Raw genomic sequence first — 288,358 nt, forward strand, 5'->3', positions numbered from 1 at the left:
TTCATCTTACTTTAAAAAGAAATCTTTGCAGCTGTCCTAAGATGTTATCAAACGTAATATGATCCTCACACAATCGTGAACATTTTCCTTTCTGTCTAGCTGCAAAGCGAGTCAATGTCCTGTTACTCTGTGCTCGGGAATGACGGTGCCAAGCTGCCTTTCCTCATCTTCCTGCACTATCTCCAGGGGCTAATGATGGGAAGGTGGGAGTCAGAGTGGATTTCATTTTAGCTGAGACTTTTCCGCCAACGCTTTTCGGGGTCTGTGATTAAAAGCGGCGTTGCTTTATATAGCTCTGCGTCTGGTGATTCATGCTGCTGTGGCTCTTTCCCCCAGAATGTGTGTGAGCTCAGCCAGGAGCCCCACAGATCCTGGCACCTAGAGCACAAAGTTCCAGCCTCCCATTAGCCCCTGGTGCCATTTTGCAAACCATCTGCACCTGGCTCCAAGGTTAGCACGTGAACCCAATTCATCACGAGTTTAGGGGAGGCACGGACTGTTGCACTCAGTGCCCCACCTGCACTTCCCACTCACTCTGGCAAATGACTCTACAGGAAAGTGACATAATGATGGGGGATGCAAACGAAGCCCCTAGGTCAGTTATCAATTTATTGCCCTTCAATTCCAAATCCATTCTTTTTTTTATTAAAAAAATTTTTTTTTCTTCAATGTTTTTATTTATTTTTGGGACAGAGAGAGACAGAGCATGAACGGGGGAAGGGCAGAGAGAGAGGGAGACACAGACTTGGAAACAGGCTCCAGGCTCCGAGCCATCAGCCCAGAGCCTGACGCGGGGCTCGAACTCACGGACCGCGAGATCGTGACCTGGCTGAAGTCGGACGCTTAACCAACTGCACCACCCAGGCGCCCCTCCAAATCCATTCTTCACGGGACTGCTTGTGATATTGGAACCTTCTTTCACTTCCACCTGTCAGAGAGCCCTGGAGGAACCTGGGAAGGCTTTCCCCCTGGCTCTGGGGTGCTATTTTTGGCTTGCTCCCAGTGTATGCAGTGGCCAGTAGCACCTGGACACCACCCTGGTGCTCACCTTCCAGTTTGCGGTTCCCCGACTGGTAGCGTTTTGTGGGGAGGGAGGTTTTCTTCTTGTGGTTGGCTGCCTTGCCGCCTGCTGACCAGTTCTGGCTAACAGCCTCTCCGCCCTCCATGGGCTGCAGTCACGTCCTCCCCAGTGTGGCCGGAATCCCAGCCTGGGGAAAGTGTTGTCTCTTCCAAGATTGTTCTTTCCTCGCGTTCTGCTGTACTGTGGTTTATCAGAAATATATATTTGGTGATTCAGATGATCAAAACCTGTTTCTCGTTTGTATTTTGTCATCGCCCATGGTTCCTGGTTCACAGCTCCCAAAACTCTTGGAATTTCCTGAGTGACAAGAGCAGTGAAGCATCTTCTGTTATAATATTTGGTCTCTTGTCCTCAGTTCCTGAAAATGCTTCATTTAGAACCACAAAAGTGAAACGGGAGCCTTATGATTCATAACAAGCCCCTTTCCATTGAGGAGGGCACCTGTTGGGATGAGCACTGGCTGTTGTATGGAAACCAATTTGACAATAAATTTAGTATTCAAAAAAAAAGCCCCTTTCCACCACAGCTGGGTTTATGTTAATGAGGCGACTTTTGGTAAGCACATAAGGGGGATGGCTGCGGGGGAGGGGGACGGGGGAAGTGCAACATTGAATACAGGTGTGGCGCTTTCAGTCCCACTCTGTTTCTGGGGTGGGGGGAGGGACCGGAAGTCGAAGCCACAGCCAAGGGCCACTGATTTAATCAATCGTGCCTACTGAACGAGGCCTCCGTAAGACCCCGAAAGGACGGGGTTCACAGAACCTCCCCCTCGGTGCACATGTAGAGGGGGAGAGTGGTGTGCCTGCAGTGCTCGCGGCAACTCCATCCCTTTTCCTCATACCCTGCCCGAGGCACCTCTTCGATCTGGCTGCTCCCGAGTTCTGTCCCTTTATAATGAACTGGAGATCTAGTAAGTAAATTGTTGCTTTGAGTTCTAGGAGTTGCAAATGAATCAAACCCAAGGAGGGGGTTGTGAGAACCTCTGATTTATAGCCAGTGGGTCTGAAGCTCAACCTGGGCTTGTGACTGGTGTGTGAAGTCGGGGAGGGGTAGTCTTGTGGGACTGAGCCCTCAAGCTGTGGATTCTTAGGCTATCACCAGGTAGATAATGTCGGATTTGACTTGAATTGTAGGATTAATTAAGAATAGTTGCTTTTCAGGGTGCCTGGGTGGTGCGGTCGGTTGACTGCAACTCCTGATTTTGGCTCAGGTCATGATCTTAGGATTGTGGAATCGAGCCCAGTTTCTGGCTCTGTGCTGTGCTTGGAGCTTGCTCGGGATTTTCTCTTCCTCTGCCCCCCGCCCCCCTGTGCTGTCTCTCTCTGAAATAAAAATTAAAAATGAAAAAATAATTGCTTTTTGTGTAGAGGAATGCCTCTCTACTCCACATTGGAATTGGGTCTCAAGCCCTGTAGGTTCTTTCATTCAGACCTAGGGTGTTCTTGAGAGTTCTCTTTTAGTAATCAATCTCCTGTAAATAGTTAATTTTTTTTAAGTTTGTTTATTTTTGAAAGAGTGACAGCACGAGTCGGGGAGGGGCAGAGAGAGAGCGAGAGCCAGAGAGAGAGGGAGACAGAGAATCTGAAGCAGGCTTGGAGCTGTCAGCACAGAGCCCCACGTGGGGCTTTAATGCAGGAACCATGAGATCATGACCTGAGCCAAAGTCCATGCTTAACCGCCTGAGCCACCCTGGGGACCCCTATGTTAACTATAGTTAATTCTTTGTATTAAAACTTCCTACGGGCGCGTGGGTCACTCAGTTGGTTAAGTGTCTGACTCTTGATATTTGGTTTGGGTCATGATCTCAGGGTTTGTGAGTTTGTGTAATGCCCCCGATTTCGAATCCGAGACACCACCAAGGAGCTGATACCGATGCAAACGCACGAGGGTTTATTTGCAAGCTTGAGCTTGGGCCCAAGTATACCCAACACAGTGGAGCAGGGACTTGCACCCCTAGATTAAGAGGCGTAGCAGTTTTATAGGGGCCAGTGGCCAATGAGATTGTAACACACACAGAAAGTTGCATAGTCATGCCAGTCCACACGCAGGTGGCCAACTGAATTACAATTTACCCTATAGTAACTATTTGAACTAGCCTATCACTCTGGTCAGAACTGGTGCGCAAGTTTGGGGGGCAAAAGGCGGGGCTTACATTCTTTGGCGGTTAGGGCTTCTGCATTCCTATTTGAGCTGGTTTCCAGTAAGAGTGTGCTCAATGACTTGACTAGGGTGGGGGTTATACATGAGATGGGTTTAGCACAAATGGAGTTAGTCTTGCTCTGCTTGTCCAGGGGTAGGGGTTTTTTGTTAAATTCCTTGGGTCCCACATTTGAACCTAGTGTTGGACTCTGTGCTTGTGGCTTGGGATTCTCTCTTTCCCTCTATCTCTGCCCCTTCCCTGCTCATTTATTTATTTATAAATTTATTTATAAATAAACTTTAACAAAACAAAACAACCTCCTTTATTCTTAGAACCATATTGTCTGGTTTCTGTCCCCTGACGGGACCCTGACGGCCATACCCTTTTACCACATCATCTCATTTAATCCTAACAATGTCTATATGAGACCGATATTCTCAATCATACTATTTTACAGAAGAGTAAACTAAGGTCTAAGTAGTAGTCCTCAGATTCCAATATGAGTTCCTGACTCCAGAGCAAATGGCGTGGTTCAACATAAGTTCTTTTCCTAATTTCCTGAGAAAATTCTCAAGTGAGCCTGTCACTTTGTCTCAATGTCTTTATAAAATTGGCATATTTGTACTCCTGTAACACCAAGGACTCTTGAAAAACCTTGGAGGAGAAAAGTTGCAATGGCATTTACAACTCTGTTCATGAGCCTGAGTGAAAAGAAAACCTACTAGGCTGATAGACCCGGCCTTGACTGGCTTATCATGTCTTCCTTTGCTTTATACCACTCATAATGGGTCTAAGCCCTTCTGGGTCTCCTCAGGCGATCACTGCATCTAGCTAAATGGAGTTTTGAGCTTCTGAGAGGGACTCTTATGTAAGAGCCCCACGCCAGGATTTTGGAGTCCTTGTATCTCTTGCCCTTTATTATTATTATTATTATTTTATATTTTTTATTAAATTTTTTTTAATGTTTATTCATTTTTGGGAGACAGAGAGACAGAGTGTGAGCAGGGAAGGGGCAGAGAGAGAGAGGGAGACACAGAATCCGAAGCAGGTTCCAGGCTCCACGCTGTCAGCACAGAGCCCGATGTGGGGCTCGAAACCACCAACTGTGAGATCATGGCCTGGACTGAAGCCAGACGCTTAACCGACTGAACCACTCAGGTGCCCCCTCCCCTGTTTTTTTTTTATTTAAAAAATTTTTTTTAATGTTTATTCTTGAGAGAAAGAGAGTACAAGTGGGGGAGGGTCACAGAGAGACGGAGACACAGAATGTGAAGCAAGCAAGCTCCAGGCTCTGGGCTGTCAGCACAGAGCCCGACACGGGGCTTGAACTCACGAACTGCTAGATCATGACCTGAGTGGAAGTCAGACTCTTAACCGACTGAATCACCCAGGTGCATCTCTCCTGTTCTTTTAAAATCCAGCCCCCTGTGAGATTGTAAGAGCTCTTGGTTTGTCTTTTCCATCTGGTAGGAGATTCTTGGCTCATCTGTTTCAGAGCAGGGCCTGTGGGATGGGGCTGCATAGACCCCATTTGGAGGAGGGCTAGCCTTTGGGGTCCACTGATGGTGCTTCGGGGGAAGCCCTGTTGCCTGCTTTTGCTTGGGAGGGAGCCCAACTAAAAAGATACCCGGAAAAAGCAAAGGATATTGATTAAATCCAATCTTTTGATGAAAGAGATTGATTTTTTCTTTCCAGAAAGAAATTGAGTTTCTTTTGGGAGAAACAAGAGTGAGAGGTCCATTTTCTCCCTAGGGAGACTTTGAGAAGTATGTATGTTTTTCTGGAGGGGAAGGGGGAGCCTTGAAATACTGCAGGGCTAAAGTGATGAAAATACTTTTTACCTTGTAACCTGTAATTTGAAAATGTGCTGGGTTTGTCTTTTGATGCCACCAGGGGGGTGGGCAGGCTTTTCCCTCCCACCTTGTGGTCTCTGCCAGCCTGGCTCCTGGGTGAGAATTTTGCTAGCGTGCAAGCGTGAGGCTGGTGTGTTAGGATCCTCTTGGGTGGTGCTGCAGCCACACTTGGCTTTGGGGGGCACTGACACGGAGCAGACAAGAGGCCTAGCCTCAAATTCCTGCCTTTCACCTACTGATTGTGTGATTCCAGGAGAATTATTTCATGTCTTTGGGTGGTGGCTTCCTCATGTGTAACAGGTGATGATGACAATACCTGCCTTTGAAAGTTGTGGGCAGTAAGTGAGAAGACAGAAATCATGGGTAGTACCATGGTGACACATGGGTGTTTAACCAGCATTGGTTTGTCTTTAGGCTTGTCTGAGGTTTGTCTCGAAGAATGCACTTCATTGCAGGGCTTTGTGAGCTATGTCTCCAAATTAAAGTATAAATTGTGGATGACTTTATGCTATCAAAAAAGACATGTTGGGTGTAGCCATCGAGCATTATAGAGCAAAGAGCACAAAGTTTTATCACACAGCTTCCTGTCCATATGTTCGCCCTAATACAGTCCCTCGAGACAAAGTAACTTATTTCTTAGAAAAAAAAAAAAATCCCGTTGCCTCTATAGATGGTTACTCTGCCAGTAGTTGAGTATTAGGAATAGGCAAAAACAGTACTTAGGTTTTCTTCTGCTCAGCCTACTGGTTTCCATGTTGCATGTTTGCTCATTCATTTAACAAATGCACAGGTATCTACTAAACATATCATCTCTAATGATATTTTGTTAAAAAGGTGCTTTAGAATGATTACTTTGTGCCAAGCACTATGTTAAGAATTTCACACTGATTGCTTTTATTATACAATAACCACCACCCTTTGTTGAGGGCCCACTGTCTGCCGGGAGCTATATCTGATGACTTACAAACATGGGCTCTTTCAAAAGGATACGTATGATCTCCGTTATCTGGGAAACACTCGTGTGGACACTGTGTGAAGCCCTTTCCATAGTGCAATACTGGACCACCCCCTTGCTCCGTTTCCAGCTGGTTTTGACCATATTGGAATACTTCATAGTTCTTGAAATACTGCGTGCCTTCCTGACCTCAGAACTTGTTCTGACCTGTTCTGACCTTGCACTTGCTGTTCCATCTACCTGTGTGTTTGTACAGTTTCCGTCTTCATACCATGCAGAACTCAGCCCCGCGATGCTTTTCCAATGAGCTGTTCTTGGACTCCTTCTAGTCAAGTAGCTGACACTCCCACAACCAGTCACTCTCTACCTTGTCATTGGGTGTTAAGCAATATTTTTACTTTTTTTTTTTTTAGAGCATATTTCATTTACAAAATGAAAAAGGGCACCTACCTGCAATTTGCTGTCCCTAATACGTAAAACCGAGGATATCCTTAAAAAATATTCTGCAAGAATCTGACCAGCTGCCATCCATTCAAGAGAATATCTTAAAGGCTGTAATTTTGATTCAATTCCTGTTGGACTTACAGTGCTATCAAACAAATACAGTTGAATGGTTTTCTTAGAGCACTAACTGGATTGTCTTGTCTTGCCCAAATTTAGTCAATCTGTAGTTGGCAAATTATTGTCACTACAGCCACTTGAGTTTCTTCATTGGCCCAGAGAGAGGGTTGGGTTGATTGATCGCCATGGGCCTTTCTGGCACAATCTCCTCAATATGCAGACTGCTACATTTATCGAGATTTGATTATTGCGTCAGATACTGTGTAAGTGCTGTCCATGTATTATCTGATTGAGTTCTTTCAGCCTGTTTGAAAAGGTATCTGATTTTAGTCCCGTTTTATAAATTAGAAAAATGACAGATAAAACAGACCTTGCTCACTAAGGTCACACAGCTGATAGCCATCTGATTCAAATATTAAGCTCCTAACTGTGTTGTGAACATTGTCTGTCTCAGGGCCTTTGGGGGTTGCGGGCCTATCTTGTAAGCAGGAGGTTAGATTACTTTCAGAAGAGAGAGAGCCCTCTAAGAAAGAGTCATGGGATTATAACATGTTTGTAGTCATGTTTGTTTGTAACAAACAATCCCAGGACTCGTTCTTAGAGAGCTCTCTCTCTTCTGAAAGTAATCTAACCTCCTGCTTGGAAGAGCTAAAAACTGAGAGGTGCCTGAGTGGCTCAGTTGGTTAAACGTCCGACTTCGGCTCAGGTCATGATCTCCTAGCTCGTGAGTTTGAGCCCCACGTCAGGCCCTGTGCTGACAGTTCACAGACTGGAGCCTGCTTTGGATTCTGCTTCTGTCTCTCTCTGCCTCTCCCTAGCTTGTGCTTTGTCTCTGTCTCTCTCTCTTTCTCAGTAATAAACATTAAAAACAAAGAAAAAAAAAGAATTAGAAACTGGGTATAGCAAAGACCCAAATCAACATGAAGTTTATGTCTGCTCCCCCAAAACCCCACAGGGCAACCCCATGGATCCAAATCTTACGGATTTGGATCACACTGAGTCTGGAATTTGGATTTAATGCTTTTCACAGAACCTTTGTAGAATTGAAATTAATTAATTAAGGTCTGTTTTACAATCTTGACTTCAAATCCTTCTCTTGACCATGTTTGCATTGTTTTCCTCTTGGTCTAATTCAAATAAATTTTGTTCCTCCCTGCAACATGTAACTATGCAATATTCAGCTCTGTGTGTTGAGGGGGTACGACCCATATATTTACCAAGTTATATGGATTTAATTATAGGATGCAGACATAGTTCAAATGTTTTTTGAGAGAATTTGTTCTAATCTCTAAAATTAGATCAAAGCGCACACACACGCAAATGCACATACACACATATTTTGGCTTTCTTCCTTGGTCTCTAAAGCTTCCTCTGTTGATTGGTCTAGTCTGCTGTCTTCCAGAAAAGGACTTTTTTTCTTAAGGATAAGAAATCTGTCTTTGATTCCACATCTGTTCACTTAAACTACTGCTGTCTGTGTAGGAGTGGTTAGTTCATATTTTTTGACCTTGTGATGAAAAGGATCTCAGAATTCACCTTATCCAGTGTGACCCAGACTTGCTTGATCATGAGAACCACCTACATATTCTTGGGCCTGAGTCAGAACTTGGGAGTCAGAATCCTCAAGGAAGGCAGCTAGTAATCTATTTTTAACATGCCAAGTGATTTTTAAAACAGTTTTTGTCATACTCAACCTGTTTAGTATCCCAAACAGAGTTGGGAAACTATCTCCACTACTACAAAGAGTGTACAAGTCTCCTCGACAGCAGTACCAATGATTTTGGGTTTGAGCTATTTGGTTTTAAGAAACTGATACACTCACTTTATTCCGTGGAAAAGATTTATAGGACAGATTGTAGGGACACAGAACACTCTTTTGCAAACCCAAGAGTAAGCAGCAAAGAACAACCAGCTTCCTGGAGTGGAGGCTCTGGGGTCTTTCGTTTGTGATGTTCTTGCTTTTCTCTGGACATCAGGTTTCCCACGGCTTCAACTCGTCTATGATCTCTAATGGCCCCTTGGCCCCATGTCAGCTCACCCTCAGCTCTTTCCCCGCATCCCACGGATTCCATGTTTCAGTTTCCCAATTCCTATTTCTAAGAGATCCATCATAGGCTCAGCTCAGAGTTCTGTACCGGGTTATCAGAGAGATCTACCAATAGAGGAAACCCATGCATGTATTTGAAAATAATGCCCCAGATGTGGGTGGGGAAGGGAAGAGTGCAGTAACTTGACTATTTATCATGACACTGGAAGTGCATTTTGGGGTTGTAGATAATATTTCTTGCAAAGTCTCATGACTTTATTTGGGATCATTGAGGGTCATTGAGTTTGCACTATGGCTTATACTTGTACTTGCACTGTAGTTACACACTCCTCGGGATTGTGTAACTAGAGGTACAGAGACGAGTAAATGGTAGCAAATGATGAAAAAATGTGAGGAAATTTTGAATAGCATCAAGATTTTATATGGTCATAGTTGCCCAGGTTTTCACTCCCTTCTAACTTTAGCTTGGGAGTTAAACAGCCTTTCCAGAATATATTTGGTAGGTATAAGAAAAGATCAGAGAAACAGAGGTTATAGTCAAGGTGAATCTGGATTTTTGTAATGTTCTGTTTTATTTAGAGAGAATCAGTAGCTTTCCATTTCTTGAGACCAAGTTAGAGATTAAGAATCAAGCCTGTTGGTCTTTTTTGGTTTCCATTTTTCAGTCCTGGGAGCTGCTCTACCAGGGAAGAACACCGTGTGATCTGACTCCTTCTGAATCACCCAGCTTTTTTCTTGGGACTTGCATGCACATAATAGGGCCATCTGTTGGCTTTCGTTGAGCAAAAGTTTAAATCAAAATAAAATTCCCTTCTGTCTGATCTCAGATTTACTGCTGTTCTGGGAAATGTCACAGAAGCAAAGGCAATGTTATTTCACTAAAAATAGTGGTTAGAAACTAAGAGTCATGATAAAAACTTCTGGAGATCTTGGCTCCAAAAGCCCACATGATGTCTGGTGACAAGTTCATTGGAGGTCCAAATGATAAAAATTTTGGTTAGATCTAGAACGAAAGGACACTATGTAATCTAGCTCACATATTCATGACCTATTGCTTTTCTGCTCTTCTCTTTTTTCCTGTTGTTATGACTCTGGGCAGGAAAGGCTTGAAAAGGAGGCCAGTCTTAAGAGTCTGATTTTCTTCTAGTTGAAAATGTTGGTGGCTGTTGAGATTAAAACTTGCTGTTAGGAATTTTCAGCTTATTGAGGATGAGGTTTTTAATTCTATAGATCAGTTTTCAAATACAAACCTTTGAGTCTAGATGTTGCTTCATACCCTCTGGTATGCTTGTGGAGCTTACTCCCTGCTTATTATGAGGGCTACAAAAGAAACACAAGTAAAAGCTGTGTGTTCCTGTTAAGACTATTAGTGTCCAGAGGGCAAAAACTATCACACACAAAACAGAAAAGCATTAAGTACTGAACTCCTAATACTAATCCTGTAGATACTTAAAGAATGAGAACTCTGTAATGGAAAAATCTTTAAAACCTATTTGTTTTCTCAGACTTCATGGGGGTTTGATGAGACTATAAACAACTTTTATATTCTATCATTTCTTTTAGATTACCAATTTTTGGAAATCCATTCCCAATCAGATTACATACAACATATACATTAAAGTTTAATACTTTCATTATTTTTTTTAATCCTTAAAAGTTATTTTCTCTACAAAGTTGTTTTTTTGTTTTTTTTGTTTTTTAACAGAATAAGGTATGAGAAAAATACCAAGCATTTTCTCAGGACGTTGGCTAATGTTTGCAATAGTAGATGTTAAGGCCCATGAATGTAAGACATGTGACTGTTAAGTTCTGTTTCTACAGTTCAGATTAGTGTGTATTACACAGTAGGTACTTGTTGAATACTTAATTAAGTGAATCATGGCATGGATGATGGTGGTGGTGTGGTGAGATGGAGAACAGGTTCAATAATGACATCAAGATGGAAACCAGCCTGATGAGAATAGAGGTCAGGGGTAAGGAGGGTCAGTGGAAATAACATCATTTAACTAAAGAAAGATCAGACTATAGAGAATTATAAAAGAATGTACGTTTAAATTTTTTTGATGTTTATTTTTGAGGGAGAGAGTACGAGTGTAGGAGAGGAAAGAGAGAGAGAGAGAGAGAGAGAGAGAGAGAGAGAGAGAGAGAGAATCTCAAGCAGACTCCAGGCTCTGAGCTGTCAGCACAGAACCCTATGTGGGGCTTGAACTCACAAACTGCGAGATCATGACCTGAGCCATAGTTGGACGCTTAGCCAACTGAGCCACCCATGTGCCCCTAAAAGAGTGTATGTTTGACAAGACAGACCAAAGAGAGCCACTGAATTTTATGAATAGGAACATGACGAATGCATTAAAAAAATTTGCAAGGTTATATAAGATGTTTGAAGGAGCTGAGAGGTCAGGCACTTTGTTAGCTAGTGAGGCATAAACCTATGTGATGAAAGCTGGAAAAGACCGAAAGCCATTCTAAAGGACAAGGGCTGTGACCTAGTACTAGGATAGAAATAAATGGCTAAAGAAGAAGTAGGAAGAAGGTCTGGAAGACAAAGAATGGGGCTAGTATTGAAGGGAATGGGGCAGTTAGGAAGATGAGCCAATTCTGATAGGCGGGCATCTTGGGGAAAAAAGGGTGTCTGGACCAGTTCATGCTTGAATCAATGATAGGACAACCATGTGCACTGGTTGGGTTTTATACAAGCTGAGAGAGATTAGACATCAGGGTTAGATTTATAGATCCAAGAAACATTAACTTGGAGGGGACAGATCTAGTCATGTAAGATCAGAGAGAAATGAGTGGAAGGCAAGGATCCTGGGCCGGGGGCCAGAATGAGGGCAGTAGTAGTCATCTGGATGATACTCACCTAATGACACCCTTGAGAGTAGGGGGCATCTTCTATTCACCTTTGCATTCCTGACATGAAGTACCATGATTAGCTCACAGTAAGAGTGCTTAATAACTACTTGCTAAAAGAATGTTATTCCTTCCCATGCTGTATTAATTCATGGCAATCCAAGAAAGTCAGGAGAAAACACATTTGAAGTCCTCACTGGGGATATGATGATATTAGAGCAGGGGATAAAATTTTCCTTTAACGCTTGAGGATCCATTGACCTCTCCTTCTCTGTATGCCATTTTTTCTTGTTATGTGAAGAAGAAGTAGATGTTAGTGCATCTTTGATTTGTAGAGTGGCTTTTTGTGAAAAGGAACAAAGTAAGCACCAGCAGTCCTTTTTGTTGTTTAAAAAAAAAAAAAGGAAATGAACTCAACAGCAAATTTGGAATATGTATTTACAGTGTACTTGATATTGTGTGGGACCTAAAGACATTTAGTACTGTCCTAGACAGTTTATAATCAAAGCGACAATAGGTTCTATGACAGCTGGTTCTGACCTTTCTCCTTGGACTGCATCATTCTGTGTTCTTGTTGGCTGACATCTTCCATCATGGCACCACAATATGGCCTTAAACAAACAAGCCTGCTACCTCATAGTCCTTAGGAGTGACCATTCCAAATGCAAAGGTGTGAGAACAGCCCAAGACTGATAATCACACCTCCAGGAGATCATGATTATCCCTACATTCAAAATATACTGACTTTTGGAAACCATAAGGTTTTTTAAAAAATAATTGGAAATTTCTGAGAGCACTCACTTTATTAACTCTGTATACCCTGTCAAGTAGATCTTGGCAATGTCTTTGCTTGTGGAATTCCTAAAGTCCAGAAGACCTGCCAGAGTATTTCCTTTGCTTTTTCCTTCTCCCAGACCAGGATTTGAGGGGAGCCTGTGAGTGTGGGTTTTGTACAACAGCCATCTTAGGTGGATGTGAGGTTTTAAATGGCACCTTTCTTTGCAGGTAGGTTGGCAGACAGAATACTGCTGGCAGAATGGACGATTTCAGGCCCTAAGCTGAGGGCAGGAAACCCCATTTTGAATTACTTATTCATTCTTCCTTGAAGGGTGGGTGTCTCAATGTTCTGCTCAGCATCCAGTGAGTTGGGAGGATTGTATTTGCTGTCTCTTGAATAGTTTTTTTGGTAAAAAGTCAAAATTAAGTTTATTTTTCCTTTTTGTCTTCTACTTTTTTTTCTTTTACAGAGTAGATTCACAGCCCAAATCTTGCTCTCGGCATCTTTCCTTAGGGCCAGCTTGTCCTATCTGTCCCTGTATTTGTATTGCCATGACACCCTGGCTTCTGTTTCCCAAACACGTGATGCTTTCAGCTCAGACTTGGCCACTGGCCCCTGCAGGGCTCAAATGCTCAGAGGGAGTTGAAAGGGAAATGTTTCTTCGGGCCAGGCTTCTCTCTGGACATTACACACTACTCTCTTTTTCTTCTTTCCCTTGTCCCTGGCCAAACAGGCATCGTGACCTTCATTGGAGGACCAGCATAATTACATGGTACATAGTTGTGGTATTCCTAAACTGGGGCATGATTACATGATATGTAGTACCCCATGAATTGGATGCCTCTAAGAAGCCAAGCTTCCTTGGTAAACTCTACTTTGGAGAATGAAGTGTGAGGAGGACAGTAGAAGGTACCTATAGGTTGTCATTCATTCTCTGAATACACGCTTACTGAATACCTACCAGTGACAAGCCACTAAACATTCTGAATTAAAACGTGATTCCACTGGTAGTACAGCATAGCAAAAATACTTTAAGATTTGAATTTTCTTCGATATCCATTTATTTTTAAGGGCGAGAGACAGAGACAAGCATGAGCAGGGGAGGAGCAGTGAGAGAAGTAGACACAGAATCCAAAACAGGCTCTAGGCTGTAGGCTCTGAGCTGTCAGCACAGAGCCAGATGCAGGGCTTGAACTCATGAGCCATGAGATCATGACCTGAGCTGAAGTTGCATGCTTAACTGACTGACCCACCCAGGTGCCCCAATTTTTGGAGTCAGAAGACCTGATTTGGGTCTTGGCTCTGCCATCTGTTGACTTGGGAAAATCAGAATAAGGGCAACATACAGGGGCACAGAGAAAGGGCTGGTTCATTTGACCTTAGATAGTTGGAGAAAAGCATCAGAGGAGTGAATAACATCTGAGCTGTTTCTCAAAAAATCGTTGGGGGTTTGTCAGGTGTATGAAGTGAGGATAGCTTTTAGGTAAAATAAATAGTGAAAGGAAAGATGACATAATGAAAATGTGCAATATCTAAAGGAAACTGTGAGCAGTATGAGGAGGTCAGAACATACAGTGCATGGGGAGAAACTTTTTTTTTTTGTGATTGAAATACAATGAATATATAATATTAGTTTCAGGCATGCATCGTAGTGATTGAATACTTTTATATGTTACAAAATTATTCCCACAATAAGTCTAGTTACCATCTGTCACCAAAGTTATTACAATATTATTGACTATATTCCCTAGGCTGTATATTACATCCCCATGGCTTGCTTATTTTATAACTCAAAGTTTGTACCTCTTAATCTCCTTCAACCATTTAATTGTACCCCTGGCCAACACCTTTCTTCCTCTGGTAACCGTTAGTTTTTTTCCTATGTTTATGAGTCTGTTGCTGTTGATTTGGTTGTTCTTTTATTTTTTTATTTTTTTTATTTTTCAATATATGAAATTTATTTTCAGATTGGTTTCCATACAACACCCAGTGCTCATCCCTAAAGGTGCCCTCCTCAACACCCATCACCCACCCTCCCCTCCCTCCCACCCCCATCAACCCTCAGTTTGTTCCCAGTTTTTAAGAGTCTCTTATGCTTTGGCTCTCTCCCACTCTAACCTCTTCTTATTTTTCCTTCCCCTCCCCCATGGGTTTCTGTTAAGTTTCTCAGGATCCACATAAGAGTGAAAACATATGACATATCATAGTGAAACTGGCAAAATACAAGGATAAAGTGAAAATTCTGAAAGCAGCTAGGGATAAATGTGCTCTAACAGAAAAAGGGAGACCTATGGTTGTTCTTTTAGATTCCACATATAAGTGAAATAATACAATATTTGTCTTCCTCTGTCTCTGTCTGACTTACTCCACTTAGCATAGTACCCTCTGGGTACATTCATGCTGTTGCAAATTGCAAGATTTCACTTATTTATGACTGAGTAATATTCCATCACACACACACACACACACACACACACACACACACACACACACGCCATATCTTCTTTTTCCACTTGTCTCTGGATGGACACTTGGGCTGCTTCCATATCTTGGCTATTGTGCATAATGCAACAAAAACATAGGGGTGCATGTATCTCCTAGAAGTGGTATTTTTATTTTCTTTGTATAAATATCCAGAAATGGAATTTCTAGATGGTATGGTAGTTCTATTTTTAATGTTTTGAGGAACTTACATATTGTTTTCCATGGCAGCTGTGCCAATTTACATTCTCTGGGGAGAAACTGAGGCTATTGCTGGGAAGATAGGTGGATGCCAGGTTGGGAAAGCCCTTGAGGCCTTGCAAAGGAATTTGGATTTCAGGCTGCTTTCAAGAGTGCTCTCATCTCAGGTTTTAACCAGATGAGTCAAAAGATCGTATTTACATTTTTTATGTTCCTGGTAGTAGCACTGAGGTGACTTGGGGGAGGGAGAAAGACAGGTGGATATTTCCTAGTCCAGATGAGATTAGGCATTGTTGTTTTTCCTGTCTGTTTCAGTAAAGCACCATGGATGTTTCCACTGTAAAGCAAATCCAGTGAGCATGTGTGGATGAGTAGTGGAAGACTGTCCTCGAGACTGAATGACAACTGGCTGGTTCTCTGCTTGTATGTGACTGAGAAGTCCCAGAGGAACAGGCAGGAGAGAGACCTGAGGTTCTCTGCTGTCAGGTTTCAAAGGCCTTGATGGTAAGGGCCCAGCTACCTCTACAAGGATAGCATGCTCGTCTCTTGGGGCAATCCCTTGACCAGATAGTGAAACAGAGCACTCACTTTTCTCTCTGTGAGCCTTTGAACCTCTTTGAACACAAGATTTTCCCTCTGCCACAGCCAGAATGTTAGTACACATTTGTGTACTTTTGTCATTATACTCCATGGGGAATCTGTTCTTGACGAAAATCTTAGTCCTACACTTGGCTGGAAGCCGCTGTTGTTACATTTGTTGGACCCAGCTGGTGCTTTATCAAGCCCAGAGAATAAAAGAAGTGATAACTGTGATGTCAATCAGAACTGATTGCTGAAGAAATAGTATTATTCTGTGTAAAGCTAAAGGAAAGGATCAATGGTCTGGCCATTATGATACTGTGATGAAATGGGTATTTATTGCAGGATTGTGCAGAGGTTGAATAGTGTCACCAGGGTGAGTGAAAAATTCTATTGTGGTGACTGGATGGGGAAAGGGACAAAGATAATACAGGCCCTAATGACTTTTTATTTTATGTGGAAAAAATGCCTTAGTAGCAGAAATTCTGGACCAACTTTCAGGAAATAATCGCATTTTAAATTTAAATTTGTGAGGTAATTGCTATAAGTGACGTGTGTACAAGATATAACAAAGCCTTAAAGGAGGGAGGTATCATTTAGACTTCAGAATATGGCAGGAATCAGAGGAGGCTTTACTGAGAAGGAGATATTTGAGGTGGTTTGGGTAGGATGGTTAAGCCAGTAAAAAGCGAGGGAATGTTTCATGCACCTGTAATTTCAGTCTCTGCAAATTTGTATGTATAATGTGAGGTAAGGGTGCAAATTCATTGTTTTGCATGTGGATATCCAATTTAAATGACGTTCAATTGGTAAAGTCTCCCAGTTAAAAAATGTATGTGTATGTGTTACACACACACACACACACACACACACACACAGAATTTTGACATAATATATACAAAATCTGATTATCTCTGAATGGTGGGCTAATGAATTAAATTTTTTTTCTGTAATTATTTAATTAATTTTTAAATTTTATTTAAATCCAAGTTAGTTAACATGTAGTATAATAATGTTTTCAGGAGTAGAATGTAGTGATTCATCACTTACATATAATACCCAGTGCTCATCCCACCAAGTACCCTCCTTAATGCCCATTGCCCTTTAGCCCATCCCTTCCACCCAATATCCCACCAGCAACCCTCAGTTTGTTCTCTATATTTGAGTCTCTTATGGTTTGCCTCCCTCTCTGTTTTTGTCTTATTTTTCCTTCCCTTCCCCTGTGTTCATCTGTTGTGTTTCTTAAATTCCACATGTGAGTGAAATCATATGATATTTATCTTTCTCTGACTGACGTATTGCATTTAGCATAATACACTCTAGTTCCATCCATGCTGTTGCAAATGGCAAGGTTTCATTCTTTTTCATAACCAAGTAGTATTCCATTGTGTGTGTGTGTGTGTGTGTGTGTGTATACACACACACACGTATATATATATATATACACACACACACACACACACACACACATATATATACACACACATATATATATATATATATACATATACACATATATATATATATATATATATATATATATACCACATCTTCTTTATCCATTCTTCATTTGGTGGGTATTTGGGAGCTTTCCATAATTTGGCTATGGTAGATAGTGCTGCTATAAACAATGGAGTGCATATGCCCCTTTGAATCAGCATATTTTGTATCCTTTGGATTAATACCTAGTAGTACAATTGCTGGGTTGTAGGGTAGCTCCATTTTTAATTTTTTGAGGAACTTCCGTACTGTTTTCCAGAATGGCTGTACTAGTTTACTCTGCGACCAGCAGTGCAAAAGTGTTCCCCTTTCTCTGCATCCTTGCCAACATTTGTTGTTTGACAAATGACAATGAGTTAATTTTAGCCATTCTGAAAAGTTTTTCTACCTGTCTTGTAACAGATATATTTATGTGATAAGGAAAACCAGATTTTTAAAAAAATGCTTATTTATTTATTTTGAGAGACAGTGCTAACCAGGGAGGGGCAGAGAGAGGAGAGAGACTCTCAAGCAGGCTCCACACTGTCAGTGTAGAACCCAACATGGGGTTTGATCCCACAAACTGTGAGATCATGACCTGAGCTGAAATCAAGAGTTGGATGGATGCTCAACCGACTGAGTCACCCAGGTGCCCCCGGATTATTTTTTAATGAGAAGAAGCAGTATGAAAAAATCTTGGGTTAATGTTCTTGCTTTAGTGTGCACATTAGTTTGAGTATCACAGTGTCCTGAGAGGTAGGGAGAAGGCTTTAATATATGCCAAGTACTTGAAGGGCAGAAAGGGTACAGGAACAGACTGCCCACCTGTGCCCCCTGTTTGGAATAACAGGCTTTATCAAGAACCTGAGGGAAGGGTGTGGCTTCTTCCCTCTAGACAGATGCCGGGGTGGGTCTCTGGGCTGAGAACCTTTGCCAGGAATGGGATTCCCGGGGTCCTCACGGTCCCATCCAGGGGGCAGTGCTACACTGGCTCTACCACGGGGATCTCCCCAGCCCTCCCCCCCCAACCCCCAGGTCCCCCACATTTCTATCATTGGTATTGAACCAAGCTGATTATCTAAACCTGGCCCCTCTTTTTTATAAATTGGAAAAACCCGTGCTCAGAATGACTGCATAGTTAGACTCAAGCCTCACAGCTAGTTAACAGCAGAGCTGAGTTGAGAATCCTGGTCTTCTCATTCTCTGGGCAGTGACTTCCTCCAACCCCACCCACATTCTGTTTGCTTGTATTCACATCCACTGTCTTATAGATCCTTAGCACACAGCACAGCCAAGTAGTATACCTGGGAGTGGAAAAAGAGACCAGAAACTAAGGCCATGTTCTGGAAAGTCCCTAAGAGCAAACATTTATATGACTACATAGTTGAAATGATAAGAGACACAGTGAACTTCCTCCTCAGAGAAACTTTTTTTTTTTTTTTTTTTTTTAAACGCTTGTTGTTTCCCTTTAAAAGGCATATTACTGCCTTGGAATCGTAAATCATCACCAGCTAGTTATAAATAACCATCAATAGATGGAAAGATCTTGCTTAATAGGAATTCTTGTGAAAAAAAAGTTCAGAAGAATTTATTACATTTTCCCATCCTCAGTTAGCATTGAAAACTTAGTAAACGATTGCTCCTTTCCTGGGATGTAGATCTAGACCAAGCGGTATTGTCTTAAAATCCCACTATACTTTGTACTTTGAGACCATACCCAGACCATCATCCACAGTCATGGACATCACTTAAGGGATTGACAACTTAGCACCCAGAGAGTTGCCAACCAAGATGCTGACACATTCCAGACTTGACATTGGGCAGTGGGTGCTTGGTGGGTACATGATGCCATGTGTCTTTCATTTTCCCTCCTAACCATGAGAGATTACAATTCTGAGGTCATGGACTGAGCAGAGATATCTAAGACAGGGTCAGAAACAACAGACCTTAGAGTCAGGAGAAAATGCAATATGTCACCATTTGGACTAAGAAGAATAGCAGGAGACTGCTAAGAGGAAAAGATCTTGAGGTCTTATCTACCTGATTGCTTTATGTGGATTTCTTCTGTCCCTGGTCCACAGGTTAATTCCTGAATGTCCAGTTTATCTATTTTTTTTTTCAAAAAATGAGGAAAAATGCAATAGAATTTAATAAAGTATATTCTTTAAAAAACTTTTTTTAAATGTTTATTTCTTTTAGAGACAGAGCACAAGCAGGGGAGGGGCAGAAAGACAGGGAGACACAAAACCAGAAGCAAGCTCCAGGCTCTGAGCTGTCAGCACAGAGCCCGACGCTGGGCTTGAGCTCACAAACTGCGAGATCATGACCTGAGCCGAACTTGGACGCTTAACCAACTGAGCCACCCAGGTGCCCCTAAAAAAATGTATTCTGGAAACACTGTATCTGGCCTGACAAATCATCATTTTACCTGCTTACTAAATACCTTCCAACTTTTAGACTCTAGGAGGATTTCCGATCAGTGCCTGGCCACCCTGTAAGCCCTTTTCAAACACATAGTGCACACCTAAGAAGACTTGGTTAATCAAAATCCACTCTTGTGAAACCAGGAGGACTAGAGGTATTTGCAGGGAAAAATGTTGCCGCTTCTTCACATTTCTCTCCGGGCTTGCCAGGCTCATCTGGCTCCAAAGAAACAGGGACTTCAGGGACAGTTTTCCATTCTTGAATTAAATGAATTGCCCACATTCGTGTGTGATGATGCTTAACGTTTTTTAGGCTTTCCACTTGATCGCTTAGTTGACTATCAGCAGAAGAGAACTGGGGAAGAGAATGAAGCTTCCAAGGTATATAAAGTCTGGCAGATATGAATCTCCACTTGTATATAAAAAAATGTCCCATTGGTTGAGTGGAAAAATACATATAAATACTACTTCCAAACCATTTTGAGCTAGTAATTACAAACTGTCACAATAATCATAGTATGCTTTTATTAACAATGGTGCTGTGTGGAATTCAATATAAACTAGTTAATCAAGAGGATCTCTCCCCTCGGGGTTATGTCAGCTCTTAAAAGACTGTTAGGCAAAATTGCTCATTATCTTGTAGACAACACCCTGCAAACAGCTATATTGTTATTACAAAGCTTAGTGAAACATATTTAGATCAGATGCAAGAAATAAAGCTGGGGAAACAGTGTCTGCTCATGCAAAAAAAAAAAAAAAACAAAAACGAAAAACAACCTCCAAAGTTTATTGCTAACAGAATAAGGATCCTGATTACTCAGGGTTTGGGAAACCCATGGATACATGAGCTTGGTTCTGTATTATCCCAGGGCCTCTGGATTAGATGGGGATGCAAACAAAGCAGGCAACGGGAAGAAGGCAAAAATCAAATGACTAATAGAGCTAACGGTGTGTCTCACTATGATATTGTAAAAGTACTACCAGTTCTACCAGTTTATTTTTGAAGAATGGATAGAAGTTTAAAATCTATTTATGGGGTTCAGTTATTACCCAGAAGAGAAGGATGTTCTTTGCAGCAAGACCAACATAAATATCTATGGGTTTAGTGAGTCACAGTTTTTCCTGCCGAAGGCTGGTTTTAGAACCTCCCCGCAGGGACTTCTGCCCACACTGCTTAACTGTTAGGAAATGCAAGCTCTTGGGGTCTGTGTTACTCTCTCTTTCCCCGGTCACTGGGATTTTGGGATAGAAAAAAGCTATGGTGATAACGATGATGATTGATGTTCATAATAATCATGGCCAGTGCTTTGTAGTCTCTTAGGTGGCTCCTTAGCACCTAAACATTTAGACTGTAAAGGTCACAAAGGGTGTTAGCAAGAACAGTGAGAACATAAAGATTGGGCTTTCTCTCTGATTTTAGAACAATAAATAGGAAGATTGTGGAATCCACCTTGGTGGCAAGGCATAATGGTTAACAACATTGGCTTGGATGGGCTCCTGAATGGCTCAGTTGGTTAAGTGTCTGACTCCATCTCAGCTCAGGTCTTGATCTCAGGGTCATGAGTTCAAGCCCCATGTTGGGCTCTATTATATATATAATAATATAATAATAAAACATGTCTTTTTTGGCTTTCTTTTTTTTTTACTGTGTCTCTATCCCTCATTAGAAAGTATGTTTTAGGCAGGCTGGGACTTTTTAGCCTTGTTCTCTCTTTGGGGAGTGATAACACACAGGAGGTACTCAATAAATGTGTTGAATGAATGAATGAAATAAACAAAATGTAAAATGCTTTGCATAGTGGCTGGCACATGAAGGATTGAAATTTCTACCACCAATTATATGTGGATTGGCACTGGGCAGAAACCTGCCTGAGAAGAGTGGTCTCATTCTATTCCTGGTGAGGCCGGACAGAATATGGAGGGCCCAAGGGCTGGTGATGGATGCAGCAACACCGAGAGATCATTATCAGGCTTTTGGTTGTATAGGGTCAAGCCAACAGGATCTGGAGGAAACTCCTGAACTCTTCACACATGGAAACCCGGCAGTTCTTGGAGGTCACAACGGGGTACTCTGAATGCTCATTTGGGAGGTCATCAAGGCCAAGGCAACATTGGTCTGCCCCATGGTACACATCATCTGCTCCCACTTTTCCTTAAGTTATGAGAATAAGTTATGAGAATAGCCTTTTGCTTTGATGCTTCCCTTCTGGCCTAAATGTGCATAATGGATATTTATTTATTTTAAAGTGCTGCATATAAGATAAAGTCACAGATATGATTTATCATCTTGAACCTCTATATAGTGTTCCCTGGACTCCATACTTATGATAATCTCAAGAAGTCTTCAGGGTGCTAATTTATATCCAGGAGACAATCCTTGCCTCTTCTACTTTGTTCCTCCAAATGCCATTCAGATATTCTTCCTGTGTCAGTCATGGTCCTTGAGAAGCAGACGTGAAGATAGTGTTAAACACTGCAGGGATTTTCTTGAAGGAAATGCTTGTGTGAAAGGACCTAGAGAAGCTTGGGTTAGCAGTCAGATCACAATGTGGGCCTGACTCAGGGAAGGGGATAAGGAGAGAAGGCTAGAAGGGAGCAGGCTAGACTGCCAGGCAGCCTAAGGAAGCATCAGCAAAGCCACTGGGAAGTCCTGTGCCCAGGTCAGCCATCAAATAAGTCCTATGTTTCCCAGGATGGAGACTTCCCACCGTACTCTATCATTGACAGTAAGCAGCCCTTGGAAAGTGGGATCATCGTGCAAAGAGGAATGGACTTAAAAGTGCAGTAGTTGGTGCTCTGGTTTAATTCCATTCTCTGTAGAAGGAGGTGCAAGACACCTTTCATGTCTGCTATACTCCATGAAGCTGGGTGATGCCATAACCAGCCCCTAAAGCTGGTAGCTCTGTGATGTGGTACCAGGCTACCAAGTGGGAAAGATGGTGTTATGCCTCTCACTAAGGAAAATACAAACTAAATGGGTTAACACAGACATGATAATGGAGGGGTAAATTTCCTTCTTCCAGCAGCAGTCCCAGACACAGTAGTTCTCAGATATTCCCTGAGTTGGTCTGTGTCCTCTTAGATTCTCCTATATCCTTCTTTCCTAGGATGTAGCTTGTGCTCAGTATGGCTTGCTAAATATAAGTTCTGACAGTTACAGCCTTAAAGAACCAGAACCACTACTCACTTTCACAGGTCAGTCTTGGTGTATATAACTGCCCACTTGTCCAATCTCTTTCCACCATGATGTTTTCTATTAAAGAAGTTGGTAGCTCCTTCTTGTTCTGGCCTGTGGTTGGGATCACCCAAGTCCAGTCTGATGATTCTCCTCTAAGGAGAATCTCAAGGAATTGGGCTTGTAGTCTCCTTACCCTCAGAAGGTCATTTGGGTTCCTTATGAAAGTTTCCTCATTCTTTCCCTAGCACCTTAACATTCCGATATCAATAACTTCTGGGGGAAAATTAGGAACACATGCTTCACTATAGCTCTACTATACTTGCTAGCTGAGAATGAGAACAGTTGAAATATCATCTCAGACAAATATTTTCCATAATCTGTAGAGAGTAATCAATACTTGGAAGGAAAGTTACTTGGCGACAGTGTCAACATTCCATTTTCTGAAGCATTCTTGTGTGCTCAACTTCGCGGTCTCATACCTTTTCATTATTTCTCAACCACTGGTTACTGTGACTTCTCAGAACCAAGAGGTCCTCTTTGTGCAGGTTTGCATAGCTGGTTTCCACTGAGTTTCTTTCCTTTTTCTAGAGCTTGGGTATAATGGGACCAGGTCTGGTAAAAAGAGTTGAGTAAATGACTGATTTTTCCCCCCTGGAGTCCTGTCTTTCTGTGAACATGCACTGTGTGATTTGTCCATGGGAAGATGCAGCTGTTAGCAGGTACTCTTTGTACCCCAAAGCAAATGAGAGTCCTTCCTGTGAACTTGAGAATACATGCTGGGGGAGGGGAGGAGGGTCTTTGTTTTTCACCCTTTTAGAACGTATTGCTCCCAAATAAGTGGCTGTAAATGGAAATGAAGGGATAAGACTTTGTGACTAATTTCTCTGGGGAGCCTAAAGGTCCCTACTCCTGACCCCATTGTGTTGCCTCACCCGTCTTTCCACTGCAAGGCTCATAGCAGTTTTATGACAAGGTGGGTGTTTGTGATCCAGTTCAGGATGGGGACTAATCCAGTCCTCCCCGGTGCTGGTGTTCTTTCCATGACGGGGCTGACGCTCAGCCAGTGGAATCCCAGTGAGCTCAGGGAACAGGCGGTATGTGTCAGGTTGATTCAGCTGAGGAAGTCATGGCCTTGGTTTAGCCTTATAAGGCTGTGGTTCCGGTGGAAGCGAGACTGTCTCAGCTTAAAAATCCAAAGCTCTGAGCATTCCCAGATGACATCTGTAGTTTCTCCAACACACATTTGGCCTCGTTGGTTCCTTGCAGCGCTTTGATTGTGCAATCACAGTTTGGCACATGCTTTGTCCTGTGAAATCTGTACATTTTCAGCTCAGACATCTCAAAAATAATCATTGAAGCATTTTGATCAGGGTGGTTTATCGTAAAGCAGAATCACTCTTACCAGCGTTTCTGGTAAGCAGTAGGAGGAGAGGGGCAACTTAGGAGGGAGAAAGGTATAGGGGAAGGAGGGATGGCTTTGGAATTGGACAGGCCAAGGTTCAAGTCCTGCCTTCCTTTTTTGACTTGTTGAAAAATCTTAGGCTCTCAGGGACTTGGATTAATCTTCTGTAAAATGGAGAAAATAGTGTCAACCTCACAGGGCTGTTGTTAGATTTAACTTAAGAGTGGAGTAAATGGACTCTGTAAGTTTCATATAAATATATATTTGATTGTGTGTGTGCATGTGTAGTGGTGGTGGTGGTGGTGGTTGTAGTAACAGTAACCCGATTATATTTTTATTATATATTATATATATTATACTCGACTTTTGATAAATAATTTGCTTCTGAGGCTGGCTCAGACTCTGTGTCTGTGAGTTATTCCTCAAACCCCCAAACTGTCTGGGAATGTCCGAACAGGTTTCTGTGCTGATATCCATAGAGGTAGTCCTCAGCTTTCCTTTTTCAGCCATCAACTGGTAGCAGGTACAATCAAAAGATGACAAATTATTTCTAACTTCCTCAGTAATATCTAAGATCTAAAGACATAAATCATTCTGGATTCCAGTTTAAGATATTTGGAAAAGAGAGAAATATTTCCCTCCAACTCTTGGAACACTTCCCTGTCATTGCAGCATTCATGTTGTTTCCAAACAGAGTTGATGATAGGACTTCTTTGGCACAGTGAGAAAAGATACAGTCCTTTCCCTCTTGAGGTCTCTATGCCAAAATATTGGTCACCAGGTTCTTAGCGCATTTAGTAAAAGGCTTAATGTCTTATAATTATGAAATGGAACTGCAAGCAATGTATTAGGAAAAAAAAAAGCTAACTCTGCCTGGAACAAACTTTGCAAATTGGACTTGTCATTTCTTTTAGCTATTGATATATTGAGCTTTGTTTTCATTTGATTACTCAACCAATTGATTAAAGAAAACATTTATTGATAACTCTCTGCTTTTTAGGCACTGTGGCAGTACTGGGAATACAACAATGAACATGACTAAGAAAATTACTGTCTTTTATGAAGATTGTAGTCTTTTATGAAGAAGCAAGATGCAAAGTAGTAGGGGGAGAAAGAAGTATAGGGCACTGTAAGAACACAGGGGAAAGGCATTGCTTCTAGAGTTGTAGAGAGAGAAAGCAAAGCATAAGTTGGGTTCTGAGCATAATTTAGTGTGGATGGGTCCTGAGTGCAAGGGAGCAAGTGGTCATGGGTAAGGCTATACAGGGGAGGCAGGGCCAGATCATCAGATCTCGAAGGCCCTAAAGGCTTCTGTAGAGCATTTGATTCTACTGTGAGGCATTGGGGGAATCCACAAAGAATTTTAAGTGTGTGTAATGTGGGAGGAAGGTCAGAATTTTGTTTTAGAAAGATCAATCTGGTGATGATGTAGAGTATGGGTTGAAAGGGCTTCAATCTGGAAGCTGGGAGGGTATTTGGGATTCGCTGGTGAGATCAGTGCAAGAGATGCTGGTGGCCTCAACTTGGGCAGTGGAAATAGAAAGGAGTAATGGACTAAAAACATTACTTAGCAGATAAAATCAGTAGGACTTATTACATAGACAGACTGAAGAAAAGAAAGAAGACAAGAATGATACCAGTTTTTCTAACTTAAGCAACCAGTTATATAGTGGTGCCATTTTCTCTCACAGGGAGCATAAGAAGAGGAACAGCTTTGGGGGAAAGAATGAATTTCATTTTGGACATGTTGAGCTTGATGTGTTTCTGAGATTAAGTAGAGATGTTGAGTACACAGCAGGATATTCAGATCTGAAACTCTGCAGGAATATCAAGCCTGTAAATATAGATTTGAAAGTTAACATACAGGTGGTAATTTCAGCCATGAGGATTCATCGACTAAGAAGCTGTGGAGTGAGAATTGGGCCAAGGGCAGATATCTGAGAAATGAAATATCTCAAATATGGGCAGGGGAAGAAAAATGGCCAATGGAAAGAAGGAACAACTAGAGAAGCAAGAGAAAAATGGGAAAGTGGGGTGCAGGAGCGTGGGCAAGAGAAGGTTTCAAAGAGGTAGTGATCAAATAATGTCTAGTGCAAGTTAGAGGTCAAGGGAAATAGAGACGGAAAGTTTCCTTTGGAATTTACAAAGGGAGGGGTGTTGTTTACTTTGGCAATAGCAGTTTAAGAAGACTAGTTGGTGAATGAAGCCAGATTGCAGTGGGCTGATGAGTGAGTAGGAGGTGAACAGGTGGATGAATGTGTGAGGGCAGTGAGATAGGGCAGTGGCCAGAAAGGCACAGGGGAGACAGCACATTTACAGTTCTTTTCTTCTTCATTCTTTCTAGTTAACTTTTTAAAGTTAGGAGAGGCTTGAGAGTGTTTAGATGCAACTGAAAAGGAGCTAGTAGGGAGAAGTTAAGCTATGAGACGGGTTTCTGAGACAGGGAGTCTCCTGAGAGAGAAGGAAAAGTTTCAGATCATCTGTGGAGAAATTAGCCCCAGAATAGAAGGAAGGATGCATACATACTGTTTTTGGCATTTATATATAAAAATATATATATGAAGTACCCTTAGCTTTATCCTTATAATTATACATTAATTTTTAATTATATATATTTTTATTAATTAACTTTTTATTACATATCATTAGTATTATTATATACAGCTTTGGGGGAAATAATGAATTTCATTTTGGACATGTTGAGCTTGATGTGTTTCTGAGATCAAGTGGAGATGTTGAGTACACAGTAGGATATTCAGATCTGAAACTCTGCAGAAATATCAAGCCTGTAAATATAGATTTGAAAGTTAACATTCAGGTGGTAATTTCAGACGTGAGGATTCATCAACTAAGAAGCTATGGAGTGAGAATTGGACCAAGGGTCCAATATATATTATTATTAATAATTTTTTAAAGTTTATTTATTTTGACAGAGAATCCGAAGCAGGCTCCACATTATCAGTGCAGAGCCTGATGCGGGGCTCGAGCCCACAACCCATGAGATCATAACCTGAGGTGAAGTCAAGAGTCGTACACTTAACCAACTGAGCCACCCATGGGCCCCTATGTTATTTTAAAATGCAAGGATTTGTCTACCTGGGTATGTCCCCTATGTGTTTTAGGCCATCACTTGTAATCTTTTTTTTTTTAATATATTTTTAAGTTTATTTATTTATTTATTTTGAGAGAGAGAGAGAGAGAGAGAGAGAGAGAGTGAGTGTGTGTGTGTGTGTGTGTGTGTGTATGAGCTGGGGAGACAGAAAGAGAGGGAGAGGGAGAAACCAAGCAGGCTCTGTGCTGGGGCTCCATCTCATGAACTGTGAGATGATGACCTGAACTGAAATCAAGAGTTGGATGCCTAAGGACTGAGCCACCCAGGTGCTCATATCATCAGTTTGAATCTTTAACGACTCATCTGTAAGTTCTGGAGGGCTGAGTATCTCTTTGTTCACTTTGTCCTGCAAAGAAATGTCTTGGCTTTGTTGAATGCATAGCCAGGAATTAGGGCACAGCCTGTGGCCTCAGAACAGAACAAAATACAATGAGAGCCTGGCCTTCATTCCTCTAGGGCTCTAACTGGTTGTGCAAATCAGCCACTCATCCTACTCAGTACTTTATGCAGGTTGGTGCTTCATCTTTCATTCTTGGAAAGTACTTCAAGAGCTCTTTTCACCTCACTAAGGGAAGGGAGTCTAGGTTAGTTTTAGTTAGTTTTTAATTGCTCAAGTAATTTGAAACCTTGACAAATATAAGACTTCTTAAGAATAGTTTCCTTTTGGGGCGCCTGGGTGGTGCAGTCGGTTAAGCGTCCGACTTCAGCCAGGTCACGATCTCAGGGTCCGTGAGTTCGAGCCCCGCATCAGGCTCTGGGCTGATGGCTCGGAGCCTGGAGCCTGTTTCCGATTCTGTGTCTCCCTCTCTCTCTGCCCCTCCCCCGTTCATGCTCTGTCTCTCTCTGTCCTAAAAATAAATAAATAAATAAATAAACGTTGAAAAAAAAAAGAATAGTTTCCTTTAAATTAATTTGATTGGCTTGGCTGTAAGTGGATTTATATCTCAGGGTAAGACTCAGCAGCAGTGGCACTGGGGCAAATAATTAGCTTCTGTTCCCTCTAGAAATATTATTTATATGTGTGAAGTTGGGCTACAATGAGTATTAAGGGCAATTCTGAATAGGGAAAAATATGCCACAATGTGACCACAGTGTCTTGGAGCTGTTGTGGAGTGATAGATACTAAGTCCCTTAGGTGCTTTCCATCACCAGTTGCTGGATTTACCTCCTTTTCTCCATCCCCCTATTGGGTAGTTTGGGCTTCACCTAAACATGTGACCCAGAGGAGTAGCTGGATAGTGCAGACCATGGGGCACTTGGACCCTGGGAATCTGTAAACAGGGGAGAAGATTTTGGCAGGTTGTTGTCCCTGAGAGGGCAACCATGCCTTGGGGCTACTCTCCATGTCACTGAGCAAACTTACAAAATCTTGCTGGCTTCTAGGTCTGGTTCTCAAGCGTGGGTGCACATTAGAATCATCTAGAAAGCTAGGAAAAATACTGATGTGCATGCAGGTCCCACTTATTCTGATTGAATTGATGTAAGCTATATTCAGGGCACTTAAACAAAAAAAATCTCTCTAGATGATTCTGATGTGCAGCTAAGTTTAAGAACAATTGCTAAAATCACTGGGGCTTTTGAGACGTTGGCTGGGCTGGAGAACACAAGTTGCCAGAGAACCACAGATACCTGATGAGGCTTTAAAAATACATTTTATTATTTACAAGTCTTTGCAATATGTAGACTCCTGTAAATATATTTTTCAGGGCAGCATTCATGTTTATTTCCTGGAAACCCTTCGGGACAAAGAGTTTATTCGATATCATGGCTCACTCCAGGAATATGTATCAGTGTGGCAGTTGGACAAAAGAAAAGGGACTATCTAGGGAAAAGCAATTTGGTTTTCATGTGAGTAGCCTCTGTGAAGAAGTTGGAAACTGAGGAAATGTACTGAACCTCGTTTCAGTAGGACTTGATAACATTGTTTAAAGGTGAATTTAGAAATGTTTCTTTGCAGGATCAGAGTTCCCAAGGAACTGGAAGCAAAAGCAAGACTCCACGTAGACCCAAAACATGCAAGTCTGTATGTTCACATCCTATACTGCTTAATTCTAGCATGTCTATGAAAATGAGCCAAGTAACTCCATGGTAGGCCAGGTTTTATTTATTAGCATGACTCATATTCTTAAAATCTGTATGAACTCTATAGTAAAGAACCTAGTAGTCATTTCTCTTGGAGCCAAATATAAATTTTTTAGGGAAAATAAATAAATCCAAAACATATCTTCTTACTTAATTCAGCAACTCTGTGGTTCATTGAGAGGGTATCAGAGAGGACTAGTGTCTGAAAAGCCTTCTTTGTGACTCAAAGAAGTCTTGTCATGACCATGATACCTAAATTATCTCCCTTTGGCTTCATTCTGACCTCCTATTTCCTCAGGATTCTTCAAAGATTTACTAACATGCTATTGAGAAAGAGTCTTAGTCTTTTCATAGATAAGAAGAACCTCGGAACTGGTGGTTCTTCAGAAGCAAGTCTTTACATATGGAAACCAAGAGCTTTTCCTTGGTGGACATTCCATTTGTTGCTTTAAGTTCCAGATTGTTTATCTGGTAATTAAGTTTATTTTCATTTTTTCTTTGGCATGTTTATGATTGATTTTGTGATTTTCCGAATATTGGTTATTCAGAGCCACATTAGCATTTTTTAGAAGTCGGGAGGTCATTTTATAGCTCTTCTCAGCTTTATCTTCTAGGAGTTACATTAATCTGTCCCTCAAATACCCTGAGAAGGAAAACATGGCGGTTGATTAGGACCTCTCCTTCATACACCTTTAGTTTCTTCGGAAGCCTTGTACTGAACGTGATTAAGGGCCAGTGCTCTTTGTGAATGTGGTCAACTAGAAAATTCTTCTGATGAAAAGGAGATTGGGAAAAGTTGGCTGCCATTTCATGATTCAGTCCATGATGCCTCATGAACTGTCTCCTGGCAGCCATTCAGCGTTAGAGCTTTTTATAGAAGAAAATATAGTCAAAACACAGGTCTCTCAACTCAGTACCCTAAAGCCATTGGCTGTTAGAGTCTACAGGAGGTCTTTTGAATTTTTCATAGGGGCTCAGTAGCTGGAATATGAGGCAAAATCTGAATCACAGAGGAACTGTGGGGTTAGCAGTAATCTAGTTATAGGAAAACCCATAATTCAAAGAAAAAACAAGACTTGCAACAAGATCAACTTTTGGTAAACCGAAGAACTCTTGAACTTCTCATTTTCCCTTCAGAACGTATCTGAAATGAGAGTCTGGGGTAGTTTTGACTCTACCAGTGGAGAGTAAGTGGCCTAGTCATGAGGGTTGGAAGTAAATAAGTCCATATATTGCTCTAATCAGTGGGTTAATTTTTTTTAATTAAAAATTTTTTTTACATTTACTCATTTTTGAGAGACAGAGACCGCGCACTAGCGGGGGAGGGACAGAGAGAGAGGGAGACACAGAATCTGAAGCAGGCTCCAGGCTGTGAGCTGTCAGCACAGAGCCCAATGCGGGGCTCAGACTCACAAACTGCGAGATCATGACCTGAGCCGAAGTCGGATGCTTAACCGACTGAGCCACCCAGGCACCCCTAAATGGGTTAGTTTTTTTGTGGTGTGTATCCGCTGGCAGCTGAAGAAGCTTATAATGTCCTCATAAAAATATTAAAAAATAATTAAGTAATGTGTGTAGTATTACAGAGACTTTATTTATTGAAATATAGTTGTTAAAATAAAAAATCTAATATAGCAATATATGTGCCCTTCATTAATGCATTAAATAACAAGATATACCATTGGATCTAGTAACATAATTTCACAATAGTGATGCACAAAAATGGTATTCTGCGATTTCTGTAGCAACTGTAATGTGATATGTGTGTGTTTAAAATGTTTGAAAATTTCATGCATTCACAGGAGGAAGACAGTGTGAAGACACTGGAGAAAGATGGCCATCTATAAGCTGAGGAGGAAGACATTAGAAGAAGCCCTGCCAACACAAGGATCCTGGACTTCTAGAATGTAAGAAAATAAATTTCTGTTGTTTAAGCCACAACAGTACAATAGTTAGTCTGGTATTTCGTTATGGCAGTCGTAGGAAACTGATAAGATTGACAAAACCATTTAAGTGTTATCCTCATGGTTTCACTACTGAGGAGTCCCCAGATCCCTTTCCTCAGCCCAGAAGGGCAGGATAGTGGGAGAAATGACCTCCTGTTTATTACACTCGCAGATCTTTTTGAACAGTGGTTCTTAAGGAGGGTCTATGAAAGGCTTCAAGGTTTCTTTCTTTTGTGTGTGTGTATAATTTCTTTATTTTTCTAGCAGTAGGGTCCAGAACTTCCACAAGATTCTCAAAAGTTTATAACTTTCCAAGAGTTTGTAACCATCATTTTAGAACTTGTTGTATATTCTGGACTTCTGTACCTTGGCTCCAGCTGGACGTAGAGTGTACCTAAGGTCTATTGCCCATACCTTCAAGTGAAGTTGTCCATTTATACAGCATTTATGGGTGGGGCTGCCCACACGCTCTGAAAAATATATGAAAGCCCAGAAACCAAAGTGAAGGTATTTATGTAGGTGTATGTTAGGAATAAGACATAGTGTTAGGTATAGAGATGTATAAGGATGCATAAGGAAATGTCCTTAACCTCATATGTTGGGAAAGCTTCAGACCTACACATTTTCTGAGTCTCATTACCAATGGCATGTCCTGCCTCTTTTTGGCTGAGGCCAAATAGACAGCTCTGCCTTTCCTGACCTTGTGAGCAGCCATGCGTTTGCCAAGCCTGTGGCCTCACATGGGCCACGGAGCCCCACCATCTTCATAGGGGTATCTTTGTATAAGCAGCTTCATAAGTGGGTCTGCTCTCAGGAGAGAACTGGGAGAAAAGAGAGAGAGAGAGAGAGAGAGAGAGAGAGAGAGAGAGAGAGGAAAACAACATGACAATACCGAGTGCTGATGAGGATATGGAACAGCTGAAACTCTCACACATTTATTGATAGAAATGCCAAAGAATGTAGCTACTCTGAAAAAAGTTTGGCAGTTTGTAATAAAATTGAGCATACATTTATCCTGTGATCATCAACCCCACTCCTAGGTGTTTACTGAATGAAAATGAAAACAGGTTTAGATTAAACCTGTATGCAAATATTTATAGAAGCTTTATCCAGAGTAGCATGAAAAATGCAAACCATCTAAATGTTGTTCAACTTGTGAATCTGATAGCAAGCTCTGGGGCATTCATACATTGGATTGGTAATCAACAATAAAAAGATGAACTATTCCTGTTTAAAAAAGCTTGGATGAATCTCTACTGCTTTGTGTTAAGCTAAAGAAGCCAGACTCAAAAAAACTGCGTACCGTGTGATTCTCTTTATATACCATTTGGAACAGGTGAAATAGGGACAGAAAATAGTTGGTAGTTGCCAGATTAAGGGTGAAAGGGCAGATTTTGCCACAAATGAACATTACTAGGGAATTTTTTAGGTGTAAAGGAACTGTTCTGTATCTTGTTCTTGTGGTGGTTATGACTATAGGCATTTGTCAAAACTCACAACTCTGCTCTAAAAAGAGTTAATTTTACTGTATGTAAATTTTAAAATTATAAAAGCAAAAAAAAAAAAAAGCAAGTAGCTGCTGGCTGGAGCAGAGCTCATTTCAGAGCCAAGAAGGGAGCTTGAGGTCACAAGGGGACATTCTACTCACTACTGCATGTTCCACTGGCTTTTGCCAAACTCTTGGTGTGGACAGGCTGTGGGCAGAACATGGCCATTTTCAGGATGCAGGAGCCGTAAGGTTTGACTCAGGAAACTAGAAATAGAGATAAATCTTGGGAAAGGGCAGCTGTGTTGAAGTGGACAAATTGGTATTCTCAGAATGAAGTTGGGACCAAATGTTTTGGCGTTACCTCGCCGGGAAAGAATAATGTAGATCAGGCTCGTGGTGTTTGGCCAAGAGATCTGAAGGGCTGCTGGAAGACTTCCTAAGCTTGGGCCCTTCTCCATGTCTGTCTTCTCTGCTAGCAAGTCAGTGCATAAAGGCTGCATCCATAAAGGGAAACCAATTCTTTGGGGGCAATCAGGTTTTAAGCATTTTTATAAGAGTTGATGGGTTCTGCTTTTACTCTTAAATGTCAGGCAGGGGAAGACCCATGTTGTGGGGGAGAGAACAAAGGGTTTAGCCTCAAACTTACCTGGTTACAAGCCTTTGTGACCTTGTGCTGGTTACTTACCTTCTCTTGGCTCCATTTCTTTTCTGAGATAAAAGGTTTTTATAGAGATCAGAGAGGAGGCAGATTGAATTGAGAATGAACTTTCCTCACCTACCTACCTACCTACCTACCTACCTACCTACCTAAACACACACACACACACACACACACACATTGTGTGTGTGTGTGTATATATATATATATATATATATATATATATATATATATACACATACATGGTCATGGTCAGCCAGTGCTCATCAGGAGAAGCTCAGGGTCAAAGTCATGTTCTCAGGATGAATATCCTTTCTTGATAGGGAATTGGAGATAGTAGTGAAAGTTGTCTCCAGAAAAACAGTGCCCACCTTAGCGTGGCATCCTGCTTCTTAGGTAGCTAGTGAGAGGTTCATTACAGCTCTTTTCAGTGGGAGGCTGTACAGGAATGCAAGCACCTGCTACCCTCCCTCTCCTGGCACCTGTTTACTCCTTTGCCTTTGGGTTTGGCAGTATGTGGGCAGAGGCAAGCCTCCATTTGCCTCCTGATCAAGCTTGAGGGCTCAAGTCTGGAAACCTCCATGCTGTGGGGAGGGTTGGAGGTTCCCTGGTGGAAATTCAGGAATGGGGGGCGGTGGTGAGTGAGTGGATTCTGAGAAGAAATGGAGAGAGGGAGAGAGAATACAGTGTTGTGAGGTCTCATACTTTCTGACCCCCCATCTCTCTGTAAGTCTTTTTTATGTGGTAAAAGGCAACAAACAGGCTAGGAAAGATGACAACCTCTGTTCCCTTTATACTGAACTGTTCAGTTCGGTGGTGCAAGTGAGCCTTCATCCTCATTTGTGTAATTCCATCATTGTTCTGTATGTTGTTAGAGGTACTTGGTGATGGGGCCTGCTGTGTGGTCTTATTATCATCACTGTAGTTGATGTTTAATAAATACTTCCTATATGCCAGGCTCTGTTTCAAGGACTTTAATTGTGTTAACACCTTTTTAACCCTCACATTAATACTTTTATTTTACATGTTTTTTGAAAGAGAGAGGTATATACTTCTATTTTATCTTATTTTATTTTTGAAAGAGAGCACAAGCAAGGGAAGAGGAGGAGAGGGAGAGAGAATCTTTTTTTCTTTTTTAACATTTTTATTTATTTTTGAGAGAGAGAGAGAGAGACAGACAGACAGACAGACAGAGTGCAAGTGGAGGAGGGGCAGACAGAGAGGGAGACACAGAATCAGAATCAGGCTCCAGGCTCTGAGCTGTTAGCATAGAACCTGACACGGGGCTTGAACACACAAACCATGAGATCATGACCTGAGCTGAAGTTGGACACTTAAGTGACTGAGCCACCCAGGCACCCCAAGAATCTTAAGCAGGCTCCACACCCAGCTCAGAGCCTAAGGTAGGGCACAGTCTCATGACTGTGGAATCATGGCCTGAGCCGAGATCAAGAATTGGATGCTTAACTGAGTTACCTAGAAGCGTCTACTTTTATTTTAGAGATGAAGTATGTAAGGCTCAGATGTGTTAAGTACCTTGACCTCGATTGGATCTAAGCCATTTGGATCTAGAGCCCATGCTCTCAATCATCTTCCCATCCACAGATCCCCCAACATGAGAAATTGCAAGAATTAATTCTTGGAACTTCTAGGTTTCAAGATGGGTGCAGCAATAATTGATGGCTTGGAAGGGCGCCTGCATATCGTCAGTGCTATTATGATCAGTGTTATTATCACTAGCTCTGTGCTCTGGAGAAAGATGGTACAGCCTTCACTCTTTGTGTTCTGTTTGTGTTCTCTCCATGGCTGTAGTATAGTGAATTGCACTTGGGTTATTTTGATTATCTAGATAAACTTTTCATTGAGAGGACTTGATTTGAAAACAAATTGAAAAAAAAGAGAGATCTTGCTTAGTATTGATGGTCTGATGATATTACAAATTCCACACCACCTGAAATGATCACCAATAAATAGGAAGCCTGAAAAAGATTCTGAGGAGCCTTAATTAAGTCCCTGCTTCTATAGAAAAAAAGGCATTGATTTGTTTGTTAATTAAGATGGTTTGAACCTCACATTTCTTACAAAGAAACGATTCCTGGTGACTTTTTTTAAATAAAATTTTTTAGTGTTTAATTATTTGGAGTGGGAGAGAACACACAGGCAGGGGGAGGGGCAGAGAGAGAGAGGAGAGAAAGAACCTCAAGCAGGCTCTGTGCTGACAGTTCAATCTCATGAACTGTGAAATCATGACCTGAGCTGAAATCAAGAGTCAGATGCTTAACCTACTGAGCCACCCAGGCACCCCTCTTAGTGACTTTCTATCTTCTACCCACATATTCCCTATATGCCTGGGGTGTGCAGAGCAGTGGGCTTGTGGAGCCCAGTCCATCCCTTCAGGAAGATACTAGATGAAACTGATGATACATTAAGTATGGATACAAGGCAAACAATAGGATGGGATTTAAACTGAGTACCCCTGGGGTCAAGTCAAGACTGTCCCTTTCCAGGCTGGCCTGAAGTCCCAGTGTTGACAGCTATTCACCACCACCCTTGAATTTTCAGAGCCATAGGGACAGAAGTCCTGTTGTGTGGTTTGGGGGAAGCTGTTGTCGGAGGCTTTGCCTTAGTTGTTTAAAATGGTGTTCAAGGGGCCCCTGGGTGGCTCAGTCGGTTAAGCAGCCGACTTCCGCTCAGGTCATGACCTCGCGGTCCGTGGGTTCGGGCCCTGCGTGGGGCTCTGTGCTGACAGCTCAGAGCCTGGATCCTGTTTCGGATTCTGTGTCTCCCTCTCTCTGACCCTCCCCCATTCATGCTCTGTCTCTCTCTGTCTCAAAAATAAACGTTAAAAAATAAAATAAAATAAAATGGTGTTCAAGTTTGGGCCAGGTCTGATGGGTTAATACAGAGATGCAAGTCTTTTCTTCTGAACTTGTCGGCAAATGTTACATACCAAGAATTCTTTCGTTTTTCACCTATGTCTCTGAACTTCTTTACTAATAATACATTAACCAAGCTATTAAGGACTACTGATATTTACTATTCAAAATACTGTTATGTAAGAATTCTTGTTTCCAAGAATTTCTTGTTGCTAAGCTTCCACTGGACCTACCCACAAAGAGCTGAAATTTCCAGCTTTTGGAAAGGATACCTTGGTATCAGTGCATTATCAGTGATACTTTCAATTGATTGGTCATGTTTTTCAGTTGTTGTGCTTCTAGTGTTAATGACTATGCTTAAAGATATAAAGATGTATGTTTGTTAATTGTCTTGTAGTTATTATATCATTGCCATTTTGATATTTTCATTTATCTTTTTTGTCATTGAGATCTTTGCAATGGTAAATGGAAATTAGTGGAGTAGGTGGGTCACTGGGTCTTTTTTGCTCTATCTGTAAGAACCATTGAGTAGAACATGGGGTTAAAGGTCTAGTATAAAGTTATTTCCATTGATACATTCCTGTGTTTCTATCCCTCTTGCTTGCATTGGTGTGCTGAGTGGCTAAAGCTAGGAGTGCAAGGCCAGCAGGGTAGATCAGAACCATAGCCTCCTGTCAGAAAAAACAAAACAAAACAAAACAAAACAAAAAACAAGCAAAAAGCCAACCAAACCAACAATAGCGAGAAACTCCAAGTGCATGCCCTATTGCTACACAATGGTGCTCTTTCAAATAAAAAGCAAGACCTTGATATAATTTCCCCTTCAAAATATGGAGACACAGGTCCTGCTGTTTATATAGTCAAATCTCGATCGTGTGCTTGAGATCAGACATTTGAAGCTCTTCACAATACTAGTTGACTTTGCCCAGCTATAAATCCTGCCACTCCATTAGCTCAGTTGGGCTTGGGTGACCACACCCACTTCCACCATGCACTGCCATCTCTGTGCCTCAGTTGAGGCTGTCATGTCATTGTAGGGGTATCTACCTCTTCCTCCACCTCCATGCATGCGCATGCACACACATGCACAAACTCCCCTCAATTATCCTTAATGACCTAGAGTAGCCCTTTCTGATTCTCTCCTACAGCTTTTAAAAAAATATTTTTTTCATTTTTTAATGTTTATTTCTGAGAGAGAGAGAGACAGACAGACAGAGCACGAGCAGGGGAAGGGCAGAGAGAAGGAAGACACAGACTCTGAAGCAGGCTCCAGGCTCTGAGCTGTCAGCACAGAGCCCTACGTGGGGCTCGAACTCATGGACTGTGAGATCATGCCCTGAGCTGAAGTCAGATGCTTAACTGACTGAGCCACCCAGGCGCCCCTAAAAAAATTTTTTAATGTTTATTATTTAGAGTGAGAGAGACAGAACATGAGTGGGAGAGGTACAGAGAGAGAGGGAGACACAGAATCTGAAGCAGGGCTCCAGGCTCTGAGCTGTCAGCACAGAGCCTGACACAGGGCTCGAACCCATAAACTGTGAGATCATGACTTGAGCTGAAATCATGAGTCGGACTCTTAACTGACTGAGCCACCCAGACACCTCTATAGCTTTTACATCATAATAAATTTGGGGGTTCAGGAGACCGGAACCATCAGTGCATAACTGGATCAAGACCCTCACTTCACTAAGTTTTTTTGTAAAATGACAAGAATAATCCCTTTCATCAGATGAAGTTTATTAAATATTTGTGGGAATCTTCATATAAAAGAATTAATTTAATGGAATGAGTTTTGTGTAACGTGACCAATGAACCCAGTCCTTTCTTGCATTTGATTTTGATTTACGTCTGTTTGCATGTGTGTTTGGAAGAGAAAGGCATAACGTGGAATGTATGTATGTTGTTTCACGCTTTCCCATGAGCTCAGTCAAATGTATCCTGTGGTATTTACATTTTATTCTACACAGAACAGAAAACACAGTTCAGTCTGTGACAACTTTCCAACAGGCAACAACTCTAGGAGAGACATGATGTTAGGAAATGTACAAGGTTACAGAGTAGTGCTATAAAGTTTGATTAGTCCATGTGGAACATTCTGTACTTTGCAAAAGGAGCAAGACAGATGTTTGTCTCAATTTGATTTGAAAAGCATTTTCCTCACATTTATATGCTGAACCATATGACCGATATGTTTTTTCATAACTCTTTGCCCCATGTGTTATCCATTATGAATTCAGAAGGCTTGAAACACCAAAGCCATTGTGAGTCAGCAGAGCCCATATGCAGATAGTAGGTTGTTTGAGATCTTTTCTCTTTGGGCTTCCCTCGGCTCATCCTAGCCATCACACACAAGATGTCCTCCAGAATCTGGAGCTGGGTTCTGGAGCTCCTGGATGTAAATGCTAGGACTCCAGACTGGATCTCTCAGCTCTTCTGCTGAGGCCATTTTTTTTTCATATGTTTATTTATTTTTGAAGGAAAGAGACAGAGCGTGAGTGGGGGAGGGGCAGAGAGAGAGAGGGAGACACAGAATCCGAAGCAGGCTCCAGGCTCCGGGCTGTCACCACAGAGCCCCATGCGGGGCTCAAACTCACAAGCTGTGAGATCATGACCTGAGCCGAAGCTGGACGCCCAGCTGACTGAACCACCCAGACTCCCATCGCTGAGGCCTTTCTATTAGTTAGAATCTCATATTAGCAGGCATCCTTTTATTTACTAGAAAAGGAAAAAAAAACTTTTAAAAGAAAGCTTTGAGATATTTCTTTATTGAAGAAAGATTTGTGCATCTAATATGGACTGGGCTCTGTACAGGGATATAAAGGTAAAGAAGAAGAAATCTTTGTCCTTCAAGATCTCTTTATATGCTCCCAAGAGTGACAGTACAGTGTAGGGAGAGCCATACATAGGTCTGGAGGGGGTGTCATGGGGTCCTTGAAGGATTTATGAATAACTGGCTGGTGAGGCTAGAAAAGACCCATGGAGGAGGTGACATTGAGTTGAGTCTTAATGGATGAGTAGGAAGTATTTCACCAGTTTTAACCCTCTAGATACAAGCAAAGGATTATCTTGTTTCATTTCAGGCAAAATAAACATGTCAAAAAAAAAAAAATCTAACATATTTGGCAGAGGGCCAAAAATAAGATTTTTAGATAATTCCAATTCGGGTGTCAACTATAAGTTCTCTTTATTACGGTTATAGGCAAATACTGATAGGACATGGTATTTGGATTCCCATTTAAGAATTCACCCCAAATAGGATAACAAAAATGCCCATACAAAGTTTCAGGACCCACTAAAAGGCTTCTAGCAGAATATTTTGTAGTACAGGGAGTCCTCGCTGCACGTTTGTGATATATATGGGTTTCAGTTACCCTGGTGTACTTGAATTACCCCTGTCCCCCAGCCACACAGTTCAAATTTCAGTTACTCTGTTAATGGAGTATTTGCATAAAGTACCAACTTTCCTGCCGCATCCTCAGCCTACAGATGACTCGGTAAATAATAGACACACTTTATGATGAGTGACCAGTCATGTGGTCTCCTTGTCACTTGGTCACGAAGTGTCATTTTACAAAAAAGAATAATCAAAGGAGAGAACTGGCCAACAAAGAGAAAAATGCAGCCAACAACAGAATTTGATGATGCCGGAAGTGACATTTAAAAAAAATTTTTTTTAATGTTTTTATTTATTTTTGATACAGAGAGAGACAGAGCATGAGCAGGGGAGGGGGCAGAGAGAGGGGGAGGCACAGAATCCAAAGCAGGCTCCAGGCTCTGAGCTGTCAGCACAGAGCCTGACGTGGGGCTCGAACCCACAAACCGTGAGATCGTGACCTGAGCCGAAGTCGGATGCTTGACCGACTGAGCCACCCAGGTGCCCCCGGAAGTGACATGTGAACCCAGTATAAATGAAGTTACAGAAGACCAGCTGGGTGTGCAATTGTTGACTCTAGATCCTCTATAGACCCTCCAGAAATGTAGCCGGAGGATCTTAGTGAAAATGATCCTGCAAACCTAAAGGAAGGCAGTATTTGACACAAAAAGCAGGAAGATGACCTACAGGAAGTGATGCCAGCAAAAAAGCCTTCATGTTAAAGGAGCTCTTGGAGATGTTTCCCAACACTGAAAGCAAAGCACAAAGGATAAAATGTTGGAAGCCGTCAAACTGAGAAGAGTAGGACAATTTGTCAAAGCCGAGAAAAGAACTCTTCTTTCCTAAAGGGTCTCTGAGAAAAAGAAAGCAAGCCCTGTTTAAGCTCTTAAGTTGTTTCTTACAAGGAAATAAAATATTTTAATTTTCAACGCGTCTAATTTTTAAGTTATGGTATGCTAAATAAATATTAGTTTTACTGTTTTTTTTTCAATTTTCTATACATTCATAATGAACAAAGCTTTTCAAGTTTTGACAGAGATTTTTTTTTTTAATTTTTTTTTCAACGTTTTTATTTATTTTTGGGACAGAGAGAGACAGAGCATGAACAGGGGAGGGGCAGAGAGAGAGGGAGACACAGAATCGGAAACAGGCTCCAGGCTCTGAGCCATCAGCCCAGAGCCTGACGCGGGGCTCGAACTCACGGACCGCAAGATCGTGACCTGGCTGAAGTCAGATGCTTAACCGACTGCGCCACCCAGGCGCCCGTTGACAGAGATTTTTAAAGGCCGTGGAATAATTGTGATTTTTCCTGTTGATTACTCAGACCGTTTTGCATAGTGTCAGCTCCTATAGCATAGCTGTTTTATAGTTCAATGCCATTAGGCAAAGCAGGAACTTCCTATATTTTGAAAAGACCAAAGACATGGCTGCGTGCCAGGAAATGCCTATCGGAAGGGACTGTATGAATCTGCTTCAGTGATCAAATCCATTCTTAAAATGAAGGCTCTACGTGTTTAAATAAGGTACTTTGCTTTCACATTTTAGAACGCTTCCATCTTGTGGTGGGGGAGGGGAATTTTCCTGAATGCAACACTAATCTTCAATTGTATATACATTTTGCAGCATGGCCTGTTTTAATCTGACTATCTTAGTTGCTATTTAAATCTGTTACCCGAGTTCGCCTTCATGGAGGTTGGTTGTGTTTTCTCATTTGAGTAAAGCTCATAGTGAAATTTGCTTTTTATTTATTTTTTTAGGTTTATCTATTTTTGAGAGAGAGTGCACACACAAACATGGCGGGGGAGGGGGGGATGTGAAGCAGAGAAGAGGGAGAGTCTCAAGCAGGCTGCCACTCAGGGCTGGAACCCAGGACCTGAACCGAACCCAAATGGTGAGATCATGACCTGAGCCTAAACCAAGAAGAGTCAGATGCTTAACTGACTGCACCACCCAGGTGCCCCCAAATTTGCTTTTTAATTGTAGGTCATGTACTGGTTGAGTCACCAGGTTAGATGAAGGCTCTTGTTAAGGAATAGATTTTGCCTGTTCAGGGTCCAATTCCTAGTTTGCTGGGAATAGTCCTCTGCTTCAGAATATGCATTTCCCATTGTATGCGGTATTGGTGGGAATCTTTTAAGGGGCCTCATACTTCTTTAGTCTTTTTGCCTGGAATTCAAGTACTGAATACAACTATTGACTATTGTACTTGATTGTCCTCAAGCAGATGCACCCTGCTTGCTGTTCATTAATTCTTTTCCTTATATTCCCAGAGCTGCCTTAATTCCTACTCTTTCTGAGTTTCACCGTTTAATTTTTCCTTGAATTTTGGAGGCTACTTGTATTCTTCCAATATATTTCCCTTTTTTTATCCTGCCCCAGTTAGCCAGAATTAGTTTCTTTGCTTTTTTAAGAAATATGAACTGTAGTTTGCTTTTAAACTGAACCTAGTTATAAAGACAAAGTTTAAAACCATCCTGTGAAAAAGTAATCATGAGATGCATTTCCACATAGTAACAAATCGAAGACTAAGAAATATTAAAGACACTTGGATCAATTCAGAAGATTTCTCCTTTCTCCAAGTGGAGAATTTTGTTGCAGTAGTCCTAACCTCACAAACAAGGAATTAGGTGTAAAATAATGGCAGCATATCAGAGATTTATTCTTTTGTTCGCTCTAGGTCCAAGTGAGAAGGGGAGGGAACATCTTGCCACAGATTTCATTTTTTTATTAAATTATTTGTTGGCCCTTGCTATGTAGCAGGTACTGTTCTAGTCACTTGGGATGAATTAGTCAACAAAACGGACAAAAATCTCCATGCTCTTTAAGCTCCCATCCATGGGGGAAAGACCTACGGATGACTCTTGTCAACCATTATCATTTTGAGCTAGGGACTGTTAGGTTATAATGTACAGATCAAATAGAATTCTGGCTTTTTGTCTCAGATTGAAATCAAGCCCAAACTAATAGATTTCAGAAATTGCTAAATTATTTTCATATTTCTGGCTTCTCCAGTTATTTTCCTTTTTGTCAGTCCTGGCCAGAATTGGAAATCAAGCGTGTCTAGGCTGCGTGAATTTAGAATCTCACCATGAGAGTCAATAGCAACTGGGTGCCTGGAGCATGGCCTAAGACCCTCCACACTCTTGTTGCTCAATAAGCATAGGATGATGGATATTTCTGATCTGAAACTGGATTTCTCAATTGAAGATGGGAGTGATCTTGCCCTGGGGGGAGGAAAACTCCTTTTCCCTTCCCCAACTTCTGGAATGAAAAGAAAATTACTATGGAAATGAATACCCGGAAAACATTCACTGGCTCAATTTCATGGTATTAAAGGCAAAAGAATGAGTCCTTTGGCAACTGGTGTGAATCCTGGCATCTCTAACTGCATCTGGCCAGTTAGCCATTGCTGTTTAAAGGACAATTGAATGCAAACACCTTTATTTTTCGAAGCTGCCAGTCAAACTCCCTTATGAATCTCTAAAGACACGAGCTTGAAAGCAACTCATTATCCTGCTTATAGAATCATTATTTGGGATCTGTTCAGTAGAGATGGTGACCTCTGACGTACAAGGCATAAGACTGGAATTCCATGAACATTGTGGCCAGTGGGAAATAGGAGACAGAAGGAGATCACAGGTAGTTGCTCTATTTGCTCTTCCCATGGACTTGTCAGAGGCCCTTTTTTTGTGTAGTGTGTCTGTGGATGTCCTGCATGACTGTGTGATTGGTTGTGTCTCTTCATGAAGCAGTAGCAGCTCCACACCCATTACCTTGTAAGGGCTTTTCTACCCTTCAGTATCTCACTTCCCTTTCCTCCCACCCTTACTCTTCTAGACCTCCATCTTCCAAAAAGCATTGGCACTTAAACCTTGCTTCAGGTACTGTTTCTGGAATACTCAAGTTGTGAGAGGAGGTAATCTATTTTTTTTTTTAAACCGTTGGCCCTCTGTCTTCACACTATTTACTAAATCATCTGTCTTTCCTCACATATACCTGACACTATTTCTGGACTCTATGCTGTTCTATTGATTTATTTATCTTTCTCTACGCTGTTCTCAAACTTTCAATTCCCGTGGATTTAGGGTTTGAGATCTGGTAGGTTCTAAATAATCCTTAAATTTACCCTCAGCTTCTTTTCTTCCCTCATCCTCTGTCTCACTTCTGTTTCAATTTTAGTTTCTGTTTCAATCCATTCTCTTTCTCAGCATGGAATCTGTCACCAGCTCCTCTATGTACTGCCAGCATTTCAGCCAGCCTCATCTCTGAATCCAAAATTCATTGTCATTTGAATATTACGATAATAGTTGGTAATGGGAAAGAGACTACTGGTAATCCTTCATATCTAGTCACTTCTTTTTCCATGGTAAGAGAACTTCTGACTTTTGACTAGACATGGTCTTCGGGATGGTGATCCTATTTCCTGGGCTCTCTTGTATATAGATTTGGCCATGTTACTAAATTTTTTTCAGTGGGATATATGCAGAGATGTCATGTGAAAGCTTCTGATAAACTTATTAAGAGATAATGTGGGAGTCCTTTGCCTCTACCTCTTCATTATCCTTCCCTCCGTCCTGCTTTCTGGAATGTAGCAGCCACCATCTGGGTCCATGAGGTTGAGGTGAGGCACAGAGGAACAATAATATAGTAGGGACTTTAGTCTGACTCTGTGGAGAAATAGACTTGACCCACACCCCTTATACTAAGATGTGTAAATCAACTTTTCCATTGCTCAGTACACATTAGGATCTTCTGCTATTCACAACAAGCTGAATCTGAGCTAATATGTTGGAGAAATAAGATGAAGACTTCAGGGCAGAAGGATAGTGTTGGCCAGAGGTGCAAATTAAAGGTTTCTCTCATCATCTTATTCAGAACTTTAGACATCTTAAAGAAACTTCTAGCTTTGGTTTTATAGGACCCTTGTGAACTTTGGGCAAATCACTTGATAGATAAATCAAGTAATCAAAAGGCTCTGAAAGAGTCACCAAGAACTTACTATATATAGCTCAGAAGCTTAGACATCCCCACCATCACCCCCATCCTGAATTGCCTTAAAGTTACAGAGAAGTCAAACACTTTTTTTTACATGGTTTCTTGAAAAGGAGGCCTGAAAATAAAGAGGAAATTTTCTGGTTATATGATTAAATTATTCCAAGAAGCTCTGTTGGATGAGACTGGTTGAGAAGTTCTATAAGGACAGGCATGCCTGGTTACTGAAAAGTGGAAGGAAAACATGTTAATGAGAATTGTATCATTATTATACAATCAGGACTCCCTCTTCTTTTGTCTCTATATGTTGTGATCTCACAAATGAGCACTGTTTTCCAGCTGTGGTGCTTGGCTCACTAAGTCAGCATATGATAGTGAAGCCTTCCTCCGGAAGGCTCAGGAAGCCTCTTATAGACATGATGGGCTTTATCTAGTGAAGGGAAGACAATCTTGGCTCTAGGGCTGAGGATAGGGAAGCTTATGTCTCTTCTTTGGAGAACATGTTTATGTAGACTCCCTCAAGGGCCTTGATCTCCCACATACCTGCCAATTTTTTTATATGGAAGATTCCAGGAAGCCAGAGCTAAATGTTTTCTTAATTTCATAATGACCATCAGACTGGAAGTATTGGAGGCAGGGGAGAAAGAAGGACAAAGCTTCAGTACTGTGGGCTCTTTGGAGAGTTCGCTCAAAGATCAGAGACATTCAAGTTTTAGCTGGTGTAAGAAAAATGACAAGCATCAGGAACATTGAATAGAGAACCAGTTGAAAAGTAAAACCAAATGACGTTAATGCTTGTTTTACTGGTTATGTTGCTTTTCTTCTAATTAAAGACTGCTGGAGATAAGAAGGAAGTTATCAAATAAAAATAGGACAGGCTCTGTAGTCACGATGTTGGTGGTGGTCAAGAAGGTGGTGGTCAAGAGGGAAAGGCTTACCATTCCTGATGTATCGTCTGCACCATCCCCGCTTCTGGTTGGACCCCACTGTCTAGGACCTTGAGATTAAGCTATTGCTCCTAAAACACTGTTTAATCAGGGTAACTTAGAGGGTTAAGTTCATCAATCCACCCTCACAGTGAGAGATTTTAACTGGCTAGTTTAGAAGTTCAAGGTCTATGGGAGTTGAGCCCAAGACAAGTACATTTTGAAGAGTGTTTAGGGGCAGGAGATTTGGAGACCAGGTCACTGCTGGGTTAGGGAAGAGGAAAGCCATGAGAGTGCCCATCTTAGAGGCAGAGAGCTAAGGACAGGGGAAGGTGAAAGACAACATAATTTTGTACCAAGGTGGCTTTATATTCAATACTTAATTGACAAAGTGTATTTCCAAACACCCAGGCTTTCTTTACTAATTCACACTTTTAAAATGATGGGCTTTGGACGTGATGAATGTCAGGGATCTCTTTATCTTCTGTCAGTTACGGAGATCAGATGTGGAGCTTTAGAAACCAGATGAGAAACTGGGGAGCTGGAAAAGTTTATTTCTGTTTATGTGTGGGGATATCCCAGCTTGATCTTAAGCTATGTTTACTTCTTAGAGACATATTGGAATTCTTGGTGGGGTAGAACCTGAAGAAATGTATTTACATCAATGCTTGATGAACCTCCTGGGAGAAAATCATCCTCAGGGACACCTGGGTGGGTCAGTTGGTTAAGTGTTTGACTTGGACTCAGGTCATGATCTCATTGTTCCAGCCCCACATTGGGATCTTCATTGACACTGCAGAGCCTTCTTTGGATCCTCTGCCCCTTCCCAGATCTCTCTTTCTCTTTCTTTTTCTCCCCAAAATAAATAAACATTAAAAAAAAAAGAAAAGTCATCCTAAGGGAAGGAACAGGTGCACTTGATCTAATGAAAGAGATTTAGTCTATTGGACATAAGAGGGGAGGAGACTTTTGGGTAATTGATACTCCCACCTGGCTTTTTCCTCTGGCCCAGGCTCTCATGGAGTGTTGGGTCCAGAAGAACAAGATGGAAGGAGAAAATTGGATCTTTTGTAAAACTCTGTAAGACATCCTGCACCAACAGTATTGTGATGTGATGGTATCAGCTAGAAAGGAGAGGCCACAACAGTGTGTAGGTTCCACTTCTGGTGGAACACAGTGGCTTTGGTGAACGGAGGACCCCAGAGGACACACTTTGGAAACTTCAGGATGTCAGCATATTGGCTCCAGCAGAGCTCAGAGTGAGAAAGTTGTCCTCCAGAGCAATGGCTGCAGTGCTCAGTGGAAACCAAAGGAGCCAAGAGCACACAGAAGAACCCAACAGATAGGGCTGGGTAAAAGGGAGGTGGAAGAAAAGTAGGAGATGTGGCATGGCAGAAGGTCTGGCTTAATTGTGAGCTGAACAAGATTGCTGGGACCCCCTTGTCTTTTTTGGGGGAAGGGTATCAAATATATTAGAGTGATGTAGAAGTTCATGAAGCACAGGGTGGTGTGTGTGTGTGTGTGTGTGTGTGTGTAAAGAAAGAAGAGAGAGATTTTATTTTCAGTTTTCCTTCAAGTCTGATAATTTCTCATGTTTTTCCATTTCAACACGTTTTCATCAGTTACAGTTGCTTATCATGACCATGACAGTCAAGTGTTATACAGTGGGAAGTGATAGGAGAATTCCTTCTTGGTGAATATGTAGCTGACTCTCCAGTAGAATGTGTGGGATCAGAAAAGCCTCCCTAATATTTCTGTTAAACGTCGTATTTCTTGGAGTGTGTGTGTGTGTGTGTGTGTGTGTGTGTGTGTGTGTTCTCTCTCATTGGTAAGGTTGCTAATCATTAAAATTACTTTGGATCCTTCCTATCTCTAGAAAACTTCCAGGACTGTCAGAATTATCAGACCCATCTCCAAAGCCATAGACCCTAAGTAACTTCTGATTATAGTGTCTGCTCAGCTGTGACTTGATGGCATGAGATGCTAGATGAGACCAGGGTCATGCAACTTGTTCAATAGATCTCATGCCTTGTTGCTTTACCCCTCTTACATGTGGGTGCTGCTATCGCAAGGGGACTCAGTGAATAAAGTGCGTGTGTATGTGTGTGAGGGGGTAGTAGGTACACCAGATTAATCAACCTACTTTTGGGAGTGTACGTTTGTGAGTATCCACTTCACAGGTATATCTTTGTATAAAAAGGGAACATGTTACCATGAATAAAACCAATGCAATTTACTGAGCACTTAATGTAAGTACTTGACATAGATCTATTATTTACTCCTTACAATAGCCCAATTAGATAGGTACTAATATTGTCTTCATTCTGCAGATGAGGAAATAATGGCCTAAAGAGGTTAAATAATTTGCTCCAAAATGCTCAGCCAGTCAGTAGCAGAGACAGGCATATTGAACCAACTGTTCTAAAGCCTATGTTAGTCATTGTGCCATGCTGCCTCATTTTTTAACATGATCTTTTTGGAAATTTAAAAATAGTTTTTTCTTATTAAGAAAAGCACTAGTAGGGGTGCCTGGGTGACTCAGTCACTTAAGCATCTGCGACTGACTCTTGATCTCAGATCAGGTCATGATCTCACGGTTTGTGAATTGAACCTGTGTTGGGCTAAGCCCTGACAGCATGGAGCCTGATTGGGATATTCTCTCTGTCTCTGTCTCTTTTTCTCTGTCTGTCTCTGTCTCTGTCTCTCTCTCTCTCTCTCTCTCTCTCTCTCTCTCTCTCTCTCTCTATATATATATATATATATATATATATATATATATATATATATATATCTATCTCCCTCTGCCCCTCCCCTGCTTGCACACACTCTCTCTCAAAATAAATAAACATTAAAAAAAGCACTAGCAAGTCTATAAAAATATGGGCAAATGAAAAGGAGGACAGAATTTCTAAAAATACTCCATTCTACCCTCTTCTCTTTCTCTCTGCATGTGTGTGTTCCAATGTGCTTTGGTGAAATATTTCAAGATTCACTTTGGTTTATAGATGGATTAAACAAGCACATCAAGGACATGAGGGATATAACTAAAGTCACCCTTGGAGGTGAGGCAGGGACAGGATCAGCACGCAGGATCTCTTGGTTGTTCAACTGCTGAGGAAATTGGATCCGACAGATAAAATTCCTGCCAGGAAGCTGTGTTTGGGATGGTTTTTACCACAGTAAAAAGCAGTAGGCAGCAGGAGTCTGAATCACTCACATCTCTTAAAGGTCCCCAGGGGAGGCTCCATTTTTCCAGTTTTCTGGAGAGTGTAAGGGACCACGACTGAGGGCTTGTCAATCCAGGAGGGCACTGTTTACAGGCTCTCTCATTCCAGGCAACGCTACGTCCCCCCAGGTTCCTGCTTCTTGGAACCCCCTCTTCTGCAACACTGTTAGGAACTATTGTTCTGTTCATTTCGCCACACCTGTTTTTTGCCCCATTTTCGTTAGGGCTCTGAAATGGGGGCGGTGATGCTCCTTCTATACACAAAACTCTCCCTGCAGCTCTCTAATTTTGGGGAGACAGTGTGAGAGAAACCACACCTAAATGATGAAACATGCATGCTCCCCCAGTCCATGCAGAGAGAGCCTCAGCAGCAGGATCTGTCTTAATGGAGTCTGATGCTCCCGTTGGAATGAGCACCCGAGGCTGGAAAGGAGCACTCTGCTCTTGGCTCACTGTCCTCTGGGAAAGCAGTAACCATCCTCTCCACTGAGACCTGAAATGTCAATGTGACGGGCAGATTGGGATTAAGCTGGGCTTCTGGCAACCAGCAGCTGCAACAGAGCAAAATAACTTCACTTGAGTAAAAAGAGATAAGAGGACAAAACTGGCTCCCTTTTCATAGCTGTCACTGATGGCTTTGGAGAAAAGGTCTCAAAAATTCCTGGGCTCTTACCTCATCAGTGATTTTTTTTTTTTTGACATTGGAAGTTGTCTTCCTCCACAGGGACACTTTAGGGTCTCACAGGGCTTCTGAGAGCTGTCCTGCCCACCTGTTCCCCCATTTGGGCCAGTGGGGAAGTATTTATGTTGGAAGCAATACTTGTAGAAGGGCTTCTCAGAGTATAAGATACAGATCACCTGCACTCTCTGATGTAGTTTCTTGAAAGGAAGACGCCTGAGCCTCTAGTACCTAATGAATCAGGGTGTTTGGATTTGATACCTGGGAATCTGCGTGTGAACAGATTCTAGGTGATTCTCCTATCTGGTATGGTTTGGAAACTGTCAAGGTACACTCATGACACAGGTGAGCGGTAACCAGGTGCCAGGCATGGAAATGCTTCATACATGATCTCATTTGATCCTTGAAAAGGATAGTATGAAGTCCGTACTATTTTATAAATAAGGAAACTGAGGCACAAAGTGGTTATGTCCTTTATTCTAGATCACACACTTGTAAGTGGTTACAGGCAGATTTTGAAGCCACATGTGTCCTCTTGCCCATCTACAAAACATTGCGTCATTCCGCAGAAATGTTGAAGAGCATGCAAGCACCGTGGGGCAGAGCCAGGGTGAGTCCAAACACGGAGACTCTGAGGGGAGAGTGAAACATGCACAAAGTAGGACAAGGGCTCTGCCTCATGAAATGGTTGTAAAAAGTGGAAGGACATTATTCAGTCAGTTTTTTCCCAATTGCATTGAAATCATGCTGGTAGCATCATGTGCGTGGCTGGCCATGTGCAGGAGAATGCCTGATGCTTTCTGGCCTTGGGGGCCCCTGAGGAAGAGAGTGAGGAGACTGGGGATCCCACTGAGGGGGAGGGGAGTAACAGAACCTCAGCTGAGTTGAGTCTATTTGTACTTCCCCCTGTTGCTGAGTATTATTCACTCAGATCTCCACAAACCCAGAGGCCCTTGTATCCTGTGTTTTTGAGACACTTTACTGTCATGATATGATAGGACCAGATTCCCAGCCACTGGGACTTGAAGGATGTTTGAGTCTTCTTTTTTTCTAGACCCAGGGTGGCACTCACCATACATCCTCACAGTAGGATTATTAACCACCACACTGGGCTTGGAGGATCAAGTTTGGGTCTAGGTCTAGGGTCACCTTGGGATCACTGATCTTTTTATTTTTTTATGGCTTCGTATATTTGTTGCCATCAACACCATTTTGGGAAATGCTTAGTTCTTAAATGTTGACTATTAAGGGGGAGCTATCAAAAAAGGCAGCCCATGTTTTCCTCCCTCTTTTCTTCTATTTCTTTCTTCTTCCTTCCATTTCTCCCCTGCCCTGCCTCTGCCCTGCCCTTCCAAAGTAATGACATTAATTGCTATTTTCCTACAGTTTCATGCCATAATCTTGAGTTTAGACAAGGGAATTGGATGTCAAATTTATCAGCAATGAAATCATTTCTTTTTGGGATTTCATTCCTGATTCATCTGATAGAAATTTAAAAACAAGTGAAAAGATCCTGTCTTCTCAACATTGTGACATCTTTCTTAGGTCCTGCATACCTGGGATGAAACCGAGTATTGAATACAATGGATTGTGCTGATCTCTGCTCCCTTAGCATTTGTGGGTATAGGTTGGAGACCCAGGATAACTGGGTCTGTGGGATACTTGAAGCATTTCTTTCTGCATCACAACAGGCATCTCAAAGGTGTAGGTGCATGCACATGTGTGAGGACACACACACACACACACACACACACACACCCTTGAACGTTCCAGGCTCCTTGGAAGAGGGAAGAGAAAAGCGAATTTGGAGATTCATACCTCTTTTGCCCCTGCCTTCTACTAAAATAGGTGAATTCTTCATATCACTTTGAGGAGTCCTATTTTGTGCGTCTTATTCTGTGTGTATGATTCTGGTGAGTAGGATCTCCAGATGTTTTCCTATTAAACTTCTTATACTCTTTCTTGTCCTATCTCTGGAAAGGGTTTGCCATCTCAAGTTTTAGGAGGATTATTTTGCAATGAGAGGTGGTCAGGATCTGTCTTACCAGGTCAGTAGGTAATTGCTGCCTGGTGGGTATGACATACCTCAGACACTGCCCACATCGTTTAGAAGTTCCAGCTGCCCCTGCAGAGAGGGGTTAGAGGGTCCTGAACTGGGAGTTGGGGGATCGATGCCTCAGGATGGACCCTGCCAGGAGCCCATGGGGTCAGCTTAAACAAGTATGTTCCCCTCTTCTGGGGCTTATCCCATTGCTTCCAGAGGCTTTTCCTCCAACACACTCCCATACAATGGCCAGAGTCAGTTTTCTGAAACAGCCAGAATCACATCACCTCTTGGCTTCAGCAGCTATCTACAGCCTACCTCAGTGCCTTGCAGACCCTGCTTGTGACTCTGAAACATCTACAAAGCAAATCACAATGTCTGAGCATGGAACTTGGGAATCTAAATTTGCTAAAAAATGTTTTAAGAGCCCTTGAACCCCTGTATCCCAAAGATAGTCTAATCCCACTGCAGTCTTGCCACAGATTCTCATTCCTTCCCCGTGTCCTTTGGAGTCTAGCTTAATAGTCCTACTGCTCTTTCTTCAAGGCAACATGTTTTCAGACCCCCCCGTCCCCTGCCATGTGCTTGGGTGAGCCTTGCCACCCTTCTCCACCAGGGAGCCCCCCCATACAGACCAGCTTACACGTCAACTCTTTTGCAGGGCTTCCCCACCTCCCAGAAGGAGAGTAGGAAGCCCCGTCCTGTGTCTCTAGAACTCTTCATATTCATATTTTTATTATAAACAGTATTGTATTGTCGCAAACATTCATTTTTATGTCTATTTCCTATGAATTTTCCAAATGAATAATCCTATCTTTTCCTTTCATTTTCGGGTCTATTTCCCTGTTTATATCTACAGGACCTCCTTGGGAATAAAAACAATATCTGAAACAATATTGGGCACCTTGCGCTCTGTCCCAGTGTCCCATTGCTTTACTATTATACTGGTAGGTTTTACCATGTGGAAGTCATCCCTCATTACTCTTCTTTTTTTCATAATTTTCTTAGTTACCACCTATTTTTTTTTCCAAATGAACTACATATTCACTTTTAAAATGCAACACAATAACAGCAGCAGCAGCAGCAATAAAGAACAGTTCGAAAGCAGTAACAACAATAGCAAGAAAGAACTTGGTGGGGTTTGGATGTATTGTATAATAGTTATAGATCATCTTATAAATAGTTGGCATGACTTTGACATTAAGTTGTTCCATCTGTGAATAATGGATGTCTGTGCATGTATTCCAACTCTCATTTTCTTCAGTAATTTATAGTTTCATTTCTTTTAATGATAGATACTTCACATTTCTTGATGAATTTATTCTGAACTTATGAGTTTTTTTTTTTTAATTTTTTTTTCAACGTTTATTTTTTGGGGGACAGAGAGAAGCATAGCATGAACGGGGGAGGGGCAGAGAGAGAGGGAGACACAGAATCGGAAACAGGCTCCAGGCTCTGAGCTGCCAGCACAGAGCCCGACGCGGGGCTCGAACTCAGGGACCGTGAGATCATGACCTGAGCCGAAGTCGGACGCTTAACTGACTGAGCCACCCAGGCGCCCCCCTATTATCATTTTAAATGAAGGAATTAAAATTACACTTTATCAAATGTCCTTGAGGCATCTGTTGAGATGGTCATCTGCTCTCCTTTGATTTATTAATGAGTTCCTAATACTGAGTAATTATATTTTTGGAATGTAACCTACTTGGCCACTTTGAATTGTTCTTTTAATACTTAGCTGGATCATATGACAGACATTGTATTTATACCTCTATATAGCGTACGTGACATTAATACGTGTATAGTATGAGTAGTGTGTCTGTGTGTGTGTGTGTGTGTGTGTGTGTGTGTGTATGTTGATGTCAGGTTTTGAATATCAGGCCTCTACCAACTCTTAAAATTAATTAGAAAGCTTTTCCTCTTTTGAAATTTTCTGAGATAATCCCCCAAACTTAGGAATTATATACCATTACCATTTAAGGCTGGTGTTTTCTCCCCATCGTATTCTTTTTACCTTTTTTTTTTCTTCCCAATTCAATTAGCATATTAATTGAATATGTCTTGATGAGTCATTTTTTTCTGTTCAAGTGTTCAAGTTTCCTAATACACTGACGCTTTTAAATGTATTAGTGTAGAAGTGTCTGCACTGTTCCCTTATAATATTAATATCTTTCTTAGTGATAGTTATATTCCTTTTTCTTTCCTAAGGTTGATTATTAATATTTTCTATTTTCTTCTCAGCTTATTTATTTTTATTCTTTCTTGCCTAATGCTTGAGGCATATGAAACCACAGTTTTTCTCTAAATAAACTGACTATACACTATGTCTTTGATATGTTGTTTTATTGCTATCATTACTATTATTATTATTATTATTATTATTATTATTATTGCTAAAAACTCTAGCACTGCAAATTTGGCTTCCTCTTTGACCCAAGAGCTATTCAGGGAAGTGTTTTATCAGCTCCTTTCTAACACTGGCCATTCTCCTGCGGTACAATAAAAGGCACAGAGAGTATATTTTTAGCAGGAGATACTGAGGGAAGTCCAGACTGAGACTGCGCTGGTACAGGCAGCGTGGACAGAGTGCCTGATAAGCAGTCTGGGGTTCCTCGGTGAAAGATGCAAAAAAAAAAAAAAAAATAGGGCAGAGCATGCTCCGAGGAAACTTGGGAGAGAATTCAAAGCAAACTTCGATATTTGACAACCTGTTGGTCTTGGTTCCGGCTTCTCTGGAGGTGATGGTTGATGGGTGCCGTCCTTCTCTGGCTTGACCATCTCCAGACTTAGCAGCTCATGAGTGCTGTGGGGGACATCGAGATTCACACACCATCTGTCTCTCTCTTTCTCTCTCTCTGTGCTGCAGCAGCCACTCAAGAAGCCAGCATGACATGACAAGGTGTGCATGCCACCTGGGAAAAAGAGGCCTTAAAACTGCATCCTCTGTCTTTCCCCATCTGTAGGGATCTCCTCTCAGGAGCTGTGAAAAGGACCTCCTCTCTCTAACAAAAGGTGGAAAAGCTGGATGATACACTTGTCTCTCTTCTCTCTCTTTTTTTTTCTGTCCATATTTATCCCTTTTATTTTCCCCCAGATTTATTAAGATGTAATTGACATATAACATTATATTAGTTGAAGGTGTATGTGATTTGCTACATGTATATATGGTGAAATGATGGCCACACAAAGTTTCATTAACATCCATTGCCAGTACAAATATCTTTTTCAGGGCACCTGGGTGGCTCAGTCGGTTGAGTGTCTGACTTAAGCTCAGGTCATGATCTCACAGCTCGTGGTTTTGAGCCCCACGTTGGGCTCTGTGCTGACAGCTTGGAGCCTAGAGCCTGCCTCAGATTCTGTGTCAATGACCCCCCGCTCTCTGACCCTCCCCCACTTATGCTCTGTGACAAAAATAAATAAACAAACATTTAAAAAGTATTAAAAAAACAAGTATCTTGGGGCGCCTGGGTGGCTCAGTCAGTTGGGTGTCCGACTTCAGTTCAGGCCATGATCTCACAATTTGTGGGTTCGAGCCCCATGTCGGGCTCTGTGCTGACAGCTCGGAGCCTGGAGCCTGCTTCAGATTCTGTGACTCCCTCTCTTTCTGCCCATCCCTTACTACTTCTCTGTCTCTTTCTCTCTCTCAAAAATAAATAAAAACATTAAAAAGAGAGAGACCAAATATCCTTTTCTTATGATGAGAGCTTTTAAGATGTCCTCTCTTAGCAACTTTCCAGTGTATGATACAGCATTATCAACTATAATCACCACGCTGTACCTTCCATCCCCTGAACTTCTCTTATAACTGGAATTTTGTACCTTTTGATCCCCTTCACCCATTTTCCACCCCACTCCCCCTACCAACACCCTGCCTCTGACAACTACTGTGCTCTATTCATGGGAGTCCAGTTTTTTTTTTAGAATCCTTATACAAGTGAAATCATATGGTATTTGTTTTTGTCTGACTTATTTCACTTAGCACAATGCCCTCCAGGTCCCTCCATGTTGTTGCAAATGGCAGGATTTTCTTCTTTTCAATGGCTGAATAATATTCCGTTGTGTGTATATACACCACACTTCTTTATCCATTCATCTATTGATGGAAAGTTATGTTGTTTCCATATCTTGGCTCTTGTAAATAATGCTGCAGTGAACAGGGAAGTGCAGATTTGTCCAAGACGGTGATTTTGTTTCCTTCAGATAAATACCCAGAAATGGAATTGCTGGATCAGATGATAGTACTATTTTAAATGTTTTGAAGAGCCTTCATTCTGTTTTCCATAGTGGCTGCACCCATTTATATTCCTACCAGTGGTTCACAAGGGTACCGTTTTCTCCACATCTTTACCAACACTTGTTATTTTGTGTCTTTATGAAGATAGTGAATCTGGCAGGTGTGAGGTGGTATCTCATTGTGGTTTCGATTTGCATTTCCCTGATGATGAGTGATGTCGAGCACCTTTCCATGTACCTGTTGGCCATGTGCATGTCTTCTTTGGAGAAATGTCTATTCACTTCCTCTGCCCACTTTTTAATGGGATTGTTTGTTTTCTCTTTTCTACTTGGATATAGCACCAGTGCCTTTTGCCACAAATGACACAGCAACTCCCTTTGGCAAAGATGGACTTCATTTTTGGATTTTTTTTCTGTTTTCTTTTCTCTTTTTGGTACAGCTTAAGCACTGCCTGTGTTTGGCTTGACAAGTGAACCTTCACATTGACAAGCAGCGGCTTGGAGGAGGCCTGAAATAAATGGAAGACAGGGTCAGCCTGTACCTCTTTCTTTGTCACAGGTGTTGGCATTCATTTTTTTCTTCCTTCTTTCATCTGGAGCAAGCTCGCTGGGTTCTGGGTGTGGGGGGTGTCTGCCCACCCCTTTCCTGTTGTTTTCCGTTTGCAGGTTGGATGGGGCTCTCAAAGAGTTCTGGCTGAGCCAGTAGCTTTGCTCTACCCCATACGATGGCTTTGGAAGGGAGCTTCCTGGTTGTTTGGCCTTAAACTGGCCCTTCTGTATTTCAGACTTGTAGCAGGACGTCACATGATGGCTGGTGGCCCTGGCCAGACACAGCCTGGATTTTAGGAGGAAGGTCACAACTTTTGATCTGAAGCCAGTCTAGGGACAGCATGACTTTTGAAACAAACTCTGTGCAGTAGTGTCAGTGAGTCCCAGGAGAAGTTTAAGGAAATTTATCATCAGGTCTATTCTCTTCCTTTTAAGTATTTTCTCCAAATATGGTTATGCCTCCTTTCTCCCTTTAGAGAATTTGGTATTTCTTCTTCCAGTTCACTTCTGTTCTCAAGAAATGATTTGTTAGATTCCTCCCTCCTGGGGCAGTATTTCTCCATTGTGGGAGAGACTTCCAGTTGCTCCCTGATTCCCATCCTTCAGGCCCCGAATGCTTGAGCATTACTTGGGCCTGCAGAAGCCCAGAATGAAAGACTATATTCCAGCTTCTCTCACAGCTCTCCATGGCCAAGTGGCTGGGTTCTGGCCTGTGCTGCCTCTTCTCTGCCTGCATCCTCCCTTTCCAGTGAGTGGAACGCAGATGTGCGGAGGGCCCCATTGGTTCACACGAAGGAGGACATCTGACTAGGGTTGACATAACTGCAAGATGGATGGAGCCTGGGTCCCAGATACTGTGGGACTTCTGTTTACCCTTAGTCTCTGGTGTAGCCTGATCCTCATGATGCCCATGAGATATTGGTTGACAGGGTCTGAGTCACAAAGCAGCACCTGTTCTGTCAGAGGGAATCAGTAAAGGCAGGTTGTGGCTTTATATCACTTTCCGGGGGACTTGTCACATGTCTGATCATGCTTGTGCTCAGGGGCCCATTTTAAAGTCTACAATGATGGTCTTTCCAAGTGAGTTTTCTACTTTGGAGCTCCCTGCAATCTTCATCCAACACAACATATGTAGGCAGGAGAAAGTCCACCATGCTTTCTGAGCAAACATTGTGAGCTGTCCTTGGAAATTGTTCTATATACTGATGTTAGAACAGCCAATAGGGGTGCCTGGGTGGCTCAGTCGGTTAGGTGTCTGACTCTTGGTTTTGGTTCAGATTGTGATCTCATGGTCATGAGTTCGAGCCTTGCATCAGGCTCTGCACTGACAGCATGGAGCCTGCTTGGGATTCTCTCTTTCTCCCTCTCTTTCTGCCCTTCCCCCGCTTGACTTATTCCAAGTCAAATAAACTTTAAAAAAAGAATAGATAATAAATCTTTTTCTTGCATATGAAAATCAAATGTTCTTTCTGTTTCTATGAAAAGCATTTGTAATTTTAAGCAATTCTCTGGCATGAGATATATCAGGTAAAAATAAACAACTAGAGACCGCTTCTTAGAAAATAAGTTGTGTGAAATAGTTTAGGACAAAGGTTGGCAAACTTACTGTCAAGGGCCAGATAGTAAATGTTTTTGGGTTTGTGGGGCCAGTATGGTCATTGTCACAGCTACTCAACTATGCTATCATAGACTGGAAGCAGGCATGGACAACAAATATGTAAATGAATGGCTGTGGGTGGATGCCACTGAAACTTCATTCACAAAAACATGCAGCAGACTGGAGTTAGCCTGTGGACTGTAGTTTTGCTGATCCTTGATTTAGAGTTTTTAAAACTGTTCATTTTTCAGGGAAGTTGTATACAAGAGTGTTTAAAGGATTAACTGCTTTTTGCATTCTGCTTGTTTTGAATCGCAAGTATTTTGACAATTGCATCAATAATCTATCTTATGAAAAGTATGTTAGCATTTCAGTAGTCTCTTTGCTTGAACATGAATGATATTACTAGTAAATTAGAAAATTTGTTTGCCAATAGGCAAACTCTCCATATTGACCATATGAGGTAAATTCTTCCAGATAGCAGTGAGGGAAGGGAATGGGCTGGGAGTCTTGGCTCCTAGATGTGGTGGAAATATTTTTTTCAAGAAAGTAGGTTTTTTCAAGACAAAAAACCCTGAGTTATGAGTTGATTTCTTTCTACAGAATTATATTTTTAATTTTTTAGAAGTTAATTTGTTCATTTACTGAGAGAGAGAGAGAGAATGAGAGAGAGAACGCAAGCAGGGGAGGGGCAGAGAGAAAATCCCAGGCAGGCTGTGCACTGTCAGTGCAGAGCCCAGTGCAGGGCTCGATCCCACAGACTGTGAGATCATGACCTGAGCCAAGATTAAGAGTTGGACGCTTAAGCAACTGAGCCATCCAGGCAACTCTATATTTTTAATTTTTAATATCATTTCCAGTAGCTGTATGGAAGACACCAAGCCTAGGAAAGAGTTCAAAGCTGTGTGCATCTTTTGTGCCTTTCAGGTTAGAGTTTTAGTGCATGCCTTTTAAAGTAGGGACTCAAGGATTATTTGTTGGTCTTTTCTTCACAAGGGAAGAATTAGAGATGATTGGACATTTTTGTGCTTTCATTTTTATTTAGGAAACCCTGACAGAAAAGAGGCACACCCATTGAGAATTTAGCAAAACCAGAGAACCATGCCATAATATTGGGGGATTTATGTATGTGCTTTCTAAGGTACTTCTGTAGTCAAGTGTCCCTGTGGTTTTGGATTGAGGAATGAGATGTTTATTTTCCTCTTGGAAATCTGTGCCTGTGCTTTGATTTCAGTTCATTTAAATTCAATGTCTTCAGTGAATACGTTCTATATACTCATTCCATATAGGCTAAAATTGGAAAAGAATGGGAGATCCCGGAGTTTCCACACAGAAAAGAGGCTCATTGTTTTAGATCTGATGCCCTATTCGCATTGTTTGCATAGATCAGCATCCTAATATAGGAGGACTTATCATGGTTTTCTCTGCTGTTTTACATCGGTACCTAGAAGAGAAAATATACAACCCTCTGGTCCTTCAATCCATCCAAAATTGCCGGATGCTTCTGGGCATTCCCCTTCTCTCTGGTGTGTCTTGTGGGCACATGATTTTTTAAAAAAGTAATGTCATCACAGTTCTCCTCAGAAAAGTGTCACTCTGTGGTACTGAAAGGGATCCAAGCTCGCCTCATCAAATTCCTGCTTCAGACCCAGGGAAAACAAACCATGTGGACACAAGATAACCCCTTCGGCAAACAGGGTGCCCTTTGAAAGTGAACACAGCAAATACTTGAGGTGCTTTTCTTCTCGCCTTTCCTCTCCTAAGCCATTTATGGCAGAGAGGCCATAAGGAACAGCCTTGCTGCTTTTAATAAAAAGAATTCTTTGATGTTGGGGACTGAACTGGCCTGTTTTGGGACTGTCGGGGGAGGGAGTCAAGGGAAAGGGGAATTAAAGTTCATGGAGGAAGCTGTAGTCTTAAGGCCAAGCTGAGATGTGACCCTCAGAGCTTGCCAAGTCCTGAGGGAACATAAGTTGCCTTTGGATGGCTTCTCAACAGCACTTGTGTCACCCTGAGTCCCAGGCCCTGTTAAGATGCTCTCTGATGTGAACGGGAAGGTCAGCCCACACAGCAGGGACCTGCCCTATCCACACAGGCTGCTAACCAGTGGCATCTTCCAAGTAGAGACTTGGAGAATAGAGACATGCATATAAAGCTCTTAGCCCAGTGCCCTAGCTACCTAGTTCTGTTGATTGGTTTCTCTTCCACCAATAAAGAGGAATGCTAACTTTTTGGTTTCCACTCCTACAGAATTCACTGGTGGAAGGTAAACTACTTTTTTCTACTTAATTTACAAGCTTCCAACCCTCCTCAAGTCCTGCTAAAATATTTCAAATATGTCCTGCTGATCCTGAAACTCCAAAAATGACCACTGCTTTCTGTGACCCAAACTCTTGTTTTTTTAATCCTCTTAAAAGTCAGAATTGTTGCCAGGCCATAGTTTTTGTTTGATTTTATGTTTTGTATTCTCCCAGGGACACGAGCAACATCAATTTGAAAAGGGGTCATGTTTATGGTTATTGTCTAGTCAGTTGGCCTTTCTAGTTCTTAGGCACTGACCTAAGACTGTTGTGTTTGGGTTCCCAACACTACCGAGAATGTTGACATTTCAAATCCCTTTTGACAATCAATCAATCTCCCTCTCTCTCTCTCTCTCTCTCTCTCTCTCTCTCTCTCTCACACACACACACACACACACACACACACACTCCATATTAAAGGAAAAGACTTTAAAAATACATCAAAAAAAGACTTAGTTTTTATTTTGCCTTTGTATCACTAGCATATTTTTAAGGCAATTTTTTCTTTTGGACTTTAAAATTAGTTTCCGGAGCCTAGACATTTGTGGTGACATGTTGATGGCCAGTCAGAATGCCTGGGAGACGTTTTAGGTCAACAATCAACATGCTCTTCCAATCTGGTTGTTTTCCAGGCCTCTTGAGTTTGGAATGCAGGTTAAAAAAGTCTTCTGCATCCTGAGCTCATTTTTTTTCAGGAAAGTTTCAGAGGGATAAACAAAGACTTTGACATAAGAAAGCCTCAGGCTCGAACCTCACTCACGTTCTATCTGTGTGAAAAGTTACTTGCAGGGTGCCTGAGTGGCTCAGTGGGTTGAGTGTCTGACTCTTCAGTTGTAGTCATGAACCCAAGTTCATGGGATCGAGCCTGTGTTGGGTTGCACTGAGCATGCAGCCTCCTTGGGATTCTGTCTCTCTTTCCCTCTTCCCCTCTCCCCTACTCTCACTCTTTCCCTCAAAAACAAAAGTTACTTGTTCTCTCTAAATCTCAATTTCCTCATGTGCAAAATGCAGATAAAACCTGCTTGATATCCTTCTGAATATTGTGATCTTGTCTATAAAGTGCCCAGCTCAATGTCTGATAATAGTGCATAGGAGATGTTTGCTTGGCCCTGTTCCCTCAATCCCTCCATGTCTGTCTATTGGCCCTTCTCCTTGCAGGTATGTGGCCTATGGCCGAGCTAGCACATCACTCTGTTGTAGCCCCAGTGAGGGATGTTGAGACTGGCCAGAGGAGGTTGCATGGTCAACCCAGGTAGGGCAGAGAATCCACCCTTCCTGTCCATGTTGAAGGCAAGGAAGGCAAGCTCACCTTTAGGGAGCTCTCTTACGTACCAGGCACCTTTGAGCCTTTTCTTATATATTCATTCATCCTCAGAATCAACAGCCAGACTGAGCTGGAGACACTACCACATGGGCTGGTCTGGCTGGACGGTGTTTGGCTGCTGCCCACCTGACAAGAATGAAGGATAATCAATACCTGTTCCTGATGATGTGATGCACACTGTGGCAGGCACATGGAAGGTCACCTATCTGAGGGGCCACCCTTTATCTTTTGATTTTCTGTAATTGAAGGGTAGGAGAAATGACAAGACACACAACATTCTCTAGAGGCAGGAGGCCAGATTACAGGAATGTTACTTATTCCCTCCGAACATTCAGTGTGATCATACTTGAGGTGGGTAAGTACAGTACTAGGTGTTTTTTTTTTTTTTTTTCCACAGTGCTGAGCACATTGTTGGCATTAAAAAGAGTTGGGTTGGTGAAGGAAAGAAGAACCTTCTCTTCCAGTGCTGATAGCCCCTCCTACCAAAGATGGTTCATATGATACATACTTTTTCTTTTAAATATTCTCGCTCTCCCAGAGTATGAGGGTATCAGCTAGTAAGCCATTGGCCCCTGTGCTGACTAGTATTCTCAGAGGAGTTTATTCATAGAATCTGGCCCATGTTTGCCCACTTGATATATTTCTTCTAATATCCCCTCCATACTTCTTGATCTTTGGACTATAACTCCAAATGGTTGTAGATACTGGCTCGAGTCATCTCAACTTGCCTATTTATTTGGAAGCATAATTAACAGTTCAAAACACCACAGATTCAGGCCTTAAAATAGGTGGAGTCATTCATCAAGAGAAATTAAGCTGGAATCAAGTGAAGACATATTGAAGACTGAAGGATATCACCACAGCACCAGCAGTATATTAAAGTCACCAGCACTCAAGGCTTTTGGCCATCTCATTGTCTTGACATTGATGTATGGGCTAAGAATGTTGATTAAACTAACAGACTTTAGAAAGCATCTTCTAATGTAGTTTCTATTAAATACTTCCCCTGAGTTTATGAAAGATCCCCAGAGTGCCGACTCTGACAATCTATTAATGAAAATGTACACATGAAATGACTTGCTGTCTTTATATAAATGCTTACCCAGAAAGCTGTTGTATATGGGGGGGGGGGTGTTTTGTGACCAGGAAAATGCAGTCATCTGAGAGAACTATGGCAGAGAGCACTGTGTGAATAAGGAGGTGCTCCTTGTGAGACAGACCCCTTTAAAGAGCAAGAAGGGAGAGGGGGATGTGAGAAGGAATGAGTAGCACTGAGCAGTGTGGAGCAGACCTACTGAGCTGGTTTGCAGCATGGGAAGAAGGCAAGGAGAAACTGGGCTGCGATAAGGTGCCCAGAAAGTGCCCAGAAAGTGACCTCCTAAAAGCCATTTTGTCAAGTGTCTCCCTGAGGAAGGATTCATGCCCTTGGGATCAATGGGGGATGCTTTAGGTTTAATGGAGGATCTTCCAAGGACCTCTCAACTTGCTGCATCCAGCGATCTCATCAGCAATTATTCTGTGACACCATGATAGGTAGTAAGGTTATGAAAAGGTACGCACGACGCTACCTGTCCCTTCACTGAGCCAGCAGTCTCTGAAGGGACCAGATCTACGCAGACACACGCACAATCTTATTTGTTTCATGATGAACGTCACGGAAAGATGGCTAATGCAGTGTGGCACGTACTATGAGAAGGATGAATCAGCCTGCCAAAACCATAGTCTGATTCACTGCTTGACAATCTTTCTCTCTGACAATGAACTATTTTTTAAATGTAAATGAATTTCAGACTTCTCTGAAATGACCAAAGACTACTTTTGTTAAAAAAAAAAAAAAAAGCCAAGGAGCTGGCTTCCCAGTTTCTTTTTTCCCTGCTCATAAAGGCAACCATGGAAGAAGGCTTAAGAGGGGCTCTGTGCTCAGGGAGGCCACATGACATGGGTAGCAGGTTCCACCCCAGGAACTCAATGTGGCCAAAACAGAGGCAGTGGGATATTGCTTCCCCCACTGCCCTGGTATGAACTGTTCTCTGTCTGAATGTTTTACCCTTTGAACTTTCCCCCACGTCACCAGAGCCTTTTACGGATGATCTCATGCATTTACTTATTTATTGATTCAGCACATATTTTGACCCCCAACTATTTGTCAGGCATGGTATAAGTTACTGCAGATTCAATGATAGACAGGCCCAAACAGTCCCTGCCCCCAAAGAGCTTAAACTCTAGTGAGGGACACATTATAATTTAATAATAATTGCATATACTGTTTTTGTTGTCTGATTACTGCCTAAAATTACAGTTAGGCCAATTATAAGATCATTTACAAAATGCCCAACAACTAATGATTATGAGTAGTCAGTTTCTGAAAGGTACACACGTCATAATTTTGTTATAGTGCCGATGGGTGCTATGCTGGCAAAGGATAGGGTGTGATGAAAGACTGTGGTGGTCAGGGAAGGCTTTGCTGAAGAAGCGAGTTGTAGTGTAAGACTGGAATGAATAAAAGTTGGTCAGGGGAAAAGGAAATAGAGACGAAGAACTGACAGTGATCCAGGCAGAGGAAACAGGACAAACAAAGTCTGGATTTGTAAACCCTTTGGGGGATGCTCCAGACTGGTCCCATTCTACTTTTCAAACAAAGAAGGTTCACAATGCCTTCAATTACCCACATCATGTACTTTTCTGTCTCCCTGCTTTCAAGTTCTCTGTCCGTAATGTTGAGCTGTGCAAGAGGCCATGTATTTTACAGATCTCCTCCTTGACCCTGGTCAGCAGGGCTTTGGTAGAAGACATAAGTGTCTAGACGAAAGATTGGTTAGTCTTTGCAAAAATAAGTGTTTCAGGTCTGACTCAACCTGACCAAGAGCCAAGAGAGATGATAAGGCTGACGGAAAAGATCTCCTTAATGAATGGTAGTAAAAAACAGCCCAGAGGTGAAGGCACGAAATAGCCTTGGCGTTTCCTCAGGCTGCTGGCCCCAGACAGGCTCTTGAAAGTATCAAGGATCAGAGGTGGGCAGGTTATTTCATTTCCTCTCTGCTCCTGGTGCTTTAACGCTTTCCTGCCTCTCACTCGGGTCTCCATTTCCCACACCTCCTGCTCCAAACAGTTACCCTTCAGTGTTGAGGAGGTAAGCACTATCCCTCTTAAGTTGGATTAAATGTCTAGGTTCCACAGTCTATAGGAAAGGAGATTATTCAGTCCCCTTTCCTGGTCGTCCCCTGCTTTTTAACCCTTTGGACCTTAGGATGTTCATTTATAAAATGGTTGGAGAGATGAGCCTATGATGTCACCCTGAGGGCTGAGAGTTTAAAGAACAGATTATAAATTATATGGAAAGCTGGATATTAAAGACAAAAATTCCCTTATTATTGTCTAGTATCCACGGGTGGCCATTACCCATGGTGAAGTTGTCACCTTATGGGTACTTAAGGGATCTCACTTCAGGGGACTACTAACATACCAGTGATCTTGCAATGATTTTTTTTTCTTCCAGAAATAAGAGATATAAACAAGGTTTAATTATTAGCCAGGAGACATACTTTGGTCTGTCTTAATGAGAAAAATTTCAAAAATAAAGCCACATCTAACTCTTAAAAAACACAATATAATGTAAGAGGCCTTTTCAAGATAGTGAAATATAGATCTCATTTAGATGTCTTCCTTTCCTTTTCCAGTGATCCTTGTGAGGTAAGGAACACAGCTCTTTATATTATAGACAGGAATTGGGAGGCTTAAAAAAGTGAAGCTTCTGGCTCAAGCCCGTGTCACTAGCAGGTAGCAGAGATAGGTTTTTGACCTAGATGTTTTGATTGAAGGTTCAGTGATATTTCTGCTTTATTTACTACCTCTGGGCCCAGGAACCCATGCTCCTGGAATAAGAAACACCTCAGTCAATGGAGGGAACCTGCTATGATTTGTCATGGCATCCTGGTATGTTTTGGGAGCAATATTGGAAAAGGAAGATTTTTTCCCCCATTTAGTATCCTGGAGGGTGACTCGGGTCTTATAAAGGAGCTCCTGATTGTCATCTACTGGCTGGGATTTTGGTGCATGCCCTGAAGATCCTCAAAGGGATTAGATCAGAACTCAGTCTCCAGTTCTCTGTCTGGGTGGGTGGAGGTAGGTGTTTGGGAATGAAAGGGAGGGGCACAATGCAGAGAGTAATGAAGATTCATGTTCCTTGTGCTGAGACCCCATATGATCATCTTACTCTACCCACTTCATGATGGAAGCACTGCTAGACGTTTAGAAACGCTTTCAAGCTGAGGAAGTGGGACTCAAAGAAACCCTTTCCACAAGGTTTAAAGGCTTGTCCTGGGCTCCCTTACTTCATCGGGAGAGACAGAGAAGTGGAATGATAATGGCCTTTGGAGTCAAGTAGACACAGGTTCAAAATTGGGCACTGCTGCTTTTGAGTTTGTGTGAGCTGAACTTCAGTTGTCTTACTGGTCAACTGAAACTAATAATACCTCTATCAGAGCATTTCCCTGAGGATTTAACTGTGTGAATGAGGGTCACCCCACAGTACATGTCAGAGGCAGTGCTCAAATGTTAATAGCCACACTCCTGCACATATGATAAGAGAACTCTTATTGTATGATTATTTATTTTACTATATAATTGTTATTTATCATCTGCCCTTCTATTAGAATATAAATTCGACAAGGGCAGTTACATCATCTCTGATGCCTACACTAGTGCCTAGAACGTGGTACATATGAATAAACATTTGCTTAATAAATAATATTATTTAAATAAATGTAATGATGCTAAAGCAGAGAGGTAGAAGTCCTCAGAAAGCTACAAGAAGATTCAACGTTTTAAATCTAGGATATGTCAAAACCGTGAGTGGCCCAGGGAAGGACGTAGCTGTCTCAGGCAACTGCAGGCCTTGCTGGGTAGTGGCCTCCCTGAGGCGTGTGGTTAGGGGGCTCTGGAGGGTACCATCTCCCTTCTGGAAGAGGGTCTGCCTTCACCCCTGGAAGACCTGCATCCTGTAGCTACAGGGGTTCGCTTGCATCTGGGGCGGGGAGTCAGGCTGACCACAAATGCCAAGAAAAAGTAGCTCCTGTTTCAACATATATAGGATCCATCTTCCCTCCCCCTGGGTCTCTAGGATCATGGTATTATGAGCTGGATAAACCCATGTTTGGACAGTGAAGAGGGTAGCTGTGCTAAGCCTCTCCTCAGCATGTGCCTAGGAATGCTCTGTGGCCCAAAGAAGCAACTGGTTGGTATTCAGGCATCCTTGGTTTAGCATAGAGCATGAACGGGTAGACCCTTCTGCCTTTGCTTGCTTATGGGAAAGCCCATCTCTGCCTGAACTTCTAGAATGCCTACTACTGTTACACAATCCTAGTTGGGGGAAAAGTGTCGAAGGAGCAGGACACACAGAATTTCCCAGAAGTCAGGCTGCAGATTCACTGTCTTTATCAAAGGTGGTGGCACGTGTCAAAACCATGATGACACATGGGGCAGCCTTTGGTAGTTGCTTAAAAATAGCTGAGGGTTTGGTTAACCACAGGAAAGCCTGGGCAGGGGGCAGTCCCTCCCCTCTCACGTTCCCTCCCTGGATGATTCAGGGTGGTCTCTAGCTCAGTGTCAGGAAGCCAGATCTCTGCAGGCCACCTATTGCCAAATGACAGGACTCATCTGGCACAGGACTCATCTGGCACAGGACTCATCTGGCACAAGTCATGGACAGTGACCAGAGAGGGCAGGGCAGAGGGGTGGAGCCTGGAGGACTCACGGAAGCTGCTACAGCCACATGCACATGGCCTTACGTTAGAGCTCTGTTGCTGATGATCCAGAAAGACATATGGTTGACAGATGTTATTTACAAGCAGGACTGAAGAAACTGAAAGAAGCAGAATTCTATGTAGTGTAGTCAGGAAAAAAAAATTAAAGAAACACAAGCCATTACCACACCCATGACATTTACACATTTCTTTGTGTTTGGGGTTTACTTCTGAAACTCACATTTTCTTGTGGACTGGCTTGTGTAAAAAAAAAATGAAAGTGAGCTCGGAGTCACTTTGATCTCTTTTGCCTCAATTTGGGCAAGTTCTTTACCACGCATTGTAGCACAGTTATTAGACAGAAGGTCTCTGCTTCCCCTCCCCCCCAAATGGTGAGCTCCTTGAGGGCAAGAGCCAGATAAGACCATCCTAAATGCCACCCCCCCCCCCGATATTCCACACATAGTGTTGTTACTGTTTTGACTTTTCTTCTGCCATTGCTGCTATGCATGTAGCATATTTTGTAGGTGAGTATTCTCTCCTTCTCTTATGTGTTGGCATGGCTCACAGAACTGGCTTTTTGTCCAAGGTGGTCCCAAGCTTGGCATTGGGATGTGAGTTCATGAGGGGTGTTGTTTGGTACTAGTCATGGAGAGGGATGGGAATGAGAAGGACAGAGGCACTAAGGGCTCTCCTCCCGAGAATGGGGGTCCTGCTGTCCATGTGGTGGTTCTGAAAGCAGACCTTCCCCACAGTGGCTTCTCTGAGATTCCAGCAGCATCTTTGGCAGGGCCTCTCAGCCTGCAGGATTGGAAGGAGCAGGCCTGGAACGGGACACCCAAGCCCTCACTGGGGCTCTGCTCTGTGACCGTGCAAGCCCTGTTACATCTTTGGGTTTCAATTTCTTCATCTGTGAAAAGAAACTGCGGGGTTGATTACCATGGTGGTACTTGTTAGCTCAATATGTAGTGAACCATCTCCCCATCCAGTACTAGGCCTCCTCCTTGTATGAGTGTCTGCCTACCCACAGGTGACCTCCTGTCACAATTGTGGTGACTCTTAGAATCATCTAGCAAGTGACCGGATTCTCTTCATCCTGGCTCTCTTGGGTAAGGTCTATGTTTACAAGTGTGGGGCTGGGGTCTAGGAGAGCAATTTATGGAACAGGAAGGCGGTCTTGTGTAGTACCATGGGGTGCCCTTCTTGTGGGAAGAGCTGTCACCCAGGAACTGTTGCCAGAATTCCCAGGACTGCCCTCATTCAGCTTTAGAATCTGATGTACAAAATCTGACTGGGGCCTATGGCCCTGGCCTGAATCAGACTAATGTGCCAGATGCCAATTTATAGAAATAGCAAGGAGAGACTTGGAGTCTACATGCCTATCTTCCTCTTGGTGGGCTTAGAAAAATAAGTCCATTGGAATTTACAGTAATACAGCCTTACAGATGCAGACTCTTAACAATTCTGTGTGTGACCATGATTCACAATATATCCATCAGAGTCCTCTGCAGTTCAGATTTTCTTGGGGGCTGGTTGGTTCACCCCATGCTCTCCTCCTTCATGCCTACCTATCTTCCTTCATTGAAATGTAGGTGAGAGTGAAGATCCAGAGACTGGCAGCTTTCCCTTTTGCCGGACCTCACCCTGTTCACCTGGGGAGTGGGATAAATTCCTTCCTTCCAAGACTCTTGTTATGAGTAGTTTATGCAAAGCCTTCAAGGTATTTGGATGCCAAGGTAAGGCCATCCAGTGCCTTAATCTGCCCATTTGAACTACTAAGGACATTGCCAAGAAGAGCACATGATTTGACATATTTCAACGCCAATGCAGAATGGCTCATCAGAGAATGTGAGATTGCATATGGATGGCTGGATCAGGTCCACATGGCAGAAAGGCTGAGTGCTCACTCTACTTCTCCAGCAGCATTTCTGGCTCTCCAGGAGATGCCACATGCATTGAGTTGGGAGTGATGACAAGGATATGCAGCAGGTGCTCTGTCCAACATAAGGGTCATTCCAGGAGCTTCTTTCTGAATCAAGTACAAAGCATGGTATTTGATTCCACAATTCTCTGTTCTGTTAGAACACTTGGAAGTCCAGTGAATGATCATCTTATTTGGAGTTGATTAATTCCATAAGCCTCAATTTATAAATGTCTGCAATAAAGAGCAAGCAGATACCAGCGATAATTGACAGAGCTTCAAGTCTTTAATGTCACCCTTGGACCAAACAGATGAGTCCTTGTGGGTTGACTTTCCTGGTGGAGCCAGGCATTGGGCCGGTAGGGAGGCATCTGGCCTGTTTTGCAGGCCCACCGAGGCCCAACTCAGATCCTGTCTCAGGGGACCTGTTGGAGAGTTAAGACTTGGCGATGCTTGGATATAAAGTTGGAATCTGCTTTAGAGTCTTCTGGAAGTCAAGGTCAGTTTCTTGGTAGTTTATGAAATATTAACTTTTTACAGAGATGAGAAGTAAAACAGTAACAAAAAATAACTTTTCAGCTTTATTTTTTTATAAAATTTATTTTTTTATAAAATAAAATAAAATAAAGTTCACCAAGCACCCCAATACACATTACACATATGATCTGGAAACCATATCTAGGCTAGTGCAGGAGACTTGCTGTTTGCTTCTGAGGTGTGGCCTGCTTCCACATCTGGAGGTTTTTCATCTCTTATGAAGAAGTCTCTTTAGGTGCTTGGAAAAACCATATATATGTTTCTCTCGTGCCTTGTCTTCCCATCTAGACAATAGCCTTCTCGAAGAGCAGTGATGCTGTCGAAGATTAATTCGCATGCTCCGTTGTACCAGGCATAGTGCTTGGCCAAACAGGTGCTCTGTGATAGTTGAATTGATGCACGATAATCCTGCTATTTCTTACTATCTCAGGGAGCCCATGTGGATGCACGGAACAGATAATCATGAGAAGGCTCTGATCCTCCGTGTGAGTTGAATTCCCGGGGAAGCAGATGCTGAGATGGACTTGGAAGCGCAGGAGGTTTATGGAGGGGAGCAATAATGCCTATAAAAGATAAAAGGTGGGGAGGAAACAGGATCAGGCAGCGAACTTGCTCTGAGATTAGTGCAGATCTCACACCTGTGACAGGAAAAGGGGGAGGAGGCAGGACGCGAGCCAAGGGAGTGGCAAACTCCAAGGCAGATCCGACAGAGTCTTGGGGAATCCAAAAGGGAGTTCCCGAGAGAGAGATCGTTCTTGCAGGAGTGCGGTACTGGGCAGAAAAGACTGGGCCCTAGCAGCCCTGCCATGTAAGAGCTGCCCGAGAAAAGCGTGTCTTCAGCACAAAGGCCAAGGCAGATCCAGAAGGCTCCAGCACTTGGGAGGCTGTCCACTAAGTGAAAGTCACGCAGCTGGACTGCAACTTCCTTTTGGAGGGGAGGTGGAGGCAATGCGAGTCTTTGGCTGCACACACTCCTCCCTCGTTTCTCCACCTCGCCTCGTTGTACACATCCACACCGCATCTGTAGCCACTGCCATTAAATTTGCCCCAAAGATATTTTGCAGGTTGGATTACTTCTCTGTGTCTCCTGCACGGGCTCAAGGGAGCGTCCTCTCTTTCCTGGACTCATAATCAATTTCATGAGAATGTGGTCAGTGCTGTCACACAGAGCCCCACACTCCAAAGGACACTCCACTTAGGCTTTTGTGCTCTGCCTCAGCTGTTTCCAAATTCTTAATTTTATCTTTGAATTTGTGTCCTGTAAGTGAAGCCTGAGGGGACGGTGGAGTACGTGCAGGGTTCTTGGAACCTTGGCTTACACACATTTCCACATCCTGCTGCCTCCCTGCCTCCTCAGACGTTTCTTGGCTACTTGCCGCCCCGGTCCCTGGCACCTGCCTAGCCTTCTCACGACCGCTTTGACTACTGCCACCTTCTGCCTCTGATGGGGACCTGGGAAGAGGTGTGTGTGGGGGTGCTGGGATTGGGTATGGGTCTTGGGGCGGGCCTGGGAACGCCTGTCTCTGCCCTGGCCTGGAAGTGCCCGGATGTATTTGGTAGGTGGCTCAGCTGGGGGGAGTCTCTCGCTCACAGCCAATCCAAGGACCTAGCTTGTCCAGGTGTGGAGGTTGCAATACTTTTGAAAGTCCCTCTCTGCCATAGGCAGGCTCATGGGAAAAGGAGATTTCTGGCTCAACTTCCCACTCCTAGCTCAGGCACACATCAGTGGGGCTGACAGCATGCAGGGGCGGGGTGGGGGGTGGTGGTGCTGGCAGCTTTTGGGCTGCATGTGCATATTGAGTCACAGGATAGGACCCCAAGGTGCCTGTGATGGTCTGCACTCACCGTATGAGTATCTCTATGCCCAAGGGAGCGTGACACTAAACAGCAAGTAGATGGGCCCTAGAACATTTCCCTCTGATCTCCGTCCCCCTCCCAGCACACCATGGCTGGGCCCCTGCGCACCCCACTGCTCCTGCTGGCTGCCCTGCCCATGATCCTCGAGAGGGACTCCAGGGAAGAAGAGCCTCACATGGACCATGCTGGGTGGAAAGCCGACATCGAAGAGGAAGATGTGCAGGAGGCGCTGAACTTTGTCCTCAGCGAGTAAAACAAGACCAGCGACCACGAGAACCCCAGCCACGTGCTGCAGGTGGTACACGCCCGCAAGCAGATCATGCCTGGGATGAACTACTTCCTGGACGTGGAGTTCGTCTGAACAAAATGCCCAACGTGGACAGCTGTCCCTTCCGTGAGCAGCCAGACCTGCTGAGGAAAAAGCTTTGGTGCTTCCAGATACACACAGTCCCCTGGCTGGGCAAGACTTCCGTGGAGAAGTCCAGCTTCCAGGGTGCACAGGGGACCCTGTAACAGGCCCCTTCTCACCATCATCCCCTCTTGTAGAGCTGCTAAGCCTGAGATGGGTGCCCCTGCCCTGGTGAATGTCCCATCGACATGCCGGCTCCAGGAGGCAAATAGAGAAGGGTTCTGGGATGTTTTTGAAAAGCTTAGTGGTTCCACCTCCTTTCTTTTCATTGCTTTCCAAATGCACCAGATGTAGTGCACGTGTTCTGCTCTGTCTTAATCAATAAACACTAACATCAGCTAATAAATAAATAGCATGTTAAAAACACAACACCAGGACAGAGAGCAGAAGAAAAGAAAGAGCTTAATATTTTAATCTAAGCACTTTTATCCTGCTTTGTGAACCAGGGGCCTGAGGTTTCATTTTGCACCGGTCCCTACAAATAATGTAGCTTGCCCTGGATTACTTCCGTAACTTCCTAGCTGTCTCTTGACATCCACCTTAGTTGCCTTCCAACCTATTCACATTGCAGACGGATTCAACGCTCCAGACCAAAATCTGATTAGGTTCCTGCTTCCCTCCAGATAGGGCTGCTGATAGCTCCCCATTGGTCTCAAGGTAAAGTCCTTTAAGGCCTGTCACAGACAAGGACCATGCTCCGCCTGTTTACTACACCCAAAGGCGATTCCTCTGCGTGCAAACCGTTTTCTGCTTTCTCTTTCCCAGAAGGCATGGGAGGTTTCCAGGAGCACCCCTTGAGACAGTGGGAGTTGGGGATCAATGGTCCCTCATTCTTTGCCCTCAGTGGGACAAATCTGAGGTATGTTCTACATGGTCTTTCTGCTAAGCTCACAGCACAGAAAAACCGTGTAGCACTTTTCACTGCCTGCATTATTGCTTTCCTTTCTTCCCTCCCTGCTTCTCCCTCAAGGAGCTCTCCGGAATCACCGCCTGTTAAACTCCCTGAATCCATTCCTCATCTCAGAGTCAGCTCCTGGAGGAACCCAAACTAAGCCTGGCCCCATCTGCCCTGTAGCCTCATCCTGCACTGTTCTCCCTCTCACTGCCCCACATACAGGGCCTCTGTATGTGCTGCTCTTTCTTTCTGAAAAGGATTCCTACCCCCTTCTCCATCCCAACTCCCCCTTCCTGACTAACTCCTATATGCCCTTCAGATCAGCTGGAAAAACCTCCACAGGGCAGCCTTTCCAGAGTCAGTCACAGATTGGTTCTTCAATCCTACTTTCTCAGACCCTCTGACCACTTAGATTGGTTTGTAAATTTGTGTGCGTGATTATGATAATTTGATTAATACTTTACCCTCAGTAGACTGTCAGCTTCTTGAAAGGAATGACCACATGCCTTATTGCTTTCCATTTTCTCTCCCCAAAGCACCACAAAGCCAGGCTTGTTATTGGTGTCCAATTAATATTCATTCAAGCCAAATGAATTTGAAGATATTTTAAAATTGTCACGGAGGTTACTCACAGCAATGACTCAAGAACTCTCAAATCGTTTAAGCTGTGTGACCTTGGGCACTTTCCTTCAACTCTCTGAGCATCAATTTCCTAACGTGGAAATGGGGGTCATAACAGCCCGTAGGTTATAGGGCTTTCTTAAGAAGCGAATGAGATCTTGCAGGTAAAGTACTTAGCAAGGTGTCTGACACATTCTAAGTCTGAATTAAAATATTAGGGTTCTTTCTTTCCATTGACACAGTTTGTGAGAGACTGGGGATTACATGGAAAGATGAGGAAGAGGTAGAAAATAAAACCTATGGGAAAGGCAAAAATGATGGAATCAGTAGGTCTGGAAAAAAGAAAGATGAGGGATTCTGATATGCTACACCATGAATGAAAAGAGGTAGGTCCCCAGGATGTTCGAGTGGGCTCTTCTCCATCTTCACTCAATATGAGATCTGAGAAAATTTTGACAGACGTGAGCACGTGAGATAATTTCGTTGCAAAGTAAAATTTCTATTAGGAACCCAAGTTAATTGCTGCTTCCCATCTTTTATTTCTATTCTTCAGTATCGTGATAATTTGGTCTACACGTAAGCGTCTCCGTGTTGCAAGAGGCTTGTGGTGTGTCACTAGAAACTGACATCCGTGTTTCAGGGCAGTGTATTAATTTCTATCCAGGCATAGTCAGCCAAGGCACATCCTGCCTTTGCGTGTTTTCTTTGACATGTGCTATCCAGATGAGCAATTAACATTTAAATGTGCATTTCAGTGCTTTTTAAAGATGAGGAAATGTAAGACAATGGAACATATTTGTGACATAAATTCTCTGACATAATTAAAAGTTGAGATGGGTGAACTGTTGCCTAGGACTTAATTCCTATAACCTGAATCCTATTTCATTGTTGCATGTTTAATTTAGTTGTCTACTTACATACTATGTATTGTATTTATTTTTGCATTTAAATATTTAATATTTTTGTCCTGTTATATGTGTACTTATTTGGACATTGAACAAATATTTACTTATTAAGCATCTTCTAGGTGGAAGGGGTAATGTGAGGACTCAGGAAAGAGCTGGAGATGTTTCCAACTCTAGAGGGCCTCAATCTGACAAGAGTGAAGAATCTAGAACAGAGATAATTCCTCACACGATCAAGGATTATTTGGCACTGCTGTGTTCCAGGCACCATTCTAGGCACTGATGATACAGTCTTGAGTAAACAAGATAAGGTTTTTACTTTTCACAGGCTACAGAATATAATTCCAGATTATATATGATATGTTTTATAAAAGAGCAATACCAAGGCATTCACAAGTTTGGAAAGGAAAGAGTACATCCCTCCAGGAGATTTTCAAGGGGGAGAGGGACCTTAGAGAAAAAATAAAAATGTGACAGCTGGATAAAAAAACCCTGGGCTTTCCAGGGGGGTGAGAGATCATAGAGGGGGTAAGATTCTGATTCCTAATTCCAGTGTGTATGGTTTTTAAAAGCAATTCTCTGTAACACCAGTTGGATGTCCTATAATTCCACACAATTCTGACACTATCTACTGGGAGATAGCACCAGATGCCACAGGTTGAGGACCTATTCCTATAAGACTGTCTCCACTTCAGATGCCAATCTCAAGTTCCTGTACTTCTGACCAACTGGCTATAAATCAGATGTTCCCATGCTCCCCGCTTTGGGTTCAATTAATTTGCTAGAGCAGCTCATAGAACTTAAAAACTTGCTTACTCACTAGATTACTGATTGATTAAACAAAAGATATTAAAAGGTAGAATCAACAGCCAGATGAAGATACATAGGGCAAAGTCCTGAACAAAGGGGCAAGTCCTCAAGGAGTTTGGAGCTTGGCGTGGTGGCAAGTAGAAGAGTTCTGGTTCACCAACTTGGAAGCTCATCCTTTTGGGCTTTAATGGAGGCTTCATTACATAGGCACAATTGGTTAAATCATTGCCCATTAGTGATTGATTCAAACTCCAGTCCCTCACGCCTAGAAGTTAGGGGTAGGACTGGAAGTTGCAACCCTCCAATCACATGGTCAGTTCTAACAACTAGCTCCCACCCTTAGGTGTTTTTCAAAAGTCACTCTATTAACATAACTAAAGATACCTTTATCACTCTTTTTACAAGAAAATTCTAAGGGTTTTAGGAGCTCTGTGCCAGAAATGGGTCAAAGACCAAATATGTATTTCTTATTATAAATCACAGCATCACGGGGTCTTGAGTGGTTGAACACATGAGCCATGTTCAGGGGATTGCATGTTATCCATTAAAGAGTTGACTGTGAAAAAAGAAGTGGAGATAAAGTTGTAGAACTCTCTCCATAGAGCTATACAGGGTTTCTCAACCTCAGCACTATTGACACTCTGAGCTAGATAACTCTTTATTGTGGAGGTTGGTCCTGGGCATTGTAGCAAGTTCAGCAACATCCCTGGCCTCTATTCATTAGATAACAGAAAGTAGTGTAGGGGACGAAAACTTTTTCCTTCATCGCTTTTAGGTTCTTTGGCTGGTCTAATAATTAAATTGACATAAGACAGGTTAACAGGAGAAAAACAAATTTAATTACATATATACAGGAGCCCCACAAAAACATGAGATTGTTAGGAAGCAATTAAGGTGTATAGGCCATCCTGAGCTAGGAGAAGGGGATGGGGTCTGAGACTAGAAAATGGGGAAAGATGATTCACAGGAAGATGGGCAGAATAAGAGTTTGGTAAACAAATATTTGCCATGCCACCAGGAAAAGTCTTTCTTATGTAAAACAGAACAAAACAAAACAAAACAGATATTTCTTCCTGGTACAGGCTGTCTACCTAAATTCTTTTATTAAGGGTGAGGTAAAAAAGCTCTTACTGAGTCTGTTGGGCCTTAATCATCTTCAGTCAAAATAACTCACATGCCGAAATGGTGCATTCTGGGGCAGCCTGCCATGAACCTCATCAGTAGCATGTTCCCAGTTGTGGCAAACAAAAATGTCTCTAGACATGGCCAAATGTCCCCTGGAGGACACAGTGGCCCCACCTGAGGACAGCCATAATAGAGGAAGACTAGATTGTGGTGACCCTTCACAACCAAAGTAGAAAGTACTGATTTTAATTGGATGTAAAGGGCCCATCGATATCAACTCAGGATTGAGCTATTTGCTTTGGGTGTCACATGGAAGTTTGAAGACATTGAGAGGGTGTTGGAGAGGTCACTGAAGGAGACTTGGTAATCAGAGATTAGCCAGGTCATGAGAGGAAGACGAGAAAAGAAAGACGATGGTAGAAATATTATTTACCTACCTTTTTCCAGTTTCCAAGTCTTTTCCAACTATCTGTTTTATTCTTCTGATTGTTGAAGGGCTAATGGCTGAAATTTGCTCTTTGAAGGAAGATACTGCACAATGTTATAAAAGTAACTTCAATCATTTCTATGTTATAGGTGAAGTAGATTTCTTAAGGGACACTTCTGCCTTGGGGAGGTAAAGGATAGAAAATTGTGCAATTATGTGGGTTGATCTGGGACCATGGGTAATTGGAGACAAGAGATTTAGTCCTCTCAGGGCTCCCCGGTGCTATTTCCAGGCTGGCGAAAGTTGAAAAGATGTGCTTAGAAAAACTTTCCAACTGTAAATTCAGCCATCTTTATAGAAAACTTCGGAAGAACAACTCTGCATCCATCTTGTAGTATGCGAGTTGTGTGTGTGTGCTTGTGTGCATGTGTGTATCTACAAATGTGTGGTTCCTTTTTCTTGCCTTAACACTGTTAGGGCTTGAACTAATCTGCATGCCTCAATATGGTTCTCTGTTTCAGAGTGGTCGTGACCAAGAAATATGGAAACCTGGTGGTTTCCAACCCCAGTACTTCTGCTGATACACTGTGGGATGTTGGGCAAACCATTTAACCTCCCTATGCCACTGCTTTAGGTCATTGAGAATGACGAAGCAAGATTCCATAAGACATTTAACTTTCAAAATAGGTTGTGGTCAAAGAGATTGAGTGTCCTGGCTAATTGGCTGTCTCTCAGTCAATCTCCCATTTCTAGATTATGATAAAATTTTGGAATGTGATAGAGTCAACAGCTACTCAGCCTGTCTGTGGTTTTACCATAAGTTTGATCTTGAGCTTAGATATATGGGTCCAAATTGTAGCCTTTAATAAGCCCTCTCAAATTCTTCCTGAGGCTCCACTGGTGGAGAGCAAGGTGTAAGATGTCAGGAAAAAAGAGAACACCTGAATAATCTAGTGTCCAGAGCCAGCTTTTAAGAAATAATTTTGCCACCCTGCTTAGACCATTGATCTTTCGGCTTAAAAACAACTTGATTTGTCTTACACATTTTTTTGGTTTAACTCAATATGTACTAATTAAGTGCTTCCTAGCACCAGGATCTGGGCAATAAGCAGAAAACAAAAATACACCTGAAGTTCCTGTTGTCATGGAGGTTACATTCCAGTAGGAGGAGACGATCCATACAGAAATAAATGTTTGTGTAATTTTTATTTGGGTTATGATAGGTGATAAATAAGTTATCGTAGAGGAGGAAGGATGATGGGAAGGTTTTAATCTTTTAGATAAGGTGGTCAGAGGAGGCATTTCTGAAAAGTGGCTTTTGAGCAGTGACCTGAAGGTAGTGGAAGAAGGAATGTCACAGCCAGCTGGGGAAGAGCATCCCTGGGCAGAGGGGAGCAGAGATGAACAGATTCTGAGAAGAAAGACTGGTGTGTTTGCTGAGCACAGAAGAGACTGCATGAGGCTCAGACTATGGCTATAAACAGGCTAAGGAATATCCTGAGGTCCTGAGAGACAAGCAACTGTGCTCAGCTATTTTGTGTCCCTTTCTGTTTTTTCTATTTCTGGTTCAGAAATGTGCAAAAATACCTGTTGCTCTCTAGTTCACTGGGAAAAGCTAGGTTCTGGTTTAAAGCAGAACAACCAGCTTGTTGGAGAAAGGAGAAATTCAGAGAAAACTCTAAAGATGTAGTTTTTCTACCTATTGGAATGAGAGCCAATACAAATGGATTGGGGTTGGAGAAATGAGTGAGAGAGATTTGAGCATTATGATTACCATCTGTGAATATCAGCACCAGGATGCTGTGAACCTTTGGAGGGTCCTCTTGGCCCAGGGAGTCCAGAGAAGGTCAGCAGTATGTAGAATGCGGCTCCAAGTCCATGATGTTTAGTTTCCTTTTCAAGAGGGGCCATGTCTTCATTTCCTGGCACCTCTGATGGCTTAGAACACAGTACTAGACAAATCATCAGCACGTAATCAATGTTTACTGAATGAATATGTTGTAATTGCATCTGGTGGAGCCAGAAGAATCTTGGGGGAGATTGAGGTCCTGGCCCTTGCTTATTAAAGTATGAGTTTGTTGCAAGGCCAGTATGAAAAATATCTTCTAAAGTTATCTCAGTATGGACTCAGTAGTCATAAACCAATCATTTTCCATAAAGTGGACAGCAAGGGGTATTGTCCTGATAGAGATTTGTTACAAAAGCTGTAGTGGTCACAGGATTCTGGTCTCATATGAACAATGACTTTTCGATGACCACATCCATAAAACACTTGCATACTTGCCAAAATTGAGAAACATATTAGTGGCCATGATTTGCTCCTGTATTTGTACAGCATGTGAGATCTCACTGTTGAGTGGAATATTCCAGCTCCCATTCTTGGGAGATGAATATCTTATATTTTATAATTATCTATTTTTTATGACGTCTTAAGTGAAAGAGATTCCACAAAATCACTTGGAAAAAGTGTGAGGAAATACTAGCATTCCTTTATTTTTTCTATCATCATCATCATCGTCGTCATCATCATCATCATCATCATTTTCATTACTACTGTGTTAATTTTTTTTTATTGCTTAGAGTGACCTTTAGTTATTTTTCTTCCAGATATGTTACTGAGGACCCTTTGCCATAGGGTAAATTAAAGAGTTGCTAGTTTTTTTTCAAGGAGAGTAATGATTCAAATTTCATTGATTGGAATAATAATCCATCAAGTCATGCAGAGCTGATGCTATAGTCCCACTGTTCTGCAAAATAGCATTGCATTTGTTTGCTCTCGTCTGAAACCTCTAACTTTCTTCATGACCTTAGAGTACATTATTTAGCATCTCAGAACCTCATTTTCATCACATGTAAAAATAGATTTTTTTTACATTTTAAAATTTCTTGAAATGATTGGTATATGCATTCTTTCAGGTCTTGTGAGCTGAAATCATTAGCTGTGATCATAAATAGAACTGGATAAAAACTATAATAACTGTCAGATAGAGTTTACCTATGTTAATAAGCACACTGCTTAGCTTTTTAGACATTCAAAGAGCTCCTAGGTAGACTAAAGTCTTCAGAAATAGGATTGGTCTCCACATGTTCAAACCAGCATAGGTTAAGCAGTTTAAATGATTTTTTTTCCCTCGTTGTCAACACTTCTCGCATGTGATATCCTTATTACACATTTATACTTCCCTTAGCATTATCACTCAAATTTTGATTTTTAAAAAGTCAGTATAAGCAGGGATAATCTGTACAACTATGATCAGAAAATTGTACAGGAGACCTCATTCAGCTCTGAGATTCTCTGAGCTTCAGCCCTTATGTACCATGGGTTGGTATACTCAGTCATAGCAATTATGGTAACCATTTTCTAGAAGAGCACACTGACATGCAGAGGTATAGTACCTTCTCAGCACAAGTTCACACATTATATAAAGTGGCATTCACACCCAGGCTGACTTGACCTCAGTGCTTATTTCCTTAAATACTACATTACACTGCCCATACCAAAGAAAATTGTAACCCCTGAAAAATTCTCAGGCAATACATTTTATTTTATTTTAAAATATGAACATAGTAACAAGTCATAAAATGATGGAGATTTAAAATAAAGCAATGTACATTTTATATAATATCTGGGGGTATGGATATGGAGTTGGATTTAGACAAATGAAATAGTATCAAGGTTTCTTAGCCACTGTTGTGTTTTATTACTTTAGGTGCAATTTGACCACCATGAGTCACAAGCTAAGAAGACTGAGCAGTTCAGCTTAGTATTGTCACTTAATTCAATTACAATAAATTTGATCATATTAAGATACATATGAGTTCTGTTGTATTTTTTTGGTGAGTGGCCATAGTTTCATGGACATTGGGTTACATTTAGTATTTCAATGATTACTTTAGTGTGGATTTTATAGGAAAAATAAAACTTGTCTTCTCCCATTTTATAGTTTAACCAGTGTTAAGAATTGGTCTCATTAGGAATACTTTTTTTCTGGTGCTATGTTCTTTTTCATTGTTACCATCATCACCAGGCATATAATCACATTCAGGCCCTAGATTTTACTCTCCAGTAGAGTTCTCTTGTTCTTGATTTTGAATATGCTGTGTGCAGTGCTGGGATTTTCTGTACCCTAGTCTAATGCTTCACGCTTCCTGGCCTTCTAACTTGTTGGGGCATCTCCAATACTATGATGCAGGTCTAATTTGAAATCTCTTTCATTCTTTGCAGAATATGGGTCAGTCCGTGGACCTTGCTCAGAAAGATAGAGTCAGCATATCACATTGGGGTTAGTCCCAAAGAACTGGGTCATCAAGAATCTCTAGAAACTGAGGTTGCCTTGGGGGCCAGGTTAGGATCAAAGCAGGCCATGACTCCTTTTGAGGAATAAGATTGTCTTCAGAAAGGGGAGAGGGCCGAGTCAGAGTGTGCCCTGGACTCTGACTTTGGACAGGTGGGGCAGGAAGATGGGAATAGACCAGATACCTTCTTGCTCCTTTTGGTTAAGTGTCCTGCCACCTCCCATTCCACTTCAACACTGGAACACAATGCAACAGAAAAGTTTCTGCATGAAAAGTTTAGGTTGGAGGTGAGTTTTAGGTATAACAGAGTGTGAGGGGTAGGGAAACTTCCTTGACTTCCACCAAAGCCTCCTGCCAAGATCTCCCCATCTGTTTTCTATTGTCTGAGATTCCTTTAACATATGTTTTTAATTGCATAATAAGAGATTAAAGGCTTGAAATTGCAAATACGGTAAATGATGAGTTCTTTGTTGAATTCAAAGTAGGGGTGACAAAGGGGACTTTAGAAATACATGAAAAAATGCCTGACCTTTATAATGTTCCTTGGGCCAGTCCTGTCTATTTTTATCCTGGTGAGACCCTTTGTGTAACAGGTTTTTTGTAGAAGGATTCTTCATGCTCTGAACCTCTAATCACAAGTCATCAGTGTCTATTTTTAAAAATTTTTTTACATTTATTTATTTATTTTTGAGAGAGAGAGAGAGAGAGAGCGAGCGAGTGCGCGCGCACACAAGCGGGGGATGGGCAGAGAGAGGAGACACAGAATCCGAAGCAGGCTCCAGGCTCTGAGCTGTCAGCACTGAGCCCAATGCGGGGCTCGAACTCACAAACTGCGAGATCATGACCTGAGCTGAAGAAGGACGCTCAACCAACTGAGCCACCCGGGCACCCCATCAGTGTCTATTTTAATGGTGTTTTCCACACAATGACGCTGTCATCAGTGAATAAGTCTGACACGTTGGAATATTCCAAGATTCTTTTAAAAAGTGCTTTTGGAGGATTTATGTTACCTCTGGTAGGTGACAGTGGTGTTCAGTGCACCTGCTATATACATCTAGCAAGAAGGCAATCTGGGACATCATCTAGAAAATTGAAACAAAAACGAAAGGTATGTTAGTCATTGAGGGAAAAGAGGAGCATTGTCTTGACTTTTATGAGTGAGATGCTTATTTTGGATTGAACTGAGCATTTTATTTATTTGAGTGTTCATACATTCAGCAAATACTGACCCCAAAGCAATCTATAGATTCAATGTAATCCTTATCAAAATACCAATAGCATTCTTCACAGAACTAGAAAAAATAATCTTAAACTTTTTAATGGAACCACAAAGATCCTGAATAGCCAAAGCAATGTCGAGAAAGAACAAAGGTGAAGGAATAATGCTCCCAGATTTCAAAGTATACTACAAAGCTGTGGTAATCAAATCTGTATGGTACTGGCACAAAAACCAATACACAGATCAACAGAACAGAACAGAGGGCTAGATAAACTCATGCCTGTATGGTCAATTAAATAAATGAGAAAGGAGGCAAGAATATACACTGGGGAAAAGAGATTCTCTTCGATTAATGGTGCTGGGAAACCTGGACAGCCATATGCAAAAGAATGAGACTGGCCCTCTTTCTTCTACCATATACAAAAACGAACTCAAAATAAATTGAAGACTTCAGTGGAAGACATGACACTATAAAACTTCTAGAAGAAAACATCGGCAGTAAGCTCTTTGACATCATATACATATATATATATATATATATATATATATATATATATATATATAGTAACTGTCTCTTGAGGCAAGAACAACAAAACCAAAAATAAATGGGACTACATCAAACTAAAAAACTTTTGGGGACTTCATCAAGATAAAAAGCTTCTGCACAATGAAAGAAACAACCAACAAAACTAAAAGGCAGCCTATGGAATGGAGAGAAGATATTTGCAAACAACATTTCAGATAAAAAGTTAGTATCCAAAATCTATAAAGAACTTATTGAACTCAACACTCAAAAACACAACATAGTTAAGAAATTGGTAGAAGACATGAATAAACATATTTCCAAAGAAGACATCCTGATGGCTGACAGACACATGAAAAGATGCTCAACATGACTCATCAAAAGGGAAATACAAATCAAAACCACAATGAGGTATCACCTCACACCTGTCAGAATGGCTAAAATAAACAACACAAGAAACAACAGATGTTGGTGAGGATGCAGACAAAGGGGAACCCTCTTGCACTGCTGGTGCAGCCAACACTGAAATGAAAACTGATGCAGCCATTCTGGAGAACAGTGTGCAGGTTCCTTAAAAAACTAATATAACTACTCCACAATCCAGCAATTGCACTAGTAAATATTTACCCAAAAGAAACAAAAATACAGCTTTGAAGGGGTACATGCACCCCGATGTATATAGCAACATTATCAACAATTGCCAAACTATGGAGAGAGCCCAAATGTACATCAACTGGTGGATGGATGGATAAAGAAGATGTGATATATATATATGCAATGGAATATTACTCATCCATCAAAAAGAATGAAATTTTGCCATTTGCAACAACATGGATGGAGGTAGAGTGTATTATGCTAAGCAAAATAAGTCAGTCAAAGAAAGACAAATAACATATGATTTCACTCATATGTAGAATTTAAGAAACAGAATAGATGAACATATGTGAGGGGGGGAAAGAGAAGAGAGGAAAACAAACCACAAGAGACTCTTAATGATAGAGAACAAACTGAGGGTTGATGGAGGGAGGTAGGTGGGAGGTGGGCTAGATGGGTGACAGTTATTAAAGAGGGCACTTGTAGTGATGACCACTGGGTGTTGTGGGTGTTGTATGTAAGTGATGAATCACTGAATTCTACTCCTGAAACCAATATTGCACTGTATGTTCATTAAATTAAAAAAATAAAAAGATTTTGCAGGGTGAAAGAAACCATCATTGAAATGAAAAGTAACTTACTGAATGGGTGAAGATATTTGCAAATGATATATCTGACAAGGGTTTAATATCCAAAATTATAAAGAATTCATAAAATTCAATATAAAAAAACCAACAATTCAATTAAGAAATGGGCAGAGGACAAGAATAGACAATAGTATGGAGGTTCTTCAAAAAATTAAAAGTAGAACTTACCGTTAGATCGAGCAACTCCACTTCTAGGTATTTATTAGAAGAAAATGAAGACACTAATTTTAGAAAACATATACATCTCTTTGTTTATCACAGCATTATTTACAATAGCCAAGATATGGAAGCAATCTAGTTGCTCGTTGATAGATGAATAAATAAAGCATATGTGCTTTATCTATAATATCTATCTACCTATCTATAATATATTATTATAGATTACATCTATCCTTTATGTATCTCTAGCTCTCTATCTCTATCTCTGTTGAACACAAAAAAGAATGAAATGTTGCATCTGTGACAACATGGATGGACCTAGCGGGTATTGTACTAAGTGAAAAGTCAGACACACAAAGACAAATACTATATCATTTCAATTATATGTGGAATCTAAAAAGACAAATGAGCAAATGAAACAGAGACACTTTCAGGTACAGAGAAAAAACTGATGGTTGCCAGTGGGGGGAGGGTAGGGAGGACAAAATAGGTGAAGGAAATTAAGAGCTATAAACTTCTGGTTATAAAAGAGATAAGACAGGAGGATGTTACGTACCACATAGGGAATATCGCCAACAATTTTGTAACAAGGTCATATTGTAAAACACAGCAACCAGACTTAGTGATGAACATTTCCTAATGGATCTAAGTATTGTCACTATGTTATACACCTGAAACTAATGCAATAGCGTATGTCAATTATACCTTAATAAAACAAAAATACTCAGCACTTGTTATGTTCTAGCAAGAGTACTCAGTGCTGCATTTACAGTAGTCAACAGGAAAGATGTGGTTCCTTTTTGCATAGAGCATATAGTCTGGTGTCTAGAAGTGAGCCAAAAGATTCCATGAGATCGGCTGGTCTAAACCTCATTTTATAGATTAGAAAATGGAAGCACCAAGAGGTAAAGGAAATTGCCCGTTGGCATAGCTGGGTAGTGGCAGAGCAAGAACTGTAACTTGACTCTTGCAACTCCCAGTCCAATTCTCAGCTTAAACTAACCAAGTGAGTTAGCACAGGCCCACAGGCATCGTGGCAATAATCCACCAGACAGTTCCCAGTGGCCTGTAAAGGTCCCTGCCCTTCCTTAAGTCTCAAAAATGCTCCAAAAGTGACTTAAATGTTGGGATGAATTTGGTTCATGCCGTTGAGCACGTTGAGGTGTGATGAAGAAGCAGAGCCATGAATTCATTTGGGAGAAAGTCGTCTTTTCCCCCTCCTTCCCCACCCTTCCCACAGCCCCTCTGTGCATTTCTGGGCCTGCCTGAGCAGAGGAGTTTGGCCGACTACTGGATTGTTATTAAAATGATAATTAAAGAGGTAAGAGGAAAGGAGCACGTTCCAATACCATTCAAAAGAGTCAGCACTTTCCCTGGATAATGAATTCTTTATACTCTGGGTTATTGCTCAACTGAAGGGAACCTGCAACGCAGTTGTGTCTGGAATCAATGAGTATACATTCTCAACCAACAGATTCAAGGTTGACTTCTTGTTTATAAACAACACCTTAGAACAGGAAAGTAGGTGATGGCCTTGAATCATCATCCAATGCAATCATATTGTATCTGCTGCTGTTCTTTGCAAGGCTTTTGCAGGCAATTTTTAACCTCCTTTTAAGATTGCCTTTTAGAGAGCTCCATATTCCAGGGATTTTCCTGGAAAATAGGAGTTTTAAGAGTTTATTGGGAGCTTTCGTTTGGGGCACCTGGATGGCTCAGCCGATTAAACATCCAACTCTCGATTTCGGTTCAGGTCACGATCTCACGATTTGTGAGCTCTAGCCCCACATCGGGCTCTGAGCTGACAGCATGGAACCTTCTTGGGATTCTTTCTCTCCCTCTCTCTCTCCCCTGTACTCTCTCTCGCATGCTCATGCTCTCAAAAATACATAAATACATAAATAAATAAATAAATAAATAAATAAATAAATAAATAAATAAATAAAAAAGTTTTTTGGGAGCTTTTAAATTTATTTCATATGGCACTGGAAGTGCATTTTAGTATGGAGGGTTGGGGGTTGCTCCTGCAGGCCACCCAAAGTCACCAAAGAGAAGGGTCTTTCTTGGAGTTTCTCCCAGCACCAATTTGACTAGTGGTATTTGCGTGTGCACACATCCCACTCCCATGGGTGAGCCCGGGGTCCAGGGAGCCACTGGATGGCACTACCATATCCCCCCTTTGTCTCCCACTCAAGTTTCCCACTCCATGAGTTTCCCAAACTCATTTGACCTCTGAACCCTTTCTTTCTGGGTTTTCCTATCAATAATTCATGGAACTACTGTTCTGAAGAACCAAACTTGACAAACAATGAGAAACAGACATGAAGCTGGGTGAATGTGATGATGTTGCAAGACTAACCTTGCAGCAGTTCAGTTTATGAAAACGAAACATGGAATTCACAAAATTCTGCACTTTATTTTTTATCATCAGTTCCCACAGGAGTTGGCACAGGACTGACAAGTGAATGGAGCTGTTAGGTCTATCGCCTTTAGTTCTGTAGACATGGGAACCACCGTGAACCCCTTGGGCTATGCACAGTGTCCACTTCCGCACCAGAGCACTTGCCCCACGGAGGATGTGTCTTAGATTAGCAGGGCTTCCTCATGTCTGTGGGCTCACCAATGCCTCATTTCCCATCAGCAAGAGAGGAAAAGCAGGCAAAAAGATAGTCACTCAATTATTAGTCATGCTGGGAAACTTATCTGTTTCAGGAATTGGTTCCTCTCAAGCAAGGGTGGCAGATATGTGGTCCAGCTTGCAGACTAACGCATTTCCCAGTACTATCACTAATACTCAATGTGTGCTATTTCCAGCTCGTCATTTGTTCCCTGGCTTGCGAAACTACCATACAAGAGCGCAAAAACATTTCTGCTCCCTTGGGCCATTTCCTCCTGACATTCTTTGATGATTACCTCTGAAGCAGTGGGGATCACTTCTTCGCTTGGTCAACATATTTAGCTGATGGCACTTTGTCTCACCAGAAACAGGCCAGCCCTGGCTGGTCCTGGCAGCATGCCTGTGCGTGAAGTTCAGGGATACAGGGTCCTGGCCTGGCTCCCAGCTAGGCTGCGCTTAACAAAGCACATTTTGGAGGCATGATGATGGGAAGGTGTTATGATGGCGTGAACTGGTGGAATTATAAATATTTAGTCTGTCCCCCAGCCTCTAGCAAGAATGAATCTAAGCAAATACAGACTAGTAAGAATCAGAGGTATTATTGAAGGTCCATTGAAAAGGAGATTCTATAGTCACCTTCCTCCCATTTTGGTAGTTATAAACTTTGATGTTTCCTGGTGATGGAAGAACTAAGGTTTGCCATTATCCAGAGAATTTTCCTTAAAGTCCACTGAATTAATCCTATATATATTAATGATATAGTACATATGTCCTATATATATATATTAAACATATATCATTACCTACTAGTAATAGTGACATATACAATACATATATATATATATATGATATATAATACATATCACTTACTATATATATCATATATATGTATTATATATATGATATATATGATGTATATATCCCTTACATATGATATGCTTTGTATATAACGTTTATTTATTTTTGAGACAGAGACAGAGCATGAACAGGGGAGGGGCAGAGAAAGGGAGACACAGAATCTGAAACAGGCTCCAGGCTCTGAGCCGTCAGCACAGAGCCCAACGTGGGGCTCTAACTCACAGACCATGAGATCATGACCTGAGCCGAAGTCGGACGCTTAACCGACCAAGCCACCCAGGCGCTCCTGATATGCTTTATGTATATGATATATGTATCCCTTTATGTATATGATATATGTATCCCTTACCAATAGTGACCAATAGGCACTGTGGTGGGTGTCCTTGTGAGTGTTGGGGAAATATAAAAATATATAACAGGGGCACCTAGGTGGCTCAGTCGGTTAAGGGTCCAACTTCAGCTCAGGTCATGATCTCATGGTTTGTGAATTTGAGCCCCACATCGGGCTCTCTGCTGTCAGGATGGAGCCTGCTTGGGATCCTCTGTCCGCCCCCCTCTCTGCTCCTTTCCTGCTCTTTCTTTCTCTCTCAAAAATAAATAAACATTAAAAAAAATGTAGAACAGTCTGCATCCAAAGGGAATTTAATCTGTTTAAAAATATAAGACATATGCCAGACTATATATCATAAGAACCGTGTGAGTCTGGATCGTGAGCTGGGATTATCGTGGAAAGCATTATGAAGGAGGCACATCTTCCTCTGGGCTAATGCCCAATAATACCATGATTACCACCACTACCACTTTTTAACATTTATTGGACACTTACCAGATTTCCGGTATGGTTCTAAATACCTTTACATCTTATTCTAGGCGTTTTTTCATGTTTGCTCATCATATTAACACGGTAACACAGAAGGAGGAGGAAACAGGCATAAAGAGCCTAAGAAATTTGCCCAAAGTCGCACAGCTATAGCTAGTGGTGGAGCTGGATTTAAATCACATGCAGACTGCAAAGCCCCTGCTCCTGTCTGCCGAGCATGCTGCCTCTGATGGAAGGATTTCAATACGTGCAGAGAAGGGCAAAGGCACTCTCGATGAGGGGAGCCCGGTCAGCAAAGGAGTGGGAGTGGTAATGTTTAAATGGAAAAGGACTGGCTGGTGGCTGCTTGGTGTAACAATTGACACAATGCCCTAAATAGAGTAAGTGCTTGATAAATGTTTGTTGGATTATTGACTGAATGCTTAGAGAGAGAGAGAATGCTGGGGAAATAGGCTGGTATCAGATCATGTAGGGTTTTGAATTACAGTCTAAGTGGTTTAAACTTAGTCCAGTGGATAATATCTTCTCTAGAATGCTTGAGTTTCTGGGGAGGGCAGCATACTAGTTCATAAACATGCCATTCTAACCTGTATGTTCTCTTCTTCAGTACTTGCTAAAGAATTGCTAGGAAAAAAAAAAAAAAAAAACCAAACATGCTAATGAAGCCTATTACAAAATCATGCTCTCTGAGTTTTGTGGAATCTTCACTGCAAAAGTCAGATGCTACTTACACTTGACAGGTCAATCTTTTTTTCGTATGCCTGTAATCCCTTTTAAATACATGCTAACGGGGTCACCTGGGTGGCTCAGTCGGTTAAGCATCTGACTCTTGGTTTCGACTCAGGTCATGATCTCATGGTTCATGAGTTTGAGTTCCCTGTCGGGCTCTGCACTGGTATTGTGGAGCGTGCTTGGGATTCTTTCTCTCTCCCTCTCTCTCTCTGTCCCTCCATGGCGTACGCTGTCTCTGTCTCTCTCAAAGGAGTAAAATAAACTTAAAAAATAAAGAAGGGGCAGGAACTGAAAGGTCATGCCGGGGAGAAGAGCCAAAGAGGACACAACAAATGGCATGTTTACTAACAGGATGAGGGAAGCAGGAATAAGAAAGAAGTAAGCAGAAAGCATGATGTAGAGAGAAATTACTTTATGTACGTCTTGAGCCCAAGTCTTTTGATTTCAAATTCAGTTCTGGATACTTCCTGAGATTCTCCATAGTATAAATCCTGCCATTCTTTGTGAGTATTCATTGTCCTTGACTTTTCAGCTGTGTTTTATGTAATTGCTCCTTTACTCCTTTTTGAAACTCTTTCCACTGAAGTGCCCTACTCTGGTCTCTTCCTCCTACCACTGCTTTGTCTTTTTAAGCTCTTCTTCCTCTATGCCCAAGGCCTGCCTGTGTCATTTTATCTGTCTCCAGGCTTTATGCTTATATCACTTTGCATATGGTGCCCCAAAGTAGGTACATAATCTGCTGGTATCTTTTCTGAGTTCTCAGGGAGCTCATATTTCCAATTGTTTGCCCAATATCTCTAAATAGTTAATACTCACCTAATTAGAGAAGGCTCCATGCAGTCCCATGGTCATCTTGCTTGGAGTGTCATTGACTTTGGAATGGGTCTAATTTCCTATCCAGAACAGGCTACAGCTTGCAATTGATTATGCACAATTGTTTATGTCGAGGTCACTGGATTTCCGGCTAACACCTAGCTCAAGGGAGGAGACTGAGGGTCCCAAGACACCGAGGTGTGCTTTGGCTTTTCCTCTGCTGGATCATTCAGCTAAGGAACTGCTCTTGCATATCTGTTATGTACCAGGCCAGTGCTGCTGTTGAAGACAAATTAGTCACAGGTGTTAGACTCAAGAAATTATGACTATAATATTAAACTTTTACATTCCCATCAGACTCACATTGTATAACTTTATAATTATACATTTAAATTTTTAGCATGAGCTATAGAATAATGGGTTTAGATATCTATTAATACTCTTCATATGGTAAGGTCAACTTTATGTAGAGGTTAAATAGGGAATCTCTATGATCGAGAGAGGGCATGTATCATTGATGAAAGACACTTTCCCCACAAGGGTCTCCTTTCACCCTTCAAGTTCCCACAATATATATTTTTTTACTTTGTGTTTCAGGCGATAAAGATTAATAACACTACGGATTGTTTTTGGAGTGGCAAATTCATTAAGCTTATTAAAATGACCGTTGAAACCAGTATATCAGTTTAATTTCACCATGAAGCTCTAGATCTTTCCCTTATGAGTCCTTTCTTCTTTTTTCTTCCTATTGGGTGATTCTGCTTCCCTTAGGCTCCTACATTCTGCTATTTAAGGGAAGAAACACTAAAGGTAGTGAGTGGGAGCTTCCTGAATTCTTAGTGGAAGGAGAGAGTGTGGATTCAGTGGCAAAGATATAAGAACTGTGGTAGTCTACTAACTGTGAGGTGGGTGCTGAGTAAGGTACTGAGAACAAGTGAGTGTGCAAGGGTTGGCAATAGCATCAAAGGCACAAAAACAGCTGGAAAAAGTGAAATTTATGGTCCAGTCAGTACTGTTTGGTTGTTTCTGGTACAAACAAGTAAACAGGTAGATGGTGTGTGTGTGTGTGTGTGTGTGTGTGTGTGTGCATGCATGCACGCGTGCAAGAGAGAGAGAGAGAGAGAGTCAAGTAGAGAGACACAGAGAGACAGAAAAAGAGATAGCTAGCTAATAGAAAAAGTGAAAGATACCTGCTTACTGTTCCCATTTGTCCTAGCCCCACAGAGTGACTCTAATGATGAAAATTTCAAGCTAGATGAGAGGGGAGCCCATGGACTTGCCCCGCTGGGTGGGAGGTGTTTTGGGGGCAGTTGCAACTCTGTAGCCCCCTCAAAATACTCCTTGAAACCCTCTGAAGTGCGAGGCTACCCAAATTTTCTCTGGATGGAAAATGATGAGGATCATGTTGGACCATCCCAAATGTCTTGGGTGTAGCCTCAACTAGCCCTCTAAGAGATTGCCTGAGGCCAGTACATTGGAGTAATACCAACAATACAACAGCCGGTGTATTGCAGGCCAATTCCATGGCACACCCTCACCCTAGACTTCTTTGCTTCCATGATTTCCTTTAATCCTCTCAATGAGCACATGAAGTATTACTAACGGGTTTATGGATGCAGAAACTGAGGCTCAGAGTGTTTAAGTAACCTGCCCAAGTTCTAAAATCAGGGGGTTTTGATAAAATGCATTTCTCTTAGACAATGTCTTGATTCTTTCTTGACCTATGATTTCACTTAAGTGCATGGCTTTCTGAGAAGGTTCTGTATTCTGTCCTAGTGAGAAAAGGTCACAGGGCCTCAAGGTCTTGGAGCTGATCTCTCTAATATGACGCAGAACAGAGGCCTCATTTCCACACTGCCATCTCTCCTTGCATGCTAGCTTGCTACAGCTGGCTCTGTGATGCAATGTCCATCTTCCTACTCTGCTCATAACTTGGTGATATCAACAGCAGAGCGGTGGAACATCTGTCCCTTGAAGACCACAAGGGAAGCTACCGTCTTCTCTGACAACATAAGTGGCAGTGGAGAAAGATGGGAACTGCCCCAGCCTGGGGAATCATGATGTTAAGTATCAAAGGGTTAAGGAAGAATTGCACTGAATTTGGTATACAAGTTGTTAGTTTGGTTAATCTTTGTTTCCTGGTGAACTGTTCACTCCAGACAAAGAATTTGCCTTTTTGTACAGAGCTTGCATGTATCTCAAGTTTCTGAATTTGCACACTCAGCTGATCCCCTAAAAATTGTCAACTGATGTAAAACAGCAAAAGTCAAATTGTTCAAATGCTCGGTGCTGCTGTTTATTCCATTATGACAGATTTTACTTGTCTTTGGGCTGTACATCTGGAAGTTTGTTCTTGATATACAATAATAGTACCGACATGAACGATAAAATCCCTCCAGTCCATCCTTCCATTTCTGTGTCCATGGTTAGATCCTGCATCCTAACCCTGGGACCCTGATTCCATGGACACATGCCGTGAGCTTCTCTTCTTCAGCTTTGCAGCCCTGCTCCCTCCTTGGTGCTTTGTATGGGACAGATGATATATTGATAATCTATCTCCTCAATTGCACTCTAAGCTTTGTGGGCTCACTGCAAATAGAATTTCACTCACATGGTTTAACTGAAGAAATCGTGGTGAAGAGACTATGCAGAACAATTGAAAGCAAGTTTAAAGAAATTTGAGGTGCTCAGGCACTAGCAAACATGAGAAGCCATTGGCTTATCTGGACCTAGAGAGGCAAGGGGAGAAATAGCTTTTCTGACTCTCAGAGAAGGCTGGAGCCATGGAAGATGGGCTGCCAGGCAGGAGCTATACTAGTGAAGAAAAGTGATCACAGTCACCCCTCAGAGATGAAGTAAGGAGGGAGCAGGAGGAGAAATACGCCACCCTTTTTCTTGCCATTTCCAACCTCCCACAAGGGCTCCCATTGTGTGAGAGTAATAGACAACCAGAGGTAAGGGTGCCTGGCGGTACAGTGGGAGTTGTACTCATGCAGTACAGGGTAGAGCAGGAAAAAGACAGGATGGATGTGGCAATGAGGGAGTAACAAATGGAGAAACACCAGCATAATGTCGAATTACTCTTTGGATCCCCAGTGGATTGTATAGTGCCCAGCACTGAGTAGAAAGTTAACAGGTATTTTTAAATGGAACAGAACTGGAAGAGATCTCAGAGCTCAGTGGGTTCAGATCCCTGACTTTATTGCTGAGGAAGCTGGAATTGAGAGTTGTGGAGATGACTTACTGAAGACCATGTTAATGGCCAATGGTTAAATGAGGATCCTGGGGCAAGTGTCTGGGTTCCACGACTAGTGTTCCCTCCACACCACCACCATCTGTGGGTGAGCACAGTCGATCTTATTCTCTCAGCTCATTCTTCTGCTCCTCATTATATTCATCTTGGTCTTTTTAGTCCTTCTTGCCTCTTTCACCTTACTCCCATATATGGAACAGCTTTCCTTTCCTTCCTCTTTGTGATCACATGCATTACCAAGCACCTATTGTGCACAAGACAATGCACTCAGTCCAGAACTTACAAATGTAAGTCCATGCCAGTCTCCATGCTCTTTCTGCAGCCACTCCTTAGCACTGGCCATTCCCTATCCTTTGGAATGTAATTCATGTCTGTGATGCCCTGACCAACTCCTGTCCAGTAGTCACAGCTCAGCTCTCATGCTACTTCTTCTGAGGGGCAGCCCCGACTCCCTCTTTCTGGCACTTAACTCATTGCACTGCTATTATCTGTGTATACGTGGTGCTCCCTTAATTAAAAACAAGCACTTGTATTTTAGCATGGTTTCTATCACACAGTAGGTTTTAATAAATGCTTGGTGAGCAACTGAATAAAGGGCGATGAGGAAAGGATCTGCCGAGTGACTACATTTGAGACCCTTTGCCTCCCCCTCTATCCTGCCGTGGCTACCTCCCAGCCACTCTCAGAAGATCAACACTTTTTATCCTTTGGGGTGTTACTACTATTTGTGGGGCACCTATGACCTGCCAAAAGCTAATTTAGTTGCCATTCGACAGGTGAAGAAACTGAGTCGCAGAATAAAGACCTGCCCAAGGTCACACGGCCAGCAGATTTGTGCTGAAATTTGACCCCAAGACTGCCTGGCTCTAAGTGTATGAACTATGCTGCATTGTTTAATCTATCTTATGCTTATAAGGATATAGTCATTGATTAACTCATGAAATTCAAATATTTAATTAAAATGCCACATGAAGAACACCTTCTCCAACATTTTCTTCATCATGTTCTTCTCTTCTGCTCTAAATGTAATCATTGCCTTTCACTTTATTTTTTTATGGCACTAAGATGGTCACTATGCTCCTACCATGTTCGTTGTGCTACATGATTTTCAAAGACTAAGATAAATATCACGTTTTATGTTTTCTGAAATTACCTTTAGTGCTCTGTATGCATACAGTGAACAGATTTTATCATCCTGTGACATTGGAAAGAGATTGAAATCTCCAGTTTTGAAAGAAGGCCAGATTGAGCTTGGTGTAGTTAAGCAATTCAGCCAAGTTCTCACAATGAATGGTGGCCTAAGTTTGACCACAACTGGGAAAAAATGGGAAGCACAATTTGTTTCTTGACCTACTTATCTCAGTATCAGAACTTTTTGGGTCTTAAATATTGAATTATAATCTCATGAAGCTGTGGTCTGTCCTAAGACAAACTGCATTTTTTAAGTCCATCTTTAAGATTGGAAAAAACCCTCTAAAACTTAAAAGTGTTGAATCGAAATGGCAGAATGGCAGATGATCCCATTAGTAATTTGGGCAGCAACCAGTTGTTTATACTGAGAGTGATAAAACCAGCTTCACGTAAGAGTAAGACCTCAGCTTCTCCTGTTCTCTTATTTCTTAGGGGTGTTGATGCCCATCTCCACCCTTGATGGTCATTTTTTCTTCATCTGCACAATAACTCTGACATGACCACCAAAGTAAACCCAGGGCCGTCCAAGGCCTAGCAAAGAGACCTGGACTGACATGAGCTTGGAGTGGGTGTGATGCATGGTCTTGTAGAAGGAAACTGTGGTGCAGACAAAGCTTAATGTAATTTGTTTGATCCTGAGAGGGACTCATATTTTATATGGAAGACAAGCTGAAAGTTAAGGAATTTGTTAAGAATTTGCCTCGGTAGATCCTGAAACTGTAGTGGGCTACGTAGTTCCAGGAACAGCAAAGAAACTCTCCTGGTGTTCAAATGTGTGTATCCAACAGGGAAGGAAGAAGGCAGAGAGAGAGAGAGAGAGAGAGAGAGATGGAGGGAGGGAGAGAAGGAGGAGGAGGAGGAGGAGGAGGAGGAGGAGGAGGAGGAGGAGGAGGAGGAGGAGTTGTTTTGATCAATATCTTTCTGGTCTCTAACCCTGAGGTGTTGATCATTTCTGTCATTATGATGGGTCTGGCAGCTGACACTGTCAGGCATGAGGTCAGCAGGTTCTTAACAAGGATGATACATCCATGAATACCAATAGAGGGGGCTCCTGGCCACCCTCCTGGAGTGGCAGACACTCAGGCATGGCTGCTGCCTGGGGAGGACAAGGGAGGCCGAGTTCTCTGTGATGAGGAGGCCGAACAGGGAGGGTTTGTACACAGGTGTCGCGCATCACTGACTTGCTGGCCTATTTGTGTTCCATGGGTTTGTATGTGTGTACAAGGGCACGTGGGTATGTGTACCTTTTTCTGTTGCACCTTAATATATTTCCCCCCCTCAGTGTATTCAATGGTTTCCTGCATGAATTCTGGCCCTGGAATTGTTGCAACCACTGATCTTATTTTTTCACACTTCATCTACTCTTTAGATCTCTGGGTACTAGAACATCATAAAGATTCATGTGTTGGTGTTTCTCATCTACCCAGCTTGGTTACTGCCTAAACTCCTGTAGGCACTGTCCTTCATTTATTTGCATTTTCCCGGTCATCTTATGTCATTGTTTCAGCACCTGGCAATTACCCGCAGGATTGGCAAATACTTTTATTATATGCACTAAGAAGAAAGTAGTCACTTTGCTCTTAATTGCCATTTCCACATTTCAGTGCTGTTTCTGGTGGCACTGCAATGATATATCTGTAGACTTTGCATGCTTACCGCTAGATCTGTGGGCTAGGAGCCTGTTTGTAACACTGCCCACACCTTATATCCTACTCTTGTTCTTTAGATTCCTGGGATAGAAATAGGATTCTTTGCTCCATAAAAAGAGATTAAAGCTCTCAGAGCTCTGTTTTGTTTTGTTTTTGATTTGGAAGGTTAGAGGTAGATCTAACTAAGATCAAGATACTCTCTCAACCAACAAATGAAACATGCTTTGGCAAAGATACATATACTCGTGTGAACAACAGGTTTCAATATTTGAAATCCTAAACTAAACCTTTCTTTTTTCATGTATAAAAACACCTTTATTTTTCTCTTCACTCAAAAATTCACTTGGATGGCTGTTGATTTCTCGGTTGAGAACTGCCATGCACAAATGTGTGGCATTATCAAATTTAAGAAAAAATATCCATCTCCCCAACAAAAATATGGCTTAAAAGTTTTTAGCCAACCCAATATATAATATTTCACATGGAACAAGAAAAGAGTAATCCATATTTATAATTTTGCATTCATTAATTTTGTAACATGAACATTTAAAACAACGTATTACAAAAATCACATTTTAGTTTGAAATAGTGCTTTCTTGCTTTCTTGTTTTCTTAAATAGCTCATATTTCCATTATGAACTAAACTGAGATAAAATGTGAGGCTCTTTCATAGGTCTTATTCAGCTCTCAGATTCCAATGCAACAAATATTTATTGAATGGCTAATTTTGTGTAAGGCAAGGAATTCGCCTCTTATGATGTGGTGTCCTGTGCTGAGGACATGAGCTCGGTGCTTATATCTCAGCCTGTGGTTAGTGTCATGAGAATTCTCTCACAGAGCAGATGCTGTGACCCCAAGATGGCAGTGGTAGGGAGCATCCGCTCGGGTGCAGTGGGTCATGCTGTGACTCAGGAGCGATAATTTGACATGCAGGGACAGGCTCTCAGTTTGGAAGGAAACTTGTTTTAGATTATCCTTAGATTATTAGAAAACAAAGTCAGAGAATGGGTAACCACATTCATTCATTTGTTCAATAGACATTGAATGAACAATTAATGCAGAAGGCACTCAGGAAAAGAGAAATGAACAAGATGATTGTTTTCTCCAGCTCTTATGGAGTTTACATTGGTAGGAAAAACACACTTTACCAAAGACCTCCATATTTAGTCGTTACATTCCAATTATAATTACTTTGCAGGTGGAACAATAGGCTGCTGTGAGAAAATACAACAGGGACACCTAATTTGGATATTCCAAAAAAGTGACATTTAGGTAGAACTATGATGGGTAAAAAGGAATTAGCCCAGTTAAAGTGGTGGGCTGGAGGTGGGAGGAAGGTTGTGATTCAGGTGAGGACATGGCATGTGATAAAATCCCAAGGCAGGCAGGTGTGGTCAGGGAAATAATAGAAGGACAAAGTAGAGCTTAGTGGGTTTGACCAGGCTGAAGGAGGGTTGCTGACTATGGTCTTGACTTTAGCTTTATTCTAAGAACAGTGAGAAGGTTTTGAGCGGGGGCACAACACGAGATGTATGTTTCAAGAAGAAGGACCGGCTGCTGGTGGGAAGTGTGTTGAAAGGTGGTGAAGAATCCAGAGAAAGTGGGAATAAGGCCATTTCAACATTGGAAACCAGGGATGTGGTTTCTGTGTGATTTGATGCACTATGTGTCTACTGTGTTTGGGGTGCTTGATCAGGATTAATTGCTGCTACTGAGAGTATGCGTTTCATGGGTGGCTTCTCAGTGTTAAGGTGAGAGCATTAAAGGTTTGGCACCCAGTCCCTTGGACCAATGACACATCTCTCATTTGGGGTTGTGTTTAGGGATATGTATAAGGATACATGTTTCCTTAGAGCTTAGCACCCTGCAAAATTTTTTATTTATTTATTTTTAATTTTTTTGACATTTATTTAGTTTTTTTTAAAGAAATTTTTTTTAATGTTTGTTTACTTTGGAGAGAGAGAAAGCAGAGTGTAAGCTGGGGCGGGGAGGGGCAGAGACAGAGAGGGAGACACAGAACTCAAAGCAGGCTCCAGGCTCTGAGCTGTCAGCACGGAGACCGACGTGGGGCTCGAAATCACAGACTGAGAGATCGTGACTTGAACTGAAGTCGGATGCTCAACTGAGCCACCCAGGCGCCCCTTAGCACCCTGCAAAACTTAAAGCAGCAAGTTCTGTGAGCTCTGGCTTTTGTAATAGGCAGCGAAGTTTTGATTATTTAGCAGCTATCTGGCTGCCAACATTCTTACTCGTGTTAGCGTGCCATGCTATTGGACATGCCCTATCTATTGCACAACAGCAGGGTGACTAAGTGAGGCAGGATTCCCCACGTGAAGGAAATGCTCCTACCTCCTGATGAATATCCTAAATGTCAGTTTCGGGATCAGATGCGCCCGGACTCTGCAGGTTGGGTGCCCTGTCTTCCTGCCAGTGTTAGGGGTGCTGCTGCTAATGATGGAAGCTAGGCAGCTCTCCAGGCCCTGAGATGCAGCCTCCTAAAGACAGAGCCAGCTAATAGTGGACAAGTCTTCTTGCTAGTTGCTTGTTAAGTTTCATCAGGTTTCCTAGCCCTTGGTAGGTGGGAGAAACAGAGCGGAAAGACCGCAAGCTCTGAAGATAGGCACATTTTGATTGTGCCGTATGAAGCTCTGTAAGCTTAAGCACAGTGTTTATCCTCTCTGAGCCTGACTCCCCTCACCTGTGAAAAGGGGATAATACAATGTTAGCCTCTTGGGATTCTCTTGAGGACTAGACATCACAGCACATGCAAAGGGCCCCATAGAGGTTTCCCACACTGTAGGCATCTGATACATGTGAGTTTCCTTCCCTATGTTAGCCATGTAATAACTGTAATAACTAGCTTGCCTAATGAAACCCAGGGGCCCCTGTTTTGCGGTAGTGGTATCAACCACATCCTCATATTTTGTAGCTGATTTGTGAGATTGTCACTTATCTGCGCTGTACCTTCTTTCTGAGGGTGAGGTTAATTGACTTTTCAGTAGAAGCATGAAGCAGATAAGACTGTCAGCTCTGAGTATATCTGACTATAATTTGTAGACTGTCAGTAACGTAATGTAGCCAGTCTGGCACTGGTCTCGGACAAATTCATGAGAAGATGCTGTGCTGCTCTCAAATAGTTAAGAGAGTGGATCTTTTATCTATGCGTTTATTGAAATCTCATCAGAACCTGTGATGCCCATCTACCACATTTTCAGGCTCATAGGTCCATGAATGTATTAACTCCACTCAAAGAAGTGCTTTTTCATCAGGTCTTAATTTGCCTTTTGCTAACCTCATAGCATGCTCCTTGGTTCTACTATTTTCTTGGATTGGGGAATAAATTCTAACCCCTGTTTTCATTTTAGGCAGGTGAGCAACAGTGAAAAAACATGAAAAAGCACAGGAAATTGGCTGAGAATTTCATTTCTGCTGCTTGTCAATTGGATAAATGTAATTTCTTTGAGATTCCATTTTCTCCCATTTGGAATGGTGATAATGATACCTATTCTGCCCACTTTATACATTGGCTGTGAGGATGGAAGTCTATCCCTGAAAGGTACGTGAACTGTAAAGCACCAAACAAATGATTTTCCTCAGATGATGGCATCACCACAGGGGTTAAAAACAATTCTGATGTCAGTCCTCCCCCCAGTTCCACTGAATCAAGATGTCTAGAGGCGGGATCCAGGCACTTCTATTTGTTTATTATTTTTTTAATGCTTATTTATTTTTGAGAGACAGAGACAGACAGAGCACGAGTGAGGGAGGGGCAGAGAGAGAGGGAGACACAGAATCGGAAGCAGGCTCCAGGCTCTGAGCTGTCAGCACAGAGCCCAATGTGGGGCTCAAACCCACGAACCATGAGATCATGACCTGAGCCGACACCAGACGCTTAAAGGACTGAGCCACCCAGGTGCCCCTGGCACTTCTCTTTAAATTAATGAATGAGCAGTGTCTGGGTGGCTTAGTTGGTTAAGCATATGACTTCTGATCTCAGCTCAGGTCGTGATCTCGTGATTTGGGGGACAGAGCCCTTGCCTAGGGCTCTGTGCTGACAATGTGGATCATGCTTGGGATTCTGTCTGCCCTCTCCTTCTGCCCCTGAGCTGCTTGTGTCTCTCTCTCTGTCTCAAAATAAATACATACACTTTCAAACAAACAAACAAATGGATAATATGTATATATATATATACACGTTTAACTAAGTGTGTGAAGCAAGGGTGGAAATCCACTGCCCTGTAAAAACAGGATGATGTCGCTATTCACAATATTAGAGGCTTGATTTTTCCAAACGATGAGCTTGACTCCTTCTGGCCCATCTTCAGCTGCAAGTCTTTGCCCCTCACACTCTGAGTATTTTCGGACTTAGCCACATTCTCCCCTCCAGTCTCATCTTGCGACAGCACAGTGCTCCAGCCATGTTAGACTAGCCTAGCCTCCGTTGGCTGAAAACCCCATTCTCTTCCTTGCCTTTGTGATCCTGCCCTGTGATTCCTTGAGAGGACATTCTCACTGGGGACCAGGGACCTGGTCTTCACGTAGCACCGATAATTGAGACGTAGACATTTCAAATGGGAAGCGATCTTACGACCATTCAGTTTATCTTCTGTTTCACAGAGGAAAACTCTGAGACCCAAAGAAGGTAACACAGGCCAGACCACAAGGTAACATAGCCGGTTAATGATAGAGTCAGGATTAGAATCCAGGGTTTCAGACTCCAGACCACTGCTCTTTACACCACTTACCTAAAGCCATTAATGGAGCAGCTATTGTGTTGCAGGTGCTGGCATAGAGTTGTAATGTTAACATGCAAAACTGTGTCATGTATCTATCACTCCAAACACAGAACGCTTATCTCTAGCACTTACAATTTTTTATCATTTTTTTTGCACTTATAATTTTTTAAAAATAATTCCTTTTAGTATACTTAAAAATGCCCTAAGGTGCCTGGTGGCTCAATTGGTTAAGTGTCCAACTCTTGGTTTCCACTCAGGTCATGATCTCATGGTTCGTGAGATTGAGCCCCACGTCGGGCTCTGCGCTGACAGCACGGGGTCTGCTTGAGATGATCTCTCCCTCTGTCTGCCCATCCTCACTGGTGCTCTCTCAAAATAAGTAACTAAACTTAGAAAATAAATAAAAATTAAAATGCGCTTGATCTTTAAAGTTTTTCAGGACCTTATACTTTCTTCTAAGTATGTTCAGCTACCACCCACAGCCTATGCATATCTACCCTGCATTATACATCGGACCTGAGTTATATGAGAGCTGGGCCTTTTCTTCAGGGATTTCAGCCACCTCCTCGGCCAGGCTCAGACCATTAGCAGAGATGGGGCTACTTCTGGCCTATTTTCCTCAATCGAAGTGCTCACGCATGGCTGCATCGCGGTCACTCTGCCAGGTTGTCTGGCATTGTCTTTAGAACGGACCCTTTAACTTCTAGTCTGGTATCCTAATGCCAGTGCTAAAGGACTGATTACCTGACGTTTGTTCTCAGTATTTTACTTTGGGAGAAATTTGTAAATGATGGTAAAAGAATTTGACATAAGGATTTTGTTAGGATTTACAGAGACTGGCTTGGGCCAGCACATCCTCAAGCTAACCTCCAAAGTTGTCCTGTGTATAGTTATGGAGTCACACTCTCAATCAGATTCTTAGATAGCTCAGGGCCGGAAAACTCCTAGTAAATACAAAGACTAAATGAGCGTGTAGGGAGCCTTGGGTTAAGTTCGGGAAACTGATTTCTTTTCTCATGGCTCCTTACTCAATGTGGTGTAGAAGCAAAGACGCAGAGTTTGGAATTGCTGATCTCTAGAGAGTTCCTCCACGACATACACTTCTCTATTTGACAACCTGGTGTCTGAAGGACTGCGTTAAGCAACGTGTGCAGAACACACTGTCCTTTCAACATTTCCTCTGCGTCTCTGCATTTACAAGGCCCCTTTATTTCCAGCGTATCGGCAACATCAGTTTAGAAAATGAAAAATAGCGGGGCGCGTGGGTAGCTCGGTCGATTGGGCGTCCGCTTCGGCTCAGGTCATGATCTCGCCGTCTGTGAGTTCGAGCCCCGCGTCAGGCTCAGGTCATGATCTCGCCGTCCGTGAGTTCAAGCCCCGCGTCAGGTTATGTGCTGACCGCTCAGAGCCTGGAGCCTGGTTCGAGTTCTGTGTCTTCCTCTCTCTGCCCCTCCCCTGCTCACGCTCTGTCTGTCTCTCTCTCAAAAATAAAGAGTAAACAATTTTTTTAAAAAAGAAAATGAGGGGCGCCTGGGTGGCGCAGTCGGTTAAGCATCCGACTTCAGCCAGGTCACGATCTTGCGGTCCGTGAGTTCGAGCCCCGCGTCGGGCTCTGGGCTGATGGCTCGGAGCCTGGAGCCTGTTTCCGATTCTGTGTCTCCCTCTCTCTCTGCCCCTCCCCCGTTCGTGCTCTGTCTCTCTCTGTCCCAAAAATAAATAAACGTTGAAAAAAAAATTAAAAAAAAAAAAAAAGAAAATGAAAAATAGTGATGCGTCAGTAAGTACTACATGTCCTAAGATCAGATGTTTTTTAATCAAGTATAATTATCATACAGTGTTATACTAGTTTCAGGCATACAATAAAGTGATTCAACAATTCTATACATTTCTCAGTGCTCATCAGGATGCATGTGCTTTGAATCCCCTTCACCTATTATACCCCTACTCCATTCCCCCACCTCCCCTCTGGCAACCACCAGTTTGTTCTCTGTATTTAAGGGTCTGGTTTTTTTCTTTGTCTCTTCTTTTGTTTGTTCATTGGTTTTGTCATAAGATCAAATACTAACATGTATGGCATTGAAGAAAAATTGGCAAATTTATGACCTCACATAAGTTTCTAATGCCAGAGCCTATCTTGTGTTGTTTAAGATAAAGCTGCCTTCATTAAAACCACTAGGACTTGTAAGGAAGTTATTATGAGTTTGAGATCTTTAAAGATCTCTATTTCCCTCTAGAGGTTCAGAATCAGGCAAGGGTTGAAGGACATTCTCTTAAGCTATTACTTACTTTTCCTTTTTTTAAAAAGAAGATCCATGCATTTGGTTGTTACTGTTTTCTGCTACAGAAATTTGTTAAAACTTGGTCTTATCCACATTCTTTTTTATGCTTTTTTCATGCATTGTTTTTTGTTTTTGTTTTTGTTTTTTTAATTCAACCAATACTTACTGAATGCCAGACATGATTCTAGCTTCTGGGAACACCACAATGAACAAATGTGTTCCTGCTAGTGCAAGAAGACAAATGTCGTATCTTTAAAAGGCTTAATAAAACCGATAAGCTTTTGACAGAAGTGATGAGTAGAAGAAAGAAAGAATAAATGGAATGAGAAAAGAAATAAAACCACAGATGTATATTTATTAAAAAGGTAATAGTGTGTAGAACTGATATGCCATCAAATTAGAAAAATTAGGAGAAATATATAAATTTCTTAAAAAATAGTATATTAAAACATACTCGAGAAGAGACAAAAACAAGTCTAAATGATCTGGTAACTATTAAAGGAATTGAACAAATTATTTAAAATCTACAAAGAAAACATTAGCTCCAATAATTTTAGGGGTGCATTCTGCCGATTATCCAAGGAACAAGTAATTCCTTTCAGATAACATAAAAGGAGGAATAACCTCTCAATTTATCTTATAACGTGAGTAAAAACCTGGTGTTGAAACTAGACAAGGACAGATGAGAAAGAAAAATTACACAGCGGTTTCACTCATGAACATAGATCTGAAATGCTAAATGAAAATGTTGACAAACTGAATCCAGAAATATATTAACAAAATATTATAAGTTACGACCTAGTTAGATGTTTTCCAAAATGCGAGATGAGTTGAACATCAGAAAAAATATTATTGTAATTCACCATTTTAAAGTTTGCAGTAAACAAAAATATGGTCACCTTCATGTAGGAAAAACATTTGATAAAAGCCAACAACCATTCATGGTAAATACGTATGGCTAAGCAAGCAAATTTCCTGAACCTGTTTAAGAGTAGCTGCAAAAAACCTTACAACAAACTTGATACTTAATGGCAAAATGTTAAAAATACCATTCTGTTTAAAATCAGGAGCAAGACAAAAATGCCTGGTAACTGGTTCAACGCAAATGGTAAAGCAGGGAAAAATAGCAAATGTATAAAGATTAGGAAAAAGGAACCAAAACGTCAGTTTGCAGAAGAAACAAATTTCCGCATAAAAACGAGAAGGCTCTAAAAGTTTAGGTTGCATTGCAGATATCTTAAAGTCCTTGGACTCTCACATGTAACTTACTTGAAGGAAAGAGGAGTGTAACGGTTAATTTGTGTTGGGCCTTAGCAGGTGTCAGGCTCAGTGCTAGATTGTTTTAAAATAATCATAACTATTATTATAACAGCTACTATTTATTGTACCAATTCCTCTGCCAAAAAGTAGGTGAATTTTTACAGTTACTGTTTCTAATACTCACACAAATTACAAGTATTATTCAAGAAATTATTATTGCTATTTTACAGATGAGAGAACTAAGATTCGAGAAGTTAAGTAACTTACCCAAGTTGAGACAGCTATACAGTGGCAGAAATGGAATTTCAAAGAGAGGCTTTGGACTCCAAGCCTGTGTTCTTTACAATGCATGAGGCTTCCCAAAGATACGGAACTTGTGTCCGGTGGTGTCCTAGATGCCCAATTAAGTATCTGTGAACGGTTGCACTTAGAGTCCGAGTCAAACGCTTGTCTCACAAAAGGATCAGCACTTCTTCAAAATCAAGAGTCAGAGCCATTAAAGCAGCTATCACTTGTCCAGGATTTTCTGGTTCCTTTGCTTTTCCTCTTGGGGCCAGAAGAGAATTTCTAGGGAGCTTTCCCTGTTGGATACTGGAAAGGATAGACGACGTCTGTATTGATGTGCTCAGGCTGTTATAACAAGATACCACAGACCAGTGGCTTAAACAACAGCAATTTGTTTTCTCACAATTCTGGAGGCTAGACGTCCAAGAGCAAGGTGTTAGCAGGTTTGGTTTCTTCTGAGGTCTCTCTCCTTGACTGGTAGAGGGCTGCCTTCTCCCTGTGTCCTTCTCGTGGTCCTCTTGCTGTGTTGTCAGGGTCCTAATCTCCTCTTCTGTGGACACTAGTCATACCGGAGTGGGGCTCATCCTAATGACCTATTTTGACTTACTTGCCTCCTTCATGGCCCTGTCTCCAAATACAGTCACACTCTGAGGAAGCAGGGTCTAGGATTCCGACATATAAAATTTGGAGGGACACACTTAAGCTCATAACAATATCTCAGGATAGAGTTGCAGTCTCAGAGAGGTTGGATACTTTTGGGGTATGTGTGATCGTGAGTCCTTATGGGGAACCTCCATGGACAAAGAACAACAGACAGCAGTATCACCAGGTTACACTGGCCATTGACAGAAGTATAGATACTTAGGCTTTAGGCTTAGAACACTACTCTCATTGGGATCATTGACGAAAAGGCAAATTCAAGTTCAAATCTCCATTGAGAACAGGAGCAGCCAACAGGATATCCCTCCCTCCTTGTTTTCCCTTCATCTTTTATGAACCTGCCAAGGCTGGTGAGTGGGAGCTTCTAAACACCCACCCAGCTGGCCATGCATTCATCGATTCATCAATTCTGTTAGGACAATGAGAACTTAGTCTCAAATTTCCAGATAGATTTGGAAAATAACAAAGGTTTGACATTTCATGAGAGTATTTTTTTGTCAGGCCATGTTTTGTCATCAGAGGCCATGCAGGGGCATACAAATAGAGCATGGGAGCATTGAAGAAACCTGAATAATAAAGTCGGACTTGAAAACATCCCTCAGTGTTGCCTCTCCTTTATTCTTAGCCTCTCCCCTCCTCTCTTCCTTTCCCCCGCCCCCTACCATGTTCCTTTACGCAGAGAAACAGAGCTCCCTTTTGGAAGATAAATCTGGAGACAGTCTTGACTCCAAACCAAGGGCAAGTTCCCAAAGAGCCAGGCCACCATTTAGTCCCTGCCCAGCCCTTCAGTTTGGTGAAGAGATACTGGAATGATCTTTATCTGCTGAGTAGAGACCATGAGTCTCTAGGTAACTTTTTTAGTCATCACCTGGATTGACATTGACCTCCAATCTGAAATTGAGGTACTCATGTATAGCTGTGTTCTTTAATTGCCTTGGCATTGTGTTCACACAAGGACTTGCAGAGAATTGGAGAATTGGAGGTTAGGTCTCTAGGGTATCAATAAGGAGAATATATGATGGTTTGAATGATAGTTAGAATATTAGAGCATTGAAGGATAATCTTTTCTAACCTTACGTTTCTGGAATATGCCAACCTTTGAGTCATGATTTATCGCATTTCTTGACTCAGGGCTTGAACTCAGAATATAGGATGTTCTTGAACCTCACAGTTTACTTAAAGCATCATAGTGATATTAGAAAGGAAATAGTTCAACTACACAGAAGGTAGTTAACATTTATCAAATGTTTTGCTCTACGCTTTGTCCTGTGCTGGTAACTTTATTTCTTTATTTAATAAAAAAATAATGTAGTGGCAATATTTAGCATGAAGATACACCTCCAGCATGGATTGAACCCTTGAAGGGAGCCATGTGAAATGTAAGATGCTTCATCTACTTACATTCTCATGTCTCTCCTTTCTCCTTTGTCTTCCAACTCAGTTCCCACAGGCATAGTGGCTGTACTTCAGTTATTCCTATTAAATGGTACTTTAGAACAGATGGCCTTTAGAAGACACTCTGAACTTGAACACCTCCAGTAAAAGACCTTCCTTGACTATAGGAATAGTATAACCACCTATGTAACTTAAAAAAAAAATACCAGTAGCCGAGCCCTACCTCAGAATAGTTAAATCATAATCCCTTAGGATGGGGCCAGGTGGTTCTACAGTGTTGCTGTAGAATCAGGCAACTACTTATATGAGTAGGATTGCCGTGTCTTAGGGCACAAGTTTGTTAAATTTTACTGCGTGAAGTCAAATTGCTTTTCCAAAATGGTTGCCTGAGTTATGCTCCTACCAGCTTTTTATGAGTGCTCCTTTTGCTCTGTGTCTTCACCAGAACTTGTATTATTTGACTTTTTAAAAGTTTATTTCTTTATTTTGGGAGAGACAGAGACAAGTGGGGGAGGGGCAGAGAGAGAAGGAGAGAGGGAATCCCTAGCAGGTCCCATGCTGCCAGCCCAAAGCCCAATGGGGGGCTCAAACCCACGAAACTGCAAGATCATGACTTGAGCTGAAACTAAGAGTCAGACACTTAACTGACTGAGCCACCCAGGTGCCCCTATTTGACTTTTCAATTGTTGCCATTTTTATAGGTACGAGGTCAGCATCTTGTTATAATTTTAATTTGTATTTATTTGGTTAATAGTGGAGCTAAATATTTCCTTATATGTTTAAAGGCCACTAATATTTTTAATTCTGTGAAAAGTGCCTATTCGTGGGGCCATGGATGGCTGATTGTTTAAGTGTCCAACTCTTGGTTTTGGCTCAAGTCATGATCTCACAGACCTGACACTGAGCCCTGTGTCAGGCTCCCTGTCACCCTCCCCTGCTCGTGTGCACGCATTCACTCACTCTCTTTCTCTCAAAATAAATAAATAAACCTCAAAAAAAGTCCCTATTCATATCTTCTGCCATTTTTTCCCCTACTGGATTGTCTTTTTATTGATTTGTAGTCATTCTTTATGTATTCTGGATGCTAATTCTTTGTCACTTATACATGAAGGAACTACCTTCCTTCTACTTTTTGTTTTGTCTTTTCATTTTCTTCAGGGAATATTTTGACTAACAGATTTTTTTTTTAAATGTCATTGAATTTCCCTCTCTTTTCTGTTAGGGTTTGTGTTTTTTGTATCGTGGGTGAGAAATCTTTCTGTACCCGAAGTCTAAAAGATATTTTCCTGTACTTTCTTCTAAATGTTTTAAGCCTTTGTCTTTCACATTTAAGTAGTTAATCCATCTCAAATTTAAAAATTATTTATTTATTTAGTTTGAGAGAGAGAGAGAGAGAGAGAGAGAAAGAGAGAGAGAGAGAGAGCAAGCACAAGCTGGGAAGTGGCAAAGAGAAGAAGAGACAGAATCCCAAGCAGGCTCTGCACCATCAGTGCAGTGGGACTTGAACTCACAAACTGTGAGATCATGACCTGAGCTGAGATCAAGAAAGAGTTGAACACTACCAACTGTGTCACCCAGGTGCCCCTCAAGTATTAAAAATCAGTGGTCTAAAGTAAATATTTGTTTTCACTTATATTCCTTATGGATAAGCAATTGTCTAGTACCATTTACTATTTAACCCATCCTTTGTTTCCTAAACTGCCATGCCAGTCTTGTTTATATATCTATGTTGGAAAAATACGTGGGTCTGTTGCTGATTTCCGTATTTTATCTATACATGAATTTTTTAAAAAGAACAATGAGTCAATACTTCATTGTTTAATAATTACAGGTTATAATCAGTCACAATACATGACCAGGCAAGTCCCCTACTTGGTTTTTTTCCAAGAACATCTTGGCTATTCTTGGTGCTATGCTCTTCAGTGACTTAACAATTAGCTTATCAGCTATCACAAAAGGCTTGCTAGAGTTTTAATTAGAAATGCATTGAAGGGGCGCCTGGGTGGCTGAGTCGGTTGGGTGTCCAACTTCAGCTCAGGTCATGATCTCACAGCTCATGAGTTCCAGCCCTGCATCAGGCTCTGTGCTGACAGCTCAGAGGCTGAAGCCTGCTTCAGATTCTGTGTCTCCCTCTCTCTCTCTCCCCTCCTCAGCTCATGCTCTGTCTCTCTCTGTCTCAAAAATAAATAAACATTAAAAAAATAATAAAAAAAAAGAAATGCATTGAATATTTACATCAACTTAAGGATCGATCTCGTGAAAAATGGGACTCTCATTTAATGAACATAGTATGTCTCTCTAGTTATTTAGGGTTTCTTTAATGTCTTTCAATAAAGTTTTATATGTTTCTACATAAAGTTCTTACAAAAATTTTTATTGGATTTATTGTCTGGATCCCTTATATTTTATTGTTATTATAAATATTACTTATACTTTTGAGTGGCATTTTAGAAATGTTGGTATCTATGTATAGAAATAAAATTGATTTCTGGATGTTAGTCTTATGTCTGGCAACCTAAATTCTTTTATTAATTCTAACAATTTCATAGATTGTTTTGAATTTGCTATGTAAACTGCTATGTTAATCTATAAATGATTGGTTTTTTCTAACTCTTTACAAAATTTTTTTTAAGTTTATTTATTTTGAGAGAAAGAGAGCACAAGTGGAGGAGGGACAGAGAGAGAGGGAGAGAGAAAGAATCCCAAGCAGGCTCCGCACTGTCGGCGCAGAGTCCAAAGTGGGGCTCGAGCCCACAAACTGTGAGATCATGACCTGAGCCCAAATCAAGAGTTAGTGGCTTAACCTAACGAGCCACCCAGGCGACCCAGTTTTTTCTAATTCTTATACAATGTGTGTGTGCGTGCGTGTGTGTGTGTGTAGGACTGTGTGTATTTGCCTTATTACTTATGAGAACACCAAATTGTATGGAATTGGTGGAAGTGGCATCCTTGCCTTGTTCCTGATTTTAAAGGTACTAATGCTTTGAACATTTCATCATTGAGTAATCTATTTGTGGTAGGATTTTTGTCCTATTTTGTTTCCTTTCTTATGGTGCTACTTTTGAGTGGGCTCAAAAAGTTATCCGTCTTTAGCTAAGAAATTTGGCTTGAGCCATTGCTGACTTTTATCATTTGTTATTTCTGTCTGTATAAAAATAATTATTTAGTTGTTTTCCTCTGTAGTCCATGAATATGGTGAATTATATTAAGAGATCCTCTCTCGTTGACTCAACTTTGCACACACACCCCCCCCCCCCCCGGTCATGATTCATTTTTCTCTTTTTTACAATAAGCATTTGGTTTTCTAATGTTTTAGTTCAGGATATATTTACATTTATTTTAGTGAGTAATACCAGCATGTAATTTTTCTTCCTTGTACTGTCCTGTCTGGCATTGGGATCAAGGTTTTACTCACCTCACAAAATATGTTTGGAGACTAGCCCCTCTTTTCCTACTCCATAGTTTGTATAGATAAGAATTACATATTCTTTTCTTTGTGTAAGGATTTTGTTTTTCCACCTTTTACTAAAGTGTAACATACATGCAGGGAAGCACAGAGCAGTTGAATGATCACAAACTGAACACACCCTTTAACCAGCACCCAGACCAAGAGACAAAATACTGCCGGCACCACCGAAGCCTCTGCCATGCCCGTTCCCACCATTCCTCCCACAGCAAGATTTCGAAGGTTACAAGTGCTTGGATTTCTAGCAGCATGTATTATTAGTTTTGCCTGTTTTTTGAATTTTATATAATGAAATTCTATAGTATGTAAAAGTCAAGATATTTTGAGAACTCACACATTTCCATAATGATTATGGAGTTAATACATTTCTTGTCTATTTTCTTTTTATAATGTATATTCTAAAAATGCATTTTTGTTCACCTCAGTTTTCAAATACATGGGTGTACACTTATTCAAAGTATTTTTTTTGTATTTAATCAATGCGGTATCAGTAGTTAGGTTTCCATTTTACTTTATTTCTGTGATATATTTTACTAGAGCAGTTTTGTTGAACATTTGTCAATCTTACACTTTTTGAAAAGTAGCTTTTGGCTCTGTTTCCTCTGTTTCGTTTCCATTATGTTACTTTCTGTTTTATCACATTTTTCTTTCTGCTTTCTTCAGGTTTATTGTACTGTAATTTTTATAACTTAAGTTTTATTCTTAGCTCATCAATCTGTAACCTGTCCTCATGTTTATATTTTTTAGAGATTATTTTATTTTATTTTTTTCCTTCAATTTTATTTTTTATTTTTTTTCAATATATGAAGTTTATTGTCAAATTGGTTTCCATACAACACCCAGTGCTCATCCCAAAAGGTGCCCTCCTCAATACCCATCACCCACCCCCCCCCTCCCTCCCACCCCCATCAACCCTCAGTTTGTTCTCAGTTTTTAAGAGTTAGAGATTATTTTAAAACAATGAAAAAAAAATTAAAAAAAAAAAAGGGGCGCCTGGGTGGCGCAGTCGGTTAAGCGTCCGACTTCAGCCAGGTCACGATCTCCCGGTCCGTGAGTTCGAGCCCCGCGTCGGGCTCTGGGCTGATGGCTCAGAGCCTGGAGCCTGTTTCCGATTCTGTGGCTCCCTCTCTCTCTGCCCCTCCCCCGTTCATGCTCTGTCTCTCTCTGTCCCAAAAATAAATAAACATTGAAAAAAAAAATTAAAAAACAATGAAGCCCTGTGGGTATCATTTTGGTTGTATCCAGTTTGTTTCATTAAGCAGCATTTTATTACAATTTAGTTCTATGCTTCCCCCTATATTTCATTACATGTTCTTTAATGTATGAATTACTTAAACTTTTTTTTTTCAAAATAGACTTATCATTCTGGTTTTGATTTTTTTTAAATTTATTTTTGGTGTTTATTTATTTTTGAAAGAGAGACAGCATGAGAAGGGAAGGGACAGAGAGAGAGGTAGACAGACGATCTGAAGTGGGCACTGCAGTGACAGCAGAGAGCTCCATGCAGGGCTTGAACTCAGGAACTGTGAGCTGAAGTTGGATGCTTTGGACTTGATTTTTACTTTATTGCCTTGCAGTAAGACTATGTAGTCCGTGCAACACTGACTTTTAGAATTTTTTGAGACTTGCTTTGTGAGCTAGAATATATTTGATCTTTTTTTTTTTTTAATTTTTTTTTCAACGTTTATTTATTTTTGGGACAGAGAGAGACAGAGCATGAACGGGGGAGGGCAGAGAGAGAGGGAGACACAGATTCGGAAATAGGCTCCAGGCTCTGAGCCATCAGCCCAGAGCCCGATGCGGGGCTCGAACTCACGGACCGCGAGATCGTGACCTGGCTGAAGTCGGACGCTCAACCGACTGCGCCACCCAGGCGCCCCAGAATATATTTGATCTTTATAAATGTTTCATGTCTCCTTGAAAAGCATATCTATTTTCCAGTTGTTGGGTGCCATGTTCTAAATATATACACTAGATTTCTTTTTAATTATGTTGTTTAATTCTTTTCTATCCTTACTGTAACAGTCGGGATGGGTTAGGTTGTAACAAAGCTTCTCACAATTAAAGTTTACTTCTGGTTCATGCTCACTACTCATCTTTTCTGAGGAATCAGGCTAGCAGAGTATCCAACTCTGTGCTTTCAAAATTGCCACAGCAGGAAAAAGAACTTGCATGGTGTCTCACACTGATCCGGAAGCCAGCTTCTGCTGACATTAACTTCTCACATTTCATTGGCCAAAGCAAGTCACATGCCCCCAAAAAGCCTCACCTAATTTCAAGGAGTCAGGAAAATGTATTCCTACAATGTGTCATGAAGGAGGAGAACCAGAATTTTGGTGAACAGCACTAAGGACTACCATACTTTGGATTTATTTTGTCTGCTTTATTGATTACTGAGAAAAAAGGGGGGGGGGGTTAAATCTCCTATTATAATGATGGACTCATCAATATATCCCTATATATTGTGACACTTTTTTCTTTATACAGTATAAATATATAAATATGTATATATAAATATATATAATATATAAATATAATTAAATATATTCTGAGGTGGCTACATTAGAATTCTAATGCTCTCAAGGGAATTATGTAGGGATCGTCTTTGCCTTTCAAAATGTTCTTGCTTTAAATCCCATTTTGTGTGTTATTAATATTCACTCTTTGGAGAGCTTAGTAGTTGCCTTGTATAGAGCTTCCCTATTTTAATTTTTTTTTTAATTTTAACATGACTATTTGTTAACAGACATGAATGTAATCAATCTCTGCCCTACTCTTGAATAAGGATCTCAAAACCTTGCTAATCAAAGTTTGATTCATCAACTAGCAAAATAGACACATCTGGGAACTTGTTAGAAATGGAAAATATCTGCCCCAACCCACTGATTTAATACCTGGAGTTTGCAAAGATCCCCCAGTGACTGGGTGCATATTAAAGATTGAGAAGCTCTGCCCTAGAACATATTAAATCCAGTTACAGCCTTTCTAATTTATATGCTTTTGGTGCTTTCTAATTTCTAATATGCTTTCTAATTTATATTGCTTTTGGTCTGGTTTGGTTTTAACTCTACAAATTAGCCTTCATTGTAGCTATTTTATATAGTTAATGCTTGTTTTAGTGTTACCCACAAATCTACCATTTCTTTGCTTAGCCATTCCTTCTTGTACATCAAACCTTTCTTGGATCTGTTCCTTCTTTCTTAGATAAGACTTTCAGAAGTTCCTTTTGTAAGCTGCTATTGGTAGTGAACTCAGCTTTAGTTCATTGGAAAATATCTTTATTTATTTTGCTTGCATTAAAAAAATTTTTTTTAACGTTTATTCATTTTTGAGAGACAGAGCATGAGTGGGGAAGGGTCAGAGAAGGAGATACAGAATCCGAAGCGGGCTCCAGTCTCCGATCTGTCAGCACAGAGCCCCACGCCCGGCTTGAACTCACAAACTGCGAGATCACGACCTGAGCCGAAGTCGGATGCTCAACTGACTGAGCCACCCAGGCGCCCCTATTTTGCTTGCATTTTAAAAATATCCTCACTAGATAACATTTCAAGGTCACTCGTTATTTTTCTCAGTATTTTTAATATATTTCCATTGTCATTTAATGTCCTTTATTGTTGTTGAGAAGTCAGCTAGAAGGTAATTGCCTCCCTTTGGTAGTAGCCTGTCCATCACTGTGTCCCTCTATTCTCTTTTCTCTGTTTTCTTTTAAAACCTTGTAATGTTATGTATCTATATTGATGGAAGACCTGAATCCTAAAGTTCAAGTAACCTAATGGATTGTGTGTTCAGCGTAGGACTAAATTATAATAAAAATACTGCTTAATAAAACATATTGGATGCAACTAAAATACCCACAGGCCTTAATTATTTTTAAAATAATCTTTAAAAACATATATAAGAAAATAAGACAGGCTAAGGATTAATGAGACAGGAATAAAACTTAAATTATAAGATATAAAAATAACATTAAGTAAAGTCATTAGTCATTATATCTTTGAACATGGTCTTTCTTCCATTTTCTTTTCTCTTTCTGCAACTCTCATTTTGTGTATGTTGACTCTCCTAATCACTATATCTCTTAAGCTTTCATATTTTCCATCTTTTTGTTTATGTGTATTTGCCTTCTAGGTTATTTCTCATATCTATCTTCTATTTCATTAATTCTCTCCTCACCTGTTTCTCTTGAATAGAATCTGTGGAGCCCTTAAATTTGCAAATGCCCTTAGAGAAAATATTAGCTGCGGCACTGGCTTTTTCTTCTTGTTCTCCACACTTCGATGTAATTTTGGGGCTATATCTTTGCTTTATTTATGTCCCAATTAGCCATGATTTTGAGAAATATTTATATTTTATCCAGATTTTTCTATTTTCATCCTGGGATAGATTTTTCTATGAAACTATTTCACTGTATTTCCAGAAATGGAAATATGAATTTCTTTTATATTTTGTCTAGTATTTTGGGTATTTTTGTACTTACTATCATCTATTGTTGTTAGGTTTCATCTCTTTGTGGGCAAAATTTTTATCTGATCTATTTTGAAATTTCCAAATTAACTAGTGTCCTTAAACAATTGTTGTTAAATAAATGATTCCAGTAGTTAGGGGAGCCTTCTCACAGTAACAAGACCTGCTTTTGGGGAAGTACCAGATGAGGCAATCACATGCGTTTAACCATTAAGAAATCAAGCACACAGCCAGTTCAACAGGAGGAAATTCCTGTTCAAGTCCCAGATTTTCTTTCCTTTCCTCCTGGACAACTTCATGGGTTGAAGAAAGTTAGGGAAACAAAATATTTTCTCTAGATGCTGACAGGATTGTACAAAAATTTGTTTTCCATGAATTGTTTCACATTTTAAATTATTTTTAAAGGACTCTAAATTTTTTTTCAAGTTCCAGACCGCAAAAATTAAAATGCAAATAAATAATACAATTAAGGAAGACGCTGAAAGATAGATGACAAACAGTCTTAGAAAAGTATCCTCCCTCTGCTGTTCTGCCTCATCTCATCACATAGCAGCTGTAGGTCATATAAATTCCAGTTGAATATGGGCTTTCCAATTTTTCCATATTTAATCAATTAAAAGAGTGAAATCCCAACATCTACATAATATTCCAAATATGAAAATTTATTACAGTCAAGAAAGGACAAGATATTAGCAACATTATCTAAAGATGACCAAGCCACTCAGATCAGATGTACCACTCTTCTCATCTTATGACTTAACAATTTAGGGTAAATCTTACCCCAAGATGAGTGTCTACTCTTAATCTCCACAGACTGCCACACTTGGAGTTCATTTCTATTTATGGCAGAGCAATAAAATGTCCAAGCCTACAGTTATACAAAAGAAATCCTAATATTGGGAAGGATTTTCACCCAATTTATAGATACTTGACTTCTGACCTAACTGAAGCACAGTGTGAGATATTCATAAGGACTGGAAAGGCATCAAAATAATATTGGTAAATCAAATGGTAATACTGATGTTTACACTTATTTCTTTCTGGCTACTTAGAACAACAAGAAACCCTTCAGTATATGGGACCACTTAGAAAGTTTAGTTCAGTACTGCATTAATAACATTGAATCAACTGTATCTCTCTCTATTCAGTTTCTGCCACCTTTGATAATAGTGGCCAAGACCAGCTCATGGAAGATACTCAACGCCTCTCTTGGTTTCTGTGATAGTAACCCCCCCTGGCTCTCCTCTTATCTTTCAGTCTGCCTCTTTTCCTTCACCTCTGCCCCCACACCCTACCCTCAGCCATTAAATGTTAGCATAATTTGAGATTTTATAGTTTGCCATGAATCATCTCATTGGATCTCACACTTGAACTAATTCCAAGTCTTTACCTCTATATATTTCTTTCATTTCTTTAGGTCTGTTTTTAATTGCCTATTTAATGCTTCAAGCAGGACACCCCACAGATAACTTCAATTCACTGTGTAAAAAACAAATCATAATTACTCCATTTCACACCTGTGTAGCCAAACTAGAAATCTTAGCTTTCTTAATGTTTCATTTTCCTTCACCACTCATGTATAATCACCAACAAAATCCAAATAAATATACAAGCAGGTGTATTCCTCTGCTTTTGCACATGGTGCTTGAAATCCTCTTGAAATTCCAGTAAAAATTCAAGTCATTTTTCAAGAACTAACTCTAAAAGTGACACTTCTGTAAGTCTCTCTCAATATCCCTCAGTGGAATGAACCATTTCTTATTTTGAATTTTCCCAGTTTTCTTTTAAATATCCCTTTTTTTTTTTTCAACGTTTATTTATTTTTGGGACAGAGAGAGACAGAGCATGAACGGGGGAGGGGCAGAGAGAGAGGGAGACACAGAATCGGAAGCAGGCTCCAGGCTCTGAGCCATCAGCCCAGAGCCTGATGCGGGGCTCGAACTCACGGACCGCGAGATCGTGACCTGGCTGAAGTCGGACGCTCAACCGACTGCGCCACCCAGGCGCCCCTAAATATCCCTCTTAAGAGGTAAAATATGATTGCCACGCTCTAGGCATGTGTGTGCATGTCAATCACTTCCTGCAAATTGTACAGTTTAGGATACGACCTGTCTCTCGTTTGTGTATCCCCCACGAAACTTAATATAGTTCCATGAAGTGTTAGATTTTCAATAAGTATTTCCTAGAAGAAAAAGAGGTGTGCATGGATATTACACCTATTCCAAACCCAATTAGCAAAACCTACCTCTACTGAAAAAACAGAAGACACCATCCCCAAAAGAGCTTTCATGTTTATTTGTACTAAAGTTATTAAAATGAGAGTTGCTTTAAAAAATCCTTTTATTTACTGTAGGCTCTAAAGTCAATAGAAGAGGCAACTTTCATATGTATCAACTCTTAAATGGCGATAAGCAAAGCAGGCAGACACTAAACCAAGCACATTCTCTCTCTTCTCTCTCTCTCCCTCCCTCCCTCTCTCTCTCTCTCTCTCTCTCTCTCTCTCTCTCTCTGGCCAGTGCAAGAAAGACCCAGTATCAATTTAAGTTCGGTGTAACATATGTTTAGCATTTACTATACATAAGGCTTTAAGGCAAAAAAGATAAATGAGACCTTTGCCAAGGAGTTTTTCTTCTTTTGCTTTACCAAAACATTTTCTCTTAAGCTCAGAATGACTCCACCCACGTGATGCTATTGGCTGCTTGCAAAATAATTCTGTTTTCATTGGTGATGTTATTGGCTACTTGCAGTATAGTTGCAGTTTCACAGGTTTGAAAATGGTAGCAGAATGGACAAGAATAGAAATCACGTGGGCAATCCTGAGGACCTTAGGAATGTTTCAAGATAACAAAGAGTGATATTCACTTACTTCTCTAAAATTGTCCCAACTATCAAATTTAATTGACTTGAGCCTTCCTTAAACAACTTGTCCAAAAGAGGTAATTTACAAGCTTTCCTCAATAATTCCTGAAGTATGAGCACAATAATTACGCATACAATTCTAAATTTCATGCAAAATCAGAAATAAAAATAATCCTCTTGAGTGGACTGTTTTTGGACTTGCTCTCCACTTTTAGGATCTAATAACATAGTACACTTCCATGGCCTCTGTGAACCACAATGTACATGCTGTACTGTTTACCTCCCACAGGAAGAAAAAAAAAAAACTACTTCTTAATACATGCTATTTAACAATAATTGCTGGGGCTATTCATGTCTGAGTCCTAGAACTGGAATTTCCTGCATTATGGATATTTCATGTTGGAAATATTGCTGGTTTGGCAGAATGAAAAATAGATGGCTTTGGCTCTGTGGGAAATAACACTCTCAATGGGTTCACTGTGGCATCCTGGAGGCTTAACTTCTGAGTTTGGTGAGTTGGACTGCATTCTGGAAGATGAGCATGTTTGGTAGGTGCACTAGAAGAGGAGGTTATAAATTGGCTGTACGTTACTTGAATTTTTTGGGGGGGGGAAGAAATGGGGAAGAACAAAGGAGAGCATCTAAGCCATAAATTTATATAATAGTTTATGCTACATAGTGGTTGTATCAGTAGGATACACACTATGTTATCCAGAAAGGGAGAGTTATGTCACGTGTCATGTCTATTGATAAGCAACTAATTCTTTCAGTAAATGCTTCTGATGTGATTGGGTTATGCTAGGGGGTGAGGGCACAGTCTAAGAAGTCATAGCACTGTGCCCCCAGACATGATACTCTCATGATTTTAGTCTCACCAAATCCTTTAATAGCCATCCAATTAGATGTTGCTTGTGAAGGTGGGTTGCATTCCAAGTTAGAAGATAATTTAGCATCTGAACTTGCATAGTTATGTGGCAACCTACTATCTCTTCATCAGATATTTAAAACTAGGGTTGACCATATAATTTATCACCTAACCTGGGGTGGTTTTGAGAGTGAAAGGAAGAGCTGCTTATAATTGTGTAGTGTGTATAAACCTGGAGAGAAACTAGTTTATATAGGGTCACCCTATCTGAAACCACAGATGTTCCCTTAATCAGTAATGTATGCTGCCCAATCTGGAGCCTTCACCAGGAAGAGAAACTCCAGTTTGTCTGTTTTTCTTAATGAAGGGCTAGCAGAAGTGATATTCAATGGAAAGAGTCTGAAAGACACATTATTCATTCCTTCTTCCAGGTATTTAGTTTCATCATTCCCTGATGATCAGGAAAGGCCAGAAATCACATAGATGAGTCATATTAGCTGAGTCCCCAACATAGCTATCTTCTTTAAATTATGCTTTTCTGTTCTGAGGGTGTGCTAAATGTCTGTACAAGACAGAACAGTGCAGTCATGTGACCTTGCTTCTGTGTGATTAAAAATGGTGGAGATTTTCCCCACTGTGTTATTGAACGGCATGCAAGAGTTCACAGGATTTTGCCTGAATGTTTGCTCTCCTTTCAAGAACTCATGAGTGTCTTTCTATCAGATAAAGATTCATACAGGCTTCTGACTTACCCTTTTATGCCTGGCTCCCAACGTTTGGTCACAGGAATCTGTCCCTGAGGTGAAGCATTCGTATTCTACTAATTCTCATGTTTGACTTTCTCTCTTTTTTGATGTGGCACTGTCTTCTAAACTGGCTAATTTTCCTCAGTTTTATCTTTTTATATTCAATATTTCCTAACGACCAAATCAAGTTGAAACTTTTTGGCCTGATGGTCACGGCCTCCATATCTAACCCTAAGCTCCTGGCCATTCTCACTTGCTAATCTTATCCCTCGTGTATTATTTCTCCATTTGAACTACTTGCTCTTCCCAGCACCTGCCCTATATATTTTTTTGCCTTTGTGCCTATGTTCATGCTATTCTCACTCTTTCGGGATTTGAAGAAAGTTCATTGATATCTGCTGTGAGGAGTAGAGAGTTAATAGGGAGAAGATAAAAAGAGTGTCCACCGAAACATTTGGAACCTGTTGAAAGAGAAAATGTGCAACAGCCTGAACCCTCTTCATTGTGTATGCTCTGGCCTGGTACCATTTTCCTTTCCATATGGAAGACTTGTCCTGGAAAATTCACCTCTTGAAGGAGCAGAGGCTCATTTTTAATTCTTTTTTCTGAGGTGTGGGAGAAAGTGAGTGGCTTGGAGGTAAACAAATTATGTGTTGGCACAGGCCTGCTGACACCATCTGTTTCTCTTTGGGTAGTCATTCAAACCTCTTAGGCATTTGCCCTCCAAACCCCAACCCCAAGGTCAAAACCCAGGGCATATCTTAGGAATAGGATCATAGGAATTTACCTCATGTTTATAATCGTATAATCTTCTTGGGTGGGGAGGAAAGAATGGGAAACCCTTGGAGTTATTCTTGTATATGACTATGCATTCAGAATCTAGATGTTTTTGTGCAGTCGTGAGAGAAAAATGTAAAATGAAAATGTGATGTATGGGGTAATAGTCACAAACCCTAATTTTTTCCATGGCCCCTTCTTTATTTATTTCCTCCTTTTTTTTTTTTTTTCCTCTTGTTCATTTTGTAGGAGGGGCTCTTGGCTCTTGTTCAAGCACATTGCTGAAGAATGGAGGAAAGGGATTGTGGTTAGTTAGGTTATACGGAAAGACAACAAAGAAATCGAATACCCACCTTGGCAGTGGCCCAGATGCCTTCCAGTGGATACTGGTTTACTGTAAGCACAAAAGACCCATGCAGAAAGGCTTGAAAATGTGGTTAGAAACCTATTTACTTTTCAACGCAGGAGGAAATTGGAAACAGAAGTCTGGCTTGCCATTGAGAGGCAATTTTAAGTTAATTAATCAAGTGAGGGAATCCAATGGCCAGGAAATGGTGGCAACAGAGTCAGTTTTGCACTTTGGACCCGCAAGCAGGTCCTCGGCTGTTCCTAGTAATACAACTGTTGCATAGTCCTGGGGGACTGTTTGCCATCTCAGCATACCTGGTCACTGAAAGAATGCAAACTTCCTTACTTTTTTTAAAAATTTATTATTGTTTAAGTGTATTCATTTATTTTGAGAGAGAGAGAGATTGTGCGAGCAGGGGAGGGGCAGAGAGAGGGAGAGAGAGAGAATCCACAGCGGGCTTCACACTATTCGCGCGATCAGGGCTCGCACTCATGGAGAACCATGAGATCATGACCTGAGCAGAAACCAAGAGCTGGATGCTTAACTGACTGAGCCACCCAGGTGTCCCCTTACCTGTTTTTGTGTTGTGCTGTCACTGGTGGTTGGAAAATATTTTGCAAAGGTAGCTGTAGAGTGACAGCTGCAGAAGGATGGAAATAGAGGCGTTTTTATGATGACGACAGCAGTTTGTTAGGGAAAAGTTGTAAAGACCGGAGATGAGATATAAGATGACAGTGTATTCTTATACTGGAAGATGCATCCTAAAACAATCTTTCCGTTAGCTGGCAAGTTCACTAAAGACAGAGGTTGTGTCTCACTCCATTTTAAGCCAACAAACTGCCTAGTTGGTTATCAGTATGAATGAAAGACTCTTCTAACCCATCTCTTTTGCCGTTTGCTATGGCTTGAATGTGTGGGTCCCCCACCCTCCCAAATTCATGTGTTGACAGTCTGACTCCTGAAGTGATGTTGTTGGGAAGTGGGGCCTTTGGGGGTGTTTAGGTTATGAGGGTGGAACCCTCGTGAGTGGGATCGGTAACTTTATAAAAGAGACCCCTCAGATCTAGCTTGTTTCTTCCACCATGTGAGGACACAGCAAGAAGGTGCCCTCTATTAATCAGAAGACAGGCCATCCTCAGACAGTGAATCTGCCAGCACCTTGATCTTGTACCTCTCAGCCCCCAATACTGTGAGAAAGAAATTTCCGTTGTTTATAAGCCACTCGGTCTATATATTTTGTTATAGCAGCTCTAACGGAAGAAGACACCCTTGGAACTATCTTTCTATAGATGTGTGCCTGATAATATTCCTAAGTATTACTAATATATTCAAGATCTCTGTGACAGACTATTCCATAACCAACTCACTAACTTATATTCCAGACTACTTTATTCTCAAAAAAATTTTTTTTTGCATTTTAACCTGGATCCTACCTGTTATTATTGAAACCTTTATTTTGTTCTGTCCTTCATGAAGATAGAACATGTTACTTTCTATCATTTAAAATACTTTCCTTAAAAAGTGAATGGCCTTAGGGCACCTGGGTGGCTCAGTCAGTTAAGCGTCCAACTTCAGCTCAGGTCATGATCTCAGTTTGTGGGTTTGAGCTGACAGTTCAGAGTCTGGCGCCTGTTTTAGATTCTGTGTCTCCCTCTCTCTCTCTGCCCTGCCCCTGCTTGTGCTCTCTCTCTCTTTCTCTCAAAAATAAATAAACATTAAAAAAATTTTTTTTAAGTGAATGGCCTTATTGAGCCACTATTGTCTCCAAGCAGTGAGAAGACAAGATCACCATTTATAAAACATTCATAAAACCACATTAGATGGAGTGGGTAAATGCATAATACATATGCAATGTGTTGTAGTAAAGAAGAAACAATGAAAAACATTTGCATGGCTATATGAATGTTTCCTTGGGCCAGCATATTATTACTACTTTTTTGTTGATGCTCTATTTCTAAATATATTTTTTTTCTTGTAACCTTTTAATTTGAAGATTTTTAAACTTAAGACAAAGGAAATCTTTGTATGTCTTTCCTTTACACTGATCCACATTTGATTTTGCTTTCTCTTTCCCCACCCAACCCTGTCTCTCTTCCTGTGTTTCTCAAAACTTTTTTTTCATCATCACTCCCTCAAGAATACATTTTAGACATTTTCTTCCTAATCATGTACCCCCATACAAATTTAAGACCACAGATAAACTGTTGATCTGTTTACACCATTGTATCATCTAAGAATTTTTTGCCCTCCAGGAACCAATGCTTACTCTCTCCTTTTCTGTACCATTTGAGAATAAGTTGGAGACATTGTGTTCTTTTCCCCCTGAATATTTCAGTATTTATTTCCTTTTTTTTTTTTTAATTTTTTTTTCAACGTTTTTATTTATTTTTGGGACAGAGAGAGACAGAGCATGAACGGGGGAGGGGCAGAGAGAGAGGGAGACGCAGAATCGGAAACAGGCTCCAGGCTCCCAGCCATCAGCCCAGAGCCGGACGCGGGGCTCGAACTCACGGACCGTGAGATCGTGACCTGGCTGAAGTCGGACGCTTAACCGACTGCGCCACCCAGGCGCCCCATCAGTATTTATTTCCTAAGAACAAGGACAGCCTTTTACATAAGCAAAATACAAATATCAAAATCTGGAAACGTAACACATGAACACAATATTATAATCTAAAATCCATAGTCCATATTCAAAATTTGTCAGTAGTCTCAATACTGCCCTTTGTAGCTCATTTTCTGAGCTCAGCCAGGAATCAATCCAGGATGCCACATGGCATTTAGTTGTTATGCCTCTTCAGTTACTCTTACTCTGGAACATTGCCTCAGTCATATTGACCTTGACATTTTTAAAGAGTACCTGAGGTATTTTGGAGAATGTTCCTCGTTTGGGTTTTCTGATGTTTTGTCCAGATTAGATTCAGGTTTTACTTTGTGGACCAGAAACCCATAGAAGAGATAGGTCTTTCACAGTCCAGCGCGTGAGGAGAAACATGATGTCAGTGTGTCCCAGTCCTGGTATGTTGACTCTGATCATGTACATAAGGTGGTACTTGCCAGTATTTCCACTGTAAAGTTACTATTTTTCCCTTGTAATTAACAAGTAATATTTTGATACTATGTTAATGTCTTAGTTCTCATAAAACTTTCCCCTACATAGTTTGATCATCTATTAATACTTTTTTATTTGTGTTTTTTGTTTTGTTTTGTTTTTAGTTTCTTCATTATATATCATTCCTTCCATAGTTCTTACTTGGAATTCTACTGTCAGGAAGAGCTTTCTCTCTACTTTTATTTTATTTTATTTTATTTTATTATTTTTTTATTAAGATTATAAGATTATTTTATTAAGTAAGATTCAATATTGTATAAGTATAGACATACAGATTCTAATTTTGTTCATTGAGTCATAATCCATTGCTATCATTTATTTTAGTGTTCAGATTGTGCCAAATTTGGCCTGCAGAATCTCCTTCAAGCTGGATCTTGTGTCCTCTGATTCTCAATTTTGGGTATTAGCCATTCATTTCGGTATCTGAGATAGCTTTTCAACACATATCCCCCTCAGATGAATTCCAGCATGGTGGGAGATCAGACAGAGAGGGCATTGCATCTATAATTGATAGATCATCAGGCGCTGTCATTGGCTGACAGCTGACCTTCAACTTTTGAGCCTTAGTTTGCTCATTGGTAAAATGCGGCTAATAATTGTGTCCTCACTATTTAACTGGGTTGTTGTGGGGTAGCAAAATATTGCATAAGATATATTAGACAAGCAATAAAGCTTCAATCCTATGTAAGATTTATTATTATCATTATAATGTTTTTATAATGATAATGATATAAGCCTATGTTAGCAACAAAATGGATGATTCAATAGGCAATGGTCCAGAAACAGGAATACTTTTGATAAATAGTGAGGATCTGGATATTATATTAAAGTCTTTCAGACCAGCTCCATCTTCCGGAGTACTTCATATGCACTATTTTCATTCCTTTGATGAAATCCCAAATCATGAGGCATGGAATTGTCTTTGTAGAATATTATTCCTTTAGTGGATCCCTGCCTGTCATTCACACACTGGCACCTGCCTGACATGCAATTTATTAGAAAAACATTCACGCACACGGGCTAGATGAATCTCATTTGCCCTGTAATGTCTGTAAGGCCTGGGAGACTACAGTGCAAATGGGGCTGCTCAGAAGAGACTCTTCCCCTGAGAGGAGACATTGTTTTGTTGGTTCTTTGTTTGTTTGTTCTCAGTGTGGTCCTTACTCTGTAGTCTCAGAAAACCCTTAGAATTTTTGCAGCTGTGGGGAAGAGGCGTCGCTTCTTTAAAGTTAAGTTTTTTCTTAAAGAGTCTTGGGCTAACTTATTATCCAATGAATAAAACTGTCTTTTACTTGGCTTATAGCATTTGCACAATTACCAGGGAAAAGGGAATTTTTGATAAGTGGCATATTATAATCAGAAATCCTCTCCTATTTGGTGCGGGGGGTGGGGGGGTTCCTAGTAGGACAGAGGATTTGTTTCGTATCCTCTGAGTTGGACTTTGAGTTCTGAAAAAACCTGAAGACCCAAAGGGAAAAGGCCTTGCTATGTCCTGGCTTGTTGGCTGTCAGGTCAACATCATGCTGGATTTCTAGGTTCCAGGCTTAAGTTGGAGAAGCCTGAACCATATTTACGTTAGACCATCCATCATTTTCACAGTTCGACTAAGCCCAGAAATTACTCCTGCAAATACTTTGAAACTGTGTATTAAAGAAGTGTAAAGGAGGAAAAACCCAAACAGTATTCCCAGTCTGGAGAAGATTCCTGTTCTATGACCTGCCTACCCCTCACCAATGTCCTGTGCTAGTTTACCATAGAGGGGGAATGGTAATCAGGCCAGGCCTGTGGTGGTGTCTCTCATTGTTAACAACCACATTGAATGGACACTCACTGTCTACCCAGGGCCTACGAGAAACACCAAGAAATGTCAGACATAGTCCTGGCCTTCAAGGAGCTTTTAGTCTCTTCTCTTCCTTAGCCTCACTTTGACTAGGGCTGACCTAGATAGTTTTAGTCTTTGGACCTTTGGAATCCATGGAATAAGTCCCTGACATTGGAAAATTTTCTGCTCCCATCTTGCGGGTGCTTTAAGAAAATATTTCTATTCTTTTCTCCATGCATTTACTATTATTCAGGATTGAGAATGTATGAGGAGTGTTCTGTGGCAAATTGAAGAAAGGAAGTCTTGACCTTCCCAGTCACTTCCTCTCTCTGATACTCAGAAGTATAAAGTAAGATTGAAAAACAATAGCCACAACATTCTGCATCTCCTCCTACTGTGGCTGGAGTCTATTATCCCATCCTTGGAATTTGGGTGGGATTTGTTTTGCAGAATGGGATTGTAGCAACTTGATGCAAACAGAGACTTGTAAAGAGCTTACGTGTTAAACCCGACTCTGTTGCTGCTTTGGGAACCCTATATTGCCACCATGTAAACAAGCCAGGGCTGGCCTGCTGAACAGGAGGGATGAGTGGCAGAATGGCCCCCATCACCCCAGCCATCAAAACCCCAGAAACAGAGACATCTAGCTGATCGGCAGCTAACTGCAAGACTTGAAACATTGGAGCTGAGGGAGCTCAAGAACTGCTCAATGGATCCCAGCCTGAATTAACAGCTGATGAGAATGTTGTGCTAGAAATAATGATTGTTGCTTTAAGCCACTAATTTTTTCGAAGTGTTAATTTTGACTCAAAAACTGCAAATGTAACAAAGTCTGGTCCACCCTTCACTCAGCTTTCTCTAATGGCCACATCATATATAGTTGTAGTACAATATCAAAAGCAGGAAATTGACATAGGTACATTACTACTAGTTATACTGAACCTAGTTTTTACCATGTTTTTAAAAGTCTTCATTCATTTATATGTATGTGCATGTGCATATGTAGTTCTATGAAATTTTATTGCATATATAGATTTGTGTAATCTCCATCATGTCCACAAAAGGACTCCTTACTCCCTCTTTGTATTGGCACCCACCCCCCACCACATTCCTATCCACGTCCCCTGGCAGCCACTAATCTGTTTTCTCTTTCTATAGTTTTGTCATTTCAAGAATGTTATGTAAATTGAATCATGCAGTACGTGCCCTTTTGAGGTCCATCCAAGTTGTGAATCAGGAGTTCCTTCCTTTTTATTGTTGAGTAGTATTCCATTGTTTGGTGTACCAAGTTTGTTCTAGAAACTAGCTCTTTGATGGATATATGGTTTGTAAATATTTCGCTTGGTCTTTAGCTTGTCTTCTTATCCTCTTAACAGAATCTTTTATAGTACAGATGTTTTTAGTTTTGATGACATCCAATTTGTTAATTTTTCTTTTATGTATTGCGCTTTTGACATTATACGTAGAAACTCTTTACCTACCCTTAGCTTCTGAAAATCTCAATGTTTTCCTCAAAAAAGCTTATAGTTTTATGTTTTTAATTTAAGTCTATGATCCATTTTGAATTAATTTTTGTGTAAGTTCATTGTTAGCTTACATTGGTCCCAACAGTTTGTTGGGAAAACTATCCAGCCTTTACTGACCTGCTTTTGCACCACTGTAAAAAAGTCAACAATTGGAAATCATTAGAAAGAAAAATCTACCAAATTTCTTGGTTTTCTATGTTGTTCAATTGATCTGTGTTTCTGTTAATTTGCCAATAGTACACAGCTATCATTAAGTTATGTAACTATTAAAGATCACTATATTTATACAGTTTTAAAATCAGGTGCAGTGATTTCTTCTACTGAATTTTTCTTTTTCAGAATTGGTTTAGCCATTCTAGTTTCTTCTCCTTCCCATACAAATTTTAGAATGAGTTTTTCTATGCCTCCAGGAAATCTTTCTGGGATTTTGATAGGAATGACATTAAGCCTATAAAATAATTTTGGGGGGCGCCTGGCTGGCTCATTCGGTTAAGCGGCCGACTTCGGCTCAGGTCATGATCTTGCGGTCCATGAGTACTAGCCCCGCGTCGGGCTCTGTGCTGACAGCTAAAAGCCTGGAGCCTGCTTCAGATTCTGTGTATCCCTCTCTCTGACCCTCCCCTGTTCATGCTCTGTCTCTCCCTGTCTCAAAAATAAATACACGTTAAAAAAAATTTAAAATAATTTTGGGAGAATTGATCTCTGTACTTCCTTGACTCTTCTAATCTATGATCACAGTGTATCTTTCCATTAATTTAGATCTTTGATTTCTTTCATCAGACTTTTATAAATTTCAGTTATAGAGTCTGTACGTGTTTTTTTTAAGATAAGTTACTCATTTTTATGGAGTCTTTCATGAGAAAATTGATAACTAATATCAAAAGCAGGAAATGGACATGCTGTGGTTCTAACATCCTGACAAGGTTGTAAGTGCCAAACGTGGCTCAGTTCTATGGACCGATCTACTCTAGTCTCACAGCCAGAAAGTGAGAAGGAAAAGTCAAAACTACAAATCACATACGGCCTGGTGGTAGAGGGGGTCAACAGGTGGGTTTTATCCCTGCTGAAAGCCCAAACTTGGAATGACAAGGCTTACACCAGGCTTCCAGAAAAAAGGCAGGACTTTACTTCTAAGACCAAAATTAGTCTGGAATTGTCAACTAAAATTTAGATTTTCCCTGTGATAAAATGTGTACATTAAAATTTGCACTTAGATTTCTCCTCAAGATGGTAAAGTGAGCACGTGTACATTCCCCTTGGCTCCTAGCAGGGTAGAATGATAAAAACTTATGTTTACATTGTCTGAGTCTGGATGGAGCTGCCTTTATGTTTGTGACTATAGCTGTACCAGAGACATTTGATTGGGACTCAATTACTCTTATAATAACAGGTTACCACTAATGATAAATTATAGTTTTCCTTCTCATGTTGATATATCTGCTCTCTCACTTAATTTACCCTGTTTCTCATTTTTAAAATTTTATTTATTTATTTATTTATTTATTTATTTATTTATTTATTTATTTAATATATGAGATTTATTGTCAAATTGGTTTCCATACAACACCCAGTGCTCATCCCAAAAGATGCCCTCTTCAATACCCATCACCAACCCTCCCCTCCCTCCCACCGCCCATCAACCCTCAGTTTGTTCTCAGTTTTTAAGAGTATCTTATGCTTTGGCTCTCTCCCACTCTAACCTCTTTTTTTTTCCCTTCCCCTCCCCCATGGGTTTCTGTTAAATTTCTCAGGATCCACATAAGAGTGAAAATATATGGTATCTGTCTTTCTCTGCCTGACTTATTTCACTTAGCATAACACTCTCCAGTTCCATCCACGTTGCTACAAAGGGCCAGATTTCATTCTTTCTCATTGCCACGTAGTACTCCATTGTGTATATAAACCACAATTTCTTTATCCATTCATCAGTTGATGGGCATTTAGGCTCTTTCCATAATTTGGCTATTGTTGAGAGTGCTGCTATAAACATTGGGGTACAAGTGCCCCTATGCATCAGTACTCGTGTATCCCTTGGGTAAATTCCTAGCAGTGCTACTGCTGGGTCATAGGGTAGGTCTATTTTTAAATTTTTGAGGAACCTCCACACTGTTTTCCAGAGCAGCTGCACCAGTTTGCATTCCTACCAAAGTGCAAGAGGGTTCCCATTTCTCCACATCCTTGCCAGCATCTATAGTCTCCTGATTTGTTCATTTTGGCCACTCTGACTGGCGTGAGGTGATATCTGAGTGTGGTTTTGATTTGTATTTCCCCGATAAGGAGCGACGTTGAGCATCTTTCATGTGCCTGTTGGCCATCTGGATGTCTTCTTTAGAGAAGTGTCTATTCATGTTTTCTGCCCATTTCTTCACTGGGTTATTTGTTTTTCGGGTGTGGATTTTGGTGAGCTCTCTATAGATTTTGGATACTAGCCCTTTGTCTGATATGTCATTTGCAAATATCTTTTCCCATTCTATTGGTTGCCTTTCAGTTTTGTTGATTGTTTCCTTTGCTGTGCAGAAGCTTTTTATCTTGATGAGGTCCCAATAGTTCATTTTTGCTTTTAATTCCCTTGCCTTTGGGGATGTGTCGAGTAAGAGATTGCTACGGCTGAGGTCAGAGAGGTCTTTTCCTGCTTTCTCCTCTAAGGTTTTGATGGTTTCCTGTCTCACATTTAGGTCCTTTATCCATTTTGAGTTTATTTTTGTGAATGGTGTGACAAAGTGGTCTAGTTTCAACCTTCTGCATGTTGCTGTCCAGTTCACCCAGCACCATTTGTTAAAGAGACTGTCTTTTTTCCTTTGGATGTTCTTTCCTGCTTTGTCAAAGATGAGTTGGCCATACGTTTGTGGGTCTAGTTCTGGGGTTTCTATTCTATTCCATTGGTCTATGTGTCTGTGTTTGTGCCAATACCATGCTGTCTTGATGATGACAGCTTTGTAGTAGAGGCTAAAGTCTGGGATTGTGATGCCTCCTGCTTTGGTCTTCTTCTTCAAAATTACTTTGGCTATCCGGGGCCTTTTGTGGTTCCATATGAATTTTAGGACTGCTTGTTCTAGCTTTGAGAAGAATGCTGGTGCAATTTTGATTGGAATTGCATTGAATGTGTAGATAGCTTTGGATAGTATTGACATTTTTGACAATATTTATTCTTCCAATTCAAACAATCCAAAAATGGAATGTTTTTCCATTTCTTTGTGTCTTCTTCAATTTCCTTCATAAGCTTTCTGTAGTTTTCAGCATACAGATCTTTTATATCTTTGGTTAGATTTATTCCTAGGTATTTTATGCTTCTTGGTGCAGTTGTGAATGGGATCAGTTTCTTTATTTGTCTTTCTGTTGCTTCATTGTTAGTGTATAAGAATGCAACTGATTTCTGTACATTGATTTTGTATCCTGCAACTTTTCTGAATTCATGCATCAGTTCTAGCAGACTTTTGGTGGAGTCTATTGGATTTTCCATGTATAATATCATGTCATCTGCAAAAAGTGAAAGCTTGACTTCATCTTTGCCAATTTTGATGCCTTTGATTGCTTTGTGTTGTCTGATTGCTGATGCTAGCACTTCCAACACTATGTTAACCAACAGCGGTGAGAGTGGACATCCCTGTTGTGTTCCTGATCTCAGGGAAAAAGCTCTCAGTTTTTCCCCATTGAGGATGATGTTAGCTGTGGGCTTTTCATAAATGGCTTTTATGATGTTTAAGTATGTTCCTTCTATCCTGACTTTCTCAAGGGTTTTTATTAAGAAAGGATGCTGAATTTTGTCAAATGCTTTTTCCGCATCGAGTGACAGGATCATATAGTTCTTATCTTTTCTTTTATTAATGTGATGTATCACGTTGATTGAGTTGCGAATGTTGAACCAGCCCTGCATCCCAGGAATGAATCCCACTTGATCATGGTGAATAATTCTTTTTATATACTGTTGAATTCGATTTGTTAGTATCTTCTTGAGAATTTTTGCATCCATATTTATCAGGGATATTGGCTTGTAGTTCTCTTCTTTCACTGGGTCTCTGTCTGGTTTAGGAATCAAAGTAATACTGGCTTCATAGAATGAGTCTGGAAGTTTTCCTTCCCTTTCTATTTCTTGGAATAGCTTGAGAAGGATAGGTATTATCTCTGTTTTAAACGTCTGGTAGAACTCCCCTGGGAAGCCAGCCATCTGGTCCTGGACTCTTATTTGTTGGGAGATTTTTGATGACGGATTCAATTTCTTTGCTGGTTATGGGTCTGTTCAAGCTTTCTATTTCCTCCTGTTTGAGTTTTGGAAGTGTGTGGGTGTTTAAGAATTTGTCCATTTCTTCCAGGTTGTCCAGTTTGTTGGCATATAATTTTTCATAGTATTCCCTGATAATTGTTTGTATCTCTGAGGGATTGGTTGTAATAATTCCATTTTCATTCATGATTTTATCTATTTGGGTCATCTCCCTTTTCTTTTTGAGAAGCCTGGCTAGAGGTTTATCAATTTTGTTTATTTTTTCAAAAAACCAACTCTGGGTTTCGTTGATCTGCTCTACAGTTTTTTTAGATTCTATATTGTTTATTTCTGCTCTGATCTTTATTATTTCTCTTCTTCTGCTGGGCTTGGGGTGTCTTTGCTGTTCTGCTTCTATTTCCTTTAGGTGTGCTGTTCGATTTTGTATTTGGGATTTTTCTTGTTTCTTGAGACAGGCCTGGATTGCAGTGTATTTTCCTCTCAGGACTGCCTTTGCTGCATCCCAAAGCATTTGGATTGTTGTATTTTCATTTTCATTAGTTTCCATATATTTTTAAATTTCTTCTCTAATTGCCTGGTTGACCCGTTCATTCTTTAGTAGGGTGTCCTTTAACCTCCGTGCTTTTGGAGGTTTTCCAGACTTTTTCCTGTGGTTGATTTCAAGCTTCATAGCATTGTGTTCTGAAAGTATGCATGGTATGATCTCAATTCTTGTATACTTACGAAGGGCTGTTTTGTGACCCAGTAGGTGATCTATCTTGGAGAATGTTCCATGTGCACTTGAGAAGAAAGTATATTCTGTTGCTTTGGGATGCAGAGTTCTAAATATATCTGTCAAGTCCATCTGATCCAATGTATCATTCAGGGCCCTTGTTTCTTTATTGACCGGTGTCTAGATGATCTATCCATTGTTGTAAGTGGAGTATTAAAGTCCCCTGCAATGACCACATTCTTATCAATAAGGTTGCTTATGTTTGTGAGTAATTGTTTTATATATTTGGGGTCTCCCGTATTTGGCACATAGACATTTATAATTGTTAGCTCTTCCTGATGGTTAGACCCTGTAGTTATTATATAATGCCCTTCTTCATCTCTTGTTACAGCCTTTAATTTAAAGTCTAGTTTGTCTGATATAAGTATGGCTACTCCAGCTATCTTTTGGCTTCCAGTCGCATGATAAATAGTTCTCCATCCCCTCACTCTCAATCTAAAGGTGTCCTCAGGTCTAAAATGGGTCTCTTGTAGACAGCAAATAGATGGGTCTTGTTTTTTTATCCATTCTGATACCCTATGTCTTTTGGTTGGCGCATTTAATCCATTTACATTCAGTGTTATTATAGAAAGATACGGGTTTAGAGTCATTGTGTTGTCTGTATGTTTTATGCTTGTAGTGATGTCTCTGGTACTTTGTCTCACAGGGTCCTCCTTAGGATCTCTTGTAGGGCTGGTTTAGTGGTGACAAATTCCTTCAGTTTTTGTTTGTTTGGGAAGACCTTTATCTCTCCTTCTATTCTAAATGGCAGACTTGCTGGATAAAGGATTCTTGGCTGCATATTTTTTTCTGTTCATCACGTTGAAGATTTCCTCCCATTCCTTTCTGGCCTGCCAAGTTTCAGTAGAGAGATGAGTCACGAGTCTTACTGGTCTCCCTTTATTTGTTAGAGCACGTTTATCCCTAGCTGCTTTCAGAATTTTCTCTTTATCCTTGTATTTTGCCAGTTTCACTATGGTATGTCGTGCAGAAGATCGATTCAAGTTACATCTGAAGGGAGTTCTCTGTGCCTCTTGGATTTCAGTGCCTTTTTCCTTCCCCAGATCAGGGAAGTTCTCAGCTATGATTTCTTCTAGTATACCTTCAGTACCTTTCCCTCTCTCTTCCTCCTCTGGAATACCAATTATGCATAAATTATTTCTCTTTAGTGCATCACTTAGTTCTCTAATTTTCCCCTCATACTCCTGGATTTTTTTTATCTTTTTCTCAGCTTCCTCTTTTTCCATAATTTTATCTTCTAGTTCACCTATTCTCTCCTCTGCCTCTCCAATACAAGCTCTGGTTGCCTCCATTTTATTTTGCAGCTCATTATTAGCATTTTTTAGCTCCTCCTGGCTGTTCCTTAGTCCCGTGATCTCTGTAGCAATAGATTATCTGCTGTCCTCTCTACTGTTTTCAAGCCCAGCGATTAATTTTATGACTATTATTATAAATTCACTTTCTGTTATATTGTTTAAATCGTTTTTGATCAGTTCGTTAGCTGTCGCTATTTCCTGGAGATACTTTTGAGGGGAATTCTTACGTTTCATCATTTTGGATAGTCCCTGGAGTGGTGCGGAACTGCAGGGCACTTCCCCTGTGCTGTCTTGAAAAACTTGCATTGGTGGGCGGGGCCGCAGTCAGACCTGATGTCTGCCCCTAGCCCACCGCTGGGGCCACAATCAGACTGGTGTGTACCTTCTCTTCCCCTCTCCTAGGGGCAGGATTCATTGTGGGGTGGCGTGGCCCGTCTGGGCTACTTGCACACTGCCAGGCTTGTGGTGCTGGGGATCTGGCATATTAGCTGGGGTGGATTGGCAAGGTGCACAGGGGCAGGAGGGGCAGGCTCAGCTCGCTTTTCCTTCGGAGATCCGCTTCGGGAGGGGCCTGCCGCACCGGGAGGGGGACAGACCTGCCACCGGAGAGGTGGATCCGCAGAAGTACAGTGTTGGGTGTTTGCATGGTGCAAGCAAGTTCCCTGACAGGAACTGGTTCCCTTTGGGATTTTGGCTGGGGGATGGGCTAGGAAGATGGCACTGGAGAGAGCCTTTGTTCCCCACCAGGCTGAGCTCTGTCATCCGGGGCTCAACAACTCTTCTTCCCGTTGTCCTCCAGCCCTCCCGCTCTCTGAGCAGCGCTGCTAACTTATAACCTTCCAGATTTTAAGTCCCACTTGCTGTCAGAACACACCCCATCTGGTCCCTCCACTTTTGCAAGCCAGACTCCGGGGCTCTGTTTGGCTGGCGGGCTGCCCCTCCGCCCCGGCTCCCTCCCACCAGTCCGTGTAGTGTGTACTGCCTCTCCATCCTTCCTACTGTCTTCCGTGGGCCTCTCGTCTGCGCTTGGCTCTGGAGAATCCATTCTGCTAATCTCTGGCAGTCTTCTGGGTTATTTAGGCAGGTGTGGGTGGAATCTAAGTGATCAGCAGGACGCGGTGAGCCCAGTGTCCTCCTACGCTGCCATCTTCCCCTCTTCTCCCTGTTTCTCATTTTTAAAAAGAGAGAGAAAAAGAGAAAGAAAAACAAAAATGTATGTTTCTTTATTTTTATTTTTGTTAAACACAGTCATATTCAGAAACAAAAGGATAGGTAAGATCCAATGATTTGGAACTAACATATACCTCTAGTGCGGAGCAGAGGCTAAAGGAAATTGGCTCATAGGAAACAGACACTATATACAAACAGTAGAAGCTGAGCTTCAAAGATCATTTGATGATGAGGGCTTTGCTCATCCCCCAAAAGGCAGAGCAGCTGAACTAGGCTTCCCAGATAAAGTTGAGATCAGTGTTTACAACTCATCTAAGTCAGTGGATAAGAAAAAATTCCACTAACTTTCACTGGATCCTGCTTGCCTGTGGTTCAGGGATGGAGAATGGATATCCGGGGGAGAAGGGGAACAATAGCCCTCAATGTGGCACTACCCGTGGTGGCTGGGAATAAGGAAAATACACCCCTAAAATCACTAGATAAACAGGGAAGTCTACCAGAAAAATCTCCAAAGCAAGATAACCTTCCAAACAAAAATAATAAAATAGGTAAGGAAAATTTCTGTCATGAGGATAGTTAGCAGAACCAACAGTCTATGTAGACTCTATATATGAGGAAACAGAAGTCTGTATAATCTATAGATTTCACACATAAGGAACTAGAAATAATGGTACAATATAAAAATATTTTAAAATAAATACTTTGTAAAATGTTTACTTATTTTGGGGGGAGAGAGAGTGCATGTGCATGTATAGGGGAGGGCAGAGAGAGAGGGAGATGGAGATTCCAAAGCAGGCTCTGCACTGTCAGTGCAAAGCCTGACATGGGGCTTGAACCCATGAACCCTGAGATCATGACCTGAGTCGAAATCAGATGCTCAACCAACTGAACCACACAGGTGTCCCTAAAATAAATATGTACTTTGGAATCATCAAGTAAATCAAAGCAGAATGAGAACAAGGGATTATGAATCACAAAAGTAAGGTATTAAAAGGATTAATCTAGAAAATTCTTATGTGTACTTATTGGAATAAAAATTGGAGCGGATAAGGTAAACTACACTGGACATCTGGGCCAAGACTGGGATGAGGCAAGGGAGGCACCCAGGGGGCACAATTTAGGGAGGCACTCACTGTCAGATGCAGACCTTGAACTTGCACAAGCCTGAGAGTGAGTGCCTCCTTAAATCGTGTGCCCTGGGCACCATGTTTGCCTCACCTTGTCCCAGCTCTGGTGGACATGGCTGAAGAGAAAGTTAAGAGTTACAGAAGATACAACTGAGGGAATGACCTACAAGGCAGATGCAGAGATTTAAAATATGAAAAGTGTAGTTGAGAGACATGGAAGAAAGTACTTCCCCCACCAATATCTTAAGAGTTCCAGAAAGAGTAAGAAGAATAACAAGGAAGAGATATTAAGAGAAATAACTTGAAAAAATTTTTAACTTGAAGGTATTAATCTTTCAGTTGAGATAATTTTGTCTTAATAGAAGAGATTTTAAACACTTTATTTTTCATTGCTGAAGATATGAAGGGCCCAAATTCCTGATTGTCCCCTGACCCAAGCCAGTTTAACTGGGTTGGGAAAACTGTATTTGATCCTGGGGCATTGGTCCATTAAATAGGACTGTGGATGGGGGCCCCCGGGTGGCTCAGTCACTTAAGCGTCAGACTTCGGCTCAGGTCATGATCTCACAGTTCATGGGTTCGAGCCCCACATCGGGCTTTGTGCTGACAGCTCAGAGCCCAGAGCCTGCTTCGGATTCTGTGTCTCCCTCTCTCTCTGCTCCTCCCCAGCTTTCACTCTGTCTCTCTCAAAATAAATAAACGTTAAAAAACAAACAAACAAAAAGAGGACTGTGGATGGTGCAGAGGAATTGTGTCCTCAGTTTTATTTGTCTGGCTTGTAAACATTCCACAGGTTCCGGTATTCAGGTGCTTCTGATCAGAGGTGGCTCAACAGCGAGTGGATTGGCTCATCACTTGTTGGGGAAGGTGAAAGTCTTCTGTTTGCAATGAGTAGCTTGACATTAAGCTGGAGGCATGTTTGAGAACCACTCCATCTACAGGTCTTCCTTCCCCGCTATTGCATGTGAAATGTTTTCAGCCCCCTGTTGTGGTCATCTGCCTCCTCTGCCAAGGGAAATGCATTTTGCCTGTCAGGCTGCAACGCTGACAGCAGAAACTGCTTGGTAGAGAGAGTACTGCTTTAGTCCTTCAAGCTATTTGCTTTTCTTTGCTCCTTATCACAACGAAATATGTAGCTAAGGCAGGAAGCTTTATCGTTGAGGCCCAGCCAGTGCATAATTAAAGAAAGAGATGGGTCATTGCTTCTTTCTGTGCTTCCATGAACCCTCATGGCAATTTAGGTCTAGTAATGAGGGCAGAGTTCACTTTCCCTTCCTAACAGGTTCTTTACCACATGCATGGTAGGGTAAACAAAGGTTCAAGTCGTGAACTTGAGGCAGGAAGAAATCCTTAGCCTATAGGAGAGGGAGAATTTTGAGTAAATAATTTGAGTAGCCTTGCAAGGCTCTTTGTTTATTTCAAGGTAATTAAAATGTTCTGGGTTTGGAGGAGAAATAATGCTTTGGGAATTACTCATTTGGTGTTTTTGAATTAGGGTTTTGGCATCTCTTTCCAGGAGTGAGTAATTTCTTTTTGTGGTGTCTGTGTGCAGATAACACAACAATCAAAATAACTCAGAGCCTGCAGTCAATACGTGCCTGAGAAGGACTGAAGAATATCACATTGTAAATTGGGGCTCAGCTGATGCTAAGTTATAAATTGTACATGAAAAACATAGAATCTAAATTAGGACACTCAAGGATTGGATCGACGTGTGTGTGAATATATGTGTGTGTGCATGTGTATGTGTTTACATGAGAGCAAGACAAAGAGGTACAGAGAGACTAAGAAACAGAGACAGAGTGGTAGGGAGACAGAAAGAATGAGATTGACAAAAAAACATAACTATTGAGAGTTCAATTAAAAATCAGCCAACGGATAGGGCACCTGGGTGGCTCAGTTGGTTAAGTGTCCAACTCTTGGTTTCAGCTCAGGTCATGATCTCATAGTTAGTGAGTTTGAGCCCTGCATCAGGCTCCCTGCTGGCAGCGCAGAGCCTGCTTGAGATTCTCTCTCCCTCTCTGCTCCTCACTCCCCACTGCTCTCTCTCTCTCTCTCTCTCACTCACTCTTGCTCTCTCTGTCTCAAAATAAATAAATAAGCTTTAAAAAAATCAGGAAACTAAACTAAATGAGAGAAAAATTACCTAGTTATCATAAAAACACAAATATAAAACATGAAGATCATTCACCATGTACCAAGTGTAGCATAGGATGTAAAACACATACAAAGGCATGGCCCCTTTTTAAGCAGGAGGAGTGGAGAGGAGAAGTAAGGTTGGCTATAGTTGTGCGACACACTAGTGCAAGATTAAAGTGGAACACACTGCAGAGTCAGGTGGGATCAGCTAACTTTCCAGGTAGATCCCAAGATCTTGTTTATGTGTTCCAGGGTGCTGGTTGTACAGGGCTTCGGTGAATATCAGCTTGATGTGGTGGCATGGTCTGAGAAGCCTCAAAACAGACACAAACCTCTGTCTAAATGTTTATCTTCCTCATTTGTGCCATCTCAGATAGAAAATAGATTGTATGCCAACTAAGGAATACATTCATTTTGGATTCATTTAATACGGTAATAATATTTATGTTAGGATTGAACTTGTATGTTTTACAAATTGCTTTCACTTATAGCGTCTGGTGGTCGCATCTTTAAGACAAGTCTGTATTGGGAAGATGTGACTGTTTCACAGGCAAAGAAACTGAAGCACAGAGATGCGGAAATACTTGCCCAAGGTTACAGAGCTAGGGGATGGCCAAGCCGGGCTTGAATTCAAGTTCATTATCCTTTCACTGTTCCATGTGTCTGATTGCCTGCCATATGAAATGCTATTTATGATTCTGCGTTTTGTTTAATTTCCTATTACAACTATGTTAACAAAAGATTGTTAGAGTCCAGGGACTGATAGAAAAATTCCCGTATCTGGGTGGCTCAGTCGATGGAGCGTCTGACTCTTGCTTTCAGCTCAGGTCACTATCTCATGGTTCGTGAGTTCCAGCCCTGCGTCAGAGCCTGCTTGGGATTCTCTCTCTCCTCTGTCTCTCTGCCCCTCCCCTGTTCTCTCTCTCATTCTCTTTCAAAATAAATAAATAAGCTTTAACATTTTTAAAAAGAAAAAGAAAAATTCCGCATCTAAATTCTCTCTTTGCTTGAAGTTGGTGGAGACCCATGATAATTTTTTTTTTTTTAAAGTCACAACTTTTACAGAGAGCCAAGAGGTTTGGTGACCTTATGTGTTAAAAATCATTGCTGCATTAATCATTTCGACATAATAGGCTTTAGGAAGGCCTTTCTGAGTTCCATTTAAGATAGTTTCTTATTAGTGTTGAGTGAATTGGTTTGACTTTTCTGTCAAAGTCTGTCCAAGCAGGAGCAGTGTGACCAGTTCCTGAGCCAGACACAGAGTGGGGAGGCTGGGCCAGGCTTGTCTCTGGCTTGCTTCTGTAGCTGGAGGAAAATGGCTCAGAAAATAGTGTGAGATGAGCACACCACATGTCCCCCCACCACCACCCCAAGAAGGTTAGTTTGGGAATCAGAGCCTCATTCCATTGGAAACTTTTAGCTTCATAACCAGAAATTTTTCATTTAAGACTCAGAAAAAAACTCAGAAATAGGTTTTGAGGGTCAAAGGAAATTTAGGGGGGGGGGTAGCCCTTTTCAACTTGAGCCTACATAAGCTGTCTTAAAGATGAAAGTAGTAGGGGCACCAGGTGGCTCAGTCGGTTAAGTTTCTGACTTTGGTTCAGGTCATGATCTCACATCCACGAGTTCAAGTTCCACATCGGGCTCTGTGCTGAGAGTTCAGAGCCTGGAGCCTGCTTTGGATTGTGTGTCTCCGTCTCTCTCTGCTCCTCCCCTATTTGTGCTCTGTCTCTCAAAAAAAAAAAAAAAAACAAAACAAAAACAAAATAAAACTTAAAAAAAATGTAAAGATAGAAGTAGTAGATGAAAAACTGAATAGGTAATTGAAGATAACGTTTGTCTCTTGTTTGGTGTTGCAAATTAAATTTCTCATGTGTTTATCCCATAGGTGGTTGTTTCATATTGATAGATATTTATGATCAAGAGAAAAACAAGTGTTTTTTCTTTTCCATTCAGGCATATATTCTTGGATAAATGGCTCTGAAAGAAACAATCATGACGATTTGGACTTCCTATAGATAAAGCTTTGGTAGGACCACCACTAACCCCAGCATTCAAGTCCCTGAAAACCCTTGGGCTTGCCGCTGGTTACTTCCTAGAAGATGAAGTTTCAGAAGGTTGGCACATTCCATATATCTCCAGAGTCTGAATCCATATTCTCAAGAGGACTGTGTGAATGTTAAGGCATCTCAGGCCTGTGCTTCCAGAAAGCTGAATTGGGAGGCATGATCTCATGCTTTTCAATTCAGTGTCAGTTGTGTATCTGGATTTCTGGTGGCTGATTTGACATTTCCTAACCTTTTAGGTGTTTAGAATGGTGTGATCACCTCCATCACACAGACTGAGGACCGGAGGCTCAGAGACGTGCCCTTTGTGACAGCTTACATGTGGCAGTGGTAGGATTGCCTCAAACATGAAGCCCTCACACTCTCTGTGACAAATCTGTGGGCACACGCATCAGGGGGTTTCACATGGTCTGAGCCCAGAGGAGCTCTAAGTCACTAGAGAACCTTTGCTTCTTCCTATGTTGTTTTTCTAGAACGCTGGAGAAGAAGTATCCCCAGAACTCAAACATCATAGCATTTCTTTTATAAAAAAGCAGTCTGCTTCTTCTTTATTTTTCTTTGTGATTTCATGGCTACAAAATTTTTTTAAGTATAATTTTTTTGTCAAATTGGCTAACATATAGTATATACAGTGTGCTCTTGGTTTTGGGGGTAGATTCCCATGATTCATCAAAACAGCAGGCTTCTGATACAAGGCCCAGAATAGAGGCTTTATAGGTCCTTACCTTTCTTCTCTGGGAGGAATTTAAATCATTACAAAGTATGATCTAAAATGCTCCCCAAGGGAGGCATCTAGGGGAAAAATGGAATTGGTAGGTTATCTGACTGATTTATCCAAGGGGAAAACTGAATTGAGAGGCATTTTTGCAGAGCTGTTTCAGGGTGTGGAAGGACTTATTTGGTCTGTGATTTGAATGCCCAAAGAAGGAGAAAAAAGAGTCAACTCAGGGGGGAAGAAAAAGCTAAGCAAAAAACACTCATAACATGCTGTTTAGCTCCTCAGTGAACTTTGTGTGTGCGGTCATGATAATGACTGTGATGGAGCTCTACTGGGAAGACAGGAAGGCACTGTACGCAGTGATGGTGATGGGGAGGTGACGTCATCTCTTCCATCCAAAGTCCCTGGACCGTGAGTACATGTTCTGGGTCAAATTTCACTCCCAAAGAGCAAACCACTCAGTCTCTAGATGGCTCGGGAGAACCAGTCTTATTTTGTTTTTAAATACTTTTTAATACAATCCTTATGAAAAGACCTACACGTTTCAGCCTATATTCTGAAACCAGAAAAATGCCTTCAGAAGAACTTCTGCACGTCTCCAGTTTCAGAGAACTAACCGAAAAGATCTTACTGTAAGACTTTTTGTTTTGGTGTAAAAAAATATTAGAACTTTAACTGTTGCCATGGGTAAAAACTCCATTTTTACAAATGTGCAGGTTGAGATCCTCTTTTCTAGGTGGGAATTGGAATTATGAAGCGATGAGCCTTGAGTTACAGAACAGGTGGTCTTTCTGTAGGCAGGCCACTTCCTCTCTGGGTCTCATACTCCTCATCTGTGGAATGAGGGAGTGGAACCAAGAGAAGCTTCATCGTCCCTTCTGGCACAATTTTTGATGGCAACAGTGTTTCTGCAGGCCTGGCGCCCTGACAATTCTACTGATCGGGTCTCCCAGGCCCCCAGGAATACCTGCTTAGGGTTCCTAGGCCTGGGCCTGCCTCTGTGGAAGAGGGCTCCAGCCCCGGCCATTCCCAGCCACATGAGGACAAGGATTGTTTAGCAGGTCTCTGAGGGCGAGGGGACCCAAGAAGCTGGACTGGGCTCGTACCACGGGTATGAGTGTTGTGTGAGGGCTCTTTGCGTCCCAACAGGCTGACTTCCAGCAGCACTTTTCTGGGGAAACATTCTTTGTTGTTATCTTTTACATGTTCACACTCGGCCCTCCATCTGGACAAATGAGTAATCTGACTTACAGAGAGTGTGTTTACAGAAAACAGCCACGAAGAGTCTCTTGGAGCCAGAGTGAAACACAAAACGGGAAAAGGCAAAGCTTTTTAGAATCCCATTGTTGAGTCAGGGTCCATCTGTTGCCACTGGGAGTGCGTCCACCTACCAAACCCTAACTGCCCACCTCCCAGCCACAGCCAAAAGAAGCAGTGTGGTCGGTGGGTGTCTATACTCTGGTGGTGTACTGAGCCCCAAACCCTCTAGCTTCTCGTCATCGGGGCTCCGTAACTCATTTTAGTACTGCTTATAAGCTGCTCATCCCAGAGGCTGGTAGCTGACTCCCTCTGGCGCTATGACCTGAGACCTGTGACTCAGAAGTCCTTCTCAGGTATGGCATTGCCTTGTCCCTGACGCTTGAGGGCTGGAGATCTGGTTTGCAGGGTCATCCACCCGTGATGGGAGAAGACAGCTGGGAGCCTGAGAGACTATGGGTGGGACACTCCTCCCCACTGTTCCAGGACCAGCTGTCCTGGCTGAAGCCTCTATTCAAATTTTGTCTTTATTTTTCACATCCACCCTCATTTTCCCCTCCTCATCCTCTCTGTGTATCACCAAAAACATACAGAGGCTGGAATAGAACTTTATAAAGATAATACTCTGTCTTTCACGGTCTTCTCTGAATCCTTAGTTCACGGCATTCTGTTTAGCATGTTGTAGATGGTCAATAAATGTTCACTGAATTAGTGGATGTGTGAAATGTGTTTCCTCTACTGGAGTCTGAATTCTTTCACAAGTGATATCTGTTTCCAGGGCCAGGGCTGGAGGCTCTGGCTGGACCTGAGATTATTATTTTTTTAACTGTAGAAATAAAAAAACAACTGTAGGGGTACCTAGGTGGCCCAGTCGGTTAAGCATTCGACTCCTGGTTTTGGCTCCGGTCATGATCTCACCATTCCTGGGTTGGAGCCCCACATTGGGCTCTGTGCTGATGGTGCAGAGCCTGTTTGGGATTCTCTCTCTCCCTCTCTCTTTGCCCCTCCCCTGCTTTCTCTCTCTCTCAAGATAAATAATTGAACTTAAAATTTTGTAAAGTGTTCCATTTTAACTATTTTTTTTCCAACATTTATTTATTTTTGGGACAGAGAGAGACAGAGCATGAACGGGGGAGGGGCAGAGAGAGAGGGAGACACAGAATCGGAAACAGGCTCCAGGCTCTGAGCCATCAGCCCAGAGTCCGACGTGGGGCTCGAACTCACGGACCGCGAGATCGTGACCTGGCTGAAGTCGGACGCTTAACCGACTGCGCCACCCAGGCGCCCCCCATTTTAACTATTTTTAAGTGTACAGTTTGGTGGTATTAAATACATTTGCATTGTTGTGCAATCATCACCAGACATGCAATTTTTGTAGCCAGATCTGTGTGTGGGAGATGCTGGAAGGAATGGAAAATAAGGGTACAAAGTCAAAGAGGGCTTTGGGAATTGAGGAAGAAATGAAAAATGCAAAAGATCAAGTCTACAGAGGCCGATGGTGCGTAAGAAAACCTAGATCTCTGTGAAAGGGACCTGAAGTGAGCTCAGAGAGCAGGTGGGTTCCAGCGAGACCCAAGGGGGCAAAATGGTAGCCAGGAGCCTTCCGTGGGCTTGTAACTGAGTTCATGGGCCGAGGTGTTGGGATGCTTGAGGAATTGGGACACCGGCAGCCATGTCTTCGTCATCTCTCTATACCTAGAATCTCCCACAGGGTTTGGTCCATGAGAAGGCATAGAATGAAAATTTTAAATGAAATTGAACTTGTGGTTTATGGTAACGGGATGGGATATTCAGGGTGGGCTGGATAATCAGCCTGTGGCTACTGCCCCTCGGACGGTTCGCAAAGGGTGTTTAGAATGCTCAGTTGCCTCTAACCTCTGCTTTCATTCCCCTCCAAAGCTTTGGCTCTATTATCCCTGAAGGGCTGTTTCAGCCTTTTTACTTTTCAGAGCCTAACAATGCAGAGGAATTGAAGGGCCATTGAGGACAAGAAACCAGGTTTTCCAAAGGCCCAGTTTTTACCCAAGAAGCAGGTTAGCTAGAGGAAGCAGGAAGCACATGAATGCTTGTGTCCTTTCACTAACCTCTGGCAAATCTGACAGAGCCTGTGAACCTCCTTGCCCTTTTCCCCCAGCCACCCTGCTGGACTTGGGTGTTCCAGGAGCTGTGCTAAACGAAAGACCTCTTTGTAGCCTCTGATGGGTTTTACTCTCTGCCATGTGACTCCATTCACATCAGTGATGACTTGGACTCGCTTGCCAAAACCTTAGGACTGAAAGAGAATGTCCTTTCATGGATGCTGGGAGCACAGAGGGGCCAGGGAGTGCTCCTCAGAGGAGGCAGGGAGGGGAATGGTCATCATTCTTTGTTTGGAAAAGCTGCCACAGCCAGGTGCAGAGTCAAGGCCCTCTGGATGAGAGGGAAGGGGGGGCATGTCAGGCAATAGACACTGGAGATAAACATGTGGAGATGGGAATTCGTACGAGGGTTTGAAGGTTGTGAAGGAATAAGTCTGGGAAGTGCAGATGAAGCAGGTGGCAGAACAGGGAAAAATAGTATAAAATAGACAAATTTTGGCCAAATAATGAGGGACCGTGAAAATTAAGCAGAACTATAGAGGTTTGATGCAACTAATTATAGGGAGTCATTGAGTTTTTGAGAATTTATTTATTTATGTATTTTGGGTACTATTTTATTTTATTTTATTATTTTTTTAATATGAAATTTATTGTCAAATTGGGCACCTGTTGGGATGAGCACTGGGTATTGTTTGAGAATTTATTAAATAAATTTTCTTGTATGTTGTTCTACTTCAGATACTAATGTAGACCCTGGGGATACAACCTGCCCTTATAGAGCTTACAGTCTAGAGAGGGAGGCAGTTAAGCATTGGACAACTTTAATGCAGTATCTACATGAAATGATAAGTTAAAAATTTATGTAAAGATGTAAACAGGAGCAACATCAGAATCGTGGAGGTATGATATGGAGCTCTGGCAATAAATGAATACATAGGTAATGAATATCTTGTGCATGGTGGTAGAAATAGGAAGGAATGGACAGAGAGAAAGTGTATTTCTAAGGAGAGATAGTACCTGAGACATAGTTTGGTGCTAATTTGCCTTCAATATAATATTTGAATGAATGACTGAACTGAATGATTGAATGCAATTCTGGATTTTTAAGAAGATGGCAGAAAAATCAGGTGTCTGGTTTTGAACTTGGGTGATAAATGGAGATATGGGTGACACAACAAAGGATTTGGGAGAAGGGAAGGATGGAGGGTGATAGGACATGCAGGGAAAGGAAGATGTTGGCTTAAGGCGTGTTGGGTTTAAAAAGACAGTAGAACATCCCATAGCAAATGTCTAGTTTGTGGTTAGAGAATAAAGCAAGCAAAGAAACAATCAAGCCTTGGAAGGAAGTACCGAAGAATGCATGTAAGAACAGGCTTGGAGGTACTCGTTGGGAGTAATTAGTCGAGTAATAATAATGGAACACATCAGACTGAGTTCTCCATGCAAGAAAAATAAAACTATAAAAAAGCAGCAGCAAGTTAAGGATCATGACTTAGAAATTACTCACACTCTTCTCCTAATGAATGAGGTCTGGGCTTGGTCTTGCTGCTTGACTTCTTGCTCCCATGTATCTGCGTAAGTTTGAGGAGTCTTCTCTTGGGTCCTCTCCAACTTCAGCCTCTCCTCTGTATCTTTCAAGGTTGCCTACTCTATGCTGGGGCTGCAGCTCTCGACACAGGTTTACATGCAAGGAGCTGAACCTCTCAGCTTGTGTTTTCTGGCTTCTTCTTCCCAGCAGCTAGACCCTGTACCAGGGTGAATTAGCTATAGGTAGGATCTGAATTTAAATTAGGTTGGAACTCTCTCCCTGCAAATGGCCTTAGCCCTTGCCTATCCGAGATACCTGTGTTTCACTACCACCTAAAGATTTATGCTGTTTATCTTCACACATCAGACCAGATAGCCCGGATCCAGAAGCCAGGACCCAGAGATCTCATCTGTCTGCCTTGGGGCACCCTGTCCCTTTGCACCTTGCCCCATTGATCTTAACATCCCCAACTCTGACCTGTCCTGCATTTATCTTCTGCCTCTTTCCCCATTAGCCCCTAGCTAAAATGCTGGCATACCTCCATGACTGGAGCAAAATGGTGAATGCATAATTCCTGCCATGACCTTCCTCTAGTCCTGGAGAGAACGGAGTCCTAATCAGGATTCTATGAGTCTGTCTGGAATTTTTTACCTCCATTTGTTTTTTGTAGTCATCTCAGGAAATTTTGAGGAGAACCCCCATTCTATTATGTCCCTGAACATCCTGGTACTGGTGCAAACCTTGGCAAAATTTTGTCCATTTCTTTTTGACTGTTTATTACCATTGGAAGATTCATGAATTCCTCTTGCAAATGAGCTGGAAGCTTAACTATTCTAATTTGGAATCTAATCTGGAAGCTTAACTATTCTACAGTAATCAGAATGGAAGCAAAGGAAATCATCATGGAAACTAAGAACTGTCACGTTTTAGATTTTCTGGAAAAGAAAGTATAACATAATTTTTTTATTAGTTGTGAAATTTTCCAAATGTTCCAGTCATTAACAGTCCATAAAGTAACCTGAAACTATAATAGGAAGCTTCATTTGCCAACTTTATTTTCAGAAAGTTATTCTTTGAGTAATATGTTTCTGAACCAAAATTCAAAATAAATAAAAAAGGGTATAGTAAAATGTGATCTCATATCCCACTCCTTGGCTTCCCAGCTCCCTGTCCCAGGCCAACCATCTTATATAATTATATAGTATACCATTTATTTATATATATTTATATAATCACCCCTTAGTTATATAATTCTTCCAGAGATGGTCTTAGTGGGTAAGCACACAAAAAAGTGTGTAAGTACACAAACACACATGCACATCCTATCTCTTTTTCCTTCAAATAGCAGTATACTATGCAACATTCTGTATTGGTTTTCACTTACCAGTATCTTAGAGGCTATTCCCTGTAAGGTTTGTTTATTTATTAGTTTTTTGATTTTTTAATTTTTTTAAAAATTTTTATTTAATTTTATTTTTTAAATAGTTTCATTTTTAATATTCGTTTTGAGAGAGAGCACGTGTGAGCATGCAAGCAGGGGAGGGGTAGAAAGAGAGGGTGAGAGAGAACGCCAAGCAGACTCAGCACTCTTAGTGCAGAGCTCAACATGGGGGCTTGATCTTACAAACCAGGAGACCATGACCTGAGCTGAAATCAAGAGGTGGATGCGGAAGCTACTGAGCCTCCATGGCACCCCTAATTTTTTATTTAAGAGTGAGAAAGAGTGATATGAGGAGGGACAGAGAGAGGGAGAGAGAGAATCTTAAGCAGGGCTCAATCTCATGACTGTGAGATCATGGTCTGAGCCAAAATCAAGAGTCAGACACTTAACTGAGCCACCCAGGCCACCCTATTTCCTATAAGTATTGAGTGCTACATTATTATTTTTAAAAACCGCAGAGCATTCTGTTGTTTGAATGTATATAATTTATTTGACCAATTAATAAATTAAAAAGTACTTATTAATTTATTGAAGATCACATTTATGTTGTTTCCAACCCTGGCTATTAAAATAATATTGCAATTAATATTTTTATATTCATTAAGATAACCGAGAAACAATGAAAACACTGCACCTGTGCAAGTATAACCATAAAAGAAATTGCCAGAAGTGTCTCTCTGGGTCTAGTGGTAAGGGCATTTTAAATCTTCATGGCTATTGCTAAATTGTTCTCCATGTATACTAAGTTGCTTTTTCTCTATTTATACTCTCTCATTTCTATTAATGTATATAAATGTCCCTTTGAACTGTGGCCAATTTTATAACACACAGAAGCTTAACAAAGTTTCTGTATAAAGTCAACTTAGTAGAATTAACATTGACATTGTCAAATAAGCTGAATATTTCCATTTAAAAAATGTTGGACATTTGACCTAAGGCTAGACTTAGCCTCAGGCATAAGGAAATGAAATAAATCACTCTACATAGTATGATTTGAAAGGCCCAGGAGACCTACTTGGTAATATTTTCTTAATATTTTCTGTGGACTGAATATTTGAGTCTCTGGCTTCCCCCCAAATGCATATGTTAAAATCTCAATCCCCACCGTGATAGTGTTTGGAGATGAGACCTTTGGGAGTTCTCCTATATTTCTCTTTTATCCAGATCAAGAAACTGAGGCTTAGATGTTAACAAGTTTATTCAAGATCACCAGGTCTAGGATTCAGGAATTCTTTCTTTTATATTATTGCTTCTGGTCTCTTCCATTACTTTCTTTTGTTCTGAGAGCCAGATTGCTTGTGGCATGCAAAAAGTAAATACTCTTCCTGGTTCTTTTCTTCCTTCCTTCTCTGAAATTGTGGGTTCAAAGATTATATTTTAAGGTATACTTTTCCTAATGCATGAAATATCCAAAAAAGGTGAAAGGAAAAATTTTATGAATTGAGTCAAAAAGTAATATACAAGTGTTGTTCATTTTCCTAAACACGGAATATAGTAAATCATAAAATCGTTTCAATGGACATTGAAAACGAATGTTCCTGAGGCATTATACAGAATTGTAGAATTTCCACACTGCAGCACTTGTATTGATGGCCAGTTTGGTTTAAGAGTCAGGGATTATCCATTTCAAAAAGAGAGAAGTTAAGATGGCTATATGTAAGAAACTTTTTCTTATGGTCCAGGCATCTGTTGAATTGTCATGATCATCTTAACAATCTGCTTTGTTGAAACACTATTTTATTTGATTTCAGTGAAGTCTTGTTATTGAAAAAAGTGGCAATGAAAATCCTGAAATTCCTGGAAAAGACTTAACCAAAGCCACTGAGGAAAAGAGGAAAATCTGGACAATACAAAGTGATTCAGAAAAGAGTGTTAGCTGTAGAGACTTGGCCTTTGACAATAGACTTGAACTTCCTTCCTCAGAAAATTCAGAGTCATTTTTTGTCACCAGCATCTTTACCTCTGGCACATCCTTTATTCCTTCAACAGTAAACTGAAAAAGATTTCGTGTGTATAGACCTTCCTGGAGGACAGGGGGATGCATTCTGGCTACTTTCCGATTATTTAGTGAATATCATGTGTTAGAGCAGAGGTTGGCACACTTTTCCTGTAAAGACCAGATAGCAAATATTTTAGCCTTGTGGGGGCCACATGGTTTCTGTTGCAACTATTCAACCCTGAATGCAGAAGACATTCAACTTTGAAAGGGAATACATATAAACAAATGGGTGTAGTTGTGTCGAATACACATTTCTTTCAATAGTCAGAGAGAGTTGGATTTGGTCCATGGACTGTAGTTTGCCAACTCTTGTTTTAGAGGATGGATAACTTTCTAGTCTTTCATTATTTTATTGATACATTCATCCAGTGTTTGTTGGTCATTGCCAGGTACTGTGATTTACTGTATTCTAAACTTTACTTTGTTTTAATAGAAGAGAACCAGATAAACATCTTTACCAAGCAAATTAACAATGGCAACAATATCTGAAAGATTTAATTTGCGTTAGAAACTGAGGATTAGCCAACATTTATACTGAAACGGGTTCTTTGGTTCTAAACATAAAGTAATTTTATATATAATCACAATACCATTAGTCTATATTGAAGGTCTGCTTGAATACAGTAGAGCAGGATTAAATACAGTGTGTGTAGGGGCACCTGGGTGGCTCAGTTGGTTAAGCATCCAACTTCAGCTCAGGTCATGAATTCACGGTTCGTGAGTTCGAGCCCCATATCGGGCTCTGTGCTGACAGCTCAGAGCCTGGAACCTGCTTCGGATTCTGTGTTTCCCTCTTTCTCTGTTCCTCCCCCACTCACACTTTGTATCTCTCTCTCTCTCTCAAAAATAAATAAAGATTAAAAAATAAAAAAAAATAAATACAGTGTGTGTATTTCACATAACTCAAGGGTATGTATACGGGTCAAAGACAGTGATAGGTTGGCAATGCTATGTAACAATATTTGTAATAAAATATAATGTTATATTTTAAGTCTATCACACATTAATATTAAGGGTAAAGCGTACTCACACATAAATAATATGTATGCAGGGCTTACAATGCAAAGCCAATGCACATATTATTAAGTCACAATTTTGAGAGCGTTCCAGGTCCTTGAAGCTAGTATTATCTCAGCCACCTTCCCCTCTTATAGTTTAGTATGTTCTCCTGTCAAAGGTATGGTGTGTATGGGGAAAAAAAAGAGAGGAATATCTATTTCTGGCTGAAAGGGAGAGCACTGGGTCACAAGCTTTCCAGAGTAGAAACTGTAGAACACTTGTTAACATTTTCCATAAGTCCAGTAAAACTCGATTATCAAAATTTGACAAAGTATAAGAAAAAAATTTCACAGGCTAACTTCTCTCCTGGTCATGGATATAAAAGTAATTAATAAAATGTTAGCAAAATGAATTCAGTGACATATGAAAATGATTTGATGTCATGGCCAACTTGAGTTTATTTTAGGAATGGAAGGTTAGCTTAACACTTGACGATTGACATCATTACCACGTAAGTATTACAAAAGAGAAGAACCATATACTTATATAAATGTATACAGAAAATATTTGATAAAATGAAACCCCCACTTATTGCTAAAATAATCATAAAAAGACTCTTAGCATTTAAAGATCTAAGGGGAACATTATTACTTTTAAACTATTAAAAGGTGTTTTACCTGGTATGCAGTATTGAACAATTGCATCATTTATCACCATTTCCATTCAACCTGTATTAGAAGTCACCAGTGCAGTAAGTCAAAAAAAATGAAATCATAAAAATGGGAATATAAGTAAATAAACTGGTATTATTTGTGTGTATAGAGGATTTAAAGAATCTATAGGTAAACTATTAAAATTAATATAAAGTCTTAAAGTCACTGAATACAAAGTAAACGTACACAAATTAATTGCATTTCTATATGTCTGCAACAAGGAACTGGAATTTAAAATATGAAAAAGCAATTAGAGCATCAACAACATTACATATGCAGGAATGAACATATGAAAAGAAATGCCAACACTCTAACCAGAATATTAAAAATCTTACTGACAGAAATTAAAGACGATGTAAGTAAATGGGGGAAATCCTTTATGGGTTGAAAGACTGGATCATATATGACTTCCTTGGAGGTAAGAGGAAAAGTAAATGTTTTTTTTTTTTAAATAGGCAAGTTGGGGAAAGATGTTAACATGCTTTATCTGTACAGTTTGAGTAGCTCCAGTTCAATGTAAGATTGTAGAACACTAAGCCCTGGGCACTTGGACTGTAGAGATGTTGTATGTATGTGTGCACAGGGAGCACAGCCACTTAACACAGATTCAGTATTATCTTACAATGGCATTGGTGAAGCAAAACAGAATGTATACAGGGCTATAGATATGTGATGGGAGAATGGTGCATTTTACCAGAAGTTGAAGTGTCCAGGAGAAGATACTAAGATAGTGACATTTGTTCTGGTTCAGAGATGAACCAGAATTTTCCAAGTGGATAGTATGTGTGCATGTGTGTGTTTGTGCACCGTTTGGGGTTTGACTGGGAGCAGAGCGTGTGGGATTCCCAGGCAAAGGGATTTGCATAAAAAATGACACAAGGGAGTTCAGGGAATGTATGTATGTTACTAAGCTGTAAGGCTAGGAGTATTATAATAGCTTCAGATGAAGTCAGAAAGCCAGTTTAGGATCTGTTATGAATGACATCCAGCCTTGTTAATCAACTTTTCTATCCATGGGTTACTCTTCAAACCGGATTGTGCATAAGAATTATTTTCATATGTGTTTAACATGCAGATTCCAAGGCCATATCTCCAGAAATTCTGATTTAGTAGATATGGAAGCTTAAATTTGACCTCAGTGGCCCTTGAATGTCAGTTTGAACACAACCTTTTCAGGCAAGGCAGTTTTCCAAGCAGGTGTTTTTCAGATAACACAGCACAGGTGTGGAGATTGAGTTCATGTGGGGGTTGGGAGGCAGCAGGGGCAATATGAGGCAAAAAAAGAAAAACTCATTACACTAGCTCAAATAAGAGATGACTTTCATCAGTCACTTCTCTTGTAAAGTGTTAAAAGGTTTTTAATGGGTCTGGTGGCTTGCTTTGTGGTGAACACCATGAGTGAGGGAAACTAACCCTTGTGGTGTTTTGTAGCCCTCTGTGCCCAGCATGTGCCCTATCATTCCAAAGCTGGTGTTTTTGAGTAAATGCAGGATATGGCCTCCCCACCTCAGCAAAATTTTAAGGGCATATATATTTCATTTTTTGGATTCTCCAGTTTCTCCTCATTTCTCTTTGCCCATCTTGGATTTGGTGACACCACCTTCCTGGTGACAGTGTCCTCGGGTGTCCCTGACCCTTGCCAGGCTTACTTGAGTCTGTCCTGGCCTCTTCTGTGCTATTGAGTCTCCCCTCTTTCCTCCCCTCTCCTTCCCTCCTCTCCAAAAGTTTTTCTGCAGGTGTTCTCCCTGCGTGAAACTAATCAACCATTGAGTGCTTCCAGGACCCTGATTTATCAGTTGGTACTGATGTAATAATGTAATGAGCCTTCCACTGAGCAACATGTGTAGATGCACTAATGATGCAATAAGGCATAAACCTGAAGGCTGAAATTCTGGTGACTGCATGTTCACTGACGAACCATCAGTGCATCTAGCCTCATACCTGGCATATATGTTTTAAATACAGAGTTGGAGAATTCATGATGAAATGTGTGAATGAATAAATACATTTCAGGACAGGCAAGACTTTGAGCATATTGTGTCCTCCCAGGAAACCAGCACAAAGTCTGCCTTGTAGGTAGCGAGTGCAAAGATTGACTTCAGCTCAGAGACTCTCAGCGCCTGCCCCCACCCCCTTCCGCACCCCCACCTCCACCCCCACCCCAAGGGGACTAAAGGAGCTCTGGTTAGCAAGGTAGATCCTGGCAGCCGGAGCCCAGAGCATTCATTCCAGACTGCTCCCTAGACATACACACCCTTCTGACTTTTGGAAATGACAACTTCTATTTGAGGCTGAAAATTACTTAATTTATGGAGATTTGCTGGGTTGGGTTTCAGATATTTCCTAGGATTTTGGAGCCCAACATTTGTTCTTTGGATTTAAAGATGAAATAATGAAGATATAATCCAGGCAAAGCTTCTGCCTCTGGGAGAAGATCTATACACAGGATCCCTGAGTAAGTGCTGGAGACGGCAGGGGTTGACATGCTGACTCTTGGCAAAGCCGGCTTGGCCCTTGGGTGTGGATGAGCAGCCAGGAAGAGCTGGGTAGGGTCTCGGCAGCCACAGACCCCAGCTTTCGCAGGAGGAGCTTGAAACCCCTAGGGCCCTCTGCCGTGCATTCTCTGTGGCAAATTCAGGAAAGGGATTAAGTAAGACTCTCTTCCTCTTCTCCCTGCTCCCCAATTTAGACATCAGTATGGTAAAACGATCATTTGAAATGAAAACCCCTTAATGAATATTAAACTTTCTCTTTTTTGCCACAAATTAGTTTAACATTCCTTGGAGCCTCTGCCCCCCTCCTTATTTTAAGAACTTTCACATTTTAATGTCAAAACAACTCCAAGAAGTAGGAACAGTTTGCCCATAGATCCTGACTCTGGGAGGCTAACCTGTTTTGCAGTCAGACTCCCGTGGTTGGGGTGTTTAGGGTTAGTTTTAACACGCTGTGTCTTGCATCAGCTTGGGGTTGGTTTTCCATTTCAGAACACATCTCCAGTTTCATGTAGATTTAAAGTTACCACTCTTCAGTATTAGTTGGCTCTCCACAGAGAGTTATTTGTCCTATCCATGTTCTTTGTGATCCTGGGGGTTTTTCTTGACTGATGTGAGCCTCAATTCCTCACCTGCATAATGTAGACAGTATTGCTAGCTTCCTGGTGAAGTAGCTTTGAGGATTACATTAAATGAATATGTTTAAAGCACTTAGCACAATGCCTGGCACACATAAGTCATTCAGTAAAGTTAGCCTCATAGGGATGCTGAACTGACTACAATACTAAACAGAAAATCACTGTTCCTCCTGAAGAAAAATATCATGTAAGGTTTTATTTTTTTATTTTTTATTTAAAAAAAAGTTTTTTTAACGTTTATTTATTTTTGAGACAGGGAGAGACAGAGCATGAACTGGGGAGGGTCAGAGAGAGGGAGACACAGAATCTGAAACAGGCTCCAGGCTCTGAGGGGTCAGCACAGAGCCTGACGCAGGGCTCGAACTCACGGACCACCAGATCATGACCTGAGCCGAAGTCGGCCGCTTAACTGACTGAGCCACCCAGGCGCCCCTCATGTAAGGTTTTAATGTGCGCTGTCAAAGCCCACGTCACATTGTATTATACTTAGTTACATAAATGCGTGACCCTCTCCTCCGTTAGACTGTATTCCTTCTGGGCAAGATGGCGGTACATTAAGCTCCACGGCCAAGCATCTATCATGGAGCCAACCACATGTTCACATTTAAAAACCACTATTGGGTTAAAAGCCAAAGTGTGGCAGTCAGGAAGTCCTGGGCTTTAATCCTGTTGATTCCTTGGCAAGTTACCTCTCTGGGTGTTGATGCTCTCATGTATAAAATGGAGATGATAATACCTCCCTTGCTGAGTCATTCTGAACATTAAGGAGGCAATGGATGGCAATGTTTAGTCAGGCACTGTACTGTCAGGGTGTGTGCTAAATAAATTATGGTTTATAACGACTAAGGAAGAAGTTGACAGCATGTCTTTTTTTAATCACTATATGCTTTTTCTCTCTGCTGCATAACCCCTTTATTTTCAGTGACATGAGAAACCTGTCAGAGCCTTGCCTTGCGGAAAGGAGTCCTTTCTTCCTGGGGTGAGAGATGAGAGCCCTGGGGAAAACACTGCATACATAGGACCTTAGGTGTCCTTGATGTCAAGCAGTGAAGTCTCTACCACCAACCTCCTACTCTGGGCCCAGCCATTTTTCTGGGCCACAGTCAGCATGAAAATGTTAAATCTGATAATGCCACCCTACTGCTTTAAATCACTTATGACATGCCATTGTTCTTGGGATAGATAGAACTCCAGGCCCCATATTGGTCCCTATACACCTTTCTTCTTCCTCTTCAATTACTCTCTTTCCTCTCTCTCCTCTAACCACATCTGCCTTCTTCCCATTCCCCTCACCACAAGACTTTTGCACATGTTGTCCTTGTGTTCAGCACTTACTTTTATTCCCTCATTGATTTATTAATTCCTATTTAGCCTTCAGATCTTAGCCTAAAGCTTGCCTCCTCAAAGAAGCCTTCCCTGATCAATCTGAAATGGTCAGATTTTACTATTGTGTGCTCTCACGGCATAGAATACCTATCTTTGTAATGTTATTTACAGCCACGGTTTTATATTTGGTAATTTTTAACCCACGTAGAATCTTATACTTTTTGTATGAGTATTTGATTACTCTCTGTCTTAGTCCATTTGGGGTGCTATGACAAAATATTACAGACTTGGCTGCTTGTAAACAACAAACATTTATTGCTTACACTTCTAGACTAGAAGTCCAAGATCAGCATGCCAACCTGGTCAGATTCTAGTTAGGGCCCTCCTCCTATCAAACACTTCCTGCTGTGTCCTCACATAGTAAAAGGTTCTAGGGAGTCTATAAGGTCACTTTTATAGGAGCACTAATCCCATCCACGAGGGTTCTACTCTCATGACCTGATCATCTCCCACAGGCCCCATATCCTAATACTAGAAATTTGGGGGGTTAAGACTCCAATATGTGAATTTTGGGAATGATACAGATATTCAGATCACAGCGCCGTCCATCTCCTACGATATACTATGGGATCTGTGAGGTAAAAGGTCTCCTTCTATTTTGTACATTACCATATCAAAGACTCATCTTCAGGGGCGCCTGGGTGGCTCAGTCTAAGCGTCCGACTTCGGCTCAGGTCATGATCTCGCGGTCTGTGAGTTCAAGCCCCGCGTCGGGCTCTGTGCTGACAGCTCAGAGCCTGGAGCCTGTTTCAGATTCTGTGTCTCCCCCTCTCTGCCCCTCCCCCGTTCATGCTCTGTCTCTCTCTGTCTCAAAAATAAATAAAACGTTAAAAAAATTAAAAAAAAAAGACTCATCTTCAGCAGCCTACATTGGCATGGCCTTACCAGTTATTAAACTGCTGGAATAATTCAATGCCAGTAGACAAAAAGCTGGCCCCTAAAGCCCCTGAATGCCCTCTCCCCTCCTCCCTGCTCTGCTCCAGCTGCCCTGGTCACTCACCTGAAAAGTCTGGGATGTCCCCATAATCTAACAACAAATGGAATAATCTAGCAACAGCAGTGCTCCTCAAAACCCTGGTCCAACACTCTGGCTGGTGCCCACATCATGCCCCTGTCTCACTCATTCCTGACTGTTTTGTTAAAAATTTTTTTTTTTAACGTTTATTTATTTTTGAGACAGAGAGAGACAGAGCATGAACGGGGGAGGGGCAGAGAGAGAGGGAGACACAGAATCAGAAGCAGGCTTCAGGCTCTGAGCTGTCAGCACAGAGCCCGATGCGGGGCTCGAACTCACGGACCGCGAGATCGTGACCTGAGCTGAAGTCGGACACTTAACTGACTGCGCCACCCAGGCGCCCCATTCCTGACTGTTTTGAATGTCACTCTCTTTCATTGCCAGTAACCACAGAGCAGCCACATGGTAAGTGTTTGATAAACATTTATTGAGTGAAGTGTATGATTACTGCAAAGGAGATGTGGACATGGCTGCAGAGTGCGACTCAGCTGGCCCTGCAGTTGTGACAAGGGCTGTGGCTCTGTTTCCTTATCTAAAGGGTCCCAGGAGCTTCTCAGCAGAGGCGTTTCTTCTAAGTATGCATACCATCCCTATAATGTCTGGTTTTTGAGGCCTCAGATTCAAACCAGGGAATGCTGCAACTGAGGGGTTAGGGGGAGAGTGGAATGAGGGGGCAAAAGGGCCAAGGACAAGTTCAAATTCTCCCCTCCTCTGAATCTCTGGACCTCTGAATGTTTGCTCCATGATGGAGGGATGAGTTGACAGGAATAAGGAGAATTGCCTCCTCCAGACAGCAATGCCTTAGGCCAACCCCCTTATTTCCCTATATGAAATAATTAAATTTTGACACAGTTTAACACATGTCTTTGTTTCTTGGGTCAGGAAACAGGCATCTCAGAGCATAGCCCAGGGGATATGGAAGAGGAGGCAAAATGAAGTGCAGTGTTTGGCCTCTGTCAGAAAAGTGTGCTAATTATGAAGGTGAAGACAGAGGGCAGGGAAAGAATTCAGGTTGCACCTCAAGGGAACCTCTATTTCACAATCCATGGGGATAAAGCCCCTTTAGCTGGCCTGCCATGGCAGCTGGGAAACCTGCAGTGATAAAACTTGCCGTAAGGCAAGGGAGTGACTGCCTTCAACTCTCAGACCTTTGCCTCTGGGTGACTTCCATGAGGAGAAGTGGTCAGAAGGCACAGGGATATAGAAGAAACATTTGTAAGTCAAACAACAGCATTCATGAGTAAGCCTCAGGTCCAACCTTACTTGGATCTCATTTATTGTAAGTGGGGATAAAAAGGCGAATGAATTATAATTTTTGCTCTCAGGGACTTTGGTTTAAAAGGGAAGATGATGGTGCATAAAGATAATCGTATTGAGTATGGAAGAAAGAGTCATGTGCCCAAGGAGTTTAGACACCAGAAACATTATTTTCTATAGGGCAGATGATGCTTCATGGGGAAGGTACCATTTGGGGTTTGAAGGCTGTGTGGGTTTGGCTATGTTACGATGAAGGAGAGACTGTTCTAAGTGTTTAGGGGAGTAGTGACATGATCCGAGCTGTAAATAGTGCACTGGGTGGGTTCAGGGTGGGAGGGGAGAAAAATGTGAGGCCAAGGGTGATAATTCTACTGGTTGGAGCCACAGCAATTGAAAGGCCTGAAAGGTGGTGGTCGGCTGGAGAACTGCCTACTCACACAGGCTTTGACACACAATTAGTCTTGGGAGGAAGCCTGGGAGAAGGAGGCTGTGAAAAAAAGGAAAGTCTGAAATCTAGGTGAAAGTCTGGAAGAATGGCAGAGCCATTTTCATAAATATGAGACCCCAGAGAAACAAAAAGTATAGATGAAGAGGTCCCATTGAGTTTGGTGTAGTTTTTGTTGCACTTAAGAAGCTAACAGGATGGAGGATGAAGAATATCACGTGGGCATTTAGAGTGGAAGACAAGCTGAGGGTGAAGGTTAGGAGTGAGCTTCACATTTGGGGGTGAAGTATATGAAGGTGAAAGAGGCCCCAGGCAATAATAGATTGCCCAAGGATAGACTCCAGAGAGCAAATGGGCCATAAGCATGTACTAACAGCAATCCCAAGGAAATAGACATGGGGGTCCGGGAATTCCTGGGGCACCCCTGGTCACTGGCTTTGCATGTGACCACCAGAGCAGATGAACTGGGAGAAGTAGCTCTAGAAGCTGAGAAGGTTGACCTTTGGAATCTGAGCAGTATCTAGTCCCAGATTGCTGAGGAAGTTCCTGGGTTTTAGCATGGAAGTTCCAGAGTCTCAGGAAACCCCACCAATCTCAGGCAAATGAGACAGCTGATCACTCTCTGTATGTCAGACCTCACTGATGAGAACCCTGCCATAAAATTCTAGCAGAAATAAACTGTCTCGCCTTCTTACCAAAGGATGAAACCTTTCTTGTTGAGGCAAATGTGCATGAGAAAAGCAACTTTGTTCACAGGTCACTCAGCAGCCCTGCCATGTGTCCAAAAGATGAAGTTTTACTTGGATGAAGCTGATCAGATTTTCCCCCTAAGGGCCAGTGTTCATACTTGAGACTTGTCAAATGGGCTCCAGCTTTGGGGAAAAATGGACAGACCATTCATGTTTTGATGTTTGCATCTATGAGCTTGACAAGAATGGGTTTTTCACTATTGGGTGTTCTTCTTTTGTTGTGCATGTCACCTGGTTGGACTGTGGGCCTTGGTAACGGGTGAGTGACAGAAGAGACATAAGAAGAACGTCAAGAAATATGAAATTTGATATTTAAGGCTTCAACTTGAAAGAAAACTCAGTGCAAGCGGATGTGTTCAACCAAGGTCCCCCTGCCTCACTTAATGGAAATAAGCCAACAACCATCTTTGTTCTTCCATGCATGGTGGCTCTTTGGAAAACTCTTATCAAAATTATCTACCCAAAAACACTAGATGCTTTTGATATGTTCAGCTCCAAACTAGGCTATGTGGGAGAGTAAAATAGAAGAAGGAGAAGGAGAAGGTGATTGTAGATTGCTTGTTTTAAGTAATGACATAGAGGAAAATATACCTGACACAAGTAGAGAACAATGTGAAAGAAAATCTGAAAATTTTCCATTTTGTGAGGCATAAAGAAATAGGTGCTCTAGGAATTCAGAAGAGGAAGTGTGAGGCGGTGAAGTCCTTGAGGACTTCATGGAGGAAGGGGAGCTTTTGCTAACCTTATAGAAAAGAGGAAGCTGTGTGAGGTTCATACTTCATTCTCTGGTAGGGCCCAGCTTCACCTCTATTTCTTTGCTTTTGCTTTATCACTAATGACTGTGTTTAAAACATGATAGATCAGGTGCTAGGTGGGAACAGAAGTTTCAACTTGTTTCTCTTCCCTGCAGTCATTCCCAGGTTGATGAACAAACTGTAGCTTGTTTTTTATTCAATTTCCAAACCTTCAATTCAGCCATGTACCATTGGGTAGATACTGGTGTCATTAGTTTTTGTGTTATATTGAAAATGATGAGAGTTTCCAGTGTTTCTTTTCTCTCTCTCTTATGTTTGCTGAGGCAGAGGAGTTGGAATCATATTTCTAAGAATCGTTCATTTTCCTGCTACAGTCCAATGAGATAAGATTGACTTTACTCTTCATCTTGTCAGTATTTGGTCATTTTCTCAAGTTATACCAAAAAAAAAACCCACATGGGATTCAGCTTGACCCTGTTTGGCTTATGTTTCTGGATAATCTAATGTTTAGAAAATGACCCTGTCAGGCCCTTCCTTAGCTGGGACAACTGCGCTTGAGCTGGGTGCCACAGAGCTTGAGTTCAACAGCCTGCAAGGCAAAAGCTGAGAGCTCTGAGTGACTCACTCTGATTTCCTTGTGGGGGCCCAGTTTGCACCACTTTCTTGGTAAAGCAAACCTCTTCAGAACATGTCACAATCACTGCGTCCTTCATTTTTTGCAGAAAAGAGGAACTGCAATTAGACACGAAGCTTATTGGAAGAAGGCTTAGAAATGGAGTGGACATGCAAAAGTGAGTCCAAGAGCCTGCATGGGTGGTACATGAGGACAGTGATGGGGCTGTGGGGAAAAGTAGGGGAATAAGACAGTACCCCTCTTCCAAGGCAATGGAAAGGGGCAAGCAGAGGGCTGTGGGGCACTCCACACAGAGTGATGAAACACCATTCACTCTTTATGTGTGTCTTTCACTAAACTTGCAAGGTTGGGCAAATAGTGTGGTTCCTCCCTGAAGGCTGATGTCCCAACTTTTGTGTTGGCTTAGTGTGACTAACATGGAGAAATATTAGAAGTAAAGAACTTTGGTGAGTCTTGACTCAAGGGGCTGCTTGAAAACCACCACGACTGAATTCCTAGTTGTTGACGTTGCGTATCCTATCCTGTTCACGCTCAGTGCCTGGCATGTAACAAATGCTTGTTGATCGGGTGAATAAATGCATGGGACTCATGAAAGAACTGTTTCTTTTTTTAATGTTTATTTATTTATTTTGAAAGAGAGAGAGAGCAAAGCGGGGGAGGGGCAAAGAGAAGGAGAGAGACAATCCCAAGCAGGCTGCGTGTTATCAGCGTGGAGCCTGACACAGGCTCGATCCCACAACTGTGAGATCATGACCTGAGCCAAAATCAAAAGTTGGATACTTAGCCAACTGAGCTACCCAGGCGCCCTGAAAGAACTATTTTTTGAAGGAAAGGGAATGAATAACAGGCTTGCCCTTTTCTTGGCAGTCATTACAATGAATACTCTCAAACATAAAGATCGATCAAATATTCCAGCCATGTCAGCTGCCCATCATCATCTTCCCCATGCCTGCCTCCTCATTCTCTAGACTTAAGCATGGTTAGGTGAGAATAACTCGCAATATCTTAAAAATGTGACAGAGTGGGCTTTTGATCTAAATGTTTTTTATTAAGCCAGCTTTTTTAGTGAGTCTAGTTAATGTCGCTATGGACACAAAGGATGGATTCAAGCTTTGCCTCCTGCCTCTGACTTGTCCATTGCCACTTGCCACAGAGGGAAAGCGTTAGGAGTTCAAGGCCCTTTTTTGTTTACTTCAGAGTCCTCCTGCTGCTCCATTAGATGCCTGTCTAGAATTGCAGAGAACAGACGTTGGGACTTGAAAAGTTGCATATGCTGACGTGTCCGGGGCTTTGTTATCATTTTGTGGAAAGTCTTGCACTGCTCTTAAAGTTCGTGAAAAATTATGTTTTCACCACCTCAGGGGGACCAACCCAAACATTTGCTAAATTTCTGCCTGAATTGTTTGGAGTCTTTTTATGGATGAAAGATGCGTGCTTCACAACCTCCTCACTGCTGGACCGGGGTGGTAAGATTTCCTTTGGCTTAAATACACACACACACACACACACACACACACACACACATACACATGCACGCACAGTACAAGTGGGGGGAATCCCTGACGGAGATATAGTAATGTTGTCAAAAGAAATGACTCTTATAAATAAATAAATAAATAAATAAATAAATAAATAAATAATCAAATATGTAGACTCAGAGCAGTTGGAGACATAACATGGACCAAGTCAGTTCTGACCTAGGCCTGGAGAGCTTCTGTTCAATTCTGGTTAGATTTAACTCCTATTTACAGTGACAGGGAGTGGATATAAGTGTCATCTGGCTCACATTAGGAGTCTTGTCTCCCGCAACAGAACCTGTTGTACCAGGAAGAACTGAAAACTCTGGGTCGAAGTTTAATGACTGGGCTCAGGCTAGATAAGTGAATAACACTGAATTCATGTCCAACTTTTGCCAGAGAGTCAGTGCCTTTTCAGCAAACGCCAAACAAAACAAGCACATGATTGAGGGTTTGTCCAGCACTTCCCCACCCCACCTTCAGAAAGGCCTTCCCGGATAGTTCTTCAAATACATCTGATGGCTATTGGCCCACAGTTACCACATAGGTGATACTTTGGCCAGATTATATTATCCTTCAGGAAATTTATTTACCGCTAACAGAACAAAATGGAACATACATCCAGGGCCCGAGGGCATCTGCTTAGCAGATAATCGTAGCAATAAAAATTAATCTCTCCCTTTAGCAACCTTGGACCTGTAAAGAAAATGGTGAGAACAATATCTCTGAAGGCTGCCAGACCAAAAAGATGAGTCTTGTCCGTTGTGAAAAGAATATCCTCCCTGTCTGGATGTCTGTTTTTGTTAGGAATCATATGTTTTTTTATGTGAACTTGTGACCCAATAATAAACTACCTGGCTGTTAAACCTGCTTTCCATCCTAAACCTCTCGCCTAGGCCTGCTGTGAATAGGTGTGCCTCTGCTTGTGGCCCGAGCCCGTTGCCTACCCTAGCTTTAAGCATTTGTTCTAGGGTACTGCAAGCACCCTTCTGCTGCCATTTGACCTCGTGTTCCTGGCTGGCATATGGACAGTGGAGAACAAAGAGAAGATCCGACCCCTAGCTGCCTCTGGCAGGGCTGATTCTGAGCCACGTTTATCCTCTGGTTCGTGTAGCGTGGATGCTTCTTGAGTCCAGCTTGGCAAGCACTGTGGCCTTTGCATGTGAGCAAGTTTCAAGCTGGTCATGGTTCTGGCTTGCTCTATGCCGTTCACTGAAGGGGTTTCTACATACATCTCAGAACCCCATGTAGACCCCAAAACCTGAGAACTGCAAAATTAGTTTCCTTTCTATTTCTTTCAGGCCAGTCTGTGGGCCCCTCACTTGTACACGTATGGCCCAGGCCCTCAGTAACTTCTCCTGTTGGACTCTCAAGAGTCTTAAACAATTTTCATGCTATTCCCTTCCCCTGAAACAATCGTTCCTAGGTCTTCTTCTCATGGCTGGATCCTTCTTTTCCTTTAGGACTCGGTGTCTTCTGAGAGGCTTTCTCTGACTGAGCTGCCACCATGCTGTTTGCAATTTTCTATCAGAGCACTACGTTCATTTTCTTTGAACCGCTTATCACAATTAGTTTGATGTATATGTCTATTTGTTTACTGCCTTTCTCTCCGAATAGAGAGTAAACTACCAAGTCTCTGTTATTCATTGCTTTACATCCAGCACTTAGCACACAGTAGGTTGTCAATAAATATACGCTGATTGAATGGATGAATGAGGCTATTATCAGCCCCTGAAAATGACCAGAACCCTACTTTAGTTTTCCCAGAAAATTTCAGAAAACAACTTTGTTTCAGAAAACAACTTTGTCTCTCTCTACCTAAATTAGGAGAGTGGAGAGAAGAGTTAGTGTAAGAAGGAATAGCAAGACACTTCCAGGGAGACTTTCATTGCTGTCCAAGAAAAATATTAGTAGGCTAAGCTAACACCCTTGTGCCCAGACATGTCTGCCCCTACCAGCCACCCTGCCAACATTTCCCACTCTGCCTGGTCAGGCAGCTTGTGCCAGAAGCCCCTGTCTCCCTTTATGGTTAACTATTAGAGTTGACTGATGTTGGCACCTCGTTTATCCCCTGGCATCCTCACAGCAAGAATTAATCATCCCAATGAGACTTGTTTGTGTGCTCAATTGATTTTGATAGTTCTGGTGCCTTCAGCAGGGGCAGCCCTTTGCATAGAGCTTGTGGAGGGCCCGGTTGTTTCTCTGTTCTTCTACCCACGATGCTCTGAGTGACGTCGATTCAGCTCTGTTCAGTTCTGTCCAACCCAACCCAATCCAATTTTTACTGAACACCTACAATGTAGGAAAATGCTGGTTGCTGAATCCATTCACTAAGGCATATGAGGATTTCTTCAGTCCCCCAGAAGTGAGGTTGGCTGGGCTCATTGAGAACTTGTAGGTGCGGTGCCTCTCTCTAGATCTCAGGACCTTGCTGGAGAGTGATGCTGTGACTGCTTGTTTTCTGCAGCTGCAGAGTGACCACTTCTGTCAGGACGTGGCCCAAGGAAGGTCAGTTGAACCAATGGCCTTTTTAGTGTCCCTTCCCCCCCCCACCCCATTTCTCTCTTCTTGTCTCCAGCCCTGATACTTTCTTTCCTGCTCTTTCTTCTCTGCAAGGTGCACATTGACACATTCAGGGATATCTGTCCCCACCTGGGCTGTGGGTCATGGCAGAATCTGTCCTGAGCCAGAGATGCTACCTCAAAACCTTACTCATTATTTCCTTCATTATAATTCATTTCAAGCGATTGCTTTTGTTATAAATTTACTGTGATGTCTTTCAAAAGTCTTAACTGAGTTCATTTAATGGGCCAGGTACTCTGAACCTTGCTTTCAAAATAATTCACAATGAGTTAAAGAAAATAGATGCTTAAACAAGCAAACATCAAGCAAGACAAGTCCTCATGTTTCTATTTTACATATGTATGTACACATAGGTGGATGTGTATATACAGTGTTCTACGAGGGCTGTTGTCAGACCCTGAAAATTCTAAGTCAGGAAAATTCCAAATTCAGGACCAAGTCCCTGAATTAGTTCTTCTTGCCATATTTCTGGGTAGTAAGAATTTAACTCTTTACATAAGGGGTTGCAAATTCAATTGCCTACATGACTGAGGTTATGAAATGACCTGGTCAGAAATGAAATAAGTTGTAGGATTTTGGTGTTTCGGAGAGAGCACGCCCAGTCCAAGGAGGTCAGGGGCTACCTGAAGTTGTCTGATGATTGTTATTCAATAATGAAAACCATGAAAATGAAATAATGAAAATAATAAAAAACCACTATGGCCATATCTTTTCATTGTTCAGGAGAACATGGAGACCTGGATTTCTCATGTGACATTTCCCAATATTTGAATCATGCCAATGGCAATAAATAAATAAATAAATAAATTTTAAAAATCCATCCTGGGTCAAAATATATAGCTCATAGTCACCAATTTGTAAGACTTATTTGCACCAGAAATACAGACTTATTTATGAACATTTTAGCTCACCGGCAAACCATGTGGGTTAACGTCATGGGTTTTCAGGTACTCTGTGTTAATTCATCTCATGAGGCCTAGGGTCCTGCGCTACTATTTGTCACTGGCTGTTCTTTGGTCATCCATTATCCTCCCCAAGATTCACCTGACTTGCTGCTATTCACGTACTGAGGCCTCACAAGATGCCTCCGCAAATCACTCATAGTCCTGTAGTTGCTTTGAGTAGCTCTGGCTTTCGTTTTCTCTTCCTTTCTATCTGCCTTTTTGTCAACTCTGCCTTCCCAGGTTCTGCTGTAGACTCTCCTTTTCTTTTCCTCATTTCCTGCACTCTCCTTATGTCCTGGCAGAGACTGACTACCTGTTTATGAAAACTGTTTGTTCTTCTTCCTGGGCACCTGACTGGATCTCTGGATTCCTGGGTACCTTTCCCCATCTTCTTTGAAGTTAGAGGAGACCATGTGGACTGTGTGACCAGTGATATGTGCATGAACTGACCCAGACTACCTCCTGCATGCAGTACTGCCCCCTGCTCCACCTTTCTTTTCCTTCTCCGGTGGCTTGATGCCCATGACCATGGCCACCTTAAAAGCCAAGAGTTGAATATGGGAGGGCCACAAAATGGAAGAATCTTAGATCCCTGAATTAATACTTTTAATATTTGTGGCGGGGGCGGGGGGGAGCTGCCTGTTGCACAGAACCTCCTGTTTTCTACTTTGCATGAGTGAGAAATTAACTGTTGCTGCTTTTGAGTCATTATCTGTTAGATGTGTGCTAGCAACTATTAGACGCCAGCTAGATTGGAAGCAGCATAAAATCAGAGACACTGCTCTAGTGGCCTTTTCCTAGCTGTATTCCCAGAATGCTAACACAGGAGCAGACACACCAGGGGTGCTCAGTAAATGCTTCCAGAATGAAGGAATGAATGAGCAAATGAAATGAATGTCTCCATAGAACTTCAGAGCTGGTAGGGACTGAGGCATCATACATCCCTGTCATCATACTGTAACAATTAAAGAAATGAAGGCTCGCAGAGAGGAAGTGACTTGTCCAAGGTCCAAAAACTAGTTAATTCCAGAACAGGGATGGGCAAACAGAGAGCCTCAGTCTGTTGTCCTTCACCATCCGTGCTTCCCTCCATGGTAACCATAGTAAATCAGCAGTTGCTAAGCAAAGAAAGGGATACTTTCATGCCTTAACTTCTAAGGTCTCAATAAGAATGAGTTGGATCGTCCCGCAGTGCACGTGTGAAATATGTTGCGAGCGGGCCATTCTGCTTTGCTGGGTCTTCATGGGAAACCCCTTTGTACGTCACATAGCAGGAAGCCCGTGTAACTGTTGTTTGATCTGCAGCTTATACAGTTAGGGAAGCCATCCTGCAACACGTGGACTTGAAAGGGTTTTACAGAAAGGGTTGGATCTGGTGTGGGGGATAAAGTCTTGGAGTAGAATGCTGTGTATACCAAAGCTCCGAGTCTGCAGAGCCTGCTGTGTGCAGCTGCAGTAGTCTCAGCAAAACTGAGGCACGGTCTGACTAAAGGGCTGTTGGGAACTTCGCCCAAAAAAAAAAGGGGACAGATGGATAATAATAAGACTTAAAGATTATATTTGATAATTGATACTTATATCTCTTTTATTTGAATGAAAATAATGTGGCAGGCATTAAATATCAACTCCATTTCATCTTTTAACCATTTACGTAGAGCACCTTTCCCCAAACATACACAGACGTATCCCAACCCAACCACTTAAAAACTGGAAGCTTCCCACAAAGACCTTGCAAAACTCAGTCAGCTCTTTGATGGAATGACTGAAAAGTACAGGCTCTTCTGAGGTCATTGCTCTTTGTTGCTGGGTTTATAAATCCATAATTTTGTAACCTATGTCTTTTAACTGTCTTTCAAAATCAGGTATGTCTTGAAAAGTCCTGGTTGCCACATTAACCCTCACCATGGCATTGACCGTGTCTGCCATGGAACCTCTTTGGATGGCTAGTTAGGACAAGGTGATGGAAGCAGCATTCATGCTCATTCATTCTCCTCGAGTGGGACTCCACTGCCAACTTCAAGAACTCAAGGTGGGGGTTAAGTGTTTTTCCTAAAAGATGCTTTGTGCTTGCAACTTATTCTTTTGAGGGTACAGTGACTATATTTGATCAGCTGATGCTAGAGAAGGGATAGGTTCTAAACCTGCCGAGATGAGGGATATATCTTCTCGAGTCTGTCCATGTTCAGAATCTTTGGGGTCAAGATGAGACTGGTTTTAATGGGTTGGCATTTTAGTCCCAGTGCGGTAATGCACAAGTGCTATGTCACTAGTAATTGTCCCAAGCCAAGGACCATAGTTCAGGAAGCTAGCATGTAGTGACACCTCCAGAGAGTCCTACCCACAACAGCATGGGCTGGGGCACCTGAACTGGTGCCATCCCAGCTAGCACACATCGTTTCTTTACTCCTAAAAGTGAGCCAAATGCTGAGCCCAACACTGGCTCCTGAGAGTCTGAGGGACTTAGTTAAGGGAACCCTGTCCTGTCCGTTTCCTAGGGGGACTGCTCTCATAGGTCACCGAGGCAAATGTTTGTTGAATTAAGTGCGTAAAAAAGGTAGCTTGCCAGATCCTCAGAATATGTAGGACTTTCCCAGGAGGAGTATCTACAAAGGCAAACGTGGTTGAACTTGAGGAGAGAAGTACAAAGGAGAAGCAGGTGTATGCAATGCTGTGGAAATATTTTAGTGGCCAATTTCTCTGTGCTTACATGTGTCATGAAGTTACCTGTACTGTGAATGTTTGTCTTATTTGTTCTACCCTGGGGATGAGGTAGGGTAGGGAGTGAAGCAGAGAATTGTAGAAATTGTATTTTAAAGGTCGCTTTTCGTATTTGACTTTTAACAAATTGCATAGAAAGTTAACAAATTGCATAGGAGGAAAGGGGAAACCCCTCTTCATCTGAGCTGTGTCATTGTGGTATTGTGCAAATTTGTGTTTCTGCAATCTCAGGGGGGTATAAACGACAGTCTTCTCTCTAAGCATGGGACAAAAACTGCTTCTCCCTATACCTTTTTGAGTTTCCCCATAGTCTTCACACACGTGCTCTGCTCCCCAACCCTCCACCCTTCCCCCCCCCCCACCACCACCATGGAACACAATTTGCGGCTCTGCAAGATTGGGCAATGACCTTTTCACACTTTTGAGTCCTGCTGGTCATTTTGCAATCAACAAACGTAATAGATGGAATCTGCCTCAGGCTCTGTTTTGAGCCTTCCTGTTTGGTTGAGCTTTGTTCAGCTCTTTGTTCTTTTGAACTGGTCACTGTTCCCAGTGTACAAGCAGGCATCTGAAATTAGGTTCACCTTATCTATTTTCAAAGCCTGATTTTTAAAAAAGGGAATCGCACTGAAAAAAGAAGCACATTTTCCCACTCTCACCCCAAGCCAAGGCACTTCAGCATTTCCAGGGTAATCTACAGGTTGGACACAGACTGAGCTTGAGAAGGTTGAGCCCAAAGGGAAAAAAGTGTTTGTGAGAGTTATGAGCAGGTGGAGAGAGGGTTTTATTTTTAATTAGGGGCTTATTTAGAATGGAAATCTGTATGTAATCTGAACTGCTGCGTGCACTCTGGTGGACACTAAATGAGCGAACAATGGGAACCTCTGTTCGAACTTTATCTGAACTTCAACTCTGTTTTCCATACCTCAGTTGTCCAGGTAACTATATTGTGGAAGGCAGTGACTTACCTGTAAGGGAGTTCTCAGATCGAGGGCAGGGAAACTGTATACAGCCCCCATTGATGGGGAGGTGGGGAGGGAGAGGGAGAGAGAATGAATCACTGTTGCGAACTGAAATGCCTTTGTCCCCCTGTATTAAATGCTTGTTTCCAAATCTGGAGCAAGTACCTAGAATTCTTTCTCTTTCTTCTGCGGAACAGAAGAGTCTTTTCCTCATGCATCTTCCTAGCTCTTGGTCATCTGACAGCTTCTAGGGGGACCGGTTAAAAGTTTAGACTTGGAAATGCTTCTTCTCCCCTCCACAGCAGTGAGCTGCACCTGGTAGCCATGTAATAAACCCATGTAAACATATTTTCTTTTCACATAACCTTCTTGACCTACTTTCTATACAATAAGATGAGAGCCAAAAAAGTACTTTGCTTCATTAGGTAGAGGCTTTGCCTGCCTTGTCCTGACTTTTCTCTGTGCATCAATATTACTCTGCAGAGGTACTTCCATTATGAACTGCTGCCCTGGGACTGGGGAATAAAAACACCCCAACACCTACTAATAATGAATGAGCTAAATCTGACAGAGAGAATAATTCACTGATTCAGGGTTTGGGTGACGGTGATAGACATATAGCTGTGCTTTGCTCAAATCCAGTCCTCTTGCCTATCGTCCTATCTTTTGAAATGGTTGAGTGTTTTCAAAATAATTTAGCATGCGGGAAAAGAGTATAAGGCATCATTTGAGAGAAATCCATCAGTGTGCAGACAAACCTTGAGAAGGATTAAAATGTATCACTTCAGGATTATTGTTGTGGGTTTATTAAACAGTTTTCTTTGAAGGTGCTTTAGGAAACATCTGTAAGTGAATTTGACCTGTTTCTTTCTCCAAGATCTAAGAAGAAATTCAGTATGAGTTCCAGTAAGGAGGGGTTGCCCTTCTCTTGAGGAAGGAGGCAAATAAGAAGGCAGCCTTTGATGTAGTATAGGAATGGCATCGATGAGATGGGATAGATAGAAGAGAGGAGTGGAATTTTCAAAGAGAAAACCAAGACTCAACATGCCTTTAAAAATTACTTACGAAAGTTTTTTTTTTTTTAATTTTGTTTAATAACTTACTGTCAGTGGACTGGGGCCAATTCACTTATGATAGGTAGAATCAACTGTAGTTAAAAAAAAAAAGTGCTAAAGGGAAAAAGAGAATACCACTGCTGGGGAAGGAGGGAAAGCTTGTGAACACAGTCACCCATTAACAAAATTTTCTGCTCATGAAATTAAAAAATTTTCTCACATTATTACTCTCTTTGCACAACTCAAAAATGATTACTGTTTCTTGTGGTATGTGAGAAAGGTGAGTCTGAAAAGAGTGTTCCAGATGTACAATTCATATTGTCTTGGCATTCAACCAAAGGCATTTCTTCTCTATGGTTTTCCGAGCCACTCTCCTGGAAGCATACACCTGCCGGGAGGCAGATACAAAGCATGAGGTGAGAGGAGTAAGAAAACCCGGGTTGGTTTTTTTGAGACAATGAGCAGGCCTTTAGAGTCCTGTCCGGGTGGGCAGAAAGGCAGCCGTGCCCACCAAAGAGGGAATTTAAGGAGGACGCAGGCAAGAAGTAAATACTGGCCATTTCAGCATGGGAATGCATCCTCAGGAACAAAGCACGTACATCTTGTTGGATTTGGCGGTATAACATTGGTTATACTCAGATTATCAAATAGAATTCCACGGATCAGTGCCTCATTCTGATGCGTTTACAAAATAAACATTTTAAAGAGTGAAAGTAGAAGCTAATATTTTTACCTATTCATCAGTGAGGCTAAAATGTTTATTAACCTAGTAATATTTGGAGGCTGGGGAGTCAGGGGGGTAGAGAAACTTAGACTTCAGTTTTGAATAACGTTTTGCCTTATCGTAACCTAACCAAGTCTTTCAAGGCCCTTTAAGGGTTTCCTTCATTGTCTGGACACTTATATCCACCGCCCCTTGCATGCTGTTTTATGATCACCATGAGCTATTCATCTTAGTAAGAGCTTATGGTAACCCGTAGAGAGAGAGGAAAAAAAAGAATGAGACCAGAGAAGAGATCTTTATCTGCAGCCAGACCCAGGGCAGCACCTGGGAATCTTGTAACCAACAAATTGAGCTGTTTGGAATTGGGGGCCGAAGACGGGCTCTACAGACAATTATGATAGTCAGTATTAACTGAGAGTCTGTTAGGCGATTGGTGCTAAGTGTCTTCCTGTTGTGAAGCATAATTTTTATGTGCCGACTTAACTGGGCTTCGGGATATTCAGATAGCTGGTAAAACATTATTTCTGGGTTTGTCTGCGAGAGTGTTTCAGGAAGAGATTAGCATTCGAATCAGTAGACTGTGTAAAGAAGAGCCACCCTCACCAATGTGGGCAGGCCTCATCCAATCCACTATTTGCCCCAAATAGGACAAAACAGCAGAGGAAGGGTGGGTTCTCTCTTTTTTTGAGCCGGGACCTTCACCTTCTCCTGCCCTTGGACGTGCCCTTGGAAGCTCTTGGTTCTTGAGCCTTCAGCCTCAGACTGGGAGTTACACCGTCTCATTACCCTGGTTCTCAGGCCCTCAGACAGGTACTGAATCATACCACCGGCTTGCCTGGTTCACCAGGTTACAGACAGCATATTGTAGTTTTGGCCTCCATAATCAGGAGTCAGTTCCTATAATAAATCTCCTGTTTTGCATGTACTCATAGCCTGTTCGTTCTGTTGCTCTGGAGAACCCTGACTAATACACCCATACTCTCTTTTAATCCTCAAAGCAGCCCTTTAGATAGAACCGCTAACCTTCCCATTTTACATATGGAAAGACTGAGCCCTAAAGGGCTTTAGCGATTTGCATGAAGTTACACTGCTCACAGATGACAGGACTAGGATTAGAATCTCACTTTGTCTGGCTTTAGAGTTTGAACTGGCCCCCAAAGTGTGAAATTACTTCTAATTTTATGAAGATTGATGTAGCAGATACCATTTACTCATAAAACAACGACAACAAAAACCCTTTAGACCAATCCTCTAAACTGGAAATTGAGTTTTGTGCTCACATTTGGTCACTCAAGTTACAGTGTTAAATTACTGACATAGGTCTACTCTTCCCAGCTCTTCTGGAAGAAGCTCTAAAGGCAAGTGATAACCAAATAAAATATTAGTACTAGAATGAGCCCTAGTCAACTGCCTCACCTTTCTTTCTCCTGAGAATGTGCCTCAGTTTAATTTACTTTTACAAATATTAATTAAAAAGTAAGTATACAGTCTAGTACTGTAATAAGTACTATGATAAGCTCTGTTAACTAAGGCAAACTAATAAAAGCAAGATGCATTGGAAACAATCAGGTAAGTATAGGAGATCACATTTGTGTCTAAATAAATAATATCATTCACGTCTCTGCTCCCCAAACAATTCTATATTAAAATGGTCCCAAAGGGGCGCCTGGGTGGCGCATTCGGTTAAGTGTCCGACTTCAGCCAGGTCACGATCTCGCGGTCCATGAGTTCGAGCCCCGCGTCAGGCTCTGGGCTGATGGCTCAGAGCCTGGAGCCTGTTTCCGATTCTGTGTCTCCCTCTCTCTCTGCCCCTCCCCCGTTCATGCTCTGTCTCTCTCTGTCCCAAAAATAAATAAACGTTGAAAAAAAAAATTAAAAAAAAATGGTCCCACAAAGGAGTATCTTTGATCTCTGGGTGATCTAATAAAATGATATTTTTCCAAGGATCTGGCTTCAGTATCCACTTTCCCCACCAGTGGGTCCATGCCAGAGGAAACTAGCTGAACCATTCTCTGAGCCTCATACTTGCTGCTCAGTAAACATGAGCCCAATAAAGGACAGCTCATAGATCAATTTAAGGACATCACTGCATGGTTCCATTAAATCAGATAAATCAGGATGGAATAGCTGAAGAATTTAGGAAGTTACAAGAAAGAAATTAAGTAAACAGGGGGAATATAGAATGTGTTTGTATCTTCTGCTCATATTAAAATAACATTTGATTGTTAAGATAATTAAAACTTAAGGGTGCCTGGGTGGCTCAGTCAGTTAAGCATCCAACTCTTGATTTGGGTTCAGGCCGTTATCTCATGATTCCAGAGACTGAGTCCCGCATTGGGCTCTGTGCTTACAGAGTGAAGCCTGCTTGGGATCTCTCTCTCCCTCTCTCTCTGCCCCTTCCCCCGTTAGTGCTGTCTCTCAAAATAAATAAATAAACATTTTTTAAAAATGACAATTAAAACTTAAACTCTTACTCCTGATTTTTAAAATATCACATTAATAAACTATGTGTTCATTTTTGAAGTGATTCTTGAAATGCTTCTGGATTTTTTTTTTTTTTTAGGTCATTATGTGCCCATTCAAATATGCAACTCTTGAAAATCCTCAGTTGAGTTTTTCAGAAATAGTTTCTGCACTTGGTTTTGGGATCAGCATCAGTCCATAGGTGTGTTATGAAGGTATTTGGATTTGTTTTCATGGAAGCCTCTGTGGGTTCTGATAAGGCATCATTAGATGGTCAGCTCTAGGTGCCAAGGAAAATAAAATCTGAATTCGGACCCAGCTGTTGGCAAGCAGACTCGTGAGAGTACAACTGGGATAAATTCAAGGGGATTGTAGTAACAATTATGACAACTGACAAGGTTTGAAGTAAAGATGGCTCTTTTTGTATTGTGGCCATGGTAATATGAAGGAGGGAACTCAATGGGGGAGCAGACCCCAGCCTAAAGAAATCTGTACAGACCTGATGTGCTATATGGATTTTTGGTTTTGCGCTTCTAGTTTTTTATCATGATTGAGAAAATAATTCTAGAACCTTTCTTGTTTAATAATGAGTTTGTTTGGAATGAGTTTTGAACACCGTCTGTGAGCAGCACTGTCTCCCACAAGTGGCCATTATTTCAGAGTTTTATTTAAAATGAAAGTCAGTGAGTTTACTTTTGCCTTTTAAGGAGAGGTGTTACTAGGCCCAGACTTTGGTTGTTATTTCCAGAGAAAAGTTTTGTTATTATAATCCTCATTGACCAATAAATGGTCCGAGGACACCCTGGTTTTGGAAGCCCACCTCTCTTCTTCACAATGAGATTCCCTTGAACTTTTAATCAGAGAATTCCTCGGGGAATGAGAGAGACCCTGAGGTTGGACATGGTTTCCTTGTGATGATTCTGCAAAGATACACTGCTTAAAAAGCCAGTGTGCGAAACAGTTGTTTTCTGACTTAATAATCATAATAAAAATAAAATTTATCTAATTGAGTTCTCTTAAATCCCCCATACTTTATATATATAGTGTCTCTAAATCCTACACAATTCCTGTAAGGTAGTTGGTATTATTGTCATTGCATGTATAAGAAAGCAAAAGCGTGTAGAAGTTAGGAAATTTGCCTACGAGCACACGGCTAGTTTGCTTCCAAAGCCTTTTCCAGGTCTAAAACACTCATTGCAACAAAAACAAAACCTGCTCCTTGTTCAAAATGGTCACACCACACACACACACACACACACACACACACACACACACACGTGCACACACATGGTCTCTCTTGGGATTGATAGTCATGTTCATATCATGAGTAAGTGGCACAAGTGATGTGTTCCTCTAGTACAGGACATGGGTCTGATGCTCTGTGCTAAATGACACCACCAGAATTTGGGTTGAGCGGTAGTGTTTGTAGGTAGTAGCAGTGAAATGCAGAAACCGCGCCCCCCACCCCCTGCTCAGAACAAAGAGAGGTGACCTGCTGAATTGGAACAGGTAGCAGTGAATAGTTCCTAGTCTCCTTATAGCTATAAAGCAGCTGATAAAAAGCAAGGCACATCATCAGAGACATAAGAAACCTTTCCTTTTCTCTCTGGGACAATTCTTGAGTATACTCAGATTATGTACATACACACCGCTGTGATCACAATGAGGCTCCTCAAGGATTCATTCCCTGCTATAGATACGGCAGTATGGAGTAGCTGCCTTGTGTATTCAGAAGAGTTGAGTAACGTAAGATACAGACAAGCTTAAGGTTCATCTGTGGTTGCGGAAAGGGGTTTAGAAGGCATTTCTCTCTACCTGTTCTGCATTTACACAGGGCTATGTCCCTCCCCACAGACCATGTCAGACTGCAGTAACTTTCTGAAATTTAAGTGGTTTGTCTTGACAAATCTTTTAGAGGACTGCATCTTTCTCCTTCCAGCTACCTTTTTTGCATGTAACCTAAGACTCCTTAAGTAGGACATTCTATCAAATGTTCAGTTGACATTTATGCAAATGTCCTCCTCCCAAGGCAAAGGCAGCTGCTTTTCTGGTATCTTCTCGAAGACTAGACAAGAGGACAGATAGAACTGGATCCCAGTGAGAGCGACACAGAAACAGTTGGATTAGCGCTTCTCACATGGAAAGGATTTGGGTCAATGCTGTGTAGCTATCAGGGTAGATCCTCAAACTCTGCAGTACTGGGGGCTCTGTGATGCAGTGGGAAATCCCAAGAGCTCTATTTTAGATGAATGAGTCACTTGGAGCCCTGTTATTGGTGGTGGGAATCCCGACTTGGCAGGAAATTAATCATTATGCAGGCATGTTCCTAAGTGTCCATCTATGATTGAGCCCCTGGTGGGCCCTTCCCCAAGTTTCTGTCACACAAGCCAAAAATAAGCTAAGGAACCATGTTAGAAACTATGTGAAAAATGTTCTGGAGAAAGCATTGAGTTTTTCACTCTTAAATTCAAACGGCACCACATTTCTGGTTTAGCTTTGCCCCCTAGCTGAATTCCTTGCTTCAGGGTTTGGGTATCTCTGGCATGATCTTTAGAGAGATAAATTAATGGTTGTCTTAGCAATCAGGAGTTCTGGATTTGTTTACATTTTGTAGTCTGTCAAAGCAGAAGACAAAATTGTATTTTGGATCTCACATCTATCCTTTCTTAGTGATCTGACATAATACACATTCAGATGGTCTCCTTGGACTAGAGTTTAGTCTCAGCCATTATTCTCCACATTGAGTGTCTGGAGGAGATACTTCTTTTCCCTACTATGTTCCAGTTGACCAAAATTAACTGGTGCTTCACTCTGAGCAGTGACATCCCATGAGGCATGAGTTGGAGGCATCCGACTGACTTTGGTTTTCCATTGTTCTGACTTAATGGACATACAGTTAATGACTGCTTTTGTTGAACCAGTATGTGAAGGTCCACTATTGTGGATCCCCCTGGCATCCTTCTCCAAACACTTACAGAATTGAAAACCAAATAAAAGAGATATTAGACTCACTGCATCTAGGGGAAAAAATGGCATCGGCTCTGTGCTGGATCGAGGATATGAAAATAAGTAAGCTGTGTCCCCACTTTCATAAAGGTCATAGTCTGTATGCATTGTGGGTTGAGCCATATAAATAAAAAATTAAACTCAGATCAAAGGAGTAAGCCTGAAAATAGAAGTATGGTTAGCTGAGAGGGGGGTTGATTTTGCTGGATGAGGGGAGGCTTGGGGAAGACCAAGAGGTAACCCAGAGGTGGGATTTTAGAAGATAAATAGGGCCTTGACAGGCATGTAATATAATGAAGGCACATTTCTGGCAGAGGGAAAACATGAATGATAACATGACTGGAATCTTCAGAGAAATGGGAGCACTCAAATGCATGAACAGCGTGAAGTGTCCGGGGAAAAGGTAGAAATGAGAAAGTCAGCGAGAGCAAGATTGTGCAGCCCTCTGTGCCAGTACTCAGAACTGTGAAATTCACCTTCTTCTTCAGGCAATGAGTAGTCATTGTGGGCTTTTCAGTAGGAAAATTATGCGACCATGAGTGCAGTTTCTTTTTTTTTTTTTTTTTTTTTTAGTTTATTTATTTATTTTGAGAGAGATTGAGAAAGACAGCATGAGTTGGGGAGAGGGAGATCGAGGGGAGAGAGAGAGAAAATCCCAAGTAAGCACCACACTGTCACCGTGGAGCCCCATGTAGGGCTCGAACTCATGAACTGTGAAATCATAGCCTGAGCCAAAATCAAGAGACGCTTAGCCAACTGAGCCACCCAGGTGCCCCGTGATTGCAATTTCTATTGCTGACTTTCCATCATCGATTTTCAAGGTAGAAAAGACTAGAAGGTGCGTCTGGCCCCACCTTTCACACTGTCCCAAATCTGAAAGGGATATAAAAACTGTGGAGACTCAGCACAATAAAATTTAAAAATAGCATTTCTACTATGTTTTCCTAAAACGCTTTTTCCTTTGGTACTATTGAGGCACTAATTCAAATTGATAGTGGCAATGCTTGAGTGCTATAGGCAACAGGGAAACTTTATCTCCTTTTTTTGTTCCTTCAGATTTTTACTACTGAATATTATGAACTTGAGAGGCCACTTGATGCCAGAGTTAAAGCTTCCACAGGCAGACAGAACTGAAATATTAAAAAAAAAAAAAAAAAAAAAAAAAAAAAAGAGGCAGGGGCTCAGGGGTGCCTGGGTGGCTCAGTTGGTTAAGATCCAACTTTGGCTCAGGTCATGATCTCACCATTTATGAGTTCGAGTCCCAGATGGGGCTCTGTGCCAACACTGAGGAGCCTGCTTGGGATTCTCTCTCTCTCTCTCTCTCTCTCTCTCTGCCCCTTCCCCACTTGTGGGTGTGTACTCTTTTCAAAATAAATAAGGTTTAAAAAAAAAAAAAGAACAGCTTCTTTAAAAAAAAAAAAACTTGGGGCACCTGGGTGTCTCAGTCAGTTAAGTGTCCCACTTCGGGTCAGGTTATGATCTCACAGTCTGTGAGTTCAAGCCCTGCATGGGGCTCTGCGCTGACAGCTCAGAGCCTGGAGCCTGCTTCAGATTCTGTCTCCCTCTCTCTCTGCCCCTCCCCCACTCACATTGTCTCTCTCCCTCTCTCAAAAATAAACATTAAAAAAAAAACTTCAAAAAAACTGACTTACTTTTAAAATTCCTCTTGCTAATGTTATTTACACTCATTGTCTATCTTCAGTATGTTGTTTGATAATGTCTTTACATCAGAGTACATGCTTATTGCATTCTAGAAGTAAAATGTGGTAGTATCTAAGATTATGCAGTACTGTTGGGTCTGGCATATAAAAATACCCACCATGGAGTGAAGTAAGTATCAAATAATTAGGTAGTTGGTGAATTGTAGGTAGATGTTGCATAGTGTTTTTAGTGATATTTGGGAAAATTGGCTGGAAATTTTGGAAGAGTTGGGAACACCATGAGCTGCTTTATTCCTATTTAAAATAATGAAACCTAGGGTCCTACTGTATAAATTCACTGGCAGGCTTTCAGGGATGGATTAGGTTTGGATTAAATTTGTGAGTCATGCAAATCTGTTACCAGTTTTGACTTTTCATAATGATGTACTCAACTCAGTTACGTCAGAAGGCAAGAGGACAAGGATGCAAATTTACATGTCTTCCTTATTTTGCTTGTCTTATGAATTACATTTAAAAAAATCTATAGTTGGGTAAAGGTGAAGAGAAGGAAGGATGGGGAAAGGGAGTGATTTCTGGTAATCTCAAAATAACATTATAGATTTTTAAGGATATTAGTGAAGAATATATACAGCGGGCCCTTTTCAACGACTCACATATTCAGCTTGATTTTCACATGAACTGTCTCTAGTGACACACACTGGCTTGGAACGCATGTTCCTACATCCTCTGAGAACTTCATGGAGTTTATTCTACTATGACTAGAGACTAAGAGTCTCTATGCTTGTTTTATCTTATTCTTCTTGTGTGTACATGTCCCAGTCTCAACTTGTGGAAAAGCCTTATGGGAAAATGATAGCAGTAAATATATTCAATGCTTCTCATATGACTAATAAGTTAACAACCCATTTTGAGTAGCCGGAATTTTGAATTTTGCCAAGGGCTTTTCTTCCCTTCTGGGTCTTTGTTTGGCTTCAAAACAGACTTGTTTGACTTTAAAGGGATGGCTCCTTTGATACACATGTTAAATCAAGGAGATAAGCTTCTCAGCTTCTCAATGAATGAGAAGTTTTTTCTTGAATGTGTAAGGTTAGATTTTGTTTGTCTGCATTTCATTGTTTTTGGACTATTTTATATACCGCCTCAGCCTCGGTTCCTCAACCAGTAGACATTGCCCAGTGGAAGTACTCTGGAAAAAAGTTTAGTATTACTTCAAGCAAATATCATAAAAAGCTCTTTGAGGCAACTTTATGGATAAGAAGATTGGTTATGAAAAATCAAGTTTTAGTTACTTTTATTTTGTTAATTTTTTAACTTTTTTTTTAATGTTTATTTTTGACAGAGAGAGAGAGAGAGAGAGAGAGAGAGAGAGAGAGAGAGAGAGAGCAGGAGCAGGGGAGTGGCAGAGAGAGAGGAAGACAGAGAATCCAAAGCAGGCTCCAGCCTCTGAGATGTCAGCACAGAGCCCGACATGGGGCTCGAACCCACAGACCGTGAGATTATGACCTGAGCCGAAGTCCGACCCTTAACCAACTGAGCCACACAGGTGCCCAGCATTTGTTTTAATGCTTACTTATTTTTGAGAAAGGAAGAGAGAGATTGGAGGAGGGGCAGAGAGAGAGAGAGAGAGAGATTAAGAGAGAGAGAGAGAGAGAGAGAGAGAGAGAGAGAGAGAGAGAGAGAAGAATCTGAAGCAGGCTCTGTGCTGACAGCAAAGAGCCTGATGCAGGGCTGGAACTCACGAACCTTGAGATTATGACCTGAGCAAAAGTCAGACGCTCAACTGACTGAACCCCCCAGGCACCCCTAAAAAATCAAGTTTGAAAAGATTAGATAATTGCACTCATGAATGACTGAAAGGATTTCCGTTTAGGACAGGCCTACCAAAGGCTCCTTGGCTGTCAGGAAATGGGCACCTCCAGGGAAGTTCGGATCACTAGCCTGGTGTTCTGTTTATTACACCATGTGGCTAATGAGTCTCTGTTTCCGTTTGCCAACAAAAAAAATCATATTCAGAATCGTGAGTGAGATAGTCATAATAGTGCGTTATAATGATAATTCCCTTTGGTTTTTTTTTTTTTCAAAGAGATTTCATTTTTATCATTCCTTTTTTTGAGCCAGGTTGGTGAAATGAAAAGAGCATTGGACTAAGAGCCAAAGGATCTACTAAAAGCAGCTGGCACGTCTCTCCCTGGAGAATCTTGAGGGGTCCGTTAGGTAGCATGAGGGATACTCCATGCAGTTTTACCAAGATAAGAACTTTTCATAGGTCCTTTGAGCTCTCTGAGTTTTGATGTCTTCCTTGATAAAATGAAGGAGTTAGTTGGCCACTAACAGTCTCCACCTTTCTCACTTTCATATTGTTATTCTTGTTAGACTTTGGGAGGTAAGTAAACTAAGGGTGGGTGATACTGTGATTTAAAATAAGAAATACAGTTTCAGTCTTCCTCCAGATTCCCGGCACAGAGCTCCTAAAACCCTAGGAGCTGCACTGGGGAGGAGAGGCATAAAGGTGTCTTTTGTTATGTTAATGAAACGACTTCCCGAGGAGGGTGCCAGTTGCCAGGGAAACCAACTGTGTATTATTTGCCCCTCCAATGAGGGGCAAGGGGCTAGGGATTGAGTTTAATCACCGATGGCTAAAGATTTAACCAATCGTGCCTGTGTAATGAAGCCTTCATAAAAATCCAAAGGGGCAGGGTTCACAGAGTTTCTGGGTTGGTACATCTGTGGAGAGGCAGGGAGAGCAGGGTGCCTGGAGAGGGCATGGAAGCCCGGCCTTCCCACATACCTTGCCCTGAGCATCTCCTCCATCTGGCTGCTCTAGAGTTATATCCTTTTTTTTTTTTTAATTAAAAAAACCTTTTTTTAAGTTTATTCATTTTTTGAGAGAGAGAGAGAGAGAGAGAGAGACAGAGTGTGAGTGGGGGAGAGTGTGAGTGAGAGAGAGAGAGAGGCAGACACAGAATCTGAAGCAGGCTCCAGGCTCTGAGCGGTCAGCACAGAGCCTGATGCGAGGCTCGAACTCATGAACAGTGAGATCATGACCTGAGCCGAAGTTGGACACTTAACCGACTGAGTCACCCAGGTGCCCCCGGAGTTGTATCCTTTTATAATAAACCTGTAATCTAGTAAGTAATCTTTCTTTGAGTTTGGTGAGTTACTCTAGCAAATTAATCAAACCCAATGAGTGTTGTTAGAGCCTCTGATCAGAAGTCTTTTGGTCAGAGCACAGGTAACAAATTGGACTTATGACTGGCATCTACAGTGGGGGACCGGGCAGTCCTGTGGGTTCTGACACTATTTCCAGGTAGTGTCAGAGTTGAGTTGAATTGTGGGACACCCAGCTGGTGTCCAAGAATTGCTTGATGGTGTAGAAAAAAAGCCCACACCCTGGAATTGGACACAGAATCCCAAGATGGTTTAAAAAAAACAAAAATCCTCTTCACTGAAGAGGAACTGAAACAAAGAGGTAAAGTGAACATCCTGATTACGGAGAATGAGATCTGAGCAATCACTTTCCCCACCCAGCTGTGTTTTCTTATATGTGTTAGAAGCTGATGGGGCCTGTTGTATTCTATGAGGAACTCTGTGGCCCCTGCTGTGGACAATGTTTCACTAAATGCAAATGATTTTAGAATAGAAAATAGTAAGGTCAGACTCCAGGTGCATCCTAGAGGAAATCTGATCTCAAAGGAAAGATACCAAAGCTGCTTCTCTGGGTAAAATGGAAATGTTGGGGGTCTGAGCTGCTTGCCTCTGTGAAGAGCTGCCTGGACCATGAGCAAGGACAAAAATTGTCTTTCTAGGATTTGTCAGTTGTCCAAGAAATAGCTCTGTGAGAAATTTAAGCTTGGTATTCTAAATCAACTGTATTTCTTTTTAAAACCAATGGTTTTTATCATTTTGATCCATGAACTGCGTTGAGAGTTTTACGATGGGTCATATGATCATTTTACAAAAATACAATATGAGCCATCACAGAGAATTTTTGCAAATGATTTCAGTAGGTAAAAAAAAAAAAATCCTCTCAATGCCATGGGTTGGTTTTGAAAATTCACTACACATAAGAACAATACTTGGACTCCATTCTCAGAAATTCTAATTAATTAGATACTAAGGAGTTGGTCCTAGATTCTGAATTTTTATAAGCACCCAAGAGTATTCTGATTTAACTGAGCTGGACTAAATACTGTGAAACATTATGAGGGGGGGTCCTTGTCTCTCAGTTAAGAGACACTGCCTCAGATTGCCTGAGAATTCCTGTGTTCCTGAGTATTCAGGAATTAATCCCCCAAATTAATATCATTTTTTCCAATTTCAACCTAAAAAGAACCCCAAGCCTCCCATCAAATGAATTAGCCAAATGGGAGCAAAAAACCAAACACAAAGTAAATAAGGTTTTGTACTGATTGAGCCAGTTTGCCTGGCTTCCTAGCTGGGCATCACCTGTTGAGTGTTCGATTTCCAAGTCACTGGGTGACACGAGGCCTGGCTTTATACAAGTATGGGTCCTTGTCAGCTGCATTGTACAGTGTAAGAACAATCACATAAGAATGGGCTCAGTGAGACCATGAGTGGTTTGTTCGGAAGCAGCATAATCAAGAGTGATTGCAAGTGGGAATTGAGATCAGAGCCAGAGAAGTGGTGTTGAGCAGCAGATCTGGAGTAAGGCAACACAGTCAATGGAGGGGAAGTCAAGGCCTCATAGGACTAGCCCTCAGTAACCATTTGGGTAATGGAATTGGAGTTGGATAGAAGCAAGCAGTTCAGGAGGGAGGCTGTGAGCAAAATGAAGTCATTGGTCTGATCAGATCCAGGCCAGTTACACACACTAGACTTGACTGGACGTAAGATGTTCTATGTAGACATTCACTGATGAACACTTACTATGTAGAGGTCCAGAAAAAGAAACCATTGTGGATGGTAAAATTTCTCCTTTCATCTTATTTCTGATGACTACTTCTTAACAATGAATTTACAGAAACACTAGTTACTTCTATGCAATCTCATTAGCAATCTTCTTTATTAGGGTGTTGTCTAGTTCAGGAGGTGGAAAGATTTTTCTCTGCAGCACTGAATAGCAAATATTTTAGCCTTTGTGAACTACAATACCACCTCTGTTGTTTATTCTTCATTTTTTCCTTTTTACAAGCCGTAAATAATGTGAAAACTATTCTTAGCTCTCTGGCAGTACAAAAGAAGCAAAAAAACAAAAAACAAACAAACAAAAAGGCACAGAAAGGATTTAGCCCCCAGGCTGTAGTTTGCTGAAGTTCCACTTGAATATCCCAACAACAGCAGTAAGATTATTGTGTTTTTACATGACATTTAATATTTTCTATTAACAATTATAGTTCAGTGGGAAAAAATAATAGTTACGTATTTCCCATTGAGAATATGTCCCCTCCCTTATGTACTGATAGGAGAGCCTAAGGCTGTGGGATGAGAAATACTGTTTTCTAAACTTGAGTCCTTTTGGGGGTGCCTGGGTGGCTCAGTTGGTTAAGCATCCAACTTCAGCTCAGGTAATGATCTCACCTTGAGTCGAGCCCCACTGTCGGGCTCTGTGCTGACAGCTCGGAGCCTGGAGGCTGCTTTGGATTCCGTGTCTCCCTCTCTCTCTGCCCCTCCCCCGCCCTCCCCTGCTCTCTCTCTCTCTCTCCTTCAAAAACAATAAACATTAAAAAAATTTTTTTTAGCTTGAGTTCTTTTATAGCCACCTAATATTAAAATCTGTAGAGACAGAGTTGAATTTTAACTTGGTGTCATTTGACATAAAAATTCAGATGTGACAATGGTCTATTCCTTTTGGGCTCTATTTTAAAAACTAGCTAATGTGATTTTTGGATTACTTGGATGACTATTTTATTACTTGAGTGCTACCATGATATTTATTTAAGTCCAAGTAGACATTTGAACATAAGATCCTTTTGCTTTTCAGTAGTATTACCTTAACTGTTGCCACATAATGAGATTGGAACAGAGGTAAATTGAATAAAGGCCAAGTGATTTCACAGTTTTCAGGTCTTTTAATAGAAGAAAAATGGTTGGATATTGAATTATCATATAACACATGGCCTGTTTAACACCAAACTAGAAAGATCCTGCAACATAGATGTTAATTCTGTACCCTAAAGGAAAGGATCAATTTCAGCAAAAGAGCATTCTGGTTACATCCAATTTATGTTGTTTCTTCGAAATTTGGTGATGATGTATTTGTAAATTTGTGTATAATTTGTCCTGTTAGGAATATATGAATGTGTGTGTGTGTGTGTGTGTGTGTGTGTGTGTGTGTGCATGTGCTCAATTTAGATCAATCCCAGAGGTGTTAGGAGACTATCACAGTGGTCAGTGTGAAAATGATAAGAGTTGGGCACAAGGTAGTTACATGGTTAGAGCATGGTTAGAGCAGATCTCTGCTGGTCCATGCAGGACCATTTTACACAGCAGCAAAAGACACCCCTTCCTCTGGGCAGATGAAGAGGCACGTGACCTATAGCAGTGATCGACTGGATTTTAGCCTCATCAGTTTCCTCAGCCGGGCACTCTTGCTCAGGGGTGTGCTCCTGTCCTGAGTAAAAAGTAGTGAATCTGAGAGAGAATGTGGAAATATAATATTCAGGACCTGGTAGCCAATTAAATCTAGAAGTCAAGGACTGCTCCCCAACTTCTGGCTTTGGTAACCATTGTTTTCAAAATAATCTGATTTACTGAATCGTTAGCAACAATTGCAATAATTATTATTAGCTTTTGAAAAGCTTTGATGTAGTCAAGGAAAACAAAACCCATGGAAAGGCTATTAAAAGAAGACAACATGGCAGCAATAGGAATGGACAAGACACTCACTACAAAGTAGAAACTTGAAAGACTTGACCACTTCCTCTTTCCTGTGTGTTTACTTGAGAATGTCGTAGGCATGAATCCATAGTGCCCTCTACTGCCTCACCATGGGTCTGGGGCAACATGGAACAGTGTGACCTACTGTCACCTGTATGTTTTAATGCCACCTTCCTTGTAGATGACTTGGAGCTGTGGTTCTGGGAAGCAGAAGCATGGCTGAGTAGAAGTACTAGGAGAGGCTTTGGTTGGCACAGGGGAGCAGCTGAACCTTGGCCTGGTCATCCCTTTCCTCATTTCTCAACAGACAGATAAAAATATTTATTTTGTGCTGGATGCTCGCTAGGTCATACAAAGTAAAGATGATTTTACTTTGTAAGAGAAATGAAAGCACTATTCTTCATCCTTTAAGAGCTTATGCCAAAGTGGGAGGCAGAACCCACCTGCAGCACACTGAGAACACTTAAGGAAGCAAACATGGGCAAATTAGTGTCTTCCACTCATAATTGGTCTTAATAACCTTCTCACGGTGTCCTCTCACCATGAGAATATAGCATTCTGTCTGTAGGAGGAATGCCAAGTGAAGATGAAGCCTGAGTGCAAGCATGGGTTTGTGAGTGCCTCTTGTGTGTGTGTGTGTGTGTGTGTGTGTGTGTCTGTGTGTGTGTCTGTGTGTGTGTGCATGTGCATGAGTGTATTCTGTTACATTACGGGGTGGTGAATAATTTGCAGATGGCTTAGAGGGGGATAAATTAGGTCCGTATTTTTAAGTATGGAGAGGAGGGAACAAGAAATGCTTAGTGGAAAGGAGAGCAAATTTAGAGGTAAGAATCAACAGTGAAGTTCAAACACAGTAAAAGGAGAAATTAACAGCATTTCCCAGCTGGTTACATATGACTACTGTCTTGCAAAACGTTTCCATACCCAAAGTCCAATCACCAAGAGCATGAAGGTTTATGGCCCCTTAGCGGTATCTTCTTTTTTTTTTTTATTATTTTTTTAAAAATGTATTTCTTAATATTTTAATTATTTTTGAAGGTGAGAGAGACAGAGCATGAGTGGGGAATAGCAGAGAGAGAGGGAGACACAGAAATCAAAGCAGGCTCCAGGCTCTGAGCTGCCAGCACAGAGCCCGACTTGGGGCTCGAATTCACAAACTGTGAGATCATGACCTGAACTGGAGTCAGACGTCCAACCGACTGAGCCACCCAGGCACCCCTAGTGGGACCTTTTTAATGTTGAGCCAGCCTTCTGCTTGCTGGAGGCCTGATTACTGTAATACTTGGTCTAATTCTTTTCATCTTGAGCCCATGGGCTTAGGCAAAGCTGAGCAGCTGGTGCATATTTTTGTTCTCTTGTGGTGGTGAGCACTTTAGCTATTAATCTTTGTAGCACGAAAACAAATGGCAATAGCTCTTAACCAATGTCCCGGAGTCCTCAGTCAAGTTGCTGTTTTGTTTGGTTGTGTTATAGAGAGATTTAAGGACAGTTTGCATCGTATCCATTCCTTATAGTTGCATATGTTAAATGCAGCCCTAGAACAAGGTGTAAATTATTGGAGACATACTTGGAGACAGTTTAGTGATGAAATGCCAGGTCTTTAATAGGCTTTGATGGGATTAGCTTAGTAATAGTTACATGATGTGTGATTTGTGGCAATGAAAATGCTAAAAGGGACAATTGCTTCATCATAATTGACACACCTTTAACAGAATGATATTATCTGTCCCTTTGCAGTGTTCATATATGTTTAAATGAAGGATACTTGTCATCATGGCAATGGCAAGACTAGCTGGCAGGGATCATGTTGCAACTCTGCTTCAGCCAGTGAGGACACAGAGCAGCATTGTAGAAGCAAGACTGTGGGCCATGGAATCAGGTTGCCTGTTGGCATCTTGGTTCTACTGCTTGCCGAGCAACCTTGGGCAAGTGACTTAACTATTCTCTGAACCTTGATTTCTTAATTATAAAATGGGAGTCATATTAATGTGTACCTGTTATGATGGGAATCAATGGAGACAGCATGCGTAAATCACATGCAAGTGTTAGGCACGAAGTAAGTGGAGTGTTAGTTTCCTCGTTGTTGGACCTGTTACTTTCTTGTACTTTATTTATCTGGAATTTAAAATGGAGGTAATGCTTCCTGGGAATGTTTTAAACTTGTACAGTTGAGCTCTTCCTGGAAGATGGAGTAAAAGGACAATGTACGAGAAGAATTGATATGTTTTGATTAGAAACCTAGTACCTAAACCAGCTACTGCCCCGCCTCTATTTCTGCTACCCAACACACATTTTCTGTGTGTCCAAACTTTATTGCCCTACCTCAAGAAACATATGCATTTAGGAACCTTCAGATTGAACTGCCTTCACCCTCTTGCCCAGGCTACCACCCCAATTCCAAACTCATTTCCCAAATTTTTAGTCTGCAAATTTGACATAAATCCTTTTGGTAGAAGAATCTTTGAGATGTGTTGTTGTTATTGTTGTTGTTGTTGTTATTGGTTCCAAGCTGAAGAAGTAACATGCATGTAAGTCCTCCTAATTGAATGAAGGTCAAATCTAAGATACTTGTCCATGTGGGTCAGACTGTCTAGGCTGAGAAATATTCTAGATAATTTAGGCCATATGGGCACACTTCACTCCTTTCACCTTTGGAGCTCAGCATGCATCTACGTATGGGCAGAGCGTCTTCCTCTCCACAGGGCAGCCAACTCTTCTACATGCACCTGAGCTGATTTTGACCCATTGCTGGTTCTGAGGCTTTAGGAGCTTGACTTTAGCTTCTGGAAACCTGCCTGTGCTGGGCATCCCTTTTCCAGAGCCCTGGAGCACTCAAACGTTAAGATGCCAGAAAGACAAGGAGGAAGCAGCAGAGGGGATCGAGGAGAATCAACCAGTTGAAGTAAAACAACAATAACCCAGGAGACTGTGGTTTCCAGGAGGTCAAATAAACTATTTCAAGATTGAGGAGGGGGCCAATGATATCAAATGCTATTAGTAGATGTAGTAAATGAAAACTAAAAATTGATTATTGAATTTGGCAACACTGATTAGGTTAGTAATGCATGAATTTCATCTTCTTTTTAATTCTGGTAAAATCTCTGAGAAGATTACTCTTTTGTATTTTTTGCAAAGAACCTAAAGATACAGGACACATAACCTGTCCAGATGCACACACCTGGAAAATGGTAGAGTGAGGCTTGAACTCAGATTTTCTGACCCCAATTCCCATTATCTCTGATATTAGCTACTTACATTTTTGTTTGACTTTAAATCACAGATTTCCTTTTTCCAAGGAAGTCACATTTTAAGACTCACTACACAGTGTGGATATGAGATTTTGTTCCATTTTTATGAATCTTAAGTGTTAAGAATCTGGTAGAATAAATGCTTTTAGGAACCCCCTGTATTATCTGGGAATAAAGCTAGGCCTGAGCATGACCACCTTTAACACTCAGCCATCTGAACACCCTGAATGTTTTGTGGAAAGTAGAATGGGAACAGGTAAATGTAAAGAGAGAGAGAGGATTCCTGCATCCTCAAATGAATCCTTTTTCCTGAACACAGTTAGCCGGCATCCCCTGAAGAGACTTCTAAGAAGGTCAACATGTATTGGTCATGGTCATTCTGTGCTCTAGGCAACATGACAGGCAGCTAGTAAGTCTGGAGCTAACAAGTTCAAAGGTTCTGGAAGAAACAAGACCTGGGTATAGAGTCCAATTTTATTGTTTCTATTTTGCTATGAACAAGCACATGTATGAGACTACAACAAGGTCATCTCACCTCTGTCTACTCCTTCCTTAGCTTAAGACTATCCTGAGTATTTTCAAAGAGTAATGTACATGCAAAGGGTTGAACATTTGTAAGTATTTGTGCACAGCATTGAAGTACTAGAATTCAGGCAGTAGCATCAAGTGGTTCTTTTTTTTTTTTTTAATTTTTTGTAATGTTTATTTATTTTTGAGAGAGAGACAGAATGTGAGTGGGTTAGGGGCAGAGAGAGAGGCAGACACAGAAGCAGAAGCAGGCTCCAGGCTCTGAGCTGTCAGCACAGAGCCCGACGCAGGCCTCGAACCCACGAGCCGTGAGATCATGACCTGAGCCGAAGTCGGACGCTTAACTGACAGAGCCACCCAGGCGCCCCCATCAGGTGGTTCTTTTGTAGCTCAATGATTAATGCTATAAAAGTGGAACACTCAAATAAGGATATGCCTGTGGCTTTGGAACAATGCCAACAGGACTTCTGTGATAAGGGACAAATGATTTTTTTTGTCTGTTCATAAGCCCAAATGGTTGGGTAGATTGAGAAATGTCGTAGATATTTATTTCTTAAGGACTAGAGAAGAACAAGAGGGAAGATTTATTTGACTGATTCATTGGTTTTCATCACTTTTGTTCAACATAGAGATTTCCAATTGTTTCTCTTACTGAAAAAAAAAAAAATCACCGGTGGCGTTAGAGATACGGTAATGCTACAAAATGATGGAAAAAACAACCTGAAGATAATTGGAATATACATGAAAGTGGCTTTCTTCTCACAGATATCAGATTCATAGTTACCCACCAAATAATTTCAGATCAGATGTCTTCTGTGTGTATTTCTTTTGCTTTTCCACAAGCTACAAAAGATAGCTGTCATCATGAGCTTCATCAAAACCTGAAAAAAGTCATGCTAAAAATTTGGCACCACAGACATCAACGTAATATTTAGGACATTCAAGACTGGAAAGAATCTCTTAAAATTTAACTTCATTTTGAGACATAAAGTAACGGAATTCTAGAATTGCAAAACGCTAACAAACAGAACTCACTAAAAACCCAACATTAATTAAAATAACCCAAGTCATGGGCCAATTCTAAGTTTTACAGGGCTGTTTTGAATAGTTTTAAAAAGCTGAGACTTATGCTAAGTCAACATGCCTGGTCCATCCAGAGCCCTGGGAGTGTCCAAGACAGCCACAAAAATGCTGAAGAGAGTCCATAGCCTTGAATTCAGAGCCTCCATGACTGTGCCTATTATTTGTGAATGTGGTTGGAAACTAGAGCTCAAGCCTCAATGCAGTGAAACCTGCCTGATAAAGAAAGGAGTTTCTGAAATGGTAGTGCCTTGAACAGACTCTGGAGGGTTGAACGGCTCCAGGATCTAAAGATTAAGGATGGATATTAGGTAGTTAATCTGTTAGTGCTTGACATGTTGGTCTAAGGTGGGTGGGGCAGGATGTAAAGGCATCACCTCAAGTAGAACCAGGAATTCATCCACCAGCCTGCCATTAAGTAGTTGCACATCATCTTGGCTCACTTTGAATCTCAGTGGTTCTGTTTTCTTACTGGTAAAATGTGGGGAGAGTGATTGTCACTGCCTCTCCCAGGATTAATGAGGTGGTATTCACAAAGAGCATTGTACCCTTAGAAAGGAATGCTCTGTGGCCAGACATTATAGGGCAATAACATTAAGCATGTTTGAAACATGTGCCTGCTGTTACCAAATGGATGCTACAGCTGAACAGTCTTGTATCTCAAATACAAATTAATGCATATGGAACTGCTTAGGGGTAACAGATGACAGGCTGAATGAGTGAGATAGTTGATTATTATACAGAAGGTAGTTCATGCTTAAAAAATGCTTTATGCCTGCTATTTCATCCTCAATACACTGAAGACATACTTGAGAAATCCCATTTAGATAATCACTAGCCATTGATGGCGGAAATTAGAAATGGAGAAAAGGATTGGGTCACCGAAGCTGTTTCCTGGGAGACAACATGGAAGAGGCAATTCCAGCAACAATGCCTGGATGCTCCTGCTGTGTGTTAACTTAGCTTCATAAATTTGCCTCTGTAACTGTGACTGTGATAAATGCCAGACTGAGCCCAGGATGGCTACCCTTAGACTTAATCTCCACAGTTGCCTGAAATCTTTTATACAAGGACCACACTGTAAACCTCCGGGATCCACAAATAAATAGCAAGGCTCTATCATCAGAGTGGCACCTGTGAACATCCCCCCTTGCTTGTGCAAGTTGTTCAGACACATTTCCATTTATCAGGCAGATAATAAGCCAGCTGCTTCCTAAAGAGCATCTTTTCCTATATTTGGAGGTTCTGGGATTCATAGCACAATCAACTTGCTGAAATTAGATAACTATATTCCTCTAATTAAAATTCTCTAATGGATTCCCATTGCACTTAGGAAGAATCCCATCTGTTTACCACAGTCATCAGGGCCCTAGCAGAGCTGGCCTCTAACCTTGTCTTGGACCGGGTACCCCTTGTTTGCCATGCGGTATGTTCAGCTCATTCCCAGTCTAAGACTTTGCCCTTGCTACCCCTTCTGGCTAAAGTGCTCTGTCCCAGATTATAGGCTGGAAGCTTCATATCTCAGCTCAAATGTCAGTTTCTCAGTGAGGCCTTCCCTCACCATCTGATCTAACATCCTGCCCTCCCCATCCCCACTTTTCATCATATCACCTCAGTATATTGTCTTTCAAAACACTTACAGTAATGGCAACTACCTTACTCATTTGTTGCCTTGATTATCATTTCCTCCTCATGGAAGTAGACAGTTTGACTATCTTCTTCATCACTTTGTAGCCCTTGTGCCTGGAAGAGCACTTGGAATATAAAGTAAATATGACTTCAGTGGATGGATTAATGGACAGCATTCATGATTTAGATTTCTGAATTCTTTATGGGATTTTTAATACTACGCACTGTGACCAATTCCTCATGGCAATATGCTTGCTCTGAGAAAGTCTTTCATCCAGTGTATAGTTAAGATAGTCTGGGATCATTCCATTCATTACAGCTTAGCTTTATGGACAAGAGAGAACTTATAGATAATGGGATCTAGAGAGACAGCTATTTCTGGAGTGGTTAAACCTGAAAAGACTTCCTACTAACCTACTTTTAGTTTTCTACACAGATAGAGGGTGTTAAAAAAGACCAGTGCTCAATTTCAATTCTCATCCTTACCAGCAAAGGTTTGGAAAGAAATTTAACCTTTCTGACTTTGTATTCTCATATATTGCCTGCCTGATTTGTATCTGAAGGACCAAGTGAGACAATATGGCTGAAAGGCTCTGAAACCTTTAAATTGCTATTTGGATGTAAGGTATCAGTGTTTACACATGAGCATTTTGAATGATCTATCTGTTGACTCCTTTCTTCCTCACCAAGTGATCGCTTTTTACTTCTTTTTATATTTGCAGTACTCAGTGCAGTAGGTATTCAACACATCATCAAATGAATGAATGAGTGAATACTATTATCATTCCTATCTTTCTCTTGGCCAACTCCTATCTCCTTATTGTAAGTCTTATTGACTTTGTATTTATTTGTCACTCTGTCTTTTTTTGTAAGCTATTGGCCGTTAAACAGAACAGTTTCATAGGAACTGACCCAGTGACTTTCTGCTGTTATTGTCACTGTACATGGTTTGCACATGGGTTTTAGCATCCTAGGGTACTATAAGGGAGAGAGGGAATCTGTCCAATAAACAAAGTGAAAGGCACAGATCTACTCGCCATGGCCTTCTATGGTGTAGACTCAGAATATCTGAGACTCTTTATCAACCACAACTCCAGCCCACTCCAATCTATGTGCCGTAACCATTGAGGAAACTGAAGTCAAGACCTTAGTGAATCATGTCCTAGGCTGTTGGGCAATACCTTTATTTTGGGATTTGGGTTATTTGTAGATTGCCCTTTTTTAGTAAAATGAGCATCACTGTTTGTTTCCATTTTGCAATAAAAAGCTACTGGCTATTTAGCCAGAAAATAAATATTTTCATTTTGAATTGCTTTCTGGACATTTTTCCAAGAGTTTGATTTGAAGCTGTGAAACACATTATTCTCCTTCCCTCCTCCCATTACTCCCCCCCACCCCATTTCCTCTGAGGTGGATCAAAACCAGTGCTTCAAAAAATAAAGCCAGTATTCTGTGATTGCTTCTTTACCGTATGAAAGGATCAGAGAAGCTGAAATAAATGTTTGAAGAGATCCAAAATCCTGCAGTCAAGGAAAGTCTGCCAGCCAACCAGGTATTCCAGAATATCTTGCCATAAGGCCAGCCTGCCCAGGGACTGGCATTGAAATATGTCTGGGCTTTGGTATTTTCTGTGTAGCTTAAAATGCTATCTTTGGGCACATTTATTGGGCTGCATAAGAAATATTGTACAATCTGCATAGTGATGAAGTTACGTATGTCTTAAACATGTTCTCCAGTCATAGAATATTCCTTTTGCAGACCTTTGGATCCCTTAGGTTGTTTTTAAATTTAATTTTAATTTTCTATTTTTCCATCTGGATGCACTTTCCACTCTCCATTTCTTTTACTAAAATTTTCCAGCTTGTTTGGTGCTTTATCCACTGAAAGCCTTACCTCCGAACCTATGCCCTTTACACAATAGCACGCACACACACACATACACACACACACACACACACACACACACACACACACTCAAAAACAAATGTTAAAAACCTTAAATTTAAGAGTTTAATTTCACTTCCAGCTGTAATTTACTATCAGTAGCCTGATGTCCTCAATTTTAGTCATTTCCACTCCTGCTTGGTTCAACTCAAGGCACTCAAATCCTGATTGACTCATAGTCTAAGTATTTAGTAAATTTGTATCTCTCCTTTTTATTTTGGTGACATTGCTTAGGTATGCCCTGCCATTCTTGACATAGCTGATAATGAGAAGCCTTCAAAAGACATTTTTCTTACTTTTTAATAACAGCAAGTAATAGCAGTTGAATAAAAAAAAAGAATAAAAGAAAAATAACAGTAATCTCCAAAAGAATCATCATGAACAAAATAGCAATGAATTGCACATTTTCAGAAATGGATCAAGGATTCGTATTTCAGATTCCTCAAAAGTAGGTGAACTGCTTTCTTCTCATTTTTTCCATAATGTCCTTTAAGTAGAGGATGAAGGATGCTTTACAGAGGTGAATAAAATTCACTGCCCTATCATTATGAAGGGCTGACTCAAACTTTCAAATATTTTGAGTGGTAGGAAAAAATAAGCACAAGATGATTTTATGAGTTTTAAAAGTGTTGTCTGACCCCAGGGAGAGATCCAACTGGACCAAACCTGCTTTATCCCTCCTGGATGCATAACATGCATTGGGAAATTAAAGACTTTGAGAAGTCCCGTGGTAAGGAATCTTGTTTCATATGGTATTTCCCACACTTCTCAGACTATGATACTCTCTTCTCACAGAATAAGAATGAACTCTCACAGAAAATGTCCACAGAACACAGTTAAAGTAAGGTTCTGATCATTCTAAAAGCAGAGGGTGGGTGTATGGGGCACTGTCTTTGCCATGTGATCAGGAATAAAGAACCAGGAAAAGTGGCCAAGTTCAATGGCTACCAGCTTGAACTTAGGGATGAAAGCACAAGATATACTCTTGAGTGGAGAGCCTCCGCTCACAATGAGAACAAGACTGAGGGAGAGAAAAGGTGTTGAGATGTTCCATGTGACCCTAAGCAGGCATGCAGAAAGGCTCCTCCTTCTGGTAAGCTGAGCTTTTCCAACTTGGTTGAATACTTGAATCATGTCGTTCTTTTATGTTGCCTTAAAGACAATTGACTGAGTTTCTGTTTTTCAACGTATATAGAAAAAAACAACATTCTTGAGTCATTAGTTCAATTACTCAGCATATCCCTGGTGAGTATTCATAACCATATTTTTAAAACAGGTTCAAATTACTTGTCATTGTTTTCATTTTAAACCACATCAGTTAGATTTCCTACAAATTACACATGCGCGTATGCATGCACGTGCACGTGCACGCGCGCGCACACACACACACACCACCAACACCCACATGTCTGTTTCTCATTCTGTGGTGACATGTAATGAAAGGTTATTGTGAACCAGGTCTACATAAGACAGCTGCCCTGCAGATGTTCCAGAACTATATTAAATGCTCTACACATTAATGTTGGCTTCTAGGAGTCTGAAGCTCTCACCCCAACCCAAGTACTTTAACTTCTCATTCCTCTTCCATTTACTTTCAAACTGAATGATTAAGGGACAATATGAAAACCACATGTAAAATGCCCACTGCGTTTTCTTTTCTTTTCTTTTTTTCCTTTCTTTTTCATACATAAAAACAATGGGGGAAAGCCAATGCAGAGATACTGGGGCCAACGAGTGGTTTACTTTGAAGCTTACCAGGGACACTAGGGAAATTTGCCAGTACATGGATTGCGTTTGAAGAGTCAGATCAAAGAAAGAAATATGGAGTGTCAGAGCCTGGCATCTCTTGGGTTTGGATGTCCAAAGTGCAGTGTCCAAAGCAATTTTCATTCCTTGTCGGTGTTGCATTTTGTGTCACTCTTCTCTTCTAAAAAGTCCTTGAAACAAAAAGGCATATGTTCAGTGTGGACAAAGATGTAAACCGTCATCACATTTTTAAAATGGAATTGTCAAGTAGCCTTGGATTTGGATTTCATTTGGGGATCTACTGATCTCTGGAAAAGTTTAAATCTCTGGTAGTGAAGTACTTCATGTCCTTTATCCTTTCTACAGATATTTCACTTAACTTCTAATTATTTTTTTTCCTTAATTTTCCAGGCCCCCCAAAGGAATAATTTTCTCCAACTTTACTCATCTTGGAAATGATGGGGGAAAGGTCAATAGGACTCTCTGGTGAAACTGGATGTGAGAAATAGACTGATACATGGTAGCCTAGACTTTGCACTTCTAAGACATTACACCTTTTGGGATATTTAAAGTATCTGTGGCAAACCTGTGATCTTCTGAAGTTCCAAGTGGAGGTGTGGAGTGCTCCTGATGGCAGAATTTCCTGGAGAACGAAATTGATGTTTGTACACCAAACTTAAAACCTAGCAGGTAGTTTGGATGTGATAAGACAGAGAAGAAAGTTGGTGCCTTCATCATCTATCATCTTCTGCCCTTTTCATAGACCCCAGACCCATGAACAAGCAGAACCACTTCATTTTGCATTCCACTGCCCAGTCCTCTCTGCTATTGTGCTCTTCAAAGATTCTGGGCATCTTCGGAGTCTGGTAAAAAAAAAAAAAAAAAAAAAAAAAAGGTGGATGCTACATATGCTTCTGATTTGGATTTTCATAATAACATTCCCTAAGATTTCCAAAAGGCCAACACCTTGAAAAAGTATGTTAAATGGCTTAGTGTTTGTTTTTTGAATGTTTTAAATGCTGCATGCAACTTTGTTTGGTTCTGGGTATGCATTTAGCATTTAATTAGAAGTCAGTGCAGTGCTCCTTTTCTGCTTTATTTTCTACAAAAAGATTTAGTAGTGGACAACTATGTCTGTGAAGCTGGGGTGACTTTCCAAAAGGGAACATATAGCCAAGGTTTTCTTTCTCCTTAAGCACCAGGGCGAAGGTTGGCCTCACACATATAAGTTGTGACAGGTCCATTTCTGGCTGTGTAGTTGGATTCCCAGAATGTCATTTCTTCTTGTATTTCATGATTCTGTCACTCCAGGGTTGGAGTCACTCATTCTATTACCATCTTAGATTTCAGTTTCCATAATGTGCCCATCTGAATTCAGCATTAATTTTCTTTTCCCTGGCAAGAAAACACCAAATAGTGTGTTTAACCCCTTGAGTCATCAATTCATCAATAGGCCAGGCTCTGTACTTTGGGACAGCTCAACAAACAATTTTACCACTGACCACAGAGTTGGATAGAGTAATCCCTTTCTGCAGAGAGCACAGAGGATGATCCAAGTCAGGGCATATGGGGAATGATTTCTTTTGCCATCTGCATTTTGCATAGGGTCATGTAACCACCAGACCAGTAGGCCCCCTAATTCACCCTGTCAGCTCCAAATAGAGCAGACTTCACACACAAAAAGTGATGTATCTAAACCTGAACAAAGAAATGGTTTATGATCTTCTCTTCACATCCTTGGATCTTAGGCATTACAATATTTTTCTTTTCTTCCTAAGATCTTTTACTATAAAATTTTAAAAAGCTCACAGTGCATCAGCATGGTCTTCTTAGATGTTTGTTCACTTCTGTTCTTGTTGCTTAAGAATTAAACACACAGAAAACTTCCTCCCTACCCAGTTCATACTCCTTGTTTTGTTAAACTGGTATTATTACCCTTTTCATTAGGGTTCATTTAAATTCATCCTCAAAGGTTTGATTAAAATTAACTAACATATATGTTAATGGTCATGTCTATACACAAATCTGTTTGACTATTTTGACTAAATATGCGAAACTACTAAGTAAATGGAACGAAGGTTTGGGACTCTTACCAACCAGTTATTTGGGGATGTATATCTCATTAAATGATTTGGGTGAAACTTGTACTTTTCCGCTAGGCATTTGTGTTCCATAGGTAAACAAACTATAAAACTAAGTTGGAAATTCAACTGAAAATAATCACAGGGTTTTTTTTCAGTAACTGAGAGCCATGGTACTGTGAGAAGTTTTTGTTGCACTCAGTTCTTCTCATCTGTGTGTGTGTGTGTGTGTGTGTGTGTGTGTGTGTGTGTGTGTGTTTCTGAATGCCTAACTCTGATGGATATTCTATTCATTAATATTCCATGTGTTGCCAACTGATTCCTTTGAAATGTCTTCTCATTTTGTGACAATGCTGAGTTCTATTGGTGGTGGCTGACATTGTGAGAAGAATAAGTTGTGCATATAGTCTTTAGATTGCACCTGCATGCATTCCAATATGCCAAATTATAAAGGAGCAATAGGAAACCACAGCGAGGAGTTTATTGGATTATTGGAGAGTTTTTGCTTGTGGCTGTCTCTGCAGAGTGTCACATAGGTGGCCTTTCTGACCAGGGGTTTTAAATGATGCTTCATTTGTCAGTGTGGAAAACTTCAGAACGAGCATCCTCTCAAATCCCAGAACAACATCTTTTTTACTTGCTATTCCCTTGGGAGGTTCTAGAAGATAGAATGGGAGACCATGGTGATTTGGAAAGAAAAAGAGGCCAGTCTTCATATCGACACCCGAGGAATCAACCTATAGTCTGCCCGCTGTAATCTCAGGGGGCTGAGGCAACTGTGTGTTTAATAATATCGAGGACTTTGTGACTTACAAAAAGCCAGTCAAAGCAAGGTCTGGAATCAATGTACATCCACCCTTCTCAGTTTATAAGACTATAGGGAGAAAGATTTGGGCTTTGTCATTTCTGAATCCCGCAGGGTGCTTAGTAGTGAAATGATGGCACTACTTGCAACTTCAGCAGCCAATAATTACTGAGTGTTTACTCTAAACCAAGCAATACCCTAAGCAGTTCATAAACATTACCTTATTTAATCTTGATTATTATTCTACAGTGTTATAGTGAGTATTCTCACCTTATTGTCAAGAGAATGTAGGCTTAAAGTTTATATAACTTGACCAAGGTGACAGCCGATATAGTGGGTTGAATAGTGGTCCCCAAAGGACATGTTCACGCCCTAACCCCCAGTCCTTGTGAATGTGACCTTACTTAGAAATAGGGTCTTTGCAGATATCATTAAGGTAAGGATCTTGAGATGAGATCATCCTGGACTTAGGGTGGGCCCTAAATCCAATGATAGGTCTCCTTATGGAAGAAAGCAGAGGAAGATTTGGGACACACACAGAGATGGCCATATGAAGATGGAGGCGGAGACTGGGGTGACATGTCTAGAAAACCAGCAACATCGAAGATTGCTGGCTACCACCAGAAGCTAGGAGAAAGGCATGGGATGGATTTCTCCTCAGCCTCCGAAGCAACCAGCCCTGCTGATACCTTGATTTCAGATTTCTGGCCTCCAGAAGTGTGAGAGAATAATTTATGTTGTTTGAAGCCACCCAGTTTGTGGTCATTTGTTACAGCAACTCTAGTCAGTGATGGAAACCAGATTGAAAACCAAACACCAAAGCCTGTGTTTTGAGCCCTAGTCCTTACACATCCACTGTATTGACTAGGCCCATGCTGTGTGTCTAATAAATGTTTAATAAATGTTGCTGGGTTTAAATGTATTTGAACAAAACAGATGGCTGAATTTTGATTCTTCTCCTTTCTTTGGAAAAATGTCAGTGAAAGAAAGCATTTGGAGTAAGAAAGGGTGTATTTTTTGGTAGTAGCCATTTGGAACACTGTGAACATGTTCCTGTAGGATTTGCCTTTTGTTTTCATTAATAGCAGATAATTTTAATAATCTGAGAGATTTAGTATTTTGGATCCATTGATCAGACATTTGTTAAAAAAACCTCCTGAAGTGATAGAGGCAGTCTCCCAAATGGGCAACTTCCTAGAACATCTCCTTAAAGCACCCCCCCCCCACACACACACACTTTTCTTATTTTTCTTTGGTGGAGATGATTACGAGCATCTCACGTTAACTAGGACTGCTGTTTGCTCTGCACAAGTATAAGGGGGTGGAGTAAGTTAATAGTGAAGTGAACATGGGGAGGAGGGAGGGCAGAATTTCAGGTAACACCCACAACAAGAGGTCAAATGCAAGAGGAGAAAGAATTACCAGGAAAATGGCTGATGGAAAAACACAACATTTTTCTTGTGGTACAGTTGAGAATAAAATAATTGACTTAAACTTTTCTGCCATAAATGATTTCTCTGAAAGAGAAGATTTTAAAGGATTAGACCAGAGGCATGGATTGCTCTCCTTCTCAATTTACTTGGAGTTTGGTTTTGGTAAGAAGCATTCTTTTCCTATGCCCTTTGTCAACACCATTCAGTGGCTGCAATCATCAAGCAGAAAGGTCACCCCACAACTGTCTAACCCCTGAGAGTGCTGGCAACATCTCACCCCAATGAAGACTCAAATCTCATTCTGCTGGAACCAATGGCTTTTTCAGTGTGGCACCGAAATGGCAGAACATTTGTATGGCTTTTTCCCCCAATCCATTTTTACCCTTTTTGTAAAATTTATTCCTTATTGGAACTTGGTAAGTTTGGCATTACTATCCCTCTTTTTCAGATGAGGAATTGAGGCTTGTGGAGGTTAAGTGGCCTGCCCCAGATGACATGGCTCACAAAGAATCCTAGGACCTCTGGGGATATTTCTTGATCTGTTTCTAAGTGGAGGAGTGATTGGGAGCTGAGGGTCATTGCTTCACCACCCCACAGGCCATTCTAGGCCAGTGTAAGTCTGGTGCCATTGCTGACAACTAGCTGTAGAAATGCTTTAAGAGTTGGATGCTACAGTAGACTAAAAGCACAGGAAAGGAAAATGGATTAAATATCCATTCCATTCCAGGAGAGTTATATATGTCTAGTTATAGAAAATGCCCTGGAGCCGCCAAGGTTTCGTTTTTGGGTTTTTTTTTTTTCTCCTCATCTCCTTGGGGGAAGATAAAGCAGAGAATTTTTAAAAATACTGTTGACATTGCTAAATTCTAAACCTCCCTCTGCTCCTACCAGTAACTTTCCAATAGCTAAACAGAAGCAACTTAGGCATAGTACACAAGACAAAGTAAATCCACTAATACACAGTTGTCTGTTTTCCCAGGTGTTCAAGTGCAGATTTCCAGCAACTAAATTAAAATCAAAGATTGGCAGCAACTTTTTCTACCCAACTATGTCTTGGTGCTTGAATTTAAGAAGGATATAGTTCAAAAGCTGTAAGAATATCTTTTGGTCTTGAAAAGAAACACCTCTTTAGAGACATAGCTAAAATACTTCATTCCATTTTAATTACCTTACTCTTTATCTTTACTATTTTAATAACATTTTCCTCAATGAAAAAAAAATCATCATCTTAAATCTACATAAAATTCTTCATCTTTTATAAACACATAAAAGCTTGGGAAAGAAAATGAAAATTACTTGTAATCCCACCATTCGATGGTAATAACTGGTAGCATTTTGAGGTATAATCTCCTAGTTAGTTGTGTGTTTGTGTGCACACATGTGTGCATGTGTGTCTGCTTTTACAAAGTGAAAACCATATTATTTTAAAATATGCTTTTTACACTTAGCCATATATTATGAACTTTTTTTCATACCACTATTATTCTGTGGCATCATTTTAAGTAGCTTTATAATATTTACTTTAATCTTTTTATTGCTTTCCATTTTTGAACTATAAACATGTGATTAACATCCACTCCATAAATCTTAGAAAATGTCTTTAATTTTCTCAGAGGAGTTTGTGATTAAAAGAGTATGCACATATTTAAGACTTTGGATACATTTTGTCATTTTGTCCTCCTAGAAAGTAAGAAATATTTATACCTTTTACCAGTAATAGATTAAGCCTCTCATTTCCTTGCACAATAACTGGCACACTTAATTTCAATAATTGCCAGTGTGGTAGGCAAAATGCAGTATTTTGTTACCTATATCTAAATATTTTAGGGGCGCCTGGGTGGCGCAGTCGGTTAAGCGTCCGACTTCAGCCAGGTCACGATCTCGCGGTCTGGGAGTCTGAGCCCCGCGTCGGGCTCTGGGCTGATGGCTCGGAGCCTGGAGCCTGTTTCCGATTCTGTGTCTCCCTCTCTCTCTGGCCCTCCCCCGTTCATGCTCTGTCTCTCTCTGTCCCAAAAATAAATAAACGTTGAAAAAAAAATTTATAAATATTTTATTAAGAAGTGTAAGAATGCAGTTGCTGTTCAGTCATGTTTTTCTTCTCTGAATTGTCTGTTTTATTATATTATTTATAACATTTTATTGAACATATTTTTAGGTCTTTATTTTTGTTGTTTTTATTGCTGATTTCTAAGTGCTGTATAATTAAAGAAAATTTTTTTTTCTTGCCATGAATTTCTATTACATTACTATTTGCGTGTGTGAGTTTTCCACTTTTAATTTTTAAATTATGTTTTAATTTTAATTAAGTTTCAAATTTTGTTGAAGGCATTTTTGGCATTAAGAAGTTTGCTGCTTAGGTAGTCAAATCTATCAGTATTGCATTTTATTGGTTCTACTCATAAAATATTTACTTATTCATAACTATTATGCCCCAAGATCAGAAAAATGTTGATAATTTTTTCCACCAGATTTTTAAAATGGTGTTACTACTCATATTTAGTTCTTGAGTACATCTGGAATTTAATTTGGTCTCTGTCATGAGGAAAGACGTTAACACCCTCCTTTTATATTTAGCGTAGCCCCTAAATAATTCACTATTATTTGAGATGAGACCCTTTCTTTCATAAACCATGTTTTATATGTATTTGAATTTGTTTCTAAACTTCATATTTTGTTCTATTCATCTTTTTATTCTTAGACTTCTACAGTTTCAGTTATTTGTTTTATAATATGGTTTAATAACTCCACGAATTCTCTCTGCTTGTTACTACTTTCATCTTCATTTTATTATTTAAAGCTTATTTCTTGGATACTCTGATAGTTCCCCTCTCCCGGGTATATTTTAGAATAATTTTGTCACATCAAATATTAAAAAAAAATGTCCTATTGGTATTTCAATTTCAATTAAAATTGTAGTTGAGTTTAATGTGTTTCTTGAGAGATCTGACATCTTTTCAGTAGTCTTACTCAGGCTCTTTATTTGTGAAGTGACCTTATCCTCTACAATTATGGAGATTGTATCAGATATTTCTAATTCACCACAGGGTGTAGATGACATGCTCTATATTCGCCCCACAGTTTGCTTTAGAGGCTGTCTAAACACTGACATTTGGCAGCGGGTGTGGCCAGTTTGCGAAGACTAAGTATCTAACCTGGGCTTACGTCATACGCACGCAGGCACGCACACAGGCACGCACGCACCCACCTGCCAGCCCCCACGCTTGCGCCGCTTGTCTTTCAAGCAGGGGACTTGAAGTTGGTTAAACAAGTAGGAGGCGGAAGAGAAATTTGGTCAGGAACTGGAGCGAGTAGGTGATTTTTTAAAATCCCTACTTTCGTTGGTGGAGAGATAAATTACCCCCGAGTAGAAGGTAACTTTCCCAGAACCGTGAATAATGTTATTTGGATCAGAGACCACTGGCGATGACAAAGGCTGTGGCAGAGCTGAGCTCGTGTCTCAGGATAACCAGCATTCTGCTCTCAAAGGTGGGAGGGGGAAATAAGCTGAGCCTGAGGACTCAGTCCTCTCAGATCCCCTTCCTTGGCGCCTTTGCTCTCTCTCTTCTCCCTTTCTCACCTCTGTGCTTCTGTGTGTAGTTAGGTGGGCAGTGAATGTGGCTGCACTGTAATCAATGATTTTGACTATTAAAAATCTTGTTTTTTTAATTTTTAAAAATGTATATTTATTTTTGAGAGAGAGACAGAGAGAGAGAGAGAGAGAGTGTGAGTGGGCAAGGGGTAGTGAGAGAGGGAGACACAGAATTCAAAGCAGGCTCTTGGCTCGAGCTGTCAGCACAGAGCCCGATACAGGGCTTGAACTCACCAACGGTGAAATCATGACCTGAGCCGAAGTCCAATGCTTAACCGACTGGGCCTCCCAGGCACCCCTAAAAACCTACTTGTTAACTTCTCATTAATTATGGATTCACCCAGTAAGATAAATGTTGAAAGGCGCTGGGAATGGGTGTTGCATAAAACACTTAGACATTGAAATTATTTCACTGATCTGTGCTGGTGTTTTCTCTCTTTTACATACATACAGAACTGTCAGTTCCCCTTCTATTTTATGAACTAACTTTTGGGACAATGATTTTTATCTTAAACTGCTATTTAGAAAATAAATATTAATTTCTCCTGCTATTTAGTGGAAGCTGTAAACACATTCTTAAGTAATTCTAAGATTTCTCTCCCCAACCTGTCCTTCCTGCCATCTGAAGCCTCAGGTTTTTGTGGCCCCTCATATCCTTCTTCCCTGACACTGAATTGCCCTCTAACAGGGATTTTCAGAACCCCAGTTTATGCATTTTCTACCTTCCGTAAGTCCTGCACTCCTTTTTAAAAAAAGTTTGATTTATTTATTTTGAGAGACAGAGAGAGACACACACACACACACACACACACCCCTGCATGCACTCTCATGTGTGCAGGTGCACTCATGCACATGAGTGGGGGAAGGGCAGAGAGAGGGAGAGAAAATCCCCAGCAGGCTCTGTGCTGCCAGCCCAGGGTAGGGCTCCAACTCACAAACCATGAGTTCATGACCTGAGCTGAAATCAAGAGTTGGATGCTTAACCGCCTGGGCCACCCAGGTGCCCCAAGTCCTTTACTACTGATTGATACGCCCCAATGAAAGGTGCAGCAGTTAATCACCTGTTTTTTTTTTTTATTTTTTTTTAATGTTTATTTATTTTTGAGACAGAGAGAGACAGAGCATGAATGGGGGAGGGGCAGAGAGAGAGGGAAACACAGAATCGGAAGCAGGCTCCAGGCTCTGAGCCATCAGCCCAGAGCCCGACGCGGGGCTCGAACTCACGGAGCGCGAGATGGTATCACCTGGTTTTTTAAAGGGGAAGGGACCTTTGTCCTGATAACTGCAAATACTTTAACAACGAAAAACTCCCAGAAGGATAACAAAGTGAAACATGTTCTTTACATATTCTCTGGGACTTCAGAGAAAGATAAGAAAGTCAACATAGTGTGTAGGATAACAGATTTCTCCCTGCAGAAGAAGCTATAGGAAACAGTACTGCATTTTCAGTTCTAGCGGTGTCCCAACAGATGCTTAAGAAGGAGGAGGAAATGGGAGGGAGACATTAGGAAGTAAAGCGAATCAAATCACTCTGATGGTGAGCCTTAGAGTTTGGATCTCTTGCACCCCAATAACCTTCTGTTGTGGTACGACTGTCATCTGAATCCCAGGATGCTTAACCCTCTTCTAGGGACTGTTGCACCTGGACACAGCTGACTCAGCGCGACCTGGCTGCCTGCCTTGTTCTCCTCAGGAAACAGCCTGTGCTGGCAGGTAACAAAGGATCCCATGCCTCTTGTGACTTTTTCACAAGTCTAGGGTCCGGGGCCACCTGTTAAAGGTATTTGAGTAATTCTAAGCAGTGCCTGATGTCAGAGGTTTTCCTGAATGGTCTCAAGACTTGACTTATTCCTTGCTTTTCTCTCTTCCATTATCCTAGAAAATTGGAGCGGGTGGGCAGGATTGGGAAGTAGAGTCCTGTTTTTTTACCTGGAAATAGTCCTAAAATTGCCTCACAACTCCCACATTAGCCATCTGGTCACTTTCACCTTGAATACAGGACCATTGAAGGTTAAGAGTTGAATTAAAACTATGTAAAGATCGTTTTTATTTCTAAAGCAGTTATTAAGAAAAATAACAGGTTTTGTCTGTAGGGAAGATGTATGTACTTGTGCATCTCATATTTTGTGGCCTGATACTATATTCTAGTATTCTAGTATAGTATTCTAGTATTATCTAGTATTATAAGACCAGCAACCACACAGATAAGGATAATATGTCTCATGAACCAACTCCATGTAAAATTTTGCTTTAACTTTCCGTTTTAAGAATACAAACAAATTATTTGAAAAAAATTCTGGGAAAAGTGAAAATCCTGGGGACGTGAGGAAAAGGTGATGGCAAGTTGGTCTTTGCTCCTTTTTCCACTCTAGGTTTTGGATAGTCCTACCTTTTTGATGTTTGTAATATGAAAGAGCACTTAAGTATTGTTTGTGGTATGTTTATCTTCTGGGTGCTGTTTCTTGTAGTTGGATTGGAGTCTCATTTTGTGAAGAGTTGATTTTGAGCCAACAGCCTGTTCCATACTTGTAGGAGGAATTCATTATGGGGAATGAAGGGGATAGGAAGCTTTTCTCTGTCGTAGCCAGAGGACTAGAATAAAACAAGCATCTCTAAATTGCTGGCCTTTGGGTTAGAGTCTTGCCTTTGGTTTTCTGTGGTGCATATACAGAATCCCTGTTTTATTTCTGAGCTATGGGCAACTCTTAAAGTCAAGGTTTTGTATTTTTGATCTTCACAGCGTCCCCATTACAGCCTGAAAACAAAGTGAGGTCCGGAGACATGAAAAATGTTTCCCTGGAAAATTCTGGATGTGAAATCAAAAGAGAGTTCTTAGACTAGAGTTTTGGTATTTTTTAATCTTCTTGAACAAAACATAACTTAGATATCAGAGCCAAAATAATTTGGTTCAAACCAAGTCCTACTTTTTTTTATCTGTCCTGTTTTATCTGGGACTCTCAGAAGCATTTATGAATTTCTGCCAGAGAAAAGGAAACATAGGTATGGAATTAACTTTAAGAAGAGGAAGGGTAGATAGGAGCAAACTAGAAGGACAGATAATATGTTGTGGGGAGTGTAGAGAATGAGGAACAATTCATTCTAATTGTGGGCAGTAAAGGAGAACTCCAGAGAGGAGGTGGTATTTGAGTTAAACTTAAAACATTTCAATACATTGAGAATTGGAGGACGGAGAACATTTCAAGCTGAGGCAATAATGTAAACACCAGCACAGAAGCATGGACAGACTTCCTGCCTTAGAAAGATCATTTCCCATAGGCATTAACTACAAGTAGAGTGACTCCATGTGTGCTCACAGCAGAATATGCAGAATGTGCTTGTGTACATCAAGTCAGCTTCTTAAGTGCAAAATCAGGTGCAGATCACTGTCTCGGGATGACACCTTGCAGTCCTCAGACATCTCAAGATGTAGGCATTGACCAAAAATGAACAGAGCCTCGGAGGGGAAGAAAGCTTTGATCAGTTGTTATGCTGTCACATAAATGGATTTTTCAGATTACCTGGAATCTTAGAAGATTTTTTTTCTTTTATTCGTATAATTCGCCAGTCTCGAAAATAAAAAAAATAAAATTCCTTAGAATTTATTCCATATGGAAAGAAACACCCTTTCGTGATTAATAGTGACCATGACTTATCACTACTCAGAATTTTCAGCACTGGGAATACCAGACCTTCTGTTCTTGTTAATATTTCACTTCAAGCAGGTTAAGCATAGACCTAGACAGAGTTCCTCTGGAGTATGGGTGGGTTTTAACAATATCTCTTACTTTATGGCTCCATAATAGAAAAACCAGGAGACGTTTTACCAGCAGATGAGAAATCTACTTTATGGCATCCAGATGTCATTCTTGTTTTACATGGATCCATGTGAACACATTTTCTCCTTTTTTTTTTCTTGGCCATTTTCATTATCTGGCTATAATCTTTGTGGAGCACAATATCTTTCTTAAAATATAAGAAATGGCTATTGCTATTTCAAGCCGAGGCAGTGAATGAGCGAATGAATCAAAGAAAGAGAAGGAGGATTCAGAAGTTTGAGAGTTTTTTTTTTTATTTTTATTTTTTTTGATTAACCACTTAACTATGTCAACATATGAGTTTTGAATTCCAGGTCTCTGAGAAATATTGAATGCTGAAGCAAGGAACCAAGATGGACGATTATAGAAAATGTCTGTGCATACACATGAATGCAAAGAAGTGACTACTTACCTGCCCCCGGTGATGCCCAAAAACTGAGAAGGAAAGGCAAATGAAAATGTGCACGTGTCTATGTCTTTGGGTTCTGTTTTTCTCTAGAAAACAGGGGCTATAAGAAAATCCTAGCTGTCCCATATGGTAAGGATTGGCATCTTTGCACTAACTGAAGCTCCTGTATCTAAGATGACCAGTTCCGAAAGAGTTGGAATAATAAGAGTTGCCACAATGACAAAGGTATCTCTAATGAATCTTTGTTGATTCAAAAGCAGTTTAGGCTGATGGCAATAGTATCTTACATTGCCACAGAATCATCATTAGGAACATTAAGATGGTTAACATACTTTTTGATAGACATCTCCAAAGAAGACTTAGTTTCATTGACATAAAATGTAAGGACAACTTGAATTCAAGAATTGCCTGCTTTATGTAAAATTTCAAGTTTACCAGCCATCTCTCAATTTGCTGGAATGAATGTGCCATCACTGCTTAGTACTTAAGAGAGGAAGTATTATCCCATTGACCAAGAAGAGGAAATAAATTTAAAATGCTTCAAGTACTATGCAACCAAACTAAATAAGAAGAAAGAAGCATCTGTGTTCTTATTGATTCAGAGAATTAACCACGAAAATGCATCATCTCTAAACAATCTGGGATTTGTATAAGCACCCTACAGAGTGCAAAACATTGTCATTTATGTTTATTGATTGATTTTTATGTCAAGTCTCTGTGCTCCGTTTCATGGATAAGGTTTGGGGAGATTAATTATGGATTCCAAACTAAGCAGCTAATAAATGGCCAAGATGGGACTTGAAACAGATACTCTTACTGCAGGTGCCATCCTTTTTCTACCAAACCAGATGCTTTAACTTTGAGTCTTCATTTGTTCAAAGCTTTTGAGCAGAGATTTGCAAATTTTCAAAAGAACTTTTCCAATAGACAGGGTCTTGAGGTGAGCTTGTGTTCTCATGAGGCAAACATCCTCCATTTCCTGTTTCGGCTGTGGTTTTGGTTTTGAATCTTCTCCGTCTTCTCCTTTTTTTTTTTTTTTTAACCTCCTGTTCCTCCTTCTCTGAATCTTCTTCCACTTCCATCACCATCATCAGCATCAGCATCATCACATCTCATCATCAAACTCAGCTTGCAAATGGGGCACAGGGTGTGGTGGCAAGGGAGTAGTCATCTATGCTAAGTTATCTGGTTATTATCCACCAAAGAAAGGGGAAAATATTTCATTTGTTCTTTGTCTCTCTCTCTCTCGCAATAATCCTCCTCTTTGCTCTTTTCCCCCTTCACTTCATCCTTTATGTTTTCCCCACTTTATCAGCTCTCCTCTAAATACCTAACCACAGAAATTCCAAAGCAGCTGTTTTCTGGGGCAGAACAACCATCTGCCTCCCTGCTTGGGCACCACCCTTACATACCAGAGATGGACAGGCTGTTCTGATCTCTCTCTGCCTCAGAATCTAGTTAACCACCTTCACAGGCTTCGTTCCACAGGCCACACATCAGCCTGTGGCTTCAGTAACATGTAAAGATGGATTTGTTGAATTTCAGTGCAGGAGCAGAAACCAGTGTATGTTGCCCATGACCCCCCCCCCCCCCCCGCCCCCCAATGCCCGCCCCACCACACACACACACACACAAAATCACTCTCAGCTGTATCAACAGAGCTTTAATTTAAAATATGAACTCTGAGATCATAGTTTCTCCACTTCAGGAAGTCTTCTCCTAAACCAGGCCATATCAAGCCAAAAGCAGCAGTGTGGGGACCTGTATGGATATGGAAGTGCATTCTTCCTCAGATGTGGCATTGCCCTCTGGTCCATTCTAAACAGCACCATGGATCCATGTAACAAGATAGACTTAGTTTAGGGAGTAGAAGTTCCAGTCTTCCAGAGAGTCAAAGATAAGCTAAAAGTAGCAGCAACAAGACAAGCCACAAAAGATGGTTAATTTGGCATTTATATAAGTTGCCAGCTGTGGCCTTGTAGTCACCGGCCATTGGTTAGTCTCAGGGACAGGTAGATTCACAATCTCTGAGGCTGTGGAGTGGAGGCAGTGGTACTCCACTTGGGTCCTACTTCAGTACTGGGGTACTCCTTACTCGGAGGCTGGAAGTATTGATTCTCCTCCAGGAGTTGCCCGTGGCCATCAGTGCTGCCTTGCCCCAGGCCATGCACCCTCCCTAGGGATCAGCCCATATCCAGTGGCTGGTCCATGTGCTTCAAGTTAGGAAGACTCTGCAGAGCCATTCTTGCCCAGAGCTCCCTGTAGAATCTCAGCCAGCCTCTGTCTTGGTCTGACCCTAAAAGCAGCCCCCAAAGAAAGCTCTTGCATGCAATTTTGGAGGCTCTGAGTTTGTTCCCTGGGGAACCTGATCTACCACAGATTCTTTTGAAACACTTGAAATATGTCAGGACTTGGTGGAGTAAAAAGCCCCTGGACATCCGCCACAGTGATTCTCTCATATTCTAGAGAATAAAACAAAAGCTTTTCATTAGGAATTCTTAGAATGCCTCTTGCTAAAAAAGAAACTATTTCATGTCCCATTGACCTATGTAGGTAAGATGTGAACTGATCCATCAGGTATGGCAGCTGCATGTGTCATTGGCCTCTGGTCGTTACCACTTCCTTTATGGGGGATAGTTTGATCAACAGATTTTTTAAGAAGTCTGAAAATGTTCCTTCATTAATAGCTATAAAATGATAATCATAAAATATAAAAGGGATTTTAACTGTTTTCATATAGCCTAAGAATCACTTTCTTAAACATATGACAACTGTATGTATGTGATATAAAAAGCACAATCATTTATGAAAATTCTTTGGGATAAAAACTGAACATTGATAAAATGTTATCCCTAAATTGCTTTTGTTGTTGTTGTCTCTTTGAGTTGTAAGAGGACAGTATAATAATAGCTAGCATTTACTGAAAAATTATTACCCTTCAGTAGCTATGCTAAGCACTTTATATATTGCTAAAAAATGATTACAGAAGACAATTCAAGTGATACATACAAACTTTGACACTTCGTGAAGTGGACAGTCTCCTTTCGGAGAACAGCAAAAATGGGCTGGAAAAGCAGAAAGCTTTCATGGGATATAGAATAAAGAACAAAGAAGAGATAAACAGAAAATATAGAATTGGTTGGGGCCACATAGTCAACTTTGTTTGAGATGAGAAGGCTCAGAGTTGGTTTGGTGTTTGGGGATTGACGCTCTGGATACACTGCATTTCTGGTCAAGCAGGACATTTACAGGCACGTGAAAATTATGTAAGTTTTGATTTGCTAATGTGGCACCCCAGGCAGAAGCAGCTTCATCTTGGGCCTAGAAAGTTATTTCAACAGTCTCCACTTTTGAGCATCTTCTTGACCATTTTTCTTGACTAAGAGGTTTGATTAAAAATATGGGTCTTCTTGGGAAGCCGGGGTGGCTCAGACAGTTAAGCGTCCAACTTTGGCTCAGGCCGTGATCTCATGGTTTGTGAGTTTGAGCCCCGTGTTGGCCTCTGTGCTGACAGCTGAGAGCCTGGAGCCTGCTTCCGATTCCGTGTCTCCCTCTCTCTCTCCCCCTTGTCCACTCACACTCTGTCTCTCTCTCTCAAAAATAAATAAACATTTAAAAGATTAAAAAAATATGTGGGTCTTCTTGAGCACATTATCCTAAGCAAGTGTTTGGATGATTGACCCCTCAGAACATACAATGAGGGAGGCCCAGGTGTTTTAGGTTTCTGGACTTGGAACTGTTGTAGTTGTAATGCCACTAATTTGGTGGACTTCTGTTTACAGCCTTGTGGTCTCTTTAGAGTGGAAAGGCAATTCAGATAGAGGATTAGTAGAATGAGTACTCAAGAAAAGGAGCATAGGGGGCAGTAGTAGGAGTCACGTCAGTCTTACACAGTCATTTATTTTGGATACCTCTTGTGTCTTCGGTTTTTCATTAGCCTTTTGCCATGAATCTTCCAGTGGAGCTATTTAGGAATCTTGAAGCCTTTCGGAGTCTTCTGCTTTCCAGTTAAAATAGGTATCCCATTCTATTTGTTTGATTTGAGAACGCTTGTTTTCAAGTGCACTTATTAGATGAATGATTTGTCTAATTGGAATGCTCCTGATAATGGCCACTGTAAATTCTAGTTGTCTTAGTAAGATTTTGCCATTTTTGTAGCTAGCTAAAGCTTCTGGGGCCATAGTTCTTGGACATAAAATAAGCAGGTGGGCTAGAAGGTGAGGTGCTCAAGTCTTAGAAACTTGAAGATCCTATATCTTTAGCTAAGACTGGACTCTCTCAAAATCACATTAATACATAAGAGGAATGTGGGGCCGAATTGGGGATTTTGTGGTGTTTTACAGTATACCTCGTTGCATGGAAATTTTCTGAAGGTTGGCAGGTGACCTAGTGTTAATCTAACCCATTCTAGGCACAATTTATCCTAACATGGGAATCTTAGAATTAGGTGGCAAGAGTGCTATTACAGCTTTTAAGTGTACACACTCTGCCCATCAATTTTATGGCTTTGGCTTCTGAGATTCCCATATGCAATAGATTTGTATTATTTCCTTCATAAGAAGATTTCTTTACAGTGGCAGATGCCTTGATGGCTTTTAACAGTCTGATTTGTACAGACTTGAATTTTTATTTTGTTGGGTTGAACAGTCTGAATTTCTTGTCTTAATTTATTCCCCCAAGTCCTCCAATGGTTTATGCTATGGACTTACCAGAAGGTTTTATGAGGCCCTAATGGCTGCCACCCACTGTGGGATCTCAGTATGATTATCCCAGTAACTTCATGTGATCCCAGAACTTTTCCAGGAAATTTAACAAACCCTGGCACCTTTTTGGGACTCCGGGACCATATGGGAACACACACACACTCTCTCTATGTTTGTATATGTGTATATGTATATAATAATATTATTATTATTTTAAATAAAATTTATTTGGATCAGGGAGCCATATGCAAGGGAGCGTAGCTCACATCTGAGAGTGCCTTATTCATGGGCCTTGGTAAGAACAAGAGGAACAGTGAAGTTGAAGGGTTCAGTGGGCACCTCACCTATGCATCTCCTACTGTTGGCCATTAGTCAGCTTTGGATCTCATTCCTTGTCACCAAAAAGGGTTAAAGAAGGGTTAAAGAAGATGGTGTAGGTGATGCAATAAACTTTAACACATCATAAAGCAGGTGGTCTCCTTTCAGAAATCTACTTAATGAGGTGAAAGACAGGAAGCTTTTATAGGATAAAGAATAAAGAACAAAGAAGAGACAAATAGAAAATATATGATTGGTTGAGAAAGTTCCAGAAATGGCTTCATGTTTGGGGACTGGGTAGCTGGACATTCTGCATTTCTAGTCAAGCAGAGTATTTATGGGGACACAAAAGTTATCTAAGTTTTGGTTTGCTAATGTGGCACTGTGGGTAGCAACAGCTCTGCCTTGGACCTAGAAAGTTATTTCAGCAATGTAAATATCATCACATTTAATATTTGCAGTGTCTTTGTGAAATTACTGCCATTCCCATTCTCCACATCAGGGAATCAAAACACAGCGAGGCCGAGTAACTTGATAGTTAGAGGACAGAGCTAGAATTTGAACTTAGATATATCAAACTTAGGCCATATTTTTAACCACTATGCTTAATTTCCCCCACTCGAGTCACTGAAAATTCTTTTGTTTTAAAGGTGAAATGTTTTTTTGTCCAGTACACTAAAACTGTCTAGCATTATTATTTTTTTTTTAATTTTTAAATGTTTTGTTTATTTTTGAGAGAGAGCACAAGCGAGGGTTGGGACAGAGAGAGAGAGCAGGACAGAGGATCTGAAGTGTTCTATGTGCTGAGAGCAGCAATCCTGATGTGGGGCTTGAACTCATGGACTATGAGAAATATGCATGGGTTAGAGACTAGTTTTAGCAATAAAAGGATGTAAGTAGGTAGATGGTGTCTTCATACACTCTGATTTCCTGCACTTATTTTTGTCAGTATCTTACCCAGAGCCTTGAATTTGTTTTGAAAGCTATAGGAATTATGACTATTTCACTGTAAATATGACTACCTTCTTTGTTTTTTAAGATGACTCCCACATCTTTTTGTTTTAAATGTTTATTTATTTTTGAGAGAGAGAAAGAGAGAGCCAGAGCACAAGTTAGGGAGGGGCAGAGAGAGAGGGAGACATAGAATCGGAAGCAGGCTTCAGGCTCAGAACTGTCAGCACAGAGCCCATCGCAGGGCTCAAAGTCACAAACTGTGAGATCATGACCTGAGCCGAAGTCAGACGCTCAAGTACCTAAGCCATCCAGCCTCCCCAAATGTGACTACCTACGTGCTCGCTTCGGCAGCACATATACCAAATGTGACTACCTTCTTGCTGTCACTTCTGTCCTGGTTCTTGAGTTTTTAGTGAATCAGCAATGTAGAATTGGCTTAGTTTTTTAACAGTGCTTCATGTTAATTCTGGATAATTAATTTATTTCTTAATTATCTGAATACTTGTAGTTTTAAAATTTTTTTTTTTTAATTTTTTTTTCAATGTTTATTTATTTTTGGGACAGAGAGAGACAGAGCATGAACGGGGGAGGGGCAGAGAGAGAGGGAAACACAGAATCGGAAACAGGCTCCAGGCTCTGAGCCATCAGCCCAGAGCCCGACGCGGGGCTCGAACTCACGGACCGCGAGATCGTGACCTGGCTGAAGTCGGACGCTTAACCGACTGCGCCACCCAGGCGCCCCTAAAATTCTTTTAAGTCACTATGAAACCCTGTGCTCCCATTTCCATACCTGACTAGATAAGTTTGCAAACTTCTTTTTTTTTTTTTTTTTTTCTTGACTGGGTTTGGGAGACAAATGATGGGCAAAACCTTTCTCTTCTGAGCTCCATGGGTGCTAGTCAGAAACATGATTCTTATTCTTCAGTAAGAATAGTCAGTATGTCGGTTTCAAATTTGGGGGTTTCAGATTTATGACTTCCAAGTCCTATGCCCTGCCCTAAAGTCAGGTTATTGACTAGGCAGTGGATTAGCAGTCTTACTTTGTTCTTTATGTTCAAGCAGACACCTGCCAACATGTTAGCTTTTGGTGGATTGATCATAAATGTGGTCATTATTTTCTGGTTGGAAAGTCCCTTTATTTCAGAATTTGGGGATGACCATAGCTTAGAGTTCAAAAGCCTATCCAAAGCTGGGAGCTGAAAAGAACTGTGGTATCATCTCTGTACCTTCCTCCTTTAGTAGTTTTGAGGGGAAATCACTGTCAGTGAAATATAGCAAGAAAGGATTAATATCCTTTAAAAAATTAGTTTGGTATTTTTATTGAGGTATATGTGATCACATCATATAAATGTAATTATAGTAAAATGTAAAAATCTTAAATTTTGACAAATTTATACATCTGAATTAAGACATGGAACATTTCCGTCACTCTAGAGCATTCTTTTATGCCCCTTCTCAGTTGGTCCCCCAGCCCCAGAAAGTCATCCTCCATTGATTTATCCCCCCCCCCCCCGCAATTAGATTTGTTTGTTTGCTCGTTCTTGAAATTCACATAAATGGAATTATGCAATATGGATTCTCTTGTCTCTGGCTTCCCACCCCCCCCCCCACTCCCTCAACACATTATCTTTAAGATTCATCCATGTTTGTGTCAGTAGTTTATTCTTTTGTTGTTATTGTTGTTGTTGTTCAGTCATTCTGTTGCATAAACATACTATGATTTGTTGATCTACTTTTCCGTTGATGGAGATCATGCTTTTAGTTTTTGGCTCTTAGGAGTAAAGGTGCAATGAACATTCTTGTACAATGTACTTTGTGAACATTATGTTTTCATTTCTTTTGGGTGAACAAGGAGAGGAATTGCAGAATTGTAAATAATATTTGGCATTTTAGGTTTTCTAATTTTAAACATTCTAGTGGATGTGTGGCATATCTCATTGTGGCTTTCCTTTGCATTTCCCTGATGACTGACAATGTTGAGCATCTTTATACCTTTTCTTGTAAAATGTCTGTTCAAGGCTTTGCCCATGTTTATTGGGTTATTCATTTTTTTAAATTACCTAATTTAAAATTTAGTAATTTTTATATATCCTGACTACCACCTATACTTTGTCAAATATATGTATATTTAGGATAATGTTTTATGTATATTTAGGATAACCTTTTTTATCGTTTGCTCTTTTTATCGTTTTTTATCGTTGCTCTATTCTTCACTAGTTGCTCAAGGACTACAATGTATGTACCTAAGTTACTATAGTGTATCTTGAATTAATAAAATCTCTCTATATATATAATGTAAGATGATTATACCAGTATAATTCTCTTTGCTTTCCCTGTTCTTTTTTCAATTGCTGTAATATTATTTGCTACATGTGTTACAGATCCCTAAGTCAATGCTTTTAATTTTACTTTAAACAAACATATTCCAAAGAAATTAGGAAAAATAATATTATATATTTACCTACTCGTTTACCATTTCAGGCACTTTTCAGAACTTTCTGTAGGACCCGATTAGCCATTTTCGAACTGGTATCATTCCACTTGAGCCTGAAGAACGTGATTTAGCATTTCTCACAAGTATAGGTCTACTGGTAGTGGGTTCTCTCAGCTTTAACTTATATGAAAATGTATTTCATCTTTTTCTTGAAGGATATTATTACTGCATGTATGTAATTCTAGGTTGATGAACTTTTTTTTTTTGAAGCAGAATTGCATCGTTTTGCTTCAAAAGTCAGCCATTATTTTTCTTATTTTAGCTCAATATATTCTGTTTTAAGGATATTCTCTTTCACTTTGTTTTTCAGAATTTGTTACTATATGCTTATAATGTAGGACCATTATTCCTTCGGCTATTTTTTTTTTCTGGTCCATTCTTATTGTTTGAAAACTCTCCTTATGTGTATGTTATTTATGTATTTGTTAAAGTTTATTAATTTATTTTGAGAGAGAGAGAGAGAGAGAACATATGCTCAAGAATGGGGAAGGGGCAGAGAGAGAGAATCCCAAGCAGACTCTGCACTGTCAGTATGGAGCCCAATGTGGAGCTCCATCCCACAATCCCTGAGATCATGACCTGAGCTGAAATCAAGAGTCTGATGCTTAATCAACTGAGCCACCCACATACCCCGCCCCCCCTTTTTTTTTTTAATTTAAATTCACGTTAGTTAACATATAGTGTTGTATTGGTTTCAGGAGTAGAATTTAATGATTCATCACTTACATATAACACCCAGGGCTCATCACAAGTGCTCTCCTTAATGCTCATCACCATTTAGCCCATCCCCCCACCCACCTCCCCTTTAGCAACCTTCAGTCTGTACTCTGTATTTAAGAGTCTGTTATGGTTTGCCTCCCTCTTTGTTTTTATGTTATTTTATTTTTCCTTCCTTTCCCCTATCTTCATGTGTTTTGTTTCTTAAATTCCACATATGAGTGAAATCATATGATATTTGTCTTTCTCTGACTGACTTATTTCATTTAGCATAATACATTATAGTTCCATCCACATTGTTGCAAATGGCAAGATTTCATTTTGTTTGATCACCAAGTAATACTCCATTGTGTGTGTGTGTATGTATGTGTGTGTGTGTGTGTGTATGTGTGTGTGTGTGTATATATATATATATATATATATATATATATCACCTCTTTTTTTATCCATTCATCAGTTGATGGGCATTTGGGCTCTTTCCATACTTTAGCTATTGTCGATAGCACTGCTAAAACATTGGGGTGCATGCACCCCTTAGATTCAGCATTTTTGTATCTTTGGATAAATACCTAGTAGTACAATTGCTGGGTGGTAGGGTAGTTCTATTTTTAATTTTTTGAGGAACTTCCATACTGTTTTTCAGAGTGGCTGCACCAGTTTGCATTCCTACCAACAGTGCAAAGGGGTTTCTCTTTCTCTGCATCCTTACCAACATCTGTTGTTTCCTGAGTTGTTCACTTTACCCATTCTGACAGATGTGAGGTGGTGTCTCATTGTGGTTTTGATTTGTATTTCCCTAATGATGAGTGATATTGAACATTTTTTCATGTGTCTGTTAGCCATTTGGATGTCTTCTTTGGAAAAGTGACTATTTATGTCTTCTGCCCATTTCTTCACTGGATTATTTGTTTTTTGGGTGTTGAGTTTGATAAGTTCTTTATAGATTTTCAATAGTAACCCTTTATCTGATATGCCGTTTGCAAATACCTTCTTCAATTCCATCACTTGCTTTTTAGGTTTGTTGGTTGTTTGTTTCACTGTGCAAAAGGTTTTTATCTTGATAAGGTCCCAATAGTTTGTTTTTGCTTGTGTTTCCCTCACCTTTGAGACATGCCTAGTAAGAAGTTGCTGCAGCCGAGGTCAAAGAGGTTGCTGCCTGTTTTCTCCTCTAGGATTTTAATGGTTTCCTGTCATACATGTAGGTCTTTATACATTTTGAATTTATTTTGTGCAAAAAAGTGGTCCAGTTTCATTCTTTTGCATGTCATTGTCCAGTTTTCCCAGCACCATTTGCTGAAGAGACTGTCTTTTTTTTCATTGGATATTCTTTCCTGCTTGGTCAAAGATTAGCTGGCCATGTGTTTGTGGGTCCATTTCTGGGTTCTCTATTCTGTTCCATTGGTCTATGTGTCTGTTTTTGTACCAGTACCATATTGTCTTGATCACTATGGCTTTATAATATTACCTGAAGTCCAGAGTTATGATGCCTTCAACATTCCTTTTGTTTTTCAAGATTGCTTTGGGTATTCAGGGTCTTTTCTGGTTTCATACAAACTTTAGAATTGATTGTTCTAGCTCTCTGAAAAATGCTGATGTTATTTTGATAGGGATTACACTGAATGTGTAGGTTGTTTTGGGTAGTATCGACATTTTAACAATATTTGTTTTCCTAATCCATTAGCATGGAATGTTTTTCCATTTCTTTGTGTCTTAATTTCTTTCATAAGCTTTCTACAGTTTTCAGCATATGCATCTTTAACCTCTTTAGTTAGGTTTATTCCTACGTATCTTATAGTTTTTGGTCCAATTGTAAATGGGATCAATTCCTTCATTTCTCTATCTGCTGCTTCATTATTGGTGTTCCTTATGTGTATGTTTGACTGTTTGATGCTGTCCCATGAGTCAAAAGTGCTCTGTTGAGTCTCTTCTTTGGTCATTTTTTCTTTCATTTTATTTTGGATAATTTCTTTGTGTGCTAAATACAATATCAGGGGCCATCCAGTTTCTATTGACTATTTCCTGAATACAGGTCATACCACCTTATTTCTTTGCCTACCACATACTATTTTGTTGAAAACCAGTAAGTTTAGAAAATATAGTAAAACTCTAGGTTCTGATGGTTTTCCCCCTGAAAGTTTTTTTAATTTTGTTGTTGTTGTTGCTTTGTTGTTTTAGCAACTTGCTTGGAGCTAATCTGCAGAATCTGTCTCCTCCATAATGTCAGGCATTTTTTCCATTGTTTTCTTTTTGATTCTTAGTTTCGTTCCATTAGCCTGTCTTCCCAGTGTTTCTCAGTGGTCAACCAATCACTGGGCAGAGGTTGTGCTTAAACAGCTCGAGCCAGCAGAGTCTTCACTCTGCCAATGGATCTGTGAGTGCATCAGGAGCATGTCCAAGTCAGGCAGTTCTTTTTTAAGTTTTTTTTTTTTTTTTTTAATGTTTATTCATTTTTGAGACAGACGGAGTGCAAGTGTGGGAGGGGCAGAGAGAGAGAGAGAGAGAGAGAGAGGGAGGAAGATACAGAATCCGAAACAGGCTCCAGCCTCCCAGCTATCAGCACAGAGTCTAATGCAGGGCTTGAACTCAGGAATGGTGAGATCATGACCTGAGCTGAAGTCAGATGCTTAACCAACTGAGCCACACTGTCACCCCCAAGTCAAGGGTTTTTAAGTTCATCCTGTATTTTACTTTGTCTGGGACCTCTTGGATCTCCCCTATGTGTGTATGAAGCATTCCACCCAGCTGGAGGTCTTATCCAGGCCCTCTAGCGTGCTCTCATTTCTAGGATGTCCCCTTTAAATGTCTGGGTAGTCTGCTACTCACCCCAACTTCAGCTGTATCCGCAGGCTACAAGACCTGAGGGTTCCCCACTTATTTCCCGCCAGTCTTGCTACTTTCACTGACAGTCCCACTGGGCACAAGTGAGCCTGTCTAGCAGGAGAAAACAGCTCATTTTCCAGCTAGCGCTGCCGGGTTCTGCTAGACCAACCCAGCTGTCAGAGCTGGAGGGATGGTAGCAGAAGCCCCAGGCAAGAAGGCCACAGGGTTCCACTCTTTTTATCCAAAACTTATCAATTTTTTGCAAGTAAATACTTCTCAGTTTTTGTTTATCTTTGCTTAGTTTCCAAAGTTCTGAAATGGTTGTTTTTGACAATTTCATCTTATGTTTTAGTTGTCTTTTGGGGGGAAGATGTAATGATTTCCTTATTTTATCATAGTCAGAAGTCTTCCCCTGACAGATACATATATTTAAAAAAAAAAAATTAAGTTTTTAAATTTATTTTGAGGGGCGCCTGGGTGGCGCAGTCGGTTAAGCGTCCGACTTCAGCCAGGTCACGATCTCGCGGTCCGTGAGTTCGAGCCCCGCGTCGGGCTCTGGGCTGATGGCTCGGAGCCTGGAGCCTGTTTCCGATTCTGTGTCTCCCTCTCTCTCTGCCCCTTCCCCATTCATGCTCTGTCTCTCTCTGTCCCAAAAATAAATAAACGCTGAAAAAAAAATAATAAATTTATTTTGAAAAGGCGGGAGAAACAGAGAGGGAGAGAGAGAATCCCAAGCAAGCTCTGTGCTAGCAGCATGAAGCCTGAAATGGGGCTCGAATTCCCAAACTGTGAGATCATGACCTGAGCCAAAATCAAGAGTCGGATGCTTAACCTACCACCCAGGTGCCTGTTGTTATATTTTAAAAAAGGAAAGGAGAGGCAGAAGACAAAGGCCCTAGGGAGAAGAAGCTGATGGGAACAGTATTCCCTGCAATTTTTAAACCTGTAGTGAAATCACCAGGCTGTTTGTTCAAGGAGCTATAACAATGAAATGTCCCTGAATAGAGTTATTTTTTTCACCAAATGACTCAAAAGTGAAATGTGTTTAATAATACACATAATTACTATGTCACAGGAAATAAATACAAGTGATAGAGAGTTCACAGCAAAATAATTATTCACAGAAAAAATATATAATTATTAACACCTTACCTAACCTAGAAACTCTTTAGATTTTCTTGTGAGATTTATTATAGATCCTAGAAGGTTATCAATATCAACATTTTTCCTTGATACTTCCTGTAGTGGTAAGTGACATCCTCCTAACTCATTCATGTTAAACAGTGTTTTGTCCTGGGGCACTGGGGTGGCTCAGTCAGTTAAGTGACTTGGCTCAGGTCATGATCTCGAGGCTCATGAGTTTGAGCCCCATGTCTGTGCTGATAGTGTGGAGCCTGTTTGAGATTCTCTCTCTCTCTCCTGCTCTCTCTACCCCTCCCCCGTGCACGCTCTCTCTTTATTTCAAAATGAACAATAAACTTAAAAAAAAAAGTGTTCTCTTCCTGCTTCCTCGTTTCTGTATGAGATTAGGGACATAGAGAAGTTATTCGCTTCGTCTCTGGCTTTCTTAGGAGCTCTGACCCTTTTAATTAGGAGCAGAGCCCTTACCTTCAATAAGTGAAGAAAGGTAGGTAACACTAAGGGGTGATCTCTTTTCAATCCATTGCCAGGTGGGTGGAGCCCAGCCTTCCCAGCTGGTAGGAAGAAAGGAGTTTCTGGCCCTGAGGAGATAGAAACAAGTTTGTGGGCCTCGGACAAGGAGTTAGAAAGGAGAAGGCAAACTTCTGGGCTTCACCCTGCTCACCTTCCTCCAGGTTCTGGCAAACAGAGCTGCTGCCTTGGCCCTTTAGGCTAGTGTGGTAATCCCCACCTTAGGGCCTCTGAGGAGAGCACCTGGGCCCTGAGGGCCTGTGGGAGGGGGCAGGGTGCGGGCCACGCTCACCTATTTCCCCCTGTGCCTGGAGCAGCAGTTAAGTTGCTTTTCACTAAACTCCTGCTAGGTCTCCTGTAACCTTTTTTTCGTGGCTCAAGAACTGTACTCCTAAAGCTTCACCTTTTGTCATTTGTGTGTTTTGTCTCCTTCACCAGATTTCAGGCTGGGGAGCAGCGACGTTTTTTCTTTTATTTATCTGTCTATACCTCCTGCCCTATATCTCTGCAGTCCCAGCTTTTAACATCTTGGCATGAACTCACCACACCAATTTTAATGGTGGCTCCAAATAGAATACAAAATACTCTGGAGATTCTCGAATGTAGTTTCTCGTTCGTAGCTGCTCATTAGAATCACCGGAGGAGTTTTTAAAACTCCTGGTGCCCCGGCTACACTTGAAACTAATGAAATCAGACACCGTTGATGGGATCCAGGTGGCTTGTGCTAAGAAACAAAGCTCCCTGAAGAGGCATCCCGTAGTCCCTCCTTATCCTGGCTTTTGCCTTCCGTGGTTTCACTCTAGCAGTTTCCAGTAACCTGGGGCTAACGCAGTCCCCAAGCTGATGATCCTCCTTCAGGTCAACAGTAGCCTAAGGCTTTGTCACAAGGCCTGCGTCATTCACCTCACCTAGCCATTTTGTCATCTCACATAGTCACAAGAAGAAAAAAGGTGAGTAAAGTAAAATAAGATATTTTGAGACACCACATTCATGTAACTTTTATTACAGTATAGTGTTAAAATTATTTATTACATTATTATTGTTGCTAGTCTCTTAGTATGCCTGACTTACAGATTTCACGTTATCATGGGTATGTCTGCATAGACAAAACATAGTATACATAGGGTTCAGTACCATCTGCGGTTTCAGGAATCCCCTGGGGGGTCTTGGAATGTATCCCCCATGGATAAGGGAGGTCTACTGTACCTTTTTATGTGGCGTGCTAATATTTGTCTTTACTTTTTTATCTTAAACCAACATTTACCACATCTTTGAAGGACATATTGGAATATTAGTTGGCAGAAAGTATAGCAGTGCAGAAATTAATTATTTCACGATCTCATTGCAGTGTCAATACTTCTGAGGTCATGTTGGCTAAATGCCCCTCAGTGTCCTCTATTCAGCAGCCACTTTGGTGGCTGACAGCCTAAGAGACTTACCTCATGAGAGCAAATAAGAAGAAAAAAAAATAAACGTGTAGATATGAAACACGTCAGATTTCAAAGACTGCTGGCCCATTGTGTCAAATGCAGTGACACATTTGTACAAATATTTATCTTCACCTTTCTCCCCTGGAGGCTTTGTTCTCGTTTAAACACCAAATGGCCATTGACTTCTTTTCAAAGGGAAAAAGCAAAGTGGTAAATCTTTCATTACCTTTTTCATAAGAACTTTTTAAGAACTTAGATTTCCTATTTGTGCTTTTTGTGATGACATGATTGTCTCTGTTTCAAGCTTCATGGTTCAGTTCCCCAACCTCAAGGACAAGTGAAACTTCCTTTTGGCTATGGATGGAAAGTTGGTTGAAAAAACACCCCGCAAATATTTGCCACATATTTTGGGGTCCCTGACCTGCACAGACCAATTTTTGAGTTGTTTCTTTTTAATGAGAAGGAGAGGGGAGGAGTGAGGATAAGTTTCAAGGACCTGGGGGAATGTTTTCAGCACTGAGTCCTCTGGTACTTACTTAGCAAGGTGCTGGCAAATGGTATGAGACCTTGGAGGACTGTGGGAAGCCTGAAACTTTTGTGCTTGATAAGCCCTCTTTTTTCTGTCCATCCACCTGTGAGTTATGGGCCTACCACGGTTCTTTTCACACTCTCCTGTTTTTTACTAGTGGTGGTATTGAAGGGCTAGCAATCGGGAAGTTTCCTGGTAGAGAGAGGTGGGAGGTAGGATTGCATCATTCAGCAGAATTTCAGCGATTCCTTTTTAGATTTTTTTTTTTTTTTGAGAGGAAGAGAGATTGCTTTTTTGTTTTTTTAATATTTTTTTAAATGTTTATTTGTTTTTGAAAGAGACAGAGCACAGGTTGTGGGGGCGGACAGAGAGAGGGAGACACAGAATCTCAAGCAGGCTCCAGGCTCTGAGCTGTCAGCATAGAGCCTGATGCGGGCCTCAAACCCATGAACCGCGAGATCGTGACCTGAGCCGAAGTTAAACGCTTAACTGATAGCCACCCAGATGCCCTTGCTTGTTTTTTATTTTTTTTAAATAAAAAAAAATTTTTTTTAAGGAAGACTCAGTGTGATTTCTAGATGAGTGAAACTTTTATTCTTGACACTAGAATTTAATAAGTCCTGAGGGTTCCTATTAGGCCTGTTAATTCTAGAAGATAATATATTCAGGGATATTTAAAGCAAAAACACGTTTCAAGACTCAATACCTCTCCTCCAAGTTTTCTCATATTTTACCTTTGTCAAGTATGTTTCTATACTCATGAGAAAGAAGAAGTGATAATTTGAAGTAGAAGGTTCAGAAGAGCCACCGTATATGACAATGACAGTTGTGCACCGAAGGTGCCAGGGGGCCCCATTCCTGAGACTACAGCGTGAGCACTATTCCCTGGAACTGTGAATGCAGTGGTCCTGGGAAAGAGATTGGCCTTTGTGCCAGTCATAGCAGGTGGAGTCACAGTCTCTGCCTGCCGTTTTTAGTTGACTGCGTATTTAATGTAATCAGTGACTTCATTTTACAATCTGGTCTGTGTATTGCTAATTTCATCCATATTAGGGAGATAGCAGAGGAAAAGGATGCTGTAATAACATATGCATCATGCATTAATAATCCTAGAAGGAAAGGTCAGTGGGTCCCTTTCATCATTGTTTCAAATTATCCTCTTCCAGTTAGTGGCATCATAGCCAGGGGATTATGATGTACAGCTTGTCTGGAAATAGTTTGTCTCATATAGCAACCTCAGCCTAGAATTTTTATTGTTATTTTCTCCTAGTTCATCTGGGCATTTCTATTGTGAAATATTAGCTCATTACTACCCAGGTGTCACAGGAAAGTGGAGGAATTGCTTGGCTTGGACTTCTGAGTTGAACATCATATGCCATTGTCAGAATGAGGGTGTCTTTTAGCCCAATCACCTGGACTTCACATGGTTCTGGAATCCGAGTACCCCTTGGATGCTCTGAGAAGCATCTTCCCAGTGCACAGCCAAGGTGGGATGGTGTAGATATGGAGGGTTCTGGGCTCTTAGGAAGTAAGAGGAAGATTCTCATGCTAATGAGCTATTCCTGGTTCACTTCTGGAGGAGGGTTTGCTAGATTGTTATCCCAGTTCAAACTGAGTGTTTGAGGACCGTTATTCATATATTTCATGATTTATTAATGTCTGTGGTATTCAGGGCATAGGCTAGGTACAGAATAGAATGTAAGACACAAGTTTCCCCCATGTGAGGAACTTATAGTCTTGTTGAGGAAAAACATACTCATGAAAGTGTTAAAAACACCAGCATGTTGGGGCACCTGGGTGGCTCAGTTGGTTAAGTATCCAACTTCAGCTCAGGTCATGATCTCACGGTTGGTGAGTTTGAGCCCCGCGTCGGGCTCTTTGCTGACAGCTTGGAGCCTGGAGCCTGCTTTGGATTCTGTGTCTCCCTCTCTCTCTGCTCCTCTCTCATTTGCACTCTGTCTCTCTGTGTCTCTCAAAAATAAACATTTAAAAATTTTTGGAAAAAAAAACAGAACACCAGCATGTTGGAAGATTCCCCCATTGTGCTCTGGAGTCATCAAGGGGGTTCTGGGAGGGAATAGGACTTGAGTTGGGCCTTAAAACTACAGAACATGTCTAGATGGAGGGGAGGGAGAAAACCTACTCTGCGTAGTGGTGGACTACAATAGCTTGGACCAAACCTGAGGTTGAGAGTTTCTCACCAAGAAACTGGAACCATTGTATTTGTTTGACTTCTAAACACTTGTTTCAGGAATTAGCTGTTAGTGTGCCTTGAGGTCTGGCAAGGTTTTGGACTTTGACTAGAATGTGTCCTCAGACTCATGGTCACCCCATCCCAGTATGTTGGGCCAGCACTGTGCTGAGGGCTGGATGCTCTGGAGCATGAATGGCAAGAGACAGAATGATAAAGCAGGACACTGGGGAGATGTTTTTACTGTTTTGTTACAAGACTTGCTAATAGCATCTTGCTCCCCATTTGGCTTGACCTTATTTCTTTTGAGTTCTCTGCCTATCTGTGGGCTAGAGATAATCTCCTCCTCCTCCTCCTAAAGAAGAAGGCATAATTTGGAGCTCAGGATAGCTCTCTGGATTATTCTGCAGCTTTAGCTCAGAGAGCCACACTGTCTCCTCAGGGATGATGCCCTACCAGGCCCTTATAGAGCAGGTCTGGCATATGACTTGCCTGGGAATCTTGTTTAAAAGGTCCTGATTTATTAAGTCTGAGATGCAGTCCAATATTTGCATTTTTTTATTAAAAAAATTTTTTTAATGTTTATTTTTGAGAGAAGGAGACAAAGCATGAATGGGAGAGGGGCAGAGAAAGAGGGAGACACAGAATCGGAAGCAGGCTCCAGACTCTGAGCTGTCAGCACAGAGCCCAACAGGGGACTCGAACTCATGAGAGGTGAGATCATGACCTGAGCTGAAGTCGGCTGCTTGACTGACTGAGCCAGCCAGGCCACCCCCAATATTTTGCATTTTTAATAAGTCCTGATGTGATGCCAATGCTGATGGTGGAGGACCACATTTAGTAGCAAGCCTCAGACCAGACCATAGTACAGATGCTATGGCAACACAGTGGCCCAGAAAGGTTGAGTGTAGGAAGGAGCAAGATGGAGTGGAAATGCTTTTCATGTGAGATCCTAGCCACCCAGGTTCCCACATAGACTTGCCAGTGAGTCATGGTCACTAACCACCCAGACCCTAACTTCTCATTAGAAGGCATTCCCCCAGAGCATGCCTATGCTGAAGGCTCAGCCTTTTCCATCAGAAGCCCAATGAAGAAGCTTATGACTTTCCAGTAGTGAAAAAGGCAGGGGTAAGCTGAATGCTCGTTTGATACTGCCTTTTCTCTTCATCAATAGCATTGTAAATTGAAGGTGAATCTGGTGGTTCCTTCTGCTCTGTTCAACTCAGTGGGTGTTTATTGCATTTATGCTCTGAGCCTAACCTTGTGCTGAGCATGTGGAACTCGCATGAAGGGTGAAAAGTAGTCCCTGCTTCTGGGGATTTACTGTATTATTGGGAAGAAGAAAACAGAACACTTAGAAGCAATGAAAGAAAAACATGAGAAATTGAATATAACCAAGCACCAAACCTATGGCATGAACATTTAGTGCTGTGGAAAGTCAGGGAGGTTTAGATATTGGCTTAGCTCTCTCAGTCGAAGGGTTACAGTTTTTAAATTGAGATCTCTATTGTTTGACTTGCTTTGGGGTTTTAGAGATGTTGTGCATACAGAATTTGTGACTACTGGGTGGGAAAGGGAAAGGCAGAGTCCAGCACAGAAACACTTCATTTGTTTCAGGTAGTAAGGGCCCCACAATGAATGCAAACCACACCTCCTACACGCCAGGGCTTCCCATCCCTCTGGTGAATGAAGCGTTTCTTTAAATGAAACCACCTCTAGATAATGAGATCATGCCTACATTGTGCTCAGTTTGATTGGACACTCCCACAGCTTGTAGGGGATTCAGACCTAAAGTGAGTTCTTTCCATAGAGCATGAATAATAATGAGGCTTAATGGGAAAGGCCATCTCAGGATCTCAGGGCAGATACCTTATAGTTTATAGATGGGGAGGACAAAAGGAGAAGGGGCTGGGAAAGGCCCTCAAAGGCAGAGAGGGATGCCTATCTTTTATCTTGTCCATGAAAGCTATGTGAAAGAACAATGCCATTCAGTGCTTATATGGCACTGTAAACTTTTATAAAGATCAGCTGGTAAAGTCACATGACACCTCTAGATAGCAAAGGCACATTGGTCTTCGCTATTTCGAAGAGTGAATTATGGGCACAGAGCCTATGTGTTTGGCAAAAAACACTCATTCATGTATCCCTTGGCCTGCCAGAGTGGGAGAACAGGCCAATCCCAACCATACCAGGCAGCCATGGGGCTTAGCCGCATCATGCATGAACCAAGCCCTAGTCCTCCCCACCTCCCAGTGTGAGGAGCAAATACCAGGTTCTCTGAGTTGTCCCGCAGAACATCCCTCTCCTAGCCAGAACTGGGGGAGAAGATAGCACCTCCCCTGCTTCCTGCCCCGCTTAGGGGTTAGGAGATTCACTTCTAGTTCCCTTCAGAGATGTCCTCCTCAGATTCTCCTCTCTGCACTGTGCCTAGTGTTTATATCCTTTTCTGGCCAAGTAGACCAAGAGTCATAGGACCTCTTGTTGAATGTTTCCTACATAGATTTTTCCATATGGGGTCTCTTTCATGCTCACTTGGGTATCTGAGATCTGTTGTGGTGGTGCCTCAGGCTAGACTGAGGCAGAAAGAGTGCTCCTGTAAACCTTGGATCATACCAGCAGCTGTTTTCCATCCTTGGGAAAAGGCTGATAGGAAACTGCCAAAATTTATCTTCAGGCTGAACTTGAAAGAAACTTTTCCTTTGCTGGTCTTACCTTCTCTATCAGGAACATTTGGAGGCCCAACCGTTTCCAACTGGAAGCCCATAGGCCAAATCTGGCTCTCAGATGCACTTTTTTTTTTTTTTTTTTTTTGAGCTGGTCTTGTGGTTTGCAAAAATCTGGATTAGTGTTTTTTTTTTTTAACATTTTTTTTTTCAACGTTTATTTATTTTTGGGACAGAGAGAGACAGAGCATGAACGGGGGAGGGGCAGAGAGAGGGAGACACAGAATCGGAAACAGGCTCCAGGCTCTGAGCCATCAGCCCAGAGCCTGACGCCGGGCTCGAACTCACAGACCGCGAAATCGTGACCTGGTTGAAGTCGGCCGCTTAACCGACTGCGCCACCCAGGCGCCCCGAAATCTGGATTAGTTTTTAACGTTTTTAAATAAGTGTGTTTTTACATAAAAATAGAAATTTCTGGCTTCTTTTGAAAAAACTGTGAGGAGTTGGCAATCCTGAGCCCTTGCTCCTGCTTGGGAACATTAAACATAGGCTGTGGAGGAACCCCATGCTCTTCATTTTGTCTCTTCCACTCTTGGCCCACTGTGTCCATTTCTTTACTAGCCCAGCCTCTGTGAACATTTGAGTTTTTGACCCTGATGAGTCACAAATATAGCCTGCATTTATTTCATCTTGATATCACGGTTGGTGTGTCAAAGGCAGCAAAGAAGTCAATGTCGGTTTGGGTAGGAGTGAGTGGTTAAAGAAAAGTAGAGTGCTGATTTGGGGACAGCTTAGAAACGGTCCAAACTGGAAGCAGAGAAATAATTTAAGAGTGTACGTTAGACCATCTATGGAAAAGGACCGATTTGTTGGATTTTTCCTTTGTAATACATCACAAACCTGTACTTTTGTAAAATACAACATATATGAATTCCTAGAAAAATAAAGGGAATGAAAGGCATAAAATACAAGCAAAAGTTTATTATTAGATTCTCTGAACATTAAAATTATTTTAATGACGATGGTCACAATAAACGTAACAGGGGAAAAATAATTACAAAGCTTATATTGTCCATTTAAGGTATGAACATAGACCATAATGATAGAGAATCACTGTTATATTGATAGCATTCTGTCCCTCTGCAGTTAGACACTAATGAAAAGTTATGAATCAAATAGCAGTTTCCCGTATTTAGTGCCTGTATGCACGCTTTTAACAAGTACTGTGAATATTAATATTTAAAGTTTTTAATGCAGTGAGTAAGCATGTTTCTTGCTTGTTAATTTCACTAGTATAGTTGCGTTTGCAGTGACGTTACTCATGGGGAAGATGTTCTTGAGTTTTGTTTCAGTAACATGCACAGTAGAGAATCGAGTCTCACAAAGGTATCTTGACACAAATGGGTGAACAAATTTTAAAGTAACTTCAGCAAACTCAGGATATTCGTTTTTGACTTTTCTCCAAAGTAAATCAAATAATGCAGTATTTCTAAAATTTGTCTTTAATCCTTAATCAGCAGCAGACTTGGACAATATATCGATAAAGTTAAAATTAATTTAATTTCAATAAAAGAAATAGATTCTGGATTCATTAATTTCCCGTTTGTGAATATTCTTAAAATTGAAAGTAAAATTCAAGGCCTTCTACAGAATTTTAAGATGTATGACAATAACTTTGTAGATGTATAATTTCAAAATCATCACCTACTTTATTATTAATTATTATTAGACTATGGACACCCTGTGGGAACTGTTTATCTAAGCTTCTAAACTTTTCTTTTTGCCCTTTGATCTGACATGCCATTGAAAACATGTCACATCCTATATTTGAATGGAAGTATTAAGATCTTTAAAAATATAAAAAGTATCAAACAAATTAGCATGACAGACCCTCTGATCTGTATCTTTGAAATGTTGAAACTGGTTCTTGAAGAAACACAATCGGTTTGTTCAGTAGTTCAGAAAATCCTGATGGAACTTGTCACCTCAGTAACAATCATATCTTAGCGGTTGTTTGTAATCAGCTTCCATATTATTACAAATAAAAAAGAATGATTTCAAATTCAGCCCATTAACGGTGATGTGATTTATAGTGTGCGCTATGTGTGCTTTGTAGTTCAGCCAGCATTTGTTTTGTTTTGTAATAAGACTGTTGATGAAGGAAGCATTGCCTTGATTTACGTTGTGGTACAGCTATTCCAGAATGCTTGCCTGTTATTGTACTTGTGTCATCAGTACATAGTCCTAAAATCGAAAGTCCATGTCTCATTTGTTGATTCATCCTGCATTGTTCTATATCGTTTAGAATAGGTTGTTTTTGAAAGTAAAACTTGAAAGTTAGTTCTTCCTGTATATCACCACCATGTTCAAATTACACATATATTAAAGGAATTGCCATTTTAGTCTGTCTAGTCACAGTGAAAATTGTCTTACTAGCTTTATTTTGTAGTTGATCCTGCATACTATTAAGCTTTGGTGTCCCTGGAAAATGGTGATTGAGCTGTCTTATTTGATGACATTCTTTCAGCGTTTCCAACCAAACATCTTTGATACAGTCTCTCAGTACTATTTCAGCAATATGAGTAGGAATTGAGTCTAAGCAACTCACAGTGTTGTTTTAGAAAAAGCCCCCAAAGCACATTAGTTTCTGCTGGCTTTTAAATTTAATATGCTTTTTTGAAAATTGTTCCTTTGGTTTTGAATTTACTTTTTATAATTTGGAGAAAAATATCCCTTAGGTCTTAATAGTTTCATGGATTGAAACATCTCTTCAACTAATAAACTGTCCTTTTAGCTTTTAAGTACCACTTATGGCTTCAAAACCCAGATCAGTATACAGAGGATCATACAGAGGATCCAAGTGAAAGTGAGTGGTACAGTTTTTGGTCTTTGTTTCTTTGGAGTGTTGTTGATTGCCATCATTTGGTTACCATTAGAGTTGTGATCAGGATAGATTGAATCTGTTCTTGAAAAAATGTTCAGCGAAGTTTATTTTTTTTTCTGTAATTGTGGTTAAAATTAATACAGATTTCCCTTGTAGAAAAGTAGAGTGTTCCTATGAAACCTTTCATAAGCCGAAGTGGCATAAGGTAAAGAAGAAATTACCATTACTTTATGTGCAAACATTTTTTGAACCTTCCCAGACTGAAGAAACACCCTCTCTTAGATTTCTCTGATACCTTAGGGCATCTCTTGCTAACGGATGCGTAAAATAAATTGAGATAAAGCACAGATGTTCATGGACACACCTCAGCGTTATGGTGGCTTAGTGCTGAGATGCTGAGTGAGTTTCTCAGGGAAAGAGCTTGGTGGGGCCCTTCTCACTGGTCAGGGTGAGTGCTGCCTCTGTAACGGCTTACCGCAATACAAATGCTGAATGCTATTTTTGCTTTTCCCCTTTTTTCATAAATGTAAAATTCCTCTTTGGATTTCTTTCGGTTAGTTAAAACAGGTACTAATGCAGATCTTGTGTAAAAGTGAAGTGGCATAATGTGAGCGTTAGGAAAGAAAGTAAGGGATACCTGTAATGCCAATTTCAGATTCCTAATACAGTTAATGATGTTGAAAGGTTTAAAATAGGTTTGGTTAATATGAAACCTATCAAAGTAACCTCAAAAGTCACATGAAGTCCTATTATATATGATTAGTAGGCAGCTTATATTACACGTGATTTACCAGGAAAGTTTACCAACATCCAGGTTGGTTCAGCGAGATGAGTTCGGCAATGTGAAATTGCTATAAAAGTTTCTCGGGCACCTGGGTGGATCAGTCGGTTAAGCATCTGACTCTTGATTTTGGCTCAAGTCATGATCTCACAGTTTGAGTTCAAGTCCCACGTAGGGCTCTGTGCTGACAGTGTGGATCCTGCTTGGGATTCTCTCTCTCCCTCTCCCTCTCTCTCTCACTCTTTCTAAAAATAAATGTATCAACTTAAAAAAAAAAATTTTAATGCTTATTCTCACATTCTCTTACTACCTTGACATGGACGCATGACAAATGGCTTGTGCATTGTCACTGGTCCATGGATAACATTTTGTGTAGAACTAAAATAGATGTCTCCTTAAAACCCGTATGAAACTATCATAAGTTCTCCAATATTTGCTGAGAGTTACCAGACTGATAACCGACTCCCCTCAGTCATAAGATGAGATTAGGGATTATAATTGGCCCTGAGTACCAAAACAAACAGGGCAAATAATGTGATTTATACAAGATAGCAGTTATTTAATCATTTTAAAGGTGTCTCGAGTGGGCTTGAGTTGTATAGTCAGTGATCTTTTGCATCAGGAACTCAGGCTTCTTCTCTTATTGTTTGACTCGATGGCTTTTTTTTTTTTTTTCTTTTCATTGTACCTCATGATTTAGTGTGGCTACTGGGACTCCAGCCATTATGTCCACCTTCCAGTCAGCTAAAAAAGGTGAGGAATGGGAGAGTGTGGAAGATCCTTTGAAGGCACTTTTTGGAATTTGCATGTATTGTTTCTATATACATTTCATTGACAAGAGTTTGAATTGTGAAGCCACCCATACCAAGTTGCAAGAAAGGCTCTGAAATGTAATAATTCCAGCAAGTTGTTCTCACCTAAGATACCTTCAGAACATTAGGATATCAGGTAGAAAAGCATGTCAGGATTCCATTAGGTAGCACAAATGTTACAAATTTTTAGCACATAGTGTAATTTGCCTCCTTCAGTGACAGGATCTACTCAGGGCCTATAAAAATTTATCCAATGTGAACTTGTATAACTGACTTACATTTTTAAGCAAGCACATAGTCATTGCATGCAGATTTCTAGCCCAGATGCTAGATTGGTACATAGTTTTCCAAATACAGGTATGTGCAACTGTGGAAACAATATGTACACCTGTGGCAACAGGAACCCTCAGAGCCAAGGTTCAAAACCTGTAGCAAGATAACGTCTATGCGAGGTGCTGGGGATATGGCGGTGGACAATGCTGTGTCTGTCATTAGAGAGCTTACAGTCTAGCAACGGAGATAACAAGTTGACAGATAATGGCAATATGGTATGAAATGGGCTACGAAGGGTACTGTCGGAGTGATTTCAAAGCAAACTAAAAAACTTCCAGTTGGAGTCAGATTCAGTCTATTCTTGTTGAAGTATTAAGTCCAGAAGTTCTGCCTTTTAGGTACAAATTACTTGTGGCCACATGGACTGCCATTAGATATGTTAGCATAATATTTCCAATTTGTTTACCCTAAATTTAGCTCATTAAGTCTAGATAGGAACACCCATTATTGGAGAAATCACACATCTTAGAAATCCTAGAAAGGAGCCAGCCTCTCTATAGCAACACTGGCTGTAGAGAGCTTCTCTCTCTCTATAAAATTTACTTAGGAGGCGCCTGGGCAGTTCAGTCGGTTGAGCATCCGACTTTGGCTCAGGTCATAATCTCAAATTTCACGAGTTCAGGCCCTTTATCTGGCTCCCTGCTGTCAGCATAGAGCCTGCTTCAGATCCTCTGTCCCCCTCTTTCCCTGCCCCTCCCCTGCTCATGCTGTATTTCAAAAATAAATAAACATTTAAAAAAATTTTACTTCACATTAAGCCTTTTTTTTTTTTTTTTTTAAGCCATAGTGAATTTGCTTTTAACAAGAGAAGCTCTTAAAAAATGTGTTCATTTGTTCAGGTTAGTAAATTAGAATCAAGACTTCTGAAACATGTGGGTGTGGGGAAATAGTTACGTTCTTGTATATAGGTATAGATATTTAGATATTCTTGCTTATTTTAGTTTAGGCTTATTTCTTTGTGTCCAAAACCCTGATGCTGAGGTCTGTACATCAGACTTCTGTAATAAGCAGAAATGCAGCCACTTTTACATACATCCAATTACTCAGTTCTCTCAACAGGGACTTTTTCTAGCTGTTTCAAACTTCTGTTTTTCATAGATCTTATCTTGTTTTCTTTCAGAGATTTTGTTCCTTTCTCCTCTGGTTGGATCCTTTCAGATTGCTAGATTTTGAAATCTGCCTTGGAAGGAAACTATTATGGACACTTGTATTTGTGGAACTATCTAATGTATCTTTAGTGAAGCCTTTGACGATCATTTCAGAGCAAATTCATTCACTTTCCCTTTGTCAGTCTCAGGGCGACTGTTTTTTACTGCTCTCTAGGAATTCCTATCAGGTTAGGTGCAACAGTTACCCGTGAGCGCGTGTGTCTGTATTTCCACTCCCCAACCAACTTGTAGATTGTATGCTTTTTGAGAAAGTCAGTGTCTTATCCATATTCTCTAATTTATTACCTCTTGTGCATTGAGTCCATCTGTCCCATATCAATACATAGAAAGCCTAAACCCCAAAGTGACTGTATTTTTAGATAGGGCCTCTAAGGAGGCAATTAGCTTTAAGTGAAGTGTTAAGAGTGGATCTCTAGTCAGGACTGGTGTCCTTCTCAGAGGGGGAAGAGACACAAGACCTCAATCTCTCTTTCTCGCCACATAGGGGAACATGCCATAGATGGCAGCCACCTGCAAGCCTGGAGGAGAAGCCTTACCAGAAACCAAATTTTTTGACACCTTGATCTTGGACTTCTAGCATCCAGAACTGTGGGAGCCTTAAATTTCTATTAAGTCCCCCAGTCTGTAGTATTTTGTTATGGCAGCCCCAGCAAACTATAAATTATCTAACAGGCAGTATTTAGCATATAATTTCTAGTCAATAGATACTTATTTCTTACTGACTGTAACTAACTATTTTTGTGGGGGAGAATTTAGTTTTATAGTTATCTGGCATTCTTGTATTATATAATTATAAATAATTATAAAATATATATATTATATAATTTTCTGGTTCTTTCCTTCTTTCTTTCCTTCTTTCTTTCCTTCTTTCTTTCCTTCTTTCTTTCTTTCTTTCTTTCTTTCTTTCTTTCTTTCTTTCTTTCTTTCTTTCTTTCTTTGTTTCTTTCTTTCTTTGTTTCTTTCTAAGAGAGAGTATTAGTGGAGGAGAGGGACGGTTGTGGGGAGAGAATCTTAAGCAGTGGAGCCCAATGTGGGGCTCAATCACACAACCCTGGGAACATGACATGATTGAAATCAAGAGTCAAACATTCAACCAACTGAACTACCCAGGCACCCCTTTATTATAATCACTTCTATTTTAAAAAATTTTTAATGTTTATTTTTGAAAGCGAGAGAGAAAAAGAGAGAGTGAGTTAATAGGAGAGGGGCAGAGAGAGGGAGACACAGAACTTGAAGCAGGCTCCAGGAGCTATCAGCATAGAGCCTGCTGTGGAGCTCAAATTCACAGAGTGATCATGACCCGAGCCAAAGTCAGACGCTTAACCGACTGAGCCACCCACATGCACCTACAATCATTTCTAAGAGTTTCTTTAAATGCCTGTCCCCAACATCTTGATATACCACAGAGGCACACGTGTGCTTAGTATAAGCCATTTGAGTACACAGAGCGGCCACTAAAGTTGCTTTTGTAAATCGAGAAATTACCTAATTTCAAACAGTTGATAGGAAATATTAAAGAACATAATCTGTTTCCTTAGAACACTTCTCCTTGCAAGATACATTCCTGTCATCCTACTTCATGATTTACTCCAACGCCCATGTTTTTCTGAGTCCATAACTTTCTAGTCACTTGTTGGCCATTAGCACCTGTCCAGACAGGCTGATGTGGATGAAAAGGGAAGGGGGCATTTAAACATTCATTCACTTATTTACTCAATCATTTAAAACACTTTTAGATATTTCCTGTTGCCAAGCCCTATTCTGGGAGCTATAATAAATACAGGGATGAAAAGGCAGAATATGTCCCTACTTTGCTGTTTATAGTCTAGTGATGGAAGATGCAGGCTATATACATATGAACAAGCAAATAAATAAGATGATTTTATTTTATTTTGTATACTTTTTTTATTTTGGTAAAATATACATGACATAAACTTGATCATTTTAACCATTTTAAGTATATAGTTCCATGCCAGTAAATATTATCACAATATATTTTAATCTTTTCTTTAAAAAAAATGTGAATGTAGTTGACAGATAATGTTACATTAGTTTCAGGTGTATAGCATAGTTATTCAATTTTTCTATATATTATGCCCTGTTCACCACAAGTGTAATTGTTACTATGTACAATATCATTGACTGTATTCCTTATCCTGTGCCTTTTATTCCCATGACTTATTCATCCCATAACTGGAAGCCTGTATCTCCTGCTCCCCTTCACCCATTTCTCCCACCCCTACCCCCCTTTTCTCTGGGAATCATCAGTTTTTTCTCTCTATTTACAGATCTGCGTCTGCTCTTTATGTGTGTATTCATTTGTTTTATTCTTCAGATTCCACATATGAGTAAAATTATACCTATATTTGTCTTTCTGTGTCTCGCTTATTTCACTGAGCATCATACCCTTTAGGTCTATGTTATCAAAAATAACAAGATCTCATCCTTTTTTTATGGCTGTGTAATATTTCATTGTGTGTATGTATACACACAAACACACACACATGCATACCTGTGTATAAACATGAAGACATCTTCATTTTTATTTATTTATTTTTTTAATATGAAATTTATTGTCAAATCGGTTTCCATACCATACAACACCCAGTGCTCATCCCAACAAGTTCCCTCCTCAATGTCCATCTTCATTTTTAAAAAGGAGTATAGAAATATGTGAGCATTTTAATGTCAGGGTTTGTGGAAGGTTATATTCCAATATATAAGGATCAAAAGACAAAGGTATCCGAATTATTGTGAATTCAGTAGTTCAGTTTGAGCCCCAACAGTATGTTCATTGTTACCATATTGCTTTACCTTCCAAACTTCAGCCTGTGAATCTCTTGTTCAGGGAATATAATGGACATTATTCTGTACTGTTTCTGTTACTTAAGAGCCACATGAAAAAGAGTGTAAGAATTCAACGGTTCTAAAAGGTTTGAGAAATATGCAGCCTCAAGCATTTGGTAATTCCTCATACTTTCCCAAACATACATTCAAATACCCCAGAGACAACCAACTAATATCAAATTATTGAGTTACTCAGACTATCTGGGCAGTTGTCTCATTTCTCTGCTATTTAAGCCTGAGTACTAAAGGTGACTCAGTGAGAAAATGGCATGTAGACGTGCCAGGGAAAACCACATATGGGGAGCAAATACACCTGTTATGGAAACATCTGTGACCATTTCCAAGGAAAAGAATAGGCAGGATTAACACTATGTGTCAGTGACAGATGTTGCTCTACATCTATAACCACAGAGCTCATGCCTATTGGTCCACTATAGGACTGTTGTACCCCCTGAATTACTCACTCTTGATTCCCTGATCATGTTGGAGTAGTAGGCTATGGCATACCTGTGGGAAAGTATACCATGTGCTACAGTGGTTGGAGTTATAAACTATAAACATATATTTAGCAGGTAAATATCTAGAGTAATCTCTTTTACTCAGCATGTGTCCTCTGTTAACCCTTTTGAATCTCATGCTGTTTTTATAAAATGGTCTTTATTACTTTATTAGTCTGCTTGGGCTGCCTTAACAAAAAATTATGGATTGGGTGGCTTAACAACAGAAATTTATTTTTCCACAGTCCTGGAGGCTGGACCTCTGAGATCACTATGCCGGCCTTGTCAGTTTCTGGTGAGAGCTTTCTTCCTGGCTTGCAGATGGCCATCTTCTTGCTGTGTCCTCATATGGTAGAGACAGGTATCTTTTTCTTTTCCCTTCTTATAAAGCCACCAATTGGACTGCACCCTTTGATCTTTAACCTCAATTGTCTCTTAAAAGCCCTATCTTTAAACATAGTCACATTGGGGATTGGGACTGTAACATAGGAATTTGGCACTGGTGGGGGTTGAGGAGGATACAGTTCAGTCCACAGCATATGGATATGTGAGGATCCGTATCCGTGGATCCATATGTGAGGATGCTATGTCACAACAAGGTCAATTGTGACAACAAGGTCAATTGTGAATTGTTATTCAAGAAAAAATATTGCCTAGGAGTTTCATGTCCAAGTCACATTTTATTTAAGTAAAAGTCCTAGGTCAAGTATCATCATTCCTGGAATGATCTTCTTTGATTTAAAAACTGGTGAAAGGTGATGTGGGCTTGAGTTGAATCAGAAGGGAGAAGACAAACTCTCTTAACAGGGAAGTGGGTGAAGCACACAACATTTGGCTCAAATATTGCCTCAGTTTTTAGTTCAAGCAAATAATTTAACCTGTCTAAGTTTTATCAGTAAGTTGGAAACAATAATGACTACTTTCTTTTTTTAATTAAAAAAATTTGGGGGCGCCTGGGTGGCTCACTTGGTTGAGAGATCGACTTCGGCTCAGGTCGTGATCTCATGGTTTGTGAGTTTGAGCCCCGCGTCGGGCTCCGTGCTGACAGCTCAGAGCCTGGAGCCTGCTTCTGATTCTGTGTCTCCCTCTCTCTTTGCCCCTCCCTCACTCATGCTCTGTCTCTCTCTGTCTCAGAAATAAACATTAAAAAAAATTAAAAAAAAATAAATTTTATTGAGGTATTGACATAACATTGGAAGTATCAAATTAAAATGAGTCAATATTTGTAGACACTGTGAAATGATAACTACAACAAACCTAGTTACTATCCATCATTCATAGTTAAAAATTTCTTATGATGAGAACGTTTAAGATATACCCTATTAGCAACTTTCAAATAAGCAATATAGTAGTATTAACTACAGTCACCATTGCATCCCCCTGAGTTATTTATAACTGGAAGTTGGTACTCTTTGACCTGTTCACTCAGTTTGCCCACCCACAACCCCTCCCCTCTGGCAAGCAACGATTTGTTTGCTGTATCTGTGAGCTTGAGTTTTGTTTATTTTGTTTTGATTTTTTTTTTTACATTACACATATAAGTGAAATCATATGGTATTTGTCTTTCTCTGTTTGACTTATTTCACTTAACATGCTTTCAGAGCCTATCCATGTTGTTACAAGTGGCAAGATTTCATTCTTTTTTATGACTGAGTAGCGTTCCATTTGTGTGTGTGTGTGTGTGTGTGTGTGTGTGTGTGTGTAAACTACATTTTCTTTGTCCATTTATCCACTGATGGACACTAAGAAGACATATAGATGGCCAACAGATGCATGAAAAGATGCTGAATGTCACAAATCATCAGGAAAATGCAAATGAAAACCACCAAGATAGCATCTCACACTTGTTGGAATGACTAGTATCAAAAAGACGAGAACTAAGTGTTGGTAAGGATGTGGAGGAAAGGGAACTCTCGTGTACTATTGGTGGCAATGTAAACTGGTGCAGTCACTATGGAAAACATATGGGGAAATAAAAACTTAAAAACAAAAGATAAAGAAAATGTATGGAGTTCCTAAAAAAAGTTAAAAGTACAACTACTATATGACCCAGTAGTTCTACTGCTGGGTATTTATCTGAAGAAAATGAAAACACTGGGTATTTATCTGAAGAAATTTCAAAAAGATACATGCACCCCCATGTTTACTGCAGCATTATTTATAATAGGCAAGATATGGATAGCTACTTCTTAATGTATCTTTAGAGTTTGAACAACTCAATAAAAATGCTTAGCACAGGGACTTGGACATAGTAAGATGTTAGGTATATTTCTCTTTCTTCCCCTTTCATATCCCTTATCAAGTTAAGCTACAGTTTAGTTTCTTATGAATCCCAGTTTGTGGATTCATTTCCAATTTGCAGTTCCAGGAAATTGAGAAATACAGAGCCATCATATGAATAATATCATCAAATATAAGAAAGTGGGAAGTCCAACTTTAGTAATCCTTAAATTCTCCTCGATCTGAAGGTGAAGTTTAAGTGTCACAGTTGAGCAATAAATGAATTAACCTTGCGTGCAGTAGTAGGCAGTCTTTAACAGATTCATGGAAGCCTGCTTAGAAGTTTCCTGAGGGTCAGACTTCAGGTTGTCCTGTTCTGTGTTTGAATTAGGGACCTAGTTCAAGAAATAAGTTGCTGTGTTTGGTATTCAGCTAAGAGAAATGGCACTGTGTTGATGCTGAGCAGTGGACTGAATCCAGTAGACACATGTTCTGCACTTGGGTCCTGAGAAGTAATGCTTGTAAAACAGTCTCAAGCATTTTAGTGGATGCTACACTCTGTGTCATTAAAAAATGTGTACACTTATCCCCACATCCTTTAAGGTTGAGCTCAGCCCGGGTCTCCTCTGCAGAGTTTTACATGAGCCCTTGGTTTGAGCTGAGTGCTCTAGTAATTCCAACCTAAAGTAACAAAACTGGTCCAATGATGTTGAAGGTCCCTTGAAGCAAGACACAGTACCTTAGAGCTTATTAAATTTTTTTAATGTTTATTTAATTTTGAGAGAGAGAGCAAGTGCAAGTGGGGGAGAAGCAGAGAGAGAAGGGGAGACACAGAATTCAAAGCAGGCTCCAGACTCTGAGCTGTCCTCACAGAGCCTGATGCGGGGCTCTAACTTAAGAACCCTGAGATCGTGACCTGAGCCAAAGCTGGACACTTAACCAACTGAATCACCCAGGTGCCTCATTGCTTATTATATTCCCAATGTTCTGGCATATAGGAGGACATTTTTAATAAATTCTGGGCTGTTAGTAGAATAAACATCAGGAGTAGGCAGTGTTGAATTGATGATCTGATTTTTTAATTGATTAAATTAAATTTTAATTGATTTAATTGATTAATTGCCCACACACATAGACAATAAAAACAACAACAAAATATCCTGCCAAGAAATTGGTGTCTTTGAAGTGCCTTGTGAATACTCATGAGCATGTTTCCTATTCTAGTGTTGGTCAAAAAACTAAACTCAGTAACTTCATTTCTTTCACGCTAAGGAAGGGTCTGCAGTTCTTTGATATCCAGAACAACCAGAGTGAGGCATGTTAAATAATTCAAATGAGAAATTTCTAGTTTCAACCTTTATATATCTCCTGGGCTTTGCTTTGTTCACCCAGTCATCTGCAAAAACCATCAAATGCTCAAATTCACAGTCTGTGATTTGGTGACCCTGAACCTCTTGGTGGCCTGGAATGAACATGGAATACTCGTATTTAGCACTTGGAGCCCAGTCAGACATTAGTTTTCCTGCCATGAAATTCTCTGATGCCAACGAAGAGGGAAATCAGAAACAGAAATCAGACAATTCTGGCCCACTGCCTCCCAATGCAATGATTCCCTGACATAAATGGGGCTGAAGGCTGGATTTCTCTGTCCTAAATCTTTTTATCCAAGTTATTAAAGTTTGTTACTTCTTGGAGCCATGAAATTGAAGAATACTTTGCTGAGATGATGAAGATTTTAGATTCTAAAATGTCCCCCTGTGTCTCCTGTCAGGAAGTGTGGGCCTTGACTGGGGTGAGAGGCAATTTTCTGATGCTCATATACTTGTGTATAACTCATGTTCTACCCAAGAGACTGAGTTCTGTACAAGAAGCCATGCCAATCCATTGAAAATCCTTGGGTTGCATGTTTCCGTGTTTATGACTTCTCCATGTAGTTGGTTCTGCTCCAACTCATTTGAAAGGGGGGACATCTGTTGGATTATTTCTTGTGATATCTATGTTTGCTGAAAGTCTACTCTGACAGGTCAGTGTAAAATAACCCAAGATGGGGTGGGGGCGGGGGGTCTCAGTCATTTGCTGAGTGGCTCTTAAGTGCAGGAACACATTTGAGATGATTATCCAAGACAATGACTTCAAGATCAAACCAGGCCACAGAGTTAGCCACAGGGCTTTGCAGATTCTTTGCAGCTCAGCCCTCTGGGGTGTGCTGTCACTATGCTTGCCAGTAATGAATTTCACGTCCATGTGGGAGCTTTCAGGTCTGGACACACTCTAAAGCCATATGTACTTCTTTAGTCACTTCAGACATCATTCTGCTTTGCAACTTGAAGAACGGCCTGTGTAAGTTAGGGAGGTTTGCCATGGCATCAGACCTCCTTCTAAAACCCACATCTCTTGTATAAGAACTGTGATTCTGAATAGTTGACTCATTAGTATTTCCTGCTAAGGAACAATGGGAGTAGCTTGAGGAAATGACATCCACACAAGTAATTACCAAACTTTATTTCATTCGGTGTTTGGATACTCTTTAACCTCAAATGTTTTTTCCAGACTGGTAACATATAGCAAAATCAGTTGGTATGACTTATCCTTTTCTTTTTTCTTTCACTTCTCTAGTGTGATGCCAAGTGTAGAGAAGTTACCAAAAAGAGGTGGCAAGAGAAAACAAAAGTCAAAGGTCCCAACCCATTTCTCTCTCTCCTGGAAATCCTATTTTTTGACGGTAGCCACTAACTCTCAGAAAGGTCAACCCAAACTCCGTCAGAGGTGGGGTTGGAAACCTTGGTAGCACTGTGGTACGTGATAAGCGTATGTAAATAGCCCAGTTGAAAGTCATTGGCACTGAGTATCTTCTTTAAAATGGTCTTAGGCTCCAGGCCCCTGGGTGGCTCAGTCAGTTAAGCGTCCAACTTTGGCTCAGGTCATGATCTCACTGTTTGTGGGTCCGAGCCCCATGTTGGGCTTTGTGCTGACAGCTAGGAGCCTGGAGCCTCCTTTGAATTCTGTCTCTCTCCTCTCTCAAAAAAAAATGAGCATTAAAAAAATTAAAAACAAAATAAAATGGTCTTATGCTCTTGGCATAACTATAAGAGTGAATCCCCAGGAAAGCCTGCCTCAAAGCACCACATTGCTTAAGAGTATGACAGTTGTTTAATAGTTTTATTCTCCAGTATTACAAAATGATATAAAAATATCCAGGTGCCTTCTGAAGTATAGAGGGAGCCAGAGGTATACTTCTTTATAGGAAGAGTGACACTATAATCCTCCTGAGCCCTCTAAGGTCCCTAAGCCTACCACCCAGGTGATATCCTGTAAGTGATTAGACAGTGGTAGATTGTAGAAGAGTTTCTACATATGAAAAAATCAATTTTGGAAGATGAGTTGCCACCCAAAAGATACTCATTTATCAAGTACCTATTAAGTACCAGACTCTTGGTGAGGGACATTACAGATACTCTTTTATGTACTTCTCACCAGGAAACTCTTAGGTCATGTTCACATTTTACAGATGAGAAAAATGACGCATCCAGAGATTAAGTAGCTAGTCTACAGCAGCTCATTTATCAAGTGTTAGAACCTGGAGTTGAGTTCAGGTCTGAATTTAGCTCCTTGAGGTCAGAACTTTTTCTCTTTATGCTCATGAGGGATTCCCCAGTGCCTAGAAGAGTGCCAGGCAAACTGTAGATGCACAAGGCACATTGTCAGACGATTGTGTTAATGAGAGACTCCTGCGTGTGTGCTAGTAACCATTACTTGGTACTGTCTTATCTCAGTCTCTCCACTCTAGTCCTTTGCCTGTCTGTATCTCCCACACTTTTCCAGAGGAAGTGGAACCCAGGCTGCATCAGCCTGCTGGGCAAAGTTTCATCTCTGTATGTATACATCCCGCTGAGGGAAAGCAGCAGTTGTCAACAGGAAGTTGTCTCCGTGGGTCTGGTTCCCTCCCTCTTTCCATCTCATCCTCCCTCTCACAAAGACACTCTGAGGCCCTGCTATGTGGGCTTAGCACTGGAGTTTCACTATGAACAAAGCTGACATGGTCCTGTCTTCATGCAATTTCTTGGTTAAATTATATATGTGATGAATATTTTGACAGAAAAGTAGAGGGGTGTTATAGGAACATACAAAAAGAGGACCCAACCTATTCTTTGAGGTCACAGAAGACCTCCTTGCACATTTGAACTTGAAGATAAGACATAAGTAATACTGGCAAGGATGTGAAAAAAAGGGAATCCTTGTATCCTGTTGGTGGGGATGTAAACTGGCATAGTCCCTGTGGAAAATAGTATGGTGGTTCCTCAAGAAACTAGAAATAGAACTGCCGTATGATCCAGCAATCCCACTTCTGGATATATATCCAAAGGGAACAAAATCATTATAAGAGACATCTGTTTTTTCATGTTCATTGCAGCATTATTCACAGTAGCCTAGCTTTGGAAACAGTCTAATTATCTGTTAATGGGTGAATAGATAAATGTGATATATACATGTGAGATATATATATATATATATATATATATATATATTTATGTATACACATGTACATGTATGTATACATATATATATACACACACATGTATATATTTATATGAATGCTATTCACTCTTAAGAAAGAAGGAAATCCTGCCATTTACAACAACATGGATGAAGCTGGAAGGCTTTATGCTAAGTGAATAAGCCAGAAAGAGAAAGACAAATACTTCATGATATCACTTACATTCCTGTGGAATATGTAAAAAGAGTTGAACTCAGAAACCAGAATAGAATGGTGGTTGCCAGAAGCCAAGACTGGGAGAAATGGGAAGAGGTTGGTAAAAGAATACAAACTTCCAGTTAGAAGTTGAATAAAGTCTGAAGATCTAATGTATAACATGATGACTACAGTTGATAAGACTGTATTGTATAATTGAAATTTGGTAAGAAAGTAGCACTTAAATATTGTCACACACACACATACACAAGGTAAATATGGGAGGTGATAGACATGTTTAAATTAATTATGGGAATCCTTCATAATGTATATGTATACCAAATCATCATGTTATAAACATTAAATATATTATAATTTATTTGTCAATTATACCCCAATAAAGCTGGGGGAAAAAGAATGAGTACGAGTTCATTGGAGGTCTCTCCCTAAGATACTTTTAGTGGGCTCAGGAATCAAATCTATTTTCATAATAATACTAAGAAGTAATTAGCTGTTTTAATTCTCATTCTTTTTCAAGTGTATGGGGGAGTTTTCCAGAGGCTACATGATGTATGATGCTGCAACATATTAGATGTAGACATAGATATGCAAATCCATCTGTATTTTATTAAACCAGACATTAAAGAGATTTGCGAAAATGTGAAACAATGCCACTCTTTTCACTAATATATTTTTGGTTTGGGAAAATAAAGTTACTTTTCATAAAATATTTATGTTAAAGTATAATCAGTTTACTATGTTATTTTTAGATGACTACAATAGTTAAAAGTTTCCTGGTTTTAATTTGTACCATGTAAATATCCATAGATAGATTCCACATTTTTTAAAATAGCTCTTGGGAATCCTTAATAACTTTTAAGAATGTAGAGGAGTCCTGAGTCCAAAAAGTTTGAGAATTGCTGAGCTAAGTAGAGAGGAGGACGGAGTGTTTCATGTTGAAGAAAAACATGAAAGCATATGGAAAGCCCTGATTTAGGACACTACGTATAGTTTTGAGGAAATTTAAGAAGTCCAGTATTGCTGGAACGTAGCGAAGATGAGAGGGTATAAAATGAAGGTCATTGGGTAAGCAGTACCAGATTTGGGGGCAAGCACTTCATCTCAGCTCATTGGGAAGTCACTGAAGGTTTTTAAGCACGCTGGAGTTTTTCAGATTTATGTTGGAGGAAAGAAAGAAAAAGGAAGGAAGGAGGGAAGAAGGGAGGAAAGGTAGATCAGTTGGGGAAAACTTGGTAAGCCATAAGATGAGGGCAGTAGGATTGGATAGAAAAGAGTGGAGTTAAATGATATTGAAGAAGAGGAATTTAGAGAATCAGGTATTTGGATATCAATGGGGAGAGAAGTTATTGCATAAAAAGGAATGAATTGTCATATGACTTTTTAATCATGCAGCTTTATCTTATTTTTATATCATTTTCAGGTGTACAACATAATGATTTGACATTTGTATACATTGTGAAATGGTCACCACAATAAGTCTAGTTGCCATCAGTCACCATACAAAATTATTGGTATTATTGACTATTTCCCATGCTGTTCATTATACTCCCATGACTGACTTATTTATAACTAAAAGTTTGTAATTCTTAATCCCCATCACCTATTTCCCCTGACATATACCCAACTCCCTTCTCCTCTGGCAACCACCGATTTGTTCTTTGTATCTATGAGTTCGGGTTTTTTTTATTTGTTTTGTTTGTGTTTTAGATTCCACATATACGTAAAATCATTCAGTATTTGTCTTTCTGTGACTTATTTCATTTAATGGCCATCCTCAGTGTCCACCTGTGTTGTCACAAATGGCAAGATCTCATTCTTTCTCATGGTTAAACAGTATTACAATGATATATATATATATATATGTATATATATATATATATATATATGTATATATATATATATATACACATATATATATATACATATATATATATATATATATATATATATATATATCATCTTCTCTATCCATTCATCCATTAATGGACACTTACATCGTTTCCAGAACTTGACTATTAAAAATAATGCTGCAATGAACATAGGAGTGCATATATCTTTTTGAATTCGTGTTTTCATTTTCTTCAGTAGTAGAATTGTTAGACAGCTTGATTTTAAATCCCAGTGCCGCCCTACTAGTTCTGTGACTATGGGCAAGTTATTTAATCTCCATAAGCTATAATTTTCTCATCAGTGAAAAAATAGGGATAAGAACCACATCTCATGTAGCAATTGAAATTATTAAAAACAAACATACTTAGTAACTGGAATACCATAATTATATTATGATTAATATATTAATAATTGTTAGTTTCCCTTATTGTCTCTTTAAATTCATTTTCTTCCTAACTATTTTTAAATGGTGCCAGTAGCTGGCAGGGTTCCTCAAGTAACAAGAAGTTCTTGGGAAGGGGAGGGTCTATACAATTTGCAAAATGTTCCTCCTGTGATTCCCATATGTCACTGGGGGTGTGTTTTCCTCAAGTGCATACAAGCATGTTTCTCTGTCTCTCTCACCTTGAGGACAACTCCATCTTTTAGATTCAGTTCTTCTTGTCCTATTTGTTCCCTTTTAACTTGAAACTTTGTCCAGTTTCTCTTTTCCACAGTCTGATTCTGCTGCCATATCCAATCCCTTTTGCCTTTGTTCTCCAAATCTTAAGCTAGTCTCTTTCCATGCCTTGTCATGTCCCTAACTGCAGAATTTTCTTCCCCAGTAACTTCCATCTACAGACAGAATAATTTATGGGGAGAGTTAGGACAATCTTCGTATGATTATAAATGAAACCTGATAGTCCTTAGGGAAAATCACATGACTAGGGTGTGAACTACCTTCTGTCCCTGTTTCTATTAGCTTTTGAAAGGCTGTTCTCAAAGGCCTTGACGTGAGAATTTAGGGTGGTATTTCATTGAAGAGTGGGAGGAAAAAGAGTCAGTGAGCTCCAGGGTCACAGGACCATGAGAATGCTTTGCATTTTGTCTAGTGGCCCTTATAAGAGAGAAGCAGAGCCCCGGAGGTGAGCAGAGGAGAGCCTGAGTCTGGCAGTCTGCCCTGAGACAATGAGCTTCGTCTGCACGCAGATTCCCAGCTCACAGACGGTACACATTTGAATAGAGCTCATTGTTTATCACTTGGGTGGAAAACAGAGGAAATAGGCCAATGAGTCAGGCACCCACTTGTTTTAAAAGGAATTTTTCTAAGGATTTCAGAGAAATAGAAGAAAATCCAAGAGTTCAAGACAAGATGAAGGGGACAGGGACAAATAACTCCTTGATGTTAATGATGCTCTTCAGTCTTTGCTAAGAGCCTGTGATCCCTGAGCTGTGGGTTCCACCTCTGAACCTAAATCCAGTAGGGAAGCTAATTCCATACTGGGGAGGGATTCTGACTAAGATATAATTTGAAGTAATCTGAATTCATTGATCCTCTCCCTTTCTCCATTTAAAGGACAGTTCTGTGAAATACCTTCCTCTTCACGGAAGCTGAGGAACACAGAGAGGGTGTTATACTCTGTATAAATTTTTTAAAATATGTAACTGATGAGCAAATGGCATAAACTTACAATCTTAGGCTGGTCCTGCTCTGTGACTTGGTTTCCTGATCTGCAGAAGCTCACACTGACATTCCATTTTCCAGTAGCTCAGGACTTGGTGTAGGAATAGTCTTTCCATTGTGTCATCTCAGTTGGGAAAAATGTGTGGTAGTGATATAAATGCCACTAAAAAGAAGGAAATGACTTGGTGTCCATGGCAAAAACTCAACTATGTTTTGCTGAAAGCTCCAGATTGCAATTCAAACTTGATTCATTTTCTTTTCTTATTTTCAGTAACTTTTTTTTTTTCCAGTTTGGTTACAAAGGAATAAAATTTAGAAACTGCAGAAAATCCTAAGGAAGGTAATAAAAACAACCTGCAACCTGACCTTCAGAGACAACCTAGTATGGTGCTGTATCTTTTAACATTCTATAATTAATGCAGTATTCTGTACTGTTGAGTAACCTGCCTTTATCATTCCTAATTCATATTACAGTTTTTATATTAGTATGTATTCTATTTTTTCTCAATACAATTTCAAAGACAGCAAAACACTTTTGAGTAGTTCTCTGTTTTTGAACATTAAGATTAGTTTCAATTTTCACTGTTAAAATACTTCTTACTAAAGTTTTGTACTGAGCATTCATTCATTCTTATTCAATAAATATTCTTTGCTTACCTACCATATTCAAATCATGAAATTAGGCATTGTTTGTAGGTGACAAAAAGAGAAATGAAAATGTAAATACTCCTTTCCTTCAAAGGACTTACTGAAAAGGGCCAGTATCTCCATAATGATAGTAACTGTTTAAGAAGTGCCTCTTTTTCTTCTGTGAGTTTCATGTCCCTTTGTAGTCTCTGTAAATGTGACTCATGAAACCAACTCTTGGAGCTGATTTTGGTCCGTATTCTTTACTTCAGAAAGTATTGTGTAAGAGCCCAATAAAATTATATGGGGTTTATTTGTTAGATATGTTGCTAACTCATAAGCTAAATATGTAAATTAGAAAATACTCAGAATAGTATTACAGTGATTATAGTTGGTATACTTTTGCAACAATAAATACAAAGTACACAGAGAAATAGCTGAAATTTAATTCCATTATAATCATATTTAGCTCAGAAACTCTAGATTGCACAGTATAACTAAAATCTTGGTTCAACAGCAGGATAATTGTGTTTCCGACTCAAGTGTAGTCACGACCTTACTTTTTTAGGGCAATGAAATATTTTAATGGAATTATTGGTATCTCATTCTGCTACTGAAATCAATATTGCCTTTGTTATTACTTGCCCAGTGGGCATGGCTGCTTTGCTTACTTGTGTAGTACACACTTCTGAAGTTAAGACCATAGGAGTGATTCCATTTGAATCAATGATTCTGTTATAGGACTGCAAGTTGCAGTTTTTAATTCTAAGCGTCCCCTCTAGAAAATCATACCCTTATTATCGACAAAAAGATGAAAAACGTGCAGATACATTTGGTTAAAAGCAGCAGGATCATGGTAGTAGAAGGCAGAATTTGAAGATGACTCCATGATCTGTACCCCTGTTCTTACTCCCATAATTATGTTAAACTGTATGGTAAGTGGGGTATTGTTGGATGGTCCAAGCTAAGTATACAAACCTTTTAAAAGAAGAGAGTTTCCTCTGGCTGCGAGTAGAAGAGGAAGTCAGAGAGATTTGAAGAATCATCAACTCACCATTGATGGCTTGAAGATGGCAGGGCCATGTAGAAAGGATAGTAAGGAAATGAATTCTGTCAACAACCAGTGAGCTTGGAAGAGAGCCTCAAGATCCAAATGAGAAGTGCAACTGGCCAACACCTTGAATGTGATACTTTGAGTGGAGGAACCAGCTAAGCCCACCTGGAATTCTGACGTACAGAACTGTCGGATAAACTAGTATAGTGGTCATAACAAATCAGACTTTATGCCTTACTGTTAGTTGGTTGGTCACATATTTACCACCAATCAAGGACATAATATTTTTTTTAAAAACTAAATAAAGTAAGAGTAAATTTTATGAAACTGTTCACTGAACTCCCAAATAATAAAAGAACATGGTATATCATCAAAAGAATGAAACCCATAATGTATGCATTTTTTGTATTACTAAAAATTACTTCTTATAATTTATCACAAACCAGTGCATAGTAGTTCAACATATGACATAATAAAAATATATTTAGGCTGGTGTTAGGTACAGAGGAGGGTCACTTTAACCCTACCTGGGCAATAAAGGAAGTTCTTCCTAGAGGAAGTAGTGATTGTCAAGGAAATGCAAGAGGTAACTTGCCTTATGTTTACAGACCCAAGGAAAATCATTTTTTTTCTGATACTATGCATGAAAAAAATTGGGGAAGTATAAGACAACTGTGATAAGCTAAGAGGATGGGAATAGGAGATAGACAAGAAAATAGGATTTTATTTCCTCTCCTACTTCCAAGCCTTAGGATGATCATCTTAGGAATGCTCTTGTCAAGACCCTTCCTTCAAAACCTCCCCTGGGAATGAAAGGAGCCTCAATTACAGGGGCCAAGGATGGCATTTTATTAATTAGTTTATTAATGAGTTAAGTTTAATGGATGATAGCCCTACTGGGGGTGGGGTGGGGGCTAAGCCACAGGCATCTGAAACAACCTTAGGTAAGGGCTGAATGCAAATAATTATATTACCTAGAATTGACAACCTAGAAAGGACTAAAAAAAAAAAAAAGCCACAATCATGGCTTATTAACGCTTTTACTTCAATTTATAAAATTAGGGTAATAGTCATTCCTGTCCCTCTTATTAAACCAATGTGGTGACAAATGAAAAGTTGTTCTCACTAAGATCCTTTTGTAGAAAGAAAGTTGTACAAAAATATAGAAATTGCGTCCTTTCTTATTCAGATGTCTTTGTGCCCTGCAAAACGTGGCAGACTGTAGAGCTCTCTGTGTCCTTTTGAGCCTTCTGTGCTTGCAGTGAGTGCACCTTTTGGAACATACGGAGTTGAAGGTGATTTCAGGGAAAGCATAGGTGCCTTTTGGAGAATTGTACCTCTACTAACTCAAGATTGATTCCTAGAAGTCAAGGGAGAGACAGAGTATTTAGAGTAATGTCAAGCAAAAGACCCATTGGATCTATATGAGCATAAAGAGAGACAAAAACATGCAAAACATAACTGAGCTACATAGCACTCATTCTTATTATGCTGTCACTCCACAATTGATTACAAAAGTAATCTTTTCACTCCTCAATGACCCTGTCCATCAGGAGTTATGTTAATCATGCCAACCCAAATGTTTGCCTTTGTCTTATATTATCATTGATAATGTTGTGGAAATCAGGATGTTTTTCTCCATTCTAAGATGTCCTGTTGAACAGGTTTTAATATGATCAAGGAAATATCCTTGTTCTCACTTTCACTGTTCTGGCTGCCTTGGCACTCTTCCGGGTACATGCTGAATGAGATCATATATTTAGCAGGGTGATGTCTTACCTAAGAGAACTGAGACAAATAGAGACATTTCTACATCCACCATTCAGGAACAAAAGCTACAGGAAAGAGATCTGAGGATATAATGTAACATGCATGGGATTTAGAAGGAGAAAAACCTGGGCTTACACCCTGTGTGATCGTGAGCAAGTTTTTCATCTTCTCTCAGTTATATAATTGCCATGAAGTTTGCCTGGGATTATGCATCAGAGTATCAGCTCAATAAATGTCAATTTGCTTCCCTTTCTTCTTGACCATCCAGTTTCAGGAAAATTTGCTACCTGGTTTAAGAGCTCAAAAGAGTTACAAATGCCTATGTCCTATGGAGCAAGAAACTTTGCATTATTATTTACCTTTAGGTCAGAGTTTTTCTCTAAGCTAAACTGGAGTTTTCAGGGCTAGTGATCACAGGAACGTCAACCAATAAAGGGGGTACTTCAAAGCCTGGGGTAATGAGATGGATAGTTGGAGAAGCAAGTGAGAATGAAACTTCATAGGGGCGCCTGGGTGGCTCAGTTGGTTGAGCGGCCGACTTTGGCTTGAGTCATAATCTCACAGTCTGTTTGGTTCGAGCCCCGCGTCAGGCTCTGTGCTGACAGCTCAGAGCCTGGAGCCTGTTTCGGATTCTGTGTCTGCCTCTCTCTGACCCTCCCCCATTCATGCTCTGTCTCTCTCTGTCTCAAAAATAAATAAACGTTAAAAAACAAAATTTAGAATGAAACTTGATAATTTTCACCCTGGGCATTTACATACTATCTGAAACTGATATGACCAATTTAAACTGTTGTTTAAATCATTTTTGAAATTTTTCACTTGAAAGTTTTTACATGAACATTTGGAAAGTTTTTTGGTGGGCAAAGGTGATAGGTGTGATGTTCCCTCTCTGATCTGTCAACAAAATGGCATTCAGGTAAATATAGCTACACTTGCAAATAGTACTCCGTATAACTGCCTAAGATTGTAGAATTCAAGTTACAAATCAGGTAGACACATACAGATTCATTTTTGAAAAGAAAAATGCCTATGTGTGTGAAAATTTCAACTGAGCTTTTGAGAATGGTTTATAAGCATGTTCTTTGGTTTTGTTTGTTTTAGCCTCTGTTTCATAATGGCTTCTACAAAGGGGTCAGGAGGTTCCCTCCTTGGCCTCCTAATATGATGTGACTAGGGACCCACTTGGTCTCTCTTGTCTTGAAGATCCTTTGGAAACCATGGAATGTGGTACTGATCCCTCTATTAGTTTCTTCTGACCAGCACAGACGTTTTTCAGAGGGAGAGCAGGGCCCTTTCCAAGTCTGATCTCAACCCTCGCTGTGTCCAGATTGTGTTACAGGCTGTGTCTACATTGTGGTTTCAGGCACTTGCATTTACCAACTTGGTTTTGGCTGGAGAATGAAGAGTTCCTATCGTGAATATACCCAGTTGCCTCATAATCTAAAGATGAAAGAAAGCAGATAAGCACAATCTACTCCGTCCTCACCCAACTTTTATTTCTCTACATCTGGCTGTACTCAGGAACAGGAAAATTTTAATTTTAGCTCTTTAGTTCTTTGAGGCAGATTTTTACTTTGCAAACTCCTAGGTGTTTAATGGAACTTTCTGAGACTAACTTTGTTCATAATTGTTTAATATTATCCTTCAGGGAAATTTCTAAGGTCAAAAGTCTATAAATTTATGTGGTATTTGTAATGGATAGCTGTTTTTTAGCATTTAGGAAGCCAATAGTTTTCTTAAAAGAGCTCACACATGTTCGAGTGTTACATGTATTTTTGTTTTAAAAAAAAACTTGTGATAACTTTTAAGCTAATAATAATAGTGGTGACAATGGCAAGAACAACAGCATCAATAATAAATGAGTCCTTATATGTTTCAAGTACTATGCTAGCTCTTTACCTGAGTTACAGAACTTAATCCTCACCAAGGCCTAGTAAAGTAGGTAATTTATTTTCTCCATTTTTCAGATGAGGAAACTGGAGCTTAGAGAGATTTAATGACCTGTTCAAGGTCACAGAAGAGATGAAGTGTTTGCTAGATTTTGAACCAGGCATCTCCTTTCAATTTAACGCTTATCTAAGAGCAAATGCAGCTCAACATCACTAATTATTAGGGAAATAGAGATCAAAGTCACAAGGAGATACTGCTTCACATCCATTAAGATAGCTATTATGAAACACCTACACACACACACACACACACACACACACGTGTGCACACACATACACACAAAACCCAGAAAATAACAAGTTTTGATGAGAATGTAGAGGAATTGGAACCCTGTAAGCATGGCTGGTGAGAGTATGAAAATTGTATAGCTCCTGTGGACAACAACATGGAACTTCCTTAAAAAGTTAAACAGAATTACCATTTGATCAGCAGTTTCGCTTTTCAGTATTGCTTATACTTATTCATAATAGCCAATAGGTGGAAACAGCAACCCAAAATCTATCAACAAAGAAACTGATAAACAGATACAAACAATATATGTAACAAAAGTAAACAAGCTTGTAAAACAAATTATATAGACAATGGAGTATTATTCAGCTTTAAAAAGGAATGAATTCTGGCACATGCTACAACATGGATAAACCTTGAGGATATTACAAGGCTAAGTAAACTAAGCCAGACACAAAAGTATAAAAAGTGTTTGATTTTACTCTAGGAGTAATCACATTCATAGAGACGGAACATAGAATGGTTTCCAGGTATTGAGGGCAGAGGGAAATGGGAAGTTAGTGTTTAATGGGTATAGAGTTTCAGTTTCAGAAGATGAAGAGTTGTGGAGATGGATGGTGGTAGTGGTTGCACAGCAGTGTGAATGTGCTCGTGCCCCTGAACAATACACTTAAAAGTGGTTCAAATGGTAAATTTTACGGGGTATGTATTTTTTTACCACAATAAAAGATAATTAGAAATACATTTTTAAACTGAATAGTGACCAGAGTGTCTTCAAATGATGGATTCAACTATGTTCTAACTGAAATCAGTGAATTCTGTTGTAAGTGATGAGTAGCAATTACCTTATGGGAGGTAGTCCTTCTCTCTTTTCAATAGAAGCATCATTTGACTTCTTTTTTTCAAGGCTTTGGGTTATATTCTCCTGGGGTCCTTTAAGAGAAAGATAAGATAAAATACCCATTTTTATGCCTTCAATATTGTGTTGTGTTTCCTCATCCATTCCCTTCAGCTAAACCATTTACTTTCCACACCTCCATGAGTGGAGTGGAGTATAAGCTGTTAGCCTTCACTGGTCTGAAGAAGATGGCATTTTATTTTTCCTCTGCTTTCTCTGTCAACCCCCCGTGGACTTAGCAGCAGCCTCTGTGACACAGATGACACTTGGTTCAGTTTTTGTTTGGCCCACCTCATTTTCCTTCCATTCACTCAGGGGAATGTCTCTAGCCTTGGGATCTGACAGTCAGCATGTGATGAAGGACAACCAAAATGGCACACACAACACAGATTTTAGCCTCAGCCTTTTCTTTTTTTTTTTTAAATATGGTGAGTCCTTGCCTGTAAAATACCTAATTAAAGATAAGGCCTAATATGGGAAAGAAAACTTCTCCCAAGGCCCTTGAATGGGCCATGACTTCTGTTTGTTGTTGTTTTGTTTTTGGTTTTGTTTTTTGGTGGGTCTCCTACTAAATCATAGTGAACTGTCCCCTAAACTAACAACAAAATCTGGAGCACTGGACCACTGTGTATGTCCTGCCTCTACTTGGTATAGTTTTTAAAAAGATGTAATAAGTATGTGGACATTTTCAATTTATTTTTAGATACGTATTTATTCATTTTGAGAGGAAGAGATTGAATTTGGAATTATGGCTTGAATTACCATAACTAGGTAATGTTCTTTATTTACTTAGGCATAACAATTATTCATTTCTTTGGATAAATATAAACAGTTGCAGTATTATTTTGCACTGAGTCCATTAATATGCATTTGTGTGAACATGTTTTGTTGATAAACGTTTGGAAGAATCAATGCTGTAGACCTTTTGCACATCATCAGAACTTATCATTGTTAGGGAATTTATCATCCATGAAAAATTGGTGACGAATATAATAGCATATGTGACTTTTTAAGGAATGTAGATTAACTGAAGAAGTGAATTAGCTATGAGTATATGCTAAATAAGCAGATAACCACATAAAACTTGTCATAAGATGTCAATAAGGGTGAGTACTTAGGTAAAAAATTAGATTGTATTTTTTGAAAAATGGTAGATGTGGCTTAAAAAAAAAAGAATTGTAAAAATTGGAAACTTCTGATGACTGTCCCTTCTAGACATTCTTTGGCCTATGCATGTTGTTCCCTCACAAATTCAATGGGAGAGAATACCTGTATACTAGCTGCACTTATGAGAAGTGAGTTGTTTGTACTCTCAGCCTGGACACACTGTCCAGGATACATACTGTATGATTATACTCTAGGACTAATCAAATTCATAGAGACAACAAATAGAATGGTTTCCAGGTACTGACGGCAGAGGGAAATGGGAAGTTAGTGTTGAATGGGTTTCTGTTTGGGTTTCTTCCCATGTAACAGATTAAGGAATAATTTGTCTCAGTCACTTGGCTTTTTTTCCTTTGCACTCCATGTCCAAAATTCCTATTTCTACCCTCTATCCTTTGCTTTGCCCTTTCTCTCCCAGGAACATCTGTAGAAGGAAAATGGAAGAACCAGTTATTAGGTATATTCTCAGGAGACCCCTGAAAGACCTCTTACCCAGAGAAGTTGGGGATGGAAGGCAACACACATACAAGTGTGGTTTAGTTCAAAACACATGAGTTTCGTATAGGCTCCATCACCTTAGGTGAGTAACTTGTCTTCTCTAGGACTTCAGTTTTTGATCTACCCAATGTGGGGAGTAAGTCTCTTCAGCAAATGCTCTTAGGAAAAATGGGTAACTACATGTAGAAAAATGAAATTGGATCCCTATATTATACCAGTCACAAAAAAGTAACTCAAAATAGATTAAAGGCTTAAACCTCATCTGATACCAGCGGCACTTCTAGCTGCCATTCTGATTCAGCACTGCATGATTTGAATAGATTTTTGTTTACATAAACTCTTGAAAATTTTAATATGCCCAGTTTATCTTTTAATAGCTTTGGTGTCAGAAGAGGGAACTGAAGGAGATCTCCTGATGGCCCCCAGAAGTGATGAGACTTAAATCTAGAACACAAAAGTCTTTTAATTTCCATCTTAGTTGAAGATTCCTCCCTGACATAAAGAAGAAAATTGAGGATAATGTATCTGGATGGCTTGCTATCATTCAAGTGGCAACCCAATTCTTTGAGGAATTAAAAACAAGTGTACTTGTCTGACAAATCAGGTCTTTATAAGAATAGAAATTCAGCTCTAGAAACAGTTCAAAACCCTCTTACTCTTGTTACCATTTCCAAACCTGGAGTTGTTAGAAACTGTGCTTGTGTTTAGTCAAGTCTCCTAGTGGGTGTATGTGGGGGTGTGGAAGGACATGGATGAAACCCTTTGTGCTGGGAGTCTGAAGTTTTCACAGTGTAAAGTTAAGATCTAGTTGAGAAAGGGCTCAGAGAGGCCTGCCTGAAGTTGGGACAAGATGAGTCTTTGCCACCTCTTCCACTGGGTCCTGTCAATGTTCCAGAATCATCACTGTCAAAGCATCGGGCATCAAGACATCAGGGGAGTTAGGGAGGGGCCATCTGGACTCCTCTCACTGCACTCCGAATATTCATTTTCCTTACCAACATGACCTTGCAGCTCCGACAGCCCTTTGTTGCTCCTTGCCACACTCAGCACACAGGAATGTTCAGTAAATCCCAGTGGCCACTGACTCATGCCCCTACAGACAACTGGAAGACAGTTCTGGAATACTGCCATGAAGCAGGCGTGAGGCCTATACACCTGCCCCCAGCAAGGAGGTTTCTTTTAGTTTAGGGATAAAACTCCTCTGTCCTATTTTTTTTTCAAGCTTATATACTTTTCCCATCAAACCCTTTTCTCTTCAGTAAGCTTAGGCTTTTGAAGATATAATTTAGGAAGTTTTTTCATGCTACTGCTATTTCCGCTCAGTTGCGTATCTCTCTGAGGCATTGACACACAGAGCCTCTTGAATTGACTAGGGGAAAGGGAGAAATTCAGAGAGAGAAAAACAAGAATGAGTATCTTAGAATATCTTCCAGCCCCACATACCGGTTGGCATGGAAAAGATAAACCTAGGTTTAGCAGTTTCACCCCTGGACACGGTAGAATGTTTCTATCAGTTCTTTGGCTTTGATAATGCACTTAGGTGGATATAAGAGGAGACGTACTGGGTAGGTTGGAAAAGCATTATTCTGGGGTTTTTTTGCCCAGTGTCACCTGACTGCAGTTCCTTATCTGTGAAATGAGTGAGTTGGAAGTTTATCTCTTCCAGCAATCATATTTTTAACTTACAGTAATAAGTAATCTTCATGGCGGTAAATATATTAACGCATAAATTACCACATCAATTAGCACCTAAACAACGCTGCTGGCTGATTTTCATATACTTCAAGAGAGGAGACTGCTCGATGTTCAGTCCGTACCATACAATCATTTCATTTGATTCAGAAAAAAATCCATCAGATCAGTTACTAATGGGGAAGATTACCCTTTTCTGATGGAATTTTTAACTTTTATTATATAATGTAGTACAGATAGTCTCTTCTCTGGCATAAATGGGACATCACCTTGCTTCTGGAAAGAGTAATGGACATGTGCCCACATAGCTTCTCTCCCTGTTCTCCTGGAACCACTTTTCAGGATGACAGTAATTTTCCTCATTTCAGAAGTCTAATTTTTTTTTTTTTTAAAGAACCACAATGTCTGTGAATACCATTATCCTCTTTTCTTTTTACCAAGTGGCCTGGTTAATGGTTGGAGGGAAATGATAATCAATAAGGTTTCTGTTTTTCACGGAAACGTATTGATGCTCATCTTGTGGGTAAAAAGACACAGGCACAAAAAGGTGCTTTGAAACGCCTATTTCAATACCTGTCTGCAGACCTCTTGTCAGCCCTTTCCGGACATTTCCTTCACCACAGTTTCTTTCCTGTGTGATGTAACATGACGGTTTAAGGGGTCTTCTGTTGCACTCAATATTCTATCCCTTTTACATTTTATCCCCATTCCTCTTGCTTGGCACTTAGTAGTGCTGCTTTGCTGAAGCTGTTTATAATGTAGAAGATTAATGTTTTTCAAGGGTGTATTCCTAACTTCTCCCTCCTGAGTTGCATATGAATATTGGCATATGCTAGAATTTGTTATAAGCAAATGGATGTCAGAGTCCTGTGCTGATTTCTTTCTTTCTGTCTTCCCTCACAGCTCCCTCAATATGTGCAATATGTGTGTTTTGTGGAGTAGGTCTTACTCGGGGCCAGATGTTCTTGGCTGAACTTCAGGACACATCCTGATTCTGTTTACAGGCGAGGAAGGCCCAAAGTCTAGTGCCCTGGAGAGAATGGGGGGCATAGACTTAATCATCATAGGATGTGTCAGACAAAAGCAAATAAGAAACTAGTTGGCTTCCTCTGGAGTTTGATGTCACAATCAGACTTGTTGTTTCCTGATTTTGGCAGACGCTTAAGCCAGGACAACTATATATTATGTTTATTTCCATCTACTGAATTACAATTGCTTCCTGCAAAAAACAATGACTACTGAAGAGGTGGAATGATTTCTTGGTCACATGTTTTCTTTAATCTCTGCATACGTCTAAAATGGAAATAACTGACTTTTCTTGAATGCTACTCTGTCTCCAGAACTACCTTTCTCTAAAAGTGTCCTGAAGCTTTCACGGAATTGGGGGCCTGTTTCCCAGGTTCTGAGTGTGCACCTGTCATGGGTTTGTGAGCAGCGGAAGCCAGTGAAGGTCAAAATGTTTTTTTTCTTTTACATTTTTTAAATATTTATTTTTGAGAGAGGGAGAGAGAAAGAGAAAGAGTGAGCACACCCAAATCGGAGAGGGGCAGAGAGAGGGAGATAGTGGATCCAAAGCAGGTTCCCTCCTGACAGCAGAGAGCCTGATACAGGGCTTGAACTCACGAACCATGTGATCATGACCTGAGCCAAAGTCGGTTGCTTAAATGACTGAACCACCCAGATGCCCTCAAAGCATTTTGTTTTTTTTTAATGAACACACAAAAGCCTGGTTCAAGAACCACAGTTTCTTAAAAACATAAATATGGTAAATGAGATGTGTTCAGTGTTATTTTATATCAGAATTGGCTTTTCTTGAATTTAATAGCAGTCCATTTCCCTGAAAGTTACATTTAAATATAACTCCAAAATATAAGCATTTAACTCCCATTTCATGATTTATCCACTTGTATTTTTTAAATTATTTTTTAATGATTTACTTATTTTTGAGAGAGAGAGAGCATGAGTGCAGGAGGAGCAGTGAGAGAGTGGGCAGGGGGGACAGAGGATCTGAAGCAGGCTCCACACTGTTAGCAGTGAGTCCCATGTGGGGCTCAAAGTCATGAATGGTGGGATCATGACCTGAGCTGAAGTTGGACGCTCAACTGACTGAGCCACCCACTCACCCTGATTTATCCACTTTTACTAATAACCATTAATTCCAGTTATGAAAGACGAAGAGTTTAGCTCATTTACATGCGCTTTTCCTCCCCACCTCGTCTTACCAATTGTATATTATTTAAAATATTATTAATTAGTAAATTAACTATATTACTAATTTATCAACTAATTTAACATTTTATGAACTTTTATTTGCTTATTAAATTGATTTCTTAAGCCATTTATATTTAACCCCCAATATTTAGGGAGAAGCTAGCTCCATATACTTCTATCAACTGAATGGCATTCTGTCAAAGTCCTGTTTTATACCAGAGTTTGATGCTTTCTCTTAAATTCATTCTAAAATGTGAAAGCCACTAACTATAATTTGTAATATTTTAATTATAAAACTATTAGTCAAAGCTAAGTCAATGAAACCTATAGATTTGGGGATATAATACTATGTTTTTAAACCTGTGTAATGCAAAGGAAAATGTTGCAAGCCTCGATATCCCAAAGCTTCTCTCTGTCTCTTAAACTTTGTCAACATGACCTCCACTGTGTTCCTGAAATTTATCTACAGAGTATTGGTTTATTCAGGTTTTCTAATTTCTCTGGGGTCTTCTATTGGGTAATTTACTTTTAAAAATACTGTTTATTTCCGTGTCTTCAATTTATATGAGCAGTGTTGAACAAAGAATCCCTTATATATCATCTGCATCTTTGATTATACTCTTTTTCACAGTTTTACTTCTGTGTATTTTCTCTCTCTCTCTCTCTCGTTTGGAATAAGCAATATCGTATTTTTTATTTTTCTGTGTCTGTTCCAAAGAGCTGTCTTGGATTTATTTTTCAATTTTATTTGTCTTGTTTTACCTTTTCTGCTTTTGTCAGTGTCTGCTTTTGTCTTTCTTACCTCTTATATTTTTCTTGGGATTTTATTGTTGTTTTTCTGATGAGTTAACATGATGTTGTCTATGCATCCAGATAGTACCCTGGATTGGTTTACAGACCTATGATAAAAAAATTATGTATGGAATCCTATATGACCACAATGAAGAGTGGGTTTTGGAAGGTCAGTTCTCAACAGGAAGCTTATTAATAACTTACGGAGCAATGGGCACCAGTGACTCGAGACTCAGGGCATCTTTTCACCCAAAGCAGGAGGGATATTGCAGAGCAAGGCCAATTTTGAGAACTCTAATTCTGCAACACCTTGCCTTCTAAGTTAACCCTTGCCATTCTCTTTCTGCTCTCACTCTTCTGATCTTTTGCCTCTAATTTGAAAATTGTTTGTTTATTGTTGAACACTTCTCCCAAAAGGCAGTAGGCAACCCAAAATATTGTATTAGAAATTATTCATAGATTTGGGTTAAGTCTTAATACCTGTCAGCTGTATCAATGAAGATTCCATCAAGAAGCATATAGTGTTCTGAAAGAAGGTAATACAAAGAGAGTTTAATAAAGGGACTAGGGACTATTTACAAAGGTTTGGGTAGCATGTTATAAAATGATGACGAACAGTTTAGAAGCTTGGAGCAGATAACATTGGGTGGTACTGCTACTGGTTCTAAGCCTGAAGGGGTGAAGGGAGGCAGAGGTTTCTGGAACCTGGAGGTAGAGATAGCTATGTGGAGAGGGCCACAGGAATGGTGCTCTCTGATCAAGAGAACTGGCCAGCTTGTGTTGGCCCCAGAGGGAGGCAGCCAGTAGAATAATAAACACCTTGACTTCAGTCTCCTCTTTCCCTCTTCTTCCAGCACTTCCCATGGTCTGAAACCACTGAGAAGTAAGAGGGTGATAGTACTTGTGGATGTCATCTATCAGTAAAATGTTGTGAGGCAGAGAGCAAGGTGGAGAAGGACAAACAATGACTATCAAAGGGAGAACAGAAGATACTCAGTACGCCCACCCACCCAGGAACCACCCGGTGTCATCCTCCTCATAGTCTGAGAAATCTATCTACCCGATATTCAGAATAACTTGGTGGGGTTCATTTACCACTTGGTGTGAGTTTGCCAGTTACTTTCTTTGTGAAATTTTTGGTAACAAATACAAATTGTTTAACACATATGGAGATGTTCAGATTTTCTATTTTTTCTTTTCTCTGCTTAAGTTGTAGTTTTCAAGGAAATTATTTCCATCTAGTCATTCAACTTATTTTTATAAAGTTTTTCATAATATTCCTTTATTATGTCCTTTTTGATATGTGCAGAATCTCCTGTGATATATTCTCTTCCATTTCTGATACTGGTAAGATGTGGGTGTTTCGTTCTTCCTTGATCAGTCTCGCTAGATGTATATCAATTTTATTATTATCTTGGAGGAAACAACTTTCAGTTTTTCTCTATTTGTTTTCTAGTTCATCAGTGTCTTTTCTTTACTATTTTCTACTTCATATTTTCTTCTTTAGCTTCTTAATGTGGGAACTTAGATCATTAATTAAAACCTTTCTGATTTTTTCTTTTATTTTTTAATTTAATTTTTTAATATAGTTGACACACAATGTTACATTAATTTCAAGTGTACAACATATTGATTCATCAAGTTAGTGCATTATGCTATGTACAACCGTAAGTGTGTCAGCCATCTGTCACTGTACAACACTATTACATAGGCAGTGCTTTTTATTCCTGTGACTTCATTCCATAACTGGAAGCCTGTATCTCCTACTCCCCCTTACCCTTTTTATCCATCCCTCCACCCCCACCCCTCTGGCAGCCATCAGTTTGTTTTTGGTATTTATAGATCTGATGCTGAATTTTGTTTATTTATTGATTTATTTTTTAAAAAAAACTTCCACATAAGAGTGAAATTGTATGGTATTTGTCTTTCTCAGTCTGACTCCTTTCACTTAGCATGATACCCTCTAGGTCTATCCATGTTGTCACAGATGACAAAAACTCATACTTTTAATAGCTGTGTAATATTACGTGTACGTGTGTATGTGTGTGTGTGTGTGTGCGTGCGCACGCACTTATTTGTCTATCGATGGACACCTAAGTTTCTTCCATAACTTGGCTGCTTGTAAACTGCATACAGTAAACATAGGGGTGCACATATCTTTTCAAATTAGTGTTTTTGTTTTCTTTGGATAAATACTCAATGGTGGAAGTACTGTGTCATGTTATTTCTATTTTCAATTTTTTGAGGAACCTCCACACTGTTTTCCATGGTAGCTGTACCAATTGTAATTGCACCAACAGTGCACAAGAGTTCTTTTTTCTCCACATCCTTGCCAACACTTATTATTTCTTGTCTTTTTTTTATTTTACCTATTCTGTTAGCTGTAAGTTAATATCTCATTTTGGTTTTAATTGCATTTCCTTGATGATTAGTGATTTTGAATATCTTTTCATGTGTCTGTTTCCATCTTTATGTCTTTTTTGGAAAAATGTCTGTTCAGGTCCTCTGACCACTTTTTAATCAGATTTTTTTATTGGTGTTGAATTATATAAGTTCTTTATATATTTGGCTAGTATACTAGCCACTTATTGAATACATCATTTGCAAATATCTTCTTCCATTCAGTAGATAGCCTTTTAATTTTGTTGATGATTTCATTTGCTGTACAAAAGCTTTTGATTTTTGTGGAGTCCTAGTAGTTTATTTTTGCTTGTTTCCTTTGAGGAGACTTATCTAGAACAATTTCTCAGGCCAGTGTCAGAGAAATAATTGCCTGTGTTCTATTCTAGACTTTTTATGTTTTCAGGTCTCACTTTTAGGTCTTTAATTCCTTTTGAGTTTATTTTTGTGTATGGTGTAAGAAAGCGGTCCAGATTCATTCTTTTTGAATGTGACATTCATTTTCACAGCGCCATTTGTTGAAGAGACTGTCTTTTCCCCATTGTATATGCTTGCCTCCTTTGTCATAGATTAATTGGCCATATAATCATGGGTTTATTTCTGAGCTCTCTATTTTGTTCCATTGTTTTCTGTGTCAGTTTTTGTGCCAGAACCATACTGTTTTGATTACTACAGCTTTGAAGTATATTTTGAAGTCTGGAATTGTGACAGAATGGTTTAAAAAAAAAATGGACCCATCTATATGCTGCTTTGTTCATCTTCCTCAAGATTGCCTTGGCTATTCAGAGTGTTTTTTGGTTTTATAAAATTTTAGTATTCTTTGTTCTAGTTTTGTGAAAAATGTTGTTGGTATTTTGATAGGGATTGCATTAAATCTGTAGATTGCTTTAGGTAATGTGGATATTTTAACAATATTAATTCTTCCAATCCATTAGCATGGGATATCTTTCCATTTCTTTGTGTTGTCTTCAGCTTCTTTTATCAGTATTTTATGTTTTTCAGAGTACAGGTCTTTCCCTCTTTGGTTAAGTTTATTCCTAGGAATTTCATTATTTTTGGTGCAATTGTAAGTGGAATTATTTTTAATTTCTCTTTCTGCTACTTCATTAATGTATAGAAATGGTACCAATTTCTGGGTATTAATTTTGTATCCTGCAGTTTTACTGAATTCATCTATTGCTTCTAGTAGTGTTTTGGTGGAGTCTTTAAGATTTTCTGTGCATGGAATCGTGTCATCTGCAAATAGTCACAATTTAACTTCTTTACTAATATGGATGCCTCGTTTTTATTATTATTATTATTATTTTTTTTTGCCTTGTCTGATTGCTGTGGCTAGGACTTATATACTATGTTGAATAAGAGGTAAGAATGGGCATGGCTGTCTTGTTCCTGATCTTAGAGAAAAATCTCTGTGTGTTACACCATTGAGTATGATGTTAGTTGTGGGTTTTTCATATATGGACTTTAATATGTTGAGATATGTTCCCTCTAAACCCACTTTATTGAGGGTTGTTTTTATCCTGACCATTCAGGAGAAAATTTTTTTCAAATGCTTTTTCAAATGTTGAATTTTTTCAAATGCTTTTCCTTCATCTATTGAGATGATCATAGGATTTTTATCCTTTGTTTTGTTGATGTAATGTATCACATTGATTATTTTCTGAATATTAAACCATCTGCCTCCTCAGGGTAAATCCCACTTGATTGTGGTGAATGATCTTTTAAATATATTGTTGTATGTGGTTTGCTAATATTTTGTTGAAGATTTTTGCATCTACGTTCATCAAAGAAATTGGCCAGTTGTTTTCTTTCTTTCTTTTAGTGTTTTTTTATTCTGGTTTTGGTATCAATGTAATTCTGGCCTTATAGAATGTATTTAAGAAGATTTTCTTTTCTACTTTTTGGAATAGTTAGAGGAGAGTAACTACTATAATTGTTTTAAATGTTTGGTAGAATTCACCTGTGAATTCATCTGATCCTGGACTTTATATTTTGGTAATTTTTTCATTACTGATTGATTACTGATTCAATTTCATTACTTATAACCAGTCTGTTCAGATTTTCTATTTCTTCCTGATTCAGTTTTGGAAAGTTTTATATTTCTAGGAACTTACCCATTTCTTCTAGGTTGTTCACTTTGTTGGCGTATAATTTTTCATACAACTTTCTTATAATCCCTTGCATTTCTGTGTTGTCAGTTGTTACTTCTAATTTCTTATTTTAGACATAAACCTATCTGGCTAAGGTTTTATCAATTTGGTTAAGTTTTTCAAAGAACCAGCTCCTGGTTTCATTGATTCTCCTCCTCTTCCTCCTCCCCCTCCTCCTCTCTATGTCACTTATTTCTGCTCTGATCTTTATTTTCTTCTTTCTACACACCTTTGGCTTTGTTCTTCTTTTTCTAGTTCCTTAGGTGTCAAGTCAGATTGTTTATTTGAACTTTTTCTGTTTTCTGAGGTGGATCTGTATTGCTGTATATTTTTCTGTTAGAACTGCTTTTGCTATTTTGGACTGTTGTATTTTCATTTTCATTTGTCTTTCTATATTTTTCTTAATGTCTTTTTTGATTGCTTCATTGACCCATTGGATTGTTTAGTATCATGTTGTTTAGTTAGACTCCATGTGTTTGTGTTTTTTCAGTGTTCTTATAATTTCCAGTTTCATACCATTGTGGTCAATTAGGATGCATGGTACAATTTCAACCTTCTTAAATTTATTGTGGCTTGTTTTGTGGCCTAACATGTGATCTCTTCTAGAGAATGTTCCACATGCACTTGAAAAGAATGTGTATTCTTTTGTTTTTGGATGGAGTGTTCTGTGTATATTTGTTACATCCATCTGGTCCAATGTGTCATTCCAAGACACTGTTTCCTTGTTGATTTTCTGCCTGGATGATCTAACCACTGATGTAAGTGGGTGTTAAGTTCCCCTACTATTATTGTATTACCATCAATTTCTCTCTTTGCATTCATTAATATCTGCTTTATGTATTTAAGTGCTCTAGTGTTAGGTGTGTAGATATTTATAATTGCTACACGTTCTTGTTGAATTGATCCCTTTATCATTACGTTATGTCCTTCTTAGTCTCTTGTTTCAGTCTTTGTCTTAAAGTCTATTTTGTCTGATGTAAGTATTATTACTCTGGCTTTTAAAATTTTTATTTATTTACTTCTGTATGAATGGTAAATATTTATTCATCCCTTCACTTTCAGTCTGTATGTGTCTAGGTCTGAGATGAGTTTCTTGTAGGCAGCATATAGATGTGTCTTGTTTTTTATCCATTACATCACCTTTCATCTTTTGACTGGAGTATTGAGGCCATTAACATTCAAAGTAAGTACTGATTGGGGTGCTTGGGTAGCTCAGTTTGTTAAGCATCTGACTTCAGCTCAGGTCACGATCTCACAGTTCATGGATTGCAGCCCCTTGTCGTGCTCTGTGTGGACAGCTCAGAGCCTGGATCCTGCTTCCGATTCTGTGTATCTCTCTCTCTCTCTCTCTCTCCCTCTCTCTCTCTCTCTCTCCTCTTCTCCCACTCATACTCTCTCTCAAAAATAAATAAACATTTTAAAATTTTTTTTAAAAATAAAGTAAGTACAGATAGGTATGTACTTATTACCATTGTGTTACTTGTTTTCTGTTTCTTCTTGTAATTCTCCGCTGTTACTTTTTTCTTCTTTTGCTCTCTTTGTGATTGATGTTTTTCTGTAATGTTATATTTGACTTTTTTCCTTTGTATTTTTTGTGTGTCTATTAAAGATTTTGGCTTTTTGGTTACTGTGAGGTTCATGTATAACTTCCTAAGTATATAGCGGTCTATATTAATTTGATCGTAATTTAAGTTCAAGCACATTCTAAAAAAAACACAAAACACAACAAAAAAAAACTTTTTTCTTTTTTCTTACTTCCTCCTCCACATTTTTTGTATATGCTATTGTATTTTACATCTTTTTATTAATAATTTTCTTAGGTCTAATTATGGCCATTTCTTTTCCACTTAAACAAGTCCTTTCAACATTTCTTATAAAGCTGGTTCTTTATCTTTGTTTTGGGGGAACTCTTTATCCTTCAAATCTAAATGATAATCTTGCCAGATAGAGTATTCTTGGATGTAAGTTTGTTTTTTGCTTTTTTGTTTTTTTTCCTTTTAGCAGTTTGAATATATCGTGCCACTCCCTTCTGCCTGCAAAGCTGCTGCTGAAAAATCAGCTGATAGCCTTGTAGGTTTCCCCTGGTAGGTAACTTTTGGCTTCTCTCTTGCTGCTTTTAACATTTTCTCTGTATCTTTAATCTTTGACATTTTAATTATTATGGGTTATGGTGTGGACTTCCTTAGGTTCATTTTGTTTGGCACTCTGTGCTGTTTAGACCTGGATATTTGTTTCCTTCCCTATGTTAGGGGAGTTTTTAGCTATTATTTCTTCATATAAATTTTCTACCCTTGTCTCTCCTTTCTTTTCTAGAACCCCTATAACATGAATGTTTCTTTGCTTGATGTTGTCCAAGAAACATTAACCTATCCTTTTAATCTATCCTCATTTTTTTAATTTCTTTTTTCCTTTTGCTGTTCTTCTTGGTTGCTTTCCACTACCCTGTCTTCCAGTCGTTGATTTGTTATTCAGCATCTTGTAACCTACTGTTGATTCCCTCTAGTGTTTTTTTTTTTTTATTATTGTGCCAGTTACTGTGTTCTTTTTTTTTTTTTTTCTATCTCTTTATTGAAGGTCTCACTGAGTTCCTTCACTCTTCTCTCCAGCCCAGTGAATATCCTTATGATCATTACTTTAAATTCTTTATCAGGCATATTTCTTGTATCTATTCCATTTAGTTCTTTTTCCAAGTTTTTTTTTTTTTCTTGTTCTTTATTCCAGAGCATATTCTTCTGTCTCATCATTTTACTTGACTTTGTTTGTTTGTGTCTCTGGATTAGACAGAATAGCTGCTTCTCCTAAACTTGAATGAATGGTGTTGTGTGGTCATTCCCTATGTATACTGTGTTTACTTAGTGACTTTTGCTGGCTATCAGGAGCAGTGGCTGGCCTGTGATGAGGATCCTAGAGCTTTCTACATAGTGGGCACCCTGTCAGGAAAGCTAAAGCTGAAGTGGATGTAGGCCAGGGTGTTACAGAGTTCCATGTGCTGAGGGTACTCTGTTAGGACAACTGAAGTTAAAATGGCAGAGTGTCCTGGATCATTCTGTGAAGATAAAGCCTTGGGGTGGCTGGAGCTAAGGTGGTGTGAGGGCCAGGAAGTCCTTGAGTTCACTGCACAGAGGGTTCCCTGGCAGGATAGCTGAAATTAAAGTGGCTACAAACTGGGGGACCCGGGCTCTTTACACAGAGGGCACCTTGGCAGGATAGCTGAAGTCAAAGTGATTTTTGGCATTCTGGGACTCTCTGCACAGAGAATGCCCTGAAGGGGCAGCTGGAGTTGAGGTAGGGCACAGGCCAGAAGGTCTTGGGGTGGGCCACACAGGAAGCACCTGGCAGGATAGCCAAAGCTAAAATGGACATGGACCAGTGTGGTCTCTGGGCTTTTTTCACAACATGAGCCCTGGCAGGACGTCTGAAGCTGAAGTGGTTGGAAACCAGATTGTCCTGGGTCTCTCCACACTTTGTCCCAAAGTGCTCATTGCAGGGGATTCCCTGGCCAGGCAACTAGAGTTGGGGCTGGTGCAGGGCTGAGTGTTCCAGGGTGCTCTGTGCAGGGGGCCCCTGACAGGGTGGCTGGATCTGAAGCAGACCTCAGCCAAGAGGTTCTAAAGCACTCTATACCAGGGATGCTCTAGCAAGCCATGTGAAGCCAAAGTGGTGTGGGCCTAGAATATTCTGGGAGTACTTTGCACCTGTGTCACCTTGGCTTAAAGGCTAGGGTTGTAGTGAGTGCTAACTAGGGGTGTCCTGGTCTATACCACCCTGTGGCCATCTTGGTGGGAGGAGTGGGGCTGTTGTAGGCTAGGGGCCCAGGACTCACTGAAGCAATAGGCTGGTTAGGGTGTCTGAGCTATGGACAGTTCTGTGCTTTCAAGGTGGAGGGAGAGTTTGGACTATTTCCATCAGCCTCTCCCACCTGGAGAGCATTTCGGCAGCTCTCCTCCTGCTGTTTGGCAGAGTTCGGGGGCTGGCTCTTTTATACACTAGTTGTGCTTTTAAATCATAGCTTTTCAAAGACGAAAGGAAGGAGGGAGGGAGGGAAGAGAGAAGGAAAGAGGAGAGGAAAGAAGGAAAAGAAAGAAGGAAAGGAAATAACAAAAAACCCAAAAGAGAACAAAAAAGAAAAACCCCAACAACAACAAACCCATGGCTTTTTTTCTGTGCCCCATTGCAACTGGGGGTGGGGTGGACGTGGGGACCCGGGCTTGCTGAAGCAGCAAGCTGGTTCTGGGGACAGAGTCTGCTCCTGTCTGTACTTTTAATGTGGAGGGGAAGTGTAAACTGTGTCATTCTCCAGCCCCTTAACCTGAAATACATGTATTTCTGCAGCTCCTCCATTTGGAGGAATTCTGGTGCTGCCTCTTTTATATGTTAGCTGCCCTGTTAAACCATAGCTTTTTTTTTTTTTTTCTATGCACCAGAAGAGAGGTATCTGTTCCTGGTCCCTCACTACTGTCTCTCCACATTATGGTCTGCTGCGGGAATAGGGGTTCCCTTTCTTACCATCTCTCTTGCTACTCTCATTTGCCCTTCTCTCTGCCTTTTGTTGTGCAGATGGTGGTCAGTTGGCCCTCAGTTCTTCTTCAGAAGGAACTGTTCTATAGACATTGTTTGGTGTGGGTGTGGAGGGGTGAGATCAGGGTCTTCCTATGTTGTCATCTTGGACCAGAACTCCCTTAGTGCTCTTCTAATGTAAGCATTTAAAAGCCACAGACTTCACTCCAAGCTTTGGCTTCATCATACACACTTTTATATGTTGCATTTTCACTTTAACTCAGTTTGAAGTATTTTCTAATTTGTTTTGTAATTTGTTCATTGTCCTATGTGTTATGTAGAAATGTGTTATTTTTTCCCAAATATTTGGGGTTTTGAATAGCAATCTATTGATACCAATTTCTAATTTAATTGTGGTTAGTGAACTTATGCAGCAGGATTTCAATTATCTGAAATTTAGTGAACATAATATTTTTATGGAGCAGCATATTTATTATCTTGGTTAATGTTATATGTGCTTTTAAAAAGAATAGTATTTTGTACTGTTGGTTGCAATAGTCTATCGATATCAATTGGATCAAGGGGATTGATGGTATTGTTAAAACTATATCCTGATCGATGTTTTTGTGAACTGGATCAATCATTGATAAGTAAGTGTTGAAATGTCCAAATATAATTGGGAATTTACCTAATTATCCCTTTATTTGTGTTTTCTTTTCATTTATTTTGAAGTTGTTATTAGATGCATGAACATTTAAGGTTGTTGATTTCTTGACTAATTGACTCTTATTAAATTTTCTTCATCTTCATCCATGGCTGTAATGCTCTTCTGGAAGTTCTCTGCTTTGTCCACGGCAGTTGTGATTGCCTGGATATTATTATAGCTATACCCTCATTCTTGGGCTTATTGTTTTTATGGCATACTGTTTTCCATCTTGCTACTTTCAAACTATCTTCGTCTTTATAGGTAAAGTTAAATCCCTATAAGTTTATTTTTTACGGGTTACTCAGAATTTAAACTATGCATTCTTATTACTTTCCACTTAGAGGTCATGTTATAACTCTTGAAAGAAATGCAAGATGCTTATATCACTATAATTCCATCCTCTATCCTTTGAGTTACTGTTATCATATATCTTACTTCTAAATACTGTATAAACTCAAAAGACAATGTTATTTTGGGTTTAATAAATTTTCTTTTAAAGAAATTAACAGAAGAGAAAAGGTCATTTTAATTTTATTTTTAATATTTATTTTTGACAGAGACAGAGAGAGAGGGAGACAGAGAAGCCGAAGCAGGCTCCAGGCTCTAAGCTGTCAGCATAGAGCCAGATGTGGGGCTCGAACCCACAAGCTATGAGATCATGACCTGAGCCAAATTTAGATGCTTAACCTAATGAGCCACCCAGGTGCCCAGGCCTTTTGTCTTTGTAACTTCTAATGTTCTTTTTACCTTCCTATAACTTTCAATTTCCAAATGAAATACTTTCTTTTCATACAAAACAACATTTAGTGGTTTTATTTATTGGTTTGTTCATTGTTTGTTAGTGCAGATCTGCTGTTGAAGAATCCTTGGGATTTTTAATTATCTGAAAATTGTTTTATTTACCTTAATTTATGATTTTTTTTGCTGTATATGGAATTTAAGTTAAAATAAAATAAAGTTAAAATATAAGTTAATTTTTTTTTTTTTTTTTTGGCACTTCAAAGATGCTGTGTCATTGTATCCTGGCTTCCATTGTTTCTGATGTGAATTAACTACAACCTGAATGATTGTATATAATAAGTCATTTTCTCTGCTTTACATATTCATCTTTATTTTAGGATTTCAGCAGTTTGCTTATGTGTGCTAACTGTAATTTTCTTTTTACTTTGCTTTCTTAGCGTTCACTGAGCTGTGTGAGTTGTTGCTTTTTGCCAAATTTGGGAAATTTTCATCTTGCCTTCTCTCTCATTCTCTCTCTCTCTCTCTCTCTCTCTCTCTCTCTCTCTCTCCTCTCCAATTAGGATTCCATTCATAGCTATTTTAGATTACTTAATGTTTTTCTATGTCAGTGAGTCTCTGTTCACTTTTCCACACTTTTGTTTTTCCTCTGTTACTCAGAGTGAACAATGTCTGTTTATCTGTCCTACACTGACCTTTTTCTCTTCGCTATTCAGTCTGATATTAAACCCATACAATTACATTTTCATTTCATTTAGAAATTTTGCAGTTTCTGAATCCCTCCTCCCCTCCTTTTTTTTTAGAACTTGAATTTCTCTTCTGACATTCATTATATTTTCAATCAATTGCTTGTCTTTTTCTTTAAGTTCATAGATATATTTATAACCTCTGTTTTGAAATCCTTGGCCCTTCCAGGATCTGTTTCTCTTTACTATTTTTGTTTTTTCATCACATTTCCCTGACTTTGCACATCTAGTAATTTTGATTGTGTGCAGGACATTGTAGATTATATTTTGTAGGAAGTCTATATCATGTTGCCTTTCTTGACATAGTTTTATATTTTGTTCTGGTGGGCAGTTAAATTTCTGGTGGTTTCAGTTGATCCTATCAGTCTTGGTTTTATTCTTTGTTAGGAGGATCAGTTTGTGTTTTACCTTTTGTCCTTGAGTATAGCCACTTATCTAGGAAAGATTTCTTGCCCATAAGGGATGCTATATGTGGGCTCTCGAATGAATACTTTATGTGCTCAGTGAGGTCTCTTCGCTTTAGCTGTGCCCAAACATAGGTATTTCTCAGTACTCTGTGATCTCTAGTATCTATTCAGCTCTTAGCTGCGTGGCAGACAGTGCTGTGTAGGTCTTACAGAGTCTAGCGTTGTACAGACATATCCCAGCCATCAACCAAAGACCCTGGCCTCACATAGATTTCTGGCAATCCTCTCACTGGTGCAGCGTCATCTTCTTCACCACTCTGCTCTTCAAATTCCAGATGCTTCACTAGCTTTAAAATTCAATCTCGGCCTCATTAGCTTAGTGAAGTTATCATCTTGACTTGAGTGCCACTTCTTTGAAGTATGGGCTAGTGTGTGCCTCGAGTCAGAAAACCAAGGAGGATTTGGGACTCACATGTTATCCTTCTGTCAACAATCACTGTCTTCTGTTGTCTCAGGTCCAGTATCTCTGTCCAGTGAAAACTGTTGCTTCAGAATTTTTTCCCCATTTTTATAATTATTTATGGAGAATGGGCCAGTTCAGTACCAATTACCTTCTCATGGCCAAAGTGTTGTTGCTGGTTGTTTATAGAAGATTTTCCAAGCCATTTGTCATTTGCTTACAGAGGCACTTATTCTTTCTAGCCCAGTTTTACTTCATACTTGATGAAAAGCTTTGTCACCTATTGTACTTTTTTTCAGTGCAGTCCTAATTCTGGCTCCTCTCTGCTCATTTTCCTTTCTAAGACAAAAAAAAAAAAAAAGATGAATTAAAAGTGAACTGATAGGGGCGCCTGGGTGGCGCAGTCGGTTAAGCGTCGGACTTCAGCCAGGTCACGATCTCAGGGTCCGTGAGTTCGAGCCCCGCATCAGGCTCTGGGCTGATGGCTCGGAGCCTGGAGCCTGTTTCCGATTCTGTGTCTCCCTCTCTCTCTGCCCCTCCCCCGTTCATGCTCTGTCTCTCTCTGTCCCCCAAAAAATAAATAAACGTTGAAAAAAAAATTAAGAAAAAAAAAGTGAACTGATAGGCTACATACTATAGGATTCCAACTCTATGACATTCTAGTAAAGGCAAAACTATGGAGACCATGAACACAGGAGTGGTGATGGGGAAATGAACAGGAAAAACACAGAAGATTTTAGGACAGTGAAAATATTCTATGTGATACTAAATTAATGCTATTTGTCATTATACATTTATCCAAATCCATAGAAGGTATAACACTAAGAGTAAGCCCTTAGGGAAACTATGGACTTTGGGTGATTTCAGTGTGTCAATGTGGGTTCATCCTTGCTAAAAAGCATACCATCCTGGTGAATTATGTTGGCAATGAGGGAGGCTGTGCATGTGTGTGGGCAGGGCATATATGGGAAATCTTTGTACCTCCCCCTCAATTTTGTCATAAACCTAAAACTGGTCTAAAAAAATAATCTTAGCAAAAGTGAACTGATTAATAGTGTTTTAGAGCAAAACTAATAACTTACATGACTAGTAGTTTCATATGTTTATTTAACCCATACTACATGTAGTTTTTTTCATTTTTTAACACAATTGCATGATTTTTCAAAACATCAGTTTTATTTTGAGCTTTTTTTTTTTTTACTGTGTATTTATTTACTTTGTGTCTTAAAATGTAGCGCATTTCGTAAAGGTTTAGATTATTAACTTCTATGACATCTTCTCTTCCTTGAACAGGAACACCTGATCCATTTTTTAAATCAGTAAATGTCTATCATATATATATATATATATATATATATATATATATATATATATATTAATGTTTATTTTATTTTTGAGAGAGAGAGACAGAGCACCAGCAGGGGAGGGGCAGAGAGAGAGGGAGACAGAATCTGAAGTAGGCTCCAGGCTCTGAGCTGTCAGCACAGAGCCTGACACAGGGCTCAAACTCACAAACCGTGAGATCAAGACCTGAGCTGAAGGCGAATGCTTAACCGACTGAGCCACCCAGGCGCCCCTAAATGTCTACCTTATAAAGGAAGCATGATAATGTATGACAGAAATGTACAGGTCCTAGATCAGGGCTCCCTGGAGGTGAGCCTCCCTACTGGCACTTAACAGCTGTGCAATCTTGAGCAATTCTTCTGCCCTCTCTAAGCCTTCTCTGTAAAATAGGGTTAATAATTATACCATCTCTTAGGTTTTTTTAATGGTTTCAGACTGTGCAAAAGCACTTGGCATAATGCCTGATACATAATATATGTTCAATAAGTATTAATAATATCTAGTCCTTAAAATATTACATTCATTTATTTAAAAAAAAAACGAAGCATGAAGAGGCAGCATAGTAGAGTAGAAAAGTCAGAAAGTATCCGTTCTATTTCTACCTCTTAGTATCTGTGTGACTTTAGCTGTGTCCCTTAAACTCTCCAATCTACAACTATAAAATGAGCAGAAAATGTGCCTACCTTATAGTTTGGTACAAGAATCAATTAGGTTAATGTTCCAAGGCTTGTTGAAAAACAAACAGACAAAAAAATAAAAAAGTTTACACAGGAAGTAAAATACAAATAATTTAATAAATCAACACTTTTAATAGAAATCTACAAGTTACATGTTGAATCCTAATATTCTCCACATAGAATCTTCCTGCCATAAAGAAAATACAACTTTTTATTTCCTACAGGAAAAAAGGAGTGGTCCCCTTCTGAGCTTCCATAGTTTCTGCCAGGTGAACCTTTGCTTGGAGAAGAAAGACCCGTGTATTCTTGTCTAAAATATAATGAGGACTTACGTGTTGTATTAGAAACCATATTACAAAAAAGAGTATGTTGTACATTTAATATAGGACTGCAGTGAATGTGCTTTGTACGTATGTATGTGGCACACATGCATAAGTGTATGTTTCTATTTAATGAACCACACATTCAAAAGAGAAAAATATAAAGCCCAACTACGGAAATTTAAAGTAAAGGTTTGACTCCCATGACACTCTCAATTTCCAAAAAGTCCTTTCAGGATATTGCCAGATGCTCTGACCTATTGCTAAAAGGATCTTGATTTTCCATACATGTGAACATGATGCAGACATTTCATCCCTGTCCTTATGAAGAAGCGTCCTTGAGATGACAGCTCCCGAGGGAGAGCTGGGACTGCTGTCGGTACCTCCTCTGCTGTGTGTGATCCAGTCCGGGGACAGGAGCTACATTAGTAATTTGAACAAGGAAATTTAGTAGAAAGAATTGTCAACTCAGTAATAGGTTAAGTTCTAAAGGGGCTCTTAAAGAGGTATGCACAGTTTAATTGGGGAAGCAACAGTGGAGAGCAACCACCATCCCTTGGCCTTAGGAACAAATGTAAAAGGAGGAGACTCAGATACTTGGCAGATGGTGGGTGGTGATGGCTGCACATTTTTAGAAGGGTTAAACCCTGCTGTTTTTGGTTTCGGAGTTCTTCCATATGAAATTTGCTATTAAGCGTGACATTCTAGAAGCAATTTTATGTCTGGGAGTTTCCTGAATTCTACTTGAAATTACTACTTTAGGCAGAAATAAGATATTTTCCTTTGAAGCTATGTTCTTGCTTTCTTCTTTTTTTTTTTAAATCTGAGCAATAAAACAACCATCAGAGCTACAAACTGTGTGCCACAGAGGTACACTTACCACATGATGGATCTTCCCTCAATATTCCCTGAGTGTGCAAAATTCTAGGCTTCATTGTGTGGGATACACCATGATGCAAGTTTTGAAAATAACTTGCTGTCTAGAAGGGAAAGAGAAATATTTAAAAGTCACTGTAACACAAAGTAGAATGTGGTAGAGTTAAATAGAAATAGTAGGTACATGTAGGAGAAAAGTTACGATGGTAAGAATTTGTATTTTCTTGGACTTTGCAGTTTTCACAGGACTTTTTTTTTTTTAATTTATTTTTTCAACATTTATTTATTTTTGGGACAGAGAGAGAGACAGAGCATGAACGGGGGAGGGGCAGAGAGAGAGGGAGACACAGAATCGGAAACAAGCTCCAGGCTCTGAGCCATCAGCCCAGAGCCTGACGCGGGGCTCGAACTCACGGACCGCGAGATCGTGACCTGGGTGAAGTCGGACGCTTAACCGACTGCGCCACCCAGTCGCCCCTTCACAGGACTTTTTATGTAGTCCAGCTCACTGAATTCTCAAAATAACCGTAACTAATCTATATCATATTATCCCTATTTTACGGATGAGGAACGTGAGGTTTAAGAGATTGCCTCCCAATCTCACAAGTAACAAGTGGCAGACTGGGGATTTAAACCTATTCCTCTTAACACACAATCCCTTGATCTTTCCAAAGAAAGTCAATACTCTCTGAGGAGTGTTAAGCTACTCATTGTAAGTGAGGCTTCATCTTGATATGGAAAGACACACTCCAGTTTCTCATCCTGGGGCCCCCAAACTTCAAAAGTTAAATGGGGTTGAGGAACCAGTCAACTAACCAGGTTCCCTAACCCGCACAGAAAAACAAATGATGTCTTCAAGTGGGGAAAGCAGCAGGAGGCTCTTCAAATGGTTAAACAATGATTTCTGCATAACAAGTGAGATTCAAGTCATGCTGCAGCAAGGTCCCCGCTGAACCATGACTTCTGGCCTCTTTCCAAGAAACTCTCTGTCAGGTTTTCTGGAAGCTCAGCCACAAAGGCAGGGGAAGGTTATTTGAGACAGAACCATTCCAGTGTACCTGAAAAGGTCTTCTCTTCTCCAGCAGATAGCTGACCTCACAGGGAGTGTCAGGACTGCTGAGTCACTTGCCTAGGGATCAGTTCAAAGACCGGCCCCCTATTAATGTGGCCTCTCATTCTGGTATCTCAGGAATTTAAGACATTTGTCAGCTACATTCTTTATATTCAGTTTATAACCTAGGCCTGTATGGGTCCCCTTGCTTTACTTAACCCTTCAAATTTCTGGTCATGGGCATATGCTACCTTCTGCATTCCTGCATTCTTTCCCCCTGAATATATGCTTTTACCCAGGGGTGGGGGGGGGGGGTTAAATATACACACACATATGTATATACTTATGTACATATGTATTTATAGTACATGTTACAGTATACACAAACACATGTTACCTATATACAGCCAAAATTTTGTTCTTATTTACAAGTGGTGTTATTTTACCTTGAACATTTGGCCTTTTCTTTCAGTGGTGGGTCTTCCCAGAGCAAGGAACAAGAAGCCTAAGAGAGGAGGACTCAGAGAGTCTATGGCTATGTATTCTTTCTTCTTCTTTTGGTCATATCTCTTTCTCTTAACATATCTCACCAGTCATTTGTCCTTTTGGACCAAAACCCCACTATGGTTTGGGCCTTTTCAGCTAGGCCATGGACGGTTGTGGAAGAACTGATACTACAGTTTTTTTCTATGTTTTTTTTCAAACTGGTAGAGGTGGGAGTCATTTCACCCACCTCCAAAATTATCTCCTTACACCTCATTAATGAATATGCTGGGCTGGAAAACAATATTCAGTTCCTACAACAAAGTCTAATATACTGGACACCAGTTAAGTACTGCTTAAATTGGTATGAGACTTAATTAGGCTATCAATTAAAAAAGAAAGCTTTTCTAATAATATGAAAATATTTTCAGTTATAAGTTCTTAGTGAAGATACTGACTTTAACATCTATTTGTTGCCCCATAGGACTTAGAGAGCCTTGGATATAGTACTTAGCACCCATTATAAATGAATGAATGAATGAATGAATGAATATAAATTAACCACACTTGGATCTGAATAAATATATCAACATAACATAAAGAGATACCTTGATAATGGAATACATTAAAAGTACACATATATTAGGAAAAGTCTTACAAAATACAAAGGTTTGCTGTATGTCTTACAACATAATACATTATAATAGGTGCTCTGGGGACCTCAAAGGTGAATCAGACACTGAACTTATGTGAAGAGACTTAGATATAAATAACATTAAAAAGGGAAGATAATAAGTGATTTAAGGGATCTGTGAAAGGTCTCCTGCAGACATCTTTTCTGATCTTCCAAAGCTTTGGAATTGCTGTGCCCACCCCATTCAACAGTTTCAAGATGGCTCATCATTTCTTGCCCCCTATTCACATGGTGACATGGGCATTATTCTCCTCTGAACAACTGCCCTGCTTTGTCTGAGAGAACTGCCTCTCATCTTCCTGGAGAGTTGTTCCTACCCTCTCATTAAGCAATATTCCTTTTTTCTGAGCGAAGCTTTCTCCTTTCAGGAGATACATTCCAGCTTCAGTAGGCTTCCAGTCTAGGTTAAGGGATTTCTTCTGTACTTTTCAGTTTCAATTCAACTGTAAGCAAATTAGGATCGATTATAGATAGATCCCACTAGTGTGATTTAAAGCAGAGCTTTTCCCATTTTTCTCTTCCACCACATCACATGCTTGGCTAACTTCTTGTTGATTTGATTAAGAAACCATACCAGAGTACCGGGCCCCTGGGTGGCTCAGTCGGTTGAGCGTCCGACTTCAGCTCAGGTCACGATCTCGCGGTCTGCGAGTTCGAGCCCCGCGTCGGGCTCTGGGCCGATGGCTCAGAGCCTGGAGCCTGCTTCCAATTCTGTCTCCCTCTCTCTCTGCCCCTCCCCCGTTCATGCTCTGTCTCTCTCTGTCTCAAAAATAAATAAACGTTAAAAAAAAAAAAAACCATACCAGAGTAGTAGGAACACAGGTGTTTCTTTTGCTATGATGCCAATTAACTGATGGGTAAATATTGTTAAATATACCTAGGAAAACATTACCTCATATGAGGAACAAAGTTTATAACCATTGTCGTATTTAACACCAGAATTGAAAAAGAAACCAGGGTTTGTTGTTTTTGATGAGTCCCAACTAATTTCATCTTTAAATTTATTATTTATTTGCTTCCATTTTTATTTTTTTTATTTTTTATTTTTTTGGAGAATGCAAGTGGGGAAGACAGGCAGTGGGGGAAAGAGAGAATCTTAAGCAGGATCCAGACTCAGCATGGAGCCCGATGCATGGCTCAATCCCACAACTGGAGATCATGAGCTGAGAAGAAATTGACAGTTGGACGCTCAACCAACTGAGCCACCCAGGCACCCCTAATTTCATTTTTTAGTTTATATCTTAAACAAAATGGTATATCAATGTAGATTTTTCTGTCAGCTCACCACCTTCATTGATATAGACACATTCAGAACAGTTATTCAGGAAAATAGGGCCAGTGGTGTATATTCACACTTACACACTGTGGACCAGATCTAAAAATTGGTAGTGTCAGGTCTCAAACACCATGGCTTATGTATTTAGTTGCTCAATGGAGTACGAATAGGCATATGCAGTAACTTTTGCTGGCATAATATTAATGGCATATGTAATTTACTTCTTTGGAAATGGTATATATCATTTTACCCCGCAGTCATTTTTCTAAGGAAAGGAATAAACAGCAAGCTCATGAATACACTTGTATATTGCTTGTCAGGACAGCTTTCATCATTGCATACAGCCTTCATCCAGAGTCTGTTCTCAATGTAGAGTGTTATTCTGTTTCTTTTCCTTTCTTCTTTGATCCTCCTGCCCCTTCCTTACTGGGCCTCCTATACCAGAAGTATCTAGCAACCTGGGTCATTGAAAAATGTTTTTAGACTGCTTATGACCCTTGGGTCATATGTTGGAAAAAATTGTTTTCATTTTTAATCCCAAGTATGCCAAAGTTTTCCCTTATATTTGAAGGTATCTTTCAACTTTCTTTTAGTTTTTGTCTTCACTTTATTTATTCATCTTGTCTTGTATTGTTAACAGGTTAAAAAATTCAAGGATCAAATTCTTTCCATAGGAAGTTATTCCTATAATGTTTCAAATCCTGTTATGCAGTTTTTCACAGCTTACATAGTTTTTCCTTGTTTGGGGTGGGAGGAGTACATCCTAAAACCTATTTTTGGGGGGTTTAAAATGACAAGAAAAAAGGGTCAAAGTTTATGGTGTTGCCTTGTGAATGGAATGGTAATTGGAATTGAAATTGGATGAGAGAAATTGAAGTGTGATACAAAGTAATTGAAAGACCAGAAAGATTGAGGTCGGTAAAGGAGGAGGACCAAGGGGAGGTGAACTTTACTCTTAAAAAGGCATGCGGCTGTTGAGATGCTGAATGGACTAACACTGCTATGCTCGTGTCTACTAAGAAACTGGTTTGGATGGTCCTTCACCCTCAGCTGAACTGCAGAATTCCAGATGCAGGAGCATATTTTCTATAGATAGTAGTTAAAGGTCTAGTAAATTTTGTAAATTGTAGTAAACTTTAACATTCGATCAGAAGAGCTCTTTTTGGCTTATACCTCTGTTTCAAAAAGTGTAATTCTGGTCTTTACAACTTCCATTTAAAAAGAAAAAGTAGGGGCACCTGGGTGGCTCAGTCGGTTAAGCGTCCTGATTTTGGCTCAGGTCATGGTCTCGTGGTTTGTGGTTTCGAGCCCTGTGTTGGGCTCTGTGCTGACAGCTCGGAGCCTGGAGCCTGCTTCGGATTCTGTGTCACTCGCTCTCTCTCTCTCTCTCTCTCTCTCGCTCTCTCGCTCTCTCTCTCTCTCTCCTTCTCTGTCTCAAAAGAAAATAAATATTAAAAATTAAAAAAAAAGAGTGTATCAAGTCTCTGAGTACAGGGCCAAGTACTCAGGGGAATTTTCTCACCAGTGTTTTCTTCAAAGGCTCAACAAATTATCAGACCATTAAATATAACCGAGCTGACATATTTCAGGAGAAGTTCTATAACCATGACTCTCAGTGACTTCAACATTTCTATTCCTGCTGCCTAACCTTAGAATTTCTCTGCATCCTGATTTCTATAACCTACATTCTCTTTTACCTCAACTATTATAAGCCTCAGTTAAGGGCTCCTCATCTCATGGAAGTTCTCAACTCATAACTTCCATCTTAACCTTTTGTACTCTTTCATTTCTGGTATAATTATGCTTTCTGACCTCAAAATGTGCTGAGCACCTACTCTCTACCAGGTATTGTTCTAAGCACTGTAGATATAAAGATGAATTTAGGATATAAAGGATATATTTTGGATTTTAGGATTTAGGATATAAATTTAGGATGAATTTGTGGATTTAAAGATGAATTTAGGTTCTTTCCTCATGGAGCTCGGAGTTGAATGGAGGGACAGATAAATCAGTGGGTTAGTATAATATGTCTCACTAATTATTCATATAGGAGGGTTCAGGGGATCAGAAGAGAGCATAAGAAGGGCTTGGTAAGGTGGTAAGCAAGATAAGACATCCTAGAGAAGGTAATATCTGAGCTAATTCCTAGAAGAGGAAGACCAAGGGTCAGGATAAGGGGGAAGTTGGGAGTTGTTCTAGACAGAGAATTTTTCATTGTCTGATACAGAATTTAATACTTCACTCATCAGTATCACTCACGAGGCCCCATGGTTTACACTACAAATATCCCATAGCTTATATTGTAGTGCAGGATAAAAGAATAAATACTGTCATTCAGAGGACAGCAGCAAATTTTGCTCATCTGTTTTAGCTGCCACTCTGCAGAGACACAGGTGGGAATCTATCTGGAAACTGATCCAGTTGGCAATAGCATTTACAGATACTGTAGTTTTAGCACAATCTTTCCTCTTCTGGGAGAACAATAATAATTGTAATAACCTATATCTATTATTTCTTGCTAAGGCTTAAATGTATTTTCTTAGTTTAGCTTTGGAACACCTCCATGTAGTGGGTGGTGTTGTTACTTTTCAAGTGAGAAAGAAGTTACGTCAGTAGCTGATAAATGGCTAATAAATAGAGGAATCAACATTTGCAACCAGGCATGTGAGTCTAGCCTGCACTCTTAGTACTAGATTCTGCAGCAAGGTATGATTCAGTACATTTTGTCACTTGAAGACCTGGATAAAGACTTGTCATGGTCATGGAAAACTTATACTCACACTTCAGCGACCAACTCAACTATAATTACTTTTAATTCCTTCCCTACTGTAGCCAAGAAAATTTATTTAGTTTCTCTGCTCAGCATGGTGCATGGGATATGCTAAAGTAGAATAGTGGCTGAATCGGCAAATGAATGAATATTTCTGTAACAATACACGTTTCTGTCATGGCTGGTCTTACACTGAATTACGGTTACAGTAGTGTTTATACACTTATTTGCATGTTAGACTGTGTACTTCTTGATGAAAGTGATCAATTTTGTTTTGTTTTGAGAGAAAGTGCAAGCAGGGGAGAGAGGGAGAGAGAATCCCAAGCAGGCTCCATGCTCAGCGTGGAGCCTGATGCGAAGCTTCATCCCACAACACTGGGACCATGACTGCAGCCAAAATCAAGAGTCACATACTCAACCACCTGAGCTACCCAGGTGCTCCTGAAAGAGATCAGTTTTAGGCATCTTTTTATGCCATCTCCTAGCAGAAATCCTGGCAGACAGCTACTGAATAAATGTATACCAAAATGAGTGACTTAGTGAATGAATGAATGGATGGATGCCAGAGATGAGTGTTACAAGTAGACAGAGATCCCAACAGTGTCAATGTGTACTTTTTTGTATGCCTAAACATCCTCCAGCTTGTATCTCATTTTCTTGCATACAGTAGCTCTGAAAGACATTTAGTCCTTCCTGAGGATCCATGTGCTTACTTTTATTTATATGGTGTGTTGTGACTGGTTCTGGCTGTGAGCCAAAATGATATGTATCACTTTGGACTTAAGTTTTTAAGAGTAGGTGAGTTCTTTCCACTTTCTCTCTTACCTTGTACAAAAACCTTAGAGATGACACATTGAGATGAAGACTTCACATGATGAGGAGAGCCTAGACACCTGTGTTATTGGATAGAAAAAGCTACCCTGGTGAATCACTAGAACTACAGAGTATTTTGTGTGATTGAAATACAAACCTTTTTTGGGGATAAAGCATTGAGATTTGGTGACTTATTTATTACTGCAACATAATCTAGCCTAATGGGATTAATACAGTGAGTACTCAATAACTGTTGAAAGACTAGGTCACACCATTACCTACAGTGTTAAGACTGGTCTCGTTGCCGTACTGAATATGGTGTCAATTTTTGTTCTTTATTCAGTTGGTTAAAGCTGTGTGACCTTTCAAAACCAAGCATGGTCAAGCCCTAGTGTGAAGGTTTTTCGGTTTAGTCCTCTGACCTAAGTGTTGCAAAAGATGTGTATATTCCTATCTCCCATTTAGTTAAATTACAAGCAGGATTAGAATCGAAAGCAAAGCAGAACCAAATCTTGGGGTTAAGTGTTGATGGCACATTAATAGTGCCATATTAGTTATTTGTGCCTTTCAAAGAGTTGGAGCAAACAAGGCTGCCTGAAGTTTACCAGTGTGAAAATGAATGTTTGATTCATACAGTCATATGTGGGTATGCATCCGTTCCCACCAGTAGAGAGTCATTCATTCATTCATTCATCAAATATTTAGTAAGCACCCACTCAGGACTACTAAAATGGCCACAGTGAGCAAGACTGATTGGAAGTTTTGTTTACCCTCAGATCTTCTTTGGACTTAGAGGCCAATTTTAATTGAAAGCAACATACTTTATGCAGTCTGGAGTTTTACAAGCAAGGGGTAACTCGTATGGCAGACTTAGCCTAATGCTTTATGTTTCTTTTTCTTCTGTTTACATTTGTGGCTGTGGTTTGAAGGTGGCTTGGAATCTTAGTTTTCTTATCAGAGATCTGATTTATTTGGGCAAGTAGACCCATGTTTTTTTAAAAGGCTCATCTGCTTTGCTTTTTTTTCCAGCATTAAGCAAAATCACCCTAAGGGTCTCCCATTAACCCTCAGGCTGGTGAAGTAGGATAGTTTGGATACGTAATTCATTCTGGTGGAATGAATTAGTTGCAACTTGTTGGATGCTTCTTTAGCAATAATGGACTTAAGTGCATCATCCATCTTTTGTTTTTCTTCTGATGGAGTCTTCATGTTTTTTGGCTATTGTTACTTTCAAACAATTTAAAAATGGGGGATGGAAGCCTGCCTATTTCACCCATTTCTCCTTGAGTTTAGCAAGTTTGGACGAGATTCTCTTGACCAAATCATAGCATGATTAAGTAAGGCCTTGCTGCATGGGACCTTAGGCAGTGGCAGAAGCTGGCCTCTAGCTCAGGATTCCCCATTAAAGAGTTTAGGCAGTCAGAAAAACAAGGAAGAGGTACGTTTATTGCCTGCATTGGGTAATCTAATCTGATGCCTTGGGGTGAAGTGAGCGAAAGCCAGACAACCTTTCTGTAAGTTCCTTTGAATGGGAGCTGGCAGCATCTAGAACCGGCAGCTTTCCATCATGGAATATCCATTAACCTTGTTTATCTCTGGAAAAACACTGCCCTGTTTCCACAGTCTGGTGCTTGTCAAAGAACGGTGCAAGAGATCATCTTTGAGTTCAAGGAGAGGATGAGCTTTTCAGCTATGGGGAAAGAGTTTGGGGGTATTGGTTTTTCCCCTTATTTTGAGATCGCAAGCAACATGCAGCAGTATATGATCTGAACACAGGGGGACTTATTCACAAAGGTCCTTCTTAGATTCATTGATCTCTTATGGACAGAGCTGCCCCTTCCCCCTCCCTTTTTTTTTTTTTTTTTTTTTTTTTTTTTTTTTTTGCCTAGCTCTTCCTAGAGTTCATGGGTGTTATTTATATCTTGGAAGCTATAAATGAATGTAAGATTCACATTCTTATCTTGCTTTTCCAATTTCTCCTTGAGACCATGTCCCAGTATATGTTTCTGGCTAGTTCTTTCTCTGTTGTTCATCCTACATCCATGCGTGACTTTTCAACACATTCAGAGTTACAAAGCTGTCTTTCATCTTTCTTCATAACAACCTAATTAATAGGTGTTTGATATACATGTTTATTAATGACAGAATCTAGATTAGAGTTTAGAAAGAGAGATTTTGATCACACTTGTGAAATATGTTATTCCCAGTAACAGTTATTAAACCTGAAAACAGGCTACAGTATGAAGCTTTAAGTTACCATATGTAGCAATCTGCCAATAAGGAAGAAAAATATTTTCTTGGTTGATTAACTGCTATCTCGCCTCAAGACCTTTGAGGTAGATGGGTAAGGATGCTGTTAAAATTGATGTCGAAATCTTAATTTTTTAATTGAAATTCATTTATAAATGTATCTTTGTAGAAAATAACACTGCAGATTGGAGCTTAATTTAAAAATATTTAAAAATGTGTCACAGAATATGGACTTAGATGAAGAACATGCTATATAGGTTGTCCCTTAGTCTCTAATTAGCACAGAGTAAGTCAGCTTTAAATACTAATTCTTAAAAAAACAAAAAATCAAGGATGTCACAGAATTCTATTATGCTACTTAATGATTATATCAGGAAATTCTTTGCCATACCTAAATAATATCAGGCCTAATATTCCACATTTCAAATATGTTTTTTCTCCTTTAGATGATGACAAATAATATTTATGTATCATATAGTTAAGTACAACATAAATAATAAATATCCTTATATGTATGGTTGCACATATAGGCTTGATAGCATTAAAATACATTATTAGCAGAACAGCATTTATCATAATAGAATAGTTTTGCTTGTTCGATCACATTTGAAGAATAACGGATATTGTAATCTTCAAAATAACTTCATAGTTTTATGCTATTGGTTGTCCTATTAAATACCCATGAAAGCAAACTTAAGGATATGTAAATTTAGTTTTGAATATCCTTGGGGCATTTCTAGTGGGCCAGTTGTTGTGCTGGTTGCTGTCACATGTTATGTCATTTAATTCCTCTGACAGCTTCTTGATGCAGGAATTTCCCGAACCTCTTTACAACTAGGGCTTCAAAGCCCGTAATAAAGTTCAGCTAGCTGAAGCAATACAATCACCAAAGCAAAATGTCTTGAGGTGATAAGAACTCTTGTGACTTAACCAGACAATTCTGTCTTTATAATTGGTTCATTATGGAAAAAAACAGAACAAAACAATCAAACAAAAATAGAGTCCTCTCTATGAGAGAGAGTACTAGATAGGAATTAGAGTCCAGAGGTAGAATACTGCTTTAGTTGTCTACAACCCTGTGACCTGACACAGGGTTGTGGTAGAGCCACAGTTTTTTCTTAATCTGTGAACTCAATAAAACAGTCATAATGAATGTTTATTTTTTTAAATGTTTTGACTATGACCCATAGTAAGAAACACATTTTACATCACACACAGCTCAGTACACACACACACATACACACACACACACACACACACACACACACACACCAAAAACAAAATTTCACCAAACACTACTTATTGTTACTATGTATAATGCATTATGATATTTTCTATTTTGTTCTATTTCCCTTTTTTCTTTTGAAAAATTGTTAACGTTTATTTATTTTTGAGATCCCAAGACAGAGCATGAGTATGGGAGGGCCAGAGAGAAAGGGAGACACAGAATCTGAAGTAGGCTCCAGGTTCTGAGCTGTCAGTACAGAGCTTGACCCGGGGCTTGAACCCATGAACTGTGAGATCATGAGCTAAGCCAAAGTCAGACATTTAACCAACTGAGCTACCCAGGCGCCCCTGTTCTATTTCACTTTTAAAAATAATGTGTGTGACTTACTGAAATTATTTCAGAACCCACTGATGAATCTTAATCTGTGTTTTGAAAATAACTTAAGGTCTTAAAAACAAATTATGATAATCAATGCTATGTTTTACCACCATGCAAAAAACAAACCGATCTGTGCCAACCCCCACTCAAAATGGCTATCACTTTAAAACAACTGATCTGTACATATTTTAAACACACGATAAAATTCAACTGATTCTTTGTGTGTGTTTGAAAAATTATGTATTTCAGGAAAAAATAGTGAAATCCTGAGCTATTGAATAATATGAGAGAGCAAAGGACAGCATTATTCATTGGACAAATATGCTTATTAAAGCATCTGGAATGTCATAACAGGAGGTAGCTATGAAGACCCTGTCTGGAACAGTTCCCAAAGTGCAGAATTTGTTTATCTTTATTAAAGGCAGTAAGAGGGGCGCCTGGGTGGCTCAGTCAGTTAAGCGGCCGACTTCGGCTCAGGTCATGATCTCGCAGTCCGTGAGTTCGAGCCCCGCGTCGGGCTCTGTGCTGACAGCTCAGAGCCTGGAGCCTGTTTCAGATTCTGTGTCTCCCTCTCTCTGACCCTCCCCTGTTCATGCTCTGTCTCTCTCTGTCTCAAAAATAAATAAATGTTAAAAAAAATTTTTTTAAAAAGGCAATAAGGGAATTGATACACACTTTCACTACATCTTTTGTAAGAAAAAAAATAAGGTGATGGTTCATTCCTGTGCTTTGGGCAGGATTTGCAAGGAGAAACCTTTATATTTTCTAATAATAAGGAAATAGACATTCCAAGAATTAAAGACATTTTCATCAAGAATATGCTCTTCTTTGTCAAATAACCTATCCTGTTTAGTATGTATTTGCTTCTCTAGGAATTCAGAGTTTATTATTGAATAGTGGATCAGTGATTCATTCCACAAATGTCCTGTTGAGCTCCTTCTATATGCCCCACACTGGAGAGAAAAAGGTAAATAAGACAGATGAAATTTCTGCTCTCACCAGGCTTTCCTTTCTATGAAAACTGAGTGGATCTTCACCTCTATTCAATTAGTTGAAATGCTATGGCATTTTCATATACACATAGACTGAAGAGTGTTAAAACTTTGCGTAATTTAATGCATCATGGATAAGGCTCAGGACTTGGAGTTATCACTTAAAATAATTGCATATGTGCAAATTTGAATTTTGTGTATTAGTGGTAAAAATTTGTGAGTTCGAGCCCCGTGTAGGGCTCTGTGCTCCACAGCTCAGAGCCTGGAGCCTGCTTTGGATTCTGTGTCTCCCTCTCTCTGCCCCTCCCCTGCTCATGCTCTTTCTCTCTCTCAAAAATAAATAAATGTTAAAAAAATTAAAAATTTTTGATTTGCTTCAGATAATGCAGGATGTGACTAATGAGGTGTGAAGGGCTGGCGTGAGATCTGGTGGAGGACCTTTAAGGGTAGATAGAGCCCTTGGATTTTTGTTTGGCAGATAAGCAATAAGCAGCTGGTCTAAGCCGTAACCTAGCTTTCCTTGGAGAGAGTTCATGAACTTGAAAAAGAAAAAAATTGCATCTTTATCTTCACTAAACTGTTACCAAAATGTGACATTTCTTTCATTTTTGAAATAACACATAACATCATAATTATTGCTACCTATAATACGGTCACCAGCACATGTCACAGATATTTGCATTTTCTATTACAGCGGCTAGAGATGGTATCTTGAAATAGTGTTTGTGCTTCTCAGTACATTGAAATTACAGTACTTACTGGTTGACTACTAGATCTTGTTATTTAATGTACTAAAAAAGATACATGTTCATTATATCTCAAATTTATTTTTCAACGTGTTTTGAGAACTGTGTTTCAATGTGATTAGTTTGCTTTGTAATCCTCAGTGTTTTATGTTATTCTTGTGAAGACATTATTAGGAGAGGGGTCCACAGATTTTCCAGACTGACAAAGGGGTTCATATCACAGAAAAGGGTTAGGATATCTTGCTCTAAAGCAAAAGGTTGCAAACTCAAATGCCTACCCAACAGGCAGGTAACATCAAGGACTGAATGGAAAGAGAGAGATCCCTTAGAAGACCAGTATAGTGATCTAGAGAGAAAAGAATGTGGGCTGTGTGGCAGGGGGACGGTTCTTGAGAGCCTGATAACACCCCTGTATTCCTCCCAAATGTAGATATAACTGAATAAAGGCTGAAGGAATAGGTCAGGTCGAGACCAAAACATCACCTTCCTAGGGAACAAACCTGGCATTAGAAAATGTGGCTTATTTCCTGGCTTCCACAACTGCAGGAGGTGCCATTCAAGTGGATTATAAAGTGAAGGAGCCCCCTAGAGTCTTAGAGCATACAACCAGTGCCATGGTAATATGCTGCTGTCCGCTTCACCTGTGGGACCTGAGACGCTGAGTCCCGCCTGGACTTAAACCAGCTTACCCAGCACGGTTGGTTTGGGCAGGTCTCCTCAGGGAGGAGAGTTGGCCCTGGGAGGCCTTGAAATGGGCTAGAACACTGCATTAATTACATTGACTTCAAGGCCAAAAATGTTCTCCCCATTCTATTTCCCTTCCCAAGTCCTGTTGTGCTCCAGCTGTCCAATAGAGCCTATCAGAGGTTCTGCAATAAAATTAAAGTGCA

At 40.5% G+C, this 288,358-nt stretch overlaps 4 long non-coding RNA genes across 6 annotated transcripts in view; all 4 read left to right on the forward strand.

Moving 5' to 3' along the window:
• Nucleotides 1–1,742: 1,742 nt before the first annotated feature.
• LOC123385983 lies at nucleotides 1,743–161,022 on the forward strand. 2 transcript variants are annotated; one of them, XR_006599326.1, is made up of 4 exons: nucleotides 1,743–1,991; nucleotides 31,008–31,112; nucleotides 159,618–159,686; nucleotides 160,891–161,022. It is a non-coding gene; the product is annotated as an uncharacterized LOC123385983 (long non-coding RNA). The 2 variants fall into 2 exon arrangements; XR_006599325.1 differs by lacking the exons at nucleotides 159,618–159,686; nucleotides 160,891–161,022 and adding an exon at nucleotides 80,376–80,476.
• Nucleotides 161,023–192,865: 31,843 nt separating this feature from the next.
• LOC123385984 lies at nucleotides 192,866–197,982 on the forward strand. The gene is made up of 2 exons (XR_006599327.1): nucleotides 192,866–193,158; nucleotides 194,586–197,982. It is a non-coding gene; the product is annotated as an uncharacterized LOC123385984 (long non-coding RNA).
• Nucleotides 197,983–201,398: 3,416 nt separating this feature from the next.
• LOC123385986 lies at nucleotides 201,399–207,911 on the forward strand. The gene is made up of 3 exons (XR_006599331.1): nucleotides 201,399–201,864; nucleotides 203,713–203,795; nucleotides 206,212–207,911. It is a non-coding gene; the product is annotated as an uncharacterized LOC123385986 (long non-coding RNA).
• Nucleotides 207,912–220,031: 12,120 nt separating this feature from the next.
• Nucleotides 220,032–288,358, forward strand: part of LOC123385985 — a 221,566-nt gene continuing 153,239 nt past the window's right edge. Inside the window, exon 1 of one of the 2 annotated variants that reach the window (XR_006599329.1) lies at nucleotides 220,032–220,912. This is a non-coding gene — a long non-coding RNA (uncharacterized LOC123385985). The remainder of the gene's footprint in view (nucleotides 220,913–288,358) is intronic. The other variant, XR_006599328.1, reaches the window with a different exon arrangement.

Source organism: Felis catus, chromosome B3, assembly GCF_018350175.1.
Source record: "Felis catus isolate Fca126 chromosome B3, F.catus_Fca126_mat1.0, whole genome shotgun sequence".
In the NCBI taxonomy this organism is placed as follows: domain Eukaryota; kingdom Metazoa; phylum Chordata; class Mammalia; order Carnivora; family Felidae; genus Felis; species Felis catus.